Source organism: Phascolarctos cinereus, unplaced genomic scaffold (genome assembly GCF_003287225.1).
Source record: "Phascolarctos cinereus isolate Bilbo 61053 unplaced genomic scaffold, phaCin_HiC Scaffold_1;HRSCAF=81, whole genome shotgun sequence".
Taxonomy (NCBI): domain Eukaryota; kingdom Metazoa; phylum Chordata; class Mammalia; order Diprotodontia; family Phascolarctidae; genus Phascolarctos; species Phascolarctos cinereus.
This window is the reverse complement of record NW_027555514.1, coordinates 140,041,678-140,313,484: the sequence shown is the minus strand read 5'-3', so window position 1 is coordinate 140,313,484 and position 271,807 is coordinate 140,041,678. Positions and strand designations below refer to the sequence as shown.

At 37.5% G+C, this 271,807-nt stretch overlaps 2 protein-coding genes and 1 pseudogene across 21 annotated transcripts in view; all 3 read right to left on the bottom strand.

Annotated features, from left to right (window-relative positions):
- Nucleotides 1–29,946: 29,946 nt before the first annotated feature.
- LAMB4 (laminin subunit beta 4) lies at nucleotides 29,947–174,227 on the bottom strand. The gene is given in 38 exon segments (XM_078154356.1): nucleotides 29,947–30,696; nucleotides 35,208–35,361; nucleotides 39,578–39,754; nucleotides 43,768–43,906; nucleotides 49,132–49,339; nucleotides 51,740–51,884; nucleotides 68,323–68,526; nucleotides 69,405–69,607; nucleotides 72,460–72,620; nucleotides 77,643–77,988; nucleotides 77,991–78,017; nucleotides 80,446–80,542; nucleotides 87,844–88,064; nucleotides 89,040–89,221; nucleotides 89,223–89,262; nucleotides 91,496–91,653; nucleotides 92,687–92,918; nucleotides 95,749–95,820; nucleotides 95,823–95,891; nucleotides 99,678–99,855; nucleotides 106,550–106,670; nucleotides 108,315–108,436; nucleotides 117,192–117,336; nucleotides 117,338–117,360; nucleotides 118,982–119,107; nucleotides 126,386–126,536; nucleotides 127,231–127,310; nucleotides 130,483–130,592; nucleotides 132,944–133,123; nucleotides 136,712–136,900; nucleotides 138,104–138,224; nucleotides 144,808–145,022; nucleotides 145,755–145,818; nucleotides 147,723–147,911; nucleotides 149,046–149,119; nucleotides 153,758–153,893; nucleotides 165,027–165,174; nucleotides 174,190–174,227. Coding segments are annotated over 38 exon segments (5,385 nt in total). The 3' UTR covers nucleotides 29,947–30,556.
- On the bottom strand, nucleotides 67,042–67,811 carry LOC110207019 (acidic leucine-rich nuclear phosphoprotein 32 family member E pseudogene; annotated as a pseudogene).
- A 34,777-nt stretch (nucleotides 174,228–209,004) lies between the features above and the next one.
- NRCAM (neuronal cell adhesion molecule) overlaps nucleotides 209,005–271,807 on the bottom strand; it is a 314,411-nt gene continuing 251,608 nt past the window's right edge. For 3 of the 20 annotated variants that reach the window (XM_078154286.1, XM_078154297.1, XM_078154289.1), the window contains 20 exons: nucleotides 265,210–265,353; nucleotides 263,317–263,428; nucleotides 259,545–259,711; nucleotides 259,304–259,451; nucleotides 257,219–257,343; nucleotides 255,173–255,274; nucleotides 250,541–250,738; nucleotides 250,374–250,444; nucleotides 248,280–248,505; nucleotides 247,458–247,573; nucleotides 244,907–245,111; nucleotides 241,783–241,905; nucleotides 240,921–241,106; nucleotides 239,566–239,601; nucleotides 233,405–233,470; nucleotides 232,801–232,926; nucleotides 230,667–230,819; nucleotides 222,947–223,078; nucleotides 220,723–220,801; nucleotides 209,005–211,441 (listed from right to left, as the gene is read on the bottom strand). In XM_078154286.1, the coding sequence (XP_078010412.1) occupies nucleotides 211,204–211,441; nucleotides 220,723–220,801; nucleotides 222,947–223,078; nucleotides 230,667–230,819; nucleotides 232,801–232,926; nucleotides 233,405–233,470; nucleotides 239,566–239,601; nucleotides 240,921–241,106; nucleotides 241,783–241,905; nucleotides 244,907–245,111; nucleotides 247,458–247,573; nucleotides 248,280–248,505; nucleotides 250,374–250,444; nucleotides 250,541–250,738; nucleotides 255,173–255,274; nucleotides 257,219–257,343; nucleotides 259,304–259,451; nucleotides 259,545–259,711; nucleotides 263,317–263,428; nucleotides 265,210–265,353 (2,753 nt within the window). In that variant the 3' untranslated portion in view covers nucleotides 209,005–211,203. Of the gene's footprint in view, nucleotides 211,442–212,016; nucleotides 212,075–216,282; nucleotides 216,359–220,722; nucleotides 220,802–222,946; nucleotides 223,079–230,666; nucleotides 230,820–232,800; nucleotides 232,927–233,404; nucleotides 233,471–239,565; nucleotides 239,602–240,920; nucleotides 241,107–241,782; nucleotides 241,906–244,906; nucleotides 245,112–247,457; nucleotides 247,574–248,279; nucleotides 248,506–250,373; nucleotides 250,445–250,540; nucleotides 250,739–255,172; nucleotides 255,275–257,218; nucleotides 257,344–259,303; nucleotides 259,452–259,544; nucleotides 259,712–263,316; nucleotides 263,429–265,209; nucleotides 265,354–271,807 lie in introns of those variants that run through there. The other 17 variants (XM_078154300.1, XM_078154339.1, XM_078154303.1 and 14 more) reach the window with 11 other exon arrangements.

Below are 271,807 nucleotides of genomic sequence, written 5' to 3'. Positions count from 1 at the left end.
GGGCAGAGTACCCACAGGTAAGTATATGATACCCTATGTGGACAGAGGGAGAGGAGGGAAGAGAAAGAAGAAGGGAGGAGGGAGGGGCTGCATTGTTCTACTGTAACTGGCCAGTTGAGTCTTATTCTGTAGACACAAAATGTGGCCTGTGGGATTTTGCTATCTTTCTCTTTTACGCTGGACTTGTAGTTCAAAATATGACTTCAGTAAGTCACTTAACCTCTTGGAGCTTCAGTTTCTCTATTCATAAAATGGAGATAGCAATACCTGTATTCTCGGGGTAGTTGTAAGGCTCCAACTAGATAATGTATGTAAGGCGCTTTGTAGAATTTAAAACACTATGAATTAATTATTAATTCTGTTAAGGCTCAAAACAATCCTGAGTGCTAGATACTACAGCAGGGATTCTTACCTTTTTTTTGGTGTCATGGACCCCTTTGGTGGTCTGGTGAAGCCTCTAGACTCTTCAGAATAATAGTTTTAAATGTAGAAAATAACAGGATTATAAAGGAAACCAATTATAATGAAAAGCAGTTATTAAAATATTTTTTAAAAATAAGTTCAGAGACATGGGTAAGGATACCTGTACTACAGTATTATTTCCCTTATTTTATAGAAGAAGAAACTCAGGTTTACAAATGTTAACTGATTTATCCATATTCATACAAAAGTGTGAGAGGTAAGATATAAACCTAGGTCTGCCTCACTCCAAGTCCAGAATTATGTCCAGTATGCAACATTGCCTCCAAGTACTCTCTGTGTAACCCTGGATGGCACATAACCTCATTGGGCCTCATTGGCTCTCACATGTAAAATGGAACGGCTGGATTAGACAATCTCTCTGGTTTTTTTTTCCCAGCTCTAAATCTATGACTCCTTAACATTAGGATCAACAGTATAGAAAAATTTATAGACCAATAGGATTTAAACCTGGAGGATCTTCAGCACTTAAGATTTTGGAAACTTAAAAAAAAAATTAGCTAAAACAATCCTGATTTGGCGGCTGCAAAAATAAGAGCCTGAATCAGATTTGAGTTCCAAGCAGAGATTAAGCGTTTTAAAACAGATAACAAAACAATACACCTTTGTCAAGAAACACGGGAATGAGTCACTCTGTAGTTTGTACTTTGCTCTGGTCAGACCAAATTGGGAGTATTGTGTTCAATTCTGGGTGCAACATTTTAGGAAGGGCAGTAATGGGCTGGAGAATGTCCAGGATGGTGAGAAATCTTAAATCTCTTCTCAGAGCTTTTCAAGCAAAGGCTGTTTGCATATGTGTTAGCTGTATTTTGGCTGAATTGTTATTCAGGCACACGTTGGAGTTCAAAGCTTTTGAGGGTTCTTCTAACCCTAAGAGTTCATGATTCTGTGATCAGTTTCAGCACTGACTCAAGAGGGTATAGTAATAGCTCAAATTTATATAATGCTCTAACGTTAACAAAATCTTAAGCAAGCATATGTTATCTCATTTAATTCTCACAACAATCCTGGGTGCTATTATCCCCATTTTAAAGATGAGAAAACTGAGGTTTAGCCCCTCCAAGCATCTGAGGAGGGATTTAAATTTGGGTCTTCTTGACTCTAGGTACCAGGCTCTTACCCACTGTACCACCTAGCTGTATGTAAATGAAATGTGGGTTTTGAAGAAGAAGAGTGAAAAACAAATAGGATTCCTTTAAGCCAGTGGTTTTAAATGATTTTTTAAATGTCGTAGAGCCAGGGGCAGCTAACTGGCACAGTGGATGGAGCTCTGGCCTTGGAGTCAGGAGGACCTGAGTTCAAATCCAGCCTCAGACACTTGACACTTACTAGTTGCGTGACCCTGGGCAAGTCACTTAATCCCAATTGCCTCACTCCGCGGCCCCCCCCCCAAAGGCAAAGAAAGTGTCGTGGACCTTTTTGACAGTCTGGGGAAAGCTATAGACCCCTTTTGGAATAATATTTTTAAATAACTGAAGGAAATGCTAGACTTTACTTTTTCAGTCATGCCTGACTCTTCGGGACCTCATTTGGGTTTTCTTGGCAAAGATACTGGAGTATCTTTGCCATTTCTTTCTCCTGCTCATTTTTTACAGATGAGGAACTGAGGCAAACAGGGTTAAGTGACTTGTCCAAGGTCACACAACTAGTAAGTGTCTGAGGCCAGATTTGAACTCACCAAGATAACTCTTCGTGACTTCAGGCCTGCTACTCTATCCATTTCGCCACCCAATGAAAATAAAGATGTAATCCCACACTCCCATTCAAGTTCAAAGATCCCCTGGTGGTCATAGACCCCTGGTTAAGATTGCTGCTTGAAGGTAATTCTCGTATAAGAGATGTCTAGAGATCAACATTGAATCCATTCCCCTGCTTATAAGCAGGACCACATTTAAATCATCCTGGAAAAAAAATAACCATCTCAGAAATTTTCAATTGTCATAAAGCAAACAAAGCAATCTCTAAATTTATATTTGATTTTTTTCAAAGTTTTTACTCAAATGGAATTGGAAGATCTCTTATCAGAGAACATTTAGACCTACCCTTAGGGTTACAAAACCATTTTGTTTCTCCTTCCAAGTATGCAGCAAGGTGATACCCTAGATTTAAGAGAAGATATGGCGGCAAGCTGTTCCTCCACTTCTCTGCCAGCATATTCTGAATGTTTTTATAGCTGCATTCTGCATTTAATAGGCATGCTGCAGAGAGGCAGCTCAAATGGAGCAAAGGTTTGAGTTCATTTTCATTGTTGTTGTGTTCAGTGGAGTTCAGCACCTGGTTGCTAATGTGGAACTTTGAAAATTCGAAGGCTAGAGATTAAAGTCTAACCAACGAGTTAGAGAGCCCTGGAATAGCTCTTTTAAAGGAAATATTTAGCAAGTTCATGGCAGGCTTAACTTAAATGAAGTCAATAAAGAAAAAGGAAAGCTCCTTCTAAGACCTAAGTATAATTTACAAATCCAAGTTAAACTGTTCAAATCTACTAAATATTTCCATGGCCTGCTCCTTGATTATAGAATGAATCACCACTGAGGTATTTAACAACCACCACGTTGTAAAAGATTGATTTAGGAATGAAATTTGAAGACCCCTCCCCTCCCCAGGGGAAGTGTTTACTGAAAATGGTGAAGTTAAATGAAATAAACAATTAAGTACCTGATCCTTGTTCCTCAGGTTTGAAAAAATATATTTATTTTGGTTCCAAACACAGGATACAGTGTGGAAAAGCAGAGGTAGTGCTAGAATTGGAGTTAGAAGGACCTGGGTCCAAATTTGACTTCTGATACTTCTCAGTTGTATGACCAGGAGGAAGTCATTTTAAGTCTCTGAGCTTCCATTTTCTCATCTGTAAAAAGGGCATAATAATAATCTTTAGGATGTACATTAAAATTTAATACGAGGCTCAAATGATGCATTGTAGTTGTACTTTGCCGATTTTAAAGTACTGTATAAATATTACCTTAGATTATAAGCTCCTTGAGGGCAGGGACCATCTTTTGCCCCTTTTGGTCTCTCTAGCGCTTAGCATAGTGCCTGCTCATGGTAGGTGCTTAATAAACGTAGATTGAATAAATGAGCCGTGAAGTGTAGTTGTGTCAAACTCAAATAGGACTGTATGCCTGCTGCTGGATATTGACTTGGAAAATCACAAATCGGCATTATCTACATTGTGTTATATTTTTATTTATTTTATTAAACATTTCTTAAGTACGTTTTAGTCTGGGTTGGGCCCCACTTGGGTGTTTTGCTGGCTGCATTCTGCCTGTAAGCTATGAGTTTGATACCTTGGGTGTAGTGGATAGTAGGGTGGACTTGGAATCAGTAAGACCCAAGTTCAAATACTTCCTCTGCTATCTTCTAGCTGTGTTGTCATGGATAAAAAGCCTAATTCGTCTTGAGTTCAGGCAACTCTTTATGACTTATCTCTTAAGTTATAGATGGGTTATGATCTGATTTGGTAGAGGGATTTCTCATGCACAGGAAATTTCATCTCCTTTTATTATTACTTCTCCTTTTCTATTTGACATGCCGCCTAGAACTGTTTGACCTTAGGCAAATCGCTTTTCCTCAGATATTTCTGTAAAATAATTGGACTACAGATCTCTAAGGTCCCTTTCAGTGGTAAAATCCCATAATTCCTAGTTCAGCTGCTTTTCTTGTTTTCTCCAGCTACACAAGCTAATTTTATAAAACTGGAAGGGGGTAAAGGGAGGAGGAAACTTGTCTTTATTCCATCAATTTAATGTTCTAGTCTCCTTTTCCTGCATTCCTTCTCCATATTTCCCTCTGTTCCTCTTAATTTGACATTATAAACCCAGCTCACAACAAGTCACTTATATTCTGGACACGATATCAACTGTCTGTTGCTTTTGCTGATATTTTACAACCAGGGAAGCCAAGGTGAATCTTCTCTGTTCCCCCACCTTCCCCCCAAGGGCTTCAGAGCATTTCCCTGATAGCCTCATCTATAGCCTCATTAACACACATTAACAGGCCACAGGTTCCCCATCCCTGCATTAGAGTATCAAGAATTGGCAATTCTTACCTAAGAGGAATCAGGAAACCAGAGTTACACTGGCATGTGTTGAAGGCCACCCCATGATTTATTGACGAAAGCAGTATAAGAAACCTAACTACCAATCCAATGCTTTTATCCTAGAAAAGTGTTCCTTTTAATAAAGGCATAGCCCAAAAGCATCCCAAAACCCCAATTGAGCTCTGTCCCCTTCCCCCATCATGTGAAGTTTCAGATGATTAAGCATTCAGGAAAAAAAGCTTTTTTCAAAAAAAAAAAGAGGCTAAAACTTATTTTGTAGATAAGAACATTTCATCAAAACTCTCACTCCTATTGCTGCCATGGAGTTACATCAGTGTCAAAGAGTCTATCCCACCCATGGCTGTTCTTGCCTCATTGGAGGCAAGTCAGCACTGGAGTCTCACGCCAGGATTAGGCAGTGCTTTTGGATATCGGGCTGCTTGCCAGACATAGATGTTGTAAAATGTCTTTGCTCACTTGAAGATTGATGGAGAAACATGATGCAGCTGGCAGAGGAGAGGCAAGTATTAACCATCATTCACATAAGGCTCAAGGTCTAGAGATTTCTCTCTCTATAGAATAGAAGATTGTTTTCTAATTGTTGGCTTTTCTCTTTACTGATCAGCAAGAGAGAAAGAATTTTATCAGGTAAAATTGGAATGGACTTTTATGTTGAAGTTAAGATTGGGGAATCACAAAAGGGGGCATAAAAAGTGAGATGTCATGGAAAGAATGTTCGACTTGGAGTCAGGAGACTTGGGTGGAATCTGGGCTGTATAATCAAGGGTAACATCCCTGACCCTCAATTGCCTTATCTGTAAAATGAATACACTCCCCTTTCATGGTTGTTGTGAGGAAAGCACACTGTAAGCCAGCCTGCTGTGTAAATGAGGATCATCCTTATTTTTAATTCTAAATGGAACTTTGATCTTTCTACCACCATACTGCTCTTGATTTGCCTCTTTACTCAAAAAGCTAAACAATATTCCATCCCATAGGCCATGAAATTAATGTAATATACTCTATAATCTAGAACCTCATGATCATTTTCTACTTTGGCTTGGCTTGCCCTCCCCTGCCTGATCTAATTCACTCTGGAAAATCACACAATTTAGTTTATGTCTTATTTGAACAAAAGTAACAGGGCATCCAGGTGCCATACAAGTACTCATAATAACATACACACATGAGGTACAGGATAAGTTGTTTTTCATCCCACAGAAAATCTGAAGGACTCCCAGGAGTACATGAATGAATGCAGAAAACATAAAAAATACTCACAAAAGTGCATAAAAGATCAGAACTATTCTCTTCTCTTATGAGACCTACTTTTCCATCAGGGTCTTACAGGCTCAACACCCTATTCTGGACTCCCCAAGGAATTGTACTTCACTAGACTATTTCAGTAGCCTCTTATGTGGTCTCCTTAAATGCAGCCTTTCCTCTCTCCAATCCATCATCAACTCAAATGCTCAAATGGATCTATGATGTCATAGATTCAGGAATTCTTTAGGGATATTAAAGACCCCTTGAGCATGTCAGTCATTATTCCAGGAGCTAAACATCCAAGCAAGCCTGGAATTCCTCAAAACTGCTTTGGACTCAGGTGAGCAGGAAGTGATGTCATCAGCCCGAGCCATTAGTCTCTTGATTCAAAGTCAAATACTGAAGATGGTCTCAATACCATCCTTGAGATAAATAATGAAAATAAAAAAATTCTAGTGGTATTTCTCTGGAAATACTATTTTTTTTGGAAATACCAATAAAGAAAAACCTCATTGGGACAGAGGTTAGGGTATTGTGCTTACCATTCTCCTTAATGATGCAAATTTCAACCCTAATTTCTATACTATATTCTGTGAGACTTTACTCCACATCTTCTCTTTTTCATGGTTTTTTTTTCCACCTAGATGGTATAAATGGAACACTCTGCCCACATTCCATCCTTCGTTCTTGTCACTTTACCAGCCCATCTTCTCTTATCGTGCAATTTGCTGATAATGTCTTTTATTCCATTTCTTCTTTGGAGTTCCTTGTCGATTACATGGAGAAGCCTATTTATACTTATCACACTCTCTTCTATCGCTCTCCATGAGACACTCATATTGAATTCATCAGAGGCAATGGTGTTCCATGTCTTTCTGTCATATAGCAGCATCATTACCATTCACCATCTTCCAGGCAACTACCGAACTTCTATTGCTGAAGTAGCCAGTCAGTCAACAATTATTTAATAAGCATTTACTCTGTGGCAAGCATTGTTCTAAGTATGAGGGATACAAAGTTAAGTCAACAAACGTATATAAAACAACTACTATGTACCAGGCACTGTACTAAGTGCTAGGGATAAAAAAAGGTTAAACACAGCTCTTACTTTCAAGGAACTCACAGTCTAAGACAGAAGACAAATACAAACAATTATGTACAAACAAGATACATGCAGGATAAACTACTTCTGATGGATGGCACTAGCGTTAAGGGGAATATACAGAAAGGCAAAACGTCTCCATCCTCAGGGCACTCCCGTTCTAATGGAAGAGATACATGATAGTAAGTAGGCAGTGAGAGTAGTAGGTAGGTAGTAAGAGAACGCGACAGTAATCAGGTAAATACATAGTACATACAAAGTAGGTAGAAGGCTACTGGTTGCTGTTGAATCATGTCCAACTCTTTGTGACCCTGGGGACCATAATGTCTGTGGGTTTCTTTTTCTTTTTCTTTTTTTTCTGGCAAAGATATTGGACTGGTTTGCCATTTGCTTCTCCAGTGGATTAAGGCAAACAGAGGTTAAATGACTTGCCCAGGACCCCGTAGCTAGTAAGTGACAGAGACCAGATTTGAACTCAGGTCCTCCTGACTTCAGGGCCGGTGCTCTATCCACTGCGCCATCTAGCTGCCCCCTGAAATGTTGATTTCTCCTGAGGATACCACATCTCTTGGCACCCTTTCTGCAGATCTGGCTTCTCGTCTCCCACCTCTTGGCATTCAGGGCCAGGAGGAGGATGCTGCGTACTCCTTGTTCTCCAATGTTATTTTCCAACCTCTCCTCCCCACCCATCCCTCAACAACCACCTCTTCACTGTCAAAGTTCAATATATCCTGTTGAAAGTTCAATCCCTCCTCCATAAATTCAGTGTCTGGTTCTCACTCTCCGATTTTTTTCTACTCCAATCTCGATTTGCCCTAGGTGCCAGAATTCCTAATTATGGCCCAGTGTGCTATATGCACATTGATAAGTAAAAGTATTATTTATATCAATGAAGAGTAAAATCCATTCCAGCTTTCATCTCTTCATGCCTAGACTATTATTGAAATAGCCTTTTAAACTGTTCTCCTGAATTCATCTGTACCCTCTCCAATCCATCTTTTACTCCGTTGCCTGAGCTGTCTTCCCAGCTTATCACTCTGATTATGTCACTCTTCTATTTATAAACCTTTTGTGGCTCCCCATTGACTAACAAAACAAAAAATTATTGATTTTCACATTCAAGGCTCCTACAATCAGGACCCAAATGTCATCTCCTTCTCTACTGTTGCCCTTCACGTATTTTATTTAATTTATTTTTAAAATTACTTTATTTTGAATTATCAACAATCACTTCCATAAGCTTTTGAATTTTAAATTTTACTCCCTCTTCTTTCCCACCTCCCTCCCCAAGATGTCGTGCAATCTGATATAGGCTATACATATACATTCCTGTTAAACATATTTTCACATTAGTGATGTTGTAAGTAAAAATTAAAACCAATAGGAGGAACCACCAGAAAGAGGAAACAAAACACAACAGAAGAAAAAAAATAGCAAATAGTATGCTTCAATCTGCATTCAAACTCCATAGTTCTTTCTTCTTTGTGGATAGCATTTTCCATCATGAGGCCTTTGGAGATGTCTTAGATCCTTGTATTGCTGAGAAGGGTTGGGTTTATCAGTATTAGCCATCTAACAATATGGCTGTTATTGTGTACAATGTTCTTCTGGATCTGCTCACTTCACTCAGCATCAGGCCATACAAGTCTTTCCAGGTTTTTCTGAAGTCAGCCTGCTCATCATTTCTTATAGCACAATAGTATTCCATTACATTTATATACCACAACCTGTTCAGCCATTCCCCAATTGATGGGTATCCTCTCAATTTCCAATTCTTTGCCACCACAAAAAGAGCTGCTATAAATATTTTTGTACATGTGGGTCCTTTTTCCCATCTGTATGATCTCTCTGGAATATAACCCTAGAAGTGCTATTGCTTGGTCAAAGGGTATGCACATTTTTATAGCCCTTTGGACATAGTTCCAAAATGCTCTCCAAAATGGATGGAGCATTTCAGAACTCCACCAACAATGCATTAGTGTTCCAATTTTTCCACATCTCCAACATTTATCATTTTTCTGTTTTGTCATGTTGGCAAATCTAATAGGCGCTTCACACATTCTATGATCTAGGCCTCCTGAACTTTTCTTTGCCCCTTGTTTTCATATTGCTCCCTCCTGTGTCTATGCCTTTGAGCTAACCAATCCCATGTCTAGAATAGACTCCATTCTTCTCATATTCATCTGTTGAAGTTCCTCCCTTCTTTCAAGGCTCAAGTAGGGTGCTATATCATCCATAAAGCCTTCCCAGAAAACATTTCACTTACCCTACTTGAAAGTGATCTCTCCTTCCTCAAATTCCACATAGCAGGATACTTAGACCTGTTCCTTGTGTCATAGTTCTTAGTGGAATGGGGACTGTTCAAGCTCAGCCTTTATGGGCATGTGAAGAACACTTGGCCCTGAATGCCAAGGGGTGGGAGACAAGAATACTTGGTCAGTCCCTTCTTACATTTGTGTACATCTTTCCCCCTTATTGTATCATTAAGTTCCTTAAGTGTGCAGCCTTTCACACACATACACACATATATTTATACTAGCACTTAGCACAGTGCCTAACACATAATAGGCACTTGATAAATACCAAATGAATGGATGGATGGATGGGTGAATAATACTTGGAAACAAAAAAGAACAATGGCATTAGCTAATGAATCCTAATTAGGGTTCTGATTATACTTCTGTTGTGAAGGATAAATATCTGGCATACTTTGAATACCTCTGTCAATAGCACAGTTGACTGAATTTGGATCTTTGCTTCAAAATACAATTACTTAGTGTTAAAATGTAAACATGTTATCATTAATTAGCTTCCTCAGCTACGGAAGTGATCACAGGGCATATCAAGTCTTCACTGTACAGTACCTGGGCTGGCATTCACCTAGTTTGTGGTTGCCTCCCTCTCATATCATGCATGTTGGATAAGATTTTGAAGGGGTTATTATTGTTATTGTTATTATCTCATTCTCATCTTTTTCTATGGAACTCATAAATCATCACGATCATTATTAGTATTTTATTTTTTTGGCCTTTTAGATGGGATGCCAGTGGAAATAGTCTGGTAAAAGATTTTCTCCTGCTATTATTCTTATGTGGTCATTGTCCTTTAGGCTTGAGGAAAACCAAAATGACCTTACTATATTAAGGTCAAGGTACTGTGTGTCTGACTGGCTGAGCAGACCAATACAAGCTCTGAAGGCTCTGCCACAGGTCAGGCACAAATAGTCCATATGAGCATTTGGAGTGGAGATGTCTCTAAATTTGCAGATCTATATATTCTTACATATTTTATGGCCTGTGGCCAATTACTTAGGTAGATAAAGTAACTGCTACTTATAGTTGAATAAGAGTGTTAGGATTCAAGCTCATCTTTTGTAGGCTGACTGAGAGTATCCTCAAAATGACTCTAATAGCCTAGGGAGAAACAGAGATGATATGTACCTCACTTTAATTACACATTAGTTTGATCTCCTAGGCCAGCTCTTCATGCTTTGAAAGTTTCTCATTCTATGTAGCTCACAGATTATGAATATTTGGGAAGGCAACATCTATTAACAGGCTTAACTTTTTTTTTTTGCCTTTGATTTTGTTTTTATTTTTTTTCACTTCCACAAGTTTTTGAGTTCCAAATTTCTTACCCCTCCCCCCACCCCAAGATGGCATGCATTCTGAATACCCCTTCCCCTAGTCTGCCTTCTCTTCTATCTCTCCCCCCTCCCTTCTCTCATCCCCTTCTCCTTCTATTTTCCTGTAAAGCAGGATAGACTTCTGTACCCCCATTTCCTGTATTTCTTATTTCCCAGTTGCATGTGAAAACATTTTTCTAAAACATGTTTTTAAAACTTTGAGCTCCAAATTTTCTCCCTTCCTCCCTCCCCACCCACCCTCATTGAAAAGGCAAGCAACTCAATATAGGTTGTACATGTCAGGCTTAACTTTTTATGAATTGATGTTATGTCTGGTTGATTATGAGCAACAGCTCAGTTGGTGATTAATGGTCCAGTTCCTGATGCTGAGTGAAGTGAGCAGAACCAGGAGAACATTGTATACAGTAACAACAATATTGTGTGATGACTTTGATAGACTTAGCTCCTCTCAGCAATGCAAGGATCTAAGACAACTCAAAAAGACTCAGGATGGAAAATCCACATTCAGAAAAAGAACTATGGGGTCTGAATGCAGATCAAAGCATACTGTTTGCTCTTTTTTTTGTTGATGTTATTTTTTCCTGTGGTTTCTCGCATTGGTTCTAATTCTTTTCTACAACATGATTATTGTGAAAATATGCTTAATATGAACGTATATGTATAGCCTATATCAGATTATATGCTGTCTTGGGGAGGGAAGAAAGGAGGGAGAAGAAGAAAATTAGAACTCAAAATATTATGGAAATGAATGTTCAAAACTAAAAACAAACAAACAAATATATAAACTGTTAAAAAAAATGGTCCAGTTCCAGAACAATTTGTCAGGTTCTCGAGGATGTTTTAAGGTCTATATTTGTAATATAAGGATTTGTCATTTTTCAGTCCATGAAAAATACAAACTCCTGATATGTAATTTTAGCCACCAGATCATGTCTTGCTAGGTTTTGGGTAGGTGCTAAACTTTAGCAGCCTAGAGTGATGTATATGTTGCACCATTTCCTTACATAATCTACCTTGATCATCAAATCCAGGCTCCTTAAGTATAGCTCTTCTATAGCTTCTAGTGGCAATGACCTGGTTCTGAATCGCCATCATAAACTTCCCTGTTTCAACAAACATATGGACATCACTCAAGCATGTCTTTGGCACTTTGTTGTCAATATGTTGTTGACTGAGATCATGTAGGCACAGCCCATGTAGGCAGAACCTTTTCATTCCATTCAAGGCTCTTAGCTGTTGCCTGAGCTTCAGTGCAGAAGTAAACTCCTTTCAGCTGAATTCAGCAAATTCAAGGGCATAGCTATATTAGTAGCATTTACTATTGCTTGATGATGTCTGCTTAATCCAAAAGTATTTCTACAGGTTTTGGACTTGCTTATTGTGTGCCCCAAGAATGTCTATCAGTTCTTTTTTTTTTTTTTGGTGAGGAAGTGTTAATCTTTTCAGAGCTGTCTTAGGATGATGGGCCTTATGCCTTATTAATGTAATATTGGTTTTTGTTAAGATACTTTCAAAGTCTATTGAGGTCCATTTTGAAATTCTAAAGATGTATCCTTAGATTTGTATTACACAGAGGTTAACTGCTTTAAATGTGTTTTTGCCATTTAGCTTTGATTTCAGAAGCTGAATGTTAACATATTCAGCCACCAGCTTTTCTTTGATATCATTGTCCTTAACATGTCATGTCTGGAGGAGATCAAGATAGATAGGCTATGTAGGTATAGCCTTCATATATTAGGTCAATGTGATCTCTACATCTGAGCTCAAAGTCTTGAGTCTTTATCCTCCTTTGGTATACATTTGGACTTTTACACTTTTTTAGTCCAAATGATATTTTGATAGGGCAGCTAGGTGGTAAAGTGGATAGAGTGCTGGGCCTGAGTCAGGAAGGCTTATCTCCCCGAGTTCAAATCTGGCCTCTGACACTTAGCTGTGTGACCCTGGGTCACTTGACCCTGTTTATCTCAGTTTCTTCTTCTGAAAAATGAGAAACCCCAAATGGGGTCATGATGAGTTAGATATGACTAGAAAAAAATGACTGAAGTGATATTTGGAGAAAGATTCCATGAGATAAATTAACTGTTTAGTTTATTTTCATTCTTATTATTATCTTTACTTTTATTACTAAATTGATCATATGGCATAAAATAAGCCCCCTCACCATCCTGGATTTCTTCCTCTGGATATTCTCCAACTTCTCATTGCACCTTTTAAATTATGGAACCCAGAATTGAACATAAGATTCTAGGTATGGTTGATCAAGACAGATGGTCATATCATTTCCCTCCCTCTGGATTCCCTCCTTTACATTGAAATCTTAATTGAGTTAGTGTGAGCAAAATGTTAATGTCAAGTAACAATGGTCGAGTGTGGAGACTGTGCACCATTTTGACTTTATTTGAATTGATAACCCTTTAGGTGTCCCAGACTTTCATCTGCCTGGGCCCCAATGCTGAGTACATTCGGTATGCAGGCAGTCATCTCCCTGAGTTCCAATGAAAAGCAGACTGTAATGGCTTGCAACTTAAATCTAAGTCACTTTAGAAAATCTTCTGAAGCTTCAAAAAGATTAGATAATTTGCTCATGGTGAGATAGCTAATAAGTATCAGAAAAAAGATTTGAACTCAGGTCTTTCTGATTCTAAGTTCAGCACTTTATCTACTACCTTCTATTACTTCACATTCTAATGTAATGCTGTTTACTATTTACTAAAGCACAGCCACTTTTATTGCTAGGATTCCAAAAAAAACCCAAACCATAGGCTGTGTCCAAAGTTGAAAGCTGAATGCTTTTTTCCTAGATAAAGAGAAATTGGTTCATGTAAACAGCTTAATTCCTTTAAATGATCCAAGAAAAACAGAACTGACCCTGAACTGGGTTGAAAGAAAACTGTTTTTTAAGGAGAAAAATCAACCCAGTTTACATATTGCTCTCTATTCAGTGTCTAATCATTTATAAAAATGCCTTTTTGTGCTTCTTCTGTGTTGAAGAATAGTAGTAGTTAATATATAACTGCCATATTTAAGTACATCACCTTTCTACCTTTAATGAAAAGAAATTTTAGACACCAACATTTTCACAATGGGAACAATTGTGCTCTTACCTTGAACATTTGATCTTTTCCATTAGCCCTCTTCCCTAGCTTGCCTGGAGTTAAGCGCTCCTGAAAACAGCCCAGATCTAAAGCAGAGTGCTCTCTGGGTCACAAAAAAATGTTTCTCTTTAGGCATGGGATGTTTACACAGCACTTCCTTGATACAGGAACAACAGCTATAAAAGTTAAGTTTTTTAAAAAAAAATTTCATGGTATGGAAACTTTTGAATTTTCTTTTACACACTGGTTTGGTTGTTAGACCCAGTGGCTCAACTAAATTTCCATCTCTAATCCTGCCTGGAACATTCACAGAAATATGATACCTTTAATTGGATCAACAAGCTGAGAGTCAAGATAGAGGTTTGAGCCAAATTAAAAAACTCACTTCAAAGGATAAAATTTGATGAGAAATCTGGACAGCTGTTGGGCTGCCAATACAAAGACATAGCATATGGTTGTTTGAGACCAAATCGTCTTTTTTTATTATTAATTTCTGATTTAGTAGTGTCTTCCTGTGTAAACAAATATACTTTCATTGTATTTAAAGGTATCATTTTATGGGTCACTGTGGCTAAACAATTTCATTACTTGATAGCCAATCTTGGATCATGCCTTGGTAATCTCCTACTTTCCACCTCACTCAATTCAATTTGCCTCAAATACCTGAATTCTTTCCAGTTTTAACCTTAGGATCCTAACTGGTAATGACTTCAGAAGCTACCAGGTCAACCCACTCATTCTACAGAGCAGAGGTCTTAACCTAGGGTCTGGGATACTGTTTTAACTGTTTCAATATAATTATTTCCTTTGTAATCTCATATGGTTTACTTTATGCATTTAAAAACATTATTCTGAGAAGGGGTCCATGACAGAGAGAAAGGTTGAAGAAAAGAAGGACTAGAGAAGGTAGGTGACTAAGTATGAAAACTGACTCCTCTAACTTGAGAGTCAATGTTTTTTCCTCTGTGCCCTCTGTGATTCTTCTTCGTCGAAAGACATGATAAGGTTTAACTACCAATCAAACTACCAAAGGACTATTTTGTAGCACTAGAAAAAATAATTTTGTTGTCGTTGTTCAGTCATTTCTGTTACATCCAACTTTGTGGCCCCTTTTGGAGTTTTCTTGTCAAAGATATTAGAGTGGTTTACCATTTCCTTCTCCAGCTCGTTTTACAGATGAGGAAACTGAGGTGAACAGGGTTAAATGACTTTCCCAGGGTCACGCAGCTAGTAAGCGTCTGAGGTCAGATTTGAACCCAGGGAGATGAGTTTTCCTGACTCAGGCTTAGAATTCTAACCACTGTATACCTAGCTGCCCCAGAAAAAAATTAATGAAGTTCATATGGAGGAACAAAAGGTTAAGAATCTCAAGGATAATGATAGGGGGGAAAAAAGTGGGAAGGAAGGGGACCCATCAGCACTATGCTTTTTGATTGTTTATTTTAGAACAAAGAAGAGTGAACCTATTAATAAACAGAGGAGGTGATAGTAGAATGAGTCGGGTTAAAGATGCATAAGAGAGAGGATATGATTGATGGAGCGAAGTCCTGAAGGAGACATGAGGCATAGAATCAAAGTAACAGGTGGACAGGTTAGCCTTGGGAAGGAAGAAGAAAATTGGTTCTTCAGAGACAGAATAAAAGTGGATGAGTGAAAAGACAAAGGAGTTTTGAGTCTGGGGGAGGCAAGTCGAAGGGACTTGATCTTCGTACTTAATTATTCTGGCATATTACGCTTAGAATATACCTTTTAAAATTTTATTGGTATCTTTTATTTTTACATCATGTTTATTTCTGAATATATCCTTCTCCCTTCCCTCCAACCATCCCTTCAAACATCTCTTATAAAGAATGGCTTCCCAGCCAACCATTCCTGAAAGAGAGAGAAAGAGAGAAAGAGAGAGAGAGAGAGAGAGAAGAGAGAGAGAGAGAGAGAGAGAGAGAGAGAGAGAGAGAGAGAGAGAGAGGAGGGAGAGAGAGAGAGAGAGAGAGAGAGAGAGAGGGAGGAGGAGGGAGGGAGAGAGGGAGAGAGGGAGAGGAGAGAGGGAGAGGGAGGAGAGAGAGAGGGAGAGAGAGAGAGAGGGAGAGAGGGACAGAGGGAGAGAGGGAGAGAGAGAGAGAGAAGGAGAGAGAGAGAGAAAGCAGTTCAGCAAAACCTATCAACATATTAACCAGATCTGATAATACCAGCAATTTTCCACATCCCACCTCTGCAAAGAAGGGAAGGAGTTAAATTTTTTCAGCTGTTCTCTAGGGCTGAGTTTCTTGGTCATTGCAATTATGCAACATTCAGTTTCTTTTTCTGTGATTGTTCTTTTGATTTATATTTTGTCATTGTGAATATTGTTTTTCTGAGACCTGTTTTTAGCCTACTTTGGGGGAAGTGTCCAGCTGTGAGATCTCTGGATCAGAGAATATAAACGGTTTTTTATTGATTTTAACATAATTCTAAATTGCTTTCTATAGTGGTTGAAGTAATTTAGTTTTACCAACAATGTATTAGGCTTACACTTATTCTTAAATGGTGTTCTTTAAGAAGCAGCATGGCATGAGAATAGAGAGATGGTTCAGTGTCAGGACACCTGGGTTCAAGTCGCTGCTCTGATAAATACAGCCTTTAATCTCAAGTGAGTCACTTAATCTCCCAGGGTGCTAAGCAACTCTCTGAGATAGTAAGTTGCAAGAGAGTATACTGGTAGAGGGAGTTTCATCACTGAGAGTTTCCTGTACTAAAGAAATCATAGTTTTGGTCCAAAAGAATAAAGATGGGGGTATTACTTATATGTATAAAATTAAGAGGTTGAAGTAAATAAGTCTCTTCCAGTTCCAGTCCACCTTTACCACACTCAGGAGTGGGGATACTCTAGGACAGGGGTGGGGAACCTCTAGGCCACATGTGGCCCTCTAGGTCCTCAAGTGCAGCCCTTTGACTGACTCCAAACTTCACAGAACTAATCTCTTCAATAAAAGGATTTGTTCTGTAAAACTTGGACTCAGTCAAAAGGCCATACTCGAGGACCTAGAAGGCCCCATGAGGCCTCAAGGCCGCAGGTTCTCCACCCCTGCTCTAGGACCTCTCCCACACTCTCTCGTTACTCAACTGAATTCACTCCAGATGTCAAAGTTCCTTCCAGCTCTAACTTGAATCTTCTTCAAAGAAAGAAGACTGCAAAGGAAGGATAGACTCAAATTATGTGAAATTAGAAAGGGATGAATACAAGCTTGGTCACTAAATTTCCAAATACTAAAACCTAGGACCCCTAAAAGAGAGACCCCATAGGACCCCATACAGAGAGAAAGAACTTCTATTTATCCTGTAAGGGCTGTGTGGGGGTGTGATGTTATTTGGCTCATTTGGTTACATGTGTCCAAGTGGGTCTGTCTAGATGTGACTTGCAGGGATGCAAGAATAGATGTCTTTTGAATCTGTTCTCCCCACCCTTTTCCAAGGGAAACGTTGGTTCTTGCCAGGAATGGAAGCAGAAGTTTGGTGCCAGAAGCTGGCCATTGTGCTCTCCTCAGAGAGAGAGGGGATATAAGGCTAGAATATATATATATGTGTGTGTGTGTGTGTGTGTGTGTGTGTGTGTGTGTGTGTGTGTACACATAATATATATAATATACAATAATATGTAACATATGTATATTATATATATGCTTATCATACATACATATATATTACTCTCTTAAATATTATTAGTCTAAGGGAAATAATTTTTATGTTCAAGCTGTATCCTGATCACTACCCCTTAAGAGGGAAATTGTGTCTCAAGCTATATATCCAAAGCTTGACTCCCTCTCCACCAGATGCCAATTCCACAATGAAGATACATAGCAAATAAACCCATTTGTCTAAGTCAATAGTAAAACAAAAAATCAGAGAAACTATGAATAGGAGAATACATATCAGACTATATGAAGTAAATGAGCTCTCTCATTGGGAGTAGGGTTACTCAGTTCAACCAAGAAAGAAAGAATATCTCAGATCTCACCAAGTGGAAATTCCCTGAAGTCTCTAGTGTGACAAGCTGGGAACAGAGACATTATGGAAGTGCTGGCTCCTCTATCTGTTAGCTTCTTCCCAGTCTTTTTCTCCCTTCAGTGATTTGAAGAGAGGTTGGAATGATGTGTCTTCTTTCTTCAAGCTGGAAATTAGAAGCCAAGCATCTTTCTTCTCTGTAGCTCTCACCAACGTTACTCCTCACACAGGTGTGGAGCATTGAGTAATCAAGCTCCACCTGAGGATAGTCTTATGCAATTGGCCCTTTGAGCCAAGGGTTATAATGAAAAAAATAGACAAATATGAGTGTAAAAAACAGGATTTCAAGGACACCAAAGAGACAGATGAATTTATTGAAGACATTAAAGGTACAAAGCATTTTGGCATACAAAACTAAATTGTTTTGTTCTATATTAATGTACTTATTATAAAGAGGGTAATTTTTTTTTCCAAAATAAGAAATCATATAGGGGCAGCTAGATGGTGCAGTAGATAGAGCACCTGCCCTGGAGTCAGGAGGACTTGAATTCAAATCTGGCCTCAGACACTTGACACTTACTCGCCTAGGAAAGTCACTTAACCCCAATTGCCTTGCCAAAAAAAAAAAAAGAAAGAAAGAAAGAAAAAAATCATATAAACATTTAGAAAGTGAAGTATGACTAAATAGACTATTGATTTGGTGGGGAAATATGGGAAATTGTGACTTTTTAAGTGAAAGGTGAATTACTAAGAACCAGAAGGCTCTCATTTAAGTGCTAAAGACATGGGAAGGGGTTGGATTGAAAAGCTACTCTGTGAACGCTATGTCAGTTAGAAACAGTCATTTTCTAGATAGAAGGCTTCAACTATGATTCCTAATTGGTCAGAGAGCAAATTGACTTTCTTGGACAAGAGTTTCAGTGAGAGCTATTGCCCATGAGTACTAATGAGAACTGGAGAGAGGGGAAGCTTTTTTTTTTTTTTTTTAATAAGAATTGCTATCTCTGGCCTGAGGAGGAAAAGCAGGTAGGGGCAGGGACCTTTACAGCTGGTTTGGTATTGTAGTAAACTGTCTTTAATAGTCATTCTGAACTGTATTGCTGTGAGCTTTATTGTGATTGGACAATTGCATCTTCCAGTTTAGTGAATAACTGGCTGGTCCGGTCAGAGGAAGGAGGTTTGATGAGCACTGTAGTTCTTTAGTTTAAAGAAAACTGCTGTTCGCATTAAGAACTAACACTTTCTAAACATCCTTTAAAAGGTGATTAATTGAAAGTGCTTGTAAATGATATATTCAAGTTAATCTCAGATAAGAATTTCCCTAGTTGAAAAGAAATGAGGTTCAGCAGTCAGGCACTGAGCAGAGAAGCAGTTATCTAGTGCATTTACTCCTGAATAAACCAATAATATTGAAACCTGAACTCCAGTGTTGTGAGTTATCCCAAGTAAAAGTCTCTTCTTCCATCATGTGCATCACTGCAAATGTGTTTACTCCTCACCATAGATATTCAGTGTATTGGTAGGCAAGTATGAGCTGGGTTTGTATGGGTATTGTGATGTATTTTATTATTTATGCACTGTTTTAAACTGTTAATATTTATAGTTTCTTTTGCTTTGTTGTTACATAAATGGGTATATTTAAGATTTTAAAAGTCTCATTAATGGTGAATGACTGGTTATGCTGATAGAAAATGCACTGGACGAAGACTGAAACACTAGAGTGGTAAGTAGGGGAAGAGAATTTCCCTTAAACAGGATTTCCCATAAGACTCTGAGACAGTTTGAATATAACCGTGCAGTGGTGGTCTATCTCTGGGAACTTAGACCTGCTAGTGTGTGAGAAGGCTGGAGTGAGTGAGCCTACCTGAGAGTGAATGGAGTAATACACCCCATGAGAGTGATTTCACATACACACACACACACACACACACACACACACACACACACACACACACACACACACAGACATTCGTGACAGGGAGGTTTTTATGCCCTACTTTGTTTGTAGCACCCCACCTGAGACACGACATATACTCAAGTTAAATGTACAACTAACTCTAAGTACCCAGTGATTTTCTATAAAAAGTTTACTAACAAAGAGTCCAAAATGTTTAGCTTATAAAACAGACCAGTTTACGGAAGGAACAGCTTAGTCATTTTAAGAAGTGCTACAGCTGTGTTTAAACAAGACATAGGAAATGTTAAACAAAAACATTTGTTTTTTCTAGTTGGAGTAGCATGGTGCAATGTACAGAGCTCTGGATGTCAGGAAATTTGGAGCCTCATCCTGGCTCTCACTAACTAGCTATGTGACCTTGAGCCAGATATTTAACCCTCCTTTCCTTCTCTTTGTAATGAAGGTGGTCTCTAATGCCTCTCTCATCTCTAAGCTATTATAATAACTGTAGGAATCTTGGGCCTTCTTTCAATATCAAAGCAAAAATATGTAGTAGTAATAATAGTTCTATGGATCTTTCATTTCACTCATATGGTCACTTTCTCCACTGGTGCAGATCACAACATAACCATGTCTTCTGATCTTGTATAATTCTTTTCCAAGTCCTTCCACAAATCTTCCAAAGGGAATCTACCTAACATTGTGACAGTCTTCTTTTTGGTATGTAGATATTTCACAGATACTAGTTCAACAATTGAGCCATCCAACGCCTGGTCCACTTCTGTTGTTTGCTCGTTTAGATCTCACATATCCTAGGTGATGTTTTATACCATTTCTTGCAGGCAAGTCATCATTGGTAATATGCTACTCCTATTAATACCTGCCTTCAGTCTTTCTTCTTCCCTTTGCATCACCTACAATTTTGATTCCTCCTAGCTCATGGTAGCCATTTAGCCATTAGGAGATAACAGCTGATAAAAAGATAGGCTCTTGTGTTAGTTTGTAGGAGTAACTTTGGATCATTGAAAACACTGAACAACTAAATGAAATCCAATTCCCTCTCTTCTTCCTATTCAAACCTGGGTCAAGTTGATTGTCTACCTTCCATGTTTGTCCAAGATACATGTACTAATGGGCCGGCTCAATACACTACCCTTCATGTCACAATTTGGATAAGAAAAATGAAAACTGACAATTACATAGTGGTTTAAGGCTCAAAACACTTTAATCACAACAATGCTGTGAAGGAGCTGGTACTATGGATATCATATTCTCATCTTAAAAATGAAATCAAGGCTCCGAAAGATTAAATGAGTTGCCCAGGGTCACACAGTTAATTCTTGTCGGAACAACAAAGTAAACCCAGGCTCTCTGAATGTTTTGTACGTACTTATGGGCCTACATATTGTCTACCCCACAGAATGAAGGCTCTCTGACTGTTTTATCTTTTGCCTTTGTATCCCCAGCACCCACCACAGAGTAGGCACTTAATAAATATTTGTTGTTGTTCAGTCATTTCAGTTATGTCCAACTCTTCATGACCCAATTTGGGGTTTTCTTGACAAGGATACTGGAATGGTTTGCCATTTCATTCTCTAGCTCATTTTACAGATGAGGAAACTGAGGCAAACAGGGTTAAGTGACTTGTCCAGAGTCACCTATCTAGTAAGTGTCAGAGGCCAGATTTGAACTTGGGCACATGTCTTCCTGACTCCAGGCATGGCAAGCCTGTTAATTGACTCCAAATCTAATACTCTTTCCACCTATCCATACACAATGGCATACAAGTTATTACTATTTTTCCTCTTTTAAAGTTTGTCCATTTTGTAGTCACTTCTCTGACACTGGTTTTTTCCCTTTAAATTTACATTGGCAAATTTTAACTGCTTGGATTATTTTTCCTCCATAGGACCACAGATGTAGAGCTAGAAGAAAACTTAGAGAGAATCTAATACATCGTCTTCATTTTGCAGTTGAAGAAACTGAAGTTCAGGGAGCTTTGGTGATTTGCCTAACATTATGCAGATAGCAAGCAAAAGAGCTTAGATTTGAACCCAGGTCTCATGATTCCAAATCTAGCGCTCTTTTCACTCTACCATGCCCCAATTTAGAGTGATCTGAAATGATGTGTTTTGGGGCTGCTTAGATGCTTTGTTCTATGAAAAATTTGCTGCCAACTTTTGTTGGAACCTAGATCAGAAGGAAGCCACACAGTAAATCAAACATTACTGTGCAGTTAATTGTGTTGCATTTGTATGGCTTAAAAGAACTTTAAAATGTTGAGTGGTTGGCTGTTCTTTGTTCTTGAAGGGAACCAAAATGACATAACTCTGTTAGAGTCAGGTTATAGTGTGTCTGACTGTGGCTGATCAGACCAGTACGAGCCTGGAAGGCTCTGCTACAGGTCAGGCACAAGTAATCCATGTGAACATTTGTGGTGAATTCTCTAAATTTGCTCATCTCATTTCTTTTGAACTATTTCAATTCTGCTTTTCTCATAGAGCACAGCACCTTGTTTGATGAGGGCATGCCATGCTAGGCAGTCCTGTGCCAATGTCTACCATTTCGTGTAATCAATTCCAAAATTCCTAAGAGAGACCTTGAGAGTGTCCTTGTATCACTTCTTCTGACCACCAGGTGGGAGCTTGCCTCATGTGAATTCTCCATAAAATAGGTTTTTAGGCAAGCATAGATTTGGTATTTGAACAATGTGACCACCACATTGAAGTTGTGATCTCTGCAGTGGAGTTTGATGCTTGGCAGTTTAATTTGAGACAGAACCTCAGTGTTTGGTACCTGATCCTGCCAGGTGATCTTCAGAATCTTCCTAAGACAATTCAGATGGAAGTGATTCAGTTCCTGGCACGGCATTGTATACTCTCCAGGTTACACAGGCATACAACAATGAGGTCAGCATAATGGCTCTGTAGACCTTCAGTTTGATGGTCAGTCTACTACCTCTTCTCTCCTACACTTTCCTTTGGAGCCTCCCAAACACTGAGCTAGCTCTGGCAATGTGTGCATCAACCTCAGTGTCAATGTGTATATCCCTAGAAAGTATACTGACAAGGTAAGCAAAGGACCTGTGTTTTCTTGGTGTTAATTGTTAGGCTAAAATTAGTGCAAGCTGTTGCATCTTAGCTTCAGAGGCTGCATTGAGGGCACAATCATCTGCAAACAAAAAAAATCACGCACCAACTTTCCCTCCATTTTAGTCTTGGATTGTAGCCTTTTCAAGTTAAATAATTTACCATCAGTATGGTAGCTGACCTTAATGCTGTGTTTGTCCTCATTGCAAGCATCTGACCACATAGGTAAAAACATCATTCTTAAAAGCATGGGAGCAAGCACACAGCCTTGTTTCACTCCACTGGTGACTGGGAAAGCACGAAAGCATTGTCCACTATCCAGAACCCAGGCAAGCATGCCATCGTGAAACTGATGTACAATACTGATGAACTTCTCTGTGTAATCAAATCTTGACATAATTTTCCACAAGCCCTCACAACTGACAGTATCAAAGGCCTTGGTTAGATCGATGAATGTTGTGTACAGACCTCTGTTCTGCTCCTGGCATTTCGTCTGAAGTAACTGGGCAGCAAACACCATATGACTGTTCCTTAGCCCTTTCTGAAGCCACGCTGGCTCTCAAGTAGATGACCATCTTAGAGGAGAAGGATCGGCCTATTAAAGAGGACTCTGGCAAGAATCTTGCCAGCAATGACTAAGAAAGAGATCAATGACTAAGATGTGATTGTCACAGGACAATCTATTTCCTCTACCTTTATAGAGATGACATTGGAGGCATCCTTGAACTCCTGGGGGATAATCTCCTCTTGCCATATAATCCAGAAAATTTCAGTCAGCTTTTGTATGAGCAATGGACCTCCCCATCTTGTAAATCTCAGCTGGAATAGAATCAGCACCAGATGCTTTGTCCCAGGAGAGGAGCCTAATAGCATTCAAAACCTCTTCTTCAGTTGGAAATTTGGCTAGAGAGGGACTGACTTCAATCTCAGGTAAACAGTCACTGGCTTCAGCACTGACTGATGACAGTCTGTTGAGAACACCATGAAAGTGTTCCGCCCTTCTCTCTAGATCATGTCCTTATCACTAATCAATGTGGCTTCATCAGCCCTGAGTAGTTGAGGTGTATGATATGTCGTTGGCCCTTAAATAGCCTTCAGGGCATCATAAAAGCACTTTGGATTGTTATTATAAGCATAAAACTGAATTTCATCTGCATTCTTACTGAGCCAAGAATCCTGCATCTCTCTAAGTTTCACTTGTATTTTACTTTGGATGGAGTTAAATGCTGCCTCCTTAGAGATGGATGAACTATCCTTCTGGTAAATCCTGTGGAGTCCTCGTTTTTCATTTAGCAGGTTCTGAATTTCCCCATCATTTTTGTCAAGCCAGTCTTGATTTTTTTGAGTTTTCTGGCCCAGATGAGTCAATGCAGTGCTGTACACCAAATCTCTAAAAGCTGCCTGCTCCTTTTCTGCTCCACTATTGCCAGTCGTGTGTTGGCTCAACTTTCCTTCCAAGTTAGCAAGGGATTCTTCCTGCTCAGAGAAGCGCACTAATGTGTTGACATTAAGTTTTCTGGTAGTCATTTTGCTTTGGGGTCACTGCTTTTGCTGAAGGAGATTATTTAGCTTGGGGAGGATAAGTCTGCGATCAGTCCAGCACTCTGTGCCACACATTGCCTTCATCAGTCTCACATTTTGTCTGTCTTTTCTCCTTATAATGACATAGTCTATTAAATGCCAATGTTCGATGCAAGGGTTACATCCATGAAGTTTTATTGTATTTAGGTAAATGGAAGACAATGTTGGTGATGAGAAGGTCATGAGATGCACAAGTCTTCAGTAGTAAGTGACCATTGCTGTTGCTGTTTCTAACTCCAATCGTCCCAAGTACTCCCTGCCACGTTTGGTAGTCTGAGCCTACTCTAGCATTAAAGTCACCCAGAATTCATAAGCTTGTCCTCTTTTGGCACACTGATGATAAGGGTCTCCAGGTCTTCATAAAATTTTTCTTTGACTTCATCAGGGTGTGTCATGGTGACAGCATAGGCACTAACGATGGTGGCATGGCATTTTCCTGCAAGTGGCAATAGCTTTGTCATGAGCCTGTCATTAACTCCTTTTGGTAGGCATACAAGCTTGCTGACTAGATTAGTTTTAATTGCAAAACATACTCCAGCTTCACGATGCTCCCCTTCACTGTGGTCACTCTAGAAAAATGTGTATCCAGCTGCAATTTCAGTAATCTGGCCTCCATATGCCAGCCTTGTTTCACTCAGGGCTGCTATTTGGACACTATACCTACTGAGTTCTCTTGCAACAAGAGCTGTTCATCTTTCAGGTCAACTGGATTTTGTGCTGTCTATAAGTGTGTGCACATTCCATATACCGATGGTGAGTGGAATCATCTTTGCAGAAGTTTTTTTTTTTTCAGCCAAAGACAAGGTTTATTAAAGATCTGCCATGTTAGCCAGACTCTAAAGGAACCTGTGCACCTGTGAGCTATTGGCTAGATTGTAAACATCTGAGCAGTGGCTAGATTATAAGAATCTGAGCACCTTAATAGAGACAAGATGGACCTTATATATAGGAAGAATGTGGGAGGGATCTAGGAGTGGCCAAGTAGTTTAGGGTGACTGGAGGAGGGGTCTAAAGAGGATCTGGATGGGAGTGGCCAGTAAGCTGGGGTGAACAGAATGCCTGGGACCTGGACCACATGGCCAAGGGAAATGGAGCCTAGCTAGGATTAAGGGTGGGAAATGGCCTTTGCAGAGGTTTTGGTACTTTTTTTTTTATGTGTTTCAACCACAGGGTAGGATCACCAACTGCCACAGTAAACAGGCCAGGGTTGGGTAGACAGACAATTTTTAGAGCACCTTTTCTAGCCCCTTCCTCATACCAGGAGGTAAGCAGTGCAGTCCTTAAAAAGCTTCTCAGACACACAGGGGGCTGCCAAATCCTACTGCTGCTTCCAGTGAGAATATAACCCTGTGGCCTGGGCCACCTATGTGCAAGGTTGTGACTACAGCTTCTGGTGTATCTGCACCTTCTGTTTTCATCATGCCTGTCACCACAGCACTTTGAGATAGGTAAAAATGGTAAAGTGATTTGGGTGATGTCTTTTGATTTGTGCATAAATTTCATTTAAGTGAGGCAGAGTTAAACGAAATCATCGGTTTCTTCTCTCTCTCTTCCAGAGGAGTCATAGTCCAGTGGCAGGACAGAGTCAAGACTGCTAGTGATGGCTCAAGATGCAGTCGATGACCTTGGAGTCTTTGATGTCTAACCACTCTCTAAGCACTCCACAGAGCCTGCTTCATCTGCCTTCACGACTGTTGGAACAAATTATTATCATCCTCCTATTCCACCAGGGGAAGTCTTCACATGCTTGGGGTAGACATCCCCTTAACTCACTGACAGGTTTGAGACCCCTCGGTTAGCCTCAACCTACTTTAGCCTATCTGCAGAAATGGTTTTCCAGGGCATGGCCATTGCACATGCCACAGGTGAGAGTTAGGTGGATCAGGTAGACACCAAAGGTGGAAAGCAGCCCTGAAAGCAGTTCAGAGGAGTCTTCCCTGAATATACCCTACTCCCTAAAGTAAACTTTAACATGTACTTAGTATATTGCCACCTAGTGTATATCAGAAGAAATACAAGCAATTACTAAATACCATTGGCATCACCATCACTCATGTTTTTATAGTTCTTTATAGATAAAAAGTGATATACACATGTGCATATATATATGTATATATATACACACATATATATGTATATATATACATATATATATGTATATATATACACATATATATGTATATATGTATATGTATATATATATATATATACATATATATATATATATATATATATATATTACCTCATTTGACTTTTACAACAATCTTTGAAGTAGGTAGTGAAACTATTATTATCACCATTTTACCCATGAGGCCCAGAGACCTGAAGCAACTTAACTAAAATCATGTTGATAGCTAGCAGAGGAATGAGGATTTGAACCTAGGTATTCTGACCCTGACTCCAATGCTCTTTGTACCTCCCAAATACAAGTGTTTGAGACTGGTTCCCTTTTGGTCTATATGCTGTGTTTGGAGTAAGTTGCATAGGCTTACTCGAATATGTAAAGTATTCACAAACAAAATCACTTCTAAAGACAACCTCTGACTTCCTCCCCACCATAAGGCTAGTTTCTTATTAAGTCAAGGGGAGCTTCATACGTCCTAGTCAATGCTGTATGCTTGCTTAATAGCCTTTAATGAGATTGTTAAGTAAACTCTTTTTGATAAATGTTATGCAGTCTAGAAGTGTCTCATTTCATTACAATCCCAAACATGAACCACTGGACTGGCCTCAAATAAGCCTGACCCAAAACACCAATAAAAGATTTCAGATGGATATCTCTTTTGTTATATGATGCTAGAGGTGGAGAGACCTCAGACTAGTTCATCACTTTAATTTTACAAATGAGGAAATTGAGGGCCACAGATGTGAAGAGATTTGCCCAAGGTTACTTGGGTAGAAAGCAGAACTTGGATTTGAATCTATATCCTCTGACTTCCAATCCAGCACCCCAGTACCAATAGTCTTCCTTTAAATCGAACACATAGAGGCTACAGATTGGAATTGTATTGATTGAGGTCTAGAGCTCCCAAAATTATTAATAAAAAAGAGCACAGTGAAACACAATTATGTAAACAATGTCTTTGGGGTCCTAACAATATGATAGGATCATTACTTCTAGAAATCAATAGCAGAATCAAGCTACACACTTTAGCACTTGTAAACTTCCCAAAGAATATTAGCTTGTTAGAGCTTTATGCTGTCTCATAGTATCTATTGCACATTAAAATTTTTTGTTGTTCAGTTATTTTCAGTCTTGTCCAACTCTTCATGACCCCATTTGGGGATTTCTTGGCAAAGATACTGGAATGGTTTGTCATTTCTTTTGCAAGGTCATTTTACAGATGAGGAACTGAGGCAAACAGAGCTGGGATTTGCTCAGGGTCATACGGCTAGCGTGAGGTCAGGTTTGAACTTGGGAAGCTGAATCTTCCTGACTCCAGGTCCATGGCCAGTCATCTTGACTTTTGTCTTGCCACTGGACTCCAATGACCCTGGAGGAGAGAGTGAGGCTGATGATTTTGTACAGCTCTGCCTCACCTAAATCCAACTCGCTCACGAATCAAGACAGCAGCCTTGTGATATCACTGGTCCTCTTTGAGAAGGAATGGTGAACAATGACAACAATCCTTACTCCAGGCCAGGCACTCCACTGAGACACCTACCTGCCCGCATTAAAAATACATAGGGACAATAAATCGAATATTCTCTGGGCTCCAGACTACCTGCTAAGCTCAAGGGGAAGGGGGGATACCGGCAAAGAAGGGCCTAATTATAGCATTCTTTGCCTTGCCTGGTGCCTTATACAGAGCGTTTGCAATATTCCTTGACTGGTCCCAATCTAGCACACGCAGGCTTGGTGAGCCTACTTTTGGTCCTCTGAGATAGAGGGGCTGATATTGTATGGTGACAAGCAATCTTCTGATTGACCGAAGAGCTGGAGGAGCCAGTGACCACGGAGTCACTGGGCTAGAACTGGATTTGCATGAACAATGATTAAGCCCTCCTTGGCCCTTTTGGGCTTTTCCTTTCTGGCTACAAGGTAGGAAGAGCTGCTGGGAGCTTCGGGGCAGGGGAGGGGGAAATGCTGCCTGTCGTTCACTGGCTACCGTGTGTCTCTGAGCATATGATCCCTTTGTTTCTTTTTTGTTTATTGATCACAATTGCAATAACAATAACAGCAAATGTTTATCCAGTGTTAGAGAATGATGGCTTCCACAAAAACGGATTTTTCCAAATAACTGAATTTTTAAAAACTTCATGCACTGAATATTTAAAAATGTTAACCATTTATGATGCAAACTTTTCTAAAATGCGTTTCACATCTCCCTGCCTTAATAAACAGAGGATACTGAAATATAATAATTTAAACTTTTCTGGATGTTTATTATGAATATCAATTACTATATTACATGACAGCATAACATAAAGGGTGCTAAATAGCACAATTAAGCTTAGTTTGTCCTTTGAGTGAATTTTAGTGGACGCCTAGCACCTAATAATTCTTGAGAGGCAGTCAAGCATTGTAGATACTGAGGTGTGGACCTGCATTCATGAGGATCTGAATCCAATCTCTGACATGTAATAGCTGTTAACCTCTTAACTTCAGTTTCCTCCTATATAAAATGGGAACAGGAAAAAAATATCTGCAGCACCTCCTTCACAGGCCTGTTGTGAGAATCAGATGAGGGTGGCAGATGGAAAGGACTTTGCAAACTTTAAGGCATTACAAAAATGTCAGTCGATATTATTCTAGGTCATCTCTCATGATGGGTTGTCACCTCTTGGTGCATCGGTTCGGGGCAGCCAGCTCTCTTCCCAGATGCTTCTAATCTGCTGAAACGTGCAGCTGCAATCCAAGAAAAGACGAACCTTTCCAGGGAAGCCTGACCACACTTACTCAATAGGGAGTGCTAACTTTTTTTTCATGGTTCTAAGAACGCTGGCAGCTTAGTTCCATGCCTCTCCTGCAGAGTAAAGTGGTGGGTTTTGAGACAGCTCTTTTCCAAACCACTCAGAGACACTTTTGTTTACTTCCGGGTTAATTGCTAGGTTCCAGATGTTTGAAGCTCCTGGAATTTCAACTGCTGTTAGTGGGGTACTATTACCATAGACTCTCAGAGAAGTTTCCCTAGGAAACTTACATATTTTCATTTTATTCAGGATCTCAAGGGAAGTTGGTTCTCTGTTTCCTTAAGCTACATTCACTGTAAGGAATTTCTTCTTTGTATCTAACCATGTCGCATTTTAAATGGATATCCTCTAACTCCACCCCCAGTAGAGATGGAATCCAGCTGTTCCCTGTCTTTCATATGCTTATGTCTGTACATAATGTTCTTCATTTGAGAATATGGGATCAGGTCCATGAAACACAATTCAGCAAAAGGATAACTTTCCAAATAATGCAAGTGAAATATGATGTTTTCCAAATAGTGTAAGCAAATTAAGTTAAATTGCATTAGTAAGTGGAACCATAATAAATGTTTAACCATAGTCTTCGTTTAAAATGAGACAATCGATCTTCGATAATAAATAATATTAACATGATTGCAAGTCTACAGATGTTATCATTGCCAAGATTTATAGCAATGCTACATGCAAACACATTCTGATTAGTAGATAAGCATAAGATCAACTTCCATATCACCCCATGGAACTGGAGGGGTGTGCGTATAGGGGAACCACATAAGAATTCTTTAGTTGATAAAATGATTGTGTATAAAAGGCATCATGAAAGTAAGTCACCCTGTTTAAGTCACAAACATTTTATTTAGATACCCTGCATTTGTTAGGATAAAAGTGAACAATAAACTCAAAACAGAAATTAACAGGAAATCTATTACATTCTAGGTAATTATATATGGAATATTGATTCCATCCAGAATATAGTAATTCAATAAAAATTAAAGTTCATTTGACAGAAATAGCATAAGCCTGAATCTATGCTTATTTAAAGAGAATTGTTTTGCATACCTAATTTCTGCCCCACCTCCCCCTTTTAAACTAACAGAAGAGAAAAATGTGAAGAGGAAAAAGATGCTTGAAGACCTTTTGTTTTTCCTTTCCTATTTTCAGAAAAAGTGACATTTTCCTGGCTCTAATTCCTCTGTCTACTTCAATACCAAGAAATAGTAGTACAGAGGGTGGGGAAACTACAGACAGACTGATGTTACAGAGACAGCCCCAGCCCTGCTTACCTGACATCACAATAGCTTTTCTGATCTCCATTTCTGGTGGCGGTTGTAAATGGAAATTCTTGCTTTGGGGAGGAGTTGGACAAATGACTTCTGAGAGCCATTCCAATTTCCAGGACTCTATAATTCTAAGCAGGGGGCTTTAATCAGCAGCCAGAATATAAGGAGGCAACTCTAATCCTCTAAAATAGCCTAGATGTGGCAGGTCGCATATTTATTTTCTTGTTCAGCAATTTCATTTTTAATAGCTATGACATGATTTTCTAGTTGCTTTAGTTGATTGACTTTCTCTTGCTTGGTTTGATTTAAGATCTGGATCTTCTTTGCTAAATCTGAAAGAAAAAAAAATGAAATGAAACTATGTATTTGAAAAAAAAAAGGTTCCTCTCAGCTTTCACATTTTTGCCAGGGTGGGGATTTATATACTTCTTAATGACACGATTGTTTTTGCCATCTAATCTAATCTTTTTTATTAAAATTTTCAAGGATATCATGCAAATTGGAGCAAATGTTTTATCGACATTGAAGTTTTTTGGCCTCAGATAATAAAATCTCTACAGGGACATTAATCATTTACAGCCTAATATATTTTCTGTTGTTAGAAATAAGTTGGAAATGAAAACAGGTGATGACTCTGGATTGCAGTGAGTAGCTAGGACAGCATGACAAAAATTTTCAAGGTTCTAGTTATTTTTACTTTAGTTAATTTATTTTCTTCTCAGTGGATTTGTGTTCATTTTTGTCTATGCATTTGGATCTTCATTCTCTTAATTCTTTGGACAGGGTGTGTGTGTGTGTGTAAGTAATAGGGAGGGGACATGCGTGCTTCTAGGACCAAATTAGACAATGAAGTGCCTGAGTGGAGTACTTTGCTGTTATTGGTTATTCTTTCTTCTCTATTGGAAATCCCTGGAAACTTAAGAGAGGGGGATTCATCAGAGGAGGAGAGTATGATTATAGTGGGAGGGGGTAAAGTACACTGTTGGTGTTTGGGTGGAGGTTGGGTTGAGAGGCTTAGTGGTTGCAACAGAAGAGAGATGTATGGCTTAAGTTTTGAGATCTATTGATTGATTCTGATTTGTGTACTTGCTGTGCATTCTAGCTCTACACATTCAAATTCAGCACTTCCAAGTTTCCCTTCCTAGGGTTTTAATGATATCTCTTTCTTTATCCAAATTTAAAATGTTTATATCTCTTGTTTTTATATCACTTTCATTTATGAATGTATCTTTCCCTCTATCCAATAAGCTATCCCTTGCAACAAAGAATATAAAAGAGAAAGCAGTTCAGCAAAATAATACATCAAGTCTGACAACATATGTAATATTCTACATTCCCACTTTTAGAAAAAAAAAGAGAGAGTGGTGTATTTTCTTATATTTTCTCTGGGGTCAAGCTTAGTCAAAATAATGACATAGTTTCCAGGTTCTGTTTTATTTTGGTTCTTTTCTACTTACACTGTTGTATTCGTCGTGTGTGTTTTTCCTAGTTCTGCTTGCTTTCCTCTGCATCAGTTCACCTGTCTTCCCATGCTTCTCTAAGTTCTTGATATTCATCATTTCTTATGGAGCAATGATCCATTACATTCATTAACCACAATTTGTTTGGCCATTTCCCTATTCTTTGCAAAAGCAAAAAGTACTGCTAGAAATATTTTAATGTATATGCAACCTTTCTTTTAGTCTTTTACCAACTTGGCTTATACAGGCATCTCTTTTTAACAAGAAGAGGTAGAGCCAGGCATGTGCAATTTAAGCCTCTCTTATTGATGAGGTCGAGTGGACAGTTGCTCTACCCTATTTGTAAGTGTACCATTAGTCACCTTTTCAGAGCTCCAACTGGGAGAAAAAGCAAAAAGCAGTGGGATGGTATATTGTAGTCATAATAATTTAAGTGGAATAGCTTTAGAATCTTTAGGAGAAAGATTTAAATCAATTTATTTGAGAAGCAACATGGCATTGGGGATAGATTTGAATCCTACCTTAGATGGTTACTTGCTGTGTGGCCCTGAGGAAATCACTCAAACTCTCTGAGCCTCATCTGCAAAATGAGGGAATTAGACTTGATGGCCTAAAATGTCCCTTCTAGTACTAAATGTATATTCATTTCTTGTTCCCCCTGTCTTGAGCACTGACAGCTTTCTGGTTGCTTGTGTAGAGGATATGCCCAAGGAAAGCCTGATTGATGTTAATCTCTTGATAACCAAGTTCCCAAGATGAGGATTTTGCTCTGAGCTCCCCAAGTGTAAAAATCCTCGTAGACATCTTGGGATGAAACTTTTGTTTCCACACAAAAGATGGTGACTTGAAGGAGTGTGACTTCTGCATGGGTACTTCTTCAAACCATTGCCTCCTTTCTTACCCAACCAAACTCTAGAAAGAGTGACTTCTTCCAATCTGTCCTGTGTCCTAAGCAGTCTATTGAAATCATTTTCTTGAGGGTCACCATTGCCTAAATGCCACAGTCAATGACCCTTTCTCAGGCCTCATCCTCCTGGACCATTATTTAGCCACACTCTACCTCTTGATACTTTCTTGTTCCTTGGTTCCTATCTTGAACATTCCATGATGCTTCATTCCCTTGGTTTTCCTCCTACTTCTCTGAACATTTATTTGTCTCCTTCATTAGCTTTTCTTCTTATTCCTGCCCAAAATATTGGATTTTCCCCACTTATTCTCTCTACTTCTTCAACGTTCTCTAGCCTTCTTTCCCGTGGTAATCTCCATTACCTGAAGTTTCAACTGTTACTTCTATGTGAATGACTCCCTATCTTTATTAGAGATCATCTCTCTAGTTACCAATGCCCGGCACTTTGGAATCATTTTTGATTCTTTTTTTCTTTTACCTCCCACATCCAATATATTATCTAGTCCTATTGATTCTGTTTCTGTAATGTCTCATTTTTTTCTATTCCCACCGCTATCACCAAAGTCCTGGAACATAATACTTCTTGTTTCAAATATCTCATTAGCCTCCTAACTGCCCTCTCTGTCTCCAGTCTCTCCCCTATCCAATCCATCCTACATACTGCTGTCGGTTTCCTAATGTACAACTCTGATTATATCAACACTATGGTTCACAAACCAATGGTGTACATCATGTACTGGGGGGAGCAGGGAGACAAATAAATTTTAAGCACTTATTATATGCCAAGCACTGTGATAGGCACCGGGATACTAAGACAAAATGAAACAATACCTACTCTCTAGAAACGTATGTTCTATAGAGGGAACAATGCACATAATAAGGTATGGTATCCTTTTTGGGTTGTCACCCCAACATCATGGTACCCATAAGTCTCCAGGTAGAGACTACTATCATAGGTTCAAGGTGATCTGTGAGTCCTAAAACTATAAACCACAAGCCCTACCAGAATGCTTATTTGAATGGTCAGCTACAAGTAGCTCAGATTGGACATAATTAGCTCAAAGTTGCCATATTAAGAACAAGAGATATAGAATATTCTCCCTAAAAACTTGGGGTACATTCTCCCACAAATACAAAGAGCATCAGTGAGAAGAGTGAGCACAAACTTATAGTACACTGGTAATACACGTAGAGAATACTGGTGGGTAAGACAACTCATGCCTTTGTCATGGTAGGGATATGTTGTCTCTCTCTTCTCCTTGTGTTCTTATGAAGCTAACGTCTGGTACAGTGTGTCTGCTGGGTGGATTAATCAGCTGGGTTCCCTGGGCTCATTCTTCTCCACAGATGAATTCCCAACTGCCAGGACTAATTCCCCCTTGAGTCCATGATTGGCTCTTTTCTCTACTGCCAAGGGTACTCCTTGAGGAACTGCTTCTTACCCCAACACTCTCTCTCTCCCTCTCTCTGACAGGTCACTTCACAAACCTGTTTCCCACCTCAGTAGTCTCTCAAGACTATCAAGGTTGGCTTTTTAAGAGCTACCAGGAGCATGGGCAATCTTTGGCAAGCTATCCCTCTAATTCCATCAAGAACAACTCTTTAACATTTTATTTGGGGTAATAGAACATTTAGGTTCCTGACACACATGTACACACAAAATAAACCCACATCAACACTTTATCTTTCTGTTACAATCTTTTCTGTAATTTCATCATCTGGGATAGGGATCAACCTAGGGAGTCATGGACCAACTCTCCTCAAATACAAATGTACATATAAAATATAAAAATAAATATGAAGTAATTTATTGGAGGGCCATTAGCAGCAGGGGGCAGATCAGATAAGGCTTCATGGAGAAGGTGGTACCTGAGTTGAGTCTTGAAGAAAACTAGAGATTTCTAAGTGATAGAGGTGAGGAGGCAGCATAAGTAAAGTATATTATATAATATACATTGTAAATATAGTATAATACAGTACATATATGTGTATATATGTGTGTGTGTGTGTGTGTGTGTATATATATATATATATATATATATATATATATATATATATATATATATATATATATGAAATAAGTACAAGTACAAGCATTCCAGGCATGAGGGTCAGCCTGTCCAAAGGCATAGAGACTGTACTCTCAAAACACTCTGTTTATATCTCTCCTGCTGGTATCCTGTTTTACTTTGTAGTATAGTTATTTGTGTAAGTATCTTATCTCCCCTACTAGGTTGTAAACTCCTTAAGGGCAGAGGTTGTATCTTATTCATCATTTATCTCCATCAGTGTCTGGCAGGATGCCTTGTAGATAAGAAGAATTCCATAAATGATTTTTGAATGAATCAATGGTGTAAAAAGTCACAGGAATATGTTCCATGCATGATAGAGATTTGTTACTATGGTTTTATTCATACTTTGTCCATTGTCAAAGAAAGAACTAACTTATGAGTATATATTAATGGAGTATGGCTACCTTTTATTCGTTGCATTTTTTCCTCCGTCTCCCCAGCCAATTTTTCTGCTTCTTCTTTTAGCTGTTTTACTTTACTGAGTGTTCCCTTCATGGATCCTTTAGAGTTTGCCTTATCTTGAAGAACTGTAAATTGTCTTTTTAGGTCAATGAAATCCTGTAACAGAGTAAAGACCACCATCAGTCATCATCATGTAGTATTTATTAACCACCTACTGGTAGCTGATCATCCTTTTGCTATGATTTGAAAGTGGACACAAGGGAAACAACGCTCTAATTAATGTGCTATTTGAACTACCCTTACATGAGTCATCTGTGATACCATGGAAAGAACCCTGGATTTGGAGTCAGAAGACATATGTCCTAGTATTTACTAGCTGAGTTATCTTGGGCAATTCACTTAACTACTCTATGCCTCAGTTTCCTCATTTATAAAATGAATTTACTTGTATTACCTACCTCACAAGATTATTGTAAGAATAAAATAAGATAATGCATAGGGAATGTTTTATAGCCAATAACTAGCACCTACTTTATAGTTTGCAAAGCAGGTTACAGATATTATTTCATTTGATCCTCATAACATTTCTGGGAGATAGGTGCTATTATTATCTCCCATTTTACTAAATGAAGAAACTGAGGCAGACCTAGGCGAAATGATTTGCCCAGGGTGATATAGCTAAATCTGAACTTGGTTCTGCCTGACTCTAGGTCCAGTGCTCTATATACTGTGCCACCCAGCTACCTATTTGAATTAAGGATGGATGTTTTCTTAGAGTTTATAATCTAATCCGGTATTTCCTACATAAAAGGTAGGACAGTAGGAGACACAGCATGGGATAGTGGATATAGTGCTGGATTTGGAGTCAGGATGATGTAGGTTTGAACCCCATCTCAGATACTAGCTGAGAGACTCTGGGCAGGCCATTTACCCCCTCTTAGCTTTAGTTTCTGTAAATCAAGAGAGTTCAACTCTGTGACTCCAAGGTTCCTTTCAACTCTAAATCTATGACACTATGATCCTATAATCAAACTGACCTAATGCTGTTCCTGGAATTCCATCTGTATTCCATCTCTTATCTTTGTGCCTTTGGAGAGCCTGTTCCCCAGGCCTGGGATTCACTTCCTTCTCTCTTCCCTTACTTTTCTACTCCCTTAAATTTTATCTGATGCTCTCAGTCTTTTCAGATCATCTTGTATATGCTTATCTTTGTGAAGACAAGCATCCTGTAGTCCTCCCCTGCCCCAGTAAAATGTTAGCTCCTTGAGTCATTTCTGGTTTTTGTATCCCTTGGTCTAAGTACCATGTCTGGTACTTAGTATTTAGTTAATTGAATCATTTGTTAAAATGTATAGCACAGCAAGCTCTGTAGAAGCTCAGGGAAGGGACAGATCAATGTGGAGTAGTCAGAGAAGGCTTTGGGTGACTTAAGCTAAGACTTGAAAAAGTCTAGGATTTGGTCTTTTGGAAAGAAAGCAGGAAATTCTCCTAGACAGAGGTGGGAATGAGTAATCTCTCCTGAACAATCATTCTGACTACAGGAGGGGTTAGAAGGGGAGTCAAGAGGAAGTCAGCTGATGTAGGAGACTTTGGGGAGCAACCTTTGTTGAAAAAAAGAATAAAGAAAGGGAGCCAGTGAAGGAAGCAGGAATAATCAGAGGAGGAGGACCAGTAGAATGTATTGTAAAGGAAGTCAAGGGTGAAAAGAACTTTGAAAAGTGGGGGGGAAAGGAAAAGAGGGGCTACAGTAGTGATAAACATGGCAAAGCTTTTGAAGACAATAAAGACTGAGAGAAGACTAGATAGGTTACCTCTGAGGTAGCAGCTGAAGTGGAAGGTAAGGGGTATGAAACTTAGAACAAAAGGATCTAAGAGGGAATAGTAGATGAAGAATTAGAACCAGGGGCTATAGATCATTTGGCTGAGGAGTTCGGCTGAAAGGAAGGGAATAATAATAATAATACTAAACAATAATATTGGCTTACTTATACATCTAATGATTTACAAAATACTTTCCCTGAAATAACCCTGTAACGAAGGTGGTTGTTGTTCAATCATTTCAGTTGTGTCCAACTCTTTGTGACCCCAGTAATGCAGGTCTTACAGATGAAGAAAGTGAGGTTCAGAGAAATAGATACATGGTTAGCATCAGGGCCGGAACTCGGATTTCTTCCTTACGGCCAGTGGGTTCTCTCTCCATTATACTGCTAGAAGATGATAGACCGAAGGGGTAGTAGGGCTAAGTGAAGCCACCCTATAGAGAGAGGCAGTGTGGTGGTGAAAAAGGAGTTGGAATCCTTGCTGTAGCACCCACTAAATGTGTGACTATGGGACAGTTATTTTACCTCTCTGACCCTCGGTTTCCTCCTCTCTAAAACAAGCACAGTCATACATATATTATCTGCCTCACAGGTTTGTTGTGAGCAAAGTGCTATGTAAATGCTAAAGCATTGTATAAATGGGAGCTACTATTCTCTATGTTTTGCCTCTGCAACTCAGATATGAGCTCTTTGGGAGCAGCTGTATCTTTTACTTCTATTTCCTATCAATAATGATATTGATAATATTTTATTGACCACATTTTTCATTTCTGTGATGTTTTACTGTATAGCAGGTGTTTTCATATACATTATCTTATTACCTTCTCATAGCACCTCTGTTAGGTATGCAGGGCACATATTATTAGAATCACCTGACAGATGAGAAAACTACCCAGAGAAAAGAAAACTGGATCTGGAGTCTGAAGACCTGGATTCAAATCCTGCCTTTGATACTACTTGTGTGATGACTTAATCTCCCTAAGCCTCAGTTTCCTCAACTGTAAAATGAGGGAGTTGGATTCAGTGACCTCTAAGGCAGCTTCCAGCTCCAGACCCAAGATCCTAAGATCTAGTACAGGGCTTTTGTTTTGTTGTTCAATCATTTTTCAGTCACGTCTGGCTCTTCAGGGTTTTCTTGGCAAAGACACTGGAGTGGTTTGCCATTTCCTTCTCCAGTTCATTTTACAGATGAGGAAACTGAGACAAAGAGGGTTAAGTAACTTGCCCAAGGTCATACAGGTAATAAGCGTCTGAGGCCAGAGTTGAACTCAGGAAGATGAATCTTTGTGACTCCAGGCTCGGCACTCTATCTACCGTACCATCTAGCTGCTCTAGTACAGTGCCATGCACACAGAAAGTATCAATTAATAGTCGTTCAATGAATGGATTGAACAAAGAAAGAGGGAGAAGATCCTTCATTTCTGAGCCTTTCTATTTTCACAGAAAATCTCAGAAATTATCCTGAAGTCAGAAAAAAAAGCTAGCAGCTACAACTCAGAATTTCACGTTAAAAAATGTGGGTTAAAAGGTGTTTGTTACCTGGTGATGATTGTCTCTGAAGAAAATGAAACAACCCAAAGATGAGAAAATAGCTTTTAAGGAAATTGGCTCCCGTAAAGAATGGCTTTCCTGGGTCACTCAAACTGCCAAAACCCATTTTAATGGCTGATTTTCCACATCTGCTTAATTAAACAGTAACTCTGCCTCTGATTTCATGTCTAGATCTGTGTCTCTTGGACATGTGATTGTCTCCCCTGCTGCTTTGTTTCTGCATCATGTCAGCCAGTCAATAAACGTTTATTGAGTGCCTACCACAAGCTGGGCACTGTAACTATATTAGAATAGCGTCTAAGGTGAGATTTTGGGATTTTATTTTGAAACATAAATGAATGTATAAAATGGAATGTTACCTAAATGAAGACATTCATTTGAATTTGGAAGCTCAAAAAGGCTTTGAAATAGAGAGTGTATGTAAAGGACATGTTCCAAAATATCAGGAGGACTGGTGGTTCCAGGTCAAGGATGAAATTCATGGGTCAAGTAAGATATTTGTAAAGCACTTAGAATGGTACCTGGCACATATTAGGCACTTAATAAATGCTTATTTCCTTCCTTCCTTTCAGGACAGGGGTAAAAGGAAGGTCCCTGATGGGATGTATCTGGAGGATCTTGCCTTCTACAAAGTGCTTCTGAGTACCAACCTTTTTCCTCATTTCTACTGTTTCTACTCTCTCTTTTAATTCCCCTGTACACACACACACACACACACACACACACACACACACACACACACCCTCTGAGGGTCAGATGGACACATACTGTTTGGCTGCAGACATTGGTCCTAAAATTCAACGATACTGATGGTCCTAAAGTATAGGTTAATAAAACAACAGGGAAAAATTTGGGATTAAAGTTGCAGAACAAGTAGTCAGTAATAAACATTCATTAAGCACTTACTATATGCCAGGCCTCTTGTCAATGTTCAATAAGATGTTATTTAATAGGAAACTTCTCCTTTTCTCTTGGTTAGCTCTTGAAGGACTAAAACTAACCTTCTCAGTGATGTTAGCTTGATCCTGGACTGATTCTGCCTGGGCTTTTGCACTGATAGCACCGTCTCGAGTCCTTTGTATCTTGGTTTGCAAGGTAGAGATTTCATCTTCCAGTGTAGACTGTTGGCTTGATATGTGTTCCAATTCATCATTAGTCTTACTGGTGAAGTTTTCAGCCTATTTTTTTTGGAAAGATTAAAAAGGCAAAACTCCATTTGTGCCATGTGAAACAAATGGAATCTGAGGCAACAAGCCTATTGCCCTGGTTCCCAAATCTTTCAAGTATGAGCAAACCATTTTAATGTAAAATAATTTGGTACATCATTAAGAGCAGAGCCCTACAGTGTACCCTGAAAGATCTTCCTCCAGGTGGAGACAATAGGGTCAAAGATCTAAAAGTGGAACGTACTTTATTAGTTATCTAGTCCAAATCCCTCATTTTGCAAATGAGGAAACTGAGGCCCAGAGAGGTTGAGTGAATTGTTTAAGGTCGCCTAGTAAGTAGTAGTTAGGACTTGAGCTGAGGTCCCGTGACCCCCATTTAGGGTCTTCTTGGCAAAGATACTGGATTGGTTTGCCATTTCCTTCTCCAGCTCATTTTACAGATGAAGAAGCTGAGGCAAACAGGGTTAAGTGACTTGCCCAGAGTCACACAGCTGAGTGTGTCTGAGGCCAGATTTGAACTCAAGAAGATAAATCTTCTTGACTCCTGGCCCAGCACTCTATCCACTGCTACACTTAGCTGCCCCAGAGATGATATAGAATGAATTAATATGACATTTTCATTTTTTTCCCACTTTGCATTTGATTTTTTGTCGACTGAGTACAAACAGTATCTGATTTCCAAGGACCAGTCTAATACACACAGAGCTCTTCTGGAGTAGCCTGGCCTCCTTATGAAGAGTTCCTTGGCCTTGGCAACCTATGCAATAAAGAAAAACACTTAGTATCACAGAATCTCAGAGTTGGAAGGGGCCTTAGAGTGTTCTAGTCTGACTTGAACCTGAAGAAGCCCCTCTACAATGTACCCGACAAATGGGATCTCTAGTTAGGGTGGATTAGGAAATACCCACTACTTCCTAAGGCAGCTCATTCCACTCTGGGTTAGATCTGATCTTCAGGAATCTAATCTGCCTCTCAGCAACTTCTTTCCATGGCTTCTAGTTATGTGTCTTGGAGTCATGCTGAAGAAGTCTTTGCATCACTGGCATTCACATGATTGAAGATAGCTAGTAGGTTCCCAGTAAGTCTTATCTTCTCTAGGCTAAACATCCTCACTGTCTTTAACCAGTCCTCACATAGCATAATCTCAAGGCCCTTTACCATCTTAATGAAATTAGGATGAGGGTCAGAGCAATAACCCAGGATTAATCTGATAAGGTCAAAATACTCCAAGGTGGAAACTTGGGGGAAAAAAATGGGTGAAATATATAAAATAGATACTTTCCCCTCAGGCATCTCCTCATTTTCCACCCAGTTGCACTTATTTTTGGACTTCTTTGGCTTTTGCACCATGTCCTTTTGTGAGGTACCTCTCCCTTGACCATTTTCCAGCTTTTTCATATGTATTGTCTTCCTCCGTTAGATTATAAACTCATTGAGGGGAGGGATTGTCTTTCTTTTTTGTATTTGTCTCTCTAGTGCTTAGCAAAGTGCAAGGCACATAGTAGGTGCTTAATAAATGTTTATCCACTACAACTTATTGACTATTGACTTTTCTAACAACACATATATCTTTGGTCAACTGGCAATACTGTGTATTTCATTGGCTCTCTGACCTCAGCATTACAGGTGCTCCATCCACTGGTATAGATCATAATCCAAGAAACCTTTTTGATTCTGTATAATTCTTGTTCCTGTTTTCCCACAAATCCTCTGTAGAGGACCAACATAATGTGCTGGAAGCCTTCCTCTAGATCTTTTAACATTACCTGATTATAATTGCAATGCCCAGAATTTCCATTAGTTATTCTTTGTTTTTGCTATATGACTGACCCATCCCCTTTTCCAGTGATACCCATCTTGGGAGATATTTTTACATTACCTCTCATGTAGAAGCCATCATTGGTAATGTATAACAGCCGTTTACATCCCCTTTATGTCTTTACATGGCCCTTTGGGCAACCTGAGACTTTGACTCTTCCAAGTATGGCATTCTATGATTTACAGCCATACAGCATCACTAGAAGAATACCGGTGTTTAAAAAAGAAAAAAGACTGTTTTTTTTCTTTTAAAAAGAAGTTTGAGATTATTAAAAGTTCTGGGAAATTTCATAAATGAAATACAGCCTCATGTTCATTGCTGATATACTTGTATGTGTACATGTTGTCTTTCCTGACAGAATCAAAACTCTTTTAGGGTAGGGGCTGTTTCATTTGTATCTTCTTATCCCTACCACCTTGCAAGGTGTCTGATGTGTATTAGACACTTAATGCATGCCTACTGATGGATTAACCTGATATTTTCCTCCTATTCAATTCCAGACATAGTTCGTTATCAATTTGTGGTGTCTGCACAAAACATATGTATCAATATATATCTATTTAATAATAATAAAACAATAACTACCATTTATATGGTGTTTTAAGGTTTTCAAAATGCTTTACAAATTATATCTCATTTGAACTTCACAGCAACCCTGTGAAGCAGGTGCTATTATTCCCATTTTACAGATGAAGAAATGGAGATAGAAAGAGATTATATGACTTGCCCAAGGTCATATAGCTAGTAAGTATCTGTGGCCAGATTTGAACAGATTTAAATCTTCCTGACTCTAGTTTCAGCACTCAATCCACTTCACCTCCTAGCTGCTAATTTCATATGCTAGTGTGGACAATTAGCATCCTTTATTCACCTGGTTTTTCCTGAGTGGATTCTTAAGCCAAACTGTTTTCAATGGTTGTGGTTCTCATTTAGGAGACTGTAGTGTTGTGGGTTTGATGCAATTAACCCAATGTCATCTTTTAAAAGGGAACATCTGGATTAATTCAATATTAAAAGAATATCTCTCTTTTATTTGATTCTGCTGGACATCCTTCATGATACTGGCAAGCACCTTTGGTAAGTGTTTCACATCATCTCAAACCTATAAGGTTCTGCACGTGAGCACATGCTATAAAGTGGTGCTGTTAGCTGCCATCTTTCTCTGCTTGTTCCAGTGACACCGGTCTCCTTTCTATTGCTCAAACTAGATGCTCCTTCTCTTGCCTTTGGGCATCTTTCACTCGTTTCCATGCCTCAGATTCTCTCCCACTCCATCTCCATCTCTTGGTTTCTGTGGCTTCCTTCAAATTTCAGTAAAAGTCTACCTCCTACAAGAAAATCTCCCTTAATGCTAGTGAGAGTGAGATCATAAAATCACAAGTCTAGAGCTAGACCACTGAATCCATTAAGTCCAACCCTTTTATTTTACAGGTGAGGAAACTGAGGTGTAGGAGGCAAAGAGACTCGCCCAAGGCTAGACAGGCCATAAATATAGAGTTGGATTTGAACCTAGGCCCTCTGACTCCAGAGTCAGTGTTCTTTTCCCACTGTCCCTCACTGACTGGCAAGATGGATAGGATTCAACAACTTCAGTAGCATCTGTGCTTGTTGGCCATTGGGCTAGGGTCTCATATTTATATTACTGTTAAATTAATGTGTGTGGATAGTTTAAAACTGTGATCCTGAACACTCAGTCTTTCTTCCTTTTCCTGCCATGCTGATACTTTTACTGCAGAAGTGAAAAAGACCACAGAGGAACAAGAGACGTTTTTAATTTTTCTAGAGTTTCAAGGGTTGCCAGGACCGAAGGATTCACCACCTGTGTATCAGCCAAGTGGTGATGAGGTACTAGCCTGACCAGTGATCACTTTAACCAACTGGGAATTAAACTTCCCTATTTGTGAAACAGAATTGTAGTGAGAGCTAGGCCTGCCTTCTAGTACTGTGATTGTCAAGTGAGACAGAATATGGGAAAGTGCTTTGTAAAGTATAAAAGTCTACATAAACTCAACATATCATTATCTCTTCCTATTCGCAGATCAATTCTGTGAAGTAGGTGGGACAGCTATGATCACTCGTATTTTAAAATGCTCTGTGTGTGTGTGTATCTATCCAGAGAATAACTAGTAGGCATTGTCTTTGCGTTCTATTCACATTACCACCCTACAGGAAAATTCAGGACAGTTTCAGATTAGATGCAAAATACCTTCAGTATGGTCATTTCAATTTTTTGTATCTCATCAGTCAGATTTTTAACAGCAGAGTTTGCTCGCCCTTGGACACCTTCAGCGTGTTGCAAGTTTCCCAGCATTTCTTCCAGGTTCAGTAGGGTGTTTACTGCTTCCCTAAAATAAGAGAATAACACATCAGATTTAAGTGAATCTAAAACGCCGATATTTTGATTCATTCTGATTCCATTCCATTTAATCAAAAACATGATAGAATTGGGTATAAGGTAAATTTAGATTATTCTCAAGCAAAGGAAAATGCTAAAAGTGTGTGTGTTTTGAAAGCTGCATATATATGACAAAACCTAGAGATACATGCACACACATATACATCAGAGCATGTGGTATATATACAATATATGTGTAGTATAAATATGAGAGGCAATATGGTATTATGGATAGAGAATTGGCCCCATTGTCAGGAGAGAAGGAGAAGGGGAAGGGCATCAACATTTATTATGCATCTACTGTGTGCCAGGCACTGTACTAAGCACATTACAAGTAGTATTTCATTTGATTGTCACAACAACTCTAAGAGGTAGGTGCAAGCATTATCCCCATTTTTTAGTTAAGGAAACTGAAGGAGACAGAAGTTAAGTGACTTGCCCAGGATCACACAGCTAGTAAATGTCTGAGGCTAGATTTGAACTCAGGCCATCCTGACTCTGGACCTAGAACTCTGTCCACCCAACCACCTTGCTTCCTCTGGGTTCAGATCCTGATTCTAACATGTACTGGCTTGTGACCCTAGATAACTTCTTTAATTTCTCAGGCCCCACATCACTTTAAGACTACAACTTGCAGAACAGGTTCTGTTCTGCACTGGTGGAGGGTGTTTCCTCATGGAGAGCTCCCTATATCAAAGAAATAACAGACCCAAGCCAAAACAAAGTGTGTACATACGTAAATATACATGTGAATCGAAATTAGGGACACGTGTCTCATTTTTATTTCATTTGTTATATGTCAAGAAATTGGAAAGGCATATGTAATTGCCTCATTTCCCTCATCCATGAAATGGAAATCTCTCCCCTATCTCCACTCCATACATACCCCAGGTTCTAGTGCCTGCCTACACCTCCAAAATAGCCTTTCGTTTATTTTATATTTCTTTTTTTTTTTTTTAATAGAAGCAGCGGATAGAGAGCTGGCCTCATAATTAGGAAGATGGATTCAAGTGCTTCCTGTGACCCAGACTGGCCTTGTGACCCTGGGCAAGTCACTTAACTTTGTGGTGGCTCCCTTCCCCCTTTCCCCCCCAAGGTGATTCTCTAATACCCTAAGCTGCAGAACTGTTACTAATCTTCACTGGCAGAGGGAGTTTCTTCACTGTGAGTTCCCAATGTTGACAGAGTCCTAAGTTCAGTTCCCTACTCCTTGCTCCAAATTAGAAAAATGGGCACTGTGTACTTTCTGATTCAGTCTCCCACAGGGGATGTTGAACCAAGGTGTATAGAACTGCTTCCTGTTCTCTTACTATGTGGTGATAGGAGTCTTTTGATTGGCAGCTGAGTTGGAACAAGGTATGTATGCAAAAGACACTAATTAGACAAACTGATCTTTCCTCCCTGGCTCACTCTTGCGCTCTCTCTCTCTCTCTCTCTCTCTCTCTCTCTCTCTCTCTCTCTCTCTCTCTCTCTCTCTGTGTGTGTGTGTGTGTGTGTGTGTGTGAAGGATGAATTGCTGTGGGCTAGCAGCAGGAAACAGTCATAAAACATCTACACCTGCTCTGAAGTGGAGAGCAGGGACTTCCATTACATATGCCCAGAAACAGGCTCACCAAATATGCATATGTTGTTCAGTCATTTCAAATTCTTTGTGATCCCATTTGGGGATTTCTTGGCAAAGATACTGGAGTGGTTTGCCATTTCCTTCTACAATTCATTTTACAGAAGAGGAAAATGAGGCAATTGGGGTTAAGTGACTTGCCCAGGGTCATGCTATGTGTCTGAGGCCAGATTTGAACTCATTCTCTCCTGACTTCCAGGCTGGTGCTCTATCCACTGTGCCACCTAGCTGCACTAAGTTCCCTAATTTCTAAAGCTTTAAACAGCAATGTTAACAAATCTTTACTGGAATGGGGGTTGGGGGTGGAAGAGTCAAGAGGTTTCACAGAGAGAAAGTGTGTTTTTTAAGGCTAAATATTTTAAAGCTCTGTTTATTCAGGTTTATTTGAGCCTGACTGAAATTCTACCCTCTCAGCAGCCCAGTCAGAGGTTAAAATGAAAAGCATTTCAAGTAATACCAGTCTGTCTGGCTGTCAGTCTGTCTCTCTCGGTGATTTCATCTCACATCAACATTTATGAGATACTTAGAACTGAGCATTCAGAGTTATAGGAAGGAGAAATATAATAAAACTGTAGCAGAAAATTAGAACAACTTTTTTGTTAGCATATCTAGAGATTTCTGTACCCAGGACAAAATCAGGTAAACTTCAGCCTCAGCCCCTTCAATCAATCATAGAGTCAAAAAGTGTTTAGTAACAACTTGCTATATGCCGGAAGCTCTGTCAGGTGCTAGGGATTCAAAGATAAAAATTAAACAGTTCCCGTTTATATTCTACTGGGGAAACAACAAATATGTCTATAAATAAATATCCAATATCCACAAGGTAATTCTGAGAATTGGGGGCAGGCAACAGCAGCTGCTGGTGGTGGTGTGTATGTGTATATATGTATGCAGAAATCAAGCATAGTTTCCTGTCATTCAGTCAGTGAATAAGCATTTATTAAGTGCCAGGGACTGTGCTAAATACAGAGGATACAGGAGTGAAACAGTTCTGGCCCTATGACATTTTCATTCTAATGAGGGATGTGATATATGTGTGTGTGTGTGTGTGTGTGTGTGTGTGTGTGTGTGTGTGTGTGTGTGTGTGTGTGTGTGTATTTGGCTTCCAGCCAAACCTGGAACATCTTAATTGATGGAAAAAATGCTGATTCGATGATGCATCTGAATAAGGTCAAGCATTAATATGAGAGCTTTGGGGAGGAGACACATTTCTTCTTCTAGAGGGTTCGTGTGTGATATCAGACTAACTTGGGGACTGACCCCAGACATGTGGAGACAGCAAGAGAGATAGACTTTGGAAGCTGCAGATGAGTAGGGGAAGCTGGTTCCTAGATACATTCCTGGTTTCTAACCAGCCTTCCTACAGACTTGGGAGAATTTTTTCTGGGATGAGATCTTGGTTGATGTGAGATCCCATCTCCCTCTTATCCAAAGTGCATTTTCTATTATAATCTCTATAAATTCTCCAATTTCTATTTGCTTGGATAAATAGGTTTACTCACTATTCACTATATGTGATGATCTTTTGTGTAATGAGCATTAGTGGCAAGGGGCCAAGCTGGTAGGTATAAGCTTGGGGCGACCATTCCCCTTAAGAGAGATCAGGGAGGATGATTTTTGTTTGTTAGTTTTGAACCTTTTGTACCCATAGACCAGCAATATTTAATGTGTGTGTGTGTGTGTGTGTGTGTGTGTGTGTGTGTGTGTGTGTGTGTAGATAGGCATAATTTTAGTCTAGAATCACACTGGAGACTAGATAAAAAAGTGCTCAGATTAGTGGTGCTTGAGAGGTTTACCTGCTCCTGCTTTCCAGCTATCATGCAGGCTCACCTTTTTTGAGCCACAGTTCGACAACTCAGCTGCGTATACAAATCTTACACAGGCTGCACCTCACCATACATAATATACAAATGGCATAAGGTAATTCTGGGAGGGAGGGCACTAGCATCTGGGGATCAGGGAAAGTTTTAGGTCAAAGGTAGTGCTTGAGCTGCTCTTTGAAGGAAATTTTAGGAAAATTAGAAGGTCAGCTAGGTGGTGCAGTGGCTAGAGCACCTGGCCTGGAGCCAGGAAGACTTATCTTCTTGAGTTCAAAACTGGCCTCAGACACTTAATAGCTATATGACCCGGGGCAAGTCACTTAACCCTCTTTGTCTCATTTTCCTCATTGGTAAAATGAGCTCAAGAAGGAAATGGCAAACTACTCCAGTATCTCTGTCAAGAAAACTCCAGATGGTGACACGAAGAGTCAGAAATGACTGAGATGATTGAACAACAACAATAGGGAAATTAGGTGAAGATAGAATTCAATTTGGGCTTCCTAGACAGCCCCATGCCACAATTTCCTTATTTAACCATGTTGCTGGATCTCTTTCCAGAATTAATTTCCTCTCTCTCGCCCCTGAACTCTATCATTTCCCCCTGCGTAAATTCCAATAATTTTCTTTCACCAGTTAAATAGACACTCACTCAACAAGAGTTTATCCGGTACCTACTTGGTGCAACATATTGAACTACATGAAGTTTTGTCCTTCCTGTGCCCTTTTTGTTCAATTTCCCTAAACCCCTTCTGGGCTATTTTTCATTGCTCATTTCATCTCTAATTACACTAATTTTTTATGTTAATATAAACCAATATGACATAAAGGGGTTATATCTTCAATTGAGTCCCAACAAAATTGTAATAAAGGTTTATTTATAGAATAGATGCTCAATAAATGTTTGCTTTTAATCTTGTCATTGACAATGTGACCATCCATATCACCTGATGGAGCTTGTGTAGTGAATGAACCACAGCTTCCCAAGCTCATAAAAACAACAGGATGGAGGTTCCTTTTTGCTTGGCTAAGTCAGCAAGGACAAAGGAAATCCAGAGCTGGTTAAATTGTTCATAGTCTGATGTATAAGGAGGTAATAGGCCATTAGAAAGGAACCTAGCCACTAATGAAAACAGGAAACAAGCTTCCCTGCTCTCTGTCTTCTTATTATCGCCTGGCACACTGAGTCACCTTGTTCAAGAATTTGGCACTTGTTATGCAGCTCTGGATGCTGTACTTCTAATTTCATTTAGATTTCACGATGCCCTTTGGCCAACACTTTTTCAACTGCTTATTAGATGTTGGGGGTGGGGGAAGGATGCTAAAAACCATGCCATTTAAGGGTCAGTTGGAGAAACTGGGGATATGTAGGTTGGAAAAGAGAAGTCTAAAGGGTAGCATGATATTTATTTTCAAATATTTGGAGGTCTATCATATGGAAGATGGTTTTGCCTTGTTTTGCTTACCTACAAAGGACAGAAATGGATGCAATAGGTGGAAATCACAAAGATGCAGATTTAAGTTTGTTGCAGAGAAAAACTCCCTCCAAATTAGCAGTGACTCGAAGTTCCTTGTTAGGTAGTGAATTTCCTGTCACTGGAGATCTTCAAAGAGACAATGTCGGGGATGTTGTGAAGGGGATTTACTTTCAAGATTTAGGTTGAACTTGAAGGCCTCTGAACTCTGCTGCCAGTTCTGTGATTCCCTAAGAGCAACATTGTGAAACAAAATACTTACTCAGCTTCTTTAGACTTTGCTAAAAGTTTCTGGGCTTCTGTGGCTTTTAGTTTTAGCCTGCCCTCTGCTGCATGGTCATCCTCACAGAGTTTTGTAAGCAGCTCTATTTTATCAAGCTCCTTAGTTAGATTTTGTGAAGTTATTGGGAGGTGGAGGTCCAGGACATGATTTGCGACCTTTTCTATGTCTTCTGGTGGAACGTTCTCATCTTAAATAAGAATGTAAAACATCGTTAATGGTGGCTCTTTACCAAACACAGAGTGTCTTAAACATGTTGAAGTCAAGTCAACAAGCATTGATCAGGTACCTACTATTTGCCAGGCCCTGTGCTCAACTCTAGGGATGCAAAGAAACATCTAATGGGGAAACAAGACACAAAGAAATGTGTGTAAACAAAATGTGTGTGCGTGTGTACAGACGTAATTTGTGTGTCTTTTAGGGCTTTTGAAAACCGCATAACACATTCAAAAAGAAGTGTAAGTAAAATGTGAAAATGAATATTAACGATAACATGGTTATATCATAGTTGTGTCACTGATAAAAGAGCTCAGGGAAGAATTCTTAGGGAAGAAAGCTATTTGCTAGAGAAACAGCTGAGCTGGACAGAAAGAATCTTTACCAAGTTTGCAGTTTCAAAGTCTTCCCTTCCCCATCTCCAAAACAAAACAAGAGACTACTAAATGGTGAATAAAAAAATACTACTAAGTGGTGAAAAGAAAGGCTAAACAGGAAAAGTTACTACCAAACGAATGTGCTAGTTGGCAATAACTTCTGAGGTATGATTAGTAGGGAAGCCTCTACAAATGAACTTCGCTATTTCCCCTATATATGGACTAGCATTCGTACATTGGAAAGAGCCTTGACTCTGGAGTCAGAGGAATTGGGTGACCTTGTGCAAGCCACCTAAATTCTCTGGCCTTCCTCATTTGTAAAATGAAGGAGTTAGACTAGATGGCCTTTGAGGTCGCTTCCAGCTTTAAATCTAGGCTCCTAAAAATTAAAATTGTCAAAGGGCTCTAAAACTCTTGGGTTAAATAACGTGCAAAGTTGGACTATTTATCAATTGAGTAACCAACAAGGAAAATAGATGCTACTTGACTGTGATCATATTGTGATCCAATCACAAATTGGAACATGTGATCCAATAAACTAGACAGGGAACAGAACACTAAGAATGGTGGCTCTGATTCCACCCCTGCTAATATTCAACCGCTCTGACTTTCTATGTTGTAAAGCTTTGAGTTTAAGTTCAATGATAAAGGATATAGGTAGTGAATTTCCTGTCACTGGAGATCAACAAAGAGACAATGTCAGGGATGTTGTGAAGGGCATTTACTTTCAAGATTTAGGTTGAACTTGAAGGCCTCTGAACTCTGCTGCCAGTTCTATGATTCCCTAAGAGCAACATTATGAAACAAAATACTTACTCAGCTTCTTTAGACTTTGCTAAAAGTTTCTGGGCTTCTGTGGCTTTTAGTTTTAGCCTGCCTTCTGCTGCATGGTCATCCTCACAGAGTTTTGTAAGCAACTCTATTTTATCCAATATAGAGGATCATCACTACCTTGTCTATATGCTGATTGATTTTTTTTTTCAATGCAGAAACTCTCCAGGACCATCTACTAAGTCACAGAAAAGTTGTGATTTGTATTGGTGGAGGGAATACCCTAACTTATGAAATCACAAATCCTTGAAGTGCTGAGATATATTTTTTTCTTTCTGTGGTAGGTCTCCCCAAATAAGGCACCGTGGATAGTGAGATAAATGGGTCCCCTTCATCACTTATCTCATAAAACCTTGTCGAGGAACTAAGAAAACGGGGTGGGTTGCTATAAAGTTAAAAAGTTGCCCATCTATTTCTGTAGCAGCTACCATTCAGTTCAATATAACAAGCATTTATTGAGTACCTACTTTGTGCGAGGCAATGTGCCAGACATTGTGGATACAAAGAAATGGTCTCTGCCCTCAAAGAGCTTACATTCTTTTTGAAGAGCTTATATTTTACCAGCCTAGTATTTATGTGTTTTGATACTGATCAAAGTGAAATCAGATTAATCTCCCTTCTGTTATTATGCAAAGTTTTATTGCATCACCTTCCAGTCCCAGAGTAAATTGCTGAAACCCAAATATTAGATCTCATAGACTGAACCCAAGGGACTTTCCTCTTTTAAAACATAAGATATTTTTTAAACTAAGTAAGCTTAAAACACTGAGTTCATTTGTGTGGGTTGTATGTTACATTCCAAGATTTATTAGTGAATGATGCTTACTCAAAGAACCATAAATAAGATCATAGCATTAACTTTTTGAGATATTCTCCATGGAAAGCTGTATGACCTTGAACAAGCAATTTAACCTCCATGGCCCTTGGTTTCTTCATCTGTCAAATGAAGGGGTGGGACCAGATGAGCTGTAAGGTCCTTTGGGTAAGCAACAGTTTATTATTTCAAGACAATACATGATGGGCCGTTTCCTGTCCTTGAACTACATATGTAGTTTCCAACCAATATAAATTTGCTTTCTTATGAAGCAAAAGCAGTTGGGTAATAAAAATGAACCCGAGAAGAGAAACCACCAGCAGCAGGCCTACCATTTTCACAGATCATTTACCTAGCAGAAAGTCCTTCACGTTGTGGAGGAGGGCTTTTGTCTTCTGTTCTTCCAGCTCTATTTGGTCTTTCATATTCTCTAGCTTCTCAGTTAGCTGCAAAGCTTTGGTCTTAGTGAGTTGAGTTAGTTTTGTTATGTTTCTTATCTGGAAAGAGATTTTAAAAGTACACAGTGAGAGGAAAGAAAAACACAATTGCTGAACTCAGCAGTTTTGCCGAATAGAATAAAACCACTCATTAAGGACAAAGTAGAAAGCTGAGTAGTCACATTTTAGTAGTCCCGTTAGGGGAGGGCCTGCGTTGTTTTTCTTCTTTGTATCCAGAGTACCTAATAATATTAGTTAATCTTTATATAGTACTTTAAGGTTCACAAAACATTTTACATATCTCACTTGATCTTAATGGCAACTCTGGGAGGCTGGTGCTATTGTTATCTCATTTCACACATGAAGAAACTGAGGCTGAGAAAAGTTAAGCAACTTAAGTTTCTGAGGCTGGAATCAAAGTGCTTAGTACAAAACTATGAATGTTTGGACTCTTGATAAGTATTTGTTGTGGAACTTTTAAAAACTATTATTGGAAAATAATCGTCATCAGTTTTTACTATCATGTATTATTGTATTGTGGCAACATTATCTTTGAAACATATTCCAGATCTAGGTATATATTTCTATGATTAAAACCAATATTGAAAAAAAGTACTAATTTAACATAAAGCATATTTTCTAATAAACTAAAATAAAGTCAACTTAATCTAACATTTATTGAGCTTTTGCTATGTGCAAGGCCCTGGAGATAAACAAAAAATTGAAACAGACCCAACCCTTAAGGAGCTTAAATTCTACAAGGGAGAATACACAAATACACAAGTGAAATCAATATAAAATAAATTGATATTATAATAAGTAATTACAAGGAGAAAATGCTAATTACTGGTGGGAGTGATCCAGGGAACTCAGGAAGGCCTCATATAGAAGGTGTTACCTGAGCTGGGTTTGGAAGGAAGCTAGAGATTTTAAAATGGGGGTTGAAGAGAGAACATGTATCAGTCAGGCATGCCCTGTGGGTACCAATGTAAAGGTACCTGGGCCATAGGGGAATGTATGGGGAAAAGTCAGCAGGTCAGTTTGACTGGAGAGGGGAGGGGCATTTTGGGCGAAGCAATAACAAATAACACTGGAAGTTCGGTTGGAGCTAAATTGTGGAGAGCTTTAAATGCCAAACAGAAGCATTTAGGGAGCCACTAAAGCTTCTTCACTAGGGGAGTAACATGTTCTAATCTGTTTTAGGAACATTCCTTTGGCAGCTGGGTGAAGGATGGAATGGAGAGGGGAGAGATTGGAGACCAGATCATAGAGGGCAATGCTAATATTTCAGATGAGAAGTGAGGAGGGCCTGAATTAGAGTAGAGGTTATGCAAATAGAGGGGAGATGTATGAAAGAGCTATTACACAGGGAGTATCAATATGAGTTGGCAACTGATTGGATATAGCGATTAAGGGATATTTTTGTTTTTATAAGACTTTATTCAAGAGCGGTAGCTAGTAGTGTAGTGAATAGAGTGCTGTACCTGGTGCCAGGAGTCAAATTTGGCCTCAGACACTTATCAGCTGTGTGACCTTGGGCAAACCACTTAGTCCTGTTTGCCTCGATTTCCTCATCTGTAAAATAATCTAGGGAAGGCAATAGCAAACTACTCCAGTATCTTTGCCAAGAAAACCCCAAATGGGTTCATGAAGAGTTGGACATGACTGAAAGGACTGAACAACAACAATCCAAGTCTTAGTAGGAAATAATTGGGACTATTTATCCTAAAGTTTTCACCATGAATAACATATTGAGGAATTTTTATTTGATTTTGTTAAAAAGCTCAGAATAGAGGACGAAGCTTTAGACCCCAAAAGTACCTTAGAGGTCATCTTGTCAAACTTCCTTATTTTACAGATGTGGGAACTCAGGCCTAGAGAGTTTAAATGACTGTCAATTCCAGAGCTGGATACAGGCTGCATGTGCCTTTTTCACTATAGTTGACTCCTCTGTTCTTCTCTCAAACTCTACTAATCTCTCAAATTCTACTAATGCACATTCTTTCAAAGTCAAAAAGAAAACCTTCAACCTTTTAGTAAATGAGTTTTATCTGTGAGTCGGCTATAGAAATAAATTCCAAATATTTGGTACACTTAGAATCGAAATTAGAGTCGTAAAAGGTTTGCAGTCTGGAAAATAAGATCCTAATCTTTAAAAGTGTGACTTTAGATTGACGTTCTTGCGTTTTTCTCTGTGCTACATGGAGACAAAACTAGGTAGGAATAGAACAATGCTGCCATCAAGTTGAATTTAATCATGCAAATCAGTTGTCAACAGAAGTAGGGCTAATTAGAATTCAAACACTACCCTTGCCCCAGACATAATTTGAAAAAAGGCTTTGTTTTATTTTTTTTCCATTTCATGAGTACCAATGAAGCACTCAGACTGTCCAGTTCTTATCCCTCCCTTTCCTTACGTGACTAGACCACATTCTTTTCTTAGTATACATTTGCAAAATGATGTCTTCTGCACCACTCATTGTGCGTAAATCATTATCTGTTGCAATCTACTTATACAGCATGTGCCTTTACATTGCCCTTAGAGTCATTCATAATTTTGGTGGTTCAGAGATCATGATATTCCATGATTTAAAGTCATATAGCATAACCCAGAGAATATTGGTCCTAAAAAGTGAGGGGTGTGTGTGTGTGTGTGTGTGTGTGTGTGTGTGTGTGTGTGTGAGAGAGAGAGAGAGAGAGAGAGAGAGAGAGAGAGAGAGAGAGAGAGAGAGTGAGTGTCAGAGTCAGAGAGTCAGATTATTGGATATCCTATGTAGTTTCTAAAACACAATCCAGTATATTCTCCTTCTCAGTCTCAGTTCATGCGCCATCTCCAATGACTGTCCAAATGTATACAGACTGATTTATTAATTTTTTTTTAGTTCAACACAGTTTAAATTATGACAAACAGTGCATTTCAAAACAAGAGGAAATTTTTGAGTGAGAAAAAAATATGTCTTAATTTTATCTTTCCTGGGAAATATTTTCCTCAATTCCCTACATTTTTTCTCATTCTAAGAACAGGATAAAGAATTTACATATCAATCATAAAAAGTCAGAATGATAGAACTAAAGGTAATGGAGAGGAAATGCCTAACTGATGTAGGTAACATTTTAGTGTAGCTCAGTGGGTACTGTTACCAAAAGAAATTGTTGAATGGTTTTAATGAATAGGCAGTTCTCAGTAATCTGATGACTGTCATAATAGGTTTTAAGTCATTCTCTCATTATCATTTTAAGGTTACCTATTTTCCTTCCTAATCAAGCAGAAGATAGGACATTTCTAACAGTAAGATAGCTTTCTCCCTATTTTTCTCTTCTAATGCTCCAATTCTATTGCAGTGGAACTAAAGACTGTTAATATGACCTTTATGGATTATCACTTAAAACAAATTATTGAACACAAAAGAAATAGCAAAGGTTAGCTGTATGGGATAAAAGTCAAGGTTCATTATGCCTATATCAGAATAATCTTTTTTTTTTCCCTTAAGAAAGGGATAAATAGATTTAGCATAAAACAAAGATCATACTTAAAAAAAATGCAAAGCTACTATGATTTTAAATATTAATTTGCAACATTTAGTTTGCAATGGAAGATTATAAATAATCACAAAATAGAGAAAAGCAGTATGTGTATATGTGTAAGGGAAAGATTTCTCCAAAGAGCTTTGTGTGATACTCTACTAAATTCTGATCACCTCAAAATCTTATGGACAACAAATAAACACAAAATGGAAAAAATTTGCCAATGTTTTTATATTGATTTATCCTTCTCATAGATTAGAGTGGAACTACCAATATCAGATATTCTAGATAGAAAGTAGAAATGGTATTTAAGAAGATAAAATCAGGAAGAGGGGCTAATATGACCAAATGTGCAACAGAAGCAATGTGGGCTGGAAGCACCACAATTTTGAAGGTTCTCAGAGATCAATTTTCAAGAAAGCTCAAAGAAGGAAGATATTAAATAAATGGAAAAAAGCATAGGTGCTATTCATATCAATAGAGGCAACTGTGGATCCATACCTCTACTTTCTTATCTCCATAACATCTTTCTGAAAATCAGGCATCTCAAAAATAGGAGGAGGGAGCAGCAGGTTTTTGTAAATTATTATTATTTTTTAAAAGGCAATTGGGGTTAAATGATTTGCCCTGGGTCAGACAGCTACTAAGTGTCAAGTGTTTCGTCTGAGGCCAAATTTGAACTCAGGTCCTCCTGACTCCAAGGCCAGTGCTCTATTCCCTGCACCACTTAGCTGCCCCTTATGTGACTTCGTCATCCTGATACACTTTTTTTTTTTTAGTGAGGCAATTGGGGTTAAGTTACTTGCCCAGAGTCACACAGCTAGTGAGTGTTATGTGTTTGAGGCTGGATTTGAATTCAGGTCCTTCTGACTCCAGGGCCAGTACTCTATCCCCTGTACCTCCTAGCTGCCCTGTAAATTATTTTCTACAGAAGATTTTCACAGTCACAGGAGTGACTGAAAAGTTGGGCAAACCTAAGACCCCATTATTTGTTAATTATATGAAAATCAATCCCAAAGGTTAACATGTGGTCTCTCATGCTTTTGTTAAGATCATTAAAAAATCCTTAATAAATTAAACAACCAAGATATCCTCATTCAGTGATCCTTAGATCAATATAAAATGAGGCACAAAATAAGGAGGCTGATGCTTGCCACAGCTACTCATCATTTTCGTGAAGGATCTCCTGAACAGAGTTCGGTTAGAAAAGAAAATGGGCTTCTCCAGATGCTCCTATATGTGGATGACTTTGTGTTGATTGTATCAAGCCCAGAAATACTATAGGTTATCCTCAGTTAGGTTCTTGGACACTCAGATGAGATTGTCCTTACTATATAAGCCAAATCAAATGGATAAAGAACTTTTTATTGCCCAGACCATGTATGACATAGAGTTGTGTGGTCAGCCCATTGGGTTATACTAGTAGTTCTCAAACTTTTTGGTCTCAAGACCCTTTTAAACTAAAAAATTATTAAGGACCCCAAGGAGTATTTACCATACTGTAAATTAAAACTGATAACATTTTAAAATTTATTCCTTTAAAATAACTATAAACCTATTATGTTAACAGAGATTACATTTTAAATGAAAAATAACTATTTTCTGAAACAAAGAAATTGTGAAAAGAGTGGTGCTGTCTTACTTTTTATTTTTTGCAATTCTTTTAGAGGGCTAGCTTGATTAAAGACAGCTGAATTCTCAGATCAGCTTCTGCATTCAATTTGTTGTGGCTTGGTCAAAATATATGAAGAAAATCTAGTCTCATACAAATATGTAGTTGGAAAAAGGAGGGTACTTTAATGGACAAATAATACCTTACTATTAATGTGAAAATCGTTTTGACTCTGTGGGCCCCCTGAAAGGATTTTGGTGGACCACAGTTTGTAAACTGCTGAGTTAGACCATCAGTCTGTATACATTTGGACAGTCATTGGAGATGGCTCATGAACTGAGACTGAGTAAAGAGAACATACTGGATTGTGTTTTGGAAACTACCTAGTATGTTCAATAATCTGACTCTCTGACTCTCTCTCTCTGTCTCTCTCTCTCACCACACACACACACACACACACACACACACACACACACACACACACCCCTCGCTTTTTAAGACCAATATTCTCTGGGTTATGCTATATAGCTTTAAATCATGGAATATCATGATCTCTGAACCACCAAAATTATGAATGACTCTAAGGGCAACGTAAAGACACACGCTGTGTAAGTAGATTGTAACACATAATGATTTACTCACAATAAGTGGTTCAGAAGACATCATTTTGGAAAGGTATACTAAGAAAAGAATGTGGGCTAGTCACGTAAGAAAAGGGAGGGATAAGAACTAGACAGTCTGAGTGATTGGTACTCATGAAAGGGAAGAAGGTTTTTGAAGGAAAGGTAATTCCTTTATGGATTGTTTAGGGAAGGATATGGACAAAATTAGGATAGGATGAGGAGGGATGGATGGTCTGTGATGGCCACTGGTGTAAGGAGATCACTAATCCATTAAAGAATCAAAGTAAAGAAAAACAAGAAGTTAAATATTGTTCTTTTGTAAACGAAATGAGAGGGAAAAAATAGAATGGACCCAAATTAGTATCAGTTCCATCATATGTATTGTTTAGAAATGGTTACTAAGAAGTAACTTGAATCACCAAATTATATGTTTGTGATGCAACAACTAAGGGCCAAACTCATCCCTTGGCATTCTGAATGGTTTAGATACATTTTATCAGAAAGTTATTGTCTTCCTTCTCCATTCTCATTCATAAATTTATTGCAAACAATGGTGTTTGTGAGGACATAGTGATCTTGCCACTTATTTTCACATACTGGTACTTCAGTGAAACTATGTTTTTCTGTGATGTGGTTACTCTCTTCTCTGATACAGACAACAACTTTTCATGTCGGCTTATTCTTTACAGAACTCTGGCTTTGGAATTAAGAAGATCTGAGCTCAAATCTAAGCCCAGACACTAACTAGCTTTGTGAGCCAGAACAAATCACTTAACCTCTCTCAGCCTCAGTTTTGACATTTGTAAAATAGGCATAATAGCACCTACCTCAGAAGGTTCTTGTGAGGTTCAAATGACAATATATTTGAAGCACTTTGAAAACATTAAAGGGCTATGTAAGTGATGATGATGACGATGTCCTTCCATAAATCTTCTATCAAAGATCTAACTGATACAATAGAGGACCTTTTCTTGTTTTTGCTTCCCTGAGAATGTCATGTCCTGGAGTCAAAGATTGTTTCATTGTTGACTCTGTATCACCTGTGGCTAACACAGTGTCTAGCACAAACAACAACAACAAGCATTTATATAGCACTTTAAGATTTGAAAAGAACTTTACAAAGTATCTTCCTGATTCCAAGTCCAGTGGTCTATCCACTATATTACCTATCACTTTATAAAAACTCATTGATTGATTTTTTTGGTAAGCTACCCATTAGATTGTATGCTTTTCCATTAGACTGTAAGTTCCTTGAGGGCAGGAGCTATTTTATTTTTGCTTCTTTTTGTGTCCCTAATGCTTAGCACAATACCTGGTGCATAGTAGGCACTTAAATATTTATTGATTGATAGGTACTAATGTACTAATTTAAAAATGTACTCAGGTTATCCTGTTGTATCTCATTCTTGACTGGCCCACCTACCTTTCAGGTCATATGTTTTTTTTTTTAATTAATTTATTTTAATTCATGAACAATCACTTCCATAAGCTTTTGAGTTTTAAATTTTTCTCCCCTCCCTCCCTACCTCCCTCCCCAAGATGGCGTGCAATCTAATATAGGATATACATATACATTCTTATTAAACATATTTTTCACATTAGTGATGTTGTAAGTAAGAATTAGAACTAATAGGAGGAACCACCAGAAAGAGGAAACAAAACACAATGGAAGAAAAAAAATAGCAAACACTATGCTTCAATCTGCATTCAGACCCCATAGTTCTTTCTTTGGATGTGGATAGCATTTTCCATCATGGGGCTTTTGGAGATGTCTTAGATCCTTGTATTGCTGACAGGGGTTAAGTCTGTCAAAGTCAGTCATCACTCAATGTGGCTGTTACCATGTACAAAGTTCTCCTGGTTCTGCTCACTTCACTTAGCATCAAACCATACAAGTCTTTCCAGGTTTATGCGAAGTCTGCCTGTTCATCATTTCTTATAGTACAAGAGTATTCTATTACATTCATATATCACATTCACAATTATAATTACTATCTGTATCTTTCTACTCTCCCCCCCTGCCTTTATGCCTTTCTTTCTTCTTTGCCCTCCTCACTAATGTTTTGCTTTTGACCACCGGCCTTCCTCAGTCCCACCTCCCTTTTCTTTCCCCTATAGGAGAATGCCTACAGGGCATGTTAGATTTCTATACCTAAGTGATTATGTTATTCCCTTCTTAAGCCACATATATGTTTTTTGATAAGGTCTTTTAGGCCATTCTTTCTTGACACACACCTTAGGGGAATTTAATATCTTTAGTTTTGGAATGAGGTAAGTGTACCAAACAACAGTTTAGAGAAAAAATTTTAGCCTGTTTTAATTATTTACTTCTAGAATAATTAATCAGATACTCTAATGTTTTTCATCACTTTTCTGGGAAGATTAGAAGTGTTGTTTTTTTCTTGAGTCTAATCTTCTTACTGTAAAACTATTCTATTCTCCCACTCCACTCCAAGTCTTTCTCCTCAACTGGGATTAAAAAATCATCATTCCTTCATCTCGTGACTGCCTAACTATTTTGATCCAGTTAGTTGACCACAGGGCTGAGTAAGACTAATTCTATCCTCATCCATACTTTGGCATTCAAAAGAGGCTATAAAGATATTACATGCCTGCCCAGTTGATGCTAGGTTCAGAGTAGAAGTAGTTTCTTGACAGGCTGCATCCATATCACATAGATTCAAACACGAGTTCTTCCTAATTCTTGTCCTCATTTCTTTTCATCGAACATGTGAAGCCCCTCTCCTTCCCTTCCATAGGACAACAATGGGCTAGAACTCACCATAGAAAAGGTACTGATGAGACTATATTGCTAGGTTTCTTTCTACTGCAACCATCCTAGGTGGAATAATGATGATGATGATAAACACTTATATAAGCTCTTTAAGGTTTGCAATACACTTTACATATATGGATAATCTGACTGTCCTTCGGCCCTGGTTCCTCAGCATGCTGTGGTTCTAGGCAATCTGAATGAGGAATCTTCCCAGTTTAGCTCTCTTTCCTAAAGTCCAACACTTAGACATTCTTTTGATTAACATGGTCATTATTCACTTACTGTCTCTCATTGTCCTCTTTCTCTCACATTATCTTTTTCTCACTTGGCTTTTTCAAAACTCTCCAAAGAAATGTAAATCTAGAATGCAAGGGACACTGCCTAGCCCAAGGCAGTTCAAATTAATAGCTTTCTTTAAGATTGGAAGTTGGAAGATCAGCTCTAGAGAATCATAGAATATTGGAAGTGCACTCAGTGAGTTCAGAGGTGAGTTATCTGGTCTAAGCCTTCATTTAGAGATGATGAAACCGAGGAACAGAGAGGTCAACTAACTTACTTGCCCAAGATGGCAGCTTTCTTGATTAGTTGGTGTCAAAAAAACTAGATCTGAGTCCTGTAACATTTACTAGCTGGGTGAACCTGGGCAAGCCACTTAGCTTCTCTACATACACATCAATTTCATCATCTGTGAAATGGGATTCTTGCACTACCTACCTCAAAGGGTTGTGAGGAACGTGCTTTTAACATCTGTTAGGTGTTATTGAAATGTGAAGGCTTATTATTATTATTGCTTTTCCTACTCTACCAACATGCCTCTTTCTTTTAATGCTATGCTGCTGGTGACACTCCTTCCTGACAAAAGGTTAAGACATTAAGAGCCTGGCTGCACAGCAGGTGGTCACTTTTTGTAGCATATCAGCTTTTTCAAATAATCTGTGTAGCAGATTAAATGAGGTAATATCTGTAAAGTGCTCAGCAGAGCACCTGGTACATAGTAGGGGCTTAATAAATACTTATTTACTTCCTTTCCCATTGATAGTTTGGGGGCCATTTGTAGCTCTGTGGGACAGATTATAGTGACTATTGATGGCTTTCTTCAGTGGTGACCATCAGTTGCAACTACAGCTGCTGTCATCTCTAAAACCTGTCTTACATCCTCTATCTATATATACACGGGTAAACATCCAGATAGACAGTTATTACATATATATACACACGTATATATGGTATAGCCTACATAATTTATATCTTTATTATTGTTGAGTTGTGTCCAACTTTATGTGACAAAAGTCCATGGAGTTTTCTTGGCAAAGATATTAGAGTGGTTTGTCATTTCCTTCTCCATTGTATCTCTATTTTATAGACAAGGAACTGAGGCAAATAGGGTTAAGTGACTTCCTCAGGGTCACACAGCTAGTAAGTGTCTGAGACTGAATTTGAACTTAGAGCTTCCTGACTCCAAGCCCACTGCACCACCCAGTTGCCCCTCAATGTATATCTTACACACATATAAAATGTATATCTTACATATACATTGTATCCTTGCATATTTCCTACATGTATATAATATATAGATGTAAATTATACCTATATAATTTATATGTGTATCCTATAACCTTACATACTAACTAGGGAAGGGAGGAGAGGCCAGAACAGTGGGTTGTCAGGTCTAGCACTTTTCTAGTACTGGCTGCTGGACTCCATGCCCTAACACCTCCTGTGGTACAATATGCCATGTACCATATTTACATCACTTTAACATAATCGATGAAACCACAGACTTGTCTATAAACACTGTCCAAAGAAGGTTGAGTGTCAGAAATATTATAAGGACCGTGTTATGGCACAATCATACCTCTATCAGAGATTAGTGGTATGATCCTTGAGAACAGCCCAATGAAGATGGAATGTGTAATTAAGAAGCATGTAAGTCAGCTGTTCCAAAAGCTCACATTCCTGGGGGCAGCAGGAGTGTCCCACATTTCTGGGTTCACTTGGATATGCAAAAGATAAAGGTCAGACAGGGTTATGCTTGATGGGGATTCTAAACATAGTTCAGGTCTCTACCAGGAGATCAAAGAACTTCCCAGGCTGTCCTGCTGACAGGGGAACAGCCCTGGAATATTTTATATATCTAGACTAGGACATCCTTAGCCGCTTCTCATATCATTGGCAGCTGGGTGACATAATGAATAGCTAGATAGATTAGGAGACAGGAAAACAAGTTCAACCCCTGGCTCAGAAACTTACTAGCTTATTGGGCAAGCCACTTAACTGCTCTCAGACTCAGTTTCCTCATCTATAAAATGAGAATATAATAGTATTTCCAGGGTTATTGGGAGGATCAAATGAAGTCACATATGTAAGGTGCCCTGAGTGGTCATTTTCTGTGACATCTCCCCAAAGAACGCTGCTAACAAATGTATATGTAACTAAGATGTCACAAATATTTATCTATTTGCATGTTATGGAGAGAATCCTCAGATTTCCCTCACCCTTGCTTTTGCCTCTACCCTGCCTTCCCTCCCCTCTCCTCTCCTCTCCTCTCCTCTCTTTCTTCTTCCCTCTCTCCCTCCCTGGTGTTTCTTTCATTCTCTTTCTCTTTTTTTGTCTTTCTTTCTTCTTATCTTTCTTTAAAGAGCAATAGATGGACATATCTATAATAAAGACAGAAATACAGATAGATATCTATTTCTCTCCATATTTATACATATTCACTATAAAAGTATTTCACTAGTTAAATTCAGGTCCATCTTATTGAACAGATGGCAGGCCTGTATCCCTTGGGCCATATCATAAAGTTTTGAGAATATTTTGCTTACTGAGCAACTAAGAACCCAAATTAAGTCCTTGTGTACACATTTCACAGAGTTCTACTTATATTCTTTGCACTTGGCCTAGGGACATGGCCCACATTTTTGGTTTAAAAGATAATATACTCTGACCAACTCTGGGAGTTGGATTAGCATTTTTTTAATTTTTCAAATAAATCAGCGAAAATTAACTCAATCCCTAATTTGTCCCTCAGAATTGTGCTAAGCAGGGGCAGCTAGGTGGTGCAGCCAGCCCTCGAGTCAGGAGGACTTGAGTTCAAGTCCAACTTCAGATGCTTGAAACTAGCTGTGTGACCCTGGGCAAGTCACTTAATCCTGATTGCCTCACAAAAAAAAAAAAAGAATTGTGCTAAGCAAAACTGCTAAGAAAAATTATTAAAGATGCTCCTTAAGATGCTTACACTCTAGGTGGGGAAAGAGCAAGCATACAAAGAAAACTGAGTATGTAATGTGAGATATAAGTAAGTATTAAATGACTGAAGGTGGAGTCTCCTCTCAAGCAGTTTATAGTTTAGTTCAGAGAGTAAAAACTGAGAATACAAGGTAAGCTATACAAGTGAAAGAGATTGTTTTGATCTGTAGTGTTTGAGAAGGTTTAGAGAGGTAAAACTTTGGCTGGAACTTGAAGAATGTATAGAATTCAGATAAATAGAGTGAGGAATAAAATAAATTCAGGCACTACCTCAAAAACCTAGTACAAATGCCACCTTCTGCATGAAACCTCTGTGCCTTGGAGCCCACATAGCACTTTGTTTATACTTTTCATATGTTCTTATCGTTAATTATTTTATTATTTATTTATTAAATTGTAATAAATCCTTTGCATTATAGTTTGTGTGTGTGTGTGTGTGTGTGTGTGTGCGTACACACGCACAAGCATTTATGTCTATTTGTCATATCTGTATATTAGATTATAAACTCTAGAGTGGGAGGGGAAATATTAGTTATCTAATCTCCCAACACTCCAATCTAGTGCAATGCCATGCACAAGCAAGTACTTAATAAATATTGACTGAATTGAACTGGTTTAAAGGTTAAGCAATTTATCAAATGATAGCAGTATGGGCTAACAATATAAAAATTGATACTTTCATTCAAAATTCCTTTTAACATTTTAAAATTTGTATATTACATAAGGTTTCTAATAAACACTTGAATTCCTAGAAGATTATTATTATTATTATTATTATTTTTGCTTAGAGAGACCTAGAGTCATATCCCTTTAGGGGGTAGGATTCTTGTAAATTTCCATATGTTGCCTGACTGAAAGAATGCATGACACAGGTACAGTGCCTAAAAAGGAAATATTCACACTCCTGTAATCTAAAGTATTGGTAGTAAATCAAAAGTTTAATCTTTTACTCTTGAGAATATCCACTTCAAAATCACTGTTGCCTTTTCTGAATTTAAAGATGTTTACTTGAAATAATCTGTGTGCATAGTTAGCCATTTTCCTTTGGAAGGTAAATTGCATGAAGGCAGAGTCAATTTTAAAAAAAATTTTAACACTGTCATGGCTTTATTCAAAACACAGTAGCGAAAAATTAATAACTTCAAAGTTTTTTAGGAGAGAAATTCTTAGAGGACTTACACTATATACACACTGCCTTACAAAGAGCATTAATAGGACAAAAGCCTCCACAAAATATAAAACCCTTCCCTTACATATTTGCATGAAAATACCACCCACCAAGCAAAGTAAGTTTTAGAAGTTATTTAGAGGCTCTAGGTATTAACTTTTAAAATAAAAGAACTGTACTAAATCTGATTGCACAGTAAGATGATTTTTTAAAAGTGTAGATTAATTTTCAAATAGGTATTTTGGAAGCCTAAAGTAATATATGGAATTTAAGAATGTCAAGTGCCCAAAATGCTGCATTTCAGCTGTTAAAAATGAGTAAACTATTAGTCAAGCATCCCATCATTCCACCACTCTGTCTCAAGAATTTGATTTCACTTAACCAGTCAAGCTTTTTGTTAATTTGGTTTCTCTACAGATAACTCTGTAATTATACTTCTATAGGAACCCCAGAGCTACTAGTCACATTCTTTGTGCCTCAAGGGGAAAAGATAAAAATACTACTGTCTTAAGTAATTTAAATGTGGCCCAGTAGAGAAGTACGACTTCAGTTCAAAGAGACATGGTCACCATTTGTTGGTGCTGATTTTTAAAAAGTTGAATTACAAATATTAAAAACTTATAGGAAAGAAAATTCTTGAGATAGTCAAGATCAACAAAGAGCAATTGTCTGGAAAATTGAGCCTTCATGATAAAAGTGGGGAATATATTTTTCAATTTTTTAAAATTTAGAATTCATATAAAACATGGAAACTTAATAGGAAAAAACATACACAGGTGCACACATACAATTGCAAAGTTTCCCCATATTCTTTTCTTTATGGATATCCATTTTAAAACAAATCTTTACCTTAAAACCAAGCTAGTTTCAAGTATTTTTGCCAACTGCCTAATACATGCCATTAAAATGTGTTTTTTTTTGTTGGTAGGCAATTGGGGTTAAGTAACTTGCCCAGGGTCACACAGTTGTTATGTGTCAAGTGTTTGGTCTGAGGCCATATTTGAACTCAGGTCCTCCCGACTCCAGCGCTGGTACTATATCCACTGCGCCACCTAACTGCCCCTATTCAAGTGTCTTAAAAGTTGGTTATGCTTCATACCAATGGGAAAAATAATTTAAGATTCCATTCAGGAATATAAAATATGTTTTGCAGATCTCCAGTCTGCAATGTCCAAATCTTGATTCAGGAAGCAAATATTAAATGTAAATTCTATCCATGGATAGAATGCTTCATTAAACATTCACAGACAGCTATCTGACATCTAAGGAATCCCCTCTGACTTCACCCTGATACACTTAATTCACAATATCAACCAGAAGAGATTCAGGGTAAGCAGAAACTTCTGAACAAATTTATGTGAAAAATCTTGTCTGTATTTGAGACAATTTTAGTCAATCCTCTCATTCAAGGATAGCCTATGAGAAATCCAAGCAAAGCAAGAAAAGGGGTTGAGGGAAGGGCCTAAAGTTTTTGCAGTCTGTCTTCCATTTGGGGGGATAGAAATCAGAAAGGGCAAGGAAACTGCTAAAAGAGCAAAATGTACACCTTAAAGAACCCTGTCATGCCATGACTTGTAGCCTCAAAAAGAAAGGGTTCACATATATGCTCAGAACTTGGAATACATGAAATTTTTTTTTAAACACAAAGACCTAAATAGCCACCTGGTTTGAGACAGGTTTTAGCAGCCTCTCCAACAATAAACCACAAAAATGCTATTTCTGAACAGAACCCTCACCATTCTGCTTCTGATTTAATTATGTAACCATACAAAAAACCATTAGCATCAAAAAACTCACTATCTTCTAACTAGACCTCTAGCTAGCTCTAAAGAATATAACCAACTTTTTCATCTCAAAGAGAGACTGTTGACTTCTCACATTACAGCATATAATAGCAACTTTGATTTCAACTAGTTTATAAATAACTTTAAAACCTTATGAATGAAATGTGCCATGTGGAAAACCTGCCATATTTTAATTGTGAACTAATTATGACCAAAACATTGAGCCTGAATAAGAAAATTAAGATTTCAAATGAATTGCTAGGGAATTTGATAATGGGGTCAATCATTATATAGGACTGATTTTTTTTTTCTAGATACTGTATGTGATCACTAACAAGGTAACAAAGGCAAAAATAGTAAAAACCACACCTTTGTTATAAAAAGTTACATGTTATCTTCTGTAGGGACAGCATGGTACATAAAGAAACAGAGATAGACAAGATCACTCTATTGTAGACTGTAGAATAATGGAGTCTGGTCCATTTAATCATCTTCTCCTTTATCTTCAATATCTCATTTCCTCTTTTCTCCTTGAACACCTTCTTCTTCCTCCTCTTTATCTCCTCCTTCTTCAATATAGTCATCATCATTATCGTCATCCTGAATTTCTTGCTTCATTAGGTATGAGAGACCCACCTCCTCTTCTTCCTCCAAATCTGAACCTGCTTAATCTTCATCTTCCTCCTCTTCCTCATATCCTCCTGGTGGACCTGCTTCATCCTCCTCTTCATCTTCATCTTCATCATCATCCTCTTCATCTTCTTCCTCCTCTTCAGAATCTGTTGCTTCATTATCTTCCTGATCAAATTCATCTAGATAGGTGATTTGTTGAAGCAGTTCAAAAATACTTTCTCTATAATTTTGCAGATATGTGATCTCACAATTAAACAAGTCAAGGCTTTTCAAGCTTTTAAGATTTTGCAGAGCTTCTACTGTGCTGAGATCTTTGATTTTGTTGCCACTAAGATTGAGGTAGGTGAGATTTGGGCATTTTTCTGCCAGGACCTCCAGGTCCCCAGAAATAATATTAACATTAAGTTCCAACTTCCAAAGTTTACTCAAGCTGAGAAGCCCAGCCAGAGAGGTGAGCGCCACATTGACCATGCTCAGAAATTCTAATTCTTTGAAAGTATCATTGAGACCTTCAATTTCCCCGTTGACAGAATGACAGTTATCAAGGACTAACTGTGTCACCTCTTTGGGAGCTCTGTTCCTTAACTCCAGGTTAATCTTCGTTTCATCTTCATCTCCATGTCCTCTCTCTTCCTCCTCTACCACTACTCACACTCTTCCCTTCCCCTTTCTCTTTCTCTCTTTCCTTTCCCTTTTCAACCACCCCCAACCTCCAAATAAGAAAAGGTTAGGAAAAGAATGAAGAGATATAGAAAGGGAAAAGATTACACCAATCACCACCAGGAAGGGGGGGGAGGAATGAGAACAGCAAATAGAATCGGAGGAGTTGGGACTCATACTCAATGTCCCCACCGCCTTCTCCATACACTCGCATGTGTGCGCACGTACACACCTCCATACACCCACACACATGCAATTCCTTCCCCTTCAATGGCTGCTCAGCTACTGAGCTGTTATGACACAGCACAGCCAAACCCCGGAGAGTCAATTTCTTTTAACTTTGATAAATTTAATTTTTGAATAACAGGAACATTATATGGCTTTGTTTTCATTTACCTATTTTTTTTTTCTGAATGTCACATTTATCATTTTACTGTTAAAGCAAGATGGAATGACATGGCATTTAATTACCTGATTCTCTGATACTTGTAGCTGGTTGGTCAGATTATTAATCATAGACTCAGTTTCTTCAGCTTTCTTGACAGCATCCTCTGAAAGGCCTAGAGAACCATTACAGCTTGGACCTCCACACATCCTGTGCCCATAAGCATCTTTACACAGAGCTCCCCCACAGGGCGCAAGAACACATGACAAGTTTCCTGGTATTCCACACACCTAAAAAGAGAATTTGTTGTCAAGAAGCAAATTGTTTGAACTGCAAAAGCTCAGAAATCTGATGCTGAAACAGGATATATTAAACATTCTATTTAATGAAATTATGAATAAGCACAGCAATGTTAATATTTGCCTGAAAGCAATCACTGCACATGGTCTGATGTCCCAAATTTTATTGCACCTAAGCATTTTTAATTTTTTATGATCATATTTTAAGAGCATTACATCAACTAATGTATTTTGTATTTCTCGCTGACTTGTAAAATAAAAAATATTAACTAGGGTAAGACAAAGTTAAAATGTTCAGGGCTACCAGATTTTATAGCAATATATTCAAGTGTAAGTGATGAAAAAACACCCATGGTTTCAGAAACAATAGTAGACCAGGAGATTAATAGGTACTATCTCTGTCATTTGGATTTTGAAAAGGAAAGCCCCCCACCCCCACCACATTTTTGGATATTGGGGGTCAGTCTAGCCTTGACTGAAAGTGCAGTGGCCACATTCAAGGACCTGATATCTCATTAGTGATTGGCACAGGAGTTTCAACCTGCTCCATTTCTGACTTGGCCTGGTTTGTCCCTCCTTTGGGCAGCCTTTTGTTTCCACACTCCTGGGGAGTGAAGGAAAGAATAACCATATTGGTGTTGGACTTGGGGTGGACACCCCATGGGCTTGGCCCACTGCAGCTCAGAACTCCAGAGTTCAGGCAAACTACCAGCCTTAGCTTCTACAGTGACAGGGATTACAGATGTATACCACTACAACTAGCTAGAGAGACTTTCAAGAAGGAAAACAAAATGTGAGGGAAGAAAAACTGAAGAGATAATGAAGTAGGAATCACAGGACAATTTTAACATTCAGTGTTTTCTGTTTACCTTTTCGTTCAGTTTTTGGATATCTGGAGTCTGAATCTGTTTTAATTTTTTCAGTGAGAAGTCTGCTTTTGAGGTTAGTCCATCTATCATAGTAAGCATATCATTCCTAGTATTTTCAGAATGTTTTATGATAAGCGTTGTCTCATTAATTTTCTGTTCTGCAGATAATGACATCTGATAATATTTCTTGATCTTGGAGGCATCTGTATCAATGTAAATTATTGTGAAAATGATAGTTGAGAGAACAGCATGTTCTGTATCAGCCATCTTGATCCCTTCCAGCAGCCAGTGCCTTCCCCTCAAATTATCTTGAATCTATTTTGCAAGTACCTGTATAAGTTGCTTTTCCCTTACCATACATACATTCCTATATTGTAAGCTCCCTGAGGGCAGGGCTCTTTCACTTTTGCTTTTGTGTCCCCAGAACTTGGTATAGCTCTAAGTATACAAAGGATCACATTCTATAGGTTTAGAGCTGGAAGAGATCTTAGAAATCATTTGGTCTAATCCCTTCATTTTACAGATGAGCAAACTGAGTCCCAGAGAGGTTAAATAACTTTAACCAACGTCACAGAGTAGTAATCATCACAGGTGAGATATGAATTAGGGTCTGTGACTCCATGTTTAATATTGTTTCTCTGTGTCACATCTTAATAAATGTTTGTTGGTTGATAAATTAAAGACAATAGTCCTATGATGTGTTTATTTTTTTCTTCAAATAAAACCCCTCCCCGCAACATTGGTTCTTTCATTCTCTTTGAATTTACATTTAAAGCTGTAGAACTATAGACTGCCCACTTATTCAGAGCAAGTTTGCCTAGTAGTATGATGCACCTCATAGGAAACTATATGGAAGGAAAGAAAGCACTCTGGCCATGTCCTCATGCTCCTTGAACACATATTATTTGTGTTATATTATATTATATTATATTATATTAATCACATTATATTATATTAAATTATAATGCTGTATCATATTGTATCATATCATATCATATCATATGTTATATTATATTATATTATCTTACATATCTTTTACATTTATATTGCATATTGATTGGTTGAATACTCTTTAGAGATACACATTTCTGCTTTTATTTGCGTTATATTTTTAATCTCTGCCACAAGCCACAGTTTAATTTTTGCATATTCTCTTTCCTGTTGTGCAAAAAGTTCTGAGAAAGCCTTCTTACCCCTCCCCCCACCGCTAAAAACTATGAAAGAGATAGATCAGAATGAAGAGAAGGACATCCACCTTTTGTGCCCCTCTCCACCATGTCTCCTTGTCATTGGCAATGCAAGCATTCCTGGTCTGCAGATGTAACTATGACTATGATTTCTTCCTTTGCTAGATCCTATTATTTTGCCTGTGACAGTAGCAGACATTACAATTAAATCAATTTGAGTCCCAAGAGCATTTGGGTCCCAAGGAATTTTGAAGTCTCTTATTGCTCTTATTGGTGTTGAATAATGAATGACATAATTATATCATGAATAATTAAATAATTAATGAATAATCATATAAAATGAGAGGCAATGTGGTGTAGTGGATAGTGAGATGGCCTCAAGAAAACCTAGGTTTAAATCCTACCTTTGATCGTAATTAAGCTCTCGTTGACCTCAAGTAGCTCTCTAAAGCTGTAAGTTGTAGATACTGTAATACCTTGGTGGGAAGAGTTCCTCACTTAGAGTTCCCTATATTTATGAAATCACATGTTCACCGTGGCTTTTATAGGTGCAAATATGCACACATATGTATACATGTATGTTTATATATACATACACATATGTGATTCATGTATGTAAAATTATAAGTCATTATATTTAACATAGCAATGCAAAGATTCAGCAGTGTGGCGTAATGAAAAACCAAATGAACTTGGACAGAAAGCAAAAGGGTTTGGGTTCCTGACTGTTGCTTATTAACTGTATGATCTGGGTTAGACACTTAGCCTCTATGATTCCTAGTACTTAATAAAATAAGGATAATATTTGCACTATCTGACTCACAGGATTTTTGTAAGGCTCAAATGAGATCATGTAAATGAAAAGGGAAAAGAACTTTGCAACCATAAAGTATTGCCTTAAATATACACTGGTACAAAAAGGGAATAGACCTCAGATTCAATTTGTAGAGGGAACTCCCAAGTGGGGAAAAGCTCTCTACCAAGGCAGGTTAGTACTTTCTCTGCAATTTGTAATCTTAGAGGGTTTCCTGGGGAATTGAGAGTTCAGGTAACTTGTCCAAAGTTACACAGTCACTATATGTCAAAGGGATGATTTGAACCCAGGTCTTCCTGGCTTTGAGGCCAGTTCTCTTTGTTATGTTATGTAGTTTTTTAATGCACTATTACGAATATTACTAATAATAGTTACCTAAATTTTTGTATAAGTTATAAATTATAATTCTAGGTTTTAGGAAGCTGGGAATCCAAGAATTTTGTCTTCTCCTCCCTACTTCCAAACTTCTTAAGTTCAGATTACCCAGACCTGGACTTAATCTCTACAAGTGACTGAATCTTCCCAGTGTCTTATGAGAATTTTAATTTACTTACTGTTTTTTGGTGAGTAATAAAACAGGGATCTTGCCAAGCTCTCATACTCTCTCTTATCCAAAGTTCATTAGAACTTAGTTATTAGTGTTAAGGAAGGGATGAGAATGTAGCTTGCAAAGACTAGAATATGGCTAAGAGCTGTTTCTGTTATTTCCCCAAGGCTACACTAGGCCCACTAACCTTGGGGTTCTTCCTTATCCCAGACCCCTCATGGGTTTATAATTAGATACCACTTTAGTTAACCTCTAGTATATGTTTAGGTTATACATTGTTGGCTGAGTTCTTCATTTATAGAAAGCATAGTCTAGGATCCCAAAAATGTTCAAAAGCTGAAACATTCGTGTGCAAATAATACTTTTAAGGGGTGTGGTTTTGCTTTCTAAAGCACTTAGGCACTATGGCAATAGCACACTATAAGTAACTGATGGAATGCAATGGGTATTTCATCAGCTGCCAAGAGGGAAGTTCACCAGATGATTGAAATGCATTTGGTTTCTTACCCCTGATGCTGGAATTGCTGACATGGGAGGCCAAGTGCACTTTTTTCTGCAGGTCTTTGAGTAGATCATCCACTTCTTTCCCAATGCCCACCACAGTTCCATTCAGGTCTTGGAAATCATAAGCTCTATTCAGTTGTTGGGCTATCTGATCAACCTGTGTTCTAGAGAAGATTATCATATTTGTTTGATTTTAACAAAGATCCTTTACATCTCATTAAACCTGCAATACATTTGAGGCCTTAGGGAGATGGGAGCTACAAAACAATTCACAGGATCAAAGATTTAGAGCTGAAAGGAGACTAAGAAATTATTTAGTCCCACCCTCTCATTGTACTGATGAGGAACCTGAGACCAAGAATAGTGAAGCCAAATGCCCAAAGTCAGGTAGTTTTTAAGTAGTAAGGATTCAAATGTAGTTCCTTAGAATTTAAATCTCGAACTCTTTCTGCTATGCCCCATTGCTCTCTCTGTCATCATCTCTTTGTGTCTGTCTATCCTTCTAACCCATCTAATATAGCTGTCTAATCTACCTACCTACCTGTCTGTCTATCTGTCTTTATGTCTATCAATGTATGTAAAAGTTATTGGGTGTTGTAAAAGTCTCAGTGCAAAAGTTTAAGACTGCACTAAGACTTCTGGGACTTGCTGTGCATGGATATATCTTCTTAGCTAATATGAAATTTGTACAGATGGGTACAAAGGACCATGGATCTTGAATGGGAAGGATCCTTTGAAGCCATCATTTTATAGATGAGGAATATGAAGCCTAGGCTGGTGAAATGACTTGTCCAACATCTCTTGATTAGAAGCATTAGATTTATAGTTTGAGAACTTGGGTGCTAAAAACTCACCTATCTCTTTGACCTGGGGAAGTCACTTGACCTAGCTGAGCCTCAGTTTTCTCATTTTTAAAATGGGGATAATTTAAAAATACACAACCCATTTGTAAATGGTATAGTCTTACATAAATGTTTGCTATTAGGATTATTGTGTTAACCTTAATTTTTATTATCTGAGGACTGATGCTTCAGTTAATGAATCATCTTGACCCTTTGTGGTCCCATTCAGTCTCGGAGGCCCACTATTGAATGAATACAAAGCATGCATTAAAGACATACTGTGTGCTAAGCAATGGGGCTAGTGCACATTTGAACGACCACCAAACAACTGGCAGAAGAAAGGAGAGGAAGTGAAATGTCTATCAGGCAGCTTGGTTTCTAAGTAATAGCTCTGGAGAAAGATTAACTAGAGACAGTTCTTGTGTCTGCAGACCCTGAATTTGCCTGAGGATGTGGGAAGGGAGGAAGGGAGACAGGAAGGAGGCCTATACCTATGGAGGGAGGGGACAGAGAAGCTAGAACAGGAGGAACACACTGGGCCAGGCCAACCGGACGCGGACACAGACAGGAAAGGATTGGTGACAGGGCAGGTGGGGATAGACACGTGATATCTGAGCTTGGACAGAGAACAGATGTGCAGGGGCAGACATGTGGGCAGGTGACAAGGGGTACTGGAGGTCTCAAGCAAAGTCCCAATTGGCTGCCAGTCTCTTTGCTTCAGTTCTACTTTCATCTGGAGGGTTTTAATTTTTTTTAAATTTTTGGTGGGGGGATGGTGAGGGTGGGGAGGGAGGCCAGGGAAGGCCAAGCAGAGTGGCAGAAGCAGAGAGAAATGGCACAGTAATGTACTGTATAGTAAAGTTAACATAGCTTTTTTTTTTTCTGGAATGCCGATTTCTTTGAGAATTCTTTAAAATTTGCAAATGTACCTAAAGTGAGAACTATCTTACTAATGATAAAGAAAATTCACATCTTTGTAGCACATTTTAGGTTACAAAATGCTTTCCTCACTATAAACATGTTAATGCAAGTATTGTAATATCTATTTTGTAAATGAGAAAACTGAAACTGAGAGAGACTTGCTTAAGGTCAGAGAGCTTGTACACATCAGAGGCAGGGTTTGAACCCAGATGCTGTCTTCTCAAAGACCATTACTCTGCCCACTACATAACATTTTCTCTTACAATAAGGTTTTTGCAAAAGGAATATTCTTTGTCAGTTTCTACGTCCTCCTGACTTTTGGCTTAGAAAAATATTATTGTCATCCTGATTTCTACTTCCTATCTCCAAGCTATTTCTTTTGGTCTCTGGAGGAATACATTCCTTTCTTGCCTGGAAAAATAGGTCCACTCTCTAGAATCCTAGTTGAAACTCCTTTCTTCTTCACCACTTGCTGTAAGGCCCTTCTTGTAGGGTTTTGCCAGACCCTCTCCTTTAGGTGACTGAATAGAATTTTGTCTTCTACTGCCAGTTTTTGTAGTGAGCATTTTTTTCTCAACTTCTTCTTCCCTCCCCCATTAGTTCAAAATAGCTCTGGGTTATGCTTATCTTAGGCTACTTTTTAGGGGATACACATAAATATACATTTAAACGTAGGGTATTCATGTACAGGCCAATTATAATGTCCCCTCTACTCCTAGTTCCTGTTGCCTTTCATTAAAATGTTTCTAAATGTCCACATGCACATTTTAACAGGAAATCTGTTTGGATCATCCTTCAATTTCTAATAACTTTTGGGAGAGGAGGATGTTTTGCTATAATAACACATTGTTTTGGTTGTGAAATTGAAGCCCCTTTAGTCTTGTATGTTGAGACACACTAGCTGGACAAATTTCAAGGGGAAACAGTTCAGCAGCATGGAAAGAGGACTAGAGTTGGAATAACAGAATCCACGTTTGAATCCTGGCTCTGACTGAGCGTGACCCAATTAACATTGGGCCTCCATTTCCAGATCTGTAAAACGTACATTCTGGGTTAAATGGCCTGTAAGGTTCTTTCCTATTTCCAAATCTTCTGATGCTGAATTTCAAGTAACCTTAGTAATATATGGATTTTTGGCAAAATTGGAAAGTTTAGAAAAAACTAAATAAACTTTATTGGAGTATGGTTATAATAGCCCAAGGGCACAGTGAATGGCACACAGTAGGCGATTAATACATGCTTATTGATTTGCTATTTATATTCAGTTCAATTCAGCAAGCATTCATTTGGTGCAAGCTATATGCAAGACATTATCCTAGGTTCTGGGCATACAAAGATGAAAAAAACCCAACAACCTTACAGTCTTTCCCTTAAGGAACTTACAGTCTAACTGGGGGATGACGTGTTTACTTTTTATTTTTATTTTTTGTATTTTGCTAGGCAGTGGAGTTAAGTGACTTGCCCAGGGTCACATAGCTAGTGAGTGTCAAGCGTCTGAGGTCACATTTGAATTCAGGTCCTCTCGACTCCAGAGCCAGCGCTCTATCTGCTGCGCCACCTAGCTTCCCCAAGATGAAATGTTTAAAAAAATAAACAGATGAAATATGATAAAAGAAAAGCAGTGATGATAAATGGGAAGAGGAAGAGTTCTGAGAGTAGATCTATTTGGCAGTCTCCACGGATGTGGTTTATTTGGATGTCAGCAAATTATATGAAAAGGGCCATCTTGCTATTTTTATGGACAAGTTGAAGCAAAGTACCAAATTCAAATAGGAAGAAGGGCTACTATACCACACGTAAAGATCCCTGTGGGCTGCATATTAACTTAGAAAACCATGTTTATGTATTTCTTTTTTCTTTTTTAGAAATTTTTTTATTAAAACATCGGTATATTATATTAAAATAAGCACAGCCAGGTGGTGCAATGGATAGAGTACTGGGCCTGAAATCAGGAAGGTCTACCTGAGTTCAAATCCAGCCTCAGGCACTTACTAGCTATGTGACTCTGGGCAAGTCACTTAACTCTGTTTGCCTCAGTTTCTCCATCTGTAAAATGATCTGGAGAAGGAAATGGCAAGCCCCTCCAGTGTCTTTGCCAAGAAAACTCCCAAATGGGATCAAGAAGAGTTGGACATAGTTGAAACGACTGAACAACAATAACAACAATAGAAACAACAACAACATCATTAAAGTCAGGTAGGAACTACAGTTTAATCTGGTTTGGGCCACATTTGGGAGTGTTGTGGGCCATGTGTTTGACACTTCTGGTCTAGATGAGACATCTTTCTATGTTAATTCTGAGATCCAGTCATTTTCAGTCGTGGGGATTAGGGAAGCCTTCGTGGAGGGGACAGCACCTGATTCAAAAGGAACATATGAACAAGCAGATATATCGAGGGAGGACATAGCAGGAAGGATAGGTTTGGGATCTCTTGTCTCCATGCCTTTGCAAAAGCTGCCTCCCGTATGTGGAATGCATTTCCTCCTTTCCTCTGCCTCTTAGAGATGCTAGCTCCTGGGGCAGCTAGGTGGCCCGGTGGATAGAGCACTGGCCCTGAAGTCAGGAGGACCTGAGTTCAAATCCAGCCTCAGACCAAACACTTGGCACTTACTAGCTGTGTGACCCTGGGCAAGTCACTTAACCACAATTGCCTAAAAAAACCCCAAAAAACCAAACAGAAATGCTAGCTCCTTTCAAGAATCAGCTGAAATGCTACCTTCTTTGAGACGCCTTTCCTGATCCTCCCAGATGTTAAAACTCCTCTCTGAAATTTGATTGTGTTTATTTTGTATATTTTATATTTTCTTATCAGTGTATATTTTTTCCCTTTCCTTCCCCTTCTCTCTTCTTTCTTCTCCCCCAAAGTTCTTGAGAGGAGGGTCTGTTTCCATTTTGTTTGCGTTTCACCAGGGCCTAGCACAATGCCTGGTATGTCACAGGTAGTAATAGTTTGTTGAATTGCATCGAACTGAGTTGCTACTATTATTCTTATCATTTCCCTGAAGTTGGTAATCTAGGTTAAAATCTAAAAAGTTCAACTGTTAGTTAAAATGTATTTGCATCTGGGAAAAACTTGCTTTCAAGTAGGTTAAGAAGGAGATAAGCAGGGGCAGCTAGGTGGCACAGTGGATAGAACACTGGCTCTGGAGTCAGGAAGACTTGAGTTCAAATGTGACCTTAGACACTTACTAACTGTGTGACTTTGGGCAAGTCACTTAATCCCGATTGCCTCCAAAAAAAAAAAGAAAGAAAGAGGCAAGCAAACACGATGACTAATTGGGTAATTCAGGCTGTTAACTGATAGTTTCTCTGACATTAGTATAGGTATATTTCCAAATTCGGTTAAAGCCGTTCAGATTAAAAGCACAGCAGGAGTCCTGGTTAACAGTGAGTCTGGTTCTTTTATTTGAGCACAGTCTTACCTAACTGAGTCATGATAATCCTTGACGTTTAAGAATTCCCCAGATGAGAAAACAGGATGTTTCAAAATCCTTTCTATTTCAGACATGCTATCTCCTAGGCGTTTGAAGTCTGCATTGCAGCCAGGCAGGGTCTCTCTTTTATCCTCCAAGTTTGCAGCCAATCTAATTAACCCTTGTACAGCATCAGAGAGGGAAGAAATCTTACTGTCCCATTGATCAAAGCACAAGTGACATCGAAGACAAGTGGGAAATTCCTGGGAATGACCACGGGCACAACGATCACAGAACTGGCCCACGACACCCGTTCGGCACAGGCAGGAACCAGTTTCCTGGTCACAGATGGGTTCTGTGTCCCTTCCTTGTTACACTTACATTCTAGAGGGAGAGGGAGAGAGAAATGAAGCAGATATTTCATAGCTTGGGAGAAACTTGAAAATAAAGCAATTCCTTGCCCAGGCTTTCACCCAACCCTCTTTACCCTTCATCCTTCCCTCCCATCAGAATCCTGCCCAGAACTATCCAATAAATATTTTAAATAAGTTTAAACTTAGTGAATAGTGCAATGGCTATTAGTATACAACATCTGTCTACTGGTTAAAATATGCGGAAATTGGCTAATGTTTTAATTCTTGAAAAGATTAGATTACTTTTATAAGTTCTCAAGGAGGGGAACGTGTCCTCTTAGCATGGCCAAGATTGACCAGGAGGGTCAAGCCTGTGATTTCTATTAGTCCTTTGCTATCAGTGACTCCCAAAGTGCTTTGAACAAATTGCTTAGCTGCTCTAGTTCTAAGGCTTGTCTCTGTGTCTGTGACCCCACCGAAGTACCTTGTTTTAGTTAAGTCCCAGCCCTGGTTGGATAGGTTAGGCCGGGGGTGGGGAACCTTCAGCCCTGAGGCCACATGTGACCCTCTAGGTCCTCAAGGGAAGCCCTTTCCTACCACAGCAGGGCAGCCATCCCAACCCCTCACTTTATTTTCAGAGTTTTCTTTCTCTAACCGGAGAATCATTGCCAGCCATTCATGTTTCAGAGTACTTCCAAAGGCAGAATTACGATGAACCTGGGCCTTTAAATCTATGCCATCAGAATATGAGCCTATCCTGTCTCACTATCAATTAACATTTATTGAGTACCTGCTAGGTACCAGGCACTGTGCTAAGGACTGAAGATACAAAAGAGGCAAAAGACAATCCCTGCCCTCAAGGAGCTTACATTCTAATGGGAGAAATAACATGCAAACAAATATTTACAAAGCAAGCTACATACAGGATAAACAGAAAATAATTAATATGGGAAGGCACTAGAATTAAGAGGGGTTGGGGAAGGTTTCTTGTAGAATCCTCTACTTATTAAATTGGTACTTAATATCCATTATTTCATTTGGTCCTCATAACAACCTAGTAAAATAAGTACTACAGACATCACTTTCATTTTACAGATGAGGAAACAGGGTGAGAGAAGTTAAATAATTTGCCCAGAGTTACCCAGGCAGGATGCCAACTCAGACCTTCCTAACTCCAATTCCAGCACTCTAGCCACTAAACTATATGTGCTGCCACTGTCTCCTTGGAGTTACAGTAAAGATCAAGAAGTAATAAACATAACTGATTTTTGGAGTAAAAATAATGGCAAATACTAATGAGGACTGATGAACTAATTAGGCTCCCCAAGCAGATGCCATCTGTCCGATGCTTTCTGTTCTGATCCACAGGACTCCTCAGGACCCCCTAGGTGTCAGCATTATGTTATTTTCAGCAGCTTGTGGCAAGTTCTGCTTTCTTACAATGACCCTCATCTTTAGCAACTTCATTCAAGAAGCAGGTCATTTTGTTAATTGAGTCTCTATTAGTCACATCTCTAACCACAGTTATTCTCCTGTTGCTCAGGGCCACAGTTTTGCAATTTCTCCTTAATTGCCTCAGTATAAGAGATGAAAATCATTTTATGAGTCAATGAAAGTCTCTTGTCATTGAAATGCAAGAGTTGCCACACCCTAAGGGACACCATAAACCAGATTTTCCAGATGTCCTAACAATTCCTGGGTTTTAAATGAGCATTTCAATTTTAAAACTAAGGGAGTAGTTTACACACTAGAGGAATTATTGAGAACCCAAAGCTTTAAATAGAGTGCAACTGGGAAACACTTGCGTTAAGAGCTTATTGGAAGACACATGAGAACATTCTTATGATATGCAGAAAAAGCCTCCCTAGGTCCTTTGACTGCCAAAATGACACATGTCATTGCTAGCCTTATCAAAAGGCTAATTCTTCACCTTCTTTAGATTCTGGATTAGCTTTGTTTGGGAGTTGACTAAGAGAAATCTATCTCCTGGACTCCAGCCGGGATAGGAGTATGATAGTTCGAGGACACAGAGTCTTGGAAGTTTTCCTACCCTGCTGATGGCCCCTGATTCTCTTCCCAGAGAACCGCTCCCCCCCAACTCATAGTGAGGTTAACATTCATTCTCAGTGCATCCTTAAAACAACAGGAAATCAATGCAAAGGCATATTTGCATTGCCTTCAAGGGTCTGGTCCATTGTGGTCATTCTATCTTCTTTCTGTCTCCTTTGAGAATTCAAATTTATTTTAAGGTTATAAAAAGAAATTTTCAGAAGACCAAACCACATGATGTTATTAATTAAATCCACACTGTTAAAACCACTCATCAAATAGTCATATAAAACTGGATATCTTTTGAATGGTGTCCTCATCAGGGCAAAGCTGTGGAAAATAAGGATATGTTTTTTTAAGACAAAAAATAACTAACCATGTAGTTTTTTAGAGTAACTGCCAATACTTACCAATGCATTGCATCTGGGGATCTCCATAGTAATTTTCCTCACATTTGTTGCAATGTTTTCCGCCATATCCCAATTTACAAGGGCACTGGCCCGTAAACTGTAAAAACAGTCATGGATGAGGAACTGATGAGTATGTTATAATCCAAGAAGAACTAATTCTAACAAAAACCATTTTTCCCCTCTCCTGTGATTTAACCTATACAGCTGTGTAGAGACAGAAGAGGGGTGGTTCCCATGGCTTAGGGCAAGCAATAGAAAAGAAACAAGGAGGGGAGGATGGCGCAGACGTGTTCTGGCTTCCCCATCTCTGATATACTGTCTGCTCCCAGCTGCTCTGGGACAGGTGGTTCCCAACTGAGAGACATACACAGATACAAATGAAAACAAAACAGATAGAGGGAAGTGGGCCAGATTCTTTTCTTATATAATTGTGGGAGTTTTCCCCATAAGGATAACAGAGTCCAAGGATCTGGTAGAACACTCAATGTCTCGTTTGGTAGAAAATTTTATACACTCAATTTGCAGCTTCTAGAAATTAGCCTGGGAATATTTTGTTTAGCAGTTATATTTGCTATAAGGGTTTTGCTTTGCTTTTTCCCCCTTTTTCCAATGGGGGAGGTGGGAGGGGGAAAATAGATTTATTTTTAATTTAAAAAGTTAGATAAAATATTTAAATGTAGTAGTTTTGTTTGCAAATCTACATAGGATAAAGACAAGAAATGGGATAGATAGATAGATAGATAGAATTCTGTACCTTGTTTCTGAATGTAGTGGAGGGAAATGAAAATTCTCTCTCTCTCACACATACACATACACATACACATACACATACACACACACACACACACACACACTCACACATACACTCATATATGTATATATACCCAAAGAAAAAGGGAGAAAAAGTCATTATGGTCAGATCCTTTAGAATCTTAGGATTAGATAGTACCTCAGTGGTCACCTACTCAAACTTCCTACCCAATATGAAAATTCTTTCTGGAGTGACTTTTCTAAACAATAGACTTTGGACTATATTCTTGCCAATAATTTTAATAATTGGTACAAGAAGGAAAACTGTTCATATGATTATCCAACAATCATTCCACCACAAGATTTCATCTAGGATCAAAACAAGAAGAAAGCTTGCATTACTAAAGCATTTTTGGTAGCATTATGAGATCCTAAGAATCTTTTGAATTATTGAAAAAAGAATAATTATATGTAGGGTAGTTTTAGTGTTAAGTATATGTTATTATATTCTTATTCTATAAAGAAGACAGCTAGTCAGTTTAGTGAATAGAGGGCCTGGAGTCAGGAATACCTGAGTCCAAATTTAGCCTCAGACACTTATAAGCTGTGTGACCTTGAGAAAGTCACTAAACCTTTTTCTCCCTCCATTTCCTCATATGTAAAATGGGGATAATAACATCTGCCTTCTAGGATTGTTGGGAAGATCAAATGAGTTAAAATTGTAAAGTGTTTAGCGTAATGTCTGACGTTATATAAGTTTTTGTTATCATCCTCATTATTAGTGTATTATTATAATTTAAGAGTCTGAATTTGACAGTTTAAGTAACTATCAATTAATTCTTTTATATATGTCACCTTTCCATTTTCGTTGCCACCATTCTCATTCAAGATTTTATTACCTATCATCTATACTTTTTAAATAGCCTAATTAATTTCACTTCCTCTTCTATTATTTCTTCATATCGACTGATTACATATTAGTATCATTGCTTCCAGATTAATCTATATAAAACACAGCTATGATTATGATACTTCTACTATGAAACCTTTCATGGGTCTCTATTGGCTACCAAGAAAACAAAAACACCTTAATTTGGTCCCTAGGGCCTTTCATGCTTTTGTCCCCATTTACCTTTCCAGTCTTATTTTCTTCTATTCTCCTAGAGGTATCTGATATTCCAGTCAGAATGGAATCTTTTCCCTGAAAATGGCCCTTGACTTTCTGCTTCTCCATCTTTGCTCATGCTGTTCTATCTGCTGGGAATGGTTTTCATCACCATCTCCATCTATCTAAATTCTACCCATCCTTCAAGGACCAATTTAGAATGTTATCTCTTTCCTGAAACTTTCCTTGGTTTTCATGTCCAGATGTGCTTTTTTCTTCTTCCAATTTTCCACAGTCTTTACTTCTTGTGTGGTACTCTTCTGCCTTCTCTTATCCTTGATAAGAGGGACTATAAGCTTCCAGATGGGAGGCATTTAGTCTTCCATGTCTTTGTAGACTGTCTCCCTACCACATCCCACCCAATGGAGCATCCAGCCCAGTGCTTTTCCTAATAAGCAAGTGTTGAATCATTGAACCAGAAAATTCAGTAAACCAGCATATCCTATTGCCCAACTAATTTAGCTAAGTGGAACATCAGTTGAAACAACTTTCATGTGATTGTAAAAAATTGTGTAAACACTGTAAAAGGAGATAAACTCATTTTTCCTTTCAGATTCTTGAATAAACAGGAAAAAGAAAGTAAAGTCTGTTAGCTGTATGAGGCAGCTAGGTGATAACAGTGGGTAGAGTGCTAGATTAAAGAAGACCTGAATTCAGATCCAGCCTTAGACATTAGCTGTGTGACCCTTGCTAAGATACTTAACCTTTGCTTGCTTCAGTTTTCTCATACATAAAGTGGGGATAATGATAACACTTTCCTCCCAAGGTTGCTGTGAGCAGTAAATGAGATAATATTTATAAAGTGCTTTGCAAATCTTCAAGCCATATCAGTGCTGTTATTATTGTAAGACCCAATAACATTACATTTCTTTAATTGATGGTATTTACATTAGTTAATTTTTCTTCTTTTAAAAATCAAATTTTACATATAAAGTTTTAAAATGTGTTATTTGTGGAGTCAGTTTTATGTGATTGTTATTAAAGAAAAATATCCAGATTCTATAAATATGTTGTTCAATAAAACATATAATTTCTTGTTTTTGGTGATGATGATTGTATCATTAACACAGGTGTGTATGTGTGTGTATATGTGTGTGTGTGTGTGTGTGTGTGTGTGTGTGTGTGTGTGTACCTCCTCCAAATAGCCATAATTTACCAACTAAATTGAACATAGTTTTTCTCTCAATGGCTGCATATGCCTCAACTTAAATTAGTTTTGGCAAATAAAATAATCATCAGCTAGACTGCAAGTTCTTTGAGGGCAGAGCTTCTTGAGTTAACAAAACTTTGACTCTCCCCCTCTAGTTTTGCACACAGTAGGCACACAGTAAATTTTTTTGGTATTCTTTCATTCAGTTTTTTAACTATAGCTATAGAATTTAAAAATGTCCAAACAAGTCACTGCCTTAAAATATTTAGTCTGTATCTTCCAAAAATGAAATCTGTAGGGAATTAGGTCATACAACAAGTAGGCATATTGGTTAAAATGGCAATGCTAAGGCGATATTTATTCAATATTAAAAGAAATTAAGAACATCAGACTTGGTGGCACCAATATGAGATGAGTTCATACCTTATAGGCCAGAATGCACCCAAAGTTCATTCCTGCACTCTTTCATATTTGGCCTTTGGTAAATATATAGCTGCTTCATAGCAGGTCTCTCTCTCTCTCTCTCTCTCTCTCTCTCTCTCTCTCTCTTCTCTCTCTCTCTCTCAATAATGTGTGTGTGTGTGTGTGTGTGTGTGTGTGTGTGTGTGCAATTGGAAAAATGGTTGCTAGTTTGCCTGTAAAAAAAATGGGGAGGGAACAGACAAGGAGACTCCATCACACTATTAAAAGATAGGTTACATATATCAATATGTTAAAAAATGAGAGAAACCTTGAAAGCCTACAATATAGTCATCATCAACCTAAATTGATAGCAATTTTTTTTAAGTCTTGTTCCAAGGAGTGGGAGTAGAAATGGAATGTATAAAATTCTTATCTAAGGTATGTTAAAGGAGTCTTTATATGGAGCTTTGTAACTGAAAGAAACATGAGGGTGCTTAAAAGGCAAGGCAGACAGGCAAGAGCAGAGAGAAAAGCAAGACACTCACATCCAAAAGTAGGAAATGTCTCTGATGTAACATCTCCTAATGTTGAAAATAAAGTATAGTTAATTTTTTATAAGATCAAAGACAGAACTGGAAGACCTTTAAATACCACTTAGTCATAAGGTTATAGCTAAAGAGCTGGAAGATTTAGATTCTCTCATCTAGTCCTCCTCCCTAATTTTTACAGATGTGGAAACTGAGGTCCAGACATTAAGTGGTATATCTAAGGTCACACAGATAGTGACAGAGCCAGAATTTGAACCCAGATCTGAGATCTAGAGCTAGAAGGGACCCCAGATGTCATCTAGTCAACACTCTCATTCTGCAGATGAGGAAGCCAAGTCCACATGTTAAGTGACTGCTCAAAGTCACACAGGTAGTGATCTAGGTATGATTAAGACTTCTAACACCAAATCCAATGTTTTCCCATCATTGCCTTCCCTTTGTAACCTCTAGCCCATTTTATAAATAAGACAGAGTGTAGGTATATTCTATTTTACCTCCACTTTTTCTCTACATGCAGTCAACACTATGTGTGACTTAACAAAAATGATAAAAGGCTATCTACCTTCTCTTTCATCTTTTGATGCCAATTACTTCCTGTATGGATATAAATTCTAGTTTATAGAATTATGAAATCACAAAATCTTAGCATTACAAAGGACCTTTGAGGACCTCATCTACATCAACCTTCTACTCAATGGAGAAATCCCTTCCATGATATCATGAAACATGGTCATCTATCCTCTGCTTGAATATTTTTAGTGATAGGTTACCATCTAACATCCTTAGATGTTAGAAAGCTCCTTATTTTGTTGAACCCAAATCTCAGTTCATTAATACTCATTTTGTCAGTGCAACACAATGTCTTCACCATCATCTACTTTTCAGTCCTTCTAATATTTGAAGACAGCTATTATAACTTTCCTCAGCCTTCCCTTTTTCAGGCTAAATAATCTTGATTTCTTCATATGATCTGTTTTTATGTTTCCTTGACATCCCATGATCCTTTGGATGAACCTTACTTTGTCAATAATCCTTTTAAAATAGGCTGTCTTCTCAAAAGTATGCACAAGGTTCAACCAGAGAAGTGTACAGTGTGATGATTACTTCCATAACCCAGATACTATACTTCTATTAATGTAGTCTAAGGGTGCATTACCTTGCCATCAGCTGTCTTACACTCTTGTTTCTCATGAAGCCAGAGATCAACTAAAACTCTTGTGCATTTTTCACATAAACTGCTGCCAAACTACATCTATGCTATTATTGTGCAACTGATTTTTTTTTAAACCAAATGCAGAATTTCATAATTACTCCTGTTAAACTTCACCTTGCTGCTTTAGGCTCCTCTGGCAGCTTGGCAAAATCAGTTTGAACCATAACTTTGCCATCTATCCAATGATCTATTATTTTGTGTCATCTGCAAATCTGACCAGCAATTCTTTTCCATTTTTTAAAATCAAATTTACAACATTTTTACAACAACAAATTTACAAATTTACAACAAATCAAAATACAACTATTGAGGAAGGTTAAAATATTCAGAATCCTGAGTATACAATTCAAGAACTTTTTTCCAGGTTGACTTGGAGATATTAACCAATATTTTTTCATCATGGCTATTTAAACAGCTTTGAATCCAGTTATCTATACTATAATTACTCCCACGTTACTCTCCTGAATTCTAAGGACATTTATTCCCTAAATGTAGAGGGTTGAAAATCTTTGGCAGCGGCCCAAGTTAAAAAATCAGGATGCCAAGTTAAATTTTATGAAGGGGTGCACTCTCTAGGCACTCCTGTCAAAAACCCCAGGCCCTTCCTTTCACAGATTTCCATGGAATCCATGGAATCTCATGAAATCCCAAGGATGCAATATCAACAGCATGCCAATTCCTTCCAGTTTTCAGTATCCAGGAGTCAGGTATTTATACTAAGTCTCAGGGTCAAATTTCCATCTATTCTAACTTCTACTACTATTTATTCCTGTAGTACTTCTCTAGTCAGGTATTCAACCTTTGAATAGTTTGCTGGATAATCAGACATTTTATGATGTAACTGTACGTAAGCTATACCTTAGTCTAAAACCTTAATATGCTTAACTCATATTACATAGGGTTTAATAATCCCAGTTTTATCTTGATTCTCTTGGACCCAGGTCATTAAATTCTGATTATGACCCTCTCTTGGTGTCTTGCTATTTCTAATTGCTCCCACTGGATTACAGTACCGTATATATTTCAGTAACTGCTAAGAGATATAGGCGAGCCTTCAAAAAAGATTTCCTTAGGCAAAAACCAAAACACATTATACAATTTATAAACACTAAACTTTTTTTTCCCTAAATAGATCATGCCAGTCATATTTTTTTTCCCTTTCTTTCAATGGGCACTGAAAATCACTCATATACTTTAGTATAATTGAGTATGCAATGAAAGAATGCAACTTTGTAGAACAGTCACTGGCGTATATTTCCCAGTGATGCTTGGTGGTAAACAGTTAATTCTTCAATGTTTCAAGGGTTCTTTCACTGCTGTCATTGGGTACTCCCCCTTTTGACACATCATAATCCTTCTACAATGTCAGAGATAATACAAGCATAGCTTTATAGTAGGAAGGGATATTAGATGCTATCAAATCCAACCCCTTTATTTTATAGATGAGGAACTGAGGTCCAGAGAGATTAAACACTGGCCCAGGGTCACATAGCTAGTAAGTGACTGGGATGGTATTTGAATGGACATTCCTGACCTTCAATGCATTTTGCTTTACATAACAACATGCCTTTCAGAGGGTCTTCCAGTGTTGCTGTGACCAAAGAATTCTGTCTTGATTTGGTAATGAGCCTCTCTGAAATTAAAGTACTAGTTTTCTGATGAAAGACACATAGGCTGTCTTTGGGCTTATATTTAACCCTTATAGTAAAGAGTCCTGATTTTACTCTGTCAATAAGTAGTTTGTCTAGCCTAAGGGAATGACATTTTGATTTAAATAAAAAATAAGATTATAAATCTGATATGTTAGTCCATAGCCGAAGGCCTCAAGTTCATTGCCATATGTGGTTTATTCTACTTCAAGGTCCTCCTGTGATAACATTTATCAGGTAATGAAAGGAAAATCATCTCTGTTGCTACATTTCATGTTTACCTTCCAGAAGTGGGCTGGCTCTAGACAAAAGGATGCAGCTGGCAGATTTTGTTTCTCCCTGCTCCCTTCTTCCCCCTCTTTTTTCCCCTTCTAGCTTAGTCTCAGCATGAAGACATCATTCAGAAGTGATTATTAGCAAAAGCAAAAAGCATTTAATATGATTTGGACTAGAGAGTGTTCTTACTGTGTTTCACCATTAAAGCTAACACACTGTATGCTATTAAAAAAAAGGGATCTTGCCTGGTTACAGTGATTATTATGAGAATGTTGGGGGTCACATTCACAGAACTGACATCCTCTACCAAGGACCAGATTCCAGTATCCTTTGGCACATTGGTCACAGGCCAAACCTATGACATTTGGCAAGCAAGGACACGATCCTGTTGTTGGGTCACATAGGCATGCTCCATCACCCACTGGACAGGTAGTAAGGTTTACCCCAGAAGGATTGCAATCACATTCTAGGGAAAAAAAGACAACCATAACCTTAGATAAAACAAACAAACTTGTTAGTTATTAATAATATGAAACAATCCCAACTTGGAATGGGTAGTGTGCCCTTTTTCCAAAGAGCTCAAAGAAGAACCACTTTTTCTTTGGGATGTGATTTCCCATAGTCTTAATATGTTCTAATTCAGACATAGTAGGACACACCAAAAATCGCTTTCTACAATTAGGGAGGAAGGTGCTAATTTTTTGCCAAGTATGTTAATTTTTTGAGCCCACTGAATTCCATCTGATTGCTCTGAAATAGTTACTCATTTCAACTTCAATTTTTCTAAAGTTTTTATACTTCCCCCAAAGGTAAACAATTTATTGTTTTAGGAATAGGCCATAGTCTTCCACTAAATCTGTTAGGAAAATTTTCATTAATGACATTGATATGTTAACCACCAAAAGTGAAACTCAGGAATACTATAGAAGAAATGCCTATGACTACAACTTCTGTAATGACACTTCACCCAGCCTTTCTCTTTCAATTAATTATTAAATCAAAATATTAATTTAAATTAATGCTATTTCATGAATCCTTAGCAATATTAATGCTACTAAAAAAAAGCTTCCAAAGAACATTGCTTATAGCTTGCTTTATAAAAGGCAACTAGGTGACATAGAAGATTAAGATGGTTGGACTTGGAGTCAAGAAGATCTGAGTTTGATTTCTGTCTCAGACACTTACTTGCTGTGTGACCTTAGGCATTTTATTTAACTGCAGCCAGCCTCAGTTTCCCCATGTGAAAAATGAGGATAATAATAGCACTTTCCTCATAGTTTCTTGTGAGGATCAAGTGAGGTTTTACATGTGTTGAAAATCTTAAAGCTCCACATATATGTTAATTATTATCATGCCAAGTTCTACTTCAAGAGAGCATCTGTGTGCTGCCGTGAAAATGACAAGCTGTGATTTTGTGACCATATTTACACCACCAACTTACTTCTGCAATTTTGTGTGAGTGCTGATCCAAAGTAACCTGGTTTACAGAACTGGCAGTTGGGTCCATGAGTGTTATATAAACATTTAAGGCATTCTCCTGTTACCCTGTTGCATGATTGTGGATCTGTTCTATCTATATTGTTATTGCAGACACATGGTAGACAAAGGCCTCCTGTTATTCTCATTTCCATAAAAACCAGTTGAGCATTCATCACATTTAATACCTATGCAAGAGGAAAAGATTGAAAGAAAAGAGAATGGGGTGGTTAGAAGTATAGGAAATAACTTAAAAATTGAATAGGAAAGTGAAAGAGCTCCCTCAGGTACTATAAAAAGCATCTGCACATTAGAGTAAACAAGGAAAAAATGTTTCGACATGAAATATAAATCCATCTGCATTTACTCTGTAGTCTCTAAACATATTTGCAAACATGTTAAAATACTTAATAGTTATTTAGAACAAAAATTCCTTGGAGGAAAATACCTTCTCCAAGGCTTGTTTCCTGTGACATTGGGAATTCAGGGATGGGGCTGAAGCATTTACCAGGATATGACTTTGGTAACAGATGGAGAAATTGCTATCCAACTCTGTCCCGATAGAATATTTTGATGCAACTATGATTTTATTGGCCTAGGTACTCCCTTCATTGACACAGATCATAGTACTTTCCTTCTCACGTGCTAATCCTTCTCCATGTTAGCCCATTAAGCTTCCACAGAGCACAGAGGTGTCAAACTCATTCATGGGGGGGCTGGACTCATGCAGCCAAAAAAACTCCTTTGGTTGCTCAGAACCAGATTAAAATGTAATTGGGAAATGCTCAACAAGATAAATAAAAATATAATAAGACATAGATAATGAGAATTTGTGGTTTTCTAAGTTAATATGTGGCCTACAGGGATTTTTTTAAAATCTGAGTTTGACACCACTATTGCAATATGGTACAATGGACAGACTGTTGGACTTGGAGAGAGAAAAAGCTACAAATCATACCTCTGATACTTAATGGGCTCTGTGCAACTTATTTAAACTTTCTGAGCCTCAGATTTCTTATTTGTAAAATTTGAGTAATAATACCTGTGGTATATACCTAATGGGGTTGTGAGACTCACATGAACTAATATGTGGATAACATCTGCAAACCTCAATACCTTGTATCAATGCTATCACTCTAGCTATTGGCATATTGTTTCTCATTTTCCCCAACACAATCAGTTTGCTGCCTTTTAAAAAAACTTACTTAAGATTCCTTAATGATCTTATAATGATTCTGATGCACGAGTTATGATTGGTAAAATGCTACAGCCTGATTTACCCACCTGGCATCTTTCAATTGCTCTTTGGGCTATTTGTAATTTGGATCCCTCTCAGAATATTGTGCTCTAGGATTTGCAGCCAGGTAGCATTGTTGTCATCCTCTTTTGTCATCCTCTTAACCAGTTGTCTATGTACAGCCAGACTTTGAACTTGTCAGAGCAAAGATTATTTATGAATTCATACTTGGAAAACCCAAGTGGTTGGAGAACGCATATTGCCCAGGTTATGATGTTAAGCTTAGTAGATAGTCTACAGAATTATTTCATCTATATTATGCCTATTGAGTAGATACTTCAGAGAAACAATGATATTAGCCCAAAACCAAATAGGAGGAAATGACAGATTAAATTTAATCATATTTGGAAAACTGTTCTCTGCTTTAAACGATCCCAGTCTGTTTACTGCCATAAAAGGTCATTTACCAATACCAATACCAATACTAATACAATATTCTCCTGGTTATTTGCATATGGCTGTGAATAACCACTAGCTCAGAAGAGCCTAAGATAAATCCAAAGAACAATGGAAAGATTGTGGCAGGTGAAAATAAGTTGTAGTCTGATGACTTATATGTGAGCATCAGCATAAAACATATTATTGAAAAATTTGAGCAGAAAAGGAGATGGTTTAGTCATATAGCAAGAATTGTAGACCATTAGATGGGCAGTCTGAAGAATATATTGCTATACCTCTGCTACTAAAAAGAACAATCATGAAATATACATATTCTTTCCAGATATATATGGGAAAACATGTATAAAATCATGTAAGATAATAGACAGAGAAGGATTTCAATCTATGTCACATAAAAAGGTATTCACACAAATGAAGTACCAACACAAATTGACTTTATTTGACTCAAATATAATTTAGTTAGTTTTCTGTCTTTTGGTGCATATTAGCTATAGAACTACTACACTGGAGGAAGATGAATTTCCCTTAATTTCTTGATTCATACAATTGTTCAACTCAATAAGGTAGAAATTTGATGAATTTTCTCTTCATATCAGCTCATTTTATATTCTTTACCGCAGATTTGTGTAAGTCAGGTAAATGATGAAATTGTGGTCATGTGTCAGCCTACAATCAAGGACTGTGGAACAAGGGAAAAGGCACATAGGATAAAATACATTCCATACCTGTATAACCCTCTTGGCAGTTGCAGATTATTTCTAAATTCCAAGAATTCTGGTAGCAGGAATGGGCAAAATACTGATTACTTGAAGGAGCATCAGGACACTGGCAAGGAAGACATGGTTTTCCAGAGAGAGGATTTCCATAGTAACCATCAATGCATCTATTAAGAAAATTTCCTTATAGATCAAAATATGTACCTGAGAAGTACATGCACAAACACAGTTGTAATTCTGCCTTAAGAAAATGTGATCCAAAAATGTAATAAATTAGAGAATGACTATTTACTTTGCTAAAAGATTCTTCATTTCACAAATATATTCATTGTAGAGTCCTTTAAATAATTGTGCTTTCCAAGTGTCTCAATTTCAAACATTTTCATTACATACCACTTTTTAGGAATATGCAATATAGCATGGCCATGGTTCAGTCAAAAGAGCACTAAACTTGGCATTGGAAGACCTGGGCTCAAATTCTACCAGACACTTATTGTGGGCAAATCACTTAACTTTTCTAAGCCTCAGAATCTTTACCTGTCAAAGGGGGATAATAACTCTGATCACGTACCTGCCTTACAGGGTTGTTGTGGAGAAAGCACTGTGTAAATGGTAAATCCTTATATAAATGTGAGCTATTATCATAAAGAGAGGCACCATAGTATAGTGCATAAAAAGGTGGACTCAAAGTCAAGAAGATTGGGGCTCAAAACCTGCCTCTGACATGTAATGACTGTGTGACCCTGACCAAGTCACTTAAGCTGAGCACTCTAGGCAACTCTCTAAAACTTTAAGTTGCAGAGAAGGTGCCAATTTGCATTGGTAAAGGGAATTTCTTCATCTAAGAGCTTCTCGTACCAATTAAATCATAGGTCCAGGCCCTATCTTTATTGTTATAAAACAAAGTATTTTGATAGGGTCATTAATATATGTATATATACATACACACATATATTTATATTTATATCTAGTCTTTCTTTTATATAGCAAAGTATAACACAGTTCTTTGCCTACAGTTGTTTGCTCAGTAAATGTTTATTGATTTGAATGGTGGACTATTGGACTGCCAAAAACCTCTAGAACAGGTGTTTTAACCGCTGTACTGTTGAGTAAGTAAGTATCTACTCGGTAATCTTTCAGAGAAGTTACTCAAAGGCAAAATGAAACAGATGCTTTTTCCAGTTTGTCCCAATTTTATACCTTTCACAATTATGTCCAGCTGTAAATCCTCTGCAGTTGAAGCATGACCCAGTCTCTGGGTCACAAAGTTCCGCAAACCCATTGCAGGGACAAGGACGGCAATTGGGAAATCCAAAATAACCAGCCAAGCACCGATCACAGCGGCGACCTTCGATGTCTCTGTGGCAGGGGCACTGTCCTGTCACCTGATCACACATGGTGCTGTTGGAGCCTTGAGGATGGCATTCACATGCTAGAAAAAGCAATGAAACAATGTGGAGGGTAGTCTCACTTGCTGCTTTCTTTTTTTTGGAGAACAATGGGACATAGGCAAAGCAAAATAATTTTGTAATCAAAATGAGTAACAATTGTTAAAGCTTAAAGTCTTAACAATGCTGTATACAAAGCTGACATCCAATACCTTTTGATTCAGCAAAAGAAAACAAGAAAAAAAAGTTTTTTATGACTTAAAATTTCCTCTAGGTAATCCGAGTTAATCAAATTTTCTAGATATTTTATTTTTCTTTGCACTGAAAAATCTTGATGAATGTTACATACGAATAAGCCTTCTAGGAAGGTTTCAATTTACATACAAAATTTTCCAGGTTGGTATAGGAGGGTGCTAACTTCTTTGTGTTCATTTTTTCATTTTTTTGAGGGGTAACCGAAAAATCACTTGAATCTCCTGTAGGGAGCTGTATTTTCTTTATATCTCCAGTACTTAATACGGTGCCTGACCCACATGCTTTTTGGTTGACTGAGTGAATTTCCATACACGCAAATGAAACAATTCTTCATTTGATAAAATGACATTTGAATAATATGATTGTTTGACTCCGTTAAGTTTATTGTGTAACAGTCATTACGATAGGGCTTGTGAGGGTTCCTAAATCACTACAGACTCTAGGGAGTTGTATTTCTTCCCATCTTGGAAAAAAACAGAACTGTTATCGTGTGATAGGTATCTGAGGGCAAGGTTTTCTGCTGCAGTGGTGGTTTTTAAATCTCTCTGGAGAGAGACACAGTAACAGAATCAAAGAGAGTAAGAGGTAGCTGCAGCAGCAGTAGTAACAGATATAAGACACTTTTGGGAAGGCTTCACCTAAGTTTTATGTATCGGCTCAAACGTTTTTCTTTCCCTGGCACACTGCTTAGCTTATTAAGAAAATTCAGCAGGGGGTCAAGGAATTATGCTTATTTGGAAAAATCACTGGAACAATGGTGAATTTACCCTTTTATTCTCCTTTCTATTTTATTGTCACATGCATATAATTGGTGGCATCATTGAGTATTAAGTGTTTCTCTGCCATCTTAAATTTTGCTTGCTGGTTATTTTATTTTTTTAAACAATAGATTTCTAGACAAAAATAAGAATATATGTAGAGTGTGATTAAGAGTGTCATGGGACCTGTGGATAATTGATTATACCAAATTCAACTGCTGAGAGACCAACCCAACAGCCTGGAAGTCAAGAGACTGCCTAGGGGCTCAGAGTGTTTTATGAATTTTATTTATTATTTGTATTTTCTAAGCTTTCCAACTGACAAAGAAAGGAAGCCACATGAAGCTGGGAACTTCTCCATAGGCTTCATAATCTAATCTCATTATCACCAAGTAAACATGTGGCTCTGTACCAGGGACCCTTGGGTTTTCTTTATCCCTCCTCTACCCTGTACCCTGAAGGGTGAGATAGGAAAGGAGGAATAGAAGTAGAGCCCTCAAGAAATGGTCACACCCAGAATGAGGCTTTGTGGGTGGAGATTTGATCAGGGACAATCAATTCCACCCATTCCCCAAAAGGAAAAGGGTAAAAAACACTATTCATCCAAACTGTCCTCAATTGGATAGAAAGTTCTACCTAAGTAGAAAATCACCAGAAGGGTACACCAACTCCCTGAATCATTTACTCATCCTCTTACTACCCCAAAGGGGAATTTAACTAACTGAAGTTCTTAGATGGACTCTGGTGTAAGTTACAATAGAGACCATTCCTTCGAAGTTTTTAAAGCTTTTAACAGAGAGCTATGTTTGATAATCATTTAGTCAAACAATATTTATTGCATATAGGGGAAACACAAAAATGAAGAAAAAACAATCCTTACCCTCAAGGAGCTTAAAGTTTAGTAGGACTTACATTCATATACTTCTTCATTCTTCTCCAAGCTGCTCTCTTGACTCTCTGGACTGTCTCTACAATGCCCTAGAAACTTGTTCACTTTAGAAGCTCTCTCCACCTCTGGATTTCATACACTGGAAGCACCTTTCCCCCTTTGGCTTCTCCCTCTGGTTGGCTTGGTTTCATCAAGAACCTCCATTTTAAGGAAGAGTCCCAAGCTAGCCATGTCTTCATTCTTTTTGAGGCTGTGCTCCTGACTCTCCCAGACTTTTCCTATAATGCCTTTTTTCTATAAAGACTTTTTCTCCACAGCTCTTCCTTTCTCCACCGTGGAGGGTGCTGACAACATTTGAAGGCCTTTGACGAAATGTTGGACTCCCAAGCAATGATCTCCTGCCAGTATTCCAGGGTCACCATTCCATTTACCCACCACCAATTGGGCTTTGTATTTGTTCCCTAAGAACTGAGGCAGCCAATCAGTAAGTCAATAAGCATATATTACATGCCTACTATGTGCCAAACAGTGTGTTAAGTGCTAGGGATACAAAGAAAGGTAAAACACAGTCTTTGCCTTCAAGGAGCTCACAATCAAATGTAGATCTAACAAGTAAAAAATACGGACAAATAAACTAGGTACAGGATAAATAGGAAATAATTAACAGAGAGGGAAGGTCTCTCATAGTCTTGTTTGTGGAGCTTTCTCTGAGTACAAACGTTCCTAGTTACAAGTCTCTAGCCAAATAGAAATTTGACCAATGTAGCTAGCTTATATGTGTAATTTAGTTCACTCTCACCTAAATCATCCATCCCACTTTAAAAAAAAGACAATTCCTAAAATATTCAACCACACTTTGACTGTATTTGATTCAAAATGTGTGTGTGTGTGTGTGTGTGTGTGTGTGTGTGTGTGTGTGTGTGTGTGTGAGGTGTTAGGCCTGATTTTTAACCTTTGTCCTTTGGTACTTACAGTGACAACCATGGTGCCCCAAACCATAGGCTCCCGCAGAACACTGATCACAGCAGCACCCCACCACGTGGCTTTACATTGACACTGGCCTCCCAGTTTGCTGCAGCTTGACCCTATGGAACCCTGAGGGTGACACTGGCATGCTGTAAGCAAAAAGAAAGGAGAAGGAGGCAATGAGGAAAAGAATCATCGGGGCTCTTCTTTGGGTGATTTTAGATGAGATCCACAAACTCCTGAGCAGGTGCAAACTATGCAGGAATTAGGCCTGCATCAGCCAAGTTCTGGATCTTAAGGAACAGAAACAAAACCATGTCTACCTTTCATCTAACTACAGTCTTTGTTGAGAATATATAAGCACCAATGGAATATTCCTTCACTCACAAAGGATGCAAGGAAACATAGTTTTCTGTTTCACCATCATTCTTGAATTCCAGTCTTGGTCTGGTTCTGGAAAATGAAGCTATGCACAGAACCATGACCCAGCAGACAGAGCCTGGAGTCAGGAGGACCTGAGTTCACCTATGGCCTTACATGTTTTACTAACTGTATGGGAATAGGCAACTTCTCTAAGTCTCAGTTTCCTTATCTGTAAAAAATGGGGATAATGATAGTATTTACCTATGGGGTTGTTGTGAGGATAAAATGAGATAATATTTGTAAAGTGCTTTGCAAACCTTAAGATGCTATACAAATGCTAGCTATTGTTATCATTATTATCCAGACTAGAGACAGTGGCCTGAGGGAATTACAGTCTGTGGGGTTTTACTCCGAAGCAGTCATATGGAACTAGATCTTTGTCGTTGTTGTTGTCCTAATGAGTCTGTCTTTTGGCCCTAATGTAGCGTTAAACTCTATGCCAAATTCAGAACTGATGGAACAATTGGCATGTCTTACTTCAGTGGCTTTAAGACGTGAACTTGCTTTAGATAATAACAGTCATCAACATCCATTCAGTGCTTTAAAACTTGCAAAACCCTTTATATATATTCTCTTCTGAAACTTGCAACGATTCTGAGAGGCAGGTACTATAGGTATTATTATTTGCATTTTACAGATGAGGAAACTCAAACTCAGGGAGGTTAAGTGACATGTGCAGGGTCACCCAGACAGTGTCATCTTCCTCCCTGTTGGAAGCTGGGTCTTTCTGATGCCAGGTCCAGAACGCCATCTACTATGCCATGCTGCCTCTCACATAGTCCATCTGACTTTCGGATCTGTTTCATTAATGATATGTATGAGGCAGAATTAGTATGAAATGATAGTAAAAACTCCCTGATCATGAGGAGCTGGAATACAGCCACTTCATTAACACTGAAGCAGCATTTGATGTAACCAAATAGTCAAGTTGACAAGTATGGTTAATAGAACATGGAGATATTAAATAGAATAAAAAACCCCTACATTTATTAAGCATTCAGTCTATGCCACGCAATATCCTAAGTATTGAGAACACAAATAGAAATTTGAGATAGTCCCTGCTCCCAATGAATATGTAATCTAACTGGAGGAGACAAAAAAAAGGAGAGTTCATTTTTATAACAGATGGAAAGGCCAGGTAATATTTGAGCTGGGGAAGGAGTAGGGCAGAAGATAAGCCGGAAGGACATTCAGGAGTAGTGGCAGAGCATGGGACACCTTACCAGTCAGTTGATAAACATTTATTAAGCACCTACTATGTTCCAGGTACTCTGCTAAGCACTAGAGACACAAAGAAAGGAAAGAAGCAGACCCTGCTCTCAAGGACCTCACAATCTAATGGGGAAGACAACATACAAATAACTATGTGGAAACAAGCTACATACCAGATAAACTGGAAATAAAGAGGGAAAGCATTAACATTAAGGAAGACTGGGAAAGGTTTCCAGCAGAAAAGGGTATTTTAGCTGGGAGTTGACTGAGGCCCAGGGAGTGAGGAGGGAGAGCATTGTAGGCATGGTGGACAGCCAATGAAAATTCCTGGAGTCTGGAAATGAAGTATCTTATGCAAAGAACAGCAAAGAGGCCAATGTTATTGTATCACGTAGTAAGGGGGAGCTGTAATAAGAGTGGAAAAGGAGAGCAGGTTTTGAAGGGCTTTGAACACCAAACAGAGGCTGGTAGGTTCAAAGGTTAGCATGGAGTGGAGCTCAGGGATATATACACCAAAGGTAAGGATATAGAGTTAAAATCCTGACAATTAAGTATTATGAATCTGGTGGGGACTACTCAATGGGGCAATGAGGACTGGTTAGGGAAGAGATAGGGTCATAACTTCACTCAGTGGTAGCAAGTGATCCTAGTCTGCCTTCCTGTTGCCCACTGGTGGGCCAGGTCCATTTGGTCAACGTATGGGAACTTCCATGAACATAGTAGAAAGTAGGATTATAGGAACAAAGATTTAGAGCTGGAATGAAACAGAAATAATCTAGTTAAGCCCCTCCATTTAACAGATGAAGAACCAAGGCCCAAAGAATCTACATGATTTACCTAAGGTGACATAAGTAATAAATGGCAGAATTGGGATTAAAACCCAAGTCCTCTGCCCAAATCCAGTATTCCCCCCTCCCCCCCCGCCATGCACCAAATATTTGAATGACACAGTGAAACATAACTATTGGACATCTGTGGTAGAATGACTACTCATGAAGAATGGGGTAACTGACAGAAATAGATAAAAATATTATTTTAACTATAATTCATTAAAATATAAATTTACTGTCATGTATAACAAAACCATGATAATCACAGTTAAAATTTGGAAAGAGGCACATCAGTGGTCATGATTCCAAAGAATGGAAAGAATTGAGGCGGGGGGAACCATTTGTTAATTTATAAAAAATGCTTTGGATTTTGAAAGTGTTCAATATTATGTGGAACATACTTTTTTTTTGTTTAGCTATCAGAAAAAATTGTCCCTATTTTTAATTTCCTCAAGGGATATTTGAAATCACAGAGTTGGAAAGGACCTTAGAAGTTGTCTAGTCTAACTTGTCCCTTACCTTTGCACTTTCTCTAACAATTCATACCTAGCCTCCAAGACTTGATCCAAGATACCTTTAAAAAAACAATTGTAAGCAGATCAGGTAAGAAACAAAAGGTTGGTAGAATTCCTTTGTTTTCAGGAACAGAATTCAGGGACTCATCAATCATTCTACCTTTTTCTATCTACAGTCCCCTTCCATCTTAGGGGAAAGGGCCTTGTCTAATTAGCCTATATTAATGTCTCTTAGCTTCCTGTTTCAATTTACCCACCTATGCCTAAAGGATCTATATAAAGGTATCCAGAGATAGTACCTTGTAATGGAAAGAATATCTGTTTGGACTTTAGGAGATACAGGTTCTAGTTTTGGCTCTAACATTAACTATGACCGTGGGAAAGTTCCTTAACTTCCTCTAACTTTTCTCTCTTTAAATGAGAGAGTGGATTTGATGATCTCTAAGGTGCCTTTTAACATGGATAGTTTACAATTCTAAGAAATAAACTCATGAGTGCAGAATTAAATATTGTTACCAATTAAGAATTTAAGACAAATTTATAAACACTTGGGATATTATGTGATGAAACTGCTAGTAGATAATACTGGGCACACTGTGATAGGATGCTTCCTCCAAAGCTGCTGAAAAAATGGATGAAGTAGGCAGTGAATTACTGCTTCTTCATTTCTTCTCGGGTACTTATAAGACCCGGGTTGTAGGAAGGGCATTGGTCTTTGAGTGGTTTGAGTGTATGCAGAGATTGGCCATAGAGGTAAGGAAATGAGGTTGTAGAGTACTTAGAGAAGAAATAGAATGAATTTTGGAGAAGTCTGAGAGAAGCTGGGAGATAGGTACAATGGGGGAAGATGATGGTACTTGGATATTTGGAGCTGTTGTTACAGAAATTCTACCTGCTCTCTCTTAAAAGCACATCAAGATAACATTTAGGCAGAATCTATCAAACAAGTACTTACCAACTGCTCCATTGTGTATCCTTGCAGATATGCTAACTATAAGTCTTTCACACCAGTCAGGCAAAATTTGAGGATGTGGTTTGGAAGCAATTTCGATACAGTTGTTTAGTTGGTGCTCATCTAAATGTTGTTTATTGCAGAAATTCTCTATTGAATCAATTTGGGGAATAAGGCCAAGCTTTTGATAAAAAAGAATTATAAATAGATAATTAAAAACATTCAATAATCTGTTGTTCTGGGTTCTATTAAGCATACAAATACTTACATGACTTGTTTAGCACATTTTAGTATTTAAATTGACCACTTCTACAATACATGCCAAATATAACACAGTCTATAACATGTCAATACTTCGAGGATATGTAATTTCATTGATATGGGTATTTCCTGTACCAATTAAGATATCTAAAATTTAATAGAGAGCCTTTGAGAGCTACTGTGATTAGATTTCATGGTAGAGTGCAAAAATATTGTACTACATGAATATGGCAACAAATACACAAATTGAACAAGAGGGACAACAAAGAAAAGATAAAAAGAATGAAACCTTTACAGGGAAAATCTCACAGGAAAACTAACCTCCCAAAATGAAGAAATGAGTAAAAAAAAAAAGAGGTCCAAATACATAGTATTAATAGAGACTATAGAATAAAACAAATTGAGGAGAAATAGGCAGAAAGAAAGAACAAAGACTACAATGGTTGTTCCTCTGGAGGTTTTTATACCATAAAAACTTTCAGAGATGAATAAAATAATAATGAGATATAAATATCTCATAATTTGAAGATAATATCTGCAAAACTGTTAATAAGATTGTTGAATAAAGAGTTCAGGAAGATGAATATGAGAATTTTTAAGAAGTAGAAAATATAGTGAAAAATCTTAATGAAACAGTGGAATTCATGAGACTGGAGAGGGAAAAGAAGAATTAAAAAATGAGGAGATGAAAGAAAAATCAACAAAATGAAACAAAAAGTGGCAAGACTGTAAGATATCTCAGATCTTCCCAAAGCAGCAAAGCTAGAGCATGGAGTCTGGATGCAATGGTCTAGAAATTATTAGCCTCTTAGAAAATATATGAAGAATCAAGGAATCTGAATACCATACTCCAGAAAATCATATGATAAGATTGCCCATAAATATTGACAATCGAGGGCAGAGTACAAATCAAAAGAATCCAAGCTGACAAAGGAACTATTGGTTTGACTCACTCATAAACATAATAACCATGTTCCAGAGCTTCATTTTTAGGGAGTCTTGCAAGTATCCAGGAGGAAGCAACTTACATGTCAACAAGAACCAATTCAAATTGCATAAGACTAATCAATGAAGACAAGAAATGAATGAAGTACCTAAAATAAAACATACCAAGAAACTAACCGGCCTGTATGCTTAAGGTTATTTATCTACAAAACTGAGCATACTTCATTCCGGGTGAAGATGCTTCTTAAGTTCAGTCAGAAAACTTAATCCCTCCTAATAATAAAATCAGAACTGGGCAGGACCTCAAGCACGCAAATTGTTCAACCAGATGAAATTTCAGGCAATTTAGAATTATCATTAATAAAATAAGAATAATTGAAATTTATATAGCACCTTAATATTTTCAAAGCACTTTATTTCATTTGCTCCTCCCAGCAGCCCTATTAGGTAGGTGTTATGGTTATTATTTTCTTCATTCCATGTTTGAGGATTTAAGTGACTTGCTTATAGTCATAAGTATCAGAGGCATAATCTGAACCAAGGTTTTCCTTCATCTAAATCCATCACTCTATCTACAATATCATACTGCCTCTCAAAATGAAGGAATGAATGAAAATAAATTGATAAACTATAGTTTGGACTATATAACTACATAACTTTAATGGGTACATAACTGGTAAGAGGGTTATTTTTGAAGAATGGTTGATAATTTTTAAGTTTTAGGGAAGCTATCCAAAGGTAATTCTTAAGCAGAGGAGTACCATTCAATTTTCCATTTTTAATTATCTTAAATTTTTATCAATGACTAGAGTGAAATATTAAAGAGAATGTACTTGTTATGTTGCATTATTGTCCTAAGTTAGTCATGAAGTGTAGCAAATAGAGCAGCTCAGAAAGCAAGCCCACAAAACAGGTTCTAATTTGACAAAAACAAATACAGAGAGAGAAGATGGTAGACACAAGAAGAAAAAATTAAATCATGGAATCAACTCTAACAATATAAGATCAAGATAGACTGGATATACATTTGCGTGTAAGAAAAATGTTCTGAGGGTCGTCATGAACCCTACAATAAGAATACTTTAGTGTAGTATTTTTTTTCAGGAGAGAGAGAAATAAAATTGACATATAAACAAGAATGTAGTTCTCTAACGGCCACTAATAGGTTCTACAATACCTCATCATTACATGGTGATCACCTGGGCTTTATAAAGGCTATAGCAGTGTCACTGAAGCTCTGGCAGGTTCTATTAAGCTGGAAAGGGTGTGGATATTGCTCTGGTGATGGTCTGTCATCCCAAGACCAGCTTGGCTAAGTACCAAATAGGTCATCATCAGAAGATTGCCTGCACCTGATGACTTCTTTTTTTCAGACGCAGCAACTCATGGTGACCTTTTACAAGGTGGTAGAAAAATTATACTCTGTGCTGTATCATGATGTCATAGCTTCAGAGCTGAAAGGGAACTTAGAGATGTATCTAGTTCATACTCCTGAAATTATAGATGAGGAAACTGAAGTCAAGAGAGGTTAAATGACTTGCCCAATCTAATATTAGTAATAAGTAGCAGAAATAGGATTTGAATCCAATTCTTCCAATTTAAGATCCAGTACCCTTTCTACTGCACTGAAGGGAGTAGAGACACCAATGAAATCACAGGTATTTGAAGTATCAAAACAAATATGATTATCAGTCCTTGGTAATTCATGCTGATGGTGGGGAGAAGTGACCTGGAAAATTAAATGTAATTTAGATTTGAATGTGGGATGTATTTTATAGCTTTTTCTCCAGAACACTTAATTTCCAAATAATGTTTGCTTAGGCTAATATTAAATCAAATTCCTTCCAGCATACAATACTGACAGTGGGGTAAAATAGTATCCATACAACTATCTAAACTTGAAATTGGGTACTCCAGGAGGCAATGGGGTTTTCTTTCCTCTAAGTCTTCAAACAAAGGTTGGATGTCAACTTGTGTGTTAAGATACTTAGACATAGATTAGATTAAATGGATTTTGAGGTGCTTCTTATCCTGGGATTCTGTATGATTTATTCATTCATCCATTTATTTATGCATTCATAACAAAAATGTGTTTAAGTATGCACCAGGTATAGAGTACCATGCTAAAATTACGGGAAAATAAAAAGAGAAATAAGATGCTGGTCTCAAGGAGTTATCAATCTTTTAAGGATAATCCCAAGTAGGAGTTGTGAACTGGTCCAGACATTTTGGAAAGCAATTTGGTGAGGGCAAGTGGGGTTAAGTGACTTGCCCAGAGTCACACAGCTAGTGAATGTTATGTGTCTGAGGCTGGATTTGAACTCAGGTCCTCCTGCCTCCAGGGCCAATGCTCCATCCACTGTGCCACCTAGCTGCCCCCTGGAAAGCAATTTGGAATGAGATCCCCAAAGTTTCTAAATTGTGTATATCCTTTGATTCAATGATGCTACCAATAAGTCTATGCCCCAAAGATATCAAAGACAGAGGAAAGGATCCACAGATACAAAAACATTTATAGCCGCTCTTTTTGTGATTGCAAAGAGCTAGACATTAAGTTGGTATCCATCAATCGAAGAATGGATGAACAAATTACTATATGATATATGGATATAAAGGAATACTTTTGTACTATTAGAAATGATAAAGGTGATGGTTTTAGAGAAATCTGGGAAGACTTGTTAATCTGGAGAACAATTTATACGATAAAAACAACATTATAGACAAACAACTTTGAAGCACTTAACTTTGATCAACACAAGTCACAATTCGAGAGGACCTCTGACAGAAAGATGATAGACTTGGAATGTTAATCAAGACTTTTTTTTGTTATCCCAATGCTAAAATTTGTTTTGCTTGACTATACAAATTTATTACAAAGAATCTATTTTAATTTTTTAAATTAATTTTTTATTTTTTAATTTTGGAGGAGGGGGTGAGGAGAAAAAATAGATTTCTGTTCATTGAAAAAATATTAAAAGAAGATAGTCCTTTGTATGGTCTGATACTGAGTGAAATGAGCAGAACCAAAAGAATGTTGTACACAATAACAGCCACGTTGTGTGATGACTAATATTGATAAACTTAACTCTTCCCAGCAATACAAGGATCTAAGACATCTCCAGAGGCCTCATAATGAAAAATGCTATCCACATCCAAAGAAAGAACTATGAAAGTTGAATTGGTATTTTTTTTCTCTTCTGTTGAGTTTTGTTTCCTCTTTCTGATGGTTCCTCCTATTGGTTTTAATTTCTACTTACAACACCACTAATGTGAAAATATGCTTAATAGGAATGTAAATGTATAGCCTATATCAAATTGTGCGCCGTCTTGGGGAGGGTGGTGGGGAGGAAGGGGGAGAAAAATTTTAAACTCAAAAGCATATGGAACTGATTATTGATAAATCAAAATAAATTAATAAAATTAAAAAAAAAGATAGTCCCAATTGCCAAGAATGTGTCTGGCACAGTGATGGATTGATTAATTAAGAGGAGGATGAGAGGGGGAAAGCTATCAAGGCTTAAGAGTTCTTGGGTTTTTTTTTTAACACCTCTCAAAATGTGAACTGTTTAGATTCATCACAATGCCTGGCATATAGCAGTTGTTAATAAATCACTAATTTATTGATTCCCAGTACCAGACAGTTGGACTAAATGACATTAAAGTCTTCTTCAACCCTCCTATTCTATCTGACTACCATTTATCTTTTCTAATGACTTTCAGGTTTATAGGTTTGCCAATTCAAGTCCATCCCTTGATTTATGAAGAGATGACAGTTTTATATTCTAAAACACTTTGTGGACACCAAACACATTTTTATAGCAATGCATATAAAATTGGCCTGGTGACAAATAACAAGCGTAAGCTTTCTGGTTAATGGGCCAGAAGCTTGCCAAGATAAGGACTAGCCTTATAGCGGCAGCTTAGGCAGATAGATGGTGCAGTGGATAGAGTGCTTGGCCTGGAGTTACAAAGACCTGAGTTTGAATCCTACCTCAGATATTTACTAGCTATGTCAATTAACTGCCAGCCTGTTTGCTCATTATTGCTATTATTATACTCTAACGAAGACAATAATAGCATCTACCTCACAGAGTTATTTTGAGGATCAAATGAGATGATATATAAAGTGCTTTACAAACTTTAAAGTGCCATTTAAGTGATAGGGAAAAGGAGGAGGAGGAGGAGGAGGAGGAGGAGGAGGAGGAAGAGGAAGAAGAGAAGGAAAGGAAGAAAAAGATTTAAACACAAGCAGAAGATTTAAACTTTTTTTAAGGGGCAATATATCTAGACTTTGAATTATATCATTCCCTATTTCCCCCATAAATAATAATCTTCTAGATTAGATATATTAGACTAGCCTCCTTCCTTTTCATTCTGCTCTCTGCCCCAACTTTGTTCATCAACAGAATCCCACTTGATGCTCTTCTGCAAAGAAGTCCAATAATAATAAACTGTAAGAGTTAGCAGATACTTTAGAGATCATCTGGCACATCCTTCTCATTTTACAGATGTAGAAACTGAGGCCCAGAGAGTAGGAACTTGCCTAATATCACCTCCCAATAACTGTTAGAAGCAGAACTAGAACCTAGATCTATGAGTCAGCATGTTATAGCAGAGAGAGCCTTTCAATTGGAGTCAGAAAACCTGGTTTTGAATCTAACCTTTGACACTCGGAGGCAGCTAGGTGGCACAGTGGATGGAGTAGTAGGCCTGGATTCAGGAAGTCTCATCTTCCTGAGTTCAAATCTGACCTCAGACACTTACTAGCTGTGTGACCCTGGGCTTAACCCTGTTTACCTCAGTTTCCTCATCAGTAAAATGAGCTGGAGAAGGAATTGGCAAACTACTCCAGTATCTTTACTGAGAAAACTCCAAATGAGGACACAAAGAGTTGGATATGATTGAAAACAATTGAAAATTTGACACTTAGTACCTTTGCAACCTCTGGCAAGTCATTGGGTCTCAGTTTCATCATATTTTTAAAAAAAGATGTTATTAGAATATATGACTTTAGAGATCCCTTCCAGCTCTAATTTCATAGTCCTATGACAGGGATATGAATCCTGGCTCTGCCATTTACTACCTATGTGACCTTGGGCAAATCACTTTACTTGTTTAGGTTTCAGTTTCCTAACCTGTAAAAAAGTTAATAATAGTATTGGACTAGATTACTTCCAAGGTCCCTCTCAGCTCTAAAAATCCGTGATCTAATCTAACAATAATCTATGTTTAGTGTTCTTTCCAGTAGATCCTACTGGTTCCTTTGTGGGATCCAAAATTAGGCATAGGAAAGTCAGGAAAGTATTTCTGTTTATTTTTTACCCTAACTTTGCTTTAATATAATTTTAATATACTATAATCTTAAGATAATTGTGCTCAAGTGCCATACCATATATTATCCTACAAATGAAAACCCATTATTATTAGGATATTTTCATAGTCTAAGGTATTAAAATAGTTGGGAATTAAAATCATTAAATTCTTTAGATTGGGGTACAAAATGGACCTGCCTAATGATGAAATATATAGCAATAAGTATTATAACATAATTCTAGCCCATAATTGTTTTAAATTTATTAAGGATGGAACATATTCTCTCCACATATTCTATAAATAAACCTACCGAGGGAATCAGGTCCAAAGGAAACATCATTCACATGGCCACTTACCGAATCAATCAAAATATGTCCATGAGCCTGTGAATCCGTAGTAAATGACTGAGAAAAATGAACATCTACAGAATACTGCATTTCTGGTTCTAGGCAGACTGGTGTGGCAAGCAGTGCAATTCTGTTTCAAAATGAATAAGACCCTGGATCAGTGATAGGCATTCCTGCTTACTGTTATATAAAATTGTCATTCGTTCATTTGATACCTCCCTTATTCATTTGACCAGCATTTATTAAACAACCACTACATGCAAGGCAGGGCAACTAGGTAGCGCATGGGATAGAGTGCTAAGTCTGTGGTCAAGAAGACTCTTTCTTGAGTCCAAATCTGACCTCAGGCACTTGCTAGTGTGTGAGCCTGGGAAAGTTGCTTAACCCTGTTTGCCTCAGTTTCCTCATCTGTAAATGAGTTGGAGAAGGAAGTGGCACACCTATCCAGTATCTTTGCCAAGAAAATCCCAAATGGGGTCACGAAGAATCAGACATAACTGAAAAATGACTGAACAACAATAACAATGAAATGCAAGATTCTATGAAGCTGGTATGTAGATTTTACTATGAAGAAAATCCAAAATATTTTTATATTAATTTATTTTTAGTTTTCAACATTCACTTCCATAAGCATTTGAGTTTTAAATTTTCTCTCTCTCCTTTCTCACTTCCCTCCCCAAGATGGCATTCAATCTGATATAAGCTCTATAGATACATTCCTATTAAACATATTTTCATATTAGTTGTGGAAAGCCCAAAATATTTTCAATTAAAATGCATATATAATATTCTCCACAGTAGATATCAATGGAATTTCCATTGATGTAACTTCTCTAGCTGTTAAAGGTAGAAGGGATAGTTCACACAGAAATTTCTGAAAATAGCCACCAAATAATCCTAAGTGTCCTTCTGGGGGCTGCATTCTGTCTCCATCATGAAGGAGAGGGCTATAGTGTCTAGGACTGATCCAGATCTATTCTAGTGCACCTGGATTATAACAGATTATAAAATCACCTTATTCTGCTTTTCCATGGCTGATCTCTCTCAATATGCCACATGGTAATGTGTTGGAAACTGCTCCAATATATTAGTAACACAACCAATATTCTGATATGTGGTACTATCATATAAACAGAAGCTTAACTAAACATTTTTGTGCCTGGGCAAGTCAAATGAGGGAGGAAGGAATGCCATGAAGTTGTTGCTGGGAAGGATAATGTATATGGTAAATTGGGAATAGGAGAAGGAGAGACATAAGCTGGGAGCTTCCCTGGGTGCAAACACTGGTAGGGAAAGAAGTTGGGATCTGGCAGCTTCTTATTTTCACCATGTTCAGGTATTTCTATACTACAGAGGCTCTACAAGTGTTAACAGTGCCCTCTACATTTTTAGCACCATGGGACAAAGCTCCAGTTGCCCTACTTTAGTTATAGCCCTGCATATAGTCTTAGAGAATTAAAACAAGTTGATTTTACATTCTTACAGAATAGTATGGGACAAATGTTTTGATCTAGTGGTCTATTTGTCATAATGGCTTATGTTTATGCTTTGTTAAAAGTCCCTGATGGGATGGAATCACTGATCACAATTTATTACCTTAATGTGTTTGGAGCTGAAAGGAACACAAAAAAATGAAATGAACATTTTATTTTTTCATCCTAGTCACATTTTAATTTCTCACATTTCAAAGCAACTCCTACCTACAAATTTTTAGCACTCCAATAATGTCCGACTATGTAAAGCTGGAATATGTAAGAAAGGCTGATCGTCCTACCTTACAGAAGCTGGTAAGGCCAGAGTCTGAGGCTCTTGTGGGAGTACTTTATATCTGCAATGTTCACCTCTTGAAGTTCCAGAAGGGTTAATCACTATGCGAGCTTCCCAGTCAGCTGACGACTAAATATTCAACAAACAACAGGTTGTATTGGTGAGGGGGGAGAATTTGATTAAGCATATGACATTAATGGACATGACATATGACATTTATAACATTAACCTGGAGATGGAACTAAATTTGTAACCTATGTTCATTTGAATTATGAAGTAGAGAAAAGGTACATTTTTAGTGGCTGTAGCTGCGCTCAAGACTTAGCAAAACTTGACACTGCTGACCATTTTAACCGTAACCATCACCTCCCACAACAAAAACAATTCTTGACAACACCCTCTGGATTTGGGAACAGAGTTTTGTAATTTGGAAGACTCTTTGGGATTGTTAAATGATATTGTGCAAACATAGGCTAATTGACCACATTCTGGAAGCTGTACAGCTTACAAAGCTGTTTGAGATATGTCTAGTCTATGGACAGATGCATAAATTTATCTTCTTGTGAAGGCTTTTGTATGCATTTGCCAACTCAAAATTCATTAAAGTCCTTTTGTTGTTTTAAGATATTGTGGGAAGATAAGCATGCTCATCATTTCAGGATAACCAGAGCTCTAAGTTCCAGCTGCAACAGTGAAGGTGACTGTGAGCAGAGCTGTAAATCAGCATTCTGTACTATGGCCTCCCTTCCTTACCCCCTCTCTGAGAAAGCAAGCAATTTGATATAAGTTATTCATGTGTAGCCATGCAAAACATATTTCTTTTTTTTTTTTTTAAGGCAATTGAGGTTAAGTGACTTGCCCAGAGTCACACAGCTAGTAAGTGTCAAGTGTTTGGTCTGAGGTCACATTTGAACTCAGGTCCTCCTGACTTCAGGGCCAGTGCTCTATTGCACCACCTAGCTGCCCCTTAAACCGTACTTCCATATTAATAATTCTGTGAAAGAAAACATAGACAAAAACCAAACCAAACCAAACCAAAAAACTCAGGAAAAATAAACAAAGTAAAAAAAGTATGCTTCATTCTGTATTCAGACACTATCAGTTCTTTCTCTGGGGATGGATAGCATTTTTCATCCTAAGCCCTTCAGAGTTGTCTTAGATCATTATATTGCTAAGAATAGCTAAGTCATTCATAGCTGATCATCTTACACTATTGCTGTTACTTTATACACATACATTTCACTTTGTATCAGCTCATGTAAATCTTTCCAGGTTTTTCTCAGAGCATCTTGCTCAACATTTCTTTTTTGTTTTTTTTTTCCTTTGTTTTTTTGTTTTGTTTCTTTTTGGCAAGGCAGTTGGGGTTAAGGGTCACACAACTAGTGAGTGTCAAGTGTCTGGTCAAAGACCGGATTTGAACTCAGGTCCTCCCGCCTCCAGGGCCGGTGCTCTATCCACCGTGCTACCTAGATGTCCCCTGCTCACCATTTCTTATAGCACAATAGTATTCCATCACAATTACATAGCACAATTTGCTCAGCCGTTCCTTAATTGATGAGCATCCTCTCAATTTTGAACTCCCTGCCACCAGAAAGAGCTACTATAAATATTTCCTTGTCCCTTTTGTTTTTAATCTTTTTTTGGACGAAGACCTTAGTGGCGTTGCTAGGCCAAAGGGTATACAAAGTTTTATAACCCTTTGGGCATAGTTCCTCATTTTGCCAAAGAATGGTTGAATCAGTTCATAATGCCACTAACAGTACATTAATATCTCATTTTTCCCACATCCCCTCCAACATTTGTCATTCTCCTTTTCTGTCCTATTAGCCATCTAATCGGTATGAGGTAGTACCTCAGAATTTGCATTCCTCTAATCAGTAGCAATTTAGAGCACCTTCTCATATGGCTATAGATAGTTTTGATTATGTCATCTGAACTGTTTATATCTCTTGATTAGGAATCATTTTTATAATTTTTATAAATTTGACTTAGTTCTCTACATATTTGAGAAATGAGACTTTTATCAGAGAAATTTGCTTTAATTTTTTTCACAATTATGATTGCTAAATGTATTTTTCTCCATCCTATATCCTCACATTTATCCTATTCTCTCTCTCCTTTCACTCTGTCCCTTCTCAAAAGTGTTTTGCTTTTGATTACCACCTCCCCCAATATACCTTCCCTTCTGTCATCTCCCTTCTCTTATCTACTTCCTTCCTACTCTCCTATAGGGTAGGATAGATTTCTACACCCAATTGAGTGTGTATGTTATTTTCTCTTTAAGCAAATTCTGATGAGAGTAAGTTCACTTACTCCATCCCTCCCACCTTCCCCATCTTCCCCTCTGCTGTGAAAACTTTTTCTTACCACTTTTATATGAGAGAATTTACTGCATTCTACCTCTCCCTTTCACCTTCTCCCAGTTCATTCCTCTTTCTACGCCTTAATTTTTATTTTTTTAGATATCATCCCTTTATATTCAACTCACATCTGCCCTCTGTCTACATCTATTCCTAACTGCCCTCATAATGAGAAAGTTTTTGTGAGTTGCAAGTATCATCTTCCCACGTAGGAATGTAAACAGTTTAACCTTATTAAGTCCCCTATGATTTCCCTTTTCTGTCTACCTTTTTATGCTTCTCTTGAATTTTGTATTTAAAAATCACATTTTCTATTCAGCTCTGGTCATTTCACCAAGAATGCTTAAAAGACCTGTATTTCATTGAATACCCATTTTTTCCCCTGAAGGATTATATTCATTTTTGCTGGGAGGGTGATTCTTGGTTGTAATCCTAACTCATTTGCCCTCTGGAATGTCATATTCTAAGACCTCCAGTCCTTTAATGTAGAAGCTGCTAAATCTTGTGTTATCCTGACTGTGGCTCCACAATACTTGAATTGTTTCCTTCTGACTGCTTTCAATATTCTCTCCTTGACCTGGGACCTCTGGAATTTAGCTATAATATTCCTGGGAGTTTTCATTTTGGGATCTCTTTCAGGAAGGGATTGGTGGATTCTTTCAAGGACTATTTTTTGCCCTCTGGTCATAGGATATCAGGGCAGTTTTTCTTGATAATTTCTTGAAAGATGATATCTAGGTTCTTTTTTTGATCATGGTTTTCAGGTAGTCCAATAATTTTAAAATTATCTCTCCTGGATCTATTTTCTAGGTCAGTTATTTTTCTAATGAGATATTTCACATTGTTTTCTATTTTTTTCATACTTTCTGTTTTGTTTTATTGTTTCTTGATTTCTCATAAAGTCAATAGCTTCTATTTACTCAATTCTAATGTTTTTTTTTTTTTTAGGCAATTGGGGTTAAGTGACTTGCCCAGGGTTTCACAGCTAGTGAGTGTCAAGTGTTTGGTCTGATCAGTTCTAATTTTTAAGGAATAATTTTCTTCAGTGAGCTTTTGTATCTCCTTTTCTATTTGCCCAATTCCACTTTTTAAGGGGTTCTTTTTTTCTTCAATGAATTTTTGTACCCCTTTTTTTTTTCCGCTGGGCCAATTCTGCTTTTCAAGGCATTCTTCTCCTCACTGGCTTTTCAAACCTCTTTTACCATTTGGCCTATTCTGGTTTTTAAGGTGTAATTTTCTTCAGTATTTTTTTGTGTCTCCTTTACCAGTCTCTTTACTCTCTTTTATGATTTTCTTGCATCTCTGTCATTTCTCTTCCAAATTTTTCTTCTACCTCTTTTACTTGATTTTCAAAATCCTTTCTGAGCTCTTCTATGACCTGAGACCAATTTATATTTTTCTTGGAGGCTTTGGATATTGGAGTTTTGACTTTATCTTCTGAGTATATGTTTTGATCTTCCTTGTCACCATAGTAGCTTTCCATGGTCAGATTTTTTTTTTCTGTTGTTTGTTCATTTCCCCAGTCTATTTCTTGACTTTTAACTTTGTTAAAGTGGATGGAGGGCTTACTGTCCCAAGCTTCAGGAGCTTTGTGTAGCTGTTTTCAGAGATGCTTCTAGGGACCTGTAAGTTTTCAGTTCTTCCAAGGTGGTATGAGCTAAGGAGAGGTGCGTTTATTACTTTCCTGGCCTGTGCGTGATCACAAGTACACTTTTCTGCCCTGTAACTGTGATGAGTTCCTTGCTCCACTGCAGCTATAAGCTCTGGTGTGCTAGTACTCCTCCTAGCTGTGGGATTGCCACCCAGGACTGCAATCCAGAGCTGAGTATGGGTAAAGCAACAGAGTCTTGCCACCAGTGCCAGGAAAGAGACCCCTGTAATTTTCTTATGATCAGTTGTTCAACTCCTTTACAGTCTGTGGACTGATAGTTCCAGAAACAGTCACTGCCACTGCTGAATCAATGGCTTCCAAGGCCTGCTCCTGGTTTGTTGGGGCTGGTTCTATGCTGGAACGGCCTGTGCTGGGATGGTGCTCCACTCTCATCCAGGTGCAACAGACCTTTCCTTCCGATCTTCCAAGTTTTCTTTGGCTGGAAAATTATTTCACTCTGTCCTTTTGTGGGGTCTGCTGATTCAGGAGATTGTTTTATGACATTATTTAGAGGTGTTCAGAGGGGTTCTGGGGAGAGCTCAGATGACTTGCTTCCTTTTCTCTACCATCTTGGCTCCACCTTCACTTATGGTTACTCTTTCACATTTACCTTTCTATGCTTCTCTTGAATCTTCTATTTGAATGTCAGATTTTCTATTCAGCTCTGATCTTTTCATCAGGAGTGCTTGAAAGTCCTCTATTTCATTAAATATCCTTTTTCCCCCTGAAAGATTACATTCAATTTTGCTGAGTAGGTGAATCTTGGTTGTAATCCTAGCTCCTTTGCATGGTAGAATATTATATTCCGAGGCCTCCTCTTCTTTAATGTGGAAGCCACTAAATCTTGCATGATCCTGACTGTGGCTATACAATATTTGAATTGTTTCTTTCTTGTTGCTTGAAGTATTTTCTCTTTGACCTGGGACCTCTGGAATTTGGCTATAGTATTCATGGGAGTTTTCATTTTGGGATCTCTTTCAGGAGGTAATTGGTCAATTCTTTCAATTTCTATTTACCCTCTGGATCTAAGATATCAGAGCAGTCTTCCTTGATAATTTCTTGAAATATGATATCTAGGCTCTTTCTTTGATCACTGCTTTCAGATAGTCCAATAATTCTTATATTATTTCTCCTCAATATATTTCCAGGTCAGTTGTTTTTCTGATGAGATATTTCACATTTTCTTCTATTTTTCTCCATTCTTTTGACTTTGTTTTATAGTTTCTTGATGTCTCATAAAGTCATTAGCTTCTACTTGCCCAATTCTAATTTTTAAGGATTTATTTTTTTCAGTGAGATTTTGAAGTTCTTTTCTCTTTTTGACCAATTCTGCTTTTTAAGAAGTTCTTTTCTTCGGTTAAATTTTTGTACTTCTTTTACCATTAGGCCAATTCTGGCTTTTTAAAAGTATTTTTATTTAATTATTTATTCAGCATTTTTCTGGGGCCCCTTCTACAAAGCTATATACTCTTTTCATAATTTTCTTGCTTCAGTTTCGTTTCTTTTCCTAATTTTTTCCTCCACTACTCTTATCTTTTTCTTTAACTCTTTTAGAAATTCTTGTTGGATTTGGGTCCAAGCAACAGTTTTCTTTAAGGTTTTTATGTTGTTGTATTCTTCTGAGTTTATGTCTTGGAGTAGTTTTTTTATGGTCAAATTCTTTGTTGTTGTTGTTTGTTCAATTTCCCAGTCTATTTCTTGACTGAACTTTATGTTAAAGTTGAGTTCTGCTTACCTGGGGTGGAGGGGAAAGAAGGGAGATTGTCCCAAGCTTTAGGCTTTTGTGTGCTATTATTGGTAGAGCTAGTTCTGGGGGAGCCTACAAGTTTTTGGTGCTTTTAAGGCAGTGTGATCCTGGGAGAAGCCTAGTCCCTGTTCTCCTGGTCTATGTTCTGATCTTTAACAAGGAAGAGCCCCTGGTTCCCTGCAGCTCCATGAGTTAGTACTCTTCTTTGCAGTGGAACCAGGGCCTCTGCTTCCTCATAACTGACCACCAGTGTTCCTCTCTGCCCTGTAACTTTGACCCAGAATGTCTCTGGGCTGAGAGCTCCTAAAGGTACTGCGTCTGTGGCCATTGTTGCTCTGGACAGACCTCCACTGGACCTCTACCCTGTGTGGGCTGGAAAGGTATCTCACCCTATTTTTTGTTGGCTCTGCTACTCCAACATTTGATTTCAGGTGTTATTTTAAAGTTGTTTGGAGGGGAATGTTGGGGGAGTTCAGTTGGGTGGTTGCCCCTAATCTGCCATCTTGGCTTCACCCTCCCCAGGCTTGCTTTTTTACCCAAATTCTAGTGGGTGCAGGGCTAGATTCTTTGGAAAACAGGCATTTGGCTACTGTCCTGACATACCTACACCTTTGGTCTGATTGATTTATTTGTTTCTACTCCTACTGCTACTTTCCTTGCCTAACTGAATTTGACCCAGGTACAAGGATTCCTAGTTGTGACTCAGGTCATGTGATTCAGTAGTGGTAACCTCTGCAACAGAGGTGTCAAACATTGTTGGGTGTGGGCCAAATCATATTAAAAGTTAATTGGGAAATATTTTACAAAATAAATAAAAATATAATAAAACTTTGATGTTGTTCAGTCCTGTTCAACTCCTTGTGATCCCATTTTGGGTTTTCTTGGCAAAGATACTAGAGTGATTTGCCATTTCCTTCTCCAGATGAGGAACTGAGGCAAACAGGGTTAAGTGACTTGCCCAGGGTCACAAAGCTGCTAATAAGTGTCTGAGGTGGATGAGTCTTCCTGATATCAGGTCCAGTGTTGTATCTACTGTGCCACCTGGTTACCTGACAGTAAAACATACATAATGTTAATATGTGGTTTTCTAAGTCAATATGTGCCCACAGGTATCCTGATGTACAGTTTAGTGGTTCCTGTTTCTATTTGAGTTTGACACCAGTGCTCTAGATAACTTTTTTTCCTTCTCTGGCTTACCCTTTTCCCTCAAAACAGTAGTTCCCTTATAAGACTAAAAGCAATTTCCAATTGATAAATGGTCAAAGCATATGAACAGGCAGTTCTCAAGGAAAGAAATTTAAGCTATCTATATATATACCTTATGAAAAATGTTCTAAGTCACAAATAAATTACAGAAATGCAAATTTAAGCAACTTTGAGGTTCTATCTCATACCCATCAGATTGACAAAGCTGACAAAAAAAGGAAAATGACAAACATTGGAAGGATTATGGGAAAACAGTCTCATTAATACATTCTTGGTGGAGCTGTGAATTGTGCTAGCCATTCTGGAAAGTAGTCTGGAGCTATCCTCCTCTCCCCCATTACTAAATTGTGCAAAGTAGACTTCACCCACTAGTTCTACTGACTTAGTATTGACCTTTGTAATGTTTAAACACATCCTGTCATTTATTTAGGGAATCTGGGGTCTTAGGACAGGTGGAAAAGTGCCTACTATATGACTTAAAATGGAGGACACTTGAATTCTTTAGACTCTAACTAGGCTCACATTGACCTGTAAATGTTGCCATTTCTATCATATATAGATTGGAGATAGCATCACTCAAAGGATGTTCAAGGCTAAGACTTGATTTTATGCCAATGATCTTGCCCTGACCACCAATACCATTAAGGCTAAACCCCAAAAAGACCAAAGACAATTGCGAAAAGGTTGATATGTACAAAAATGTTTAAGGCAGCTCTCTTTTCTATGCGTGTGGTGGTAAAGAACTAGGAACAAAGGGGATACCCATCAGTTGGGGAATGGATGAACAAATCATTATGTATGAATATAATGGAATACTATTGTGCTGCAAGACATGAAGAAGAGGAACGTTTCAGAGACGCTGGGAAGACTAGTATGAACTGAGACAGTATAACATGAGCAGAACCTGGAGAACAATTTACATAATAACAACAACATTGTAAAGACAAACAACTCTGAAACACTTAAGAGCTCTGATCAACAATAAGACCAATCCTAATTCCAGAGGTGCCATGCTGATGCATTCTATCCACCTCTTGAGAGAGAGGTAGTAGATTCAGGGTACTACTTGTGATATTTATCTTTAGGACATGGCAAATTCAGGAATTTGTTTTGTTTAACTATGCATATTTGTTATAAGGGTTTGTTTTCCTTTCCCTTTTCTTTTCTCAATGGGATAAGGAGAAAGGCAGGAAGAGAAAAAATATTTTTAATAAAAAAATGAAAAAAATTAGAACTAGGGCTTCTAGCTTGTGAGAAGCTCATTGAGAGGATATTGGGAAATATTTGGTAAAAAAAACCCTACATTTTCTTATTGAAATTAAACTTTTTTCTTATGTGACCATGTGTGAATAATTCCAGAGTTTGTTTCCTTTCCTATTGGATACAGAGTACAGGACATTTTACCAAAAACCAAGAGGAATAGCAGCTAAAAAAGGTTGGGTACTCTTACCTAAGACGTTTTGATAAAGAAAGGAAAAACTTTGATAGCCTGCCTTTATTCCATTCCATATGATGGTCAGGCTAAAGCCAAGGTACAATTTCTTTATTGTCCCTTTAGGTGTGCTAAATCTGTATATAAGCTTCATGTAACCCTAAACGCATGCTCATCTAATTACTATATGGAAAGTCAGAAGAAGGCAACTCTCTTTAATTCATAAAATGCTCTTATTCAGATATTGAATTACCACTTCATTAGTAACCTTGTACTTTAAGCATGAAATTTTTACTTCAGTTTTTGTCTCTGGAACAATGTAACCTTATGACTTGCTGTTCTCTTTTGATATTTTTAAACAACCTCTTAACTTTGTAGTAGTATCCAGTTGTCCTAGTTTTCATAATTTCAAAAGTTTGAATTAAAAGCGCTTAGTTAGAGAATGCTACCATATCAGCTTTCCACATAAGAGTAGAGTTAATTGATACCTGAGGCTCATAACGAATTGCAATAGCATAGTCCATAGCATAGGGGATGTTGTTGATGGTGAATCTCAAGCTGGTCCCACTGAGAACCTGGGAAAATCCAGGCCCTGTCCATGTAACAGGTTTCCCAGGAATAGGCTCTTTGATAAGCATGATCAAAAGTCACAGTGACCTAGAAAGATCAATACGTACAAACAATTACCCTTACTGTCGATAGAAAGAGCTTAGAAAAAAAGTCTTTCCTGGAATCACAGGATCATAGATTAAGAGCAGAAAGGGGCATTACAAGTCCCCCTCATTTTATAGATGGGGAAACTGAGGTTTATAAAAGTTAAAAGAGTTGATGTGGTTGGGATTTGAACCTAGGCCTTCCTGGTTCCAAAGCCAGCATGCTTTCTTCTATGACAGGCTGCCTATGCCCATATACTCAATCTGAGCTTGGGTCCCAGGTAAACTATTATACCTTGGAAATAGTTTGTGGCAATCTGAATGGCCTGAAAATGCACCTTGGACATATACTACTGTATAGAATGACCAGTTTAAAAGTATTCCCATTGAGAGCTACTTCTAACTTAAATACTTTACTCATGATGAAACTAGCAGGTTTCATAATGGTGGTTTAATATTCTCAGATGTTGACTTGGATTCTGGCCAAAATAGCAGAAGAGAAAGCAATAGAGAGCATATTCCCACGATCGTATGTAATTTCTTCCCCTATTTTATATCCTATAATATGACCACAAGGAAATCCATGCGGAATGACTCACTAGAACTTTCTTCTGTGTAAATCTTGAAACATCCATGTTATTTTATTGTTCCCAGAGAAAAATCCAGGGTTGAACTGTACCTCTTTGTTTCTTCCTTGTCACTATCTACTACTTCTGAATCCTTGGTGTCCTCATAATTAGCCTACCTGCATGGGTCTTCAAGATGCCAAGTCAACATGGAATTAGAGGAACACACATAACTAGAGAGTCTTGAAGGCTAATGAAAGCTAAAGCCATCTCTCCACCTTACCCCAAACCCTCGAAGATTTTAAAACTGCTAGGTGTGGTGATCCATGCCTGTAATCTTGGCTACCTGGAAGCTGTGCCTGGAGTTCTGAGCTGTAGTAATACTAAAGCTGTATTAATTTTGGCACCAATATAGTAAGCTACCAGGAGGGTGGGGAGGTAGCTATTGGGCCCCCTAAGGAGGGGTGAACCCACCTAAGTAAGAGAAGGTCAAAGCTTCAGTGCTTATCAACAGCAGAAATGAACTATGAGTAGTTGCTGCAGAGAGACCCTGTCTCAAAAAAAGGATTTGAAACTGATTTAGAGACCAACAGTCTTTTTTGAGGCAGTGGTACAGCCTTGTGGTACCCATAACAAGCAAGCATCATTAGGTTATGGAGAATATGGAATATCCCAGCATTGACTAACTACAAAGACATGCTCTTCAATATCAGAAATTGGGTAATAGATATCTTAGAGGAAACCAACTTGTTGCTTTTCCTTTCCAGCTAGCTACAAAAAGAACCATTCCATGATTCTCCATGTTCCCTCACTGAAAAATTAGTAGCCTTTGCACTTACTCTCCCTGACCACGGTGACTCTCTATTTTCAAAGATTATGCCTGCAGATAATATTATACTATTTTTTCCAGTGTTGTGTAATGGATGCTATTCTTAAAAGTAGCAAGTTGTTTATATATTTACATAGTGAAGCAATTTTCAACTTTGGTTCCTTATTTTCTGCAGTTTCAATTTATGATGACAAAATGAGCCAAAGGATAATAATAAAAATATGTTTTACTTCACTCTGTTCCTGTGAACTTTGTATTTTATTCCTCTCCAATATTATATTTCCACGGTCAATTGTGAAACCACCTCCTTGCTTTTGGAAATAAACTTCACAGTGGGGTATAGCTGTTGCTAGTATCTGAAAAGAAAAAAAGAAAGATAGTTTAACCACTTAAGGCCCACATTGATAACTTCAAAGTCTGACTCATACTTTGTCAGCATGAAAGTGGCCTTAAATTCCCAAGAGCTATTCAAATCATAATCCATGAGAGATGAGGAGCCTGACAAAAAAACCTATCAGGGCTTAATAAATAATTGTTGATTAATTGATTGATTGGCTACTTTCCATCTATTCTGTATTTATTTTGTATATGCTGAGTTATGTATATTGTCTCTCCTATTAGAATATAAACTGCTTGAGGGTGGTGAATGTTTTGCTTTTCCTTTGCATCACCAGGGTTTATAACAGTACCCGGCACATACTAAGCACTTAAGTGTTTTTTGACTGATTGATTGATTCTTCCATGCTGGAAGCTGGCTCAGTGAGGGAAGATTAACTAGGTACCAGGTAATGATTTTTTTTTAAATCATGAGAACCATTAAATGGAAATGAAACAAACCAAACCAGGAACTCAATCCTATTTCTGCAGTGATGGTAGGAGACTGGTTGAAAGGTGGGACAGAACATGTTTAGAATAAAACAGTTCTTAAATTATCTATGTTACTTTAAATTTCTTTATCCAATAACCAGTGCTTTTCCATTCTACTGGAGAAAATGAACCAAATTCAAATTGATATTATCATTGTAAGAAAAGATGAAATTTTAAAAGTTGTAGTTAAATAGGACAGTTTACTATCTTTCCTTAGATGAATAAAGTAGTTGTTGAGGGTAGTTTCACTGTGCTCCCCAAGGCAATAAGAAAACATTCTCCTGTGGTATGCTTGGTTTAAATAAGCTGTGACTTTGAAGTGCTTATGATAATTATAAGCAAATAGACCACCATGAAGATAATAGCAGCTTATGTGTCAACAACATTTATGGCAGAGGATCAAGTAGAAAATTCCTATGAAGAATTTGACAAGATCCTCAGAGTGAAATCAACACATTCTTTGATACCTTACCAGATGTCTTCAATGTGAAAGTGGGCATATGAGAAGCTGATCCAGTAAGGAAACATCAGTGTCAATTTTAATGTGTTGAAAATAGAGATTACATATATGTTACTATAAAGAATAAGCAATTTCAAAGCAGTCTCCTAAACTATCTTGGAAAACATGGTACTCTAGTACCTCTTTAAATAAGCTGTCAACCTGGAAAAATGGGAAGTGGACAAATGGGATGGCATAGACTCTATCAACATTTCTTTGAGAAATTTTTATTGATGCCAAAAAGCTGCCACGATAAAGAGTCTGAAAGGCTTGGAAACCACTTCAGCCAGCAAACACAATTTCTTTGGCAAGCATAAAAACATGGAAGCCAAAACTGATGATTATATAGGGTCCAAACTCATTTACAATGTATTACAGAATAAAAAGATGGAAGATTATGAGTAATGTTGTTTCACAAACTAGTTAAGTGAAAAGAGCCTAAAGAAAGCTTGGTATGAGACTAAGCTAAGTTAAATTATACCAAGAAAATTTAAATGCAGTACTGGATTAAGAACAACGAACAAGCATGAAGAACAGATGCAGTGGCATTTCTTTGCAATCTATTCTCATCAGTCATGACAGTGGCTCCATATTTGAACTCTACCACTTTAGTATCCAATGTAGTAAATGAAGAAAAGGAAGTGGGAATTTAAGATGATGAAATCATCAATTGTATCTGTGGTTATTGTTTGTCCTTCATTCTCAAAGAGGATCAATGGCATCACATGGATGATGTTTTGATTTGTGTGTGAATTGGATTTAAGTGAGGCAGATCTGAGCAAAGTTGTTAGCCTCACTCCTCCAGAGTCATCGATGTCCAGTGGCAAGATAAAAGTCAAAATGACTGCCAATAGCCCAGGATGCAGTAAATGACATTGGTCTTTTTAAATTAAGGTCTTTCCTAGGCAGTTTATCTGAGGCAATGAAGTTCAATGACTAAGGGCTAGGTGAGAACTGAGACAAAAGAGGGACTAATTTACCATCACAAAACTATCAATTGGAGTGGGGGGAAACCCTTAAGGCTTCTGTCCAGAACAGAAAAATAATTGCTATTTATACTCACTAAATAACTACAGACCATAAATATATAATATACAATATAGCATTCTATAGTATAGATTTTACATAGTGTAGCCTACTAGATACTATATATTTCTATAGTATATATTATTTAAAATCTATAAATAGTAGTAAATTGTAAAATAAGTTATTTATTAAGCATACAAAAATGCATGTAGGTGCCACTGGTCCCTGGGCATTGAAAATGTAAATCATCATTAAAAAAGTTTTCCAAGTTACTCAGTTTATAAAGGGAACAACAGCATCCCTTCCAACTCAGTCCATCTGGGGAGAGGGAAAGTGTCAAAAACATTCCAGTAGTGGAAACACAAATGTCGAGGGTGCCCCACCCAGTGTACCCTCTACCCAAACAGAGAACGGGCAAGCTAGCAGGGAGGAGTAGCCCAGAAGGCCGTTCATGATGATAAAAGCACTGAGGAATTTTCAAGATATTGCAAAAAAGTAACTTTAAAAGATCAAAGATTACACTTTTACCAAATAAATCTTATGAAGAAGACATTGGAAAATGCTAACCCATATGTTTAGTATGTTATTTCTACAGTATTATGACAATAATGTCTTATTGTGACATGGGGATATTCTTAACAAAAGTATTAGAAATATTATGATTTTCTGTAGTAAATCACATTTGTATGGTCACATACATCTTTTATTCAAAACAAGCCCCTGTACACATACTTTTTTTGAATAATACATTTTTGAATACATTACCGTCATTGACTTATTTGCATGTGAAAATGTTATAAAGACCTATATTTATATTTTGAAGGATGTGATCTTATCGATGAATGAATGAATGAAAAACATTTATTGGGTGTTTACTATATGCTAAAGATAAGATATTCCCTCTAATAATGCAGATTGTAACTAATCAATGCTTTCTCATACTGATGAGGACAAAACTGAGTGTTGGTACCCATTAGAATATCAGAAAGTATCATCTGTTAAAAGAGGCAGGGAAAATTAAACCCGGAGGCAGCCCTTTTCTACCGTACATGGATACAAAGGAGATCCCATTGAGTCTGGATACAGTGGTAGTATACCTAACTCAGATTTGAAACTGTGGGTCATAGATTTGTAGTTGCTGGTAGCAAACCTGGGCCATCTGAATGGGAATTTGTATTCTAAACTGATGTTACCTTTGTCTGCCTCCACTTAGCAAGGAAATTAAATATTTGCTGGTTAATTTGTTTTTTGGGCCATTTAACCTCCTTGTTATAGAATTTGCTTTACATTGGCTAAGTTTTTGCAGTAAATGGTGATAACCAACATCAATTCCTTTACCATTTCTCATTTCCATTTTTTGGGTATCAATAACTTGTTTGAATAAATCAGGTCGAAGCTGTTGCAAATGTATATCATATCATCTCATTTTTTTTTCAAATTTGATGTTGATTTTAGCCTTTGCTCCAATTAATAGATGATCTGATTGAATACAACTGATTTTGATATGATTCTTGCTTCAGTAACTAGTTCCTGAATGTTCAGATAAAATCAATTTCTTTTTTAAATGTTTGATGCTAATAATATATCTAGCACCTTTTGACTCTCTTCTTGGAGAATTCATTGTATGTATGGAGCCCTTGAGTAGTCTATAAACTACTGACCTTTTTATTTCCCTTTTTTTTTAATCTTTTGGGATATAGACACAGTAGTTGTATTTTTATTAATTTATTTTTAGTTTTCAACATTCACTTTCACAAGATTTTGAGTTCCAAATTTTCTCCCTATCTCATTCCTCCCCACACCCCAAGACGGCATGCATTCTGAATACCCCTTCCCCTAATCTGCCCTCCCTTCTATCTCTTCCCCCTTCTTATCTCCTTCTCTCCCCCATTTTCCTGTAGGGTAAGATAGATTTCCATACCCCATTGTGTATGTTATTCCCTCCTTAAGCCAAATCTTGTGAGAATAAGATTCACTCATTCTCTCTCACCTTCCCCCATTTCCCCTCCACTGTAAAAGCCTTTTCTTGTCTGTTTTATGTGAGATAATTTACCCCATTCTACCTCTCCCTTTCTCCTTCTCCTAATATAATCCTCTCTCACACCTTAATTTTATTCTCCAGATATCACCCCTTCATCTTCAACTCACCCTGTGCCCTCTGTCTGTCTGTCTGTCTATCTATCTATCTATCTATCTATCTATCTATATACATACATAAAATTTTTTTCCCTCCAACTACCCTAAAACTGGCAAAGGTCTCGTGAGTTACAAATATCATCTTTCCATGCAGGAATGTAAACAGTTCAACCTTAATAAGTCTCTTAGATTTCTCTTTCCCATTTACCTCTTCATGTTTCACTTGAGACTTGTATTTGAAAGTCAAATTTTCTATTCAGTTCTGGTCTTTTCATCAAGAATGCTTGAAAGTTCCCTATTTCACTGAATGACCATTTTTTCCCCCTGAACAATTATACTCACTTTTGTTGGGTAGGTGATTCTTGGTTGTAATCCTATCTCCTTTGCCCTGGAATATTACATTCCATGCCCTCTGGTCCCTTAATGTAGAAGCTGCTAAATCTTGTGTTATCCTGATTGTGTTTCCACAATACTTGAATTGTTTCTTTCTGGGTGCTTGCAATATTTTCTTCTTGACCTGGGAACTCTGGAATTTGGCTACAATATTTCTAGGAGTTTTCTTTTGGGGATCTCTTTCAGAAGGTGATCAGTGGATTTTCTTTCAATTTCTATTTTGCCCTCTGGTTCTAAAGTATCAGGACAGTTTTCCTTGATATTTCTTGAAAGATGATGTCTAGGCTCTTTTTTTTGATCATGGCTTTCAGATAGTCCAGTAATTTTTAAATTCTCTCTCCTGGATCTATTTTCCAGGTCAGTTGTTTTTCCAATGAGATATTTCGCATTGTTTTCTATTTTTTCATTTTTTTTAGTTTTGTTTTACAGTGTCTTGATTTCTCATAAAGTCACTAGCTTCCAATTGCTCCATTTGAGTTTTTAAAGAAGTATTTTCTTCAGTAAGCTTTTGGACTTCCTTTTCCATTTGGCCAATTTTGCTTTTTAAGGCATTCTTCTCCTCATTGGCTTTTTGGATCTCTTTTGCCATTTGGGTTAGGCTATTTTTTAAGGTGTTATTTTCTTCGGTATTTTTTTGGGTCTCCTTTAGCAAGCTTTTGACTTGTTTTTCATGATTTTCTTGCATCACTCTCATTTCTCTTCCTAGTTTTTCCTCTACTTCTCTTACTTGCTTCTCAAAATCCTTTTTGAGCTCTTCCATGGCCTGGGACCAATTCATATTTTTCTTACAGGCTTTGGATGTGGGAGCTTTGACTTTGTTGTCTTCTTCTGGTTGTATGTTTTGATCTTCTTTGTCACCAAAGCAAGAAAATATAGTCTGACTCTTTTTGTGAGGCTTGCTCATGATCCCAGCCAATTAAATTGAGTTATAAACTCTTTGTTAAGGTAGGGGTCTGCTTCCAGTGTGGAGAATGGACTGTCCCAGGCTTTGGGGGTTTTGTATAGCTATTTTCAGAGATACTTCTAGGGACCTGTAAATTTTCAGTTCTTCCAAGATGGTATGATAAGGGGCAAGATGTTTACTCCTTTCCTGTCCTGAGTCCTACTCTATGAGTGACCACAAGCACTCTTTTCTGCCTTGGAATTATGAGGAGGATATCGTCTGTGCAACCACTACAAGCTCCACCACTATATCATTTCTCCTTGCCCCAGGACTACCACCTAGAACTGTGATCCAAATCCAAGCATGGGCAAAGCAAGATAATCCTGCACCAGCAGAGAGATCCTTGCAATCCCCCTCTGATCAGCTACTTGATTCCCCCTCAGTCTATGGGCCAGAAGCTCAGGAAGCAGCCACTGTGCCCGGGCCACATGCAGGGACTGGGGCTGGGACCAAGCTTCTCTCTCACTGCAGTCACAGACTTTTCCTAGTGACTTTTTTATTTTCCAATGCAGTAGTTCCAATAAAATTTTTGTGTCTTCCCCATTGAAATCATCAAATATTAGCATAAATGTTTATCTGTTTTGAAGGCTATTATCAAGTTCTTTACAGAATTCCTCAATCTTTTCTTCCCTCTGCAGCAATTAGGCTGCAGTGTATCTCCATTAATGACATATGCACAAGAAATGAAATTGTGGCCATCATTCCAAAAAACTATGGCTAGAAAAAAAAGGTGGGATAATTGTGTAATGGGAGTGAGGGATAACCGATCATAAGTTCAAAGGATGATAGAGTTAAAATTGGCAGTCACCTCCTTAGAGGCTATTTTGTCTAGCATTTTTATTGTATAAATGAATAAAGAAGGCCCAGAAATGTTGCCCAACATCACACAGATAGTGACTCAGTTTCTGCCTTTGTTAGAACTTGCATTTGAACCTAGGTCCTCTGACTCCAAATCTGTAGATAGCCTACATGTTTCACTACTTCCTAGAAATGCCAAAAGACTAAGAAAATTACCCCCAGCATAATAGGTGGAGAATCTATGGAACAACATGAGCAAGATTTGCTGAGAATGGGAAGTAATAGATCGGTTGTAATCTGAACCAATGGAGAGAATACCCATACTGATGAGAACACAGGTCCTTAGAAAAATGCAATGTTCCAAAAATTTTAGCGCAGTTTTAAATTATCAAAACTATTAAAACTTAAAACTACACTTATGTTTTGGGGAAACACTGTATAATCTAGGAAGACTTAGTTGCAAAAAAAAAATCTATAAAACAACTTTGGGAAACTGCTTAGTTTGTGACCCAACCCTTGAAATTCTTTCTGGTTTTCTTTGCTTATCCAAATCCTACCCATCTTTCAAATCTCAGTTCAAGGATAATCTCTTCAGGCATCCAACCTCCATTCATCTCTCTCTGAATTTTCATAGCATTTAACATCTGAATAAAAAACATTTTGGATTTTATTATAATGTGCCTTATAGTGTTATCTGTTATGAGTATACTGGTCTTGTCTGTCTATGAGAGTGCAGTGACTATGAAAACTTTTATATCTCACCTTACACCCAGTAAGTTTTAACAAATATTTAATTGAATAAAAGTAATTTTATTTTTAGGCTTTAATGGATTTCAAATAAACCTCCATTATGGAGCAAAAATGATTGTATTCTATATATTTCAAATACAGTTTTAGAGGGCATGCTGGTGTGTATATGGGTGGGTATATATTTACTAACATTCATTCCAATGGTAAGAATAAAGTACAGACCAAAGGTGCAGATCCAGAGATGGGCATGGCATCCTCAGCTTCATAGATATAGAAATCCAAAGGCACAAAGAAGTAGCCGGGTTCTGGCTCTGTGCATTGGAGGCCAATAATATGAGGGCGGCATTCACATTGCCCGTCATGGGGGGAACACCTAATAGAAAAAGCAAGGAAGAAAAAGAAGGGAATTGCTCATTGACAGCATAAAGAAGAAATAATAGATGTATGGGACAGTGCATAGAAACTATGGGGTTCAATGGATTGGGTCTTGAAATGAAAATTAAGCCTTGTTACTTATTCAGTGACTATGAGAAACTACCTTGGCTCCTTTCCTATGCCTCAGTTTCTTTACCTTTACACAGGGAAGCTAAGATTTCCTCATTTTAATGGAATGTGTGAAGTAGCGTTGTCTCCCTATTTTTGGCTATCAATACAATCAACTTTTAAAACTTTTTATTTTTAATTTATGGAATAAAATAAGTATTTCCATAACATAGTACATAAAAAGGATGATTATGCATGAAACTTCAAATCTACTATACATGACTTGCTGCTCTTTTCAAATGCACAACAAAATTATGTAAATTTCTTTCTTTTTTTCTTCCCTCCCCACCCACTCCTGCACTATGACCATCATCTGGTCAGTACAATTGTTCACACACAACTGAAAATAATAAAGATCAATCAATTAAGTTAGTGACTAATCTAGATCAATTAATTCTTTCCCAATACAGTGACATTCAAGGTTATAGTAATGTTTGAATAACCTGTACAAAACATGTATTTTATGTGGGAATGTGGGTGAAGAATATAATAATGAAATGCCATAATCCGTTTCATTAACTTACAGGTTGCTATAAGCACCCCCAATATCACAGTCACAAGGAGAACAACCACGTAGATTATTTTTAAGTCCCCAATATCCAACCTAGAATGAAAAAGAAGGGGTGATTTTGGGTATATAAACATTTGTTATTATGGACTATCACGTAAAAGTCTTTGCAATTCAGTAAGGAAGCATCAAAAAGCCAAGCAATGTCAACAAACTATAGTATGGAATGTAACCGAACACCTCTTAAACCATAATTTTTTTTTTTTGGTGAGGTGACTGGGGTTAAGTGACTTGCCTAGAGTCACACAACTAGTGAGTATTATGTGTTTGAGGCCGGATTTGAACTCAGGTCCTCCTAACTCCAAGGCCAGAGCTCTATTTACTACACCTCCTAGCTGCCCCTTAAAACACCATTTTTAATCTGTGCTGACACATTTTCCCATCCCTGCTGCTTGACTTCAGAATAAAGAGGGAGATTAAAACTGCACCTTGCATAACATACTATATGTAAAATAATCTATATATAACATCACACAGCTATTATGTTGTATCATATTGCTATATTATGCTATATATTAAAGCTTAAAAAATACATGAAGAATTTTGGGATTATTTTATATATTATATGTAACTTATATAACATTTTATTATGTCTAATAAATACTATTAATATAATATAGTCTATAACATAAACTGTATTGTATTAATATAGAACATGTATTAATATATTTTGTATAAATAATACATAACAAAATATACATTTTATATTTTATACAGGGTATTGCAAAAAGCTAAATCTATACTAAGAATTTTGGGAAACCATGTAAATATACATATATAATATTTTAAAGTCCAAGGTGTATGCAATAGTCACCATTTCAATTCACCATTTCATGTAAAATCCTCTTTTTCTATTCTTCATTGTATATGAAAATGTTCATATTTATTTATTCATGTTTATTGGTGTTCATCAAGTTCATGACACAACAAATTTTAAAAAAGAAAATGAAATGTGAAAAAAAAATCTAATATCTGCCAGATCTTTATTTGGGTAGTTTTGGCAAGTAGAGAGAGCAGTGGATTTGGGATTCAAAGACCTGATTATGTATCCTGATTATGCTACCTTTCTGTGTGACTTTGATACCTCTTAGTATCATAGGATCATAAATTCAGAGTTTTATAGGACCTTATGAGAGATAGCGTGGTATAATGGATAGAGCATTGGGCTTAGAGCCAAGAAGACACGAGTCCAAGTCTTGTCTGTGAAACATACTAGCTGTGTGACCTTGAGCAAATCACTCAACTTCTCACTGATTTAGAAGACTAAGATTCTTAAGTTTCAGAGAAGGTGCCACCAGCATGGGTAAGGAGGAGTTTCTTTAATGGGAGTTCTCTATATCAATGCAATCACAAACATTGATCGTCTTCCTAAAGGACCTTATAGATTTAATCCAATCTTCTAATTTTACAGGCCAAGAGAGGTCTAGTGACTTGTTTAAGACTACAAGGTATAGGGATAGCTAGGTGGCATGGAGGATAGAGTGCTGGTTCTGGAGTCAGGAAGACTTTGCTTCCTGAATTAAAATGTGGCCCCAGACACTTACTAGCTGTGTGACCCTGGGCAAGTCACTTAACCCTGTTTGCCTCAGTTTCTTCATCTGTAAAATGAATGGAGAAGGAAATGACAAACCATTCCAATATCTTTGCCAAGAAAACACCAAATGGGATCGAGTCAGACACAACTGAACACTGACAACACATAGTTACTAAGTAACAAGTACTACAGGATGTGAGCCTAAGTACTTAGACCCCAAATCCAACCCTGTATAATATGTTGCCTAATTGCTCTTCTCTGGGCCTCAGTTTCATCTATAAAATGACACTATTAGAATAAATGGTAGGTTCTAGAGTCTGTAATTAAAAACAATTAATTAAAACAATATTATTTGTTAACTATATTTCAATATACTTGATTTCTTTTTTGAGTCTAGATATTACATACTCCGCATTAAAAAATTATTCTGAGAAGGGGTCCAAAGGCTTCATCAGACTTTCAAAGGGGCACATCTCACACTCACACACACACACACACAAAGGGTTAAGAACTTTCAAAATAAATGATCTCTAAAATCCATTCTAGCTCCAAATTCTCTGAATTTTGAATTCTGTGCTTTATAAACATAGTTGCAGCAAATGTTTTTCATGAGTTTCTAAGGTAAGCAAATATGTTGAGCATGGCTTGTCCATAAAAAATTCCAGTGTTTACCTTAACACCCACCTTCCCCCCTCCTGCCTCTCCATCATGTTCCTTCACATTTATTCCCATGAATTCTTTTCTTGTTAAAAAATGTGATTCCACTTCAATATTTAACATACAACTCTCTCCAAACAGGCGTACTTTTCTTATTTATCAACCAAATTTATTCAGACACATTAAGGTCACTATTCCTTTTGGGGGATTAAGCTTTTTTCTTTCTGTAAAATAATGGCAGGCTATCACATTGGAAAGAATAAAAAAAAAGCCAGTTTGAGGTTTACTGGAACCACAGCAAAATACTTATATCCTGAAAAATACTTTTTATTCCACTTATTTTGCTATACTATGCACATTTGGTGAATATCTGAAAATACCCAGATGTTCATTTCATAAAAGAAAACTTGTATTTAATTTGCAGGGGGCATTTTGTGCCATTTCAAAAGTCAGGAATGTGGAAGGTTATTGTTCTTAAAGTGGTAGTATAGGGCTGGATTAGGGAAAGGGGAAAGGCCAGTCTTTCTTCTCCAAACTGATTCTTCTATTTGACCCAGCCTAGAAAACTAGAAACTCTTGACCCAAGTCAATTCAAATGATGACTTCCACTCCAATACCTTGTGATAGGAAGGCAAATCCTTCAGCAGAATTATTACTTTCCTCCCCCACTTCATTACTTATCTCCACATATACCCCCACCTCCATATACATGCCATTTCAGTATCTCATTTTCCCTAAGGGCAAGGCTGGCCCATTCTGACACAAGACCACTTTTTAGCTTACTAAAAAGGTGTTAGAAACAATTTTAAGTGTATTTTTACACGTAAAAGCAAATCTCAAATACTCTAACATAATCACTTCCAGTGGCACCCAATCTGAAGTAAAACAACAGATAAGAGGTAAGTAAACAGGTGTAAAGTATAAAGAAGATTCTGCTATTCTATCAGTTAAGGTAGAAATATACATAGTTGGTAATGAAAGAAATCATAGGAAAATCTTTTATATAAAAGTACATACGAGGCATTCTTCACAGTGGAGTCCAGTAGCAAACTGCTGGCAAAAACACTGGCCAGTAACCACATCACAGGTGGAGAATGGTACACTCCCGAAGGGGTTACAGTTGCAGGCTGAAAGGATGGAATACACAATCATTCTCCTGTTTACTTTTCTATCTTTATAAATATGATCAACATTTACATTAAATAAAAATAGAATCTGCCTTGCCAAATTTACCATCTGCATTGATTAGAGTCCTGAATAAAACCATGCAGGAAATATAATGGCAATCACCCTCAAAGCTCTTAGATAACTAACCAATGATCAGAGTAGAGGAATTTAGGGATATATTGCAGCTGAAAAATGACTGATGGGCTAGGTAATTTAAATTAATGAAAGAGAAAGGGGAAAAGGGGAAGGAAGGGAGAAGGGAATAGTATTTATATAGCACCTACTCTTCCTAAGCACTTTTATAAATATTGTCATTTAATACTGAGGGGAAAATTGTAGGCAATCAACTGTAGGCAACTGTCTACCACTCTTCACTAGATATATCTTCTTTTTCCCTCCCTTTCTCTCACTTTCTCTCCCCCTTCCTTCCCTCCCTCCTTCTCTTCCTTCCTTTCTTTCTCTTCCATTTTTCCTTCTCCTCAGTATTCCTAAGCTTCAGTGTTGGCCGTCAGGGCTAAGAGGTCACTAAACCCTGTCTTGGAAAGACATATACTAGCCCTGTAAATTCTACTGCATGTGAAATAAATATTTAGGAAGGATGAACTTAAGTCTTGTCTGCTTTGCTGTTGGATAAAGAACCTAAGGCTCAGGGAAGTAAGAAAAGTGTAAGATTCCTCCTAAGGTTACTGAAAACCAGACAGGTGAGTTGATACAGATGAGATAGAAGAATGGCTTGGCCAAAATTCATTTCCATGAAATTCGGTTTTCACTAAATACAAAATTCCAGCTTATTGCTTTCTAAAGATTCAAATAACATTCTTCCTTATATAGGCAAAATTTAGAGAGTTAAACAGTGCCCAAATACAAATTGTTTGCTTTGTGAACTCTTATTAAATAAATATTAATCATAAAGCTCTCTTTTAGTTCTAAAATTCTGTGCTTACAAATCAGCATTCTCTTATTTTTTGTGATTGATGATTCTCATTACCTCCCCTGCTGTATCTCTGGCTTTTAATTTTTACCTTTCTTGGCATAGACTTCTGTCACAGGTATTTTCCAAACTTCAAATCAGGATACATGCTCTGACAACGGATATTCCTTCTGTAAAGCCTTGTTAAAAGTGCATCTTCTTAAGGTAAGCCACACAGTTAAACTTTAAGTGTGGCAAGCTTTAAACAGCTATTAAAAATACTTGAGTATTTTTATAAATAGCAAATTTATCTGCAAATTTATTTTCACAAATGTGCTGTGTTTTTCTCATGTTTAATATAGGGTTTAGAATAATGTTCTTTTCATGTAATAAGTTTTGCATTCTATGCCAATTATATTTATAATGCAGAAGATTTAAATGTATAATTGGAATGTGTACTATATAATAACCCTATCAATAAGGATACCTGACAAATACATTAAAAAAAACCTTTCTCTTTTGATATCAAGATTGTTGAAAAATGTGGGATGTACTGTCACCACAGGTATAGGTTAACTGCTTCTAAAATAGGGATAGGAACTGGACCTGTGATTTCAATGGCATATGGAACTCCCAGATGAGGAAAGTCCTTCTACCAATTCAAGCCAGCACCTTCTTTGCAACTTATTGTCTTAAAGAGTTTCCTTGCACACTGAAATGTTGTCATTCACCCAAGTTCACACAGCCAATGTGTTTTAAAGGCAAGACAAACCCAGATCTTCCTAGCTGCTAGCTCAGCTCCCTATCCACTATGCCACATCCTTTTCTATGCATCAATAATAGTGAATAGGAAAGAAGAGAAAAAAGGGAGGACAAATCAAGAAAAACAGCCTAAAGGTTGTAATAATAATAATAAATTTTAGATACCAAAATGCTTTACATAAATGGTTACATTTGATCTAATTATGAAACTGGGATTTCAAAGCTCCCTGAGAATGTACTTCATATATATATATATATATATATATATATATATATATATATATAAATTGTGTGTAGATTTTTGTGCAGTTATATTTGTGGCCCTTCTAGATATTCCATGAATTTTGGTACAACTCTCAGGAAGACTCCAAAGGAGCCCACTGGTTTAAATATTTTGAAGCTTAGCATTAAATATCTGGACATTTTCCCATTTTTTTTCTTTTACTAGGGAAAGGAAAGAATAAAATTTGCATGCTGACCTTTTATGTTAAGTTAAAAAAATCACCAAGAATTCCCTTTAATGTCAGAGACAGAGAAATTCAGAGACTGGTTAGCTAAGAACATGGTTCTCCAAGAGGTATAGCCATTGGCAATAAGAGATGTAATTAAAAGAAAACAATAACTCAGTTCTTTACTTACGTTGACAACCCAAAGGATCATTGGCATTCAGTCCATAATAGCCAGGCTTGCACTGATCACACTGGGCTCCCTCAACATTGTCTTTACAAAGGCATCGACCAGCCTCGATTCCCAGGGCTGGATTTGGATAACTTTCACACATGCCACCAGACAGTGACCCTTCAGGATCACACTCACAAGCTGAAAACACAGATATGTGCACAATGATTTTAAAGCTACTTGCACAAAGACATGAAGTAGATGTGTTTTGTCCTTTCCCTTGTGCACCTTCCTTTATGGCCAGCCAAGTGGTCAAGGGTGACCCCTTTTGTATCACAATGGAGCTTTTACAGTAGAGTTTGGGACTGGGGTTACACTTGTATGGTGTCTTACAGAGAAACCTCACATGTCACTGGTCCTTCAAAAGCACTGATTATTTGTAATGCATTTGTATTCTAAGTATTTATTAATCTACTTTTTTTCTGCTGAATGTGTTCAGAATGTGAATATTTCATGATCAATGATATCTAAATGCATTTCTGTCAGCCTCTCTAACATTGTACCTTTCTTGCTTTGGTACCATTTGTTACAAATCTGATGGCAACAGATGTAGTTTATGACCTTTTAAGAACTTCAGAAGAATATAAGTTCCTTGAGGGCAGGGACTGTATTTTTGGGTTTTTTTTATTTGTAGCCCAACCACATAGGACAATGCCTTATAGGTAGGTACCTATAGTAAGTACCTTGTAGGTACCAGGCCTCTTTATAAATGGTAAATTGGATTAAATGGAATATTAAGAAAATCTTTTCTCCCTATCAAAAACAGTTGTCATTTGCTAAGGTCAGTACACATATCACTCCACTCGCTAATTCCAAAAGAAACTTATATAACTCAAGTGAACTATTTTTGGGAATGAAAGGAGAATTCACTCTTTAGAAGGATGGAATCATTGACCTCTTTGGAGAATTTGCTGGTAAGGTGCCAGGTGAGATGATAGGATTTTGGAAATTGGGCTAAAGTTCCTTAACTCCATGACCATTAGGTAGTGAACATTATTCTCAGGGGAAAGTAACCTCAAGTCTCCCTAAAAGAAACTTGTGTAGCCCCAGAGAACTGTCTTTTTAAAAAAATGAATTTAAATGGATAGAAACTTGGTTTTTATCAGCTTAATTAAAAAAAAAGGCAATCCAAGGTTTTGTTTATACATCAATGACTCAATTTAGTGGAAACCTTCATTTGGGCTAGTTATCTTAGTATCACTGAAACAAACCATTCACTTGAATGACTACATTTTTACTTCATTCTTTGTTATGGTGTTATGTACTCTAGACATAATAAAATATGGAAAAACAGCACCAGGTCCTATTTAGAGTTGCAAAACCACAACTTCCTCCTAATTCAATCCAGTTGTCTCCAGAATAGGAGGATCAAAATGAATTCATTTTAGGAATGACCGAAAGGAAGCAGACTCAACTCCTCTTGGAGAAACACAAAAACAGCAGAATTGAATTCCAGGGGGTCATTTCATTCCCATGTAGAAGAAAATAGTTTGGAAGTTTTTTGGATTAACTTCACTTAGAAATAACCCTCCTACATGGAGACAAGGATGCAAGGCCAAAGATGTCTATCAATACCACATGACATTATTCGAAGGAACATTTATTACAGATGAGGCTACTGATGGAGTCCTTGGTTCTTGTTTAAGCTTGAACAAAAGTGGTCCTCCCAGAAAACTGGAAATCAATTAACCTTTTATCTGAAACCCAATCAAACTAGTATCTAGGCTCTAACAGCAACAGCAGCAGCAGCAACAACAAAAACCCCACTTCCTTCAAATTATTACTTAATGTCAACATATTTTTTCTCAAACACATACAAGGTTACCTTAGGTTAATAGTAATAGAGGCTAGGAGATTTAGAATTGGGACTGAATCCTCGCTAGCTTGTTATTCATCTTTACTGAAGAAACTCAAACTCTCTTGATCAATCCTTGCATGACTTTGAAACTGACTAATTAACAATTAATTAATAAATCAGCAAGCACTCAGTAAGTGCCTACTCTGTGCCAGAGGCAGAAGAATGGCTACAGAGCCAACCTTGAAGCCAGGAGAACCTTGGTTCAAGACTCACTCACTTCTAACATATTGTGGTTGTATGACTCTGGGCAAGTCACTTAATGTCTCCTCACTTTTGGAAATTCTCTAATACTATAAGTAGCTGAGAAGGTTGACCTACATTAATAGAGGGGATTTCCTTACTTGGCAGTTCCTTATATCAATGAGATCACAGGTCCAGTCTCTGTACCAGTTTTATATTAAGTTTTTTCCCCAGCACTAGAACAGTGACTGGCACATAGTAGGTATTTAAGAAATACTTGTTGATAGTTTAACTGATAGATAATGATGATATTAACTCACGTATACTTTTCCTTATAACTCCATAAAGTAAATGTATAAAAATGATTGTCTCCATTCCTCCATATGAAGAAACTGATTTATAGTTGGTATGGTGGGAGCAAAATCCTAACCACCTGCTTCCATGCAAACTATGTAAATTTTTCCATAAAAAATATTGAAACCATCCTTGAGATTTAATTGGCTCAAGGAACTAAAAGCTCATGCTATTGGTATCATTTCCTGGTCACTTGAGTACAGAATAGCCATGAGGAGCTCTGGGCATGCTCTGAAGCCTGGCTGCTTGACGATGATGGACAACTCAACGGCAGAAGAGCTTTACTCAGCTGAGTCAATTCATACCTCAATGTATACCCTTGTTGAATATTCTTCCCCCGCTATGGCTAAGTAAATGTCCTTTTGCTGAGTGCTGTACCAATATGGAACCTAAACTGCTGAGTTGAATTACACCTAGCCAAGAACAGTTGACATTTGAGATTCCCAGCAGGTAATTTTTCAATCACTTTTATGAATGTCTGGGGAGTAACCTATGAGGCCATTGAAATTTAAGTCAAACTGTTCACATATATGAAACTGAATGAGTAAATACAGCTGGGGGTTGGGGTGGGGAGGAGCCAGCCAAGATTGCATGAAATCACTGTGGTCAAAGGGGTTCTCAGAATTTCTACTTTAGCTACATGATAAGAAAAACTGGCTAATAATAAACACAAAATTTAAAAAAAGCTATGGTTTGGCAGTACCTTAACATGAAAAACGGATCATCCAAAGACAATGTTTCACTTAAACTCTCAGGTACTTTCCTGAGTTCATCTGAAGGGTCTACAGACTGTCTCTATGGTTCATGCTGATTGTTCTGAAACTAACTGTTGTCCTTAAGCTGAAGTCAGTACAGATTAGGACTTACCGAGAGAAATAGCCTTGCTGGGACATACCACTATGAAACCATATTGTTTGGCTCAAAGTCATTCCCACTTCATTTACTATCTGAAGAAGGAAAGTCTCCAAAGAATATGTTCTCATCCTCTGCAGAGCTGCCATAACTAGTAAATTTGGCACTCAGGATAAGCTGCATGAAATACACTTTGGGCAAACAGTATGAACTGTTCTCTCAAATCAGTTTTGTAATTCATGATGTGAAAATAAAACAAGAAACAATTAATAAGTCGCTTGAATGAGAGGGAGGGGGAGATTAGTGACCAAAGTGGTTTCTATGCAGCTGGAGCACATTCTTTAACATTTTGTACCCTTCAAATGTTGGAGCCTTGGCTTAAAGCCCCATTTTCTCCACACTAGTTACAGTTCTGATACAGTAGAGTTTGGAATGCTTGCTTAACAAGTTCTTAAAAGAAGATGATCAAAGAACTGTCCACTCACGAATGCAAGCATGAGGGTCTGAAATTGCCTTGAGGAGGTCCCTGTAAAACAGGGGTTTGCACTGATCACAGTGTTGTCCCACAGTATTGTGCTGACAGTCTTCACACACTCCACCGCTGACACCATTACTTGAGAGGTACAGTGACATATCAAAGTGACAGCGTTCAGAGTGGCCGTTACAATTACATGCTATGGAAAGAAAAGAAGAAATAATTAAACTTATCTAAGGTCCCAGTTAATTAACTAACAAGCCTGACTTAGAAGAAAAACCTTTGGACTGCAATTTCCTCCTCCATCTCTAGAAGGCATTTAGTTGCTCCGCTTTCCTTACTGAGATCAACTGAAGATTTGAGGAATTGGACTAGATCATATTTATGGTCTCTCCTAGCCCTAGCAATCTTTGAGACTATGATTCTAAGTCTAGGTTGTGCCCAATAGATATCAAATAAGTAAAATATTAAATTAACACTTCTCAATCATATTTTGAATACTTTGGAAGAGTTATACATTTCATACAGTCCATCCTTCTGTCCAATCAAAACAGGATTAAACATATTTTAACTTTTGCAATGTAAATACTTGCCTGATCATTTTTTATGTTTAAATTTCTTGGGAAGCTGAATGGAAGCCTTTGCCTTTGTTTTGCATGCTCATCATAATTCTAGAGTAGCATTATTTACAGTAAAATGCCAAAGCCTGTCTTGCTCATGTGCTGAGCTCTTATCTCCTGCTGTTAGGAAGTGAGGCAAGCTCAGTTTCACGCAGCTGGATGGGGTAAATGCATGGCATCTGAAGAAGGAGCTGGGATCAGTGTGTGCATTCTTAGACCTGTGACATCCTACCATCATTTATTCCAGTTGTATAATGCCTGTGTTCCTTCTCCTAAAAGGGCAAGATGGCATACCTTTTTTTAAGAGGCAATTGGGGTTAAGTGACTTGCTCAGGGTTACACAGCTAGTAAGCATCTGAGGCCAGATTTGAATTCGGGTCCTCCTGACTCCAGTGTTGGCACTCTATCTACTGTACCACTTAGATACCCTAGCATGACTTTAAAAAAAAATTGAATTACTAGGTGGTGTAGTGGATAGAGTACTGGCCTTGGAGTCAGGAGGACCTGAGTTCAAATCTGGCCTCAGACACCTAACACTTACTATCTGTGTGACTCTGGGCAAGTCACTTAACCCCAATTGCCTCACAAAAAAAAAATTGAATTGAATTAAAAGTTCATCTTGTTTCAAAGATTTGAGAAATTTAAAACAGCACTCCAAACAATTGGAAATTGAAAAACCATGTCTGGGAGTCATGGAATTATACCAACATTGCCCTGTGTAGTACCATACAAATGAACTATATACTACCCTTAACATAGGCTGAGTATATATTTTCACCTACATCTGCAAGCATTATCCTGGAGACCTTCGGCTGGCCTCCAGGGAACATCATGGAAGAATTCCTTGCATCTCTCACAGTTTGGACCATCTGTATTGTGCTGGCAGATACACTGACCGTGAACCTGGTTTAGAGAAAGAAACAAGTATTTTATAAAAATGGATTGTCCTTGGTGGCTTTTTTTTATGGAAAAAATATATTATCTTTTGACAGAACTTTCAAAGCTGTGGCCCATTTAATGCGTACAGTGAAGACGCACTGGAACCAGCCTAGTGAATGGCCATTTTCAGCAAAAGATAGAGAATTGGATCGCAAATTAGAAGACTGAGGTTCTAGACTGGGGAGCCACTTAACTTTTGGATAGTTTGGTTTTCCTATATCTAAGATGGAAGAGAATAACAACAATAATAAACTTATATAGCTTAAATTTATATAGCACTTTAAGGTTTGCAAAATGCTTTTTATAGATTTTTCCACCTATCCCTTCTTATCTCATAAGAATGGTCAAGACCTACCTAAACCTTAAATAGTTCATTTTCATATTACTCTAGGGAGTATAGTAGAGGAAGAATATTTATCTGCCAATGTGACTGAGCCATCAGAATCAATGCCAAATCAATATACAACCTGATGAACCGATTCTACTTTACCCTCCACCAAGGTCAAGGATATGTCTGAGGTGTAATGATTCTCCCAGAGAAATTATTTGTGATGAGACAGTATCTAGAAAGAAAGGAACTAAATGATGTGCAACTAACTGAAGGAATAAGGAGGTAATTCCACATTAGCTTCATAAAGTTATCTTTTACTCAGGCCCTTCTAAGGATGTCACAGTTGGCCTTTCTTCTAAAACATCTTTATCTCCTTTCCAGTCTTTACTTCCCTGCTTCCCATTTAAAAAAAAATTATTAAGATTCCTGTTCTCAGCCTGGGTTTGGTTTATGTATTTTGCCATTTTTGGGGTCTGAAATAGGATGAAGTTTAAAAAGATTTTCAACATAGCACTTCGGTTTATGAGTGTTGACAAAATACTTAGCAAGATGGATGAAAAGGTGGAAACAGGAGAGTAGAGCCTTTTAGGCCCCTCAGTGGAACATGTTCAAAGTGCAAATAAAGTCTTGCTAATTCTACTGTATCTTCCTGAGTTCAAATGTGGCCTCAGACATTTACTAGCTGAGTGACCCTTGGCAAGTCACTTAACCCTGTTTGCCTCAGTTTCCTCATTTGTAAAGTAAGCTAGAGAAGAAAATGACAAACCACTCCAGTATCGCTGCCAAGAAAACCCCAAAAGAAGAGTGAGACAACACTGAAAAATGACTAAACAACAACTCTACTGATGGTGACTAATAAATGGAGCTAACAGTGAATAAGATCATCTAGTCTGATATGATTATAAATAGTAAATCATTCAAATTTAATTAAATATGGGAAAGTATGGGCTAGATGACAGTATGATCACATGAATTAAAAATTAGTTGAACAAGTGGATTCAAAGAGTAGTCATTAATGTTGTTGTTCAGTTGTTTCAGTTATATCCAACTCTTTATGACCCCATTTGGGGTTTTCTTGGAAAGATACTGGAGTGGTTTATCATTTCTTTCTCCAGCTCATTTTACAGACGAGGAAACTGAGGCAAATAGGGTTAAGTTACTTGTCGAGGGTCACACAGCTGGTAAACATCCAAGGCCAGATTTAAACTCAGGAAGATGACTCTTCCTGACTCCAGGTCTGATGCTCTATGCACTGTACCATCTAGTTGCCATTAATGGTTTGCTTCTGATTATTCCCTCCCCCAATCTACCCTCCTCTCTATCAACCCCCTGCTCTCTTGTCCCCTTCCCCCCTTATTTTCCCTCTAACTACCTTAATCCTGACAAAGGTCTCATGAGTTACAAATATCATCTTTCCATGCAGGAATGTAAACAATTCAACCTTAATAAGACTCATGATTTCTCTTTCCTGTTTACCTCTTCATGTTTCACTTGAGTTTTGTATTTGAAAGTCAAATTTTCTATTCAGTTCTGGTCTTTTCATCAAGAATGCTTGAAAATCCCCTATTTCACTGAATGACCATTTTTTTTCCCCTGAAGGATTATACTCAGTTTTGCTGGGTAGGTGATTTTAGTTGTAATCCTATTTCCTTTGCCCTAGAATATTATATTCGATGCCCTCTGGTCCCTTAATATAGAAGCTGCTAAATTGTGTGTTATCTTGATTGTGTTTCCACAGTATTTAAATTGTTTCTTTCTGGCTGCTTGCAATATTTTCTCTTTGAACTGGGAATTCTGGAATTTGGCTACAATATTTCTAGGAGTTTTCCTTTGGGGATCTCTTTCAGGAAGTGATTGGTGGATTCTTTCAATTTCTATTTTGCCTTCTGGTTCTAAAATATTGGGGCAGTTTTCCTGGATAATTTCTCGAAAGATGATGTCTAGGCTCCTTTTTTGATCATGGCCTTCAGATAGTCCAATAATTTTTAAATTTTCTCTCCTGGATCTATTTTCCAGGTCAGTTGTTTTTCCAATGAGATATTTCACATTGTTTTCTATTTTTTCCATTCTTTTTTTTAGGTTTTTTTTTTTAAGGCAATTCGGGTTAAGTGACTTGCCTAGGGTCACACAGCTAGTAAATGTCTGAGGCCAGATTTGAACTCAGGTCTTCCTGAGTCCAGGGCTGGTGCTCTATCCACTGTGCCACCTAGCTGCCCCTATTTTTTCATTCTTATGGATTTATTTTACAGTATCTTGATTTCTCATAAAGTCACTAGCTTCCATTTGCTCCATTTGAATTTTTAAAAAGTATTTTCTTCAGTAAGCTTTTGAACTTCCTTGTCTATTTGGCCAATTTTGCTTTTTAGGGCATCCTTCTCCTTACTGGCTTTTTGGACCTCTTTTGCCATTTGGGATGGGCTATTTTTTAATGTGTTATTTTCTTCAGTATTTTTTTGGGTCTCCAGCTGTTGAGTTATTTTTCATGATTTTCTTGCATCACTCTCATTTCTCTTCCTAGTTTTTCCCTCTACTTCTCTTACTTGTTTCTCAAACTCCTTTTTGAGCTCCTCCATGGTCTAGGACTGATTCATATTTTTCTTGGAGGCTTTAGATGTAGGAGCTTTGACTTTATTTGTCCTCTTCTGGTTGTGTTTTTGATCTTCTTTGTTACCAAAGAAAGGTTCTATGGTCTGACTTTTTTTGGACCTTTTTTTATTCATGATCTCAGCCGATTACTTGAGTTTTAAACTCTTTGTTAAGATAGGAGTCGGCTTCCAGTGTGGAGAGTGTACTATACGAAGCTTCAGGAGTTTTGTGCAGCTGTTTTCAGAGATATTTCTAAGGAAGTGTAAATTTTCAGTTCTTCCAAGATGGTATATGATCAATGGCGAGGTGTTTACTCCTTTCCTGACCTGTGCTGTGGTCTATAAGTGACCACAAATACTCTTTTCTGTCTTGGAACTGTGAGAAGGATTATCTCTACACCACCACTATATCACTCCTCTTTGCCCCAGGACCACCACCCAGAACTGTGACCCAGATCCAAGCATGGGCAAAGCAAGAGAATCCTGCACCAGCAGAGAGATCCCTACAATCCCCCTCTGATCAGCCACTCGATTCCCCCTAAGTCTGTGGGCTGGAAGCTCAGGAAGCAGCTGCTACCCTGGGGCTGAGCTCAAGCTTAGGGACAGGGACTGCTCTTCTCTCTCTCTCACTGCAGTCACAGACTTTTCCCACTGACCTTCTAAGTTGTCTTTGGTGTTGATGGGTTGAGAAGTCTGGAAACCGCCACAGCTGCTTGTGATTCAGTCCTCTGAGGCCTGCTCCAGGTTCACTGAGGCCTGCCTTGCCTGTGCGCCCATGCCAAACTGTACTGCTCTCCCCACTCAGCGATATACCTTTCTGATCAACCATCCAGGCTGTCTTGGGCTGTAAATTTGTTTCACTCTGTCTTTTTGTGGGTTCTGCTGCTTTAGAATTTGTTTAGAGCCATTTTTTATAGGTATTTGGAGGGGTTTGGGGGAGAGTTCAAGCCAGTCACTGCTTTTATTCTGCCGTCTTGGCTCCGCGCCCAAAGTATTCTTTAAGTGTTCTATTTGGCCCCAGAGAGAAGTAAGAAGTAATTTGCAAAGAGGCAAATTCAAGTTTTGTATTAGTAAAAGTTAACTATTAGGGTTATTAAATAGTAAAATAGGCTACCTTGGGAGGGAGTGGGTTCCTCTTCTTTAAAAGTATTAAAGTAGAGGCTAGATAATCCCTTATTATGTATCTTGTATTGGGGGTTCTTTTTGCGGGAGGTATGAGTTGGACTGAATGGACAGTGGGATGAAAACCCTATGTAAAATTCTGTGATTCTGCTCATAGCTCTGAATTTCTTAGTTCTCAGCTCAAATAGAGCAGCTTTGGAAATGAGACACTAAAGTGAAGATTAGAGACCTGAAGACAGTTCACTAGTGTGGTGATGTCTTCAGAACTCAGTTTTCTGGATCTATTTTTTGGAGAATTCTGGGAGAGAGAAGCCAGAAGGAGAGAGTTCATTCTCCCTCTTGTGCCTCATGGACAGGAAGGTCAAGTGGCATATTTGGTCTTTGGATACCTGCTTTCCTATCCTCTGCTTCAGAAATGCTGGTGGTCTGCTGTTTCTGGATGGAGTCAGCTGAGCTGTGAGGTACAGGTGACTGAGAGATGAGAGTAATGTTTGGTGAGACAACGCAAGTACCACACCAGGACATCTTCCTCTCCTCATGTCTCTCTTCTGGGAAACACTTACTGATTGACTACCAAAGTCACCCAAATTCTGTCTCTCCTCTCTTCCTGTGAGGAGGAAATGTGAGTAACTGTGATTTTTCCTTTGCTTATCAGCAGCATAAGGCACCAGCTTCTTCCTATCTAAAGACCTGTTCACTCAAACTACAAGCCAACAAGGGTTAATTAAGCACTTCTCAGGTGCCAGGTACTGTGATAAGCACTGGTGATACATATAAAAGCAAACACATTTTCTGCCCTCCTGAAGCTCCATATTCTAATGAGGGCAATATCACATAAAAAACTAGGCACAAACAAGATGTGTGTGCATATGTATGTGCCTGTGTATGTTAGGTATGTATGTATGTATACATGCATACACCTGTGTCCCTGTGTATGTAAATATCACACCTACATGTACACACATACACACACACATATATATACATGCACACATACACACACATAAATATATACACACATATAGGCATATATAGAAAGATAGAGAGTCAGAAAGAGAGAAAGACAGAAGCACATACAAAGAGATAAAGACAGAGAGAGAGAAGGGAGGGAATGAAGAAGAGAGGTGGGGGGAAGAGAGAGAGGGAGAGGGGGAGAAACAGAGACAGAGAACAGAGATAGGAGAGATGGAGGGTAATTTCAGAGGGCAGAGAGGAAGGTACTAGCAGGGCACACTGCTAAGACCAGCAACCTCCATTTCAGTCCTACTCCAATGACATTTATCACTCTGGCAGGTCCTATCAGACCATTTCAAGCCATGAAGGCTTTGCGTACAGCCCCAGTGACAGGGGTATTTCTTGTGTTTCTTTCATTTGAGGACCAACTGAGTTTAGTATGAAGTGGCTTATTGACAGGTAGGCTTCAGGGCACTGCATTTTTCAGATATAGCAACTCTCAAATATCATCAACTGTCAGAGATGGGTTGTGATCGGTGCTCTTGGAGATGCTTCCTACACCATTGAAACCAGAAGCTGTTGGATACTGACGTATGGGCCATACAGCCTGGGGACAAGCTTAAAAACACATTGTTGTACTTCGATAATACTGGCAATTTTTCAAGACAAATGATAAGAACCAGGAAGATCCACAACATAGAAAAAAAACGAAAACTTTACCCCTGAAAGCTGTTTTGCCTGGCACTTGTTGGTAGTAATTGCTACAGAAGAGAAGACTGTCAGGAGGAAACTCTCTGGGCAGTATAGGTAGGGCCTCTGCTAATGGCAGCACACTGCTGGGGTCACTAGGCTCTGTTTTTTGTTTTAGTTTTTGACTATTTATAAACTAGGGGCTGATTTATAAACTAGAGACCTACTTTTTTTTTTTTGCAAGGCAACCGGGATTAAGGGACTGGTAAGTGTCAAGTGTCTGAGGCCAGATTTGAACTCAGGTCTTCCTGACTCCAGGGCTGGTTCTCTATTCCCTGTGTCAAGTAGCTGCCCCCTAGAGACCCACTTCTTAATTTACGGTGAGAATAAAAACTTTCCAGGTAATCAATTCTTCAACACATAAGCATTTCATTAATACTTGTTGAATTAAATGATTGACTAAATGAATGTGAAGATCCCCCTTCCCCTTGAAAGATCAGTTCTAGTCCTGAAATACTGTTCTTTTATTCTCATGTTGATTCAGAACTGTTATCATTGCAAAGAATTGAGGGGTGTATGTGTATAGGTATGAGTGTTCTCATGCTTATGAAACAAGGGGGAAAAGAACTTTATGAAGTTACTTCTTGCATACAGAAGTATTAGCAGGAGCATTTGGGAGCAGGAAAATGGGTCCCAATGGAGTTACCAATTAAGTCTGCATAACTGAGTTGAATTCTATCTGCCTTCTCAAAGAACAGGCGTTTTCATGCTGGTTTCAGAACACTTTAGTGGTGACATGCATTCGTCTCAATGCTGACCTATCAGGATAATGAAAGGAAATAAATCAGGAGGGTTTGGAACTTACCATTCCAGATGGGCTGAAGACATCTCCCCGGACATCCTGCACAGGGCCACATCTGTTAGCATGGCCATTGCAAAAGCATCTTCCCCGAACAACCATATCATAAAGAGCATAGTAATACTTATCCAGGGGATCAGTCGGCCTTCTTCCAAGCAAGGTATCCCCCAGAGTGTGTAGTTTGGTAAAGTTTATCCTCAGGTTTGTAAGAGTCACTAGATCTAAAACGACGAAAATGAATCAGAAGGACATATAAGCTGTATCTATGCAAAACATCATCCTTAATCAATGGGGATTTAGGCTGAGTGCACCCAAATACAAGGTCAAGATTTGGACAATTTGAATCAATGAGACAAATATTACCAACAACAACAACACCCTTTTTACCAAATACAAACACTTAGCAAGGATATATAGTGATAGGCAAAAGCCTCTAGCACCCCACCAACCATGGTGCACCTGAGTTGATAACAACAACAACCCAAAAAGGAATAAAAAAATCTACTGAGTCTAAAAAGCTTAAAGAAAATAAAATAAGGTTTGCCTGCCAATTTATATCCTGTATATTATTAATGATAAGTGTTTAACTATTCAGTTTAAAATACAACACTTGGTAACAACAATTACTATAAAATTAAGGCATTTATTCCCCTTCCTTCCCTGATAATGGTTTATACTGAATTCATCCAAAATTGGGCCTTGGTGCATTGAATCTATCCTAGTTTGGGGTCTCCGTGACTAATACAATACAGCCTAACCAGCTCCACTGGGCCCTGGGCAGAATGAATAATGCAAAAGACAAACCTCTTTTTAAATATTCAGGGAAGATCCAATTAAACATACCATCAAATTGGAATTTGGAATAGGGAATATAGAAGAATAAGATGCGTCAATAGAGCAAGACCATAACACTACCAAAAAGATAAGGATTAAAAATTCGAAGTTGCTCATACCCTGTATGTAGGGGCTGTAGGGATTTTCTATTTCAAAGCTGGGATCCAAAGCTTTTAAAACAACCTACAAAATAAATATGTTCAAATTATCAACATTTTAGTTCACATTCACAATTGAAGATATATCTGAACACACAAAAATGCCTACTCACTGCAACTCAGTTACTCAGAATGCCAGAGAGGGTGAAATTTATATGGTCAATGTTTTGTAAACATAATAAGAGGCAGTGTGGTATAAAAAGAAGAAAGGAAGGAAACAAGCATTTATTAAGTGCCCGCTATATGCCAGGCATTGTGCTAAGTACTTTACAAACATTATTTTATTTTATTCTCACAACAAATTTGGGACATGAGTGCTATTATTATCCTCATTTTACAGTTGAGGAAACTGAGGCAGACAGAAGTTAAGTGACTTACCCAGGGTTATGTAGCCAGTAAGTATCTGAAGGCCAAATTTGGACTCAGGTCTCCCTGATTCTCTAGGCCCAGCACTCTTCACCACCTAATTATCCCTAAGTCCACTCTTCACAGCAAATATTTGCTCAGAATATAACAAAAACTTCTCTTTATCTGCACATAAAACCTCTTATAAATAAAATGTATAGATAGCAAATTTTGTCCAGATAGATCATGGCTGAGGTGGGTCAGTGAACCAGACAAACCTTTAACTGCACATGATTATATTCAGTTAGAGGTAGCAGCATTTTTCCTTGCTAGTGGCTTACCACAAGTCCTTGGCCTCTCTCTTCTCCATAGAGAGTAAAAAGTTCCAGAGATTTCTTGTGTAGTTTCTGTTTCCGATGATGCTTCAAGTCCCACTTCCAGCTGGGAAAAATTACACTTCCTTTTGACCCCCTTACCAGTAAGAGCTATAATCTGAGCAAGTAGCAACCCGTGGCCCTGCCTCTCCTGGTTAGCAGTGTGTGCTATTATTACCTAGGCTTTCTTGTGTTGGGATATTAACCTTTGCTGCCGAAAGGGCTCCAATTCTGTCTCAGGTAGAGCATTGCCCTCCATAGATATACTGCTTCTATGGGCAGTATATAGCATGGACAGTATAAAGGCTTTACTGAAAACTGATAGGGGGAAGGTGAATACACTGCAAAGATTTCCTAAGTTTCTGGTGAATTTTTATCCAGAAGCCCTGGAGAACTCCAGAATATAGAGAAGCATAAAGATAGCTCTGCTTTACTTGCCTATTTCCTTACCAATGTTAAATTAATTTTTTAAAATATGTTTTACCAATATCTTCTATTTTTATATTGCCTAGATTTTGCCCAGTGTTTCTCCCCCTCCTCCTTTGCCTCCGAGATTATTTCTTACAATACATTTATTGTTTGTGTTTTAGATGATTTCAGGATTAATATAAAATTAGAAACTTTTCATGTTTTTCCAAGTTTCAATAGCATCAAATCAAATATTTCTCCCCAGATCTACCTCAAGCATATAGGCAGAAAAGAGAATTAAATTTAAATAAAATAAATCCAAAGGGCAGCTAGGTAGTGAAATGGCTACAGGGGTGGGGAACCTGTGGCCTTGAGGCTACACGTGACCCTCTATGTCCTCAAGAGTGGCCCTTTGACTGAATCCAAACTTCACAGGACAAATGACATCAAATTACACCACAAATTTGTTCTTTGAACTTTGGAATCACTTATTTGGCCACACTTGAGGACCCAGAGGGTCACTCATGCCTCAAGGCCGCAGGTTCCCCACCCCTGGTAGAGTGCCAGGTGTGGAGTCGAGAAGACCTGAGTTCAAATTTGGCCTCAGATACTTACTAGCTATGTGACCTTGGGCAAGTTGTTTATCCCCATTTGCCTCAGTTTCCTCATCTGTAAAGTGAGCCAGAGCAAAGAAATGGCAAACCACTCCAGTACCTTTACCAAGAAAACTCTAAACAGGGTCACAAAGAGTTGGACATGACTGAAAAACGACAACAACAAAAGAAATTCAAATGAATTGTACCTCTCCTTCAGTAGAGGGTTCAATATCTGAATACTTGGAATCACAAACAAGGTCATCTACTCCTTGTGCCTGGCCAGATGGGATGTTGGGAAAAGATGCAGCGCAGTCTTTTGCAAAATACCTGAAAACTTTCCATGTTTGGCCATAGTCCACGGAACGCTCAACTAGCATGGCTGCGGGTCGGAAAGTCTGTGAAAGAGGATTTCGACAACCTTCCTCAGAAAGGTGGAATTTAGTGTTAATCTGAGATTGAATCCTGGTGTTTTCGAATTGCAAAATTATATGTGGTGAGGGCTATAGGCGAGTTGATGATTAAACTCAAGCTTTGAGTGTTTGGTAAGAAAGATGCTTTAGAAATGCAAAGGAAGATTGTGATTAGGACTCTAGGAATCAGGTTTATCATCACAATAGTTTGACAGGGACTCTGACTAAATCTATCGAATCTCCTTTCATCTTCTGTCTCCTAATACTTAGAAGCACTGATTCTTTACATTCACATTCCTATGTCCTTTGCTTAATCATCTGTCAGGCCCTCTTTCTTCTCACATAGGAGCAGTAGGGTGCCAGACTAATACTTGAAAGATTTGGCCTCTAGTCCCATCTCTACCAATAAATGGATCTATCACCTTAACACAGTCTCCTTATCTCTCTGAGTCATATTTCCCTTATCCATAAAATGAAGGGATTGGAGTAGATTCTTAAACCCCTTTCAGCTTAAATATTCTATAGTTCCAATCCCCAGGGTTGCTGGCTATAAACACACATTTCTGAAATTAAAAACCAAATAAAATTTCCACATACATGAAAGAAGAGCAAAACAGGATTGTGCATGAAACTGCAGATCTAAATTATGTATAGCTTGCTTTTCTTTTTAAGTATGTAAATTCAGCCTACAGCTTTCAAAGCTGCCCTGCTTGTCTATGCTTCTTTCTTGCCTTCTTTCTATTCCCTTCCCTGCTTTTTTTTTAAAGATGCCTCAGTGATTTTCTTCCTTCTGCTTCTTCCTTTTCTTTGTTCCTCCTCACCCTGACCTTGCCTTCTCATTTCCCCATTGGGGAAAATAAAAGCTCTTACAATAATACACATCCATATCCATATCTATCCCTTTTGGACAGCACATTTTAAAGATTCCTCCCCCAAGTCACATATGCCTCTTCCTTAACATTAAGTTTTCTTCCTTTAATTGAGAATATAAAGAATAAGATGGTTTAGGTCTGGATTTATATGCAGCACTATAAACTAAAAGGAAATAGTATAGATGAAATAAGTATGCATTGATTATTGTCCAAGATAAGGGAAGGACCAGATCTTAGACATCTATACCTTAAAGGTCAATATAAGATGGCTGAACTGAAACAGGGTCTCTAGGTCCAGTCTGATGCTGACATTATTAAGACCTAAGGGAAATTAAGAAAGAGAAAATCAGTGACAGCCACACATAATTACTTACCAGGTAATTTCTGTGTCTGGAATTTATAATAATATCTTTTAAATTTTTTTTAAAAAAAATTATTTATTTTTAGTTTTCAACATTCACTTCCACAAGATTTTGAGTTCTAAATTTTCTCCCCATCTCATCCATCCTTCCCCACCCCAAGATGGCATGCATTCTGAATACCCCTTCCCCTAATCTGCCCTCCCTTTTATCTCTCCCCCCTTCTCTTATCCCCTTCCCCTTCTATTTTCCTGTAGGGCAGGATAGATTTCTATACCTCATTGCCTGTACATCTTATTTCCCAGTTGCATGTGAAAACAATTTTTTTTAACATGTGTTTTTAAAACTTTGGGTTCCAAATTTTCTCCCTTCTTCCTCCCCACCCACCCTCATTGAAAAGGCAAGCAACTCGACGCAGGTTATACATGTGTAGTCATGCAAAACACTTCCATAGTAGTCATGTTGTGAAAAACTAAGTATATTTCCCTTCATCCTATCCTGCCTCCCATTTATTCTATTCTCTCTTTTGACCCTGTCCCTCCTCAGATTACCCCCTCCTTCAACCTGCCCTCCCTCTATCATCCCTGCTCTCTCCCCTTCTCCCCCTATTTTCCTGTAGGGTAAGACAGATTTCCATACCCAATTGAATGTGTATGTTATTCCCTCCTTAAGCCAAATCCTATGAGAATAAGATTCACTCATTCCTCTCACCTTCCCCATTTCCCCTCCACTGAAAAGCCTTTTCTTTTCTTTTTGTGAGATAATTTACCCCATTCTACCTCCCCTTTTCTCCTTCTCCCAGTATAATCCTCTCTCACACCTTAATTTTATTCTCCAGATATCAGCCCTTCATCTTCAACTCATCCTGTGCCCTCTGCCTATCTATCTCTCTATATATACATACATACAATTTTTTCCCTCCAACCACCCAAATACTGAAAAAGGTCTCATGAGTTATAAACATCATCTTTCCATGCAGGAATGTAAACAGTTCAACCTTAATAAGTCTCTTATGATTTCTCTTTCCTGTTTACCTCTTCATGTTCCACTTGAGTTTTGTATTTGAAAGTCAAATTTTCTATTCAGCTCTGGTCTTTTCATCAAGAATGCTTGAAAGTCCTCTATTTCACTGAATGACCATTTTTTCCCCTGAAGGATTATACTCAGTTTTGCTGGGTAGGTGATTCTTGGTTGTAATCCTATCTCCTTTGCCCTGGAATATTATATTCCATGCCCTCCAGTCCCTTAATATAGAAGCTGCTAAATCTTGTGTTATCCTGATTGTGTTTCCACAATACTTGAATTGTTTCCTTCTGGCTGCTTGCAATATTTTCTCCTTGACCTGGGAACTCTGGAATTTGGCTATAATATTCCTAGGAGTTTTCCTTTGGGGATCTCTTTCAGGAGGTGATTGGTGGATTCTTTCAATTTCTATTTTGCTCTCTGGTTCTAAAATATCAGGGCAGTTTTCCTTGATAATTTCTTGAAAGATGATGTCTAGGCTCTTTTTTTGATCATGGCTTTCAGATAGTCCAATAATTTTTAAATTCTCTCTCCTGGATCTATTTTCCAGGTCAGTTGTTTTTCCAATGAGATATTTCACATTGTTTTCTATTTTTTCATTCTTTTGGATTTGTTTTACAGTGTCTTGATTTCTCATAAAGTCACTAGCTTCCAATTGCTCTATTCTAATTTTTAAGGAAGTATTTTCTTCAGTAAGCTTTTGGACTTCCTTTTCCATTTGGCCAATTTTGCTTTTTAAGGCATTCTTCTCCTCACTGGCTTTTTGGACCGCTTTTGCCATATAGTAATATCTTTTAAAAAATAATGTGGTTGCTAGTTAAAGCAGTTTACTAATTTTATTTTATTTTAAAATAGTGTTAGAGTGCATTGCTAAGGCCCCAGCTGTGCTCCTGGAATGAAGTTCTGAATGTAAGGTTTGCTGGTCTTGCCCAGTGTCTGGCTTCAGGCCATGTGTGTGGCAGAACACCACTGTGTGGCAGTATTGTCAACACATGGGAAGGAAGGACCATTCTTTCATGGGTGGGAAAGTTGGATGTATTTTTCCTGTTTTCTAAAGAGATAGGCCCGATTAATTAGATATAAATGGTTAACACAGGGACTGTGTCTTACCTAAACATTACATCCTCCCCAGAGCTTAGCTGAAGTGCTCTGCACATAATAGCCATGTCATAATTTTTTTGAAAGCTGAATGAACAAATTTTTATTGAAGAGATGCTGACCTAGGATGTGAACAATTCAAATATTGGCTTAAAATTGGCATTCCAAAATTATGTTGCAAAAAGTTGCTGAGGAACAAATAAAATAACTACCAAACCATATACTCTCTCATTTTTATGCTTATCCTGGATGGCTTTGTTATAATAAGCCCTATCCTGAACCTCTGTAGAAGGGGTTCTTGAAATGCATGTGTGCAATTTAGGATGTGTGTGTGTGCATGTGTGTGGGAGACTTTTTTGGCAATTTCATGAAACCAACAGATTCCTTCTCAGAATTGTATTTTAATATGCATAAAATAAATAGATTACTAAGGAAAACAATCATGCTGAAGAAAAGTTATAAAAATATTTGTAAAAAGTTGATGGACCCCAGATTACAAACTCTTGCTCTAGAGGAAGTATTTTCAGCATCTGAAAATAATTTAGAAACTGAAGCAGAGGGGTATGATTTAAGAAGGATCTAGGTAATGCGGGAACATTCCTTAGGATTGCCAAAAAGACAGCTGTAGTTTCAGGCCAATGAAACTAGGTTATAGGATATGGAATTAGAGGTATAAAGCTTGAAGGGACCTCAGAGGTCATCTAGTCCAATTCTCTCATTTTATAAATGAAGCTTTGAGCAATAAGTGTTAAAGGCAAGATTTGAACCCAGAGTCTGAGATGCTGTTCTTTCCACTATACCATACTGACTTCTTGTGGAACAGAAAGGAGAACTGTGTGAGACAAAAACTAATTAGTAGCCTCTAGAAAGGACTGGAAAAAAATAGTTGAGGTTCTGTGCTGATATTAAAGTGGGAGGTCTGAATTGGACGTGATGTAATGGGTCATTAATCAAGGTGAAGCTACAGTTTCATGATTAGTTCATTTGTTATCCAACTCACTTTTTTTGATCTAAGATCTCTGGTTAGTAAGAAAAAAGTGACATTGTTCCTTTGGTCTCTCTCTTGACTGACCCCACCATGTCATCAAGTCAGAAAAAAGGGGTAGTGAATAAGATATACTGCGTAGACAATAATATACACTGATTCTATGAGTTTCCATAGAATTTCATAGGTATATTCAGTATGTAGCAATGCATTTCACATGGGGCATTTATCAACATTTTTCTATTATTTTCAAAGAAAAATGATACACATGTAAGGATCAGGTTCTACCTCCATTCTAATTACTGTAAGTACAAGATGATGAAATTTGAAATGGGTAAAGCAGATGGGTTAGACCTCGTAATTTCTTAACATATTTGAACCCTTTTGATTGGATCAAGAAAGAAATCATTAATAGGTGATTGAAACAAGTTAACCATGCCCTGGGGGTCTTAAATTACAAGGCAATCGATTCAAATCAGAGTGGGCCAGTTGCAGTGGTAGAGTACTAGAGAACCCTTATGCCTGAACCAAACGGCATCAGAGGGGAGGGTTGAGAGGAATAAAGAGGGAGTGTTTTATACTCCTTATTCTCGTCCCTCTTCTATTGACCATATAATTGAGTATACTGGACCAGTAGCAGACAGGACTAACAAAAGATACACTGAGGATGATTATGGACCCAGATCGACCTTTCATAGCAGAGAGAGAATACCAGCTATGGATTGTAGAAATGCATGACCCTTAGAGCCCAAAAGAAAGCTAAGGGGAACTTCGTGAAGATGGTATGATAGGAGAAAAAAATTTTCATTAACCAGAAGTGTGAGAGACTCCTTTGCCACATATGAGTCCTACACGGTGTTCCACCACCTCTGCTAGTGCAGGGGGAGAGGGTGGCTCAAGTTGGGAGAGATTGTTTTTTTTGTACCAACTGTTCATGCTATGACTGTTTAGTAAATAACTTTTGTGAATGTTAATTCAATGGGGAACACACTGTTTGGATCTCATGAACAACTGCATTAGAAACCCTGCCCATCAGGGTTATCTTTAGAATACTGAGGGGAGTAGTAGGCAGCCAATCTTCTGGGAACCCCAGGCTGTGACTGCAAGTTCCAAACTGGGTGAGTGAACCCAGAGAGGGTGCTACATACAAAATTTCTTTTAACATACAAATAATTGAATGTATCCAGCTATGAACTGATCAATAAATAAATATTTATTAAGGACCTACAATGTGCCAGGCACTGTGCCAAGCCATGGGGATACAAAAGGATAAGAAAGGCAGTCACTATTCTCAAAGAGCTATTTTTCTAATGGAAACTAATCTTTCCTTAAATGAAAGTAAGTTTTCTATTTATATGTGGCTCTTTGATTTTTGCCTCTATTATTCTACTCAAAGTTAACATCATTAAAATTACTTCAAAAGAAATCTGTCTTAATGAGGGTTGATTAATAATTAAAATATGAAAAAATGAAAAGTACATAATGGAATAATACCATTTTCAGATTGCCACCATTTCTTTTTTCTCTCTGGTTCAAATGTTGTAATGACATTCTCGATTGTATGGCTGTTGGCTTGTGTATATGGATTATATGGATATCTGGAATCACAAATGAAACATTTTTGTTCATCCTAGAAAACAAAATAAGTCAAAATTAAGTACAGAAATATAATTACTTATTGTAGAACTAAATTAAAAAACAAGCAGTGTCTATGTTTATTGTCTTCTGACCCATCTAAAAATACAAAGATGAGAGGAAGTAGCAAAACATTTTTCCACCAGTGGTTGCTTAATTAGAATAACAAAGTGAACTCAAATCCAACTTTCGCATTTTTATAGTTTTATGCAATTTTGCCTGAAAAGTAAATTTACATGAAACTGTTTATCCCAGACACAATAGTTAGGAGATAAGGAAAGAAGTTTCAAATGTGTTTTTAAAAAGAGAACATGTATTTTCAGTTCTAGAATCACTTCCTTTATTTTTGACTGTAGTAATTTGACTTGAAAGGTAGTCAAAACAACTCATATTTTCTATCTCAGATCTTTCAAACAGAACATTTCGAAGAAGAGCTTTTGAAACTAATGTTCTTACATAATGTGTGCGGTTCTTATTGTTAGCTTCTGGGAGCTGTTCCCAGAGGCCTTTCTCTCTGCTATATTCTGTAAGGGTCTCAAGTCTTTTTATTTCAAGTCAATAAACATTGATTAAGTACCTACTACGCTATGTTATTAGAAATGTAAAGACAAAAACAAAAAAATGAGTCCTTTTTCTTTTGGAACTCACTACTGTGAGGAAAGATATAATATGAAAATAGATTAATAAATGCAAGATAATTTGAGTAAGGAAAAAAAGCCCCAATAACCAGAGAGACCATTGAGATAGTGGATATAAAAGGCTTTTGGAAAGTATTGAACACTATTCAAATGTAGGGCATGATAATAATAATAACCATTGTTCTAGCCAGTGCCAGAGAACTCTAGGAACCCAGGCTCAGTCTTGGAGCATCCCACACATCACTCTTTGACTCATGTCCCCACCCAAAATTTTCCCTGGGAGTATCAAAATATTGCTAAAGTCTCAGATGAACAAATACACATGCATTTATTGACACCAGAGGACTCCAGAAATAGCTACGGGGATTAACTAGTAAAGCAAATACAGCCAATTCTAACTTTACTTCGGAACACAAGGTGTTATAGCTATTAAGCTCCATTCTCCTCACCATAGTCAGTCCACCATTCATCAGCCCTTACGTGGATGTCTTGCCCTTATTGTTTCAAAGCCTTTTAAAGGCTCTGCTCCTGAGTTTACATATAAAAGGAAGGGAATATGGACAGGCTAGTATGATCATAGAGTCATTGCTTTAGAGTAAAAGGCATTTGACAGGTCATCTAGTCTATCAATTAAGGAAACTGACAGGGAGAGAGGAGAAGTGACCTGCTCAAAGCCACTTAGACAGTAAGTGGCACATTCATGATTCAAACTCAGGTCCTCTGACTCCAGAAGTAGTACTCTTCCACTACCACAGAAATCAGTGTCCTGGTTCTCTGGTGTTAGCTTTGTCTCTGTGCCTTTCCATGACCACTGATCTACACAGGAGACTGCAATGAGTTTTGAAATTGATCATTTGAGTGACCCCTAAACCTTACAGATTTTGACAGTTCTAGGATGATTAACCTCTACATGGATGATGACTAGGTGTTATATATCCTTCAGAGATTAAAATAAAGAGGAAAAGAGAATGCTCACCTGAAGCTAGAATGAGCTATCCAACAGATAAAATTAAACCCTTCCCACCAGGAAGTTTGGTTAAAAATAAGGATTCTTAACCTTTTTTGTTTCAGTTCTTTGGTGAAACCCATGCAACTATTTCCAGAATAATGCTTTTAAATTAATAGAATACATATAATCACAAGTGAAAGCAATTACACTGAAATATAATTATCAAAATATTTTTTTTTAAAAAGTCAAGTAAATGATCTCAGGTTAAGAACCCCAGAGTTAGAAAGATATACTTGAACAGGAGGGCACTAGCTATTTAGCTAAGATTCCCTGTGTTCTTTGTTCTAAAAAGCTTGGTGCCTGGTGCAAAGAAGCTATTTCAGAAGATTAGAGGACTAGTAACCTAGATGTTGAAGGGAGTAAGAGAGATCACTCCTTTAGGGGGAAAACTGGTATTTTTCCCCAAAATGTGTTGATTCTACAGATTTTCTCAGCCTCAGCTTCTCCACCTGTAAAATGGGTACAGTACCTCCCTCACAGGGTTATTATGAGGATTAAATAAGGTAATAAATATCAAGTGTTATCTTTGCAGACCTTGAAGTATTCAATAAAAGCTACTTATCCCCATGATCATTTCATTCTTCTCATCTTTTTTTTTTTAAATGAAGTTCAGATGGAATAGTCCTGGGACAACTGTTTATCTTAATATTATTTCTTCATCATCATCATTGTTGTGGCTGCCATTATCATCCTTGCATTCACACTTGGGCCCTATGCTCCTTGTCTCCTTGCTTGTATGATCAATATTTTGTCTGGTTGCAAATGAGTCTTCTTTTTGTCATCATCTGTGCCTATATTTGGAATGTTCCTCAAGGCTCCTTGTTATCATCCCCAAATCTTATTGTTAGGCAATTATTAATCAAGCATGATGTGCTAGATGACCACTCAGAAATTCAGAGAGGAGATAATCCCTACCCTCACAGAACAAGACCCAAACAAAATGACCACATTTGGAAAACTAGAACTACTTTTCCTTAGGAAGGATCTTTCCAGTGTTTACAGCCAACATTTGACTTGGAGTTTGCTTAGTAGGTTGTTTCCATTTGTAATTATACTTCATATTACATGGGTAGTTCTCTAAAGACTTTCAGTGGTTCATGAGTTATTTGGTTTTGAGTATGTTGGTGAGGGTGATTATAAGAAAGAATGCTACAACTCCTAATGAATAAAACAGAGATTATGGAATAATGTAGTGTTCGAATTCTGAGGGGTTTTGTTTGGTCAGTCAACAAGCATTTATTAAGCAGCTGCTTATGTACCAGGCACTGTGCTAGGCTTTGGAGATACAAGTATAAAGAATAAAACAATGCTTACTTACAATGAGTTTGCATTCTAAGGGGGAGGGAGGAGACAAGTACATGTAAAATATGTGTAGCATAAATGTAAAAAATTAACAGAACAGTTAACTATAAGGCAGTTTTTAAGGATGGACACTAGCAGTTGAGGGAATCAGAAAAGGGTTGATGCAGCAGATGGTGCTTTCCTGAGCTACATCTTAAAGGAATAGAGGTATACTTATGAGATGGAGATATGGAAAGAATGTATTCCATGCATGGAAGACCACCAGTGCAAAGACAGAGTCAGGAGACAGAGTGGCATGTATTAAGAACAGAAAGGCCAGCTGGTCTGGATAGAAGAGTGTAGGAGGGAGAGTGATGTCCAATGAAGTTGAAAATGTAGGATGGCGCCAGGCTGACTTTAAAAATGAAACAGAGGAGTATATATTTTATCCTAGAGGCAATAGAAAACTGCTGGGATTGGCAAAATAGGGGAATACCACACTCAGATACATGTTTAAGGAAAATTGTTTGAGCAGTAGTGTGTGAAATTGATGAGAGTGGGGAAACATATGAACCAGGGAGACCAATTAGGAGACTATTGTAATAACCTGGGTGAGTGGTGATAAGGTGTGAAACTGCAGCGGTCATCCAACCTGAAGCATAAATTGTCCCCTTAATATCACCAGTGAATGGTTCTTCAGTCCCCCCTTGTGGAGCTCTAATAAAGAGTACCTTACCTGCCTTAAGGAGGGTAGATGAAGTAGATGATCTACTGAGACCCCTTTTGGTGATATAGTTAATAGATCTGTAACAAGAGTGATTGGAAGATATATCAGGGATGATTAGGGAGCTGCCTGATCCATGCCTGATTCTCTCATGGATTTGGTGATCTATGGGGTAAGACATATGATTTGGAAGGGGCAGAGCAAAAAACATGTGGACTGGGGTACCTCTTTGAAGGTAGACATGTGTTTCTGCCCTATTCTTCCTTTCAGCTGCAAGCACTTTCCAACATGAGAATGGTGAGAAAGATCAATCTAGGCACGACCTCTTTTCAATTACTAACAGTAATAGAAAACTGCTTCAAAGCAGAGCTTCCTAGAAATCGAAGCAGGTTCCTTCCTGCCCATATTCCATTTCATAGAGTTGCTATGATTGCCTTAAGCCATTTATGCAGGTATGAGATCACATACAGATAGCCTCTGGCCCTATTAACCTCTGTTTTACTCTGCTCCCAGTGTATGGTAGCCAAAAAAAGGGCATCTTATCCCCTTCCCCTCAACCCTACCAATATGTGGGTGACTCCTTGCCTATTCAAACTGTAAGCACACTGGGCTGTACCTGGTTCCATGTTTTGCATTAACTATACCTATCATACTGACACTCTAGGTAATTACAAAGGGCAATAATGCCACTATAGCAAAAAGGTGTTAAAGATATTTACATCATGAATAGAACTCATTGCTGTGACAACACATTTCTTGCACCAAATTTGCTCCCTCTGAAGGCCTTGATAAGCACTTCTTAGGGGAAAGGTGCAGAGGGAAGATAATGGTATATGAGAGATAAATGTATATGCCACTGTTAATTTTGAAAAGCACATGGCCAAAAAAGAAATAGAAACGATACACGATAAAGTTATGAGGGAAATTTCTGTGAGCAGCTCATGACTTTTTTCTTTATAGTTCTGCATGTAGCCTATTTGCAAATTCCTACAAGGGTACTAGTTCAGATGGACCAAATGACAGGATGCTAAGGCATGTAAACAATGGTTTACTTTTCCACCATTACTGAATGACAGGCTCTTGATATAATAGGGGGAAACAACCAAGATGAATTTATTTCTTGCCTCTTTCCCTCCACCTTACTGAGTTCCTAATCACAGCCATGCTCTTAAGAAACCTAATCAAGACCTGGAATTTCAGAATTCTTACCTAGCATGGCAAATGTGGGTATGAGGCTGGGAAAACAATCAGCATGCCAGTTGTAGAAGAAGAAATCAAAGCAACAGAATTAAAATGTGTGGCCTTTATTTTACCAAGTAGAATTGGAGCTCTTAACCTGGGGTCTATGAACTTATTTTTAAAAAATTTTGATAACTGTACTTCAACATAATTGGCTCCTTGGCAATCTTATCTATTTTATTTCTGCATTTAGACACATGATTCTGAGAAAGGGTCTGTGGGCTTCACCAGAATTTTAAAAGGAATTAAGGACCCTTGAAGTAGAGCATCTTCCTCTATGTGGCTTTGCTTTATTTAGTTGTGGTTTGTTTTTAGTCCCACTTGGGGGTGCAGTGGGGTTTTGAAATTTTTTCATTGTCACAGATTTGCCATAAAGAATTTTTGTGTTCTTTATTAATATTCAAACACATGTAGTCATGGGTTCATAGACACACACACCCCATTGGACTACTTCATGGGAGCTGGGTGTGTGTGTGTGTGTGTGTGTGTGTGTGTGTGTGTGTGTGTGTGTGTGAAATGCACAGGAGAATAAGCAGTGAGAAATATGGTAGCTATCTCTCTGGTCATCTTCAATAATGACCTAGAAGCCTCATCTATCAGGAGACAACTCTAATGAAGCCAGAATAATGCTACAGTCAGGGGGACAAACCAGGTTCCCAGAGGTCCTTTTGAGGATCTTTGGGTAAAATACAGCCTAGGATACATGGAATACATTGAATTGTTCTCCATTTCCCTAAACTTACCAAGAGTTAAAATTATATCAATGACTGAAATGATAAGAAACTCAGGTAGGAATTGACTAATAGCCTTAACTTTATATATAGGCAGCCTACGTAAACAGTCCTCCTATTCTGAGAAAGACAAGCAAATGCTTGTCTGTATTATACCAGCTGCCAGATTCCATTTGTTGCTGAAGCTTATAATTCTGTGTTCTGTTCCACAACAAGTCAAATCTTTTCTCCCATTCTTCGGGTCTGTAGAGTTCTTTGTAAACCACAACAAATCCCAATTTCTGGCTTACAGCAATTTGAAGGTCCTGATTTCTGAAGTCCAGAGTTTCTAAGTTAAATAGTTAGGATTGTTCATTTTGTTATGAGAATGGTTTGTGTTTATAGTCTCATAAAAAGGAAACTTTCACCATCTGGCACAGATTACTGCCTTTTGTGGATACGTGCATCATCCTTATGGAATTGTGTGTGTGTGTGTGTGTGTGTGTGTGTGTGTGTGTGTGTGTGTGTGTTTAAGTTGCCCATAATTTCTGGGAACAATATACAATTTCATGTTACTTCAAAGGGAAATACAAGAAAAAAATATTTTTAATTTCCAAAGCTCTTTTCAGGAGCTGGACCATTGCTACCTCTTGCTACCTCGTACCAATGGGGGATTGGGACTTTGACAAAAAGCAACAAACCGTAATGAACAGAACACTGAGTTGGAGTCAGAACAATAATAATTTTCTAGCTGTATGATCACCATAAACCACTTTTTCTCCCTGGACTTAATTTTCCTCATCTGTAAAATAGGCATAACTGTATCTATAGTACTTATATCTCATAAGGTTATTGTGAGGCTCAAACAATATACTATATATAAAGTATTTTATAAAATTTAAAGCACTATATACATTAGCTATTATTATTATTCTTTCAGATAGAAAGTGTACATTCCTGTCACCAAAACTCAGTAATAAATGTTGTGTTCCCCTGACTCTTTGACTGAAGTGGAGGTTGCTGGTCCTAGCAGTGTGCCCTGCTAATACTCTTTCCTCTGAAATTACCTTCTATTTTCTCTCTCTCTCTCTCTCTCTCTGTCTCTCTCTCTCTCTCTCTCCCTCCCCTCCTTCTTCCTCTCCCTCTCCCCACACCTCCCCTCTCTCATAAGATGATTGTACTGGCAAAAAAAATGTTCATGAACAAAAATGAATGACCTTTGTCTTGGCTACTTATGATTAAGAGTGGTTCAATCCCTGCTTCCCCTCAAAACTTTCTCTATTATCTCTGATAAGTGATCAATCAGGTTCCATTTGAAGAGTTCTGGTAATGGGGAAACTCACAACAGAAGTGTAGAACCATAGAAACTTAATAAGAAACTCATGCCAAACTAATAAAGTATCCAAATAGTGTTGTGTGGTAGAAAGTGCACTGGTCTTAGAGCCAGAAGATCTGTATTTAATTCCTGGCCCAAACATTTGCTAGCTGTGTGACCTTGGGCAAGACATTTAACTTCCCTGAGCTTCAGTTTCTCATCTGTAAAGTGAGGATGATAATCTTTGCACTACCTATATTGTGGAACTCTTATGGGGAAAGCCGTTAATAATCTTTAAGGTGCTTTAGAAATACAAATTCTTGCTGTTTCTGTAGGGTCCAATAAATGTGTTTGATGAAAAACCCTTCATGCAAATGGCATAAAGATGATCAAATCAAAATTCTGTTTAAAAAGAACACCTTCCATGATCTTAAATGCTTCTGATGTTAGATGAAAAAAAAAAACAGGCTCAGCAAAGCAATCTGTTGCTGCTGAATTCTAGACTACTATGGAAACTCAATTAGTGATTCAGCTCAGATACCACTTCCTGTGTTTAGGCTTCTCTAATCTCTCCATCTGAAAGTGTTCTCTCCCTCCTCACATATCCCTTGAGTACCTTGACAAAGCCATCTTCATCCAGCTGCCAGTGATATTTCTAAAGCACAGGTCTGATTGATTCACACCCTATTACCTTTAGGGTCAAATAGAAACTCTGACATTTAAAGCCTTTCACAACCTAGTTTTATAGCCTTGTTGTTTTATTCCCCTTATTTTGCTCCACGATCCTGTCAACTTAGCCTCCTTGCTGTTCCTCAGATGAAATACTCCATCACTTATATCTATATCTTTATATTGGCTGGAAATGCTTGGAAAGCACTCTCTCCTTTCCTTTGCCTATTAGAATCTCTAGTTTCCTTCAAAACTCAGCTCAAGTCAGGAGGATTTCAGAAAAACCTGGAAAGACTTACATGAACTGATGCTGAGTGAAGTAAGCACAACCAAGACAACACTGTACACAGTAACACCGAGATTGTGGGGTGATCTAGACTGAGTGCTTCTCAGCAATGCAATGAACTAAGGCAATTCCAAAAGACTCATGATGGAAAATACTGTACGCATCCAGAGACAGAACTATGGAGTCTGAATGCAGATTGAAGCATACCTTTTCCTCTTTTTTTTCCTTTCTTGTGGTTTTCCCCTTTTGTTCTGATTCTTCTTTCACAACATGATTAATGTGGAAATGTATATACTATAATTGTACATGTATAAACTATATCAGATTGCAGGCCATCCTGGGGAAGGGGGAGGGAAGGGAGGAAATTTAGAACTCAAACTCTAAGAAAAGTGAATGTTGCAAATCAAAATAAATAAATAAAAATTTTTAAAAATGCCATTTCTTATAAGGGATGACTCTTTGGGAGAGAGAGGGATACTAGGGAAAATTATGGTAATGTTAAAAACAGACATCAATAAAAACTATTTAAAAAAAACCTCAGCTCAAGTTCCACCTTTCCTAATATTCCCAAATGTTAATACCATTCCTATGTATTTATTTGCACATATTATATATGCCTTTATTTCTGACACCATGATCTCCTAGAGAGTAGGGAATGTTTCATTTTTGTCTTCATATCCTCAGCACCTAGGACAGTGCTTGATGGTAAGCACTTAATGAATGCTTGCTTGATTGCTCAACTGATTAACCTTTCCTTTGCCTACCTAATTACCTGGCTTTTGTTTTTCCTGAACTAATTTTTTTTTTGTGATAAAGGGGATAGATGATGACAAAAACCAACTCTTGCCAGAGATTCATTGGACAAAACAAAATAAATTAATTGGAGTCATTTTTCAGTGATATCTGACCCTTCATGACCCCATTTGGGATTTTCTTGACAAAGATACTAGAGCGGTTTGCCATTTCCTTCTCCAGCTCATTTTACAGATGAGGGAACTGAGGCAAGCAGGTTAAGTGACTTGCCCAGGATCACACAGCTAGTAAGTGTCTGAGACTGATTTGAACTCAGGAAGATGAGTCTTCCTGATTTCTAGGCCTGGGCATTCTATCTTATGTACCATCTAGTTGCCAAAATACAAAACAAAGTAAAGCAAAAAAAAAAAACAACAAAAAATAGAAAGGAATAGAGCAAAAATGACCTTTCAATGTAGTATACAATAAATCTAATCTTTCCCATCTCCATGATGTTGCTACATAATCAGTTAGTCAACTAGCATTTTGAATTTACACTGTGCTAAGCACTGGGGATACAAAGAAAGGCAAAAACAGTCCCTGCCCTGAAAGAACTCACATTATAATGGGGGAAAAGAACATGGAAATAACTAAATACATACAAGATATATGCAGAATAGATGGAAAGTAATCAGAGGAAAGGAATACAGAGAACTACTGTCCATTGTGATGACACAGAGGCACTACAAGATCATTCATTAAGGGAAGATTTAATTAAGTTCACTTCACTGGGCTCACTAAGATAGTAAATTAGAGAAGTGGATTTAAGAAGAATTTTTAACAAGGATTCACATGAAAAAGATTTTCAAGTCCACTCAGGGAGTGGAATCAGAAATGGAAATTGAGCAGATATCAGGAAGGAACATTGTAGAAAAATTAGAGCTATGCATAGGAGAAAAGTTAACTCCCAAACAAGGAATAGAGAGGGATATAGATGATTAAGTGGATAATTTTGATTACATAATACTGAAAGATTTTTGCACGATGAATCCAATAAAATTAAGATTAAAAAGGGAAACAATAAACTGGGGGGAAATCTGTGCTACAGGTTTCTCTGATAAAAGTCTTATTTTCAAGATATATAAGAAACAGATTAAAATTTATAAGAAAAAGAACCATTCACCAATTGACAAATAGTAGAAGGATATAAATAGATAGTTCTCAAGGGAAGAAACCCAGGCTATTTATAGCCATATGAAAAAAAATATCAAAATCACTATTAATCAAAGAAATGCGAATCAGAGCAATTCTTAGATTCCACCTCACACCCATCAGAGTGGCAAAGATTATAAAAAAGGAAAATTATAAATGTTGGAAGGGCTATGGAAAACAGGCACATTGATAAACTGTTGGTAGAGCTGTGCATGAATATAACCATTCAAGAAAGAAATTTGGAATTATACACAGAAAGTCAATAAACAGTTTATTCCCTTTGACTGAGGTACATAGTGGGTAGGGCTGTATTCCAAAGAGATCAGAGAGAAAGGAAAAGGTCCCATATATACAAAAATATTTAGAGCAAATTTTTTTATGGTGACAAAAAACTGGAAACTGAGTTGTCTAACAGTTGAGGAAAGGCTGAATAAGTTGTGGTAGATGAATGTGATAGCATATTATTGTACTATAAGAAATGAGAAAATAGATGATTTCAATAACACATGGGAAGACTTATACCAACTGATGCAGAGTGAAGCCAAATAAGAACAATTTTGTATCAATGATATAAAAATGAACAATTTTGAGGATTTCTGTGAACTAATGAAGAATGAAACGAGCAGAAACAAGAGAAAAATTTATACAGCATTGTAAAAACAAACAACTTTGAAAGCTGTAAGAACAATGACCAGTACAATGACCATTCATGATTTCAGACAACTGATGATAAAATATACTATCCGTTAGAGAGGGGTGATGGATTTAGTGCACAGAACGAGACATATAGAGTTTTGTGTACAGCCAATGGGGGGATTTGTTTTGCTTGACTATGCATATTTGTTATAAGAAATTTGCTTTTCTCCCCTTTTCTTTCAATAGGGTGAGGAGGAAGAGAGAGAGAAAATAAGTAGATGTCTGTTAATTAAAAAAAATAGAGGACTTTCATTGTATTATTGTATTATTAATTTTATTTAACCATTCTACTTTGTTACAAGAAGACATTTCATGAAGGGGGCAATGTGTAAATGTCTGTGATGTTAAAACAAAACTAAAAATTAAATAAAATGTTGGGGTTGGGTTGAAACGCTAAGGCTCTTCTAATCTCTAAATCTATCATCTCATGATTTGATTCTCAAACATTCTGGTTAATCAAAGTTGTATTGCAGTTTGATGTTTCCTGGCAACATTTACTTTCCACTTGAATGAAGGTCGCATTGTTTACTTTTGTCTTCTCTGCAATGTCTATAGGCATCCTGGAAAAACTCTCCATTTCACTAATACTTTCTCCATAAAAAATAGAATCAACCTACCTCCAGGTAGCCTATGATGCAGTATTTCTGTGGTTCGTCCAATCCACAGGTAGAGGAGGCTGTAAGTTGGGCACTGCGACCCACTAGGAGATCACCAACGATTGGATGACAAGAGCCACTGTTGCAGTCATCTTGAGCTTTTGCGAGTCTAAACAGCACTTGAACCCAAAAGAAACAAAGCTGTAAACAGAACACAGACTGAAGGACAGAATAATCTGAAGGGCTAGCTAGGTAATACGGGATATTAATAGACTGGTTCTTTTTAATTCTATTTTTACTCAACAATTAAATCTTGACCAATTGGGAATTAGTTCTTCAGTGTCACTGTAGGAAGATCAATGGGGACTAACACAGAGATCTCAGGGAAGGTAGGTGGCACAGTGGATAGAGTCCTGGGCCTAGAGTCTGGAAGACTCATCTTCCTGAGTTCAAATCTGGCCTCAGACACTTAATAGCTGTGTGACCCTGGGCAAGTAACTTAACCCTGTTTGCCTCAGTTCCTCATCTGTAAAAAGAAGGAAATGGCAAACCACTCCAGTATCTTTGCCAAGAAAACCCCAAATGGGCTCACAAAGAGTCAGACAAGACTGAAACAACTGAAAAATATAGAGAGGTCAGGAGATATTTGTTTCCTTCTATTATACAAGTTGTTAGTGTGTTTATCATCAGTCAGTCAGTAAGCATTTATTTGTTGTTGTTGAGTCATGTCTGACTCTTCATGACTCCGTGGACCATACTGTTCATGAGGTTTTCTTGGCAAAGATACTGGTTTGCCATTTCCTTCTCTAGCACATTAAGACAAAGAAAAGTTAAGGGTATTACCAGAGTAACACAGCTAGTAAGTGAGACCAAATTTGAACTTGGGCATTGCTGTTTCTAGGTCCAGCACTCTATCTACTGAGCCATCCAGCAACCTCTAATCTAAGCATTTATTACACACCTACCATGTTCCGGCATTGTATTAGGCTCTGGTGATACAAACACAAATAACTAAATAATCTCTTCTCTAAAGGAGTTTATATTCTAAAATTGAATATAGAATTTTCTCCTGAAATATACAAATAGGATCCGTTTATACATTGGTTTATTATGCAGACTCAGATATACCATGGGTCAACTCATGTTCCCTGAATCAGAAAAGTGCATCAAGTAAAAGCTACATAGGGCTTAGTCGATATTATTTGGGCATTCACATGCAACCCAATACCATTGCCACAAAAGGATTCCTTTATAATTGAGGTAAGAGAATTAGGAACCAATATCAGCATCTTCACTTGAAGTGTTCACCTATAAGTGATTGTTTTGCATGTTTGTTTCTAAACCTATATTCTACTTAAGTATGTTTTAAAATATTATGTTCTGAATAAAAGATAAGAGCCTTTTAAAAATCAGAAATGGGTGATAGTACACCATTGTTGTTGTTCTGTTGAATCCGGCTCTCTGTGACTCCATTTGGAGTTTTCTTGGCAGAGATACTGGAGTGGTTTGCCATTTCTTTCTCCAGCTCATCTTACAGATGAGGAACTAAGGTAAACAGGGTTAAGTGGCTTGCACAGGTCACATAGCTAGTAAGTGTTTGAGGCCAGATTTGAACTCAGGGAGATGAGTCTTCCAGACTTTAGGCCTGGCATTCTATTCACCGAGCCACCTAGCTGCCCTTGGTACATCTTTACTGAAGGCCATATTGTTAATTTACAGAGATATGAGGGAAGTGGTTAATGTGGAGCAACTTAGAAGCTACCAAATGAAATAAGAAAATGAAGGTATTCATTATTCTGCTGCTATACATATGTGCCTCATGACTATAATTTTTTCTTTGTCATAAAGGGCTAATGAAGCAGTAGATATTAGTAAAGAACTTGGAATGCAAACATGGCCTTACCTTGATAAATTATAGCTATGCAGTTCAAGATTTTTTCCTCACTAAGAAAGTTCAAAGGCTGGAGAAAAGCACTTAAAATTGTTTTTTGGTGACAAGTTGTCCTAAATTCCTGAAGTCATAGCTTGAAGTGTTAGCTTTCAATTCCAATAAAAGGTTCTGGGTAAATGAGAAATTTGCTCAGAGAATTTAAGACTAACTTGAAGGACCAAACTGTATCAGTGTGATGCAGTGATTTATTTTTTATCCATGGGGTAAAGAAAATAGATATTATAGGATGAAAAATTTTGAAGTAAAATTATTCTTGTTTTTAAAATGCTTGTGCAAGGATAGAAGAAATTATGGTAAATTACAGCAAAGTTATAAACTTTTTGAGTGCCTTGTCCTTCTAATATGTCAGAGAAAACCAACTAATCATTAAATACTTATTAATCACCTATTATATATGAAGCACTATGATAGGCAATGTGAATACAAAGATAAAAAAATCCAAATAGTTTCTGCCCTCAGGGGAAATAGAATATATCATAAATGCTATACAAAGAATGCATAAAGTAAATACAAAGTAATTTCAATTAAAAGCTCTAGCAGCTGGGTGGAAGGAGGGAATGAGGAAAGGTTTCTTCTAGGAGGGGACACTTGATTTGAGCTTTAAAGGAATTTAGGGATTTAAGGGGGAGAGGTAAGGGGGGGGGAGGGCATTCCAGGCATAGGGAAGCCTGTGCAAAGATGCAGAGATAGGAGAGGAAATGTCATGGGAGAAGAACAGTAAAAGGAACCAATATCAGCAATTGGATGGAATCAGGTTGGGATGCCCTTTAAATATCAAAAAAGGAGTTTATATTTGATCCTAGAAGCAATAGGGAATCAATGAAGTTTGCTAATTGATATGGTCACACTTGTGCTTTAGGAAAATCACTTTGGAAACTGAGTGACTGAAAAGGAGAGAGACCTGAGACAGGGCCTGAAATCAGGAAGACATGAGTTAAAATCCAGCCTTGTGTCTCTGAACAATTTTACTTAATTTCTGTCTTACTTAGTTTACTAAGAATGATTATGTTTACTCAGTTTGCTCAACTGTAAAATGGGGATATGAAAGCACCGTCTTCCTAGGGTTGCTGTAAAAATCAAGTATGATATTGCGAAGTATTTAGCACAATGCCTGGCACAAAGCAGGAACTTTATAAATGCTTGTTTCTTTCCTTCCTATTTTAATAATCCAAGTGAAGGGGAATGCTTATCTGAACTAGGATGTTAGTCATGTGAGTAAAGAGAAGGGGAGGTGTGTAAGAGACATCATGGGGCAGATTTTAACAAGACCAGTCAACTGACTCAACACAGGGGCAAGGGAAAGTAAAGAGTTAAAAATCATTCTGAGGTCAAAAATTTGAGTGACTACACAAAAATAGATGAATTAGTAAGAGGAGTGGGACCGAGAGGGAATATGATAAATTCTGTTTTGTATATATCGAGTTTGAGATGTCTGTAGGACATCTAATTGGAAATGTTCAATAAAAAGGTGCTGCAATACTGGAGCTCAGGAGAGAAGCTAGGGCTAGATATATAGATCTGGAAATCACTTGCATAGAGATGACCATGAAAGCTGATGAAATCACGAGAGGTATAAAAAAAGAAAAAGAGAGAATTAATCAGAATTAGATTATGTTATTATTGAGAATAAAGATTTATGATGGTACCTAAGTGTTCATATTTCTTAAACTCTCACTCAAAATGATATATTTGAAATAACTCAATGAACTTGGGCAGCACTCAAGTTCTCTGGGACTTTGCTACCTCATCAATGAGGTGAAGGGATTGGACTAGATATTTAAGGTTCAACAGTACTCTGGTTCTATCTCAATTATTATGTTTATTTAAGCAAAAAGTTATATTTTTACTTAAAAATGCATGCTTACATGGAAAAGCACATTATCATCTTTAACCCAATTAATGATGCTTATAGATCAGAGATCTGGCATTAGAAGGAACTTTATTGATTTTTCTTAATTAATTTATTTTTAGTTTTCAACAATCACTTTCATAAGCTTTTGAGTTTTAAATTTTCTCCCCCTCCCTCCCACCTCCTTCCCCAAGATGGTGTACAATCTGACATAGGCTGACACATGCATTCCTATTAAACATATTTTCACATTAGTGATGTTGTAAAGAAGAATCAGAACCAATAGGAAGAACTACAAGAAATAAGAAACAAAACAAAACAGAGGGAAAAAAGAGCAAATAGTATGCTTTGATCTGCATTCTAACTCCATAGTTCTTTCTCTGGTTGTGGAAAGCATTTTCCATCAAGAGAATTTTGGAGATGTTTTAGATTAGAAGGAACTTTAGAAGCTATATAGAATAATCTTGTTGTTTTACAGATGAGGAAACTTGGGTTTGAAATTAAGTGATTTGCTCAAGTCTACACAGGTCCTCTGACTCTAGTGCCAATGAACTTTACCCTCTACCAATCCTTTCATATCATGAATCTACAATCAAGGCAATGCCATTCACATGGTGTAACTTAACTGAATTGTAAACATAGAAACTTGAAGAAGATAGGATAACCTCTAGAAACCAAGCAAACACAAAACTGAAAATATGACTAACAGCTATGTGGCACAGTGGAAGTAACAGGCCTGAAGTCAGGAAAGCTTAGGAGCTCAAATTCAGTCTCAGACATTAGCTATGTGACCCTGGACAAGTCATTTAACCTTGTTTGCCTCAATTTCCTCATCTGTAAAGTGAGTTGTAGAAGGAAATGGCAAACCATTCCAGTATCTTTGCTAAGAAAATCCCTAACGGGATCATGAAGAGTCGGATGGGACTGAAACAATGAACAACAACAAAAATGGCAAAGATCACATGGTCATAGCAAACTATTTTAATTCTGAGTTTTGGTCAATGTGACAATGTGCCTTTTATATTACTTGTAGAGTCCTGCAATTTTATGGGGAATGGTGTTCTGAGCAGGTGAGTAGAGTAGGGTAGTTAGTTGCACAGAGGAATTGAGATTGTGAAACAAGGTGTCTTTTTTTTTTGCACCTCCATTTCTTCAAGAGTAAAAAAATGAATTGACACTGAGGTATTCTATTTTCTGTGTGTAAGTGAATTCATGTTGAAAATTAATGATTGCAAAATAATATATACACATAAATGGATATCTTCTACACATTAACATGTTCTTAGATGGCTCTATTCAATTTCTCCATCAATAGGACTATGACTTAGTAGGTAAGTCCCAAGAAGTTCAGTGATTTGCCCAATGTCACATAGCTAATAAGTGTCAGAGGTAGGATTCGAATCTAGATCTTCTCAAGTCCAAGTTCACCATTCTTTACATTACGGCTACCATAATACCTGGCATATAGTAGGTACTTAAATACTTGTTGATTAAACTGAATTGCTTCTAATCCCCATCATACATTTCCAAAATGGTAGCCTAGTGGGCTGAACTTTTCATTTTTAATCTTCTCCCTAAATATTTTTATTACAGATCTATACTTGATTTAAAAAAATCTGTTTTGAGATTTAAGGATATGAAGAAAGTTCACATTATCTTTATTCAGAATCAGTGCAACCTTTTCTTCCTACTGAATTTCCCTGTGTTGTTTGTGCTGTCATAAATGACCGCTACTCTGTGTTGCACCATTATCTGTGAGCCAATTCTAATCTGAGCCTCCTTTCATTGTCCTGAGTGAGCACTTAGGATATATTAAGCCAGAAGCTAGGAGGTGGGGTGGGAGATCCATTTGGACAGGGCTATTCAAAAAGGTTCAGGCAGAGCAAATGGGTTATTGCTGCACTGAGATTATATAAGACAGGGTTTTGCCCTTTTAGGCAAGTTCTATCCTGAATTCTTCTGCTGGAATGGGAGCCTTTGAGGCTTTGCCCGTATTTATAACTTGGCTTGGCCAAACTTGCTCTGATAAAAATGTTTGTGCCTCAGAAATGAAACTAGACCAGAGTCACGATGAAAACTTGAAACATTATATACATGAGTTTATGAGTATTTATGTGAAATACTGATATACAATATTGTTTGGGATAGGGATTGGGGGAGAAGTGAATATAGGTAGTGAAAGCTTTAAGCCCTAACATACGCTCAGTCATGACTTTTATGTTCAGATTTTTTTTAAAGCATTTGGCTTTTTCCCCCCAATGTCAGCAATGACTTGGGTTTTATCTAGAGCATACATATATGCCTGTGCTACAGAGAAATTGCATGTGAACTGTGTTTTTGGTGGTGTTTTAAAGTATCTAGTGTTCCAACAAATGCACTTTGAAGAGGTAGGTATTTAAAAGACATAGTAATGAACCCTTTTGCAAAATAAAAAAAAATATAAATTTATATACTTTTAAGGATGTCTGTTTTAATGTTTAATTTTCATGAAACAAAATACATCACACACAAAAGTAAGGCTATCTCTCTGCAGCTCACCTCAGGAACACACAATACATTAGCTTTCCGAATAGCACAAAATGTGTTGCTAGATAATAAATGAAGCTTTTGCTCTTCATCTAGTTTCTCAAAAGCCAAGGAGGCCTAGTACATTTAAATTTTTTATTGCTTCTTCTGTACTTTATTTTCATTTTTCTTGGCATTCCAAGGCTACAACTATGACCTTGTCAAAATGTAGAACAAGTGAAGTATTTCAATATTTAGTTTATTTCTGACAACAAAATTTTCCAGCTTTTTGGAAAAGAATCCAGAAATTTCCCCCCAGAGCATGGCAAACTCCCCGCTACCATTTTTATTTAAGCATTTAGATGGATATTTGGTTGACTGGGAGCAGAATAATTAGGGTGGGGGTGACTTGGACTTTGTCCCAGAGCACTGAAATTCATAAGGTTCAAATTTTAACACATGGGCTACACTTTTAGTATCAGTTTTTCTAGCAATTATATTACTGGGGATATTACCCAAGGAGGTCAAAGACAGACAACAATCCATATCCCAAATATTCACAGTAGCATTTTTTTGGTGGTGATAAAGAACCAGAAACAAAACAGGTATCAATCAATTGGTGGAAATGGCTATACAAACTATGGTATAGGAATATAATTGTATATCATTATGTAGTAAGAAATGATGAATATGAGTTAGCAAAATGTGGGAAGATTTTGTGTGAACCACTGTAAATGAAATGACTAGAACAAAAAAAATATACAAAAAGACTATAGTAGTAATATAAGTGAAGAAATTGCTAAATGGTAACTAAACTCTGAGTAATTTAAAAATTGGTCCTGTTAACAGATAATGAAACCTACTTCCTTCCTCTGAGAAGAGTGTCAGGGGATTACTAGGTTAAAGCTTTGTATATACAATTCAGTTTTGCCAAATTTTCTTGGTTGTAAGAGAGTTCAAATCTGAACTCTTTCCTGAGCAGAAAGAGAGGGGGAGATATTTTAGAAATGACTGTAATATAAAATAAAAAAACACTAATAAAATTGATTTTAAGACAGCCTTTAATACATGTACTCCTTTAGCAATGTGAAAACAACTGAGTATAGCATGTAATTAATAACACCCATCTGTTAATCACTACTGTAGATAATTTCCTCCGCTATACTGAATTTTTCTCATATATTTGTATTATTTTTAAATCATGGATTTACACAGTTGATTTGGCAAAGTGAGGGGTTTTGAGGATGAGGGAGACAAGAATATATTTGTAGGCAGTTGGGAAACAGCCAATAGATGGGGAGAGGTTGAAGAAAAGTGAGAGAGGGGATGATAGATGAGACAATCTTGTTGGAGAAGATGGGATGGAATGGAATCACTTATGCATAGAGAGATAATCCTTGGCCAGAACTGTTACCTCTTCATGTGAGACAGGGATAAGAGAGGAGTTAGCAGGGGAAGACAATTGAGTAACGTGAGCTAAGAAGGAAGGGATACCCATGATCTCTTGATTGCAAAAGCTGACACGTGTGTGTGTGTGTGTGTGTGTGTTGTGTGTGTGTGTGTGTGTGTGATTCTGATGGTAACTCCTTGGTACTTGAGCTCTTTGTGGTTGCTTACAGCATTTTTTTCCCATCTTGGAAGCTCATAATCTGTGAACAATCACAAAGTTTCTGAAATTACCCTGGGGATGGGTTATAAGTAGAAGGCTCTATTATGGTTATAGGGTGATGATAAGCCAGACCTTGATGTCTTGTGGACATTCAGAAGGTGTCTGGAAGCTTTGGGAAGGAATCAAAACACAGTTTTGCCAGCAAGGTGCCCTACTACTACTACTACCACCACCACCACCACCACCACCACCACCACCACCACCACCATCACCAGCAGCCAGCATTTAAATAACACTTTCAAATTTATAAATTGTTTGCTTTATATATGTTATCTAATTTGATCCTTATAACAACCCTGTGAGGTAGATTATTACACTATTATTATACCTATTTTATAGATAAGGAGAGTGAGATAGACAGAGGTTTAGTGACTTGGCTAGAGTCACAGAGCTAATAAGTATCTAGGGCAGGTTTAAAATTCAGGTCCTGATTCCATATCCAGCACTTTATACACTGTGCCACCTGACCACTTAATTGCTGAGAATACTGGGCTGATACTCTTCATTAAGCACCTGGTATTTGTAACAGGGGTATAATGGTTGGATGAAAGTTGGAAAATGGTGAAATTAAGGACATTTTAATTCTCAAAACTTACTTGAAGGTAGTAACGGTTTGTGTTTGATTATGAGTATGTTTGCATGTTTGTGTGGATAGTGAAAAATGGAACACAGGATATCAGTCATTATTGGTATTATTGTAATTATGTAGTAGTAGAGGCATGGTACTGATTGATATTATAGAAAATTTGGGATCAATGGGAATAATTTTGGAAAATATCCTTCACAATGACTGATATAAATGTTATTGAACTTTTAGAAAAAATAAGAGAAGTACAGTGAACTTAACACCTCAACACAAAGCATTCATTTACCTAGAGAAGACAGTTTGCCTTCTCACTGTCAAAACTTTCCCAAACCCCCAACATTGGGACAACCACTTTATCTAAAACTAGCTTATATTTTTAAACACATTATGTTTACAAATCAATGATTCAAAAGGGCTGACCATGGACTATCAGGAATTGCTGCTTTGATGGTGATCATAGTTGCATAGAGTTTCCGACTATGTGAAATAATTATGCAGCTGGGCTGTCATGTAAAAACCATGTAGGTTAGAGAAAAATGCAGGGAAATTTGGAAATTTCTCCTAAATGATTTGAGGCACTGTGGGGAAAACCAGAGAAATGAGCTTTGAAAGTAATCTTTGTACTTACCGAGGTGCATTAAAAAGGTCAGCTGAAATTTCATTCTTTTTTCCCCAAAAGATTATTACAAATGCTGCTAGGTGACAGAAAACATTAAGGTTAGAATCAGTCACTGCCATAGTCGGTCACTGTCATCCTTGCATAATGTTTATTAAGCATCCAAGGTGTCAATGGTGTGATTGCTCTCCCAAGTAAATTCAGTAGATATATTCCCAGTATAGGAGGCAACCTGGTATACTAAATGGAAGGCGGGACCTGGAGTCAGGAACACCTGGGTTCAAATCCCAAGTGTAAGGAAGAGAGAAGATGAAATCCAGCTCTCCAAATGTGAAAGATGGAGAGCAGGATGAGTGAAGGTGGTGGGCAGAGAAACTTTGCCCCCTACCTTGCCATAGGCTTGAAGCAGGCCCGGGCCCCTACTCACCTTGAAGAAGTTTTCTAGGCTGTCCTCTTCTAGGTGGTTGAGAGGGAGAGAAGGGAAGAGAGAAGGAGAGAGGGAGAAGAAAGAGGGGATTGGGGAGAAGGGGGAAAGAAGAGGGAAGGAAAGGAGAAGGAAGGAGAGGAAAGAGAGGAAAGAGAAAGAGAAGAAAATGTTGCTTACCATTGTATTGCTCATTTGAGTCATGAGAGCAAAAGGTTGGATTTTTCTTGAGTAACTTCCTCCCCCACCCCCAACTTCCAGCAACTGCTGATTCTCAGGTTCCTCTTCCCCTTCTTTACCTCTCTCCCCAACCCTAATCAGATACCTTATACTTATTTTCAACATACTTATATGTGTATAGGTGTCTGTGTCTCCTGATATAATGTAAACTCCCTGAAGGCAGATACTATTTGATTTTTGCCTTTGTTTTCCCAGCAGGTAGCATAATGACTGGAACATAATAGGTTGATTGGCAGATTGATTATACTGAGTAAGCTTTGGCTATATCATAGATCATAACAACCTGGTGAAAAAAACAAAACAAAACATGGCAATGGGAATGAAGTTCCAGTCCCTGCAGGGACACTCATTCTGGCCTTCTTTTTCTTCCTCTGTAAAAACCAGGGGTTCTAAAGCCTCTTACTGCTCTAGCAGTTTGCTGGTGGGTTTATTTTACTGGGGCTACATTTGACTCTGCCATAGCTTAGCCTTGATTACAGTAAGAGGTGAATGAGTTTTCACCGCTGATCATGGACAAATCACTCCCTCCTCTGGCTTCACTTTCCTCCTCTATAAAATCAGAGAGTTAGACCAGATAATCCCTGAGGTCCTTTCCAACTTGTGGAAAATGTGGTGGGGTATGTTGCTTCTGCATATCACTTATCAGGGTGATAAGTAGCTGCTGGGGTATTGACAGCTGTAGGCTGTTGACAAGGAAATGTGGGGAATGGGAGATGTAATTGGGGGGGCAGAGACTCACATGGGGAAATTAGGCACACCAGATAGGTTGTAAACCCTGCATTACCCAGCTAATGGGGATATGGGGGGGCGGGGAGAACTGCGATTTGGTCCTAGGAACAAAAAACTTTACTCTCCCTTCTGTAAGGTGTGCCCACACATGGGATACCTGACCTTGCTAGGCTGTTTATAATGTTTTTTGGTTCACCAATGGCGTCTTGAACTTTTATTGCTTACAAACTCAAATGTTGGGATGATACTTTGAAGATTTGGAGAGACTTGACTTCAAGCCTTTTTTCTTTTAGCTCTCTTTAAAAAAAATGCATGTTTGCTCTAGGAATTAAGATTCTACCCCTTCTGCCCAGTAATCCGGCTTCCTACTTGCTAAGTATGAAGAAACAACTGCCCTTAGCGCCTAGTTATTGAGGACAATTAGTTAAAATAAAAAGCTTCCTCTCCCCTTTAGGGTGGGTTTTCTGGCAGTGGTCTTGAGTCTTTGGTGTTTTGTCCTGGAAAGCTGTCTCTTCCCGGAGGAGACAATCAGTCCCTCTCTTCTTCCCCCAGATCTAAGGGTGCTTTTTGTTTTATTTGCCATTTGCCCTGTGAGGGGCTTGTCCGAGGCACAAAAATTCCAAGTTATAATTTTGCCAAAAGAGGATTAGACATACATGGGAACTAACTCGAGCCCCAGTGGGAAGTACATAGAAGACTTTTTGGTTAAGGTAGGAGTTTCTTTGGTTTCAGTGTTTTCCTTATGGCTGCTGTCTTGACTATCTCCCTGGTTTCCAACCTCTCACCTTGCCTTCACCTTTGGCATTGCTGTGCTCCCGGACTGCAGGCCTAATTACTAAACACAACTTTGCCTGCACCCAGTTTCCTGCCCTGTTGCTGTGATCTACCATTTCCCCTTGGATCATAAATGACATTTCCTTTTGTTACTTTCCGGAACTGGTCAGTAAACATTCGAGATAAAAGAAGGAATATTAATTGAGTTGCCAATTTACAACAGGCAAGGGAAGCAGTTTGATTTAGTGGAAAGATCAGTGGCCTCAGAATCATAAAAATCCAGCATTGTCATAGTGTCTAGAAGGCTGGCTGTGAAATCAGGAAGACCCTGGTACAAATCCCCTCCGGGACACTCACTAGCTGGGTGACTGTAGGCAAGTTACTTAACCTTTCTAGGTCCCACTTTCCTCATATGCAGAATGGGAATAATGATCGCTGCAGACCCGCTTCATAGGATTATTGTGAAGCAAAAAAGAAAGTGTCTGTGCAGCACTGCAAAAATCTGCAAAATGCTATATAAATGTTAGTTATTATTCGAGTCACATATTTAGCTACATGACGCTCAACAAATCACTTTTCTAGGCCTGTTTTCTCATCTGTAAAATGAAGGGGTTGGGCTAGATAATTTCCAACTCTAAAAATCCATGACTCTTAATGTGAAATTTCTTAAATTCATGGAGTTGGGAGAGACTTAAGTGTACTTAATTCATTTCGACACATCTGAAGATCAATTCTCTTATGAAATATATCCAGTGAAGGTGAATTTACACTTCTCTGAGGCCACCATCTACGTGGTATAAGAAAAGCAGTCATGGGACTGAAATATTTTACCCATCTCATTCTCCATTAGCTATTAGGAGACTTGCATGTGTGGCACTCAGCTGTATGGTCCATCTGTGTAGTCAAACTGTGTTAATGGTCCATAACAAATCTTTCAATCTCATTCAAGTTAACTGAGTTTGTAGAGACAGAGAGATAGTGATTCAACTCTTCAATACCTCAAGGAAGTGTAATTTATTGGTATAGTCTTTCCTCCACCAATACCGGTCATACTTCCTCTTCAACTTGGTAAATGGTCTTTAAAGAATTGCTTTAAGGGACAAACGTTTTATCAGTTTATAGTCCATCAGGTGCTGAACTTCTTTAAACTTAGCTAATCTTTGACAAAGACCGATCCTTAGACAATAGGCCTATAGCCCATCCCTGGGATTGTACTCCAAGCCTTTCCATTTTGGGTGGCCTAGGAGACTTCTAGTCTATAGTAAAGTACTGATGTACCATTTTTGTACAATACTGGTGCCCTTTTGTCTGGCAGATATTAGTAAAGTGAAATGAATTTGAATGAATCTGGATAATTTAGGATACAAAAAGTAAAAGAAAATTCTCCCCTGATATAAATCAATAAAATCAAAGCTGAGATAGGCAGGTTGGGGAAGAAGAAATAAGGAGAGAACTTACATGGATTATTATTTTTTCCTTAGTTCTTTCATTCTGTGTTTACAGGTCTCATCTTACTGTGCAGAATTACATCTTTTTGCTACTCAAGACCTAGCTTTCCCTGATTTCCTCCAGTAATACATGACCTTTCCTTCCTCACAACTCAGAGAGCACTTTGGTATCTTTCCTAGGAATTTATTGCTTTCCTTCTATTTTGTTTTGTAGTTATTTTTATATTTATCATTTCACCTCTGGCCAAAGTTTTACCAATTTTTATATCTCCCCCAAATCCTAACACAGTGCTCTGCATAGTAGGTGTTTAATGACTTTGTTGAATTGAATTAAATCAGAAGACATCTGGCCTAAGATCTACCCCCTCCAATGGAAGTCAGCTTTCACTCTTGCTTCTCTTCTCAGCAAAGATTAAAGCTGGCACACTTTGCACACTTAACCCCCCCCCAACTATCAAGCACCTCTCAGCCTTCTCACCTTTAATTTAATCAGCAGTCAATCAACGAGCCTTTATTAAATGCCTGCTATGTGCCAGGCACATCAGCAACCACTTTAAATTCACATTTGCTAGTACTGTAGAAAGCACACCTGGCTTGCAGTAAGAGCTCTTGAGTTTGAATCCTAGACGTATTACTTCATGCAACTCTCACACTGGGCAAATCATGAAACTTCTCTAACCCTCAATTTTCCCCATCTGTAAAAGGGAGATAATAGTACTTGCTCTTCTTATTTCACATGATTGATGGGGAAACAAGCACTTGCTGTTATTATTTTCTTTCTTCCCTCCTTTTCTCAAATCTCCCCATTTTTCTAAACGTAAGGAGCTTCAGACCAGACCTGGTGCTATAATTAGAATTTGGAAATTCCCAGGAAGCCTGAAATCTAAGATCCACCCAGATCTTATGTAACCAGTTAACTGCCCTTACCAACATTCACTTAAGAACCAATTTTAGAAGCTAGGTGTAAATACTGTATATACCTTTCCTTTGTCTATCCACAAAGCTAAAGAATCAGTTTTGATCCATCTATGGGCAGATCAGACAGAGCCCATATTTGGCATTCCACAGAGAGGGCTATTTTCTTGTCAAATTCACTTCTAGGTTTGGGTTTGGTTTACATGCTTAATTGGGGGATGTATCTAGTAACCAAGTTGGTGTTTCACTTAGATGCATGTGAAAATTTGTATATGTGTGGGATAAACCCAATAGATGCTTTTGGTCAGTGCTAGCCCCAGGGATGCCGCTGCTTAATAAACAAATGAAGCTTTTCATAAAGAAGTGCTATGTAAGAGTTTAAATGCAGATCGAAGCATACTATTTGCTTTTTTTCCTTTCATTTTGTTTCTTCTTTCTTGTGGTTCCTCCTATTGGTTCTAATTCTTTACAACATAACTAATGAGAAAATATGTTTAATAGGAATGTATATGTAGAGCCTATATCAGATTGCATGCTGTTTTGGGAAGGGAGGCAGGGAGGGAGAGAAAATTTAAAACTCAAAAGTTTATGGAAGTGAATGTTGAAAACTAAAAATATATTAATTAATAAAAAGTGCTAAATAGCTGTAGCCCTGACTAGCAAAAAGATATAGAACTCATAACAATCAGTCTTTTCTTTGGTAATGACTTTTCAAATTCTCAAATACACTGGCCAACATCTCTTGAATTGTCACCCTTCCTATTGCTGTCAAAGCCACTTCCATGACCTTAAGAGAAATGAAGTTACCATGGACACACATAATAGCAAACTTCCTAGTTCATAGCCCCAATGTGCCTGAACAGTGCTTAATAAGTTATGTTTCTATATTAGAGGAAAAAAAAAACATACATTAAGTGACAACGCCTGAATTTGCCTGCCCTGCTTCCCCAAATGATAAATAAGTATGAAGGAGCAATGGGATAATTGGGATAATTGTTAAGAAGTTAACCCTTAGTAATTCATCCTACATCAGCCAAGAAAGGATAATTTTAAGAAGCTTTCTCTAAACTGATCTGATGACATAACTATCAGGGGAATTAGGAGATATTTCAATGCTATCACAATGGCGTTTACAGAATAAGAAAACAGAAGGCAAAGCAATGGTTTGTTAAATTGTGTGAATTTTTCAAATGCTTAAGAATATTTACATGTGCTTACCTTAAGATGTGAATGATATTTTAAACATATGGGATGTGGGATGAAGATAATCACAATATAGAAAGTAAACCTACAATAACTGTGTTGCCACGAGTTGCAAAGGGGCAAAAATAATGAAAGTTTGAGGACAATTACATAATACACAACATGTGAAATTACTTTTTTGGGCATGGCATAATTTGGAAATCTTGCTAACGTTTCAATAAAGTATAAAAACATTCTCAGCATCTTGCTAATTCAAGATTGAAATCCTTCTATAGCCAGCAAAAGCTTTACTGTTGACTATTGAGCTAAGCCACAATAACCACATTTATAATTTTGTCTGCATTTGGCTAATCTGGGGCTTAGACCTTCCATAAATTGAAAGAAGATTAATGGTAACCCTCTATGCTGGGCTACTCTAGGGGCCCATCACAATCAGTGTTTGCTAATGTCTCAGCTAAATCCACAATGTCACAATTTGCTTCGAAAAGATAAGGAAAGCCTTACCTGAATGGTGAGAATCAGGCATCTACAGAAGAGCTTCGGGAAATGAACTCAGCATGTAAAGACATACCTATGAGCAAGAGTTTTAGTTTAACCAGAATACCCCCAGGCATCTGGGTGTATAGGAAAAGAAAAAGTATCCTGAAACTTGCCAGAAAGGTGATTTATGAAGTCATTCACCTTGGATTTAAGGCTCCAGAGAATATATTTTTCAAATAGAGATAGCAAGAGATAGCTTTGGTAGAAAAAGTCATTCACTGACTTCCTAGATTTTGCAAAGCACAGACAAAAAAGGAGATGCTACTTTGAATATGGCAATAAACAATTATGTTGTTCCAGCATTTAGAAAAGGTCCAGGACAGTTGCAACTGCATGAATAGTGTAGAGTGAAGGAGGAAGAATGGGTTAACAGGGAAGGTTGACATTATGCTCCAAGTCTCTGGTGACATGCATGCCCTCTTAAAGGATAAATTGCTTTGTTGGGGGTGGGGAATTCTCTGCCTCATCTTACCAGCTCCACAAATATAAGTGTATTTAAATGACTATGACCCCTGTCTCCTGAGGAGATGAAAACAAACATGGCTTATGGGAGCTGCAGACTGCAGCTCTAACTGCTGTGCATGTCACCAAGTACCTTCATTTAGTATGTGTAGAAATAATAAGGCATAGCAAATGCACTGTGGAGCACAGAATGAGGAAAACCTGGGTTCAGAGTATCATAGATTTAAAGCTGGAAGGGACCTGAGAGACCGTCTTGTCTAGTTCCCTCACTTCATAGAAAGGAAGCTGACGTCAGAAAAGGTGAATGACTAGCCTGAGACAATTATGATGACTATGATGATGACCAGAATTTATACAGTGCTTTCAGGTTTGCAAATATTATTTAATTTTATCCTTGCAATAACCTGGGAAGTAGGTGCTATTTTCATCCTCTTTTTACAGATGAGGAAACTGAGGTAAGGAGAGGTTAAATGATTTGCTCAGGGTCACACAGCTAAATAATTGTCTGAGGCTGGATTTGAACTCAGTTTTTCCTGACTCCAGGTCCAGCATTCTATCTCCTGAGTCACCTAGCTGCCTTGTGTCAGAATCAGGAGTTGAAACCAGGTCTTCTGACTTCAAATCCAGGATACTTCTCACTAAATTGCACTGCTTTTCAAATCCTTTCTTGGACAAGGAGTTGCTGTGTGACCCTAGGCAAGTCACCGAACCTTTGTGGACCTCAGGCACCTCCCTAGAACTTAACTGTTAAATCATGGATAGGTTGAGACCTGTTGATGTTGGAGGGAGATCCCCATGCTATTGAAATAACATATCCTCTATGTATATGGAAACAGTATGAGAAAAGACTCAGGTTACCAAATTTGATTCTGGTTTAAAGCAGGAATCCCTTTTACAATGTCTAGTTACCACTTAGCACCCTCTAGGGAGAGAGAACTTACTAATTACTGAGGCAGCCCTTTCCATTTGGGGAAGGGAAGAGAGCTGGTGAGGAGAAGCCAGCTCTAAATAATATTATGTTTTCCTTATATTGAATTGAAATCTTCCCCCTTATTAACATCTGCCAATCAATTCTCAGTTTTGTTTTGAGGCCAAGCAATCTCAACAGTCAATAACATCTATTAAGCAGCTGCAAACTGACAGCCAGTATACTGGATTGTGGAGGCACTAAGACAAAAACAGACTATAGCCACTCACATTCACGTGAGGAAAACAATGTGTATACAAACAAATACAAATAAAATAACAACTCCTCTGGTGTGCCTTTAACAAGCTGGCTGACTCCCTTTCCAGGCTTATTATCACACTTGACACATTCTACTTTCTAGCCAAATTGATTCTCTTACTGTGCCCTATACATGACATCCTATCTGTATTTATTTGTAATTGTAAATCCTTCTTGAATTGACTTCCCTCATAGGAGTTTAGGTCATGTGATCCTACCCATCTTTTCTTTGGAAACTGTGAAATCTCTTTTTCCTAAATCAAAGGTGTATCTCAGACCATACCAAGCTCTCCTCTCCTCCTCTATCATGAATTCTAAGATGAAGTAGTCACTTTTGACCATCTATGCCATTTTCTTGCTGAAACTTTTGCACTCTTTCTCATCCTTTCTAGAGTCCTCCTGGCACTATCATCACCGTCCACGTAAATCACCAGAAGTGTACAATATTCTTCTTGTTGGACAAGTCTTGGGAGGTCCTTACAAAGTCCAAAAAACCAGCATATGTATGTATATACATACATATGTACATATACATACATGTGTGCATATGTATACACATACATGTGTATATATACATGTACACACATCAATGTATATATGTATATACACACACACACATATATATGTACACACACACACACACACACACACACACACACACATATATGTCTTCTTCCCTCTCTCCATCTCCCCTCTCCATTATCAGGTTCTAGTTTCTCACTTCTCTTCAGCAGGAAGTTTCCAACCAACGCTACTCATCTCTTCTTTCTCCTCACTTCGTAGGATGATCTTTCAACTGGCAGCGTCTTTGGATTCACTAATCACTCCTTTGAGGACAAGCAGCTTCTTCCTTAGATCTCAGCCCAGGCTTGCAACTTCATCATTCCCCTCAAACTGCTTCCTCTAAAGCTTCCAAGGGATAGAGACTAGAGCTGTGATTTCATTGATGTAGGGAACTCCCAGGTGAGGTGGCTCCTTCTTCCAAAGCAGGTTGGCACCTTCTCTGAAATATATAATCTTAGTGAGTTGCCTAGGGCACCAAAAAGTTAAGTAACTTGGCTCCAGGTCATGTAGTCCGGTCGGATGTTGAATCCAGGTCCTTTTGGCTTTGAGGCTGGCTTTCTATCCACTACCCTAGGGTGCCTCTCAGGTTAGGATTCATCTCTACAGTGTTGAGGCTCTCTTCTCTCTTTTTCATACTGAAGCCCTACTTCCATTTCTTCCTTTTAAAAAAAAATAATTACTACTTTAATTTTCCCAATTACATGTAAAAACAATTAACATTTGCTTTAAAAAATTTTGAGTTCCAAATTCTCTCCCTCCCTTCTTTCCCTCCTTATTGAGAAGGCAAGCAATTTGATATAGTTATACATGTGCAGTCATGCAGAACATACTTCCACGTTAGTCATGTTGTGAAAGAAAACACAGACCAAAAAACCCCCATGAAAAATAAAGTTTAAAAAATGCTTCGGTCTGCATTCAGTCTCCATCAGTTCCTTCTCTGGAGATTGATAGCATTTTTCATTGTAAGTCCTTCGGAATTGTCTTGTACTGCTGAGAATAGCTAAATCATTCATATATGATCATATGATATTGCTGTTACTATGTACAATGTTCCTCTGGTTCTGCTCATTTCACTTTGTATTATTTCATGTAAGTCTCTCCAGGTTTTTCTAAGAGCATCCTGCTCAGCATTTCTTATAGCACAATAGTATTCTATCACAATCACATATCACAACTTATTTAGCCATTCCCCAGTCAATGGCATTCTCTCAATTTTCAACTTTTTGCCACCACATAAAGAGTAGCTACAAATATTTTTGTACATATAGGTCCTTCTCCTTTTTCTCTGTTCACTTTGGGTTTTTGTGCAGTTGTTTTCAGAGTTAATTCTAGGGCCCTGTAAGTTTTCAATTCTTCCAAGATAGTATGATCTAAAGAGAAGTGTTTTTACCACTCTCCTAGCCTGTGGGTGACCACAAGGACTCTTTTCAGCCCTGGAACGTGCCACCAGAGTCCCTGCTCCATTGCAACTACAAGCTCTGGTGTGCTAGTGCTCCTCTTCACTCTGGAACTGGGATCCAGATCAGAGTATAGAAAATGCAGGAGTCATGCCTCCAATGCTAGCAAAATGACCTCTGTAATCTTTTTCTGACCAGTTTTCCAACCCCCCCTTGACTTCTGTGGGCTGAAGGGTCCAGAAGCCTCCATTGCAGTCACCCCAAAGGCATTTCCTGGGACAAGGCACATGCTCCACTCTCACTCTGGTGCAACAGATCTTCCCTGCTGACCTTCTAAGTTGTCTTGGGCTGGAAAAGTGTTTCACCCCATCCTTTTGTGGGTTCTGCTGCTCCTGAATTTGTTTTGAGGCATTATTTAAAGTTATTTGAGGGAGTTTTGAGGCGAGCTCAGGCAAGCCTCTGCTTTTTCTCTGCCATCTTAGCTCCCAGCTGCCCCATTCTTCCATTTCTTACATGAAAAATTTACCTACTTATTAACCAGATACTTCTTTAGCTCCTTCATCTAAACTTTAACAATAAACTCCAGTGGCTCCCTATCGCCTCTAAGATCAAATATCAACTCATCACGTTTTAGTTTCCATTTTTTCTGATGAAAGTTGTATAATGTCCATAATTATTAGTGCAGTAGTACATGTATGTAACTTGTGAATAAGTAAATTCACATATATGTGCAGTGTGTGTGTGTGTGTGTGTGTGTATACATGCAAAAAACCTTTTACTAAAGGAGTATGTAATCAAAAAACTTGGAGACCACTGCCCTAGACAACTTCTGTAGCAAAAGTCCTTACTCAGAGTTTCCTCCTAGTGCGCCTTTCACACAACTACTAAAATAATCTGAAAATCCTTACGTACAAGTCTGATCACTTAATTCCTGTATTCAAGAAATTTCTGTGGCTCCCCATTGCCTTTAGAAAAAAACAAAAACAAGGGGCAGCTAGGTGGTACAGTGGATAGAGCACTGGCCCTGAAGTCAAGAGGACCTGAGTCCAAATTTAGCCTCAGGCCAAACATTTGACACTAGCTGTGTGACCCTGGGCAAGTCACTTATTCCCAATTGCCTAAAAAAAAAGAAAACAAAAAATAAAAATTTCTTTCAGAATGAATCTCAAACACTACCTTGTTGGTGGTGCAATGGATAGGCCTGGAATCAGGGAGACCTGAGTTTAAATCCAGCCCCAGACATTTACTAGCTGTGTGACCCCCTACATGTTTATTTAACCTCAGTTTCCTCATCTGTAAAAGGAGGATAATAATAGCACCTACCTCTCAGGGTAATTGCCAGGATCAAATGAGTGATATTTGTAAAGTGCTTAGTGTAGGTGCTTGCTATATTAATGTTAGTTATTATTCTACATGAAGCCTTTTCCTGTTGCCCTCAACCACTAGGGTCTGCCCACCTTCTCTCCTTCCCAAACTACATCATATTTAACCGCCGGTAGTCATTCTTTTTAAATTTCCTCTTTATGTACTTGTGTAACTTCATCTCAAAGAAGACTCATCACCTCATGGCCACAGGAATGTCCTCATTGGTGGAGATTGACCCCGCAATGCTTCACACCTGTGGGAGATTGTTGAGGCCTTAGGGCAGGGGGTGGGCAACCTGCTGCCGAAGCCACATGTGGCCCTCTAGGTCCTCAAGCACGGCGGGGGTGGGGGGTGGGAAACCTGCTCCTGAAGCCACATGTGGCCCTCTAGGTCAAGTACGGCCGCCGCACTTGAGGACCTAGAGGTCCTGAAGTCTCTGGCGTAGGTCGCCGGGGGATAGAGAGAGGTTCGAGTTTCAGTTCTACATGTTGGCTTCTTTCCAGAGTCTCTTTTCCCAGGTAAGGACCTCTCCCGGAACAGAATCCGGACCTGGGAGCAGTTGGGAAGCCAGGGTCTTCCCCAGACGCTCTCTTCTCAGCTCTGACTCACTGCGCCCCTGCTCCTCCCACAGGTTCAGAGCCTTCACTAATGCAGAGCATCTCCCCCAATGAGGACTATTGTTGTTTGTCCTGCATTCTCAAAAAGGACCAATGAGGAGAGTCTTATGCAATGACCTGGAGCCTCAGGTGACGCTGGTACATTTGTACTGGAGTCTTCCCCGTTAGAACGTAAGCTCGTGAGAACAGATTTTTGCCTTCTTTGTATTTGTGGCCCCGTAGCCCAGTATACCATCTGACCCGTAGTGATAACTTAGTAATTGCTTGATTGATTAATTGATCCCATTTTCATGTTCAGAATCCTTCATTGGCTGGCTTCCTGTTTATGAACCTTGGGATAAACTATAAATTCCTTATTCAGACACTTAAGTCCTTCCAAAATCTGATTTCAACCTACCTGTCCTACTTCATTTCTCATTAGTGCCCTCCGACACTCGCATGGGCAACCACAAGGAACCATTCTTCCCAGTTTTATCCCGTGCTCTTCTGCTTTCAGGCATGCACACTGGCATGGCCCCACTCACACTAATGCTGACACCGTGGTCCCATGCTTCTGCATCAACTGCGCAGCCACCATGCACTTATCTTCCCCTCATGCCCCCACCATGCTTTCTTATTCCTGCATAAACATTGTTGCAGGTTCAAGACTGGGCCATTCAGGTATTGTATTTGTCAGTTTGTCATCACTGTCCTCAGATCCAATTCAACAAACATTTATATAATCTCTCCCATGTGTAAAGCACTGTGCCTACACAGTGAGGACATCAAGGAAAACATGAAATAATTCTTGTTTGCTCTCTGTTTGGGAGAAATAACAAAGTGGCCATAGGTAAAGAGAAATCCACAGTACACAGATAAGGTTATTTGAGGAGGGAGAGAACTTTAGAAACTAAAGGAATCAGGTCAGGTTTCTCCACACAGGATAGTACTTGAGCTCAGTCTTGAAAGTGGATAAGGATTCTGAGAGGTGGAGCTGAGAGAGTCACCATTTCAGGAATGTGGGTTGATGGTGCAAATACAGAGGCTAGAATATCTCCGTAGGGATTAGCACTGGGATAAATCACACACCAGAGCCTGCTGGCTAGATGCATGGTCTGGGGGTGTCTGCCTCTGCATCCTGTTCCAATCTTCACTTTCCTCCTGGCTCATAAATTGAGGTTCATCCTAAGGAATAAGCTAAAGTCTTTGTAGAACCACACTCCCAAATACCCATAAACATCCAGGGATCTGTACCCTAAACACACCTCAAATTGCCTAAGGATCCATACCTGAAAAAACACCCACAAATACATGCACTGACTCACAGGCTCTTAGCTCCCACTTTCACATCCCTCTCTAAATACCCTCTACTGTTTACTTGCACCACTATAATCACTCTGTACATAGGATTAACTTTCCATTCATGCTTCCTTCTGGGCATATTTCTTACCCTAGGCTATACCCCAGTAGCTGGTTTGCCAAGTGCACCAATCATAGAATCACAAAACAGTTGGAAGAGATTTCCTGTCCAACCCATACTCAAAATGACTTCTCTCTATGTTTGAGAAGTTGTCATCCAGTGTCCATACTGCTTCAAGGCCTTCAAGGAAGTCTGACATTGTCTGTTAACTGTCCTGCTAAAACTCCCAAAAGCTTTCTAGTGAACACTGGAAAGGGAAAGGCCATTTAATGATCAGAAGAACTGGCTTACCTTAGTCATCTGGACTTTAGGCAATTGATAAAGTTGAAAAATAATAAATACTAACACACATATACTGCTCACTAGGTGCCAGGCAGGTAGCTAGGTGATGCAGTAGACAGAGTGCCAGGCCTGATATCAGGAAGACTCATCTGCATGAGTTCAAATCTGGCCTCAGACACTTACTAGCTGTGTGACCCTGGGCAAGTCACTTAACCCTGTTTGCCTCATTTTCTCATCTATAAAATGAACTGGAGAAGGAAATGGAAAACCACTTCAGTATCTCTGCCAAAAAAAACCCCAAAACCCAAATGGGTCACAACTGAAATGACTGAATAGCAACAAATGTACCAGGCTCTGTGCTAAGCACTTTGCAAACATTATTTAATTTGATCCTCACTACAACCCTGGGAGCTAGTGCTATTTTACCCCCATTTTATAGATGAGGAAACTGAGGCAAACAGAAGTTAAATGATTTACCCAGAGTTACATGGCTAGCCAGTTCTCAAACTGGATTTGAACTTAGGTTTTCCCAATTCCAGGACATGTGCTCTATCCACTGTGCCACTTAGCTGCCCCAAGAATTCATTCTTAACTGAGGCAGTGGCAGATGGCGTCAGGCACCCAAAATATTATTTTGGATTTGAAAGACTGTTTGTCCTAACTCTATAAGACCTTTCTAATCATAAGAATGTGAAATAGTTCCTGGAAGAAAAGAATGCTACATCTTTAAAAAAAAAAAAGAATGCTACATCTTTGATGTTCCTTTCCTTTGGAGATGTGCTACCCCTGGCTCCTCTGTAAGCTGTAAATTGTTTTAAAGTGATAACACTTTTACGTCTGCATAAGCACTATAAAAAGCCCTCTCTGTGAAACTTAGTCCTTGGGGACAGAATTCTAAATCTTAGCCTCTTGGTTTTTCTTCCTTACAAATTCAGTGAGACGTTTTGTTTCTAAGCATAATCTTCTGAGTCGAAGGCTCAATTTTCTTTAACACAGTTCATCAGAGCAGTGCTTATGTCATTGCAATGATAGCTGTACTCCCACAGATCCTGTTGCCTGCCCTCCTCCACAAATTGGTCATAAAGAACCATGCCAGACAGGAGGAGTTATGGGCCACATTTGAGAGAGCATCATTTTGAGTGAATGTGGCATCTCAAAACTATCTTCCTTGACCTATAACAACATTGTTAGATCAGATAGTAGTTCTAACAATGTCAGCTTTGCTGAGTATTTTTTTAATTAGAAGCAAAACGGTGTAATAGCTAAAGAGCTATTGTTGGAATTAGGAAGACCTAGGTTCAAATCTTACCTCAGACTCTTAGCTGTGTGACCCTGAGAAAATTACTTAATCTCTCTCTACCTTAGTTTATTTGCAAAATGAGGGTGGGGCTTGATGGACCCTAAAGTTCCTCTGAGTTATGAATCTAAAACCCTATGACCTAGGTTTAAGTCTTAACTCTGACACATACTAGCTGTGCGACTATGAGAAAACCACCAATCTCTTGCTGCCTCAGATCCCTCTCAAAGCATAGAATTTGCAGAGCAGGTGGTGACTTGCATTGGTAGAGCTAGTTTCCTTACTAGGTATTACCTACAATTAAAATCACTGGTCCAGTCCAAAAACCAAAGCAAAAAATAAGTTTTTATTAGGTTCAACTTTACTAGAACTTACATGCCATGGGAGAGTAATCTTTAGGCTGATGGACCTGCACAAACCAGAATTGGAACACTTGGTGGATGAAGCCCCACTCTCACAACAATCAATCAGTCACCATTATTAAGTTCCTGCTATGTGCCAGGAACTGAGCTAAGTGCTGGACCATAGATTTTTATAACCATTCAACCTCAACCAGACCTCCTAGTTATGATCCACCACCAGCAGCTTCAGTCTACATTTATTTGGGGCACCCAAACTTGAAGAATAGCATATGTTGATTGATCCTTGCACCTCAACTCTCACAAATACGTGCCCCCTGATGAGATTTAATAGACAATTATTTGTCTCTGACAAATACAGTCTGAAAACAGACCACATGGGACTGTTCAAAACCTTGCATGAGGTTTCTTCACCTTACATCGTTTTAGATCATGATGTAATTTTTCCAATATTTTCAGTCTTGTGAAGTATGTTCATGGGAAAAGAACCCTGTGGGAAGACTGGTTGAAATCTTTTCCCATTTTATTTTGTCTCTGGATAGCACTGATACTGGTTTCTTTCACAGATTTATCTTATCCCAGTAATTTGTCATTTTAGTGGTGGTAGACAATGTATAAGCCCTTGATTCATCAGAGGTAGTCACTCCTGGGTGACTGTGGGCAAGTCATTGAACTTTGGTAGTAAGAAAGGGGGAAATGCCAAAGATCATACAGTGCATTGGCATCACCATTAATGTCCGCTGTACTGGGGCACACTCCTCTGGAACAAAAATCCCTAAGTTTTCAGGAAGCAGCTTTTGTTTAAACAATGTATATCTCCTGCTATGCTTTTTTTTTTTGGTCTTCTAAGCTTTGGGCATATTCCTCTGGATTTTTACCTCTCTCAGTCTTATAACTGACTCACCTGCTCATTACTCTTTGGAAATCAGTGCTCCCTAGTCACATATATAATTGGCCTTGATCTGACCTTTAGATTATGCTGTTCTTCCTTCCTGAACCTTGCTTCCTCTGACCCAGTGAGCATTATTACCCTTTGTTCCTGCATGGGGATTTCCCTAGATTATGCCTCAAGTTGATTTTATATTGATAGATGCCACAGGTTTGCAAATACAGTGGTTAAGGTATCATCATATTGCTTTCATTCCATCAGGGGTGTCAAAGACCACAATTGCTGCAACCGGTGTGTGAGACTTTGACAGTCACATATTTCTAATAGAGGAAGTGAGGAGGCCCCATGTCACATGTGGAGTGCCTTAGAATTTTTCTCCTGGTAGGTGAAGGACTTCCAAAAATTCTTGGCCTAAAACAAGTTATTTATGCACCTTTACTTTTAGGGATTGCTCACAGATGGGCCATAGGTGCATACCGTGCTGTTCCAGGCTACTCCATTGTCTTTAGTGTTTGGATGGCTTTGTGATCTTATCAGGGTGGATATTCCCTGTTATTTGGGGTTTTCTTGGCAAAGTGCCATTTCCTTCTCCAGCTCATTTTATAAATGAAGAAAGTGAGGTAATCAGGGTTAAGTGACTTGCCCAGGGTCACACAGCTAGTAAGTGTCTGAGGCCAGATTTGAACTCAGAAGATGAGCCTTCCCAACTCCAAGCCTGGGTACTCTATCCACTGCACTACCTAACTACCCTCAGAAACAGGAGTATAGTCCAAAAACCTGGAGCAGATGTACTTCTATGAGACATAGGAGTCTTACTTATAGCAGGCTTCCTCTCCTCTAGACAATAGAAATGTTCCGTCTTCCAGTTCCTTTTTGGAAAATTCCATTTCCCATGCTTGTAGTTTCTAGTTGGTTAAACAGAGGCCTTTTGCATTAGCTAAAACCTAATGTTTCCCAGTGTGTGACACAAGCAGGCCTTGGAGAGCTGCTCATGTATGGAAGTGACTGCAGCCGGATGTCCAGTTCCAACCTGAAACAGCTGGGTATGCCAAGTGCAAGGATATCCTCTCCAAATGACAATAGCTAATCCTCCCTCTCTTCCCCCAACCCCACCTTCCTTCTCCTGCCACATCTTTACCATTGGATGCAAATAACTGCCTTGACTGGATCCTTTCCTTATTGCTACTTCTCCCTCAGAATCCTTTCCCCAGGTGCATTGCTTTAGATCTTGAGCCTTCCCCTATGTGAGCTAGAATAGTCTGTATAATAAAATGCCTGTTGCTTTATACATCTATGGTCTGCCTGAAATGCATCTATGGTCTAGTCAGTATGAAATTGTCTGTATCCTATGCTTGTTATTCAGGTTGGGGACAAAAATTATCTGGAGAATCTCACCATACATATAAAGAAATCCTGGTTGATTTTGGCTGTACATAGGTTATCTTCCATGGCAAGGATAAACACTTTTTGTGAGTATACATTTCCCTTGCTCAGTATTAATAATCAGAGCATCGAACAAAGTATTCTCTGTTATTATACACCCACATAAAAAAGAGAGACTTCAAAGAGAAAACAAATGTTCTTTTTAAAAGAAAGAACAGAGTTAAATGTAAATTAGCCGTAAATTAGAAAGACCCTAGATTTAGAGTTGGAGGGTGTGGGTTTAAATATTGCCTCTGTCACTTACTACATATGTGATCTTGGGTGAATCACATAGCTTCTTTAGGTTTCAGTTTTGTTCATAGGTAAAAAGAAAGGGGTAAGACTGTATGGCTCCTTTGATGTCCCTTCTAGCCCCAAATCTATGCTATCACATGTTATAAATGTAAACTCCATAAAAAAGGAGAAAAGCAAAGAATAGTACTGATACATCAGAGCAAATATTATGGAATCAATTGAATGAGCTAAAATTTCAGAATAGAGATGAAAAAACAAAACACACAAGATATCCTGAGAGATGTCCTCAAATAGATACATGACATATTCAAGAATTGGCATTAAAGAAAACCACAAGATCAAATAAGAGTTTGAAGTTAGTAAAACAAAAAAAAGTAATCACAGAAGAAAAACAAACTAGAGTTAAAATATGCTCAAAAAGATTAAAAGGAAATAATAAAGAAAATCATCAATATGGAAAATACATTAGAAATCCTCCAAAAATCCACAGAAATAATCAACAACAGGCTTAGCTATAGCAGGAAATGGAATTGCACACAATTCAGATAGCCTGGAATTATCTATTCCACAGAACTCATTATGCTCTCTGAATGCAGAAGATGGATATTGGAGAAGCAAACAGCCTTGAAAAGATTACAGAGACACGTGTGCACTTCTAGGAAAACTTTAAATAATAAGCCAGGGTCCCAGGCAAAAAAGATAACTATTTAAAACAATTTACACTTCTCAGTTCTTCAAACAACTTACAAGAGTTGCAGGCCAAAATTATAAATATTTAAAGCAATTTATAGTTCTCATTTTAAGATAAGCCAGTTGCTAACAATATGTGAGAAGTCTTAGAGCATTGTATTGACTATTCATCAAAGGTTTCAGAAGAATGTTTTAGAGAAACACAAGGAAAAAAAAAAGAAAATACCCAATACGGTGGAAAAGAGGGACAAGATAATTCCAGGAAAAAAAATCATTTAGAGGTAGTTTTTAATTAATGATAGAAATAATGAAAGCAAGAAGGTGAACTTTCCCTTTTGCTAGAATGAATAAAACTAAATCTGATAATTATAATGCTATAATCAAATGTATTAATCCTCTCAATAAAACCAAAGAGAGTTACAGAATGAATTAAAAGGCTGATACTAACAAGATAATATTTATAGGAAAAATATCTAATTCAGAAAAACAAATTTTAATTCCAAATGGAAGGCTGATCTAAAATTTGTCATGCTACTGCAAAGTCGCAAAATTGGGGAGGGAAGAGTAGGGCTAATGTTTTTAGATAAAGTTGAATTAATACCAAAACGTATTAAGTGCCATAAAAAGATAATATAGTATCCTAAAAGGTTTTATATAGCTTGATAGTAAATTAATCTTTTACATGTATGCACACATGTTTTTATATACATACACACATAAATATATATGTGATAGTTGTGAAACAGAAGGAAGAGATTTGAATTAAAAAAATTTATAACCTGGAGCATCTGTTTAATTTGCTTCTCTGTAATGCACAGAGCTCTTCAGTTGTGTACTATACAGGTGTCATTTAGATAGCTGTCAGCCCCCTCATGAAAGGTGAGTTCCATGAAGCTAAGAGACTCCATCTTCTTTAATATTTTCTGATCTGAGGAGGCTTCTGGCTGGTTTTTATACTCTAGTGGCAGGGGTGGGGGGGGAGTGGGGGGTGGAGACAGACCCTCATCCAAGTATACCTGGAATGGAAGATGACCTTTCCCACTCTCATAACAATGGCCATTATCCTAGTTTGGGCTCTTATGGCCTCCTGATTGGACTTTGCAATTGTGTCCTAATTGTTCTTCTTGCCTCAGTCCCAATTGCCTCTCCATTCCAAGCCATCCAAAAAAGCAATAATAGTATGATATTTAAGACCATCAGAATGTAATAAATTTGACAAAAATGAATATAAGAGAAAAATGAAAGCTAAATAGTATGAAAAAACTAGATCTAATAGATACATAGAGAAAACTCATTTGGAAAAGCAAAAAATAAACCTTTTTTTCAGAGTTCATGGAACTTAAAGAAGAATTCACATGCTGGGACAGAAATAATATATAGGTATACATAGAAAAGCAGAGAGTCTATTTGTTACATTTATAAATCATAACATAATGAAATTTGCAGCAAATAATGAAGCAATAAAAACTTTAGACTCACATGCAAACCAAAAAAATGACATTGCATAATGATACTGTGAAAAAGAAAAAAATTTAATACTGTGGTCATGGGAGAATTCCTTTCTTTCCACAATAGCACAACTCAATGTGTGGTTTTCTTCCTTCTATATAGCTTTGGAGGGGCATAATACATGGAATGACAAGCTTCAACTAACTAGTCATTTTGCAAGGTATTATTAAATGAGTTGATCTTTCTTATAACAATATTAGCTTACGTTTATATAGCATTCTATGGCACCAGACCTGGGAGCAATAAATGGAAGTTGCAGGAAGTTGCAGAAAGTTGCAGATTTAGATATAATGTAAGGAAAAACTTGCCAACACTTAGAGCTGTTCATAGAACAGGCTGCCTCACAAGGGTATGTGGGGGGATTCCCTTCATTGTAGGTCTTAAATCCGAGGCTGATGACCACTATTGGAGACGCTGGGGAGAGAATTCGTGAAATCAGGGAAAAGTTGATCTAAATGCTTTCTAAAGTCTCTTCCAGCTCAGAGATTCTGTAGCTTCAGTGTGTTTTCACATCCATTATCTTAGCCCATTGTCATACCAGCTCTGTGAAGTACTTCAGTATTAAATTTGTTATTTTCCTCTAACATATCTATATCTACATCTATCTATGTGGGATAGATAATATAGATATATTAGGGATAAATACATGTGTGTATGTGTGTGAGTGTGTAAATTTGGAAATTTGTGATTTGGAAAATTTTAATTGTACTTGCAGTCAAATAGCTAGTAGATGGTGGAGATGGGATAGGATACTGAGCTCCAGATTCCGAGTTTGGTGTTCTCACTGTGTTGTGCCTTTTCTCCAGTTGCACCAACTTCCTTTGACTTTCTTATGTAATATTGTTTCCCACTAGAGGCACTTTTTTCAGGATGCACTCCATTTTATACCATTCTGTTGCAGTTGTTCAGTCATTTTCAGTCACATCTGACTCTTCGTGATCCCATTTGGGCTTTTCTTAGCAAAGATACTGGAGTGGTTTGCCATTTCCTTCTCCAGCTCATTTTACAGATAAGGAATTAAGGCAAACAGGGTTAAGTGACTTGCCCAGGGTCACATAGCTAATTAGTGTCTGAGGCCAGATTTGAACTCAGGAAGATGAGCCTTCCTGACTCCAGGCCCAGCAGTCTATCCATTGTGCCACCTAGCTGCCCTCAAAGATAGCTAAAAGTTTTTAGGAATAGTTCCCTTTTAGGTTTCTTGCAGTACACTAGACACAAAATGCACCAAGTGATAATTCCAAGGGATTGACATCTCAGGGAAATCTATGATCTCTTTTCCTTCTTCCCTGACAACTTCTAAACTGGGCTGGGGGGTACAATTTCTTTAACCTGGTTTCTAGTGCTCTGACAAGTTCTAACTGGCTAACACTGATTTTTAATTTCTCAACATTGTTTCTTTTTGGCTTGTGCTTCAATTTATGACCAAAAGACGGTTGGATGATTCAGTTTTTTAATGTGGTTTTGTGTTTCTCCCTAACATGTATATTAAGTACTAATGCTTTCCTTCTTTTGGTTGTCTCCAGTTTATCCTACATCTATTTTGTTTGTTTGTAGTTGTTTGAATGTTGTCTCTCCTACTGGAATGCACTGGACTGGGAGCGAACACAGTCTTGAGAACAGGGATAGTTTTTGAATTTCTTTGTATTCTAGTGCTTAGTACAATGCCTGGGACATAGACATTTACTTAGTAGATGCTTGTTTTTTTGACTTGCTTGTTGACTTGACAAAGAAAATTTATAGGATAGGAATGAAATTGTGATGGCACCTCTAGCCACCCATCCACTATTTTTCATAGAATCATAGATTTAGATATAAAAGGGACCTCAATGATCATAGTGTCTTAAAAGTCTTAGTGCAGTTTTAAGCCATTAAAGTTAGCTTGAAATGGCACTAGAAGTTTTGGAACAACGTATCCTCCAGGAGTTCTTAATGTGTGGTCTGTGAACTTTTTAAAAAAATTAATACCTGTATTTCAATAGAATTGGTTTTCTTTGTAATTCTATGTATTTTATTTCATGCATTTAAAAACATTATTCTGAGAAGGATTCATGGGCTTTATTAGACTACTAAAAGAAATCCATGACACAAATAAAACTCAAGAACTCCCGATGTAGTCCATATAGCAGAGAAAACTGAGGCTCAGAAAGAAGCAATGATTTGTCTAAGCCAGCCTGTAGTAGAACTGGGCCCTCTGATTTCAAATGCAGCACTCCATCTACATTGTCTCTCTCATCTTAAGATATCAGTTGTAAATCTCTAATGCTACTTCACTACCTAAACTTCTAAGTAACTTCAAAAGAAATATTAAGAATTTCTGTAGCAAGAAAGTACACTCATAGATACAATTAAATCTTACATTACATGTAACGGAGGCATGTTTGATGGGAAGAGTACTATTTCCCATAATGCCTGGGCCCAGAACATGATTGTTATTTGGGGAATATCCCAGGATTTCAATTATTCCCAGAATGTGAGTGGGCCTAGAGGGTGATTATGTCAACAGCGATATGGAGGGATGACTGGAGATATGAGAGTATGGTGGATACTACTATTGTCCTTGCCCATGAAGAAAGAGAGATTAGCCAGAGAACATGACATGACTATGGTTAGAATGGGTAGTGTTTAGGACCAGTTGTGCTGGAGTTTTATGGAGATGTGGAAGGAAAGAAGTAGTGATATGGAATAATTTTCAAATACTGACAAGAAGGCTACTTCCATCGATGGTTAAAACCTCCCCTCTAAACTGGCATATGAATCTTGGAGAGATGGTTTCAGAACATTCTGGGAGGAAATGAAAGAAACTGAACTTATTCCACTATATGGTTTAGTCTCAATTAAATGCTTTACTATTTTAATTCATGTTCTTTGCTTGGCCTGCTAGCATGGTAATAACTGAATTCATTTGATCTCAGAAGTCCTCAGCTGAATTGTGTAGGGGCAGAAAAACAGGAGAGTTGATATACCAGTTGAGTTAAAGCATATAACTGAAAAGACCTCCACAAACTAAACCCTAATTTGTGTGAACTCCCAGGGAAGCAGAAAATAAGTTATCTATAAAAAAGGAATGTGCAAATATTTATTCTTACTCTTTATGTCAGATAACCAATTCAGTATATACATTACCCAAAGATATACTTTATGTAATTTTTTAGGTCTTCTAGTGAGTTTCCATAGATGTGTTAACCAGTTAGTTCATTCACTGAATACGACTCATTTGTTTGTGCCCTGTAAATCATTGCTTCTATGTTATCTTTTCCTATCAGTCCAAATAATTTTGTTCATTTCTGAAAGCAAGCAACTTCTACAAAGTGTTAGGAAATGGGTCTGGACAACTTGAATTTTCTTCTTCTTTTTTTTTTTCTTAAAGGCAATTAGGGTTAAGTGACTTGCGCAGGGTCACAAAGCTACTAAGTGTCAAGTGTTTGGTGTGAGGTTGGATTTGAACTCAGGTCCTCCTGACTTCAGGGCCAGTGTTCTATCCACTGCATCACCTAGCTGCCCCTTGAATTTTCTTCTTTTATAGGAATTAGGGAGGTGCTTTGTTAGAAATTGGGTGCTTTCCAACTGTGTCACCCCTCTACTTAGTAAACACCAATGGCTCCCCATCCTTTTCAGGAGCAAATACAACATGCTCTGGTTGGCATTCAAAGTCCCTTATAACCTAGCTCTCTCCTTTCTAGTCTTCTTATACCTTACACCACCCTATGTACTCTTCAGTCCAATGACACTGACCTACCTCCTGACAGTTCCACAAACAAGACACTATTTCTCGGCTCTGGTCATTTTCTCTGGCTGTCCCCCATGACAAGAATACTCTATCTCTTTAATTTTGCCTACCGCCTTCCCTGGTCCTTTAAGTCCCAACTAAAATCCCACCTCCTAAAAGAAGCTTTCCCTACCCCCTCTTAATTCTCTTGCCTTCCCTCTGTTAGTCATTTCGTATCTGTCCTGTATATAACTCGCTTTGTATATATTTGTTTGCCTAATGTCTCCCCCATTAAACTGTAAGCTCCTTGAGAGCAAAGGCTGTCTTTTGCCTCTTTTTGTATTCCCAATGTGAAACATTGTGCCTGGCACAAGTAGGGGCTTAATAAATGTTTATTGATTGATTGTTTCAGGCTGAGGTCTGCCCAGGTGAGTAGTCTTTTTCCTTTTTTGGATCTTTAATGATAGCATCAAATCTAAAAACCACTATTCTACATTAATATTTTATGACAGTTCAATGCTTTTCTGATACAATAGTAATTTTTTTAATCTGGGATTTAAAAGGTTAATTTTTGCATCCTTGAGTATGATTTTTACTATATCACGAGGCCTGATTTTTTCCCCCTATGACGTGATGCACATTTCCAACTTAATAATGAAAATCAATGGGAAAACAGGATAGACTATTGTCTCACTGGGAATTTCAAAGTGTGACAAAAATCCCCTTTGCAATGCTGCTGCCTTTTGCATTTGCTATTCTCCATCAGAATTACTTGTCTGCTTTTCTGAAGATTGATTGTAGAATCACAGATTTAGAGGTCGAAGTTCGACTTGGACTTATTTAGGCAGCAGAATCAAAAAAATGATTTTCTTTGCTAATAGAGACATTTGATGCAATGCCAGCTTTTGGGCAGTTTGAAACATTATCTCTGCAGTATAGCTCTCTCTAATTAAAGGACCTTGTCCCACATTTTAAATCCTTGTGTAATGCCAACTCGGGAAGTTGGGGCAGAGATCAGAATCATAGAATCTGGATTCCGACGAACCTCACAGGTCATCTAGTGTGGCCCACAGATGAAAAAGATACCCCACCCTCCACAATAGTCTGGACAGATGGTCAGCTAGTCTTTGATGAAGATCACCAGTTCAGGGGACCCCATCACCTTCTCTAAGGCATTTCATTGCACTTTTAGATAGCTTAAATCGTAGGAAGATTTTCCTAAGACAAAGCCTAATTATGCCCTTTTGCAACTTCTTATTACTCCTAGTACTGATTCAGGGGCCTAGTAAAAGACATTTAATCCCTTTTCCATATGATTAACTTTCAAATAGTTGAGGACAGGTAAAACTTACATGGTCACTTGTTGCTGGCTCTTGTATCCCCCAAGCCAACCAACTTACTCCCTGTCTAGGGAGTTCTCCTGCCATTTCCTATGGATCCAAATGTTCCTTCAACTAATAACAATGTTCATTTCTAAGGCACTTTAAAGTGCTTTTCACACATTACCCTCTCTCATTTAAGCCTCATAACTCTGTGAAGTAAGTAACATAAGTATTATTATCCCCATTTTATATGCAGAAGCAGGGCCAGACAGGATGACTCACCCATAGTTATGTAACTAGGTAGTGTCTGAGCAGGTTTTGAACCCAAGATTTCCTGACTCCGTGTCAAGCATTCTCTCCCCGAGGTACATGACTAACGCTCAAGAAGTGTACAGTTATTGTGCTGCACCCTTACCTCAGCATATGTAAAGAGCAAAGCAGAAAATATTCTTTCTTTTTTTTGGTTTAAAAAAAAGTCAGGCTCTTCAAAATAGGAATAAGGATAAAAAGTCATTTTTAAATTGATTTCCTTATCTGTAAAATGAAAGGGTTGGACTATAACAAGGAATCTTAACCTGGGGTCTATGACCATTTTTAAAAAATACTTTAATAACCATATTTTAATATGATTGGTTTCCTTAACAATTTTATATATTTTATTTTATGAATTTGACAACATTACAGTAGCCAAAGTGTATTACTTACTCCATAGGTTTACTGGGCTTTTCTACCTCCATGATGAGCCCTGGAATGCCATCTCCTCCAGTCTTTGTCTTTTGCAATCTCACCCGTTCTTCAAGACCAATTCCAAATACATTAATATAATGTAAACTCTTTGAGGTCAGAAATTGGGGGTTGGGGTGTGTGTGTGGGGGGGGGCACGCACGTGCGTGTGTATACATGTGTGTTTTCAGCAACTGGCATATTATGTTAATTGAAGTGAATTGAAATGCTTCCATCTCTATGATGGTTTCACCAATTGGAAATTGACCTTTCTCTACTGTGACCCTTGTAGCTCTTTGTTGTTCTCTTGTCTATTTATATTCTATTTCACATTATTATTTTTTATTTTTTTCTATTTTTCTATTTTCTATTATTATTACTTAATTATTCATATTTTTATATGGTTCACAGGATGATAGGACAGGAGAGCTAGAGCTGGAAGGGAACTCAGAGGTCAGTCTAACGTCCTCATTTTATCACTGAAGAAACTGAGTCCCTGGAAGTTTAATTTACTACACAGGTGGTATCAGAGGTGAGGTTTGAAGTTAGGTCTTTGGACTGTAGATCAGATGTACTCAGTTCCATGCTGTCTAGTTACTTGTGTACGTGTAGTTGCTGAAATATATCTACTAAGCCTTTTTTAGATTATAAACTACAAAAAAGAGAAGAACCTACTAATTTATCCTTGTATTTGTAGCTCTGCAAAAAGTAGATATTTAATGAATGTTTGTTGCATTGAATCAGAATAATGTTTGTCTATCCAGCAAAGCAAGCCTGGCACATAGTAGGTGCTTAACAAATGTTTATTGAATTGAATTGAACTTCCATTTTGAAGCAATTTTAATTTTGTCATTGTAGGCGCTTCCTCCACAGACCCAGGGAGCATCCTCTCTATCTGTAACTTAGCAGATGGTGTTTAAGTGCTGCTATGGATAGAGTGCCAGCCCTCAAGTCAGGAGGACCTGAGTTTTCAGATCTGGTCTCAGACACTTACTAGGTATGTCACCCTGAGTAAGTCACTTAACCCTATTGGTTTTCTCATCTATAGAAAGAGCTGGAGAAGGAAATGGCAAACCACACCAGTATCTTTGAAAAGAAAACTCCAAATGAGGTCAGGAAGAATCAGACACGACTGAATCAACACAACAACAACAGTAACAAAAATGTCTAAACAATGGATCACACTGTGGCCAACCTGGCCAGGAGCTTGTTTGAACTTAGCAAATCAGGTTTTCAGACAGAATCAATCAACCAAATCCACAAAAATCTATTAAGCACATACTGTGTACTAGATAGGAGACCAGACACTTGGGATACCAAGCAAGAGGAAAAAAAATAAAAAAGTTCCTGCCCTCAAGGAACTTACATTCTAATGGGGAAGACAACATGCATATTAATAGATACATCCAGATGGAAGCTAAGGTAGGGGGGAAATCACTAGCAGGTGGGTGGGGTATCAGAAAAATCTGGTCCATCCTCCAAGCCTGCCCTCTATAATAAGCTTACTTAGCTTTTCTGCCTTTACCACCTTGCAATCACTTCAGAAATTTCAGCAGCAAAGTTTGAATTGAAAGTGACAGAACTGGAGTCAAAAGGAGATCCACGATCTCTTTTTCTTTCGAAAGGTGATCATTTAAGTCACAGACTACTTTCTCATAAATGCTGCTGCCTAGCAAAGCCTCACCTTAGTTACCTGTCCCTTCTAAATGGTGTCTGCTTGACGGTTTACTGGTGCTTTCTCCCTTATTAGGCTCTCCCAACTGTGAGTCTAATGGAGCAGAACTTACTGAGACTGGCCCAGTATTAATGAGGCTTCAAGCCACTCAAAAAGGGTTTTAACAAGGTTTTAGAAAGGGCTAACAAGCCTTTGCTGGGGATGAGAAGTCGTGATGAGCAAGTGTTATCAAGACACCAAAACAGCTAACAAGCCTTTAGTGAGCTTAGGTAAGTCTGAATAAAGTTAAAGAGTGGGATGCTTTATAGAAATCACAATCTTAGTTAGGGATGGCTTTTCTGTTCAAGGCGCAGAAAGGACTGAAGGGCCCAGACCCACCTTATGAAGTCCTGGGGGAGCTAACTGGACTGTGAATAGGCTCAATAATCTAAGGCAAGTTTGAATTAGATCAACATGTCCTGCCCTTTGATATAATTGGCCTGTTTGTTGAGTGTTTTTACTCTCCAGTTCCCATCTCATGGCCATGTTTAACAGTTTCCTCAAAGAGGAAGAAGGGAGAGTCACAAGGCCTTGCATGGACTGGGCCTGAGGGTTAGCTGCTGAGGTAAACCAAGCACCTTTTGATTATAGAATCTGCCAGCAAAGTGTTGATATCTTTGAAAGTCTGGCTAAACTGGGAGCTCTTATTGAAAGCTTGAGGACCACTGATAAAACTTTTATTTTGTTGTTGTGTGTTCAGTCATGTCCTACTCTTTGTGACCCCATTTGGAGTTTTCTTGGCAGAGACACTGGAGTGATTTGCCATTTCCTTCTGCAGCTCGTTTTACAGATGAGGAACTGAGGCCAGTTTTTAAGGGACTTGTTCAAGATTATGCAGCCAGTTAATAGAAGTGTTGGGATCAGAACTTAGTTTTTCAGATTTCCAGTCCAGGTCTCCTCCAGTATAAATAGTTTAACCCTTGGGTTGTCATTAATTGTTGATAAGCATGTTCTTTAGTCATTAGGAATCTTGAAGAACAAGGTGTTAAAGGGAACTTAAAGAAATCTCAAAAACTTGATGTTGTAGGGGAGTGTGTAAAAAAAAAAGTTCATGAAAGCCAGATAGTATCTCAAAAGACTTTAACAAATTCCAGGGGCAGCTAGGTGGCACAGTGGATAGAGTACTGGCCCTGGAGTCAAGAGGACCTAAGTTCAAATCTGGCCTCAGACACTTGACACTTAATAGTTGTATGAGCCTGGATAAGTCACTTAACCCTGATTGACTCACACACACACACACCACACACACACACACACACACACACACAAATCCAGACAAATTCCTGCCAATTAGAGCTGTCTGAGAATAGATTACTTAGCAAGTTCATCATCACTAGATGTATTCAAGTAGGGGCTGGATGCTAACCTGTTGAAGATGTAGATAGGCTTAATCCATTGAAAGGAGTAGCAACAGAGGAAGGGTGAAGAGTAGGTGACCTCTAATGAGATTCCATCCTACTTCAATTCAATTCAACATTTTTAAGTGCCCACTTTGAACATGTTAGTGTCTTGGGGGTAGAAAAATAATAGAACAATAGATTTAAAGCTAGAAGTTGCCTCAGAAGCCACTAAGTCCAAGCATAGATAAGGAAATGTAGGCCCAAATAGCATCTCTGCCCACGGTCATGCAGCTAGTGCATGAGGCAGTATTTGAACTCAAGTTTTCCTGACTGCCAGTGCAGTACCCTAGCAACTAACTACCTAGCTGCATACTAAGACATGTACTCCCAACTTAAGGAGCTTATAAATTAATTGGATAGAAAAGGAATATATGCAGCTAAGTTTGCTATGACGGAAAATGTGAAAAAGTTCAAGGAGGAAGACCAGACAAAATGACAGGAGACATTTAAGGAGGGAGAAGTTACTTTTATCTGGAAGTGGATTAAGGGAAGGCTTTCTAGAAGAGATGACTCCTGAATTGGACCCATGAAGAAAGGGAGGAAACCTCCAGAGAGGCAGTGTCATATAGTGCATAAGGTATTGAGCTTGGAGTCAAGAAGTCGTTGTCTTCAATTTTTTTTACAAGCTACGTGACTCTTGGCAAGTTAATGAATCTCACTATGCCTCAGTTTCCGAATCTTTAAAAAGAGAGAGTTGGAGTCAATGGCTTCTAAGATCCCTTTGAGCTTTAAATTGATGATGCTAAGAAGGGATGGAGAGGGGGAGTTGGTCATTCCAGTAATTGGGGTGGGAGTTGAGGATGGAGACAGAAGAGGCAGGTTGCGAATGACTGATGGAGAATCTTGCGTAGGACAGAGAGTATACGAAGGGAATACTATGCAATAATATGGATATATACTTTAGAGCATTATTGTGGGGGACTTGAATGCCAGGGTCAGATTGAGTTTAAATTTTATTTAATAGACAATGAAAGAGCTACTAAGAATTTTTGAATAGAGGCAGAGAAGAATAAGAGAGTTGTATTACAAAGATTATTTGAGTAGAAATATGAAAGATGGCTTAAGAAGGTGAAAGACTGAAGGCAGAAAGACTAGTTAGGAGGCAATTACCACAGTCTACAATGGGAGTCAGCAAACTATTCTATAGGTCCAAATCCAACCCTCTGTCATCTTTGTATGGCCTCAGCTAAGAATGGTTTTTATATTACATTGAAAAATGTAAAAACCATTCTGAGCTTGCAGGCTGAAAAAGGGTAGGCCAGTAGCTGAATTTAGTCTATGGGTAGTAAGTATAGTTAATAAAAGATGAGGTTAGTTGCAGGGGGAGGGATGAACATGAGGAGACAGATGTGAGATGCTGTGGAAGTAGAATTGATGGCAACTGATGGGTGGCATCTGATATAGTGGGTGAGGGAAGGACAAGAGATAAAGATGACTTCAAGAGGTATATTCAAGGGAACTGGAAAGATGGTGTTATTAATAGAAATAGAGCGAGGAAGAGAGTAGCTTGGGGCATATGGGGAAAGATGAGGAGCTCAGTTTGGGGTGTGCTAAAGTTGAGGTGCCAGTTGGACATCCAAGTGGAGATGTCCAGCAGGCAGATGGAAAAGCTGGACATCAAAAGAGTTTGGTAGAAATATACAGTTGGGAATCATCTATGTAGCCATCATAATTAAAGCCAGGAGAGAGAGGAAGAGATCACTAAGGAAGAGAGTACTGAGAGAAGAAAGAGGACATAGAGCAAAGACATGAAGGATGACCACATTTAGGTGTGAGAAGAGGATTAGGAGTCAACAAAAGTGCAGGAGACAGAGGTAGCAGGTTCAAGTTCCTGGCTCTGCTGCTGTGAAAGTCAAGACACTTTGACTTTCTGGGCATTGGTTTCTGAAGGTGACCTATGGATTCTTTCAATTAGCATATTGTTTCATTAGTTCAAAAGTTTTAGGCAGTCTCCTTCTTCTTTTTCTTTCTTCTCCTCCTCCACCTCCTTCTTCTTTGCCTTATGTCATTCAGGTTTTTGGCTTGTGTTCTTCTAGGAGACCCATAATCGGTGAGTTGTCTGTATTCATCCTGCCTTTGAAATCAATATGTTTTCTTTGAATACAGATCATGTTTTCTTTTAATGCTTTTTGCTTCTCTTTTTCCAAATTCTCCTTCAGTTCTTCCAAATTGTTCTTCACCTCTGTGTATTTTCACTCCTAATCAGTTCTCTTTTTTGTTTCTCTGGAGAGATTTATCATTGTGGATTCAAGTTTTCCTATTTTGCTTTTTTTTTTTTTGCTGTGAAGGCTATAAATTCTGCTTTTGCATTTTATTTCTCTCTTGAACCAGTAAGGAAATTCTGCCATAGTTCCATGCTGTCTTGGGGATTCATAGAGTGTTCCTCATTAGGTATTGATTCAATTTTACTTTGTCTTGCGATATTTATTCAGAGACGTATGGACATGTTTAGATGATCTGGAGGCCAGATTTCTCTTTGGTTATTCATGTCTTCTTATTTGGTTTTCTCTACGGGTGCTCAAGGTTTAGACTGAGAACTTGGTAATTTTAGTCTTTTCCCCACCTTATATTGTTCTGTCGCTCATTATCTGAATCCTCTTTGATGCCAGATCTCTTGAGAGTTGGACCTCAAAGTTGTTGCAGTCTCCTTCCACACTTTTCATTGGCCCTCAATCTCTGCCCCAAGAGACTTCTAGGGGAGCAGAACTGGATGTAGCTGGATGCCAGTTTTACCTATGGCCTAATAAAGCTTCTCCCCTACCACACACATCAGGCTGCTGCTCTGCCCTTGTTCCTTCTGTTCCTTAATTCTCTGGTTGAACGGGGCTGTATCACAGCAGGAATACTGCTTCCCCAGAAACAACAAACTTCCCACTTTAATGTACTTCCACCTCCTCCATATAAGAGGGTTTGACTGAAGAAGAGAAGGTATAGAACAATGATGTTTGGAATATGATATAAAATCAATACAGGATTAAAAATAGCTTAGTTGTGCAAGAGTGAGTGCGAGTTGAGGGAATATAGCAAAAATGAATAGTAGACTCTGTTTTTGTGATTTCTTCCCCCTTTTGGTCTCTTGGGAGCAAAAGGGGAGGAAACAAATGATAAGATCTATCCAGGATGAAGGGTTAGCATGATGGGAATGCTGAAAGGTCAAGAGGAAAGGGATTTAAGGATGGCATAGTGGACATTATACAAATGCAAGGAAGGAAAGAAAAAGGTATAGACAATGGAAAATATTCTTTGACAAGGAATAGGGAGAAAAGAGTAAGGAATTCTTTCATAGGGGATTCTTTTTTTTTTAATAAAAAGGACAATATAGCCAAATATTAATGGGCAATGAGAATTTATTATTAATGAGAGCAGTGAGTCTTTGCTCAAATATCATGAAAATGAACAATATCTTTTTTTGGAGAGGCAGTTGGAGGTAAGTGTCACATAGCTAATAAGTGTTAAGTGTCTGAGGTCACATTTGAACACAGGTCCTTCTGACTTAAGGGCCACTGCTCTCTCCACTGTGCCACCTAGCTGTCTCCAAAGTGAACAATCTTTAGCCAAACTTCACAAGTCTTCATATGTTTTACTCATGCTCACTGAGTAGAAGAATGTTTTAAAAACCCTATCCCCAAGGGGGCTATATCTATGAGAAGGGAACTTAGGCAGGGCTAATCCAAATACACACACACACACACACACACACATACACACACACACACACACACACATATATATATATATACATATATATGTATATGTATGTGTGTGTATATATATGTCACTTTGAAAATGCTTATGGACATTATTTAAGGAATAGAGGTTTCCCCTTGAGGAGGTAGGAATGACAATATAAAAACAAGTACAGGCAGTTAAACAGAGCAAACTGTTAGATGGGCTTAGGGATCTTGTCCTCCTGAGCCAGAACTCAGGAATTAAGGTAGGGCTGTGGAAAGCACATGAAAGGTGACAACAGGTGGAGATAATCAATACTGAAGGGGCTGAGGGAAGCACTGAAACACAGTTAGTGGAGCTCTAAATTGGTCCAACCATTATGGAAAGCAATTTGGAATTATGTTAAAAAATAACTAAAACGTCCATACCTTTTTACTCAGAGATCCCACAGCTACGTGTATTTGTCAAGACATAAAGGTCCCATAGCAAGGATAATAATCATAGCAAAAGTTCTTGTGGTAACACAGAAACAGAAACAAAGTAGAAGCTCATTGATTGGCAGGTAACTAAACTTGAATGGTGGTACATGAATATGATGGATTAATATGCTTTAAGAAATGATGAATGTGAGGAGTTCAGAGTCATGTGAAGATATATGAAGTGATGCAAAGTATAGTAAGAACTACCAAGAAAGCAATATATACAATGACTACAAAAATGAAAACGGAAAAAACAGTAACAAAAATTTTTTTGAATGCCTTATTATTATAATGATCAAAATTGGTCCTTGAGAAGAGATGAGAAATTAAATCTTCCTCCCTTTTTTATAGAGATGTAGGATTAAAGGTGTGTGACGTCATACATACTGTCAGACTCTATTGATGTGTTGGTTGCTTTTGCTAAACTGTGAGCTCCCTTTTCCCCTTCTTTATGCTACAAATGGATGACTCACTGGGCTGGGAAATTTTAGGAAATGAAGGTGATGGGATAACAAAATATGTCAATACAAATTAACTTTTAATATGAATACGACAGTAATACCTAACAAGATTTCCATGAGGTCCACAGAACCAATAACATTTCAAAGGATAAAGACCTAGAAGGGACTTTAGAGATTGTTTAGTTCAACCCCTAATTTTACCTATAACAAAATTGAGGCCAGGAAAAGTAAAATGACTTGTCACACAGGTAGTAAGGAGCAGAGCTGATTTGGAACTCAGATCCTCTTCTTTCCTCTGAAACCAAATCAATTGCTCTATTACATAGTTCTGCCATTAGGCTTTTCAAGAAAAATGTTCCAAATTTCATCTTTCCTAGTTGGAAACTCATTCTTTTCACTACTAGGCTGAGTTATAGCAGGCATCAGAATCACTGAAAACTGATATTCCTTTTTATGTACCTATTTCCTTTGCATTGGTTGGAAAATTTGGGAGCCCTCTGGTGGTGATGCCTAAAATTTCTTGTGTGTCTTGAGGATAATTAACGTGCACTTGGCTCACTTTCAAAAACATGTTCCGACTCTGAGAAACTGCATTAGCAGTTCCTTGGTTTTAAGACTGCTGCTGTGGACTGAAGTGGAATAAAGGGAAGATGAAGAGTGGAGAGAGAGTGCCCTCATCTGCCTGTCTGAAGACATTTTGTCAGAGAAATAACCTTGTAGATGCCCATTTTAGGTTTCATTATATTTAATAAATGTTCACAGAACAGATTAGGTAACATTTCAGAGCTCCAAGGGAAATGGAAATCAAGTCCAATGCAAAGAGTCAGAACTTGATTTCTGAGCAGTGCAGTAGGCTAGGCCAAGGAATGCTGTGATTGGGAGACTAGACAAATCCTCCCCCACCAAATTAGGTAAAAAACCAAATGACAGAGTAAGTGCAGCTAAAGGACTGGGTTTTGGACTGATGATCCCACAGAGGTGAAAGTTGGAAAGGAGGCTGAACACTGGGAAATCAGTCTTTTTTTGGGAGGGAGAGAAGGTGAGATAAAGGAATGTGAATGATAAATGATATACTAATACCATTAGCTGAATTAAGTCAAAGATTTAGGTGTTAATCCAAGGAATGAAGGAGGCAGAGAGGGAGAGTCAGTGTTAGGGAACCATAACAGTCAGGCATCATGGAAAATAGGACTCAGGTATAAGAAATTTAGTTCTTAGAACACCTGAAGTTTCACACAGATTTACAGAGTAACAAGTCAGGGATCCAGTTATTGGAGGTCATCATAGCCTCCCTGTGGGCCATGCAGAATCGACAAGGAACTTGACAAATGACAACCAAGAATGGAAATTTTAAACCACATTTAATTTTTTTAATTACAAAATCTGTTGCACTATTACAGAAGTGACCCTTTCATGCACAGATAAATTTAGCATCTACCATTACAGAAGAGTAAAAATTGTACTTGTTTTCCTTCTGTTACTAAGAACATTGGTAAATCCCTAGTAACACTTATTTTTGTGCTCTCTGATCAATCTGGTCTTTTTTTTTTTTTAGTATCAATGTGAAGGCTGATTTGGGAGAAGCAAATGCAGTGCTATGAAAGAATATGTGGCCATCTTCATTTGGGATTCCTTCAGACTGTGCTTTACCTACACACATAAAAGCGGCTAGATGACTAAGGCCTATTGTACCCCACAGGCATTAGCTCTGAAGATTTTATCTAGAAACCTCCTGTTGATACATTAAACAGTTCACTATTTGTTTCACAGCAAAAAAAAAAAAAAGGAAAAGAAAAAAGATGTATAAGTAGATGCTTTCAAATCCCATGCACTCCACCGGCTATCATACTTCTTACACAGTACAACATAAACATTTTGATTGTGTTTATTTGTATGTAACACCTATAAGCATATAGCATCTACACTTTAAGTGTATTTACAAATTCAACAAAATATCTACATATAAAAAGCTTTACTTAAAATTAAACTTGATGCAAGTTATGAGAAACCAATTTATTGGCAAATGAAACTGAGCATTCCTTCAACCATAGGTTGTTATAAAATTTCATATTTGGAGGTAAACCATTTGATAGAGTTCATGAATGTGAGAGAATGCTGTTTTTTTTTTAAACTAATAACTGTAATCCTTTTAACCACTAGGCCTTATTAGCACTTGTCAGAGTTCTCAGATTCTGAAGTTGTCCATAACAATTTATATACACATTGCTTAATGCTGTACATGGTTCGAAAAGCTGCCACATGGGTCAAGTAAAGACTTAGAGGATCATGTACAGCTGTTGGCATGGTGTCATGGCCTTTTGGAGCAAACAGATTGTTTTTGTTTATGTTTTGCCACCAAGTTGATCTCTTGCTTCCCTAGCTGAATTTGATTGTTTTTATTTTGTTTTGTTTTGTTTTTGGAAAACCTATAAGGCTACGCAATCATGATATGTGCTCTGGTTGGTTGTGAAGCTTTTTTTTCAATCCTCAAGAAACAAACCCTCAAAACACACAGTACTTTCATGCCTTTGAAATGGTGTTTCCATTTTGCAGCACAAAGACTTTCATTGCTTCTAGGTTGTTTAAAAAGGTGGGTTTTTTTTTTTTTGGCAGTGATGGTAGTCCACTGATCCACTTTTATTACACCAACTGATTTTAGCAGGGTAGCATATTATGGAATGCATATTGTATGAAGGCACTGAATGTATCTTGCTCTGTGTTTTCTGGATTTTTTTTTTATTTGTTCGAAGAAAATTTTAAATGGTTTGCTTTCAATTTGCTTCAGGACTGTACTGATTTCAAAATGCACTGAAATGCATGTTGTTTTTGCCTAAACAATCCACTGTCTAGATGGAAAAAAAAAACAGAACACTGTACTGCTGTAATACTCGATAGATTTAGAAGGCGATAAAGTAATAGGAGCAAAGAGAAGGTAATAAGAATCTCAGTAAGCAAATGCAAGTGTCATACTTCACTCATTTAGCAATTCTATACTGTATATACTGTTCCTAATTGTCTTGCAAGAAGACTTATGATAGCTAGACATTAAGTCACCAATTTCACAACAATGTCCACAAAGACATTGAAGTTCTAGATAATACTACGATAACACTCTTGACAATGAAAATGGAATTCATATCTAGGGATTCAGCCAAGGACTGCATTACAAAATATCAAACCCTGTTTTAATAACATATACAGGTTTTTTTTGTAGAATGTGGTAGCATTTTTCATGCATTGCACTGTATCTTCACCAGGAAATAACATTGTCTGTTGTTGTATTATTTGTCAGTTCTGAAGAAATTTCTAAAAGATACGCATTTTGAATGAAAAGTCTGCATTTTGTACTCCAATCGACACTAATGTACCACTTTTACTGAGTTATTCATTTGTGTAAATGTTTGATCTATCTGTCTCATGGTATAAACACACAGTAGAAAGTAACTTTTCTACCTACATGTTCACAGTGTGAGAAGGCTGACATACTAGTGCTTTTAAAAAATATCACGGAGAACACGGGTGTGTCGGCAGTGAATTCAAAGATTAAACAAAGGAGTTCATGGCATTGACGGGAGAAGGAGCCTCAGAACTTTCATTCCCTTCAGCTGGTTCTTTCTCTTTCTTACCACTGTATTGTCCAATAAAGGAACCATCCTCATTGAACTGGCCATTTACCCCTTCTCCATAGTCAACCAGACTATCATCGCTGTCTTCTTTTTTCACAGTCCTGTCCGAAGGCGTCCGACTTCCCTTTTTTAAAGGTTTGTGATCCTCTGCATCGCTGGAGGAGAAAAACAAGACAGCAAAACACTGCAGTTGAAACCTATCTTTTGTGTAGACTTCTTTTGAAACTATTAAACAAAAGGGTACGTGCATGCAGATTATGTCAAAGCTGATGCAGTCTCGAAGTCCCCTAGCCAAACCTAGTCACCAAATTAATATGATGTGGTTGTCATGGAAATCAGGTACAGTGATGGTTTAAATATGAACTCTTCAGTAGAGAGAGAGAGAGAGAATGGACTGTCTATGGTGCATGTTCCTTTTAATGAGAGATTTAATCCCTGATTTGAAAGCAATTTAGAAATAATGGCAAGCATTAAATAAGGGGTGGGGGTAGAAATGTCACTGAGAAACCACTGTTTTGATTCCCAAAGTGGGGAGGAGAGCTTATGATAGGTAGTGGAGTTAGTCTGTTAAACCTTTTAATCTCTTGGATTCCTTGAACATGAATGAAGAATGAATTTGGTTAAATGAAAAATATTGATTCTTTCTGATCTAGAAGAAGGAAGCAAAGTGTTGCATTTCAAATCATTTTGGTTATAGAATGCAGGCCAGGCTTACAAACTTCAACCTTACCTTTCAAGAGACCTACACATTCCATTAAAAGGGTGCAGAAGAAACAAATGAAAATAGCCTAAGAAGAAAAGCAAAATCCATATCCTGAAAGTGTACAGTACTTTATTTTTTTCCTGTAAGAATGCCAGTTAATGGAGGTGAAGATACATTAAGTTGGAAAGATAAAATTTTGCTTGAGCATTAAGTCTGTAAAATTACTCTCACATTGATATATTCTGAATATTCTGAGTGATACTATGGAAAATTCAAAAAAAACCTTTTAAAAAACTGTTCCTTTCCTTCCAGTCCTCACTTGCTGCCCCCAAACCACACATGCTTACAACACCTTTCCTTTTAATAATTCAGTTCTGATGGAAATCTGAAGATTAAATAAGTCAATAATGTTTTGCAAGACAAAGTTTGCTTACATCTCTGCTCAAAGGTCTCAGTATGTTCTTTGGATAGAGTGAACCAGGGAGTGTGTTCTAATTCAACAGCGCAGAATTGTGATAGCCATTTATGACCTGGGTTATCTTCAAGAATGAAGGAAAAACAACAACAATATACTTTTATTTTCTATTTCAAAGAATGGAAATAAGGGAAAAGAGGAAGTTTGTGTATGGTATTAAAAAAGGCAGTCTATTGATCTTAGAACATCTTTTATTTCCTTCCCAACAATGTACTCTGATCAAGACCAACATTTTAGCTCATTATCCAGAAATTCACATCAGAACTTTTTTCCAAGAAGGAATCTTCAGAAAATAACCTTCTCTAATTCAGTAGTAGTAGGGATTTATATTTGATGAAGAAATTATTTCTGTAATGCAATATTTTTAGTTGCTACAATATTATTGAACCAGATTCTTCCCCGAGAAACCAATTGTAGTGGTTAGGAAAACACCATAAAATCTTAAAGTGGGAAGGAATTTTAGGGGTCATCGGTATCCAACCATTGTGAGAATCTCTTATGTGATATATCTCTGACAAATAGTCATCCAGCTTTTGTCTGGACACTCCCCATAAAGGGAAACTCAATGTGGCAGTGCATTCCTTGTAGGGACAGCTTTGTTAGAAAATGCATCCTTATAATGAATTATTATCTGTCTCCCTATAACTTTTGCCCATCAATCATATTCTATTATATGACATGTCTAATTCTTTTTCCAAATGATAGGCCTTCAAATATGTGGAGGCAATTGACATTTTTCCTGTAAATTATATTCTGGTTATCACTTCTAGTGCCTTCAACTGCTCCTCATATAACATGATTTCCAATTACGATTCTATTTTATGAATGTTCATTCTAAGACATGGTGCTCCAGATGTCACCTGCCCACTGGCAGAGTACAGTGGAGTTATTGCCTCACTGCATCTGAACATTGTGCTTCTATTTATGTAGTCTGTTTGTGTTAGACTTTTTAGTAGCCAAATCATAAAGTTGGCTTATATTGAGTTGGCAGTTTAATACTCCCATATCCCTCCTTCCCCTATGTATTTTTTACTAAGTCCTGATGCCAGGTGTCTTTAATCCCATAATAATGAAATTTATGTTCTGAAAGTAATTACAGGCCTTAATATTGATTCCTGATATATTTCATCTTATAGTTGTTTTTTTTTTGTTTTTTTTTTTTGCTGGGTTGGGGGGACAGACAGACATTACTTTAGCCTTTTTATATCTTTTTGAATCTTGAGCTCTCCACACTTTTTGTCATCTGTAAATTTGGTAAGCATGCCTTCTATTTCTTCATTCAAGTTATTGATAAAAATGTCGAATGGGACTGGAACAAATACATAACCCTGTGGCATACCAACTTCCTTCCGGATTGATATCAATCTATGAATGAACAATATTAAGATATGCTTGCTCAACTGGTTATAAAATTCTCCCAACTGTATTATCAAGAAGCCCACATTTCACCATCTTGTCTACAAAAATTACATAAGAGAATTTGTCAAATGTCTTGTTGAAATTAACTTGTGATGGGCTCATTTAGTACGCCAAAGAGATCATCATTGCATTTTTCATCTGTATTATATTCATTTCTTTGCATGACTCCCCTCCTACCTCCTAACCCTAGACTCCACCCTGCAAACTCAAAAATCAAGATTGATCATCCTGATTTCTTTTTTTTATTCTGTCAGAAAAATGTACATCTATACAAGGGAAAATGAATTTAATCTGAAAAGGAGGGAGGGAAACTAATCTGTCAGATAAGAAGCATAGATTCGTCTATTAGCTTCTAAAAACCTCCATTCTAATTTAACCCTTATTCAAAAGCAAGAGGCAGACAAAAAGAGAATGGACAAGGTTTGAAGAACAGAACAGCAATCCAGCTTACTTCAAGAATCAGAAGTAGGCTAGAGAGATTCTATTCAAGAAATAACTCTTTGATGAACAAAGAAAAAGCCCTTATTTTTAGTTTTTTGTTTTTGGCTAGGCAATGGGGTTAAGTGACTTGCCCAGGGTCACACACCTAGTAAGTGTTATGTGTCTGAGGCCAGATTTGAACTTAGGTCCTCCTGAATCCAGGACTGCTGCTCTATTCACTGCGCCACCTAGCTGCTCCAGAAAAAGCCCTTGTTGAGTGTGAATTTTGTATTCTTGGTGGAGAATGTGAGAGCTTACAAGTCTGAAGCCCAGAACAACACACTAGTCTTTGGCTTTCCCCTCTTTAAAGCTACCCAAGGGGTAGTAACTTGGCAAGGAGAAGTACCTTGCCGAGTCTGATTTTTGAAAGTCTCTTCTTCAACATAAATGTGTACTTAGAAACTGGAGGAGAGACTATTTCAAAACCATGATCCAACTTGGCTATACTCTACTGTCTATCTCTGGGCTCTACAAGTAAGAAATAGAAGTTATAAATGCTTTTAAAAACCATAAATAAATGGAAAACTCATTTCATGAACAGCAATATTAAGTATTAATGTTTAACATCCCCAAAGCTTCAAAGATTAGAATTCCTTTTATGCTGAAATAATTCATAGCACATTATCTTAAACAGAATTGACTTGCAGCTGAAACCTTCCATATGTATTGTCTCCCCCATTACAACATGGGCTCCATAAAAGCAGGGTCTGTCTTGCCTTTCTATTTGTATCTCTTGTGCTTAGCATAGTGCTTTGCACATAGGAAGTACTTAGTAAACACTTTATTCATTAAGTCATTCATTAAGAACATTCATAACCTGTAAGGGAGATAATATGGTTATATAGTAGAAAAAAAACATATATCACAATATCTCATGCTGGAAGAAGGAAGGGCAATTTTGAAGCTTTGTTCAGTTAGAGAAAAGTAAAAATATATCTTCTTTAAACTGTTCTAACAATGTACTAGATGGATAAGTCAAACTTTTCAGCAATGCATCTTTCTTGATAAAAGCTGTCTGTTGGTAATTTTACCTTTCAAATTTATTCATTTGGATGCTCATATATACTGTAATTAATAATGATTATAATAACAATAATAATGATTCATATAGCACTATACTCTTCCAGATGCTTTTGTATACATTATTTCCCTGGGTGGGATTTCTATTATCCTGCTATTTTGCACAGAACAATTCATGAAGACTGACTATGAAGATGTGGAATGTATCAGTACAGAAAACACTCCCTGATGAATTCCCTGTTCCTTTGAAGCATATCTTCTTTTGCACTGGAAACTTGTTATAATAGTGTTTGCTATTCAATGGTCTTTGATTTAATGTGATTTCCATCTAGAGGGATTTAGTTACTGAATTTCCTCACTTACAAGGCAGTTCTGCTATACAGAACCTCAGTAGAACATTATAGCAAAGCTCTGGTCTGTATTTTTTCCTCCCCATGACCTAAATAATTAATTTCAGGGGGATATTATGATTTATACACAGTGGAGCATGCTCAGTAAGTGTCTATTGAGTGAAACTCAGCGGCAATGGAGAATGTGTTGGGATACTTTCTGAATCTTATGTCCTAGTTACTCTCTTATATAGCTAAAGTGACTGACCATTTCCTGTATTACCTTGACTCTTTAAGAAAAAACAAATATCCATCATAAGGTATTCTACTGAATACATTTCTCTCCTCAATTGGATTATGTAATTGCCCCATACTACAAAATAAGCATCTTCATCTCATATAGTATGTGTTAGTGAATGTGTGACATAGGCTCCCTAGTCACAGGAATTACAGGATTCATACAATGGGAGTTTGGGTCAGTGTAGTAGACAATAACTTTAATTGACCATCAATGGTATGACTTTTGATCAAGGTTCTTTTTGGTTTTAACAAAAGATTGATCTAAAGAATGAAAAAATACTTACACAGTTGGTTGCATTGTTTCTCTGATTTTTCTATATGCTAGAAAGGATGCAGATTCTAATGTCTGTATAATCAAAGAAATAAACAAAGAGAACTGCAGATTTCCACCAGAGGTACCTGCAGGGTATTGGAGCAAGGGTGGGAGGTGGTAGCGTGTACAAAACAAATTTAGCCATGGGAAGTCCCTCCTTCCCTCTTTTTGCACCTTGTAAACTACACTCTGGCTAGGCAAGAGTTGAATTACCCAGGGAGCTGCTGGCACTCCTTGGATTAGAAGGAATAAAGGAAGAATGAATTTTTTAAAAAATTTCTTGTCTTGACAGAAGCTTTGACTTAGTGCCTCCTGGCATGGTCAGCATCCTATGATTTAGAATTAGGAAAGCATGAATTTGATGAAAAGTGTCATGCTTACGGCTCCCTAGGGGTGCAAAGTATGAAAGGGACCCTGGTGATCCAGGGAAGGGAATGGAATTTTAACGCGTTGTCAAAAAGGAATAATAAATAAATGAATAAATTCAACAGGCAACACCTGGAATCTTTTTTTTTTCCCATAAAGCATGGCATGAAAAAGTCTTTTAAATACATTACATGATAGCAGAATCAACCAAAGGGGAAAGTTCTGAGGCAGCGTCACTGAAGTATAAAAAATAGTCATGAAGCTGCAATGACTGGTGGCCGTTTTTTGCAAGTCATTTTGTTTGTGGACTCTTGTGAGTTTTCACCCTCTTTTGAAAAATTAAACAATTTATTAAAAAAAAAATCTAAGACACTCATCAGAACCATTAACTCCCTTAGGACCCTACAGAGTGAACAATGTAATCACATATGTGATAAGTGTTTCAGTTTCATTTATAAAATTCTGGTTTATCACTTAAGAAGTCAAGAAATGTAACTTTCCTTGACTGAGAAACCATATTATGCATATATATAATGCATATATATAATACATATATAATTTTATATATATATGTATGTAGGTATGTATATATACATGTATGCACAAAATTACCCCCCCCTTTGAAATGTTTTGCAAACATATCACATATGAATTAACTTTGAGTCAAAGAAACATGACCAGATGGCTGTAAACATTCATGATTTTAGCACTATGATTACGCCAGCATTAGCATTGCCCTTGCTATCCATCACTTTGGAATCCCAAAACATTAGAAGTGATGAGCAGATAGACTTGAGCAGGACCACACTCCCTTTGAATCGTCTGCTTAGTCCCTTCAATCACCATTGGAAAGCCAGATTTAAATCCCACAGTGTTTTGGTGGCGTGAGAATAAAGGTCAGCATTCCTTTCAGGCCTGCTCAACAATAGATCATGGGTTCACAAAGCTCTGATAGCAAACGGTTGGTGGAGAAGCCAAAATGGAGCAGTAGACCAAGTGCCAGATTCATTGCATGAAAATCCAAGGATATTTAAACAGAACCAAGCAGATAAGAAGCAGTATGCAGAAAAGCACTGATAAAATGAAGGTCAATCATTTATTTGACAAGCATACAAAAGTAATATCAACTGTCAGCAGATAATGAAGCATAGCTCCAGCAAGATAAATAAGACAACAGGGGGCCTATTTTAGACCAAATAATCTGTACATAAATGAATTTTAAAAATAACTGCCAAGGTAGTTAATGGCCACTCTTTTGGGCGGGGGAGCTGAGAGGGACACATTCAGTAAAACACATAGAATCAGCATTGTGGACCATTTACCTGGGATAAGCTGTCACCTACTTTAAGCAGAGGAGGAGGGGAATGCCTAGAGACTTCTATAAGGTCATTATTATGTGCCAGAAAAACTATTCAAATGGGCAGGTTTGAGGGTTCATGTACTAAGGTCACCAAATCAACACAGGAGTCTTAGCTTCAATTTGAATATGTTTGTTAACTCCTTCACCTTTGCTAGATCTTTGCTTGTCTCATGAAATTTTAAGTCTTTTTTGAGCAAATTTGAAGAAATGTAGTAAGAATTTGGTTAAGTCCTTCACTCTTGCTACCTATTTGCAAGTCTCAAGAAATTTTAGCCTTGTTTTGGGGAAATTTGAAGAAATTTAAGTAAGAATTTGTAAACCCCTTAACCTTACTATAAACTTGCTTGTCTCAAAAAAAAATTTAGTCTAAGAAGTTTCTGCTGTAGGGAAAAATCAGAACTAAAAGAGGCAGGGTGCTAGGAATTAGAAAGAAAATGTCTCCAGATGTGGGGGACAACTTAGTGAAGGCTCTGTCCCAGATTCAGATCTCAAGTTTTTGAACTTCTTTGGTAGCACACTTACCCCTAATTATAATGAAAAAGAAATAACCAAATTGAGGAGTATGGATGGGCAAATTTTCCAGAATTTGCCAGTGTATCGTATCACCCATACAAATAAAATGGAAACCGTCCTTTGGCATTCACAATCAGTTTTTTCTTTTGGTATGAAAAATGTTTCAGTGCCATAGTATACAATTCACAGTTGTTTACAAGTCTTTTTGTCCCTATCCTGAATTAAGAGGCCTACAGAGACAGAGTAAAAAGGGCTTAATACATCATATAGATGTATTTCAAAAGCATTCTTTTGGACTACCAAAATTTTCACCTGTTAAAGAAACGAATGCCCTCCGCGATTCTGTACTGAGACAAGCTTAACAAAGTCATTAATCTTTATTTAAAATATATTTGGGCAAGAACATATTTGCATAAATAGCAGATTAGGAACGCATTTCTTTAATGATGGGACCAAGCCAAGACTAAATCATTAAAACTCTGGTAGATGAAATGCTGCCTAGAGGGTCATAAGAAGTTTAACCATCAAAAGTCTATACAACACTCTAGTCATGAGTATATGGCTAATGGATTGGGTATAGATATAGCCATTACTTTTTTTAAAAATTAAGTTCAAATCAAAGATCACAAAGGCTCTTTCTATATTGGCTAAGTATACTGTTTGACAAATTACTACTGTGTCACTTTCTAGTTTTATACTGGAAGGGATTTTTATGATTCTAATCAAGCTCCTTAAGAGTAGGATGATTTCCTTTCTACTTGTTTCGCCAGTATCTAGCAATGTGCCTAGCACATAGCAGGTACTAAATAAACACATGTTAATTGAATCATATTTATTTATTTATTGCCACACCTCCCAAAAAAGGAAAAACCTCAAAAATTAGATGAGTTTTGCCAGGCATATTTGCTGGAATTATTTTTAAAAGCCTCTTGGCATTTAAAAAAACAACAAAATAGCAAAGGCCACATAATATTGTCTATGGTAGTATATACCACTGGAGAATACAATAAAATGGAGAATTACAGTGGCTATCACTCGGAGCCTGTGTAGAAGGCAGTGCTGGTGACTTGGGAGAAAAATTGACTGCAGTTTCTTGATTGCTCCTCTAAGTCAATTTTGTGGCCTAGCCATGGTGATTTTTTTAATCTTAGCATTTGGTTACCAAGTTAGAAATATTCTTGGAAAAAGATGTTGCCATATAAAATCTTTTCAGGTGGGAAAAAAAAAACACTTTACCACTATGGATCTGACATATGCATGCTCTTCATAAGGATTAAATACTTTTTAAAAAGTAAAAATTATTTCTAGGGTTTTCATTTAAGGCTAAAATTGATATCTTATTGAAATGTAAATTCTTACAAATGAATGCTTACATTCATTTGGCAAGTAACAGCAGTTTTTAAAAAATTAAACTTTGTAAAATAAGGACATTTGGGTACAGCTACTCTTCCAGGAGGGGAGGCAAGGGTATTTCCAAGTACCATGAATATTATTCCAATCTTTTCATTAGGTTGTTAAGTATGTGTATGGTGGTAGAGGGAATGTCTACATACCAGGTGCATGGAGGAGCAAGGAGGAAATGCAAGGGGACGCTGAATTAATTAGTCTGTGTAATCATGGCTATGGGGTGCTCAATTTCTAGAACTGTATTCTTGGCCATTTCTGTATCAAAAGATAATAGAAAGGGGGAGAGAAAAGCCTTTTATTCTCTACCCCGTCTTTGTACTGAATGGGGGCTCTCAAATCATGCAGTGCTTTTACCTTTCATACTATAAAAAACAACCGTTAACTCCAAGGCAGTAGGAAGGCACAAGGGGATCACAAGGCTCTGGGAACAAATACTGTCAAATAGCTCTCAGAAATATGGAGGAATACCCATGGACCTCTATGGAGCTATGTCTTCCATCAATATCCTACCTCCAAACCCCCATAAAAAAATAGAAACATTTCACGAAGAGCAGAAATACTTTTTAACAGTAAAGGACTTGGAATTTACACATTTTCTAAACTAAGTTTGTACTTGAAATTTGAGAAAAGTGCCAAATGTTAAGAAGGAAACTTTCTAGGCAAAGAAAAATTTTCTGTTGTGGGTGCTTAAATAGAGTGCCTGACTGACAGAAAATATAAGAATGATGATGCATACATAGTAGGTGCTAACCTGTATTCTCCAAAAGTTCCATCGTCTTCCTTCATAGGCTGAATTTCCGGATCAGCGTGTGCATCTTCTTTTTCTTTGACTAAAACATTCAAAATGGCATCATTAACCACTGATGCTGGCATCTCCCTGTTCAAGATTTTTAGTCGTCTTGGTACTTTTGATTTCCCAGTGTTATCATCATAATTATTTTTAGGATGTACTAGATTTTCAAGGTATACAGAAATTGGCAGTAAGTTTCCTTTTATTTCCCTGAAATTGTGGAGGAGCTTAAGAAAATGAACACTTAGCAACATCTAAACATTTGTATTTTTGTGAAAAGGTTTCACTTAATGTGGAAGCCTTATGTTCCTTATGTTTCACAATGAAGTAAAATATTTAAGGGCTTATATTTAGTCTTTTTCACATGTTCTCACCAGGTTAATAGTTCATATTTAGAAATTGACCACTTTGCAGATTTGGCCACATAGGTCTCACTCCAGTTTGGAGAAACACACAGGGCCCTTCAAAACCATTAAAGCTCTTAGATGTGATCTATGATTTCACTGGCATGGTTACTCTACCAATGCAGATCACAACTGTGTCAGTTTATTAGACTGTCTTCATGAGCAGATGTAACCAAAAAATCCATTATGGGGTGATAACAAAGGTAATGAGCCTGTGAATTTTTCTAGGGTGGTCCTCAGACTTACAGATATGGTCCTTCATCAAGATCATACTTAAAATGGAGAGAAATGATTATTTTTATTATATTAATAACAAAATATTAAATTAGGATTGAGGTTTTTCCTTTCATTTCCTCATTCAGGGACCAGCCCATGCAGGTCATTCAGTCAGTCTCTGAAGGACTTTGCTGATAGATGATATTACCTAAATCCTCCAGGTACATACTCTGTGATCTTGGGTGGGACCCCACTCAACTAGAAGACCTTACAAACAGAATGTAATCTAGGTGAATTCTTGCCCTTAGTAAATAAGCCCCTGTCCTTGGAACCCTTCATTAGAATTTAGGGTGACCCAGCTTATGAAGAAGAAAATCAATCAAACAGGTCTGGGTAGCGATGGATTCCTTTTTCCAGATTGCTGGAGGCAGCTGAGTCTCATGATCAAGTCCCATTCTTAGCAGAAACTAATGACTTTTAGTCCACCTCCTCCTCATTAATTTGCCTACCCCCTCATTAATTGTTCACCAATCAGGAATGATTTTCACCTGTCAGGAACACCTCCTTTTCCAAAGGTATTTAAACATTCAGGGATCTCCATGGTTTTGTCTTTGGTTACTGAGGGAGATCACGGACCATCAACTTATTGACTGTTCGCTAGCATAATTAATACATTGATTATTAATTACCCAGAAACTCCATTTCTTGGGCTTTTCATTTGTCTTAAAATCTTTCTAGTTTATTGGGACCTGCATAGCTAGCATAGCCTTTAAGAATCCAAGGTCACCTCTACACCACAAAGAGGCATCAGAATAGGACTTTAGGAATGAATGGGTGGATACAAAGCATCTGTTAACTATCTGCTATGTACAAGGAACCATAATTACTGAGGTTACAAATTTAAAAAAAAATAAGCCAGTCTTTAGCTTCAAGGAGCTACATGTAGTGTGGAATAGTGGTCAGGGAAGAGCAATAGAATCCCAGATTTATAGCTGGAAAAGGCTTAGAAGTCTAGTCCCGCCCCCCCCCCCTTTAGTAGATGAAGAATAGAAGACAAGAAAGGTTAAGTAACTTTAATTAAGGTCATGCAACTTGAACGCGTATGAGTTTTGATAAAAAAAATCTTGATTCCAAATATAGTACTCTATCTACTATGCCATAGTGTTTTGGTCAGGTCAGTTACAGGGATGGTTTATTGGACTATGTCTTATATACAAGCAGAAATAAACAACCCTTATCTCAAGAGATTATATAAATGCTGTTCTTTGGACAGTAAGGATCCAGAAAAGCTTTCTAGGCTGCTCCTTACAACTTCTTAATTACTCAGAGCACTAGGAGGAGATGAGACTACTGACATTTTTTGAACACAGATAGGCCTACCCACAACAACTTGTTCTTTTTAAAATATTTCTATTGTTATTGTGTACATTGGGCCAAAAGAAAAAGTTTTGAAATACTGGCTTTAGGAGGATGTGGGCACCACTCCTTTACAATTAATGAACTGATCATGGTTTTAAGGTATAATAATGCAACTATAAATTAGCAACATGTATATCTTCTTTTACCTGGATATTTACCACCCTTGTTTCTTCTGATGAAGCAAACGATCAGCAAAATCAAGATGAGAAGAGCAACAGCACACATCAGACCAATGAACCAGCCTTGAGTTGCAATGTCCACTTGCCGGCTTGCCATTGCTGAGAAATAAGAGAAAGGGAGCAGAGATTAGAAAGAGAAAAAAAAAACTTTTAATAATAAAATAATATATCTGCATGAGAATATTATAGTATTAACATTTACATCATTTAATAAAATTCCATATTATAAAACCAGAATGTAACAGCCAAGAGTGATTTGATTGTTATACTTCGAAAAAAATCTTCAGTCATATTTACAACGTGAGTTTTCCAAGTAGAGATTGAGTACTAATAATGTTTGATGCTTAAACCCCTCCCTCCTTCTCAATTTTTGTGTAAATATCTGTTCTCAATTTCAGCACATTCCCAAAAAATGCCTGCCATGTTTGAAGAGGAATATTCAAATGAAGTGGGACAATAATAGGTATTGAGACTGATTTTTAAATAAACATACCAAATTTTATTATAAACTCAAATAAGTACTGTTCAACAAAGCACCTTTGGAGGATGCATATTTATTCTGGGGTTGCTGCAGAAAATATATTTTCCCTTTGTGTAATTACCTTCCGAGCCAGTTATGAACGGTGTAAGAAAAAAAGTCTTTTTACCCTCACACTTCATTTTTATCTTTAAACAGTCATTAGGAAGGCATAAGCTGAGCAAAGAAACCTGGAGACAAACATCAGCAGTATCAAACTTCCCCACAGGAGACCTTACATGAAGTCAATGGAATTTTGGGAAATTAGAGGTTAATATCTGTTACATGTATTTCCCTTTATATTTTCTGGCTGTCCAACATTACAATACAGGTTGATATTATTTATCATATTTAGCTGCAAATTACTTTTGGTCATTAAAAAAAAACCCAATCAAGGGATGAAACTCAAGACCATTAAGAACATTCTGAAAGTAATTCTAAAGAAGGAATTCCAAGAGTTCTGAACAAGGAAAACATTGTTGGGGAGTAGTCCTCCCAGGTGGCTACTTTGAAGAATATAGAACTTATTTGGATTGGATGAATTCTGGCAAGTTTTTTTTAAATAAAATCAGTCTGTAATCTACTTTAAAGGAATACAATACTTTTAACTTAATTGGTCATTTTTCAATCTCCCATGATACCTTAGGTTAATGTGGCTGGCTTAATGTATCATTCAAAGGGACACATGGGAAAAAGCATAGCATCAAATACTGGTCAGACATGCCCAAGAACAAATAAATGCATTTGAATGAACATTAACTAATATCAATTAATTTTTTTAAAGGAATATGCACTCATCCTCCTAATCTATTCAGAGAGAAGAAGAGAGAGAATGTCGTCTTGGCCTCATAAAAAATAGCTGTGTCAAGCTTTTTATTTAATCTGCGTTGAATGAACCAGGCATGGTTAGCTTCCATAATCCTTGGTTTGCAGGATGATGCAGGAAATTGTGCTCTGGCAAACATTATTTGGCCCTAGTTTTACAACATGCCCAATGTCTCATTTCCTGTCCTCCTTTATACAAAATGATAGGGAATACAATGTCTGAAGTGAAGTATGATTAATAGAACAAAAGACATGTTTTTTCAGGAAACAAAGTCAGAAATGAAATTATTTTAATCGTATTACAAATCAAATACCAGTAGTCTTTCTCCTCACTACCCAGGATCTATATTTGGTCAGAAGGGAATTTGGTCTGCATCACAAGTAGGGATCTTTAGTTAACCATCTGCTCACTGAAGCTCAAATGACACAAATAGGTGCCCAGGCAATGACAATTAGAATAATTTAAAGTACCATCTGGTGCTACTCAAATAAATGTGATCACTGATGTAAAGGATGTGGATGCAATTCATTTAAATGCTCAACTAAAAACAACTGTGAGGCTTTGAGGTGTGGTACCCTATTACTCAAAAGCAAAAGTACATCAGATTTGCCACATGATGGTAAATATCCCATGGTCTCCCAGTCCTTTACCTTCCCACTCTCCTGATTCTCTTCTTCTCCTTGAAGACCTGGCATCTTCCAAATTTTATCTCTACTGTCTTGCAGTTTAAACCATGTAGATCCTTATTTTTATAATTGGTCCCAATGTTCAAAATAGGGACAGACCTCAATGAACTATTGTGGTTCTTTGCAAGGTAAAATGCTTGATTATCCTGAAAAGAAGCGTAGTTCTAATATGGGATCACACAGCTAGTAAACGTCTGAGGCCAGATTTTGAACTTAGGAAGATGAGTCTTCCTGATTCCAGGCCTGGCACTCTATCCACTGCATCACCTACCTGCCCCATATATATATATATGCACACACACACATGTATTCATAATATGTTATGTATACCTATCTATCTTTATAGTTATTTATTTACCTATGTGTATATAGTTACACACCCTACAATGCAATAATGTCTTTGAAGGATAAGGTCTTTCAACTAGAAAAGAAATAGCTGAGTGGAATAAAGTTATTTGTTCTACATTCTGGCCCTGTTACTGAGGGAGGTTTTTCAGGAATTTTCATGCAAGGATCTGTATTCCCTCCAGCTGAATTTAAGCTCCTGGAGGAGAGGGATATAGATATAGATATAGATATAGATATAGATATAGATATAGATATAGATATAGATATAGATATAGATATAGATATAGATATAGATATAGACATGGATATAGATATAAATATAAATATAGATATACACATGTATACATATATGGATAGACATATGAAATAATAAATATATATGTAAAATATATTAAACATAAATATTATACAGCATGATTATAAATAATAAATAATTATAAATATAAATCCCTGTCCTCAAGGAGCATAAATGTATACATAAAAAAAATTGGGGGGTATTTGTATGGCTAGCACCTAGCCAAGCCTCTTAGCACACGAAACAGATGGGATTTAATACAAGCCTGTTGGATTGGAATAGAATGAATTCTCTCCCATGGAGTTTATTACAATTTTACGGGTTAGAGTGGCATACTTTAAAATTACTGATGATACTTTTTATTTTTAACATCATTGTGAGGCCCACCACACCATCTATTCAAACTCTTTCTTGTAACAAAGTTACAGTTGAGGAAACTGAGATAGCAGCCATGTCTAGCAGTGTATACATCATTCATTCCACACCTGTAGTCTACCTACCTCTATATCAAGAGGAGGGAAGGCACACTGGTTTTTGATAGGTTTGGAGATGGCATGTGGTATGTGACATCAACAAAGTGTGACAGACCAACATTAATTTTCTACATGGTATTGCTCATTAAACGCAAAAGGCATCTCTTGGGACACCCTAAAATGGTGCTCCTTGAGGCTTTGCATTTTTGCACCTACACCTAGGGATAGAAGTTTCAATATGGTATCATCATACCATGTAATCATATTTATGGGTAAATTAACGAAGAGCAAGCGGAACAGATGATTACAACAGAAAGATGAATGAATTAAAAAGTACAATGTGACAAAAATAAAGTGAGAGCCCATACAGTTTTTTGTATTTGTCTGACTTTACATCAAGTAAGGAAAGCTCTGAAACCCAAGGTAACTTTAAGAGACAAATTCTAAAGTTTTGCTATTTGCTTTAAGCAAAAAATATTTTGTTCCCTCTAGTTTTATACAGAAACTCCAGCCACAGATTTTTTTTTCTCACCAGGGGAATTCCTACCTGCGTAGGGAAGATGTCAAAAATCTATCTTCACTTTATCTAACATAAGGGAGGGAGTTATATAACATCTTCCCTCCAGGGGTTTCCAGGTGAAAATTTTACTCCTAATATCTGAGAGTTGAAGCATTACTTTCATGGTAGAGATTCAATTTATGATGCAAGGGCAAAAACAGAGTTAGATGGTTCAAAATTTTACAGAGATCTGGAGTTGGGATTTTGTTTCTTCATTTTCCTTTCTAAGCCTGCTATATATTAATGTTCCCTGTGGATACATGGGTAATTACGCTATTTTACCAGAGATTCAGGCTACCACATAATCCTGGAAATCAGTTTCACATCAGAGTCTTAACACAACTCTACAGAATGGCAGGGCTGATGAGCTAGCTGTGGACAGTGGGTGGAAAAAAAAACAGAACAAGTTCAAAGCTGGAAGTAATCTTAAAGTCATCCAGTACAATCCCTTTATTTTACATAAAAGGAAACTGAGGAGTTAAATAGTTTGGCCAATGGGCCATTAGTTGCAAATTTAGGCCTAGAACCGATGCCTTTTTTAGTTCTAGTCTGACACCTGCAGCTATTTTCTCCTATAGTTTTGAATTCCCTCATGCTCTCTTATCCTTACTCTCTCTACTTTCCCCAGAGTATATGGGAACTTTTAACACGACTCTGAGGAGACGTGCTTGCTCCTTTATGGAGTGTTCTGGCTGCAGCTGGCCTTAATGGATGTCAGAGTCCTGGACCAAACAGAGTTCAGATGTTTTGCGACACTGCTGGTTTGGGGGAGAACTGTGTATGTGGGAAGTGTTATGAAGAATTCATTTAAGAGTCAGTTCTTAAAATTTTTTCTTCATAGAAATACCACTAGCTCACACACCGTAATAGTACTATGGAAAAGAAATGTATGAGATTAAACACCATGCAACAAAGCAAACCCTCTACTCCTCCATCCCTCCCACATGGCACCATCATCATGCATCATGAAGGTCTCTGCTCTTGGTATGGGTCACAAACAGTGCAGGGACTCCTTGGGTAGTAACTTTGCCATACAGTAAAGGCTTTTTGTGAGTGCTTGGGTAGACAGCATAGGGACTAGAGAACACAATTTGGAAGACGTGGGTTGAAGAGAAAGTGCAATATAAAATGGAGTAAGGGTAATTAATCGCTATTTGATCAATATGCTATTTGAGGAAACCACTATATAACTTTTTGAAACCATCATAGTCAAATAGATTAAATTGGAAAGAAAAACAGTACAGTTTTTAGTTCAAATTGGAAAATAAATGATAGGAGGCCTGATTTGGTTTTAAAAAACTTTCAATGCTAATTAGTTAATGAAAAAAGGAAGCAAAATTAGATGAATGATTTAGATTTTTTTTGGCTAAGGTATTCATGTTTTTATTATTATTATTTTGTGGGTGTGTAGACAGAGAACAGTTGTCAAACTGGCCCAAATGAAAACAAAATGCCCTGAAGCCTTTCCCTCTTCCTTCCTTCTTCCTCTTCCTCTTAGATGATGAAGGAAAAGCAAATTAAAAAAAAAGGCTAAAAGGATATTTTTGTATATAAAGACTACACAGAGTAGAAGATGGTCAAAGCAAGTACAATGACTTTTGACAATAAGCCCCTGGGACTGGCAGATTTTACACAGATCAAGTTTTAGATCACACAGGGAATTAAGTAATTAGCCAGGAGGACAAACTTTCATGGCAAGCACTGATTTCTCTGTGCTTCAAAGAATGGTTCAGAAATGGAGGTGAGACTGAGGTAAGAGAAAAACCTTTTACACGCTTTTTTTTTTGCATCCCTGAAGACAGTAGTAGCAATAAAAATTTAAAAAATAATAATAATAGCTAACATTTCTACAGTACTTACTATGTGCCAGGCACTGTGCTAAGCGCTTTACAATTATCATCCCATTTGATCCTCACAACAACCCTGGGAAGTAGGTGCTATTATTATCCCCATTTTACAGATGAGGCAAACTGAGGTTAAGCTTAGAAGTGTCTGAGGTTGGATTCGAACTTAGATGTTCCCGACTCTGGGCCCAGGATTCTACCCAATATAACGACTAGCTGTGTCTGAAACAGCAGAGTAGGATTAACATACAGAGGAATGGATAAAAATGAATTCTAGGGAGAGAAGTTGCCAATATATACTTAAGTATTATGTTTTTAAAAATCATACTCCAAATAATATTTCTCTTTAATTTTACATGTGCATATATTTATAATTAACAGATGTTCTCTTTTTTAAAATGTTACTTTTTAAAATAGAAAATCCAATATCACCTTGGTAATGTGCTTAAAAACATTCCTCAGTTATTCACACCATGGGATCAGCTATTGTGATAAAGTCCTACTATAGAAGCTGGAAATGTCAAATTCCATTGTATAACCTGTGCAATGCTTTCCTAGCGGTTACAACTCTATAATTTCACACGTGTATCTTGTAGGCTAAATGATTCTGGTTATACTACTGAATTTTAAACTTTCTTTCTACGACAGCCCCAGGCGATCACTTTAAAATCCTAAAGGCTGGTTAGGTCAGTGAGTAAATTAGGGCTTCGGATCTACAGGAAGTGAGTCCACAACTTAAATGCCGTTTCCTCCATGAAATTTCTCCTGATCTCCTAGGTCACTAATGACTTTCTGCCTCAGACCTCACATAGCACTTTTGTTTTATGACTCCCTAATGGATTTATCACGAATTATTGTATAATACGGCTATCTATGATAGTTTTTTATTCTATTAATATAATACAAGTACCTTGAAGGCAGGGATCATGCCTTATCTAAATTTTGCATCTCCCACAGAGCCAAGCAGAGTACCCTGAACAAAGAAGAGCCTTAATAAATTTACATTGCATTATGTTGTCCCCTTGACAACATTGTTAGGCTCAGAAGTCTTGATTAGTTTGTTTACAGGTGAAAATGCAGAGACTCACAAATTCAAAGTGACTAAACTGAATCCTTATGACAGAAACCAACGAATACAACCCAAAAAGCATTTGCTAAACCATTCTTCTATTCATGGCCCTAAGTTAGGTGCTGCAGATGCAAAGACCGAAAAAAAAATTATGAATGATGATCATGAATATTGCATAAGTACTCCCATTCTAAGACTTATTCAATGCTTTTCTAGGAGAATGGGGTCATATTTTCATGGAAAAAAGTATGAAATGTGACAAAACATTATGATTTATGAAAGTAAATAAAATACTAATAAGTTACCATACATTACTGTTGACAATTTTTATATCACACACCGAGGTATCATTTGTTTTTCAAAATCATAATATTTGAATCAAAAAGACCTGAGATTTAAAAAAACAAACAAACAAGCTGTATGGGTCATGTGCTTAGAATGAAACATTTTTTTGGGATCAACAGATTGGGATGGAACATAATGCTAAGCATCACCATACTAGCAGATGTAACAACTGTTTTTGTTTCAAAGGAGCAGGAAATGCGTTTACATTTTCATCAATAAATACAGACATTTTGTATGTAGAATCACAAAATGCTGTGTTAGAGATTATTTTGTCTGTTACTCAGTTAAGAGAAGTGAAAACTAAAACCCAAAGAGATTAAGATGAATTATTCAACGTTACACAGTTAATTAATAGCATAACTGGAACTAGAACTCATATCCTCTGACTTCAAGACCAGTGTTCTTTTTCTATTCTTAAAAATCAACAGCATGATGATATTAACCTCTACTTATATGATGTGGTTATTTGTAATACAAATTACTAAAACACTGAGGAAATCAAGGTTTATAGGAAAAGTACTTCCAAACCAAAAACGGCTCCACTAACATCACTTTACTATTTGAGTATTTGCTCAGCAAGGCCTCACTTAAATCCAATTCACTTGCAATTCATGGTATCACCATCCTGATATTATGGTCCTTTTCGAGAATGAAGGACAAATAAACAACAACTTTCTTTTTCTGATTTCTGAATATGAGCCCACCTTAGGTGATGGGTACCTCACCTGGACCTGTATGAAACATATCCTCAGAACTCACAAAACCCGAGTCCCCCTCAGCACCAACTCGAACTCTGTATGCTGTTCCTGGCAGGAGACCCTTTAACCCAAAGAAGCTCTGAGAACCATTTACAATTTCTTTTCGCCATTCTTCTTTGCCTAGGGAGATTTTTCAAAAACAATTAATTTGAATATTTTAAACTTCTGGGAGTCATTCCATGTATCTAGAAAGGAAAAAAAAAGTTTACAAGCTAACGGTAAAACCTAGGATATATAGTTTTCTACCATTTTTAGATCTACCTGCTTCAGAAATATCAATGGTTTAAGCCCAATGCTGAAGGCAAATACTTCAGCGAATGGAACATCAAGAACAGCAAATACCATGCTGAAAATGATTGCCCTGTTTTATGAATCAGTGTTTTTCTCAGTGAGTTTAAAAAACTCAAAAAAAATTGCTTGGACTTAAAGATTATATCTGTTATATTTTATAGTTCCTTAATATTAAAGACAATTACGTCTGTATCCCTTGCTTTATGTAATCTATATGTGTTTAACAGATGTGTAAAAAGAACTTTTTATAAGCTGAAGCATATTTTAAATGTACTAGGGAACTAGTTATTTCAGAGAAGTCTGTGGCCAGTCTTTTTGTTAAGTAAATGAATGCCCCAAGTTTATTTGTTTTATGAGTTAGAGAATTTTCTCTACAGAATTTTCTTAAAAGGACATCCACCTTAAAAAAAATTGGATCTGTGATTTAAATAGGGTAAAGAGTTCCAGGTTAGGAACTTTCTTTATCAATACAGATCAATAGCTGCTCTGTAATTTGTATTGTTAGAGTATATGCTTGGGGCACAAGTTAAGTGACTTAACCAGGGTCATGTGGAGCCAGTATATATCAGGTCAAACTTGAACCAAGGCCTTCCTGACTCTAAGGTAAGATTTCTTTCCCTTAAGCTATATTGCTTCTCAGAGATCTATCTTATTACTTTAAAAAATCTATTACCATAACCTAAACAGAAAGTAAAAGCTGTATAAATACCAATTTCCTAGGAGAACATTATAAATGGCTTAGAATTAAAAGGGGCTTTTTTTCTTAAATGCCTATTTGGGAATACAATCTCATTGAAATATATTGGATGGCTCTCCAAATGAATAATTTTTAAGTTCTTCAAATTTCTCATTTTATTTACTACATATCAGCAATTGGAATATGAAAGAATAACTGAATTCAAATCAGTTATTCAGATTCTGCTGTTCTGCCCAATTGAACCAACCCTCTCTCTTATTTAATATCTAGTACACTCTAGTGTATTTGTTAACAAGATATTCAGTAATATATAGGGTGCATTCAATGGCACCTCATTTACCATTACCCTTTCTCTGCTCCTACAGCTAGGAACAATCCCTTAAAATCTACTCCCACCTTGATGATGCATTTATAATATTTTAAATGTGATTTATACTATTTGCATACAAGCCTCATCTTTACTACTAGAATGTAAGCTCCTTGAGGGCAGGGACTGTGTTGTTTTCCATTTTATATCCCTACCAAATGGCACAATGCCTTGTGCAACAGTAGGCATCTAATAAAAAATATACTGAATTGAATTGAATGTAGTATGGGGTTTAGATCCAACTTTTTGTGCCAAATATTGAAATCTGGTATCCTAATTATAATAGTAATAGCTAGCATTTGAACGTTTGCAAAGTGCATTAGAAATATCATCTCTTTTTATCTTAATAGCCCTGAGAGGTAGGTACTAATATTATTCCCATATGGATGAGGAAACTGAGGCAGGCAGAAGCAGATTTAGATTGCCTTGACTCCAAATCCAGCACTCCACCTGCAGCATCACCAAGCTAGCAAAGAGCCTACCAAAATAGAAATCAATTATATCACTTACTTTTCACAGCATTAAGAAATATAAAGGATTTTCTATTTAGAAATCAAATATGTAATCTGATGGCTCAAAATACACTTACATTTTAATAACTGGATCATTCCCTAAATTAAATATTTCTAGATGCTCCAAACCAAAATGGCCTTTAAAATGCCATTAATGCCATTTGATATTTAATGCCTAAAATATCTTTACATTTATTTTAGAAGTCAGAATCAGTGAATGAAATGGTTCCTTACTCCCTGCTATAACATGTTCAACATAAAAGTGGACATGATCTGGTCCCTCATATTCCCAACTGATGTTGGCATAGGTTTCAGCGGCAACTGCAGTAACATTTCGGATCCTTGGATTAACTGGTCGAACTAAATACATGACAGAAAACACAAACACAATATTAAATTGCTGCTCCAAATATACAAGCATAAAACAAGGTTCCATTTTTTGAAACTTCTAAAACATAGTAAATTTGGAATATGATGTTAAAATATAAGGTTCTTTCCTAGTCCATTGAAAAATAAAATCATAGAAGACCATACTGATTGGAAAATTACAACATTAATAAATAAATTAACAATTAAATCCTCTATACTATCATAGAAAAATGTAGAGCTCAGTCCATGAATTCTACCATAAAGATCCTGAATAATGCAAATTGCCATCTCTGGATTGTCAGTCATAGGAAACATCACAGTATTCATTTATTGAATTACAATATAGACTGATTCAGTATAATGCAACTTTTCCTTGAGTCTACTTCAATCCCTTAATGCAAGCCTCACAGAAAATATGCTTTTGTAGCTATCCCTACCATATTTGTAATGAGAAAGAAGCTCACGGTACCCTTATAGAACGTTGGACGGCTAGTATGCATAGCAGGAAAAGTTGAAAAATGGATTTCTGAATATCCTTTAGCAGAAGAAATAAGAAAGAAGAAAGAGTAAAAAATTTTTCATAAGGTACACTACTGACAATAAAACAACCTTACCTGTCAAGATTTTCTGATTACATATGCATACTTAAAATTCATGCAGTTTTTTCCACAGCATTTTATGCTTTATTCATAAAACATGAAGTCACAGAAAACATAAATGACTCTGGAAACTAAAGGCCTTACTAAATCAACTACAGCAAAACCTGAAAGTTAACTTTAAGGTGACAATTATCTCAACCTTGACAGCCTGTACTAAGGGATTCAGCAGATTTTGACTCAAGGTTTATTTAAAAAAAAAGGCACCAACATTATCTTTTTAGGTTAACCAGCCATAATCTTTTTATGCTGAGAAAGCTTCCTCCATGAGAGTAAATTATATAGTAGCAATGTATTAATTCAAACCTTGAAATTAAATTCAGAAGTATACTGCATCATTGCAGAAGAACCAGATAGAAGCTAAAAGCCTCTCTTGAAGAAGAAAAAGCAGAACCACTTGACCCTTGCTGCCAACAAGGATAAATGTTCCAAAGATGATTTCAAGCCTAATCTTCTTGAATATTTAATTTTTCCAAAAATGATGCATATAGCTGACAAGGTAAAGACTCCTTCTCTGAAGCTAATTCATTTATATCTTCCTAAACTGCCCCTGTCGCAAACCCAGCAGATACTACTAGTACAGAGGAATGTGAAAATTCAATAGCTATGCTAGCTATCATGCTACCTAACTGCCAAAAAAAAGGCAGACTCAGTGAGCTGCTAAAAACCAGGAAAAATGCATCCAGTAAAGCAGCTCAAATCACATATAATGCTTGTGCTATTTTATTCAAGTTCTTGTAAATTCTAAAGTAAGATGAAAAAATGAATTAAATTAGCTAAATATGCACAATTTTCATACACCTGAGGAAAGCCCTTACCAAATGGATCAACAGATTCATAATTAGAAGTGAAGTTCTAATTCATTACTTTGCTCAAACACTTTCGGGATGAAGGTAAAAAGTACCACTGGTTAGGGAAATAAATTTCATTGCCCTGGATTAATTTATTTACATCAAAAATGAAATGAGTCTTCTATAATTACATATGTGAAAACCCAGTTTTCATTAAGACATTTTGGAAACTATGGTTGAAAACTGTAAAATACAAACACATATCTCTATTTGTATATTATATCAGTGTAAATTAGATACTGAACATAAGGAAGCTAGATCTTTTGCCGATAAATATTTTTAATAGCGCTTCTCCTAATCATTTATCTGTTATTCTTCTTCCTCTTTTAAATCAAAAGAGAAAAGTCATACCCCCAGCTTGACTGATTAAGTGAATGAGTGCAAATGAATGAGTGAACTATCTGTACAGCAAGCCAAAAGGAAGAAGATGTTAAAGAAAGGTCTTTTGACCTGTGGTTCAGGAAGCCTGGATCACTCACTATGGAGGTAGAAATAGAGCTCATTCTTGAATGGAAAAAGTTTGAATAAAAGAATAACAGAAGGCTCTTGTGTAATTAAAGTCACTGCATATTAAAGTTTAATGATCAGTTGTACGAGAAATGCTTAATTATTGATCTTTTACAAAAAAATCAGAGAATTGTTTAGTACAGTATAGAGTGTTAGTCAGTCAATAAGCATTTATTAATTACCTATTATGTGCTAGGCACTGTGCTGAGCACTGGGGATAGAAAGAAAGATAATTCCTGTTCTCAAGGAGCTGGAAGCCTAAGGGTCAGAGACAGCATGCAAACAACTATATTCAAACAAATTATATACAAGATAAACAGGAACTAGTCCACAGAGAGAAGGCATTAAAATTAAGAGAGGTTGGGAAAGTTTTCCTGTAGACGGTGGGATTTTATCTCAGACCAGTAAGTAGGAAGTTAGGGAAGCCAGGAGGCAGAGATGAGGAAGGAGTGCATTCCAGGCACGAGAGACAGATTGAAAGTTCCCAGAACCAAGAGATTGTTTGATGAACGACAAAAAGGCTAACATCATTAACAGCATTTGTATTTCCTTTCCACACACACACAGACACACACACACACACGTATGTGCAGCATCTATATCTATATATTTTCCCTATCTGCATTAATGCTGTTTCCTATCAGTAGAATAAGCTCCTTGAGGGCAGGGGCTGTCCTGTTTTTGTCTCTCAATCCCTAATGGCTTAATGTAGTGCTGGGTACATAGAAAAGATACTTATTTTTTTAAATTTTGTTTTGTTTTGTTTTATAGGCAATTGGGATTAAGTGACTTGCTCAGGGTCACACAGCTAGTAACATGACAAATGTTTGGTCTGAGGCTGGATTTGAACTCAGGTCCTCCTGACTTCAGGGCCGGTTCTCTAACCACTACGCCATCTAGCTGCCCCTTGCTTATTAATTGTTAATGAAATTAAATGAAATTGAATTTTAATGTTGGGACCTAAATTAATTTCCAGGTGCTGCGTCTTCTGCTTATTTCTATAAACTCCATCATCAGCCTTTGTCAGTTTAATTTAGTAACTTGAGAAAGGGTATTACTTAGAACTTGCTGCTAACAATATTTTACTTTTACATCATCATTAAACTAATAATTGCTATCTGTATCTTTATTATTTTTACTTACCAGTTATTTCAAATCACAGCAACTCATTTCCTTTAGGTCAGAAATTCTTAACTTGAAGTCCACAAACTTTTTTTAAAAAAGTTTGGACAATTGTTTTTCTATATTTTCCATGTAATTGGTTTCCTTTGTAATTCTATATATTTTATTTCATGCATTTATGCATTATTCTGAGAAGGGATACAAAGAATTTATCAGACTGCCATGACTATAAGTGCTTATGATGAAATAAATTATTTTTCTACAAAAAAAGTTAAGAATCTCTGCTTTAGATTCTTTTTTCTTTTTCTTTTTTTAGGTAATTAGGGTTAAGCAATTTGCCCAGGGTCACACAGCTAGTAAGTGTCAAGTGTTTGGTCTCAGGCCTGATTTGAACTCAGGTCCTCCTGACTTCAGGGCCAGTGCTCTATCCACCGTGCCACCTAGCAGCCCCTCTGCTTTAAATTCTTAATTGTGGCTATTTTGAACACAGTTCTCTTAAGTTAATGGAAAGCTTCATTTAAGATTGAAATAGTCATTCTCATTGAAGCATAACCACACTTTGTTCATTAAGATCAGAAGTTGTGACACACACACCCTTTTCAACAATGTTAATTTTCTATGTATATATTTTACTATCATATGGATATGATTATTCAGAATAAAAAATTTCAATTATTAACATACTATCTCTATTCCTTTTTCTTCTGAAATTGTATCATATTTGGGAAAGATCCTTTTATTTAGAAGAATCTGGATTTTAATTTCTATTAAAGAATAAGTAACTATGAGCAAAACTCAGTTGGGAATTGTTTTTTAAATTTACTGAACTGACTGTGCTGGGTCATGGCTGGGTTAGGAGAGGCTTGGGCTCTGTAGCCATAATATCTGGCTTGTACCACTAATCTATTCTTGTTTTCTGGAAAGAGGCCTTTCCCAGGCATTTTTACTTATGCAGAATGCATCATCACATTTTGGCAAGAATTAGTTATGAATCTAAACTGGAGCCAAGACATCAAAGAAAATACAGGATGTGGAACACTTTTCAAAATAAAACTTGTACAAAAGGGAAATGTCAATCTAAAGACATTCCTTATAGAGAGGTAATGAAGTCACAGAAGAAGTAATTCATATGAATAGTAAAGTCCCCAAGTGAGATCAAGGTCAACAGTTTACATGAAATGATTGCCTTTTTTAGGAAGCCCCCCTAGCCTTATAGGTACTAGACTTAGGAGAGATGGAAAGGGTCTTTTTGATGACCAAATCCATTTCCCATAATCTATAACTCAGTTAATAGTATACAGGTACATTGCAGTAAAATCAGAGATGACCAATCCATGATACTTTTTAAAATAAGAATATTTTTGTCAAATATACTCATTTCTTTAAGATACTTAGGGATACATTTTATAGAGAATAATGTAGTTTTTTACTTCATACCTTGTTAAAATATACCATAAAAATATTTTCAATTTATTTTTACAAGTAAATAAATTCCTTCATTTATACTATAAATATGTGACCAGTGCTGAATTATTTAATACCTAGATATCTCTCCTGGGTGATTAGTGAAAGTTCATTGTAAATGTACCTTACTTCAATTATATCATTTCACATCTACCTAATGTTTATAATTCCTGCTTATTTTCCTTCATAGCTATTCAATATCTCATACAGTAGAGCATTAGTAAAAGGAAGTGGGAAAAGACTTCTTAGCAAACTATTGACATAATTTAGGAGGGAAAAGGAACTTTAGGAATACCAGTAAAGAGGTAAGACCTTGAAGATGCTGTGCATTTGTGCATCAAACAGTAGGCTGATACTTTTACAGTTAGAAATTCATCTAATAGAATCCCAAACTGAAGAAATTAGTGAATTAGGTTATGTATTCACTTCAAGGAGCATCATTCTCCAAGTCATATACTAGGATCTTGTATGTGCCATATTAGCATGCCATTATCATCAGCTGTCATGTGTAAGACCTCTTGACAACTGGCTTATATTTGAGAAGGACCATCACTTGGTCAGGTTGTATAGTATACTGGTACACTAAGCATGATTTATAAATTAAATAAACTACAATTAAGAAAAGGAATTCAACTTCCTAACTTGTTTCTGAGTTGTAGATATCAGTCAGCCTCCAGTTCCTAATTCCAAACAAAATTTGACTATTTCAGTTCTTAGCTTAATCTGCTTCTACCAGCTGTCACACAAGATATTTTCCCTTGAGAATGGCTGTAAATCAGTAAGGTCAAGTGATGGGCAACGTATAAAAATGTCTTAAGGCTACCAGGAAAGGAATTTACATATCAATATAATATTCTTAATTTAAGTATTTTTACTTTGTGACATTTAAAGTGCGGATCATTTTAATTAATATAATTCTGTTTCATCACAAAAGTTTGTTTTTTCCTATTTAAATATCATTTTAAAAGTTTGGAAGTATTAACTGGGACTGAGGTCTAACTTTTTTCCCCTAGTAGAATATATATCCAATACTATGATGAAAAATCATCACTAAAATAGCATTAACTTAAAAGAAATACACTTTATGACAAATGTTGCTACAATGTATCAGTTCTACTAAGCCAAAGACACCTGTGTAACATTCTCACTGAAAGGTAATGGAACAAGAACGTGAGCCAAGATAATATTCCTTATTGGTCTATTTTATTTTTTTGCTACTTGAGCATGGTATTAAGTTAATATTAACACACTCAAGAAATTTAATTGAAGTTTGTTTGCACTAACAAAACTATAGGCTAATTAAACAATTGTAATTTAATTTAAAATACTATGTAATACTTTAAATTTTCATTCATAATGAAGAAACATAAAGATAATACACAACCAAGATTATTTTAAAAAGTACATCTCATGATCTCATTCAATCCTCAAAACCAAATCTATTCTAAGAAGCTCTAATACCAGTAACTCCTCATGGACAAATAATATCTAAGTAATAAGTATGAGGATTCCATATAGAAAAGCTATTGGTTCTTAAATGATTTATCATTCTCATTACTTGGGGTTATCGTCAATGAAATTACTATTCATTGTCATTCTGTACAAAAGATAAAATGCCTTAAGATCAGGATCCTTAAAGGGTTTTTTTAAAAAAAAGACTATGACGGGAACCTACCTACGCAGGGAAGACAGGTGAAAAAGGATTAGGCATAAATATTGGGCTCATCCAATTTGACCATAGTCATATCAAAGTAGACTAAGATGAGTTTTCTAACTAACCTTTCTTAAGAAAGGAATTTTCTTGGTAAATTCATGGATTTCACATACATGAGAACAGAATTTAAATCAAGGGATATATACACTGCTTCTTAGGCATTTTTTAGATTTATTTTATATTTCATTTCCCTCTATTAAGTATTCAAAGCATGCCTTATGATAATTCTTTCCATATCCATGCTGAAATTTCCCATGCATAACACTGAAAGTTTCGATCTTTATATTTACAAAGTCATGCAGGTGATTTATTTTACCTTTGTCTGCACCTACAGCAGGTGGGTGAACACCAGCTTTAATGAAAGAAAACAAGAATAGGACACTATGAAGTTAGTGACAAGATGGAAGTGCATGCAGACAGATTAGAAAAAATGCTTATTAAAATGCCAATGCACGTAAGTATAATGAAATGAAATAACTAAGATATTCTGTTGTTTCAAACGCACCAAGAAGCAAATACAAAATTACTATCCACACATCATTAAAGCTATATTATTTGTGCTTTGCGCTAAAGATTAAGATCAATGCAGACTGAGGATATTTCAGTTTTTTAGAAAATATAGTAACCAATTATTGCATTTAAGAAAAGTTCTCAAGATTAAATGAGTAACTTCTAAAAAACTTTAGAAGTTAGAGATCCGCAAACAATACAATACATTTGATGGTGTCATCATCATTTCCATAAAATTCCCCAAGTATTAATCATTCAAATAATCAGAAAAATTCCAAAGGGTTATAAAACCTAAAATAAGTATAGAAGACCCTTCTGGCTCCATTAAAGTATTGCTTTTTGCTCTGGATCCTTTAATGAAATGTTTTGCTTCTTTTTCATAGTCAGAGTAATAAATATAAGGCCCTTGTCCAACCCAAAGAAAAATTAAGGGCTATTTAATTAGCCTTTAGAATAATTGGATTAAGGGGAAAAGGAAACTTTAGAAATCATCTGATCTAGTTTCTTAATTTTACAAATGAGGAAACAAGCCCAGAGAAGCTGTGACTTGACACATATATAGTGAAGCCTACAAGTCATGAACTCTCCGACTATACTGTCTTGTTACAAAGAAGATAGAGAGGAGGACAGACAGAGATAGAGGGACAGAGACAGAGAGGCAGAGACAGGCACAGAGAAAGAGATAGAGAGACTGAGAGAGTGAGAGAGACAGAAAGAGAGACAGAGAGACAGAGAGAGACAGAGAGAAAGAGAGGATAGAGAGAGACAGATAGAGACCGAGACAGAGACAGAGGCAGAAAGAGAGACAGAGAGGAGGGAAGGAGAAAGGAAGGAATGAAGAAAAAAATGAAGGAAAGGAAGGAAGGAAGGAAGGAAGGAAGGAAGGAAGGAAAGGAAGGAAGTAGAAAAAGAAAGAAAGAAAATTCAACCACCTAGAGAAACATTTTATTTTTTCCCCTAATACTGTAATTTACACTTTCCAATTTTCATGCTAAACTTGCACTAGTTTGCACTGGTTTAAAATACATAAAATAATAAACAGTCACTAAAAACCTTTACATGACACATATGAGGATGTTCCTTAAAAAGAGAAAAAAACAGCGTTATTAAAAGGAAAGCACACTGACTCAGAACAGACATGAAGACTTTCTTTATACATACCCATCTTACCTTCATCCACAGTGGTCACAGCTTCCTCAGTAATTTGACTTCCAGATCCTGCTGAGGTTTGTGCATAGAAATAAAACTTGTAGCGCGTGCTGTAACTTAAATTTCTTAAAACCAGACTTGTCATGTTGGCTGCAATTTTTAAATCTACCAAAGGGCCCAATTCATGTGTGCTGTTAACTGTTACGGGAAAACAACACATTCACAATTAGCTGATATCATTTCATAATAGGAACACAATCAGCAATACTGCAAATAGCCAACTAAAGGCTCAAACCCAGATTACTTCTATTCTGTTCTTTCTACAGTCCTGTTCATCCTCTGCTTCATGGGGCTAATATTATACTAAGCTTTTAGGACGTTTGTAATGAAGCATGTGATAAGTAGAAAAAAAGATAGAGGTGGGGGGTGGTGGTTTGAGAAATCCAATATGAAAAATTTTGGAAGGTCCTACAGTGAGGGCCACAATATGATTTCTTGACTGCTTTTAAATTACAGTTGTGTGTAATACTAACTCATAAACATTAGCTCAGAGGCAACATCAATTTGGTACAAAGTTTTTATTTTTGTTCTTATCATAGTTAAAGACTCTATTTGACTTAGCTAATAGCGGCATGCTCATTTTTATTGTTTCGACCAATGATGGAAAATTACATGGTCTAAATCTGTTGTTTTATAGCGTACATAATCTTTCCCTTCAAATGGAAATATTGAGAGTATATTTTGACAATTATACACACTTTTAAAAATAAATATTAATATGAAATATTAAAATAAATATCAATCAGCCAAGATGTGAAAAGACAGGTTTGTATTCCTCCTTCTTCTCTCTTTCCCACTCCTGCTAGTAACTTACTTGGCTGAAACTTCAGGGTATATGCCGTCAAAATACCATTCGGATGACTCGGTGGATCCCATTCCAGAGTTAGTGAATCCAGGGTTGGATTAACAATCTTCAGAAAAAGAGGAGCACTGGGAACTTGTAATGACAAAATAGGGTCAGTACCAATAATCTCCTCAAACATTGCATATTATACTGAAAATAGCACACTACACAATAGCATACAATACTTCCAATTTTAAAGCCTCAAGTTAGTTGTTTTGCTTGGTAGAGTTATTGCCAAGGGTTATCCAGTTCTAGTCATTTCTGTTTCTACAGCATCTTTTAAATCTGTCTTCTCTTTATTCCCATTCACTATCCTGGTTTAGGTTCTCATTGCCATCTCCCTAGACCATCAATTCTCAAACTTTTTGGTCTCAGGACCCTTTATATTCTTAAAAATTATTCAGGACTCTCAAGCATGTTTGTTTACATTGGTTATATCTATCAATATTTACCATGTTAGAAATTAAAACAGATACATTAAAAAGTTAATAAATTCATTTAAAATAACAATAAGTCCATGATATATTAACATAAATAACATTTCATGAAAAATTTTATTTCCCAAAACAAAAGATGAAGGAAGAAGAGTGGCACTGATTTTAATATTTTTGCAAATCTCTTTAATGTCTGGCTTAGTAGAAGATAGCTAGATTCTTGTATTTGCTTCAACATTCAGTCTATTGAGATGTTATTTTGATGGAAATATATGAAGAAAATTGGGCTTCAGAAGATATGTAGTTGGAAAATGGAGGAGTATTTTACTAGGCAAATTATATCTAGGCATTATTACAAAAATGGTTTTGACCTTGGGGATCCTTTCAAAGCTCAGGGACCTTAAGGGGTCCATGGACCACACTTTGAGAACCACTGCCTGAGGTCATCACAGTTGTCTTTCACATCTAACTTGTTCTCTGCTCCATTCCATCCTTTCTTTATACAGCTGCCAGAATAATCTTCTTAAGGCCTAACTTTCCTAAGATACTAAGGATCTGACCATATCACTCCTCTGCTCAACAATCTTCACTGGCTACTATGGCCCAAGTAGTAAAGTTTAAATTTTGTCTGGCATTGGTATCATCTGCTCTTATAGCCTAATCCTTATAGATCTTCCATGTACTGTATACTCCATATGAATTGGACCATTCTTTCCCTAAACATACTCTCACACACTCAAATCTTTGCTCACATCGTTCCTTACGTATACATACATTACTCTTCTTCCTATAATCTATGTTCTAACCAATCTGGCTTTTGCGCTTCCCTACACATGACATCTCATTTCCTGCCCCCTTTTTTTTCACTTATCTTTGCATTTCCATGCTTGGAATGCACTTCCTCACTTCAGCCAATAATCTTAGAAACCCTTGTTTCCTTCAAGACTCATTTCAAACCCAACCTTCTATGTGAAGCTTTTCCTGATTCCCCAACTCCTGGGACCTTCCCACTTAAAATTACTTTGATTTTATTTTGTAAATAATCTGTACATGCTTATGTATATATGTGCCTCTCTGCTTAAAGACAGGGATGACTTCATTTTTGTCTTTGTATTACCAGCACCTGGAACCTAGTAGGATTTAAGTGCTGAAATGTCCTCACATTGCATTTTCACCTATAAAACTCCTACACAACCTTTAAAGCCCAATTCAAATGCTATCTCTTCTCAGGTCATGGATAATGAATTCTCTTATCAGACTTAACATAGGCACATTGTATGGTAATTCTCTAATGCACTTATCATGTAATATTGTGTTAAAACCAGCTCACAGGCTCTCAAGAGATGATTGTTAAAATTTCAGTTTGAGTATATATACCACAAAAATTGGCAAAGGCTACAAGCCAGGGTTTGATTTATTTTTTGATGACTGATCACTGAAGACAGTATCAGAAAAAAAATCTTAATATATAGATTAAACTTAAAAGTTTATCAAGCATAATTTTTCCCCCTGGAGATCCAGTTGTTAAACCTTTACTAGTATAGTTCTGATTATAGTTATCTATGTTGGTGTTTCACCTGTTCCTAGACTGTAAGATCCTGGAGGTCAGAGAATATGTCTTATCTAAACTTTATATCACCCGAGAGCCTAGCATGGTGCTCTACACATGAAAGGTGTTTGATAAATGTTTGTCATATTTGTATTTATGTTGTTGAAAATAAATTTAGTAAAGTTTTATCAAGTAGTATTCTAAAACATCTTAATTTTTTTATTTTTAAAAGTCACCTTTAAAGTCATTAAGACCATACCTACACATGGGCCCAATTTTTTCTATTGTTCAGGTGTCACTCTCTACAACAAGTTGAAAATGGCATCTGAACAAGAGTAAAAAATATCTCCCCTTGGTGAAATACTTCCTCTAAACCATTAAATGGAAACTGCTATTTCTTTTAAATAGAACACACATTTCCCTCTAAAATACTTATTTAATATGGTAAAAAGGAGAAAAGAGGAGCATTAAGAAAACAATAGATTGTGAAGAAATGGATGACTTAGTGTCTCAGAGAAAAATTGATGCATGTCAACCTTCCATGGAAACCCTGAATGTCTTACTTGGCTATATTTGTTTCATTTCAGTTTCTTTGTTGAAGTGTGCCTTACGTTTGACTTATAAACGTTTAATTTGACCCTGTAATATCTCCAGTTAGGAGTCAGTGGGGGGAAAAAGATGTTTCTTCTAGACCTAAAAAAAAGCTAGAAGAAGTGAGCAGGAGAGGTATCTATATTCTAGGGAGCCCTTCACTCTCAGAGAACGTTGGATCTAGGCCTTAAGCATTAACAGATTATTGTCTCCTAATGGTCAGAGCTAACAACACTGTGGATGACACAGGTTCCTTACTGTGGTCTGATGCACAATACCTAGTACAGAGAGGGGTGAATGGAGAAGTAGATTTATTGCCTTCCCTAAAAACACATCAGGTAGGTGACTGCCTGCTCTGCCAATGTGTGCTTTGCTATCTCTGTTTGTTGGGTTTTGGTGTGTACCCGTGTAGGAAAAGCGAATACTGGCTTCCAAAATAGAGACTGTTCTGTTGTACAGAGCTCTCCAAGGTACCTCCATGGCTAAAGTCCTCACTCTTTCTAGTATGTTAATCTCATACCTCCTTCTGGAGTATTGAATACTTGGTCAACACTGGCAGGCCCCTCCCCTTTCCCATTGACAACTCGAACATTCAGCGTGTAATGGCTAAAAGGCTCCAGGCCTGGCAACATGCCATGGGTCTTGTTACCACTGAAGGTGAGGATTTTTTTCTCAACATGGCGCCTGTTTCTCTTAGATGAATTTTTCACTTTCCAGTAGTAAATCTAAAATGAGAGAAAGAAAGTTAGCAACATATGAAGGAGAGAACACTTAAGGGTTTGGGGTCAAACAAACATAGTAGATTTATCTTCTTTCAGGAAAATTCCTACTTCCTAGATTTACAGCTAGGTGGGACTTTAAAGGCCATCTGGTCCAACATCCTCATTTTACAGATAAGAAAACTGAGTCTGAGAGAGCTTAAGTGATTTGCCCCGGGTCACACAGCTAATAATTGTCTGAGATATGTTTTGAACTCATGTCTTCATGGCTCCTTGAGTAAAAGGAATCTGAAGCCCACAGATCACTGGGAAAATTAAATTAGCTATAAATAATATAATGGTATACCTACAGTGAATACAGTGCCAGGCCTAGAGTCAGAAGATTCATTTTCCTGAGTTCAAATCCAGCCTCAGATACTTACTAGCTATATGACCCTGGGCAAGTCACATAACTCTGTTTGCCTCAGTTTCCTTACATGTAAAATGAACTGGAGAAGGAAATGGCAAATGATTCCAGTATCTTTGCCAAGAAAACCCCAAATGGAGACACAAAGAGTCTGACACTACTGAAAATGACTGAACAAAAACATTTTGTTAGTCAGACATAAAAGTAATAGTCAGCTCCAGTACATCCAGGAAATGGATAATAATGATTAAACTCAAAATCATTGGTAAAGAAGGATACAGTGATTATAGAAATGATAATCTGATGATAGAGTAAATTTTAACTACCCAGTAATTTTATATTTGGGAGAATCAAAAACTGATTATGGCAGCTTTAATATATTTTGTGCTTGCTTTATTTCCTTAACAGAATAGCAAAATAGAAAAGAGGAACTTTTTTCATGATTACTCCAGGACTATCAGTTAGCATTAAATCAATTAATCAACAATTATTTATTGGGTACAGGTTATATTTAATTCTAGGATATAATGTAGAAAATGTATGATACGAAATGATGTAGGTGAGAAAAATTCCTCTTGGCTTTGGACGCCATCCAACATATCACACCATTACTTGTTGTTTTCTCCAGCATTCTTATGGCATAACTAGGCTGTGCCGAGGATAAATCATTGCTTGTGTGCATATTATTTTGCCACATTTAATTTTCAATAAAATGAGCATGATAACAGTTTAAAAATTAACTTCCTGGAGTCAGAATGAACAAGCCAGGATGTTTAGTAGAGTTAAAACAGTCACTAGACATTTTATCACCCTTAAATCTCCATTAATCAGAACTTCTATGCTTTGTCAGTGCAACAATGGACATTGTTAATAAGAAAGACCCTGAGGCACTCTAAGGTCTCAAAGTGCCACATGAATTATCAAAGAAAGACCAAATTGTGTTTTAGCTTTTGTCCTGCCTTGTGATTTCATCAGGTGTGGAACATTTCTACTCATTCTTATTGGAAACTTTTCAAACTTATAGTTCTGGAGAGTTGCCTGGGCCACTGAGAGGTTAAGAGATGGTCACACAGCTTGTCCACAGGCTCCTTAATTCTGTGTCATAACTGGGACTTGAACTCATGTTTTCCTGACTCCAAGAATGGTACTCTATGTACCACTCCCTTGATTCTCTAATTTTAGTATTAAGTACATTTTAACATATTACCATTTTTTGAAAGCTGGTAATCCATATATAGTAGAATGTTAATTTCCAGAATATTTGATTATTTTAGGCCAAGTAGAATATTTTATATTCTATATATAATATTATATATGTAATATGCAATATATAATATGATATATAATATTTTATCAAAAATATTTTATTTATTGTATGGCATTAAGAAATTCTGAGACTGTTTAGGTGTGGGTCATAACTGAAAGCATCTAGAATGGATCAGATTCTTAAATCTATTTTCTAGATCTGAATCTAGATTTTTCTAGATTGCTTCTATTATATGTTCTATATCAATATACTAACATATTCTATATTAACTCTATCAAATCTAGTTTTCAAACTCCTAATACTTGATAACTAGCATTTATATAGTACTTTCAAATTTGCAAAGGTCTTGGGATATATTATCTCATTTGATCCTTATAATAGCCCTGTGAATTAGGTGCTATTATTTTCCCCATTTTATAGATGAGGAGACTAAGGCTGAGAAACGTTAAGTGACTTGACCAATGAAGCCTATAAATGTCTGAGACTGGATTGGAACACTGGTCTTCTTGATTTCAAGTTCAGTAATTCTGAGCATCCCCAAACTTATGATTCTATAACTGATACTCAAAGTGGATCTAGCTCAGTATGGCAAACTTTGTCTTTCTCAAAGCTTTGATTAAAAGACAAAGGAAAAAGTGATAGTGGTGGAAACGATGGGGAAGTGTTTTCCTTTACTTGCCCGATAGCCTTTCAAGTGTCCTCGAACACTTTTTGGGGGTACTGGCTCCCAGTGCACCTCAGCCAAAGTGCTGTTCACCACATTCACATGCACATTGCTGGGAGCCACCATAGGTACTGGAAAAATGAAAGGAGCAGGAGTTACAAGCATGTTATCACATTATTTACTCTGGGTTTTATTTATGAAATTCTTGGCTTAGAAATAGACTTTAATAGTCCCCTTCTAAAGGCTGTCAGAGACTGAAAGATAGTATATCTCCATTTGGTTACTGCTTTAGCAGAGCAAAACATTAAAAAAAATAGAATTCTACTCTTGCATTCTGGACACTTTTTTTGAGGACATATATTTAAAAATTCTGGCTCCCCAAGCAATTCTTTTCCAAGCATTGCCCATAGAAATAATATTGCCGTGAAATATTGGCCTCTTCCCTCCCCTCTAATGGCTCTAGACACTGCATGACTATTTGAGTGGCAGCCATATTTACTTTTTTCTCAGAAGAGCATAAAAATGCCAGTCATAGTGAAGCACACCTGCAATCCCTTTTCCTGGGGGAGGTTGAGGCTGGTGGATTACTTGAGTGTGGGGTTTCTGAACTGCAGAACTCAGGTACTAAACAGATGTCTGTACGAAGTCCAGAGCTAAAATGGCAAGCCCCACAGAAGTAGAGAGCCCTCAGGCTTTAAGAGCTGGCCCACGTTGGAAAACAGAATAGGCTGAAGCTTCAAAATTGGCCAACACTGATAATGACTGTGGGTGACCCCTGCACTTCCAAGGATCCAGTTACAAAAAAAGAGCATAAATAAAAAAGAACAAGACACTCACAGTCTTCTCCAGAATGGCCTATGATTATCATTGGCTCTGGAGCAAATCCCACATCATTTAGTGCCTGTACTTTCACCAGATATGGAACAAAGGTTGGTGTGCCTGATACGATGTACTTGGATACATTTGCAACTACAACAGATGTCCACTCATCGTCACCATCTTTCTGGCGCCAGCTGACTTTATACTGAAGACCAGGTCCATTAGAATCAAAACCTTTTAAGGGCTACAGAAAAAAAACCCAAACAAATTACAAACCAATAACAACATAAAAATCAAACCACAAGAAATAACCCAAATCAACTTGCTTCTTTCAAAGTCAGACTGCATCAATTATACCACACTAACACTTTACTCTTACAATAAACTCAGTTCCTAAATGTAAATAAAATCAGTAAATACAGAAAACACTGAAATCAACAGCATAAACAATTTTCTCAGGGAACTGTCTTCTTTTCTAACAGTGATGGAAAACAAAGTTTATTGGAGACCAGAGTCTCAAAAAGTTAGACTGTTTGTTACAATATAATAAATATAGGGAAAACATCTGAGAATGAGGAGTGAACAATTAAGCTACATGGGTACATGCAAAAGAGTAAGCAGTAATAGAGAAAGAAGAGTTAGCTCTGCATCCTGGCTTAATAACTGTTTCACTAACAATCCTTACTCTAACACACACATACATACACCCCCCTTCCTCCCCATTTACTTGTGGGGTTGCAGAATGCTACAACTGCATGAGACCTTAAAAGGCAATCTAGTGCAGGAATTCTTAGTCTGGGGGACTTTATTTTATTTATTTTTAAAAAATAATTAATTTATTTATTTTTAGTTTTCAATGTTCACTTCCATAAGTCTGGGGACTTTAAAAATTTTTTAAAGTACATTTCACTGTAGTTGGTTTCCTTTGTAATCCTATGTACTTTGTTTTATGCATTTAATAAACATTATTCTGAACAGGAGTCCACAAGCTTCACCGGACTAGGTTAATAACCTCTGATCTAGTCCAATCCCCTCAATTTAATAGATGAGGAAATTGAACCCAGAGAGGTTAAATGTTTTGAAATGGGTTGTACAGTTAGTTGGTAGTGGGGCAGGGAATGGAATATATGAATTTACCAAATCTCCCAGGGATGATAGCTTTCTACCTGCCCAGTGTAGGTGTTGTTTGTCCTTCTTCTCAAAGATGACCATGACATCAGGAAGGTGATGCCATGACATGCAAGTGAATTGGATTTAAGTTCGGGGGTATGTGCCACCAGCCTCACTCTCCCTCTGGAGCCATCTGGGTCCAATGACCAGATACAGATCAAGACAACTGGAGATATACCCGGTGCGGGTGCTGGTTCCCACAAACTACTAATGCAAGGCATGCGGAGTCCTATCCAAACCAGCACAGACTACACTCTTTATATATGTTACTTCATTCAAATGCTAACTTGTGTCATTTCTATTTCGTTACAGAAGGGCTATGGTTAAGGTGGATTTGGGATCACAGAATTTATAGTTGCAAGGGACCTTGGCGATCTAAGTAAATTCCTCATGTTTGGATGAGAAAATTGACTTGTTACATTTTATTTTGAGAAGTCAAATATCTTTTTTGTTGATTTGATCCATCATTTGATAAATATAATCATCAAGGATTACATTTATATAGCATTAAAGTTTCAGGGTACTTTGCTGACACTATGTGAGGTATGTAGTTTAAATATTAGGGGTGAGAAAACTGAAGTTCATAGAAATGGTGTAATGTTCCCATAAGCATATAGCAAATGACTGTTACTACATTTTAAAAATGAAAGTGTTAAAGAAGACACATGTGAAGACTCTATCCTCTGCTCCTGCGCAATGATGGTAGAGTCCATGGGTGGTGAATATTTTATACATTGTCATATATTTTCAATGTATTGATTGGTTTTGCTGATTTTTCTCCCTTTCACTTTTTCTTTCCTTTTCAAATAATTCTTTGTTATAAAAGATGGTTTTCTGGGAGGGGTAAGGAAGGGGTCAAATGGGAGATTTAGGTGATGTAAAAACAAAATATGTCAATAAAATTTATTTTAAAAGATGAGGTTGTTTGGCTAATCAGCTCACCTGCCATGTAATCACCAAATTATCAGGCTCTGATCCTATTCCTTCAACAGCAGTAGGATTCTCTTCTGGTTCTAGAAGTTAAATAGTAACACGTGAGGAAACCCTCATTCTGGACTTTTGGCTTTTGAACAGGCAACTCTTCTTAAAAAACAGAATCATTAATTTACCTGCTGCTTTCGTCATATAATATTCCGATGCTTCACTGGGCAGACTTCTACCAATACTGTTGACAGCAATTACACGGAAAGAATATTTTACATAAGGAGAAAGTTTCAACTCTACTGTTGTCTGTGTTCCAGGAACATCAGTCTGGTAATGCCATATGCCGGGCTCATGCAAGGCATCTTCGTATTCAATGATGAAATCTAGCAAAAATGAAAAACAAACAAAAAGATCCCCAGTGAATTTCACCCACAGAAGAGACCTGGTTGCCAAGGATGAAAAAATGAATGGGCTATTCTAATAATGTTAATGATAGCTGACATTTTAATAAGGCTTTATGGCTTACAAAGTGCTTTACATAAGTTTTATAATTTGATCTGTCTGGTAATGTGAATTACCTAACTTTGAAGAAAAATCACATTTAAATAGCTACTATTTCCTACAGCAACCATTATTATAAATATTTAAACGTCCCAGTCTATATGAGGTTTAGCAAATTAAAAAAGGTGTGGAGTTGATCAGGAAATCTCTAGAAAATGTTAAATTGTGTGTGTGTGTGTGTGTGTGTGTGTGTGTGTGTGTGTGTGTGCATGCATGTGTGTTGCTCTGGCTTAGAAGTATTATACACTTCTGGAAAAATACGTAATAAATGCTTTGCCTTAATGCTGCCTTGCCCCACCCTCTGGGGTCATTACTAAAGATTCCAAAGGGCAAGTATATTTTTAAGGATAGTTTAGCATCTTGAGACGATAGTTTTGGCTTATTCTCCTAGATAAGAGTTATCTTGCAAATGGGTGGTTGGGGGGGGGAACCCTGATGTAGACAAGTCTACATTGCTTTGAATGGGCAGGGGGAAAGGAGAAGAAGAGGAGAGAGGGAGAAGAGGTAGAGATAGAAAAAGGAGGAAGAAAGAGAAATAGAGAAATGTTCAGTAGTGCCCCTACTCTTAGCTACTTCTTTTTCTCTCTCTAGCCATTACTTTCATCTCCTGGTTTGTCCCCTCTGCCCCCACCAATCACTTAATAACTTGACTTTAAAGATTAAGCCAAAACTAAAAAATCCCATTATGCTCCCCTATTATACTTTAAAAATCCTAATTACAGAATTAAAAATTTTAGATCTGAAAGGCTCCTCAAACAATTTACTAGACTGTAATTTTTACAAGGACAGGGTCTTAGTCTTATTTAAATGATGTATCTCCTTCAGTCCTTAGTGCCATTGTCTGCACACATTATGCACTTAATTAAGGCACATTGCATCTATAGGATTATAGAATAATTGGCTTCAGAGCTGGAAGCACCATCCTCATTTTATTCATGAAGAAGTGGAGACACAGAGATGTGAATTGGCTTGATTTGCATTGGGTCATACAGCCAATTGATAGTAGGACTGATACCAGAAGCCAGCCCTCCTAAGCCCAGTGATCTCTGCACCTCTTCAGCCAGTTATCCTCATTATCTATCTGGCATATGGTAAAGCTCTCTTGTTTTATTGTTACTGATATAAAGACAAGCATGTATAAGCTACTCAAAATACATCCTACAATTTGTGTAGGGTGGTTTTTTTTGTTCATTTTTTTGGAGGGGGAGTATTCTGGACCTGTGATTTCACCAATATAGAGAACTCCTAGTATGCAAGCTTCCTCTACCAACAAAGAATGGCAACTTGCGTGTAATTTAAAGACTTAGAGAGTTGCCTGGGACATTGAGAGATTAAGTGATTTGCTCCAGGGTCACTCAGGCAGTGTTGGAGGTAGGACTTGAACCCAGGTCCTCTTGACTCTAAGGTTGGTCTTTATCCACTTGGCCACACTTTCTTTTGTTGTACATATAGCAAGGAAATTCTATCTCTCACCTGGAGAGAACTCTTAACAACTACTAGGATGACAAGCAACACTCCCCTAGTCTATGTTTATTTTGGGGGCACACATATATCCCTCCATAAAAGCTCTGCTCACACGGCTCTTTGTGACATGGAGAAGTCTTAGATTCTTAAAGGCTTTGCCAGAAGAATACCAGCTCTAGTAGTCCACCAAACTAGAAAACTTTTTAAATAGTCAGGTCCTGATCAGCATGAATAAGGACTCCCACAAAATGGCCATGCTATTTGATTTGCATTGCATATTTACAATGGATTGGAACCAATTACTCTGTTCTATATAACTATGACTTCAAAGAGTGACTAGCTTTATCGACAAAGCACCAGACTTCATGCCAGGCATCTGAGTACTAGCTCAAGTCCAGAGAGACTCATCACCAGAAGTTTGGCAACCAGGTAACAAAATGTTTTGGCCACAGTAGCTAGTGAAGACTGCCTGATTAAGGAGCTGAAGGATTGTAAACTATATCAGAATAGAGTCCACAGTGATGAAGTTCAGGCCCTTTGACTATTGAAATGTTATACGTAGTATATTTAAATATTTGACTAATTCATAGAAGTTTCTTTCACTAACACTTAAAAGACATCAACTAGCATGCTTTAATATTTCCATTGCTATCTTTATGCTATTAAATTAGCAACTGAATTGCATTCTAATAAAATTCATTAAAATAGTTCAAATGACAATAGACTGGGTAAAACAGCATGTAGAAAAATAAACATTATTGCATTTTGGCATATACTTCATAAATACATACATTCTCCTTCAGCATCCACATATTTTAACGAAATGCAACAGTTTGCATTCTCAAAATCTCATTTTAAATAGAATGACCTTTAACAGTTGGCTTCCATGGACTATTGTTAATCAGGAAACCAGGGCCTATGAATTCAGGGTACATCAATTATTATGTTGACAAAAGATTTCTTCTCAAAGATACTATTTTTGTTAATAGAAAGCTATTTCATGAAAGTAAAGTGTAATGACATCTACAAAACTGTAAGGCAAACAGCTTTACCATCCAATGATAGCTTTTAAATGTGAAAAACTGCCAAATTATTCTAAACAAATGATTAAATCTAGCTGATTGATTTAATTAGGAGTAATGTATAATACAGCCAGTTGATGAAGGATTTTGACAATTCAAAGAAGAAAAAGAAAAGTATTGAATAATAGTAAAATTACTTGGGACTTCAGAGCATAGCTAGCTTTCTCTATAGTTTGGCTGTGAAGGGAGAAATTATAGCACCATAGTTTAAAAGGCTGGTAGAGTCAAATGTAGGTTTTTTGAATTTTTAAAGGATGGGGGAAATCTGGGTGTGTTTGAAGGCAGTTGTTAAGAAGTCACTGGATAAAGAGAGGTTGCAAATTAGAGTGAGGAAGAGGATGGCTGAAAGGATCCATTCCTAGAGGAGACAGGAAAGTATCAAGGGTACTGCTCTTAATAGTGATAATGTAAAGACACATAATATTTGTGCTCTGGGGAATACTTTCAAATTTTCTTTAAATGTCTTCGCTTGGCAATAGTAAAATTTCTTTAAGGCTTTACCCTAATCAAATTAATTCTCTGGGCTCAGGTTAATTCATAAAGCTAAATTAATTATATTCCACTATGGTATGGCCTATTAGAAAGAGCTCTGGGCTGGGAGTTAAGAGATCAGAGTTATATTCCTAGATTCCTCACTAACTATATTACCTAGCCAAATAGGCCTTCTAGATGTTCCTCATAAAAGGCACTTCATCTCCTGCTTTTGCAGTGACTATCTCCCATGCCTGGAATATACTCCCTCCACACCTCTGTCTCTCAGAATTTCTAGTTTCCTTTAAGTATCATCTTGCGTTTCACAGTGGCCTGTCTTGATTCCCTGCTGCTACTAGTGCGTTAACTCTCTGCCTTCCTACCTCATAAACTTTTATCTATTTTGTATATATCTATATATGCACATAGGACAGCTAGGTGGCACAGTGGAGAGAGAGCTGGGCTTAGAGTCAGGAAGACTCATCTTCATGAGTTCACATCTGACCTCAGACACTTATTAAATGCCTGACTCTGGGCAAGTGACTTGACCCTGTTTGACTCAGTTCCTCATTTATAAAATGAGCTGAAGAAGGAAATGGAAAAATGCTCCAGTATCTTTGCCAAGAAAATCCCAAATGGGGTCATGAAGAGCCAGACGTGACTGAAATGACTCAATGACAACAACAAATATATGTACATGTTGTCCTAGCCAGACTGTGAGTTACTAGGGAAGGGACTTTTCATTTATATTTTTGTATCCCTAGGACCTAGTGCAGTACCTGGAACACCACAGATGCTTAACTGATTGATTGATTGGCCTAAGAGCATCACTTTATCTACTTGGCTTCAGTTTATTTCAATGAACCTTTATTAAGTTTCTATTATGTACAAGGAACTTTTAGGGATTAAAAAAAAGAAAAAAAGCAGTGATCCTTGTTCTCAAGGATATTTCCTTATCCCAAGAATATCTGTTTTACCTACCTCAGAGAGTTGTCATGAGGTTCCAATGAAATGAGATATAACTATGCTTTGAAAAAGCGTAAAAGCACCCTATAACTGAAAACACTCCACCATTAACAGAAAGGTCTGGTAGGTAGATCAGTTTGGTGGTTCAGTCAGATGAGAGGCAGCACAGATCCCTGATGGGAAATTATGTTGCACAAATCCAAAGTGCTTCAGAAGTTGGGAAAAAAAAATCAGTCTTAGAATAATTGCTATACAGGAAATGGCTGAACACACCTGTAATCGGGCTATTGTTTTCATCTCCTGGTATCCATGACAGCTGAACACTTCTTTCAAGAAGACTTGTCAGTTCCAAATCAAAGGGTGGATTTGGACGATCTGCAGGTCAAACACATCCATTATGATCAATCACGTTAGTAAAGCAGACCCACCAGTTATTCATTCTACTATTCAAAGAGGAATAGGGTGGAAGGAAATCTTACAGACATATCACAATTCAGTCTTAACATGATATTTACTGAAATGAAATGGAAATAACTGAGGTTTCTTGAACCACAAGCCACAGATGAAAACTTCCATTGAATTAATATTGCTGAGTTCCACTTGTTTGTTTCTCAAGTGAAGATCAATCATTTATAATTTTAAAAATGGAAACTGAAATGCACAGATCACCAACATTTTCAGTTTGTGAGTTTTCTCATAAATGCGAATGTATGCTTGTATAAGAAATCAAAACTTCATTTCTACCAAAGTAAAAATGAATAAGAGCAACTTCTAGAAATGAAGTCTGACAAATACAATGGAATTTACTAATTTCAGCATGCATATTTAAGCCAGATGCTTAAAGTCATTGCCTAGTAACTGCAGTGGGTTAGGGACTTGGGGAGGTACAGTTACCCTTGTATGACATCAAAATATGCTTTAACATAATCATTATGTTACAAAATATCCTCTCCATCAGATTCCCACAACTCCCAGGCAATAACATGGAAAATGGTCCTTCAGTGTTCCATAGAATTAGTGTGCCAACCTGAACACCCACCTAAGGGAATGACTTTGACCTTGGAGGTGAAAAAAAGCCCGAAAAGATATTTTTTTAAATTTTTGTTTATTCATGCAGAAGTAGAAACAAAAGATGCCAACAAATTAAAGCCCCACTACCATATTACATATGACCAAAATTAAAACCCAAGGGATTCTGTGCAAAATTAGATTTGCTATTCAAGTGCTAAATAAAAAAGCAGCCTTGATAAATGGAAAATAACCTAGAAAGTCATTTCTGATTTCATTTTCAGGTGTCAGAAAAATCACATGTCATAAATGCATTATCATTTGTCATTCTTTAGTGATTTGTATCACATGAACATAAATCAAGCTAACTCTGTAACAGAAATGCAAGAATGATGGCAATGAATCTCTTTTGATGCTCTTTTTTCGGGGGAAGGGTACAATTTTCCAGAAATAGAAACCAGACATAACCCTTAAAGAACTGAAATGAAAAATAATTTGTGGAGTTATGCATCTTAAATAGTTTTTTTCACTCTGCAAGTATAAAGGATATTCTTTTAAATTAATATGTCATTTTTATAATGTTCTTGTCAAATTACATAAATTTCATCAAATGAATTGATTGTATAATCATCCATAAAATTTTTAGAAATGAATGATGCCATGCTGAGTAAAAGAAACTCCAATGATAAAATGAAGAAACTACTTATGATAGTAAATGCCCAGCAAAATAAAAATTTGACATATTTCTCCTTAAAGATAAACAATCAATAAGTGGCATGTAATGGAAAAAAATACTGATTTGGAGATGTGAAGCATGTTGAAGAGAAGACAGAAAAAGATTTGAATTAGTTTACCGTAAACAGGAGCTGGAGTTGGAGAAGGAGCCAGAAGGACGTTAATATAAAAGAATTTTTTTCAAAGTTAGTAATAGAAAGATACAAGATTTTACAAGCAGAGACTGCATACTATAGAAATTATAAAATGAAGTTTACTTATGGAAATATGGCACTAATAATCACACAGCAGCAATGTAGAAAAAATTGATTTTGTCTAAAAATCACTCCATCATCTCCCTATTTGCTCACTAAACTACTTTAGGAAGAGTTATTCACTATGTATGTACACTACTAGTTGCTGAGTTTGTTTGTATTATAGACATAGTCTCAACAAAAAATAAGACAATAGTTATTGGTTGAATTATTATACTCTTCCTAAAATAAAACTGAGGTATTCACAGTTTTTCTATTCTTTGCTCAGAAACTTTATGTATAAGTTGTCTTGTATTTGTTTAATGTTTGACTGTCTTCTTACCAACAACTCTAAGCATAGCACTTGCAGAAACCATGTCCAGAGATGTATTTGCTACACAAGTGTAGGTTGCATCATCTTCATCACTTATGTTCATTATAAGCAGATGGTCGTTATCGACACTGAACCTACAAATGGAACAGATTCAGAGTAATCCCAAAGCTCATTCACTTTACATATTACATTATTATTTATAGGTACATTCTTAGCTCTGCAGAAATAACTTGCCACTATCAATACAGAAAAATGATGTTTCCACATTATTGTAACATTGTAGTTTTTATAGCAATAATTTTTGTATTTTTTTCAAAGATGGTTCTATGCCCATGATCTTAATTATGCAGTTCCAGAGTATGGATCAATTTAAGAACCCCTGATAAATAAAAATCAAAACCTACAAAACAGATATATAAACACGGTTATATGGCTTCACCTTTGTAAGTTTATATCTAGTGCCTAATACAGTGCTTAGCACATAGTGGGTGCTTACTAAATGCTTGTCAACTAAGAACTTGTTATTTACTATACCTATCTTGAGTGATAGTCAAAATGTACATATCCCCCCCCCAAGTAAAAAAAAGCGAGGAAAGAAAAGAAAACCTGGTTTATCAGCAAGAGGGATGGAAATATAAGTTTATATCAGTGGTAACAACTAGTTTCCCCCAAAATTTGAGCCCAGTATGCTAAATATTTTCTTAGAATTTCTTTTTGGTTTGAAAACAATGGCATATGCACACGTGTACTTAAAACCTTTTTCAAGTTAAATTTTTTTCACACTTACTAGGTTTGTCTTTTTAAAACATTTAATCATTTATTTTTTTCTTCTATCACTGACTAGATTTCTTACATAAAAAGTTGAGGAAGAGGGAGAGAGGGACACTGAGATACAGAAAGAGCCAGGCAGGGCACCCATGCTCAAAAGTATCTCAGAATTTGGAGCTTATTAGTAGACTTTTCTGCCTTTTGACTAAGAACAAGTATAAGTGTTATCAGGTCTCATTCAAGGAACACAGGTTTACATTTTCTGCAGTCGTCTAAAAGGGAGGCAATGTTCCACCCAGAAGAGGGCAATGGTACTCACACAAAATGAAAAACAGTTTTTAATGAACAGAATAACTGTCCCAAAGCGAGCTTTACTCTTCACCATTAACTTGTTAAGGACATCACACACACACACACACACACACACACACACACACACACACACACACACACACACATGATAGAAAGATAGATAGATAGATAGATAGATAGATAGATAGATAGATAGATAGACAGATAGATAGATAGATAGATATTATAACATGTGACATCAGATCCTGGCTTATTACCTTCCCCTGTGTGCCATTGATCATGATGATTGTTAGCATTTATACAGTTCTTTAATGTTTCTAAATTGCTTTGCAAATATGACCTCATTTTATCCACACCACAACTTTGGGAGGTAGGTGCTCTTTTAAACCCCATTTTGCAGAGGAGCAAACTGAGGCATACAGAGAGACTTGCTCAGAGTCATACAACTAGGAAGTGTCTGAGGATGGATTTGAACTCAAGTCTTTCTGGCTCTAGGTCCAGCACTCTATCCAGGTAGCCACCTCTGCCTCAAATAAAAAACCATGAGTCCTTTGAAATTTCTGGTGAGGATTTGGAAGTCCTATGGTAATTTCAAGTATTATATTCTTTGACTATAATCATCATAAAAACATTATGTAGAGTTCCATGCTCTTGATGAGACACAAAAAAATGTAGATCAATATCCAGAACTTAAATATTCTACCTCTGCCCCATCTTGAACTGCATAAGAGATACACAGACATAAAGAAGTGGACAAACTGAACATCCTGTTTCAGTGCCTCTTCCAAGATTTAAAATGTTCCAGAAGAGAGATTTAATAAACATAATATAATAATACATAATAAAATAAATATTTATATATTCTTGGGATATCAGTCATTAGAAACACAAAAAATAAACCATTGTGGAATAACTACACAAAAGACATGGGCCAATAGGTAGTTTTAAGAGCACGGGACAAAAGAGAACAGAAAGTGATTGGAAAATCATGAGAAAAAAATCTTCTGCAAATACCTTCCATCATTTGGCAGCTCACCATTATCCTTCAGCCAAGTGAGAGTAGTTATTAAAGTTGGATCATGTTTCACTGTGCATTCAAAGGAAACTTTGCCACCTCTTTGCACAACTTTGTATTCGGGCTGTTTAATGATTCTGGTGGGATCTGAAATTTGTAAAGTTATTTTTAACCATTTGAAAAAGTAGGAAACTTGCTCGATGACACATGCCGTTTAGAAACCAAGGCCATCTGTCTTACCTTTGATTTCTAGATGAACATCATTTTTCGCCATCCCTAACTTGTTCCTTACTACACACGTGTATGTGCCTGCACTGTCCTTCTGGGCCACTGGAATTTCCAAAGTTCCATTGTCATGAAACACATATGTGTCCTCCTGGAGAACGCTTCCTTTTGTTCCCTTAAACCTATGTAGCAAAAAGAATATGAAGAGAAAATATTTAACATTCATTTAAACTCAGACACATAATGCTCTGGTTTTAAAGGTCAAGGCAAACATTATCTGCATTTCAGTGTGAATTGTAGAGTTGGGTACAATTACGATGCCTAGGAGCATTCTTGCTTCTTTACGCATAAAAGTCTGCGTGTGCTACAGGTAAAATTAAATAAGCTCTGAAAAGAAAGTGAGTACATTAGACAGCTTGACTGTATGTGCAATTAGGTACATAAAAAAAATAACCATGAGCATGTTAGCAATAATTTTAAAATGGCTATGAAGTCGGCAAAATGAAAACTACTCTCCCTAAAGGGTCATTTCCACTCAGTTTCTAAAAGAAAATGGGAACTCTAGTTTAATACATAACTTCCCCTGCTAGGGACAAGGTAACTAAGAGATTTCAACTACAAGACAGATAGAAAGGATGCATGGGAAGGCATGAATAGTGAGGCAATATCAATGACAGGAAGTGGCATGTTGTATTCTTTCAGATCCCAGAATTGTGGCCGCCTTGGAGAGATGATATGGATAACTGAGAAGGAGAACTAGACAGGGTGAACATAGATGTGGCAGTAGTGTCATAATCATAGTTATTGGGGAGCCCACTATTTCCAATTTCTATTGTGTGGTAGTAGACCTCTGTATCCCCTAATTTAGTTATTTTGTTCCTTCCCTTTCTGGAACAACTGCTGTCACTCTCCTGTCTGCCTTTAGTTAGGCCAAAATATTTAGGGGGAAATGGTGGTGACAGTCTTGATTATGAGCATATGAGGCTGTAAATGTAAATAGTTGAAGGAGGGAGTAGGAAGCACGTGGGAGAGTGAAAGATCACAGCCATAGAATCTTAGAGGTGAAAATAATTTTAGAGTTTAATCTAGTCCATCTTCCCATTCAATGTTGCTGCATTATTTCTACAGCATAACCAATAGGGGCTTCCTATCTCATAGGGCAGCTTCTTCCATTGTTGGGCAACTGTGGGCAGTGTGGTACAGTGGGAAAAGCAATGGATCTGGAATCAGGAGATCTGGGTTTGAATCTCAGTTTTGCTACTTACTACCTGTTTGTCCTTGGATGAGACATCTTTCTTTGCTGGTCTCAATTTTCTCAAGTGTAAAATGAAGGAGCTTATCTAATTCAGAAGTGATAAACTCAGAGCCAACTACTGCTCATGCCCCAAACTAGATTAAAATATAATCAGGAAATGTTTAACAAAATAAATAAAAAATACAATATAATATGGATAATGGTAATGGGCAGTCTGTTCAAAAGAGTTCAAATGTGACCTCAGCCCTTACTAGCTGTGCCTATATATGTGCCTTTAGAATACAGTGAGTGCTATATAAAATCAGCTATTATTATTACTATTACTAGCCGTGTGACTCTGGGCAAGTCACTAACCTCTGTTTGCCTCAGTTTCTTCATCTGTAAAATGGGAATAATGGCAACCCTTCCCTCCCAGGGTTGTTATGAGGATCAAATGAGACAATAATTGTAAAGCACTTAGCACAGCGCCTGGCACATAATAAGTACTAAGCAAATGTTAGCTGGAATCATCATTATTACTATAATTATTATTATTACTGTTAATTTTGGTTTTTATCTAAGTCACTATGCAGCCCACAGGGCTCCGCTTTTATTTAAGTGACTCTATTGATATAAATGATTCCCAATGTCTTTTCCAGCTCTAAACGATACCTGTTGTTCAGTTATTCAGTCACATCTGACTCTTTGTGACCCTGTAGAGTCAGACCATACACACCAATACTGTTCATGGGCTTTTCTTGGCAAAGTTACTGGAGTGGTTTTGCCATTTCCTTGTCTACTAGATTAAAGCAAACAGAAGTTAAGTGACTCACCCAGGGTCACACAGTTAGAAAGTGTCTGAGACTGAATTTGAACTCAGGTCTTCCTGACTTCAGGCTCAGTGCTCTATCGACTGAGCCATCTAGCTGCCTCTATATGATGACTTCTCCCCGACCCTCCACTCCCCACCCTTAATTCAGTATCATATTTGCCCTCTTCCTCAACTCCCTCAAATCTTTGTTCCTCAGATAATGACATTGACAATAAGGAACAGAGCCCAGAGCTGGAAAGCATGTAGTAGAGGTCCATTCATTGGTTCTTGAGGGAATAGTTTCCTGTGAACATCCTGGGGAGGGAGGTGACACCCATGGTGTGGCCAGAATCTGTTGGCTGGCTCTGCAAAAGGTGACAGCTCAGGGCAGGAAGCCTGACTGCCTTCTAGGACCACCTTCTCTAATTAGTGCATTCCCTTCCAGGTCTACATCATTGGGATGGGCCCAGTCTGGCCATGTTCCATTCCCCTCCCAGCTGTGATTCTGACTCTCCAGACTTTGCCGCCTTGCCCCTCCTGGTTGTGCACCTTCTCTCCTCCAACTCTTCACCACCCTTTTTTCATGAGTTGACATGCTCCAAGAATTTGTCCTTAGTGACCATTCTTTTGTTAGAAGATCACAGATATGGAGCTGAAAAGGATCCAGGAGGCCATCTAATCCTATACCTGCATTTTATAGATGGGGAAACTGAGGCCCAGGGAGATTAATTCACTCGTCCAAGGTCACACAGCAAATAAATATAGAGATGACACTGGAACCCAGGTTCTCTGACCACAGAGCTGGTGCTCCTTCCATTGTACCACAACACCATCCCCAATGGTAATGAAGCTTGTTTTGATTTTAGCTAGGCAGGTACTCAGACAGCAGACACAGCGTGTGTCTAGGATGTTAATTAAAACATTTCTAGCTTTCTGTCAGAAGCGTCAGTCTGTTGGCTTAGCCTTTGGGAACCCAAGATTACCTCCATGACATGATCAGGCATCAGAAGAGGACATTTGTGAAGACAATACTATTTTTAAATAGCCAAATCTTTGTTCAGGAAACAATTGCTCTACTAGTGCAAAAAAGTCCCAGGTTACTTCCAAGGGGTTGTCCACATGTAGCACTTCATTGAATGGGAGAGCTCACTCATTTCCAAGAGAAAAGGTCACAACACATCCAGGATAATCTGCCTATCCTATACAATTTAGCCAGGTAGTCTAAGTAGTTTACCACAAGGTGTTTACCCAATCAATGTGCTGTGGGCTTTCCCCTCATTTTCTTGTCACTGTGAAGAAACCAATGGAACATGAGAACTTTCCATTTGATTATCTTTTGTTTTGACTACACAGCTGGCCATTTTCTTATCCTACATACAGTATTGGAATAAAATTCAGCATTAGTTTTTTTATCCCCTTTATTTTTTGAATAACAGAACAACATATTTATAAGTGAGGCAATACAATCTATGAAAGCTTTTGAAAGATTAAGAACAACACATTTTAAGAAGCTTTGCACCCAAAAACATACCTACGGCATTAAGATTATTAAAATGGTTATTTTTACAAGCTGTTATTCTGTCTTTGTATTACATTCTTTTCATTTTGTGCTAAAGATTGGTTTGTATATTAATAAAACATTCTTTTTTCATTAAAAACTAATAAAAAGAGGAAAAGAGATAAAAAAAGAAAAATAAAGGAAAATATGTCTTAACTTTTTAAAAACAGGTACTGTTCCTTACCATTCGATGGTAGGAATGGGAGAACCAAAGAAAGCACAATCTAACATAGCAGGCCTGTCTGAAATGACCTGATAGCGCAAATTTGCTTCAGTAAGTATCCGTGGTGGTTCAGCTAAAAATAGGAAAAAATAAAGAGAGGCATTTAAGACTCAAAACTACAGTCATCCCTAGTAATCTGTTTTTATTTTCTTGCATGGCTTCATGTTAAATCCTGCCATCTTAGTACTGGCTCTATTACAGGTTGGCAGGTCAGCTTGGAAAAGAGCAGAGTTCTATATATGTTCTGTGTTTATTGAGAAATTAGCACAAAGGACATTAAGATGACAAGATATCTTCGTTTCCAACACTTTCACTAAGACTTTCGGGGCTTAGTTATCTTTCCTGAGTTAAATGTTTAATTCTTTCTTTCTAATGAATTTCTAAAGGGTTGTGAACCCTTCTGGGGATTCTGATGAAGTCAATGGACCCCTTCTTAAACACATAAAATATACAGTATTACAAAGGAAACTAATTATATTGAAATTCAATTGTCAAAATTTATATTTAAATAAAACAGTTCATGGACTTCAGGTTAAGAACCCCCATTTTAAAGTATCTCAAATACTGGCAAAAATTCCTGATTTTTGTTTTTGTTTTGAAAAGAGACACACCTTCCTTAGGTAGTTAAAGAAAAAAAAATCTTCTGCTATTATGAGACAATTTCTACAGAAAATAAGTTAAAAAAATTGCTATTTGGGTAATTTGAATATTAGAAATAAGCTAATTGCTTTCCTAGAACATCGGATATTAGAAATAGATGAAATAGAGATCTTATTAAGTACCTATATACACACATTTCTTCCATTGTTATCTTACATTTTACCACAAATAAGAAGTATATATTTTTGAATATATTCATAAATTAAGTAAAGGTCAAGGATATGAGTCCCATTTTACAGATGAAGAACTGGAGTAATAGGATAATTAAAAAATTTGCTAAGCCTAGAGTCAGAATTATAGTAAAATCTAGATTTTAAAATTACTACTCAATCTTATGTTATTTTTCTTTTCCATCGACCAAGGAGTCAACCTATCAATCAACTAATAAGAGGACTTAAAAATACTGTTTTTAAAATGTTGGGTTGACTTGTTCTTATTTTAAAAAATAAGACCAAAGAGATATGAATGAAAGAAACAGCAATTATGAATTAAATAGATAGTTACTCAGGCAGGTAGGTAATACAGAGGGTAGAGTGCTGAGCCTGAAATTAGGAAGAATTGAGTTCAAACCTGGCCTCAGACACAGACATACTCTGTGTTGTATCTTCTGCACTGCCTGGTTTCATCTCCATGAAACAAGATGCTCCTCCCATGATAAAGGTTTCACTTCTAAACTCACTATCATGCTGCTAACTCAAGCCTTGATGGACACAAACTCCCTCAGCCCTGTCCTATTGGCAGATGGAGCACCAAACTCCTTCCAATGCCTTCTTTTAGAGGGGGCAGAAATGAGACTGTCAGCCTGCTCCACTTTACACCTGTTGTTCTGCTTGGTTTCAACTTCACAGAACAAGAAACCCACTGCTGCTACCCCAACTTTACTTTTCTGCCTCCTTTTGTGTGTTATCTGCCTTTTTAGATTGTAAGCTCCTTGAAGGCAGGGGTTGTCTTTCTTTTTGTTAATTGTTTCTCTGCCTTAGCACAATGCCTAGCACATAGTAGGCACTTAATAAATGTTTATTAGATTAGATTGACCCTGGGCAAGTCACTTAACTTCTACCGCAGGTTCCTCAACTGCAAAATGGGGATAATAACAGCACCAAACCGTTCCCCCCCCCTTGAGAATAAAATGGGATAATATTTGTAAAGAGATTATTATTCACCCTACTCATGAACTATGAGGAAACACCTTACCCAAAACGTTCACAAATGCATTTGCCAGCAAGTATCCATACTCATTGGAAGCATTGCATTGATAAACAGCACTGGAGCTTTCTTGAACATCAGAAAAGAGAATAGTATCACCATCTATTTTTCTGCTGGGATCATCAGGAGCCACTGTTTGGGTGTAAAAAAAGAAAATGATTCCGCTTGAACTTAACTGTTTGAAAAAATGAATAAAAAGTTTATGAGAGTGGAAATATGCAGTCATAAAATACAAACACAGAGTTTAGGTAGGTGTTGAAGGAATGAGACTGTGTGAAAAACTCAAGGTTTTGTTTTTGTTTTTTAAATTAAGGAGCTTATTCAGAGTCTGAATCTGATTTTTAGACAGAAAGTATGCCATGCTAAAGGACGGGTTACAACCTGTGGGATGGCCTTGCCCATTCTAACCCTAATGGCTTCTTTTGCACCACCAGGAGAGCTCCTTCCTCCTAAACATGTACATGTCACCAGACTCAAGCACCAGTTTCCTCTGTTTCCCCTCCTCCCCTAAAGTTTCTTAGTGGAAGGGATGCTAGATTTAGAGCCAAAGGACCCAAGTCCAACTCTGATTCTGTTAGTGACAACTTGTGTGACTTTGGACTAGTCATTTTATCCCTGTAGATCTTGGTTTCTGTCTCTGCAAAACGAGGGGGTTGGTTGAGATGACATCTGAGGTCATCTAAACCTATTCTATTGATAGCAAGAAAATATAGCATATAAATTGAAACCAAAGCTAATTCAACAAATACAGAATTACTCTAGCTCTTATCCAAATATGTTTTTAATGAGAATATCTTCATCAACAAAATTGATACATTAGAATGAGAAACATTTTCCTGCTTTAGAAATTTCTATATTCACAACACTCCTACTCCATTGTATATTCTTTGGAGTTTCTGTTATTGTGGCCAAGGGTTAAATTTGGTTAAGTGCTGGAACATTCTAGGCCTGGGCATAGAATTGACTAAGGCTAAGGATATGGGCTTGATAATGCATTCGGTGCTAACTAGAACCTGTACCAGCTATTTTTTTCTTCCTCCTCTCTAACCCTTGATTGGTAAGAGATAGCTCTACATTCTAAAGACTGATGACTTGTTTAGATTGGCCTAGGTACAAGGGGAAAAAAAGGACAATGAGGATGAATTACAGCTAATTCCAAAGGTTGAGAACACCAAGAGCACAAATGAAGAAGTGAACAGACTTATGTAGCTAACTGTGGCCCAGAGGCATAGTTGAGTTAAAAGGGTGAATATTAATTCTCAAATAATAATTATAAACAGTAACTGGGATGAGAGCTCTGGAAGAAATGACTGAGTGACATTTGGGGAGGAGAAAGAGAGGAATGATCCCTTCAAATCCCCGAGGAGTGGGAGAAAAAAGGAAAGTTACTTAATGAAGATAATGTCCTATGCTCAAATGCTAGGTAGAAACTATGTGTCTTGGCCTATATATGTACCCACACTTCTTAGTCAGACATACGTAGCTCAGTAAACTATTTGTAGTAAACTCTGACCTCAGAAAGTCTCTACTGGGGAAGGAAGTGGGTGAGGAACAACTGTGAATAATAAAGAAAGAATAGATAGGAATAAAATGTCTCTTTAAGATGACTGGATTTTCAGAGAAATCTTTTGAATCATAAAAAATGAGGACAAATCTATTCCTACCTATTCCTATTGAAATAGAATGTAACTGAATACACTAAACGATACATGAGAATACATCAGTGTCACCTCAGGCAGTAGACATTACTGTGCTATTGGACAGAATACCCTTTTGATGAGTGCCAAACCTTAGGTCAAATTCTTATACTGTCTTTAAAAATTTCCTCTCAAACATAGAGATGCCTAAATGAATCTCAAAAACGAGTAACCAGTAGCATTTAAATCAATTAGGTTATCCTCAGTTCTCACTGTAAATAGCCTTAGTAAATGCCTAACTATAGTAAATGGCCACTATATTGTGAAAAATCTCAGTTCCACCTCAGGTAGGGCTGCTCTCCAATGATTAAAAAAAAAGATGTTTTACTCCTTCCCTTAAAATCCTTCATTATTTTCTTATCTCTAACACATGGTTCATATTGAGTTTACTATGTAACATGAATCAAAATAAACTAAATGGTAGTCTTTCACTCTTTCTTTGTTTTACCAAGTCCAAAATGTTGTGGTCATATTTATAATATAAAAATCTCTAACGTTTTTAAGACTAGTCTGTGTTATCCTGGAAATTCAATACCAATTATCAATACCCAAGGGCCATTTAAATCCCTACTGAGGGAGTCCCTTTCTGAGCCTCTTTCATATCAGGCAACCTTCCATGGATAATACAAATGTTCTTTAAAAGGGCATTATTCTACAATACACTCACAATCAATAACTAATTTCTGAAATCATATGAAATGTTCCACTTGATATAACAATATGAATGAAATCCTGATGATGGATGAGCTTTAAAATATTTTGAAGTGAACCCTTAGCCCACACCTGCTGTTTGTGAACCTAACATTTTAAATCAGGCCTGAGCCATAAGTTATGCCTTTAAAAAGCAAATGCACAGGCACAGAAATATAGACACACACTCACATATAAAATATTTTCATAGATTTCTCAACAAGTTATAGGTTATTATCAACTGCAGAAATGAACATAAATGAGAGAGAACAATAAATGACCAAGGAACAGATTTGTCATATCTTTTGTAAGCAATCAATGCAAACCCAGAAACATTTTCAAGGGTCCTGTACATCTTCACCTATGGTCTACACACCTTTTTCGTTACCTTTCAGAAAATCACAGAATCTCAAAGTCGCAAGAGACATTAGAAGCCATCTAATCTAACAGATGCCTGAACAGGAGTGTCTTCTCTGATAACTCTTGTAAGTGGTTAAGAAGCCTGTACCTGAAGAGCTCTAGAGAAGGAATTTAATACATCCTGGGGCAGTCCATTCCATTTTTGGTTAGCCCCAATTGTTAGGAAGCATTTTTTGGTCATATAGGGCAGATCTCTATCTGTCTTGTTTCAGCTTCAATGCACTGTTCATAATTCTGCCCTCTGAGGCAAAGAAGACTAAGTTTTCCATATGACATTCCTTAAGATACTTGACATTATTTACTCTTCCCTCCACAAGTATCCATGTTAAATATCCCTAGCTCCATCAATTAATCCTCAAACGGAAGATTCTCTAGGCTCTTCATGACCCTGAATTAACTTTTCTAAACATATTATATAATGTCAATATCCCATATAGGCACAATATGGTACAGTAGAAAGAATGTTGACTTTGGAATCTGAGGACACAGATTTGAATTCTATTTCTGACACTTAGTTCGTGGCACCTGCTTGATTTTGGACAAATCAGTTCACCTTGCAGGGCCTCAGTTTTTTCATCTGTAAAATGAAGATATGAATTAGATGACCTCTAAGGTAACCTCTACTCAATGTGTGCTGGTAAATGTTTAACAACCAGCTCTCTGGGAGGGAGAAAGGTGCACATGACGCACATGACAAGTTTAACCTGCAATATTTACTTTTCCCCATCACTTTCTTAAGTCTAGACAATCAATAAAACAACAAATCAAGCCCTGGTTTGTAGCGTTAGCTGATATCTGGGTGTAAAAGCTCACATACCCCCGCCTCTACCTCTAAATCTTATCTTTCCTAAAATGTGATGCTCAAAACTCAAAACTACAGGCATTGTATGAATGGGGGGTGTTATTATCCTCCTCACTTCTCTTAATATATATATGTTATCATGTCTATAAAGAGCCATGGAAGATTTTTGAGCCACTAATGGTTATTGGTGACACATATGGTTAGACCTATCCACTCATATGATTATTTTGGCAATTGTGTAAGGGATGGATGGGAAAGAGAAGGTAATGGAATCAGGAAGGCCAGTTAGAAAGCTTTTGTAACAGGCCATGTAAGAGGTGATGATGGTCTGAAGTAGGATGGTGATCATATGAATGGAGGAGACGGATTGACAATTAATAAGATGTGGCAACTAATTAGAAACGGCAGGTTAACAAGAAGGAAGATTCCGAGATGATCATGAGGTTTGAGTCTATGTATCTGGATGTATGGTGGTAGCACCAACAGAATAGGAAAGTTGGGAAGAATAAACAGCTTTAGGGGGAAGATGCTGAGTTTAATTTTAGATGTGTTGAGTTTGAGGCGTTGGTGGTACAGCTGTCCAGGAGGCGGTTGGAGATATGAGAATGGACTTTAGGGAAAATATTAGGACTGGTTTTAAAGATAAGGAAGTTGTTTGCAGAAAGGTGCTAAACATATGGGAACAGATGGATCCAGAGTCATGGGAATTAAGGAAGCTGATGCCAATTCTGAGAGACCCAAGATACCATATAGGTCATCAGTATGAATGGGAAGTCACTAAGGGAGAGAAAGAAGACAGAGCTTTGGAAGATGCCCAGACTTTGGGGTAGTAGAGCATAACAAACAAGTAAAGGTGGCTGAGGAGGTAAAATCAGATAGGTAGGAGGGGAACCAGAGACACAAATTTCAATTCCATTTAATAAACCTTTATCAAGATCTTAAAGTGTGCAAGATATTGTGTGAGGCCCTGGGGAGACAAAGCCAAGAAGAACAACAAAAATACCTATCCTCAAGAAGTTTATATTTTCTTGGAAAACACTAAGAGAATACAGAAGACAAGAGAGGAGAGAGCGACCAGGTGGAGGGACGATCCAGAGCAATAACTGCTACAGAAATATCCAGGAAGATGAAGACTGAGAAAAGGCGACTGACAATCTTTGAGAGAACAATTACAACTGAGTGACGGGGTTAGAATCTAGATTGCAAAGGATGAAGGGCAAATTGGAGGTGAAGAAGAAAAGGCAGGGAGTATAAACTATTCTTTCTAGGAGTTTAGTGGTGAAAAAGAGTAGAAATATAAGATAATAGTTTGGAAGAATGACAGAGTTAAGGGGGTGGTGTTAAGGGCAGAGGAGACCCAAGCATGGTTACATGATTTCTTCTCCCTTGTTCTGAAGTTGAAGCATAGAAAACAAATGGTGGGGGTAACCCACATTTGAGGCTTGAACAGTAGGCTAATGGTGCAAAGTATTCAACAGTAGATAGCACTGGGTAAAAGAAGACCAGAATGAAGGTGATGGACTTAGGATTTAAGGTCATGGAAAGAGGAAAGAATAGGTTTAGTATTAGTGTCAATAAGAGAGGTGGAAGGATAGGAAATTATAATCATGACGATTTCAGGGTTCAAAATCTTGGAACTGGAACATTTTTTTGGTAATGGTGAGTTTAAAATATAATTGCATTTAGGGCAGTTGTAGCAGGGTGGAGCCAGAGGTCATGGGAATTAAGAAAGTTGAAGTATGTCCTGAGACACCAGGATGCTTTACAGGCTATCAGCATGAATGGGAAGTTATTAAGGATGAATGTAGGCGTTAGGAGGGCTAGGGAGACTGCAAGTCAGCTTTGTCTTCCCCACTCCACTACCCACTAAGTCTCAGTAGTATTTATGAAGTCAAATTTGCCTGCTTGAGTAATGAAGTCTAGTTCATCTCATTTATTAGCCATATTTTCTGCATTTACACATATGCATTTGAAACCATTGGGTTTTACAAGTTTGCTCTTTTTTATTTATTCATTCATTCATTCATTTATTTATTTATTTAAAAAAATTTTTTTCCCATATGCTTTTGATTTGAAAATTTTTTCTCCCTTTTTCTCCCCCCCCACCCTCCCCAAGATGGCGCACAATCTGACATAGGCTTTACATTACATACCCATTAAACATATTTTCACATTAGTGAAGTTGTAAGTAAAAATTAAAACCAATTTCTCACACCATATACCAAAATAAAGTCAAAATGGGTTCAGGACTTAGATATAAAGGCTGATACCATAAGTAAACTGGGAGAACAAGGAATAGTTTACCTATCAGATCTATGGAGAACAGAAGAATTCATGACCAAACAGGAGATAGAGAACATTATGAAAAGCAAAATGGATAATTTTGATTACATTAAATTGAAAAGTTTTTGCACAAAGCCAATGCAACTAAGATTAGAAGGAAGGTAGAAAATTGGGAAAGAATTTTTACAACCAGTCTTTCTGATAAAGGCTTCATTTCTAAAATATATAGAGAATTAAGTCAAATTTATAAGAACACAAGCCATTCCCCAACTGATAAATGGTCAAAGGATATGAACAGGCAGTTCTCAGATGAAGAAATTGAAGCCATCTATAGTCATATGAAAAAATGCTCTAAATCATTATTGATTAGAGAAATGCAAATCAAAACAACTCTGAGGTACCACATCACACCTATCAGATTGGCCAACATGACAAAACAGGAAAATGATAAATGTTGGAGAGATGTGGGAAAATTGGAATCCTAATACATTGTTGGTGGAGTTGTGAAATGATCCAACCATTTTGGAGAACAATTTGGAACTATGCCCAAAGGGCTACAAAAATGTGCATGCCCTTTGATCCAGCAATAGCACTTCTAGGGCTATATCCCAAAGAGATCAAACAAATGGGAAAAGGACCCACATGTACAAAAATATTCATAGCAGCTCTTTTTGTGGTGGCAAAGAATTGGAAA